The sequence below is a fragment of the Schistocerca gregaria genome, chromosome 2 (genome assembly GCF_023897955.1).
Source record: "Schistocerca gregaria isolate iqSchGreg1 chromosome 2, iqSchGreg1.2, whole genome shotgun sequence".
NCBI classification, from domain to species: domain Eukaryota; kingdom Metazoa; phylum Arthropoda; class Insecta; order Orthoptera; family Acrididae; genus Schistocerca; species Schistocerca gregaria.
The window spans coordinates 608,915,760-609,204,117 of NC_064921.1; the positions used below are offsets into that span (position 1 = coordinate 608,915,760).

The 288,358-nt window shown below is 40.1% G+C and overlaps 3 protein-coding genes across 6 annotated transcripts; 1 reads left to right on the plus strand and 2 right to left on the minus strand.

Annotated features, from left to right (window-relative positions):
* Positions 1-11,757: 11,757 nt before the first annotated feature.
* LOC126334572 (protein N-terminal asparagine amidohydrolase-like) lies at positions 11,758-144,978 on the minus strand. Of its 3 annotated transcripts, XR_007564757.1 has the most exons (9): positions 144,587-144,723; positions 106,598-106,865; positions 89,678-89,743; positions 89,315-89,497; positions 61,337-61,444; positions 41,907-42,007; positions 34,660-34,821; positions 33,679-33,785; positions 11,855-11,944 (listed from the first exon to the last, which is right to left on the minus strand). XR_007564757.1 is itself a non-coding variant. In XM_049996956.1 (8 exons), exons 2-8 carry the CDS (start codon positions 106,782-106,784, stop codon positions 11,819-11,821), a joined length of 933 nt encoding a protein of 310 aa, XP_049852913.1. In that variant the 5' UTR covers positions 106,785-106,865; positions 144,901-144,978; the 3' UTR covers positions 11,758-11,818. The 3 variants fall into 3 exon arrangements, 2 of the variants coding, with proteins under 2 accessions (XP_049852913.1, XP_049852912.1); XM_049996956.1 differs by lacking the exons at positions 33,679-33,785; positions 144,587-144,723 and adding an exon at positions 144,901-144,978 and having other exon boundaries at positions 11,758-11,944; XM_049996955.1 differs by lacking the exon at positions 33,679-33,785 and having other exon boundaries at positions 11,758-11,944.
* Positions 144,979-193,653: 48,675 nt separating this feature from the next.
* LOC126335895 (piggyBac transposable element-derived protein 3-like) lies at positions 193,654-194,862 on the plus strand. The gene has a single exon (XM_049999366.1). The coding sequence runs from the start codon at positions 193,654-193,656 to the stop codon at positions 194,860-194,862; it is 1,209 nt and encodes a 402-aa protein (XP_049855323.1).
* Positions 194,863-198,424: 3,562 nt separating this feature from the next.
* LOC126334573 (transcription termination factor 5, mitochondrial) lies at positions 198,425-251,521 on the minus strand. Of its 2 annotated transcripts, XM_049996958.1 has the most exons (8): positions 251,090-251,494; positions 239,267-239,364; positions 234,744-234,877; positions 230,454-230,787; positions 230,167-230,334; positions 216,485-216,735; positions 204,086-204,310; positions 198,426-199,356 (listed from the first exon to the last, which is right to left on the minus strand). In XM_049996958.1, exons 1-8 carry the CDS (start codon positions 251,235-251,237, stop codon positions 199,125-199,127), a joined length of 1,590 nt encoding a protein of 529 aa, XP_049852915.1. In that variant the 5' UTR covers positions 251,238-251,494; the 3' UTR covers positions 198,426-199,124. The 2 variants fall into 2 exon arrangements, with proteins under 2 accessions (XP_049852916.1, XP_049852915.1); XM_049996959.1 differs by lacking the exon at positions 230,167-230,334 and having other exon boundaries at positions 198,425-199,356; positions 251,090-251,521.
* Between the last annotated feature and the right edge of the window lie 36,837 nt (positions 251,522-288,358).

Below are 288,358 nucleotides of genomic sequence, written 5' to 3' on the forward strand. Positions count from 1 at the left end.
GTGAATGGTATTGTACAAACGTACTTTTCCACCAAGCAGAAAAACAGTAATGATTATTTAATTCTGTTACTTATCGATTTCAGGACATTGGATGACGTTTTATACAGCTTATACTAATCTTACCCTATCCTGTGTATTATATCAGCGAACAGTCTTTCAGTTTTCAACCTTACAACAAAATTATTAACTTTGAAACGGACAGTAGTACATCAGTAACGCGAGGAAATAATTACATTTCTGTACTTTCCATGCGGAGTAGAGCTGGCTGTTTGAGATCTGACCCATTGTTTGAAATAACGACATGTCTTCAAGGAATTAATGCATTTAACTTGAAACCAAGCATTAGTCTCCAGCTGATCTTGATAACGGCTGAAATTTATGCTGTAGTAAAATCGCTCCACCAAGTGCTAAATATCTAGCGTCAATGCCGTATCCTCAACGAATATGTTATTCGCCCGGAAACTCTCAAAGATGTTCTCTGTGTTCACGAATCAATTGTAATTTTAGACCACAGATAAGATAGACAGCGCATGGCTTCATTACGCTGAGACCTTGACCAGCTGACTGGTGGATCATCGAGCGAGGTGGCAGTGGTTAGCTACCGGACCCGCATTCGGAAGGACGACGGTTGAAACTCGCATCCTTAGGTTTCCCTTGATTTCCCTAAATCGCTTCAGGCAAATGCCGGTACGGTTCCTTTGAAAGACCACGGCAAGCAACCCACTGGTGGACACATGTTGCAGGTTGCTTACGGATAGAGGCAGGAAAATTTCGCGAAAACGGTAATGTGAAAAAAATCGAGAAATTGGCCATTTTAAGTGAAATAATACGAAATCGGAGATTTTTACGAAATATCGTGAAGTTTGTCATTTACCTACATAAAAGATATTGCAAATCTGAGGATGATGGTTACTGAATGTTGAAATTGCATTGTGCTTTCTTTTTTCCTCAAGACTGTGATTCGTGTATATCTTAAAATGACGTCGAAACAGCACCGAAACTGGCAAAGAAACCCACCAAAACTAGCAAAAAATGACATCGAATTTGGCGAAAAAATGCCGAATTTGGCAATACACAAAACGAAACTGCAAAAAAAGGTAAAAAAACACCTAAATTGGCAGATAAGTACCGAATTTGGCAAAATACTACAACAAATTTGTCAAAAGAAACATTGAATCTACCAAAAAATAATAGCGAATCTGGCAAAATGGTAACATCGAAACTGTAAAAAAGTAACACTGAATCTGGAAAAAAGTAACACAGAAACTGGATAAAAACATCAAAATTGAAAAAAGAATAATATGGAAAAGAAAAAAAGTAACACCGAAGTCGGCAATAAATAACAACGAAACTGGCAAATAATAACATCGAATTTAGCCATAAAATAAAACGATATTTTCCTGTCTCTACTTAAGGAGTAAACGCCCGTTTTTTTGCTGTTGTATTGTCAGTGCAAAACTTTCGTTTAAAATGATGAAGTCTTGTGCAGCTTTCGGTTGTACGAAAAAATATGAGAAAGGAAGTAATACGGGGTAAAATTGTTAAAAAAATGAAAAATAAATTATGCTGAAACACACCTTTTAGATAAGTACCATATCACAATCAATAGCTAAGGAGTAATATTACTACCGAGCAGATATGAATGGTCTTCTATTTACGAATATGTATTTGTGTATAAATGATCTGAATTTATTGATATAATATCGAACTCATTAATTACATCAGCTTTTTTGTCCGAGACACGAAATTCGTAACTTCTTTAGACAAAATCATCAAGACTGGTAAAAGATTTCCTACTGATGAGGTACGAAGAAATGTTTCGTTCTTTTCCTTTTCTCTGTTCGTTGTACGAGGAATTCACATTAAATACGAGATAAGAATGTGGTCAATGCTGCAGAGCACTTTCTGTAAAACACAATTACGATTACATCAGCACTTAGCCCTTTACTCGTTTGCAATTTGTTGAAGAAAAAAAAGGTAGCTTCTCAACACCGTGGATGCTTATTTTTATGTCATCAGTTTCGTCCCTTTGGAGTTCACACAAATTTGAACATTCATCGAAATATGTCATCCATTTTGAGAGTTTAGGCGTCGGGCGGACTGATTTGTCGACGTGTGACTGAATAGAATTTTCTAGGTTTCTCACAGAGATTTCTTGCCGACGTGGAAGGTGGAAGGTGTATGCGTCGCTCATAGCTCCCCTTGTAGGTGCATATATCTCAACTAAATTTTGCCCCTTGGCATTTCTGCGCCCTTTTCTGAATCACGTTTGCAACAATCGTAGTCCCTTTATCATTTTCCCATTGTTATTATCGAACCAGGGTTGGTTTTCCCGTATTTAATCAACTTACTCGTCGCATGCTTATCCACAGTGCGATGCACGAAAAATTTAAACTTAGCCCACGATTCTTCCACGTCAGTACCACTCGAGTTGAATGGCGTCCATAGTTTTTTTTTTTTTTTTTTAAGTAGGATGATTCTGACTGTTCATCCGCTCTCCCAAGCATAAAACCCTCCTAGCCTTCCTGTTGCGCTTGTCGACTCTATAAAGATGCTTTCGTGTTAGCTGTATGAGAGGTACTGAATGACTGATAAGGAGTAGGACAATCATCAGTTTGTGCAGCGATACAGTAAAGCTGTTTAAATCAGTTATAACTTTAACATCTGTGACGTGCAGACAATAAAGAAGCAGTAGTTGAGCACTGAATTACTTGGAGTTCCCTTTACGCTCGTCACAAATAAACGACAAGTGGATGACTGATTTCGTCTTTTACAGAAACAGATAAGCAACTTTTTTAGTGTTTAAGTTGTAAATATAATGGGAAAAATGGTCAACAATACACTTTAGTGGTAGGTATCTCCTTTACTGTGTGAAAATATCGAATAGCTGGCAGCATATACGAGGTCTGTTGAAAAAATTCCGCAATATTCACAATTTCGTGCCAATAGTGTGTTGGAGCGAAATGTGGTTAGCATCCCTGCACAAACTTGAGAGAACCTTTACAGAGATACACTGAACGGTGCAGGAAGCCTGCAGTGATGAGTGCTTAAGCCGTAGGGGCTAATCGTTGTTACGAATGGTTCACACGGTTTAAAAATGGCAGGACGGAAATTAAAGATGACTCTCGTTCAGGACGCCCTTAGACGTCTACCGATAACGCTCATGTCAGAAATGTCAACGAAATTGTGCGTGCCAGTCGAAGACTGACTGTTCGAGAGACTGCTCAAGAATGTGACATTTCAGTTGGAGTATGTCACGAAATCCTGTCACAGCATCTTGGAATGCACTATGTTGCCACCAAGTTTGTCCCAAAGCTCGTGAGTCAAGACCAGAAAAACCTTCGCCTCACAATCTGTGAAGACCTTTTGTACTGCGCAAATGAGAACGAGATGTTCCTTAAGAGAATCATGACTGGTGATGAGATGTGGGTCTACGGTATTGATGTTGAGACCAAGGATCAATTTTCACAATGGGTCAGGGAAGGTTCTCCAAGGCAGAAAAAAGCTCGTCAGGTCAGATCAAATGTCAAAGCCATACTGATAGTTTTCTTTGACTCTGAAGAATTGGTTCATCACGAATTCCTGGCACAGGGACAAACTGTTATTCGATTATGACATCGGGACGCGTTGCGACGCCTTCGAGAAAACGTGATAAGGAAACGAGACAATCCATAGCTCTTGCATCACGATAACACACCTGTCATTCATCCCTGTTGGTGCGTCACTAACTCAAAAAATGAAATCACTTTGTTGCCCCATTCTCCGTACTCTCCAGACCTGGCCCCTGCGTACTTTTTTCTTATTTACAACGTTGAAAATTCCGTTGAAAATACGAAGATTTGCAACGACGGACGAGATAAAAGAAAATTCACAGATGGCACTTCGCGTGGTCCAGCAAGAGGCTAATGAAAACTGCTTCCGGAAGTGGGAGTTGTGTATAAAATGTGGAGGACATTATTTCGTAGATGATGCACAACAAGTAAAAGGTGAACGTAGAAAAAATTTCTGGACAAAGCTCCAGAATTTTTTGAACAGACCTCGTGTTCCTCAAGAAAGCAAATGTATTCTTTTGAGTCATCCTGAATGTAACTTTAACCACTTCTCCCTCTCCAGCTGCAGTGCACCTCTCAAACCCCAAACATCCACGTTTATACTTCCATTTTGTGTTTCTGCTCTGTTATTTGGAGAGTGGTGAGAGGTTATCGAGTCTCACAATAAGATAGTCTTCGTCTGAACAACAACTTTTTCGTCGAACCATACCACCATGTCCCAAAGTCTGTTACTGAAATGAATGGACTCTCCACGCTCGCATCTAAAATAACTCGACATTGGTCCTTAGAAGTTCCTTTCGACTTTTCGGTTTGTTGTCGAGATCGAAGATGTTTGTCCACCTCTTGAGATCTACTTATTTGTATTTTCACGTTCCCTCTGAGACGCCAGTTGCTCCTCCAAAACGATCAATAAGGTGACCACATTCCCATATGCTGACAAAGCAAATCTTAATTACCTCAGATAACCCACAGTTCAACTACAATTCCTTGAAAAAGTGCAGGGTGGCAGTAGTGTGTAACTGTTCTTAGCCATACAGTTTAATAAAATAAATGTGGTTCAAAATGAGATATTAAAAAAAGAAAAACATATAGATGACACTATTAAAAGTGATTATCTAAACGTGGTGATTATTTTCTAGGCGAACTTAGTGGCTTGGACATAAGCTAAACGATGAAGATTATGATGATGTTTCTGTGTGTCAACGGGAAGATGTTGTATGGAGGATTGATGATCAGCTCTGGGTAGGCCTTTGAATGTACCAAAATTAGAGATACGGAAGTGATACACGAGTGAAGAGCTGATGAAGGAAAATGGAGAAGGGAATTTGTGAGGTTATATTCTGTGGTTGTAGGACGGGAACAGGATGGGATCTGGTTGTGCTTGTGATGGGAATTTAGTGTAGTAGGATTGGAAATGCTGCACATGATATGGTAGGGGTGGGGTCAGACATGGCTATTTAGGTAGGAGAGAGTGAAATGGGAGCATTTGGCAATATTTGGTGGTGACATGTACGTGAAATATGAAAAGGGCAGCCAGTATTATTTGATGAAAGATATAGGTTTGGTGGAGGAGACAGGTATCTTGGAGGGCAGTTGTAACAAAATAGATTATTATATATTTTTGGTGGGAGCAGAGGTAAGGAGTTGGGATGGAATCGTGTGCCTTATGAGTGGATGGGGAAAGAGATTTCAGGGTTTAGCCTTCCACTTGTATGGCTAGGTCAGACAGGTTAAGCTACAGGTTTTACATTAGGGTGGAGTTGCAAGTTATGGTGTGGGGAGACGGTTATGAATTTTGCAGTCTTGGGTTAGGTATTTTTAGTAAGGTAGCCGTGTGCTTGAGATCATGAATATTCTACATTATATCTATGATGATAAGTGAGAATCCTACCGATAATTAGATAGTGGTTAATGGGGATTCAGAAATTATAGGGAACACGAAGGCTGCACCAACATTATGATTGCATAGGACTCATTGAATTTGGAATTCTGGGTGGAATTTAAGATTCTGTTCAGCTTACTCAGATATAATTTCATGTTCTAAACTTTGATGCCAATAGTGAGTACTGATGGACAGTGTGGAGGTTCTGGTTGTACGAGAGATCAAGAGAAAGCAAGGATGCAGGCAGGAGACAAGTTAAGGAGGTAATTTTGAGTAGCTGGGTAGTGGAGAAGTTAAGAAATTGGACTTAATGATTATGCGATCTCTGCATGGAATAGGTTTGAGTGACAAGCTCTTGGGGGTTAAGAAATTTTGGGCAAGGTTGGGACAGGACAAGGAAATGGTATGAATTGGATTTTAGGGGAGTGATGGGACGAATTCCATTTGTTTAATGTTACTGAGTTCATGTATGGATTTTTTGGCTTTTGATATGAATAAGGTGACAGAACATATTTATGAGATTTTTTTTCTTGGTAAAGTTTTTTGAGGATGTTAGAGCTTGTGACAGCTGCCGTGAGCAGTTGTTGATGCCACTGGCAATGATGACGGTGACAAAAGTTCTTATTAAATGGAGGCATTGCTGGCATTGGTACATAGATGGTGATGGTACTGGTGTTGCACATGATAATCTAGTGTGTACGGTGATGCTGAGACATTTAATACGCTCTGACAGGTTGTTAAAGATATATTAATCATACATCTGACTCCTTTCTACACTGATGTTAAACTCTGTAAGTGTTGGTAATTTCACTGCAAGTATGGTAGAGATATTCTGTTTAACACAGCTGATGCGTTACTTGCAGTTTCAATTTGAAGAAACTAAAAGTAGAGCTATGATCACGGGTACGCCAGGGTTACAACAAAGTAAGAAACTTAAAAACAAAGATAATTTAGTTATTTTCAAGAGTTAGAACAATGGTTCCCAACCCATGGGCCACAGCCCACTTGTAGACTGTGTTAAGTGTTGCATTGGGCAGCAAACAACTGGCTGAGAGCTGAAGACACAATAAGAATTATTGGGAGCTTCAGGGGTTTCACCTGTGTCATCAAGGTTAGTTTGTATAGAATGAAACAAGAGTTGAAGTGCCCTGTTGTGATCCTACACCACTTACAAGTAATGTTAAGTTGGTGACTTTTTAGACAATTGTTTACAAGAATGACTCACTTCAATTTGCTCATTTAATATTCAGACACAATAAGGAATGATGTTCCATCCACAGCTAAGATTAGAGATGGAACTTTGTCTGGATTTTTTACCACTAAAGGGAGAAGAATTGGCCGTGGGCCTCTCAAGTAACCATTGTATGGAGAGGTCAGGGTGACTGCAGAAAACTGATATCTGGATGGTTGATCCAAAAAGTGAACCCAGGTCTCTCAAATGCGAGTTTATGACATTATCCTCTACACAACCTTGTTCAGTCCCCATGGAGATAATGAGTTAGTTTTCTTCATATTGGTCTACCAATAGAACTAGCATCTGAGCAGGTTTGTAGAACTGACATTGAGATGGTGGCAGTTTGGTATGTACCATAATTATTGTTGCAAAATAAAGACAGAGGGAGAGAGAAAAGAGAAAACTGTTCCTGAATATTGCCTGTATTTTTCACAGGTAAAATTTCAGAATATGGCAAAAAGTCAGTCTGTATATTACTTATGCACTGTTACAGCTGACACCCAGCAAGTCTGTGTATCACTCATTGTCTTCGACAGTTTTATACGACACTGCAACAGAGAAAGCATTTACACTGGCGTATTCTGTTGCATACACAGGTTTAATAAGATTTGGAAACTGCAAAGACATAATGGAAATACTATTTTCTCTATCAATTTCCTTAAAAGTGCCTAGCTGAAATGGATAAATCACTAACAATAGAAGCAGAAAACTATCTATCAATTTAGGCACACTTGCCGTACAATTAGAATTTAGTGCTATAGCTTCCCAATGTGTCAAAATGCACAGAGATTTTCTGATAATATATGGAAACTTGGTAAAGAAGGGATATGTTTTTATGAAGCCAAAGGGAATTAGTGACACACAGGTATGATAATGGCAAGAGTATGGTTCACACCACAATCACACTATGGGAGAGTGAGGAACATTGCATTTAAAAACCTACAATAATACTTCTAATGACATTGGTGGCATTAAGAAGCAGTCACGGCAGTGTTGTGTTATTTATGTGTGTAAACCCATCTTTAATCAGTGACTGTATGTTGTATTATAGGGTTGTGTCTGCTGCTGTTGTAGTTACTGCTACTTCATGTCAATATGGATGCTTGGTTTTGGATGAGGTCCCATGGTAAGAGGAAGAAGTCAAGTGTTGAAGCAACTTCCACACCAGATTCTGTAAGTCTCTAGTACGAGAAGTAGTAAAACAGCAAAGAGGAGGAAAACATAGTTTAATAATTCTGTTATAAAATACAACTTTTTAGAGATGAAACTGGTGAAATGTTGGAAAATGTCAAAGATGCTGTCATTACTGCTTTGAAACAAAACAAATATTTTTTGCTGCAGCTTGATGACCTGGCTTATTTTTCAGCTTTTGGTCATTCTGAATTGAATGGCAAATTAAAGAACACCTGGTTTTGTCTATATCTTCATTTATACTCTGCAAACTATCATGAGGTGCATGGCAGAGGATACATCCCATTGTACCAGTTATTAGGGTTTCTTCCTGTTCCATTCACAAATGGAGTGTGGGAAGAATCATTGTTTGGATGCCTCTGTGCATGCAGTAATTATTCTAATCTTATTCTCAGGATCCCTATGTGAGCGACACATAGGGGTTTGTAGTATATTCCTAGAGCAATCATTTAAAGCCGGTTCTTGAAACTTTGTTAATAGACTTTCTTGGGATAATTTACACCTGTCTTCAAGAGTTTTCCAGTCCAGTTCCTTCAGTATCTCTGTGACACTCCCTCAAAGATTAAACAAATCTGTGACCATTCGCACTGCCCTGCTCTGTATTCAGTAATCCCTGTTAGTCCTATCAGGCACGGTTCCCCACACACTTGAGCGATATTCTGGAACTGGTCACTTGAGTGATTTGTAAGTAGTCTCCTTTGTAGACGGATTCCATGAGTGATTTGTAAGCAAATTTCTTTGTAGACTGATTGTAGTTCCCCTGTATTCTACCCATAAACCAAAGTCTACCTACTGCTTTACCCTTGACTCAACCTACATGGTCATTCCATTTCATATCCCTATAAATTGTTTTTATGAGTTGGCTGATTCCAAAAATGACTCATTGATACTACAGTCATGCGATAATACATTTTTTCGTTTTGTGAACTTCAAAATTTTACATTTTCTCAACATTTAGAGCAAGTTGTTAATCTCTGCATCATGTTGAAATCTTATCAAGATCTGACTGAGTATCCATGCAGCTTCTTTTAGATAGTACTCCATTATAGATAACTGCATCACCTGCAAAAAGCCTGGCTTTACTATTAATATTTTCTGCATGGTCATTAATACACAACATAAACAGCAAGGGTCCAAACACACATCCCTAGGATACAGCCAAAGTTACTTCCACATCTGGCAATGACTGTCCATCCAAGATAACATGCTGTGTCTTCCCTACCAAAAAAGTCGTCTGTCCAGTCACAAATTTCACTTGATGTCCCATGTGATCGTACTTTTGACAATAATTGTAGGTAAGGTACTGAGTCAAATGCATTTTGGAACCAAGAAACACTGCATCTATTTGGTTGCCTTGATCCAAAGCTTTCAGTACATCATGTGAGGAAAGTGTGAGTTGGGTTTCACACCATCGATATTTTCAGAATCCATGCTGGTTGTCACTGAGAAGATCATTCTGTTCAAGATACCTCATTATGTTTGAGCTCAGAATATGTTCTAAGATTGTAAGAAAAATTGACATCAAGGATTTTGGATGGTAGTTTTGTGGATCATTTCTACTACCCTTCCCATAGACAGATGTTACCTCTGGCTTTTTCCACGAACTGGGCACAAATTTTTGTTCGTGGGTTCTAGAATAGATTGTGGTTGGAAGTGGGGCTAACTCAGCTGCAAATTCAGTTTAGAATCTGACAGGGATTCCATCGGGGCCAGGGGCTTTGTTCAGTTTTACTGGTTTCAGCTGTTTCTTAACATCACTGACACTAATACCTATTTCATTCGTGTTTTCAGAGGTACGAAGATTCAACTGGGGCAATTGTCCTGGGTTTTCCTTTTACAGGGATGTTTGAAAACAGAGTTAAGCATTTCACCTTTTGCTTTCTTACTCTCAATTTCAGTTCCTGGATACTAACTTAGGTGCCACTAACAGCCTTTACATATGACCAGAATTTCTTTAGATTCTGTAAAAGATCGCTCAACAATACTGTGCTACAATAGTCACTGAAGGCATCATGCATTGCTCTCTTGAGCGCCAAATGCATTTCATTCAGCGTCTCTCTATCTATAGTCCTACCTTTGTTTTACACCTGCTATGCAGTAACCTCTGTTTCTTTAGAAGTTTCTTTACAGTGAGTGTATACCATGGAGGTTCCCTCCCATTATGAACTGTTCTATTGGGTGTACAACTATCCAGTGCATGGTCAACTTTTGCCAGAATTACCCTACATGCTCCTGTACTGTGCTGAGAGTTTCAAGTTTCTCACTAAAATATGATGCTACAGATTTTTTATGTAGTTTACTGAACACTAGCCATGGTGCTATCTTTATCTTAGACTAGTGTAAATATCTCCTAGTAACTCCATTCAGAATTATAGAAAGTAGCTGGAAACTTAGCTAACCAGCCTTACACTTTGTGTATTACACTCAGAAATAGATGTAACAGCTTCTAAATGTGGCCCAAAAGTAGCTCGGATTGCGCTTTTAAAAATTGTTCCATTACAGATTCTAACCATATTATAGATATCAGAAAAATATGCTCCCTTTGTTTTTATTACAATTTATGTATTGCAAGTCATGTAGACCTATGTCATTAATGTTCTTCTAATAGACTGATCACTTGTTTTGATGTGGCTTCTGAATGTTGGCACACTAATGTCATTGGGCGTTTGGGCGTTGGTGAAGAGGTGAGACAAGTAAGGCTTCAAGTCACAATCACAGCTCAGTAACAGAATGAGACAGATATGTGATTGCGATATGTAAGTGCTCAACTTGCTGAACTCAGTAAAGTAGCTTGTGCAACAACAAACAAAAGTTTGTAATTCAAAAGTTACTAACAACAAAAAACTAAAAATTGAGAAAAAATTCTAATCAAGGAACATAATGAAAATTGCACCAGAAGCAACAGTATAAAATAAATAAACAAACCATCCTAAGATAACATATGTACGAGGGACGCCCCAAATTTTTTTCTCAGAATACATTTATTGTAAAGAGTCATAATTTGGTGAACATACACATCAACATGTCTTGTCCATGTCCTCAGATGAAATGGCCTTTCTTTGAATCTCATGGTTTGCTGTGTGCATTCATGGAACCCATTGTCGACACCTCTTTGAATATCCAAGAGTCTCGACCATTGCAGTCTGGAGCACTGGCTGTGAGAGGACATCCCGAGTGTGACTGATTATGGAGCTCTGTTTCTGCATTTCCTGAGACTGTAACTTTCTTTACCCATCACCCAACTGTACTTGTATCAAATGCAGCATCACCATACGTTACGCACAAACATTTATGGATGTTCAGCACAGTCTTGTTTTCAATGGGGCAAATTGGGTCCACATGAGAGTGATAAATTCCAGGTTCCAACTGGCAGATGTGTTATTATTGTATGTATTTAGTATGCTCATAAAATTTTCATATACCATGGGATGCCGGACAGGCCATTGCAAGTGACTCCAGTATCTCTGACTACAACTGACTGAAATAAAAGTTTATCTGCATTCTTGTAACTCAAGAATACTCTGTCTGAACAATTATGATTAGTGTTCCTTATATTGTTTTCGCATTCAAGATATATATGCACCCAATTTTTAAATAGATATGTATTAATCTTCTCACATTGTTATGCAGTAGTCAGAAGTCACTTGAAACTGAAATAAGCTAACTTTTGTAAGTTTTCATTCCATTATCTTGATAATGAATGTGTTCTAATTGATTAAACTTTCCTATGGTTTCAAATCACTATGTAGAGCTACAAGTTTCCAAACAGGAAAGTTTTTGTAGATGCTCTAATACTATCCACCCTCATCTCTGGGTTTTTTCCTTCTTTTCATTAGTGTCTGGAGGAAAATGTCTGTCGGTGAAGAAAAGAGACTCAAAATAATAAAGAAAACATGCAGTTCAATTAACAATATTTATTACAATAAAAACAAATATCATGAATAACAAAAATTATACACATTATTTTTTAACAAGTACCCATCCATTTTTGGTCTCATCTCGTACATAACACCGAGGTTTGTTGAATTTGAATATTGTGTTAATTGGAGAGGGGTGATCTAACATACATTTCAGTGCCTTCCGAATCTGTTGGTGAAAAAGAAAGAACATTAAATTAATGTTAATAATCAAAAACCTGTGTTTTCAAAAAGTCAATGAATGTCACATCCAGAGAGACACAGAAATAACTCTTAGAACAGATGCAGTATACGTTTTCCAAGATTTGTCTGTTCTCATGAAACAATCAGACAATAACTTAAACTATCAAAACAGTTTTCCAAGATTTGTCTGTTCTCATGAAACAATCAGACAATAACTTAAACTATCAAAACAGTTTTAAACTGTTCCACCCAATAACAACAAAAATGACACTAGATAATTAGTCACAATTCTTGCATACATTTAACGATAAAAAGTTTTACATTATAGCTACTCGTGTCTGCCACTGCAATGACTGGAGCAGTTTCACCCAAACTTAATACATATCTTACATAGAATCTGTGAACAAGTAGTGTTGGGATAGAAACTATGGAATGCCTGTAGCAATTTCTAACAAACTTGGCACACACATTGTTGATTGATTAGACAGACAGACAGAGACAGAGAGAGAGAGAGAGAGAGAGAGAGAGAGAGAGAGAGAGAGAGAGAGAGAGAGAGAGAGAGAGAGTACTGTGATGGTAAGACATCTCTAGTGTGTGGGAAAAAAGTTACACATAAAAAAATCAATAGTGTCATAGCAGTCTGAGTATTAACAATGCAGAATGGATCTAAGATATTCATAATCCTTCAAATGAGAACTTTATATTGAAGGTTGAAGGATGGATTCACCAAAGATTTATTTATTCTTAGTTCTGGAGGACTAACTAAAAATATTGCTTATAATCAAGTTCGGGAAGGTGGGCTTTCTTAGTTGAATTTCAGTGCTGAAATCTTCTTGTACTATCATCCAAGTGGCAGTCTTTTCTTATGAGTTCCCTGCTCTCATTCTTCAGATCAAAAGACGGCAAGCAACAAACCTTTGAAACACTCAAACTTCCTGGCAGATTAAAACTGTGTGCTGGACCGAGACTCGAACTCGGGGCCTTTGCCTTTCGCAAGCCATGTCTCTGCAATATCCTTTCTTTCACGAGTGCTAGTTCTGCATGGTTCCCAGGAGAGCTTCTGTTAAGTTTGGAAGGCAGGAGACAAGGTTCTGGCAGAAGTAAAGCTGTGAGGACGGGGTGTGAGTCGTGCTTGGGTAGCTCATTTGGTAGAGCACTTGCCTGCGAAAGGCAAAGGTCCCGAGTTTGAGTCTCGGTCCAGCACACAGTTTTAATCTGCCAGGTAGTTTCATATCAGCACAAACTCCGCTGCAGAGTGAAAATCTCATTCTTTGAAACACTGCTTCAAGATAATGATGCGTCTTGGCTGATATCCTGATAAAATTTCATCAATATAGTTAAATTATGTTAAGTTCATACTAAGAGTGAATTTTTAAAATATTTTGCATTATAATTCAATATAATTGGATGGATAAAAAATGTACTCACGAAGTGACAGCAAGAGAACACATATATAAAAAGTATTAAAGATTGCAAGCTTTTGGGACCAGTGACTCCTTCTTCTGGCTGAATAGTTGAAGGGGGAGGAAGAAGGGTGAAGGAAAAGGACTGGTGAGGTTTAGGAAAAGATCTGGTCAGTCTCCCCTGACACGGCGGACTTACCAAACAAGAAGAGAAAGAAAGACTAATTGTTGGGGGTTGCACCAGACAAGATTTGTAAACTGGATAGCTTAAAGGTGGAAGATAAAGCAATACACAAGACAGAGATTACTTCTAAAACATAAAGCACAACTTAATAAGAGCAGAAAGTTAAGTGCATTGAATGTGATCGAGATGGGAGGGGAGCAGTGAAAACTAGATGGCCAGAAAGTGATTGATGTAGAAAATAAAAAGGGAGTGAAGAAAGGAATTGTTACTTTAAGGAAATGCTGAGATGGAAGAAATTTATATAAATTAAGGCCAGGTGGGTGGTGAGAGCCAAGGACACATTGTAGTGCCAGTTTCCAACTGCATAGTTGGTACAAACTTGTGTCTGGGGAAAGGAACCAGATGGAACGTATGTGAAACAAGCATGGCTGTCATGTTGCAAAGCATTCTCTGCAACAGGATAGTATATGTTGCCAGAATACATGCCTATGACCATATATCTTAAGTGATAATTTGATTCTAGTCATGTCGATATAAAAGGTCGAACAGTGTTTACATAACAGTTGGTATACAACATTTGTCATTTGACATGTGGCTGTCCCTTTCAGAGTATACGATTTGCTGGTTACAGGGCTGGTGTAAATGGTGGCAGGAGCATTCTAGGGCAAGTCTTACAGCAGAGATAGTCACAGGTATAGGAACCATAGGATAGGGAGAGGTGTGCAGCAGGAGCATAAGATCTGACAAGGATACTGCACAGATTGGGAGGGCAACAAAAAGCTATTCTATGTGTGGTGGGTAAAGTGTGTGTGTGTTTGAGGTTTACGGGCGCTAAACAGCGTGGTCATCAGCGCCCAAACGCATAGAAACAGGAACACAAGCGGTGAAGGGACGAAGACGGACGCCGAACAAGGAGAACGGCTAAAAGACACAGGCCTGACGCAGTTCCAAATGCGCACATACAGAGGCAAAACAAGAGCATAAGAAACACACTAAAAAAGGAAAGGAAACACAAGGAAAAGAGAACAGATACCGAAGGGAAACAAGGAGGTAATCGTGACTGGCGGACCTCTTACCTAAAACCTGGGTGAGCCAGTCACCCAGCAGCACATTAAAACCTTCTCCCGAAAATCCGAGGCAACAGATTGGACAGGACACAAAACCGTAAAACCTTAACCACAGTCGCTGCGTCGTCTTGGAAAATAGAGGGCAAATCCGGTGGCAAGGAAACCACCGCCCTCTGGTCAGAGAATAAAAGGCAGTCAAGTAAAATGTGGCGGACAGTAATCTGGACGCTACAAGCACTGCAGATTGGGAGGTCCTCCCGCCGGAGTAAAAAACCATGCGTGAAGGGACTGTGTCCAATGCGGAGGCGAGTGAGGAGAACCTCATCCCGCCTGTATGACTGGTAGGACGTACGCCATGGTCGCGTAGTGGCCTTTACCAGACGCAGCTTATTGTCAGAAACTGCCAACCACTCCTCTTCCCATTGATGCATAACACGAAAACGCAAAAGGGAGGTTACAGCATGGAGGGGGACGGCACATTCAACAACGTGAGGGAGGGAACATGCATCTTTGGCAGCCACATCCGCCAGTTCGTTTCCCCTAATACCCACGTGCCCCGGCACCCAGCAGAAAGAAACCTCCTTCCCCTGCCGTTGCAGGTGGAGTAGGGCATCATGGATGTTCTGGACGACCGTATCCGCTGGGTACAAGTGTTGCATGGTCTGAAGGGCACTCAGGGAGTCAGAAAAAATGAGGAACTTAAGACTGGTAACACATCTCATCTGCTCCAATGCCCACAAGATTGCAAACAATTCGGCATCGAGGATGGTAAACGCCGCAGGAAGCCGTAACTTGACGACTCGATCAGGGAAAACAACAGCACAACCAACACAGTCCCCCTGTTTAGAGCCATCTGTGAATACAGGTACATGGTCCGGATGCTGGTTTAAAATATCATAAAATAAGGAGGTAAAAACAAACGCTGGAGTGCAGTTCCTCTGGTACTCCGACAAGTCTAGAAGGATGCTGGGCCTCTGGAGCAACCAGGGAGGCAGGCGAGTAAAACCTTGTCGTTGGGGGGCCACACGCTCCACACCAAGCGACTCAAGCAAATGCTTGGCACGAATCCCAAACGGTTTTGTTGCCCTGGGACGACTGGAAAAGAGATGTTCCATAGGCGGTCGGGCAATGGTAGGGTACGCAGGGGAGGTAGGACAGGCAAGGAAATGACACACCCGTCGCACCATGAGGAGTTTCTGCCAGATGGCGAGCGGCGGTTCCCCTGCCTCAGCACACAGGTTGGGATGGGACTGGTACGGAAGGCACCAGTGGCCAGCCTGATACCCTCATGGTGTACTGCGTCAAGGATCTTCAGATACGAAGGCCTTGCTGACCCATACACGGTGCAAGCATAGTCAAGACGTGATCGGACGAAAGCCCTATAAAACTGCAGCAGACATGCCCGATCTGCTCCCCAGGACCGATGGCTCAGACACTTCAAAATATTCAGTGCCTTCAGGGCCCGCACCTTGAGGTCTTTAAGGTGAGGCAACCACGATAACTTGGAATCAAAAGTGAGGCCCAGGAACCTCACAGTGTCTCTAAAAGGAAGAACGGTGTCCCTCAGACGCAATTCAGGGGAGGTAAAAAGATGCCGAGAAGGATTAAAATGAACACACACAGATTTGTCTGCAGAAAAGGTAAAACCCGTCTTTGCAGTCCATGCCTCTAAGCGCTTTATCGTAAGCTGTAACTGCCGACTAGCACTGACAAGACTGGAGGAAGAACAGAAAACAGCAAAATCGTCCACAAACAAGGAGCATTAGGCAGGACTCCGGATAGTGGACGTGATACTGTTAATAGCAACGGCAAAGAGGGTGACACTTAAAACGCTGCCCTGAGGAACACCATTCTCCTGCACGTACAAATCCGATAGCACATTTCCAACCCGATACCGAAAGAGGCGGTGAGAAAGAAAGGACCGAATGAAGATGGGGAGACGGCCACGAAAGCCCCACTCATGGAGTTGATTGAGGATAAGGCGGCGCCAAGTAGTGTCATACGCCTTATTAATGTCAAAGAAGACCCCTAGACAATGCTGGTTACATAGAAAGGCCTGCTGGATGGCAGCCTCAAGCAGGGTCAAGTTGTCTATAGTGGAACGACATCTCCTAAAGCCACACTGAGAGGGGCTAAGGAGCTGCCTGGTCTCGAGCAGCCAAACCAGGCGGCGGTTGACCATGCGTTCCAACGTCTTCCCAACACAGCTCGTCAAGGCAATACTCCGATAACTACTGGGATGCGTTCGGTCCTTCCCTGGTTTGAGGAGGGGAATCAAAATTGCCTCCCTCCACGAGTCAGGGTACGTGCCAGATAACCATATCATATTGAAACAGTTCAGGAGAACTTCCTTGGATGGCAGCAACAGGTGCCGCAGCATGCTGTACCGGATTTGATCATGACCAGGCGCAGTATCATGAGCCACAGACAGCGCAGAATCCAGTTCCCACATTGTGAAGGGGCAGTTATAGGGTTCAGAATTTAGAGACCGGAAGTCCAAGTGACCCCTTTCGATGGCAGTGCGGTAGCGGCAGAAATCTGGATCACAGTTAATAGTGGCGGTAGATTCCGCAAAATGCATGGCCAGTGTCTGGGCAATGTCTCTCGGCGCCGTGAGGAGACGTCCCTGATGCAGCAATGCCGTGACAGGTAGCTGGCTGAGTTTCCCGGAAATCCTCCTGATGGCTTCCCATACTTTCGTAGAACTAGTGGAGCGAGAGATGGAATTCAAGAACGATTGCCATGACCGTCGTTTGCTCTCTTTAATCACTCGCCGCGCTCTGGCCCTTGCCACCCGAAAGGCCGCAAGATTGTCAGCTGAGGGACGGCACTTGAAGTGGCGCAGTGCTGCACGGCGGGCGCGGATGGCTGAGTGGCACTCAGTGGTCCACCAAGGGACAGGACGACTCTTGGGATGACCGGATGACCGTGGGATTGACAATGTAGCAGCATGTGAGATCACGGCTGCAACATGGTCTACCCATTCGTGGATGCTGGCACGGTGTTCCAAAACAGCCAGTTGGCTGAAAAGTGTCCAGTCAGCTCTGCAAAGGTGCCACCGGGGCGGCACTGGTAATGCCACAGCCTCATCCAGGAAGCGAATCCAGAGGGGGAAATGGTCACTAGAATGGAGGTCAGCTGCAGCCTCCCACAGAGCAGAATCCGCGAGTGCTGGAGAGCAAAAGGAAAGGTCAATAGCCGATGATGATCCGGAAGCAGTACAGAAATGAGTGGGAGCACCAGAGTTGAGGAGGCACAGTTCTTCAGACATCATGACGCTTTCCAGAATGCGACCCCTGGGGCAAGTAGTCCGAGAGCCCCATAAGACATTATGAGCGTTGAAGTCCCCCAGAAGAAGAAATGGGCGGGGGAGTTGGCTAATGAGGTCCGTGAGAGCCTCAGAGTCTATCGCATCCGGAGGTGGTAAATAAACAGAACAGACTGTGAGCCTCCGACCCACAAGAATGTCAACTGCAACTGCTTGCAAGTCGGTGACGAGAGGGAGCTCAGATGATGGGTGCATGTCACGGACAAAAACCGCAACACCACCCTTTGCCCTTTGCCCCGTCAGATCATCTTTTCGATATACGGTATAGCCGCGTAAAGAAGGAGAATCAGTGGCCCGAAAATGTGTCTCTTGGAGACATAAGCACAAGGGGCACTCTCGTATAAGGAGTTGTAATTCGGCCACATGCGTCCTGAACCCATTCAGGTTCCACTGTAATATGGGAGGCAGTGATCAGGGTGGCTGAACTTTCACCCTGCCTCTGTGCTTTGGAGGAGAGACCGTACTGGCCGGAGATTTATTCCTGGGGCGAGAAGATCGCCCCCGGTCGACATCAATGTCCATAAGCTCCGATGACGACCCACGGGAGATGTCAGAAAGTACGATGGCCTCGTCATCGGACCGACGCTGACTAGTCTCCTCAGGTGGCAGAGCCTTCATCTTCTGAGGCTTTGTCTTGGGGGGCTTGGAATGCAGAGCCTTGTCAATAGTTGGAGGTTGACTCGCCTGGGCAGAAGGCGCCATATGGGGGGAGGCTGGAAGTACCTCAATGTCAGCAACCACGGCCTTGTCCGATGTAGCGGGGAGAGCCGCAGATTGCAAAACAACCGCAGCAGCACAAGTGCACTGGCAAGCACAGGTTTTAGTGCTAACACTAGCAACCTCTGTTTGTGTAGCAACAGTGGCCAGTTGTACCGGTTTTTTGAGAGCGGAAGCGAAAGATGTTGAAAACACAGGAGGTTGCATGGCCTTAAAGAGCTTCTTGGCCTCACCATAGGGGATGCGCTTAAATGTTTTAATCTCCTGTACCTTCCGTTCTTCGAGATAGATGGGGCAGATCCGGCTCCAGACAGGGTGACTCCCAGAGCAATTCACGCACTTCACAGGGATGAACAATCGGCTCCGTCATGGGCAGGCTGATCACATTTACCACAAGTGGCTATCCCATTGCACCCCAACGTAGTATGCCCAAAGCGCTGACATTTAAAACAGCGCATTGGGTTGGGGAAATATGGCCGTACGGGCAAACGTAAGAACCCCGCTTTAACATGCTCTGGGAGTCTCGGGCAACTGAATGTGAGAATAAACGAGTCAGATTTGACGAGGTCCCCATTGACTCGTTTCATAATGTGCTGCACGTCAACAATTCCTTCGTCAGCCCACTCAGATTTTAGCACGTCTATGGGGATATCCACCAAGTCCCTACACGTCACAACACCCTTACTATAATTCAAAGTGGAGTGGAGCTCGGTCTCAACAGCGTACTCTCCTAGACAATTTGCTTTCCAAAGGGCAGCGACTTGACGGGAACTAGAAGTTTCAACTAACAGAGTCCCATTGCGCAGTCGCTTTACAGATTTCAGTGTTCCTGCAATTCCCTCAAGACCCTTGTGGATGTAAAAGGGAGAAACCCTCTCAAAGCTAACCTCCTTCCTTTTAATAATCAAAAACACATTCTGATTATCAGCATGTGCTCCATTACTACATTCTGTTAAATCTCTAGCAACACCAGGCGCTGGAGGACTCGCAGCGCGTAGCCGCTTTTTCGATGGGGTGTGTTTTCCTACCAGCGGCCCACCCAAGCCACTGGTAGGGGGAAATGTAGAGGTCGAAGGGTCCATTGCGGTCCCACGAGCAGCTAGGGAACTAAAAGTCTGCTCAGACAGAGCCCCGCGTGCCTGAGTAAGCCTTATACAACTGGGGTGCGGCAGGTGCCCCAGAGGTTGCCCGCTTGCGACTGTTCCACCCCAACAGCCATGCATCTTCTAGGCGTGGAGCACACCGAAAGATTGAGGGGTTTTTATAGAGGTTGGCCTTCCTCGCAATCCAGGCGGTCAAGCCAAGGTTACCATTCCCCGCAGCACACAACATTTCACCGCCGCGCCGTACGGTGGTCGCTGAAGCATGTCCGGGGGTTACGGTGACAGGACACTGGCGGCGCAGACCAGTCCCCAGCTCAGGACCCCGGGGTCGCCAAGCCCGTACTCAGCAAGTGAATGCTGAGCCCCTGGGGGCTGGTGGGTAAAATATGAGCCAAAATGGATCTCTTTTCAGGGCACAATTTTAGGAAGTCATATCCTTGTCAAATTTCTGTTTAAAGGGAAGCAGTGGTTGGGAAAGGAGTGAGACAGGGTTGTAGCCTCAAATCTCTATTTTGAGCAATCAGTGAAGGAAACAAAAGAAAAATTTGGAGAAGAAGTAAAAACTTTGAGGTTCACCAATGACATTGTAATTCTGTCAGACACAGCAAAGGACTTGGAAGAGCAGTTGAACGGAATGGATAGTGTCTTGAAAGGAGGATATAAGATGAACATCAACAAAAGCAAAACAAGGATAATGGAATGTAGTAGAATTACGTCGGGTGATGCTGAGGGAATAAGATTAGGAAGTGAGACACTTAAAGTAGCAGAGGAGTTTTGCTATTTGGGGAGCAAAATAACTGATGATGGTCGAAGTAGAGAGGATATAAAATGTAGACTGGCAATGACAAGGAAAGCACTTCTGAAGAAGAGAAATTTGTTAACATCGAGTATATGTTTAAGTATAAGGAAGTCATTTCTGAAAGCATTTGTATGGAGTATAGCCATGTATGGAAGTGAAAGTCGGATGATAATTTTTTTGGACAAGAAGAGAATAGAAGCTTTCAAAATGTGGTGTTACAGAAGAATGCTGAAGATTAGATGGGTAGATCACATAACTAATGAGGAAGTATTGAATAGGATTGGGGAGAAGAGAAGTTTGTAGTGGCACAACTTGACTAGATGAAGGGATCGGTTGGTAGGACGTGTTCTGTTGCATCAAGAGATCACCAGTTTAGTATTGGAGGGCAGCGTGGAGGGTAAAAATCGTAGAGGAAGACCAAGAGATGAATACACTAAGCAGATTCAGAAGGATGTAGGTTGTAGTAGGTACTAGGAGATGAAGAAGCTTGCACAGGATAGAGTAGCATGGAGAGCTGCATCAAACCAGTCTCAGGACTGAAGACCACATCATCATCATCATCATCATCATCAATATTGAGTGATGAGTGGTGTACTCTTGAGTTGTTTTTCGAAGATATCAGCAGTACGAGGATGGGATGTGATAGCTCAGGAAAACTGCTTTTGAACTAGGCTGGTAGGCTAATTACATGCAATGAAGGCTGAAGTGAGGATGGTGGTGTATCACTGTAAAGAATCTGCATCTGAACATGTTTGCTGCAAATTCCAAAACAGTATTGGAGAGAATGTTCAACATGGAAAGGTTGCTAACTGTCAAAATGTAAATACTCTTGTTTGTTAGTAGGTCTAATGTGAACATAACTGTGTAGCTGACCTTTGCTGAGAATGAAATCAACATCAAGAAAAATGGAGTGGGATTCAGAATAGGATCATGTGAAATTTAATTGGGAGAATGCATTTAGAGATTTCAAGAATTTTAATAAGTCATCCTCAACATAAGCACAAATGGCAAAGAGGTTGAAACACCTCCGTTTAAATTCCTTTACTGGATTTTGTGTAATTTACTGAAGCCACCAAATAGTTAATTATTATGATTACATGACTGTGTGCTTAATGGATGAAAGGCTACCGGTTTTCTGCTGTGGCTTCTGGGGTATTTCAACCGAGCGCGGCTGTTCTGAGACTGAATAGTGGAATGATTGAAAGTTTGTCTATTATTAAGAACCATAAAGGTTGCAATGTACAAACTGATACATATTTCCTACTAACACACAAATTCTGAGGCAGTTGCTACCTTCGCCTTACACGTCTAATTACGGCTATATCTTTTTATTGATGGCTGATTTTCAGTGCTTCATCACACGCAATGCTGATAGTTAACATCCACAACAATCCTCACTGCAAACCATGGTTGTTGCTGGCCGATGCGGTTGACGCGAAACACGTAATTCGGCACTTGTCACTTTCTGTTTCATATCACTCGCGAATCGGTATTAGTGAGGGTCAACCCCACGACGATCAGGGGGACATGCTCACTCGTCATACTCCAGTGAATTTTACCGTTTACAACTCACTCCACCACCATTCTTGCCCATCTCTCCAACACCACCGCTCACTCCACACTCCCTAGTACAATTCCTCACTCGACACTCATCTCACTGCCTTCTGCAGCACTCGACAATCGACTCCTGTCAACTATCGACCCGGGCGTCGGATACTAGCATCTATGTTCGTGGGATCACAGATCCCTTACAAGGTCATCAATGTATCTAAACCAAACTAGATGCTGAAGGCTTATGGATCCTAGGAGAGTCCCGTCCAAGCAGCCCATGAAAAAGTTGGCACACGAAAGAGCCATATTGATTCCCAAAGCTGTGCCTCTGATTTGTTTGTATGTCTGCCCCTCAAAGATAAAATAGGTGCCTGTATGTATAAAGTTTATTAAGGTCAGCATGAAGGATTTCATAGGTTTAGAATCAGCTAGATGCTGACTGGGTAAATGTTCAGCAGCAGACCGACCATGTACTTGGGGGGATGTTGGTACGGAGGGAGGTGGTACCAATGGTGACAAGCAAGTGGAACAGGCACAGATTTCATAATGTCTATGAAATGGTTGGTGTCTTTAGCATAGGAAGTCTTTGTAATATGAGTTGCATGTGTAAATCAACTGAGGCAGATATCCAATTGGTAGGTGCTTTGAAGCGAGCAACTATAGGATGCCCAGGATGATTGAGTTTGTAGATCTGAGGATGCATGGTTTGGAATGAGTGTTAGTCCTTGTGAGGGGCTTGAGATTTTAGGGAGGGACTGCAGGTCACCACCATTCTCACCTCAGCCTTCACTGGACATAACGACCACAACAGCCTAGTTCAAAAGTGGGCCATCACATTCAATCCGGGTATTTCTGATCACTCTGAAATAACAACACAGGAGTACACCATTTGCCACTTAGTATTATGCTGGTTTTGAATGTATTAATCAGCTACTCTGACAAAGCTATGACTGCTTAAAATTGTTCCCGGAAAGGAGACCCATTCTGTCTGACATTCTGCCCACCAAGCCTAGAATAGCTATTCGTCACCCACCCAATCTCTGCAATATCCTTGTCAGACCCTATGCCCCTTCTCCACACATCTCCCTACACTATGGCTCCTACACTATGACTGTCTCCAGTATTATAAGATTTGCCCTAGCACACTCCTAACACCACCTATATCAGCCCTGCAACTGGTGAGAGCCACCTATGAAATGACACATCATATACCAGCGGTTATGTATGCCTTTCACAACGGCACGACCACCACTAAGATATGAGTTAGGATGAATAGGCATAGGCATAGGGTGTATATGGGCAACACACAATATCCTGTTGCAGGGCATGCTCTACAGCATGACAGTTGTGACATCAGTGCCTGTTTCCCCACAAGTGCCATCTGAATTCTTCGCTCAGACTCCAGTTTCCTAGAACTCTGCAGGTGGAAACTGGCACAACAGCACATTCCTGGTTCTTGCCAACTACCTGGCCTTAATTTATGTTAATTTCTTCTATCTCAGCATTTCCTCACAGTAACTACTCCTTTTTTCAATTACTTTTAGTTTTCTACATCATTCATTTTCTGAGCAGTCTTTTCTTGCTGTCGCCCTCCCATATCTAGAACAAACAATGTACTTAGCTTTCTGCTCTTATTGAGTTGTGCATGATGTTTTGGCAGTAATCTCTGTCTTGTGGATAACCCTATGTTCCATCTTTAAGCTCTCAAGTTCTCAAATGTCATCTGGTCCAGACCCTAAAAATCAGTCTTTCTTATCACCCGTCTGGTCAGTCTCCTCTCAGCTGGGGTTCTGAGCGACTTTTCCACACTCTGCTCCTTTTCCTAAACTTCAGTCCTTTTTCCTTCACTGTTCTTCCTACCCCTTCAAACCTTCTGCCTGAAGAATGGACAGTTGGCTACAAAAGCTTGCAAACTTTAATACCTTTTATACATGTGTCCTCCTTCCACTGCTTGGTGAGTAAATTTTTTTATCTATACAACAACATTATATTTTCAAAAATTGATTATTTTTGTTGTTACATTATAATTTGTGCACTACACTTATACTTCTAAAAACTTGAAAATAACATTACTTTGATTTCACACTGCACATGCATTGGATTTCTTTTCCTGCCTAACACAAGGCTGGAATCAAGAAGCAATCACAAAATGTTGCATATTCAGCTCATAATTAATAAAACGACACTAATTTCACAGAATGAGCAAATATAAGTGCTTCAAAGCTGAAAATAAATTATGATATTATGGGAATATTTAATGTTCATTATGAACTAAGGTGAAAAAGCTGTCAACAACTGTGTAAAACACAGGAGTTTAAAAAAGATCCATCTGTTTTCACAAGACTATATCCTCTACATGAATGAATATTGCTGTTTGGGGTAACTCTTATCTCATGCACCAAAAGTAAAAAATTTAACTTTGGGCCAGTCATAAGCTGCAAGCCCATATGGTTGCTGGTATGGTTTTCCCTTATGCAGCTATCTTGCTCACTTATTCAAGAGTATAGCACTGTACCTCCTACAGCAATGCACCAAGGTACTCCAAGGTTGTCTGATCTCAGTTAATGTGTGTGTGTTTGGGGGGGGGGGGGGGGGGGAGTTGTGAAAGATAGTCTATGTGCCTCCCCCTCTAACGACAATGGGTGCATAAACTCCAGACATGCTGATAAAATATGAGTCAAGTCTAATTATCATCCGGATGTTTGTTGTGCATCCAGTACAGTGCACGCCAAGCCTTTGTGAAAGCTTTAGGGAAACTTTGATCCTAAATGTAACTGTAAAATGTATCCCAAGGCCATATGTGCATGAATACAAAAGATATCTTATGCATCTAAAATGTAATGAGACTGATTGCATTCCTGGTGCATAAGCAATGTCAGCACAGTAACTGTGGTGGCAGGTTGAACTGACAACTGTAAATGACAAGACATCAGCAGGCAGTTGTGAGCAGACAGATTTGGACGTGTGGCCGTAAATCAAGTGTTCACGACATTCTACACAATGTTCTCAAGACGGGAAAAGTGTGTGCAAAGTTGGCCCACATATCTTGATGCCAGAACAAAAACAATGCCATGTGGACACATACCATGGCTTCATTGAAATTCAAAACGCAAATAGAGTTTTCTGGAAAGTATCATCAGAGCTGAGGAGACTTGGAGTTATCAATACAAATATACCACAAAATGACAAAGTACAGAAATTCACATGAAGGGTCAGCACTCTGAGGACATAATCAACATTTAAGCCAATGTGGGATGCAAGCTGAACACCTTAAAAATGGACTTTCCTGTCATTTTCACATGTTTGTAGGAATGTTCTATGGAAGAGACTATGAAGAAAACCCAAAACATTAAAACCGGTATCTTAACTTTTCTCTACAATTTATTAATCCAGTTTTGAAACTTTCTGGACTGACGGGGTATAACCCAGTAAAGTGAGATGGTTCTTTTGAAAAATAATAGCTTAGCAGTCCCATGTGTAAATTGAAATTTACCCAAAGTTTATATCTTCACTTAAGCATAAGATATAGTCTTGTGGAATCATATGAACCTTTTTGAAACATCCTACATTTTTAACTGCAGATGACCATTGTTATGATGAGAACAGTTACACAAAAAATCAATTTTCTGAATACAGTACCACATGATATTATTTTTTACAATGGTGTTCAGGTATAAGGACTTATTGTAAAGGTTTTACACACTGATATCACACTTTTGCCACAACAGAGTAACAAAGCACATAAAAAATGAAGCACCTTGGAGAGATCTTTAATGTGGTATATAACTGGAACTGCATATTTTCATAATAAGCAGGTATTAATACCCAGATGGAAATTGTCACTCTGCAGCAGAGTGTCCATTGATATAAAACTTCCTGGCAAATTCAAATTGTGCGCTGGACTAAGACTCGAACTCGAACCTTTGCTCTACCAACTGAGCTACCCAAGCATGACTCACAACCTTTCTGCACTGCTTTACTTTTGCCATGTCTCTGCAATATCGTTTCTTTCATGAGTGCTGCTCTTGCAAGTTTCGCAGAGGAGTTTCTGTGAAGTTTGGTAGGTAGAAATGAGGTACTGGTGAAAGTAGAGCGGTGAGAAAGGGTTGTGATTCATGCTTGGATAACTCAGTTGGTAGAGCACTTGCCTGTGAAAGTTGAAGTCTTGGTCTGCCACACAGTGTTAATCTGCCAGGAATTTTCAAGTATAAATATGGAAACCACTAAATACAACACGTTAGCTTTGAAAAAACTGAAATCAAGATTGTGTCTGCTCGATTTGCCTCTGTCAGCTAATAAGAGCACAGTACATGTGATCTTGTCAGCCAACAACAGTTCACAACATGTGACCTAGTCAGCCAATTGCTACATGACATTTCATTGCATGAACACACAGACACCTTGAATTTCATAAAAACTGTAGCACAAATAAAATAGGAATGATTAATGTTTCAGATTTATAGACCAACAGTACAGTTACAAACAAAGCTATGCCTTCCTGTATAATATTGTCTGTTTCTTCCTAAAAGTGTGCTTAGGCTAGGATCTAAGAGCACAGCTTAGATTGCTGAAAGTAAAGCAATGACATTTATATTCTTTGTTGTCACAAACATTTTGCTGTTTTTTCCAGATACATCACAATTCGACAATTCATGATTTCCAATGGTGTATTTAGACTGAAAGGTAATAGCACAGCTTACATTACTGAGTGAAGCAATGACATTTATATTCTTTGCTGTCACAGATATTTGGCTGTTCTTCCCAAATATGTCATGATCTACACGTCATAATTTTGAAAGGTGTTGTTAGACTGGGAGGTAACAGCACAACTTAAATTGTTGTGAGTGAAGTAATGACATTTATATTATTTGTTGTCACAAATACAGAGCTTTTTTTCTGCAAACATTACACAACATATGAGGATGTGGTTAGGGTGGGATCCAAGCACACAGCTTAAATTGGCACAGCTGAGTAATAGTTACAACCAAGATTATAAATTTTCTTGTTGCCCTTGTACACAGAAATGAAATTTATAATCTTGGCTGCCACAAATATTCAGCTGTTTTGTTTCTGAATAAGTTGGGATTTCTGAGGGTGTCGTTAGGTTGGGCCCAAAAGAGCCCAAGCTAAACTGCTGGGACTCAAATGACTTTGTATTAAATGAAATATATATTATTATATCACTGAAAATTATAAATATATTATGTTGTGAAACAGTGAAAGAAATAATTGTGCTACGACTGTACTGTTTACTATCCAAAATCGAATGCATTGCGGGCATGCTCGGATAGGTTGCATTATACTGAATGAATAAAGCAAATTTGTGATCTTGGATGTTGGACCATAATGTCTTCCTATGAAGCATAGACTGCCCAAAATGCCACACTCTGGTTACATTAATGCTGAATGAGGAAACACTTTGGGAGAACAGAAAATGTGGAAAAGAGTTGCACGGTCAATATGCAATGCACATTCAAGCAGACTGTATGGGACTGTACTTGGTTCAGTAATTCACAAATATCAGCAAAACCTCTGAGTTCTTTGCCATGTGGATCTACATGAATCATGGAAAGACAGAGAGAGAGACTTATCGAAAATTTTGGCTTCTCTAAGCGTACAGTGACTGACTGGTCTTTCTTCTAATATCAAATGCACACAGAGTGGGGGATTAACAATTTACACAAGGGCCAGGGATGAGATGCAATTTGAGAAAGGCAAACACAGCAAAGGATGTAAAATCATCAGACAGTAGGTGTTCAGTGGAGTTCAGTGAGGGTCCAAGAAAGCCTCCCTTGAGCCTGTGGAAGCATGAACTAAGGAGGGCTTGATAAGAATAACCAATCAAAAGATTCTTCCTGGGAAAATGATCATAAGTGACAGCTGGAAGTTACCTGACATTATAGGTCTGAAGCTTTTCAGTACATGGGAGGGAACTTTGTACGTCTGATAGATTGTTCCGTTCACCCACAGAGTGTGGAAAGAATGTGTTGAGACATCAGAGGTGTCATCCCATGATATAGTCAAAAGTCCAAACATTTTGTGGATTGTTTAGATGAGTACATGTTCTGCCAAGCATATCACATGAAAGAATTTATCCACAACGCAAAACTGTTATGCAATAGTTCCTTCAGAGAGTGCTGCAGGCATCACCAGTGACTACAATTCTGTGCCTTTCAGGGAAACCAACGCTTTCACTTTCTTCACCATTAAATGCATGTGAAGGCATGGCTTTGCTTGTTACTACATTGTTTGTACATTAATTTGAGACATTAACCATTCCTGTTAGATTTGTGCTGCTTGTTTAATTTTTTTGTGGCATTTGTATGTTTGAACAACTAATAAGTAATGTTGTAACCGACTGAAAAGATCAGGCGTCCTGTGCTGTAATTGGGTAATTGAAGCAAATCAAGCAGATGCCATCTTGATTTTAGTATTTCCAAATCTAACATATTATATTTAGTTGTTTTCATATTTATATTTGTGTATTATGAAAATTTGCAGTGACGGTGACATGCCGCATTAAAGATCTCTCCAAAATTGTTGTTTTTGTATGATTTGTTGTGCTGGAGTGGCAGGAAATACATCATCTGTCCAAGGTAACAGTACTGCACTTATTTATCAAAATAAAATAAGTAAGCTTAAATCATTTGCAGCACATGATCAGTGTGGCACAACGAGAGAAACTGTATGTTTACTGTCATGCACCGCACATGCGAATACTTGTTCAGAATGAAAGTAGGAGTAACTGGGGTTCAACATTTCAGCTTCATATGGCAAATGATCGAAAAGCACAAGTGATTCACAAAGAGTCTTTTGTACAATAAATATTGAGCTGCTCCGCTAATGACAACACCACAAGGACAAAGTATTGGCAAGGTTCACATTTTCTGGGGGGTAACCAAAAGTTAATACCTCTGGTCACTTCACTCTCCATACTCATCAGCCCCTGTTGAGCTCTGAAACTGTTTTCATAACTCTATAGTGCTGACAAGTGTGCAAAATTAGATGTGGGATCTTAGATAGAGTGGCTGTCCAACTCTATTACAAATGCCTGTAGCAGCGAGAATGGTACTACGGAGGATGATATTGAATTCTGTGATGTTACATGGGCTGGGGCACACCCTCACCCAGGAAAGTTCTGGATTTGACAAATAGAATGCAGCTCTGACAGCAATTCTTCAAACAGTATAATTATTCAATCAAAAGTCAAAACAGGTCCAAAATAAAGCATTGGGGGCAGATGTAAGGAACCTTTGTCATCATCCTGGCCAACACCATCATGGACACAGTTTGCCTCCCTTCCTCCAGCTGCTTATGAATTGTTAGCACCGCATCTGTGTTGTCTGGATGACTGTAGGAGAACCTGAACAGTGTTATGTGGCAATGGACAAAAGTAAGGGGGAAGGTACACACAGCATCACACCCTGAAGAGCACAACATTTCCCTTTATGACTTTCTCCACATTTGGAGCATGCTCTTAGCATGATATAAAGCTGATTAGTGGTCACAGAACGAATGAAACAGGTCACTTCATTCTGTAACCAGTGTGTATCATTAATGAATAACCACACTGCAGTATATTTGTTTATTAGTTGCTAGTAAATATGAATTACTCTGACAGGAAGGATAATCTACATCCAACACCAAGAAATAATATTTCCATTCATATGAAATGTACACATTGGTGACCCATAGCCCGATTAGAATTACTTGATAACTGACATCTATCACTTGGTGCTACAATGTTGCCACATCGGCTACCATTCAGTTAAAGGCGACACACAAGCATGATGGGTCACTTCACAAGTGCTGAAATGCTGTTCATGTAATGTGGAGCAATGTTGGAAGCTGCTGCCATAGGTACGGCGGGAATGCGAGATGTCCTGTCCAAAGTTGATTTCAGAGGACCAATGACTGCAGCAATGGGTTTTGTAGCCTTCAATTTACACTTGTCTCCTAACCTTACCACAACCTCTTGATGTGCAATGTGTATGAGAAAACGGCAAGCAGCAACCTGCAGCAGAATTATTAATCATGTTCACTTTGCTCATGGCAATTAAAGATGACCTGCACAAGCAAACTCAAGACAAAAAACTTCAATTTCAGCGATAAAAGCAAATTGCAACACCTCCCTTTTGCTAGGTGGCTGACATAATTCTGACCAATGAACAGTCCGGGTTGGAACTCATTTACAGATTATAGGCAACACAGGCAGATTCTCAATGAAAAAAGAATGATAGGAAGAAAAATAAGAGCAAATAAAAAGGCCAATACAATTATGAGAATAATGTGACAAAATATTTAAAAAATTACGCTGAAACCAATTAATTGAAAATAATAATAATCAGTCATTTTGATAAAGATTTAAAGATAAAATAATATTACTAGCTGACAATGAAATTCAAACCCATAACCTTTTCTATCACAGCCCACAACTTAAACATTGTGCCAAAGAAAACCTTTGAATGGTAACCTTATATTTATTGATCTATAAAACCAGTTACAATCATCTCTTCAGTCATTTAATATTCTGTTTCTTTCAAGTGTCATCAATTTCACCAGTATCTTGGCATGTTTAATTTATCACTCTCTCCAACACAAAATACTTTCCGAATGAAATTGTATATAGTTTTACGTATGCAGTCATTTTTTTTAAATCATAGATTTTTTGAAGAACCATCTTTATATGCTTCCATGATCTTATTTCTGTTCTCACCTTTCTCAGTCTGATTAGTAACGTCAAGCTTCTGTTGTATTGCAGCATGTTTATGTTTCACTTCCACTTTGTTTTGATAGATGCTTGTTTGAGAAAGCATCCCCAAAACAATACACAGCTTTACTGTCATTGTGATATGGATCAGCACTAATCATGACTACACATTAAAACACCACTTTTTAATTTCTGTAGACACCTGGTGCACAACATATGCTGTCTGACAGGTGATTGAAATAACTGTTGGCACCACACAACTTGAAATTGTTGGCCACTGCCGAATGTTACCAGATTCCACTGAGTGTGTCCAAAATATTCAATATGCATGAAGCAATGCCAGATTAATGAACGTGCTGGACTGTCAGGTGCAAGGTTAATGGCCCTTTACTGTTTCAGGGATGATAGAATAGGCCCAGTGTGTCACTTTGAGTCAGGAGTCTTGAAACAAGTAAGTTGAAAGTTACGACAGAAATTGAGAAAAATCCTTATTTATTGTTGGGCTTCTGATTAAGACATAAATCCAAATAGATATATTTGTACAGTAATTTTATTTATTTGTATAACTGTAGATGGTGGCACAAAAAACTTCACACCCATTTGAACAGGCCTGGCCTGGCCTTGTTCGACCACAACAAGAATTCTTGCCATGTCTCAACTGATGATGCATACACAAGACCCTTGATACGACCCCAGGAAATGAAATTAAGTGGAGCCACACCAGGCAATTGAACTGACCACAAAACATGACATCCTCTTTCCATCCATCTTTCAGAAAACATCGGATACTGATATTCACTAGCAGTACTGCAAAGTTAGTTGCAATATATGTGTGTATGAAAATGAAATGAGGTTATTCCTAACATTGTGGGAAGTACATATCTCATAAACAGAGTAGACATGAGTAAATAAAAGTCAGAAGTAAGTAAATATGGGCCTATTACCCAATCAATAACAATATCTTGCCAAAAGTTCACTGACAGTCTGTGTTGGTGACTTTTTACAACATGGGGATTTCTAAGACACACACATTTGTTGAAAAGTTTCTCTCTAGTGCAACACACTACAACCAAGGAAAGTACATACACAAGAAAGTGAGGACCAACAATACAATGCTGCAACATATATTGGCTCAAAGTGATATAAGGTCTGAAGTCAGCATAAATTAAAGCTTGTTCTCTATATGAATGGCAGGTGCTTGGCAGCTCTTCCCATACTAAATTTCTAACAGTACCATGTGTGACACCTATTTCATACATAATATAATATAAAAATATTGTCCGGTCTTAATAATTACAAGAACAGAGCACTGCACACACCCAAGTTCAGAAGTGTCAGTATCCACAAATCTAGCAGTCTATGGAGCTTTATGTTGGTGTTTACATCATCAAATAGAAGTAATATAACAGTTAGGATACAGTATATGTTGAGACTCATTGCAGTTTAACTCGTATTATTTCTTTTGAAGATCATTAGTCGAGCACATAGAAATGGTTGAAATACAAGAACTCCACGTCGGTGGAATTACTACAACTATGAGTGTTTCACATCTGTTTCTATGGATGAGTGGACAGGCTGATGGTTTATGAATGTTAAGGACGAGCGTTCAAATCTAATGGGAGTCGCCTGTGGAGGTAATATTTTAAACCTTAATTTGCTACAAATTGTGCACTTGTAGGCTTTTCTAGGTTTCAAATTCTTTCAAAAGATTCCATTTTATAATGGTCTAACCTTTAAACAAGTAGACAAATGGTAATAGTAAAAATATTAAAAATGGATGTATTTATTTGGAATTACTTCGACAGCCATCTGGTGTCTCTCTCTATAGTTGTTTTTGGTCCTTACATGATGTTTATACGAGTGAGTGGATGTGTCCTTCAATATCTGTTGTTTTTAATATTTGTTCTTTACCTATGGTAGGCATATTTGACCATTACACTAAAAGGAAGAGATCAGCACCTCCTTGGTAGTGTTTCAGCTTACTGTGCTGGTAACTGTAGTATACTTGAAAGTTTGTATCATCATCGTCATCACAGAAACATCCAGTAGCAACAAGTCCATTAAGATTTTATAATAAAATGTCATAACAGTCAATTTATCACTAGATAAGTCACTGAAGAGTGCTAGCAATGCAGTTATCACAAAAAATATATGAGTTCATTACATCATACCTCTGCCTAGAAACAGTGTCAATACTGAAATGCAAGCATATGCATTGGAAGTGCAGTTTGTTGTTGTTGTTGTTGTTGTTGATGTTCATGTTATTCTTACCAACCTGTGTTAATTCTTACAGACCTGTGTTGCTTGGCAGCACTGTTGTAGCGCACCGAAGTGAGATGGCTGTCATGGGAGGAACATAGGCACACATTCAGTGATTTTCAATTTGCATTTGAAAAGGAAAAAGAAAGCAGAAATTCATAACGAAACATCGATTTCACATGAAAATCACACACCAGCATGGGAGATTGTGAACAAGTGGAAAAGATTGTATCAGTGCAGTCATATAGATATGGAAGACATTTATCTTGAAGATGATCACCACTGACAGAGGAGCCAAGGATCACTACAAAGCTGAAAACTATCATGCTATCTGATAAGGGCATTATAATTCAAAAAACTATCAGATAGGTTGGTATTACTGTAGGTTTAGTGCACAAGATCATGCATGATTTCACTCAAAAAGAACAGAATATATCATCTATTGCAGAAATGTTGATAATGTGCAAGGACAAAGAAAACAAGTTTTTTCAGCCACACAGCGGAGGAATGCTAAGCTTGCCGATACAAAAATGAAAGACAGAAGCAAACAACTGTAATACAGCTAATTTCTCATCCACCAAAAAAAGGTAAGGACACACTTTGCTCCTGGAAAATGATGCTAGCTTTGGAGATTGTCCACGACTCTTCTTCACCAATTACACAGGGAGGGACACAACATCACTGAAACCTCCCGACCATCTGCAGCCTGAAATCAAACAGAATCACAAAAAAGTCTGCAACCTATGCATAACCATGTGTCCATGCACTCTGCTCAATTGTCTCACTTCGTTCATGCCTAACCTATAAAATCTTACTACATTCACCTCGGTCACAGAAACTAGAACTGCGCAATTTCTTTCCCTTTCAAAAAGGAACCATAGGCTAGAAACATTTTCTGAGCAGTGGCGAAGTTATCTCAGCAGTTGAAAATTTTTTTCAGACCCAAACTGAGACCTAAGGTCATGGTATATCACAGATTATACACTGCAGGGGGGAAAACGTGAACTTTCTGGATATTATGTGGAGAAGGACTAATAAATGTGAAAAAGTTGAGATACCTGTATTTTCTCCTACCCAGTGGTATGAAAGTTACAATGCCCCATGTAGAAATAGTATGTCAGACAAGAACAACACAAATAAACCAACAATAAGGCTTGTACTTTTGAAGTATAGCAGATCAAAAGAAGCATAGAGGAGGATGACATGTACTTGTAGAAGAGCCCCTGCTGACATGTTACACAATGTGAGGCAAACAATTTGAATGTCAAGAGAAAAGCTTATGTACTGGAGGAAAATAGTTTCCATCATTACAGTTTTATTTATACTACAGAGAGAAATGACTGTGTACAATAATGCTTCCAAGTAGAGTGTTTCCTGTAGCTTTCTTTAAGCTGAATACAAGAACAAAAACTCATTGTTTCAACTATGACATAATAAATGAGCTTTTTTTACAATTAAAGAACCATAAATATTTTAACCAATACTATCACAATATGGCAGGAAGTACTGAGACACCAGAATTCTTTTTAAAGTTACATATTAGAAGCAGTGAGAATAAAATGTTATTAAACAGTACAGACCTGTGACACAAAATGGGGTGGTTCAACTTCAGGGGATGTGCTCATGTAACGCAGAATAACTTCATCAGGTAGATTCAGCCACATCTCTGCGTCATCCAAAGGTGAATAATCAAATGGGCCTATCTTCAACATTCTTGTCTCATTATTGTATACTTCCATCATCTAGCAGAAATAAAGACAGAAAAAAATCATTCCACTTCTCTTGATAATCATAATTTAGATACAACAATAACAGTTTCTGATCACACTGAGTATAAAAAGAACTGATGCACACTAATGATCAATTGAATTAGATGCACCTCTTTAGAAATGTATATCATCACACTCCTCCTTTCAAAGTTGTGACTTGTGGTATGGACATCATAAGACACCAAATGTGTTGGGGAGGCATGGTGATCCATGACACTCAGAGGTTGCTGAAACTCATAAAGATTGGTCACAGAAGGTTTCTAATAAGCACACAACCCTTTTAATAATATCAAAATCATATGTATCTGGTTTGTGGTCAGATTAAATCAGACATCAACAAAGTTTCTTCACAGCCTTGGACTGTTTCATCAAATGGCTGACAATTCAGAGGTGAGGAGGTATTGCATCATCATGCTGAATGAATAGGTGCTTAACATGCTGCTGTAGGTGAACAAATGAGCAAGGTGATATATCAGGAAAATCCTGTGATACATGGTGACAAAATGTACCACTGGTTCCATTTTACTTCATGCAAACATGCTCCTCAACACTAGACTGATCTATTAAGAAAGAGATTCATTACTTCATGTAACATGTGCAAACTAACTTGTACAGTGATCCATCACGTAAGGTACCACTTTCCTATATTTTGACCAAATAACAACAGTTTCCTGTACCCACACTAATTTCAGCAGTTTTAATATGTTATGGAGGCTTCTGTATGTGATACCAGACAGTGGTTATGGATGCTGTGGCTCCTCCAAAGTTACAACTTTCAAGCACTGAAGTGGCAGGTAATCTGCTGCCCTACTGTCTGTCTACTACTACAAAATGAGCTGTTTAATCGAGTCTGACCTACTGATTACTCCATGTACTTCAAGTGCTGTTAAGTGTTTTGACATGTGAATACAGTTTCATGGGTTTTCCATTTATTATCCTTTACCTTTTCGGAAAGTTGTACAAGGTGCAAGTTGAAGTCTCAAACATAATCTCTTTTGCTGACAAAGAACTTTTACCATCTGTGCTATAGCCATTTTATATTCCCTAATGAAATTAGACAGCAATGGCCTTTGATTTAATTTATCGTAATTCTTCTCATAGTGCTGCATAACTATTAGATATTTTATTTGGTGGGCATTTATTCCATTATATTGCATGGTGTGCTTAAAAGTACTGTACTGGAGCTACATACTTGTATTTCACTGTGTCATTTGGATCTGCAACCCTGAGATATTAAGCATAATCATGGTTAATGGTATCAGTGAGAAAATTCAATTCAAAAAACTATTAAATTATAAGGAACTTGGTACTAGAAATGTACTTTCCCCCAGTGTGTTTTTCTAGGCAACTATGTGTGAGCAAAGTGTTTGCATTCAAATTATGATCATGCAATTAAATCACAAGGCCAGATTCTGTGTATGAAAACTGCAAAAATTTCTCTACACCAGTTGCATTTTTGCAATTGTACATTTCACTAAGGGTCATTTTTATTGCTGTTTGTCAGTGAGGAGCATTATTCTCAAACACAGTCTTTTTGGTCTTATGTTGTCAGTTTCATAATTTTACACATTTGCAGATCACTGGATGATCTGTCCAAATCAGGAACTGTGTATATTTTCCCATTTTGCAGCTAAATTATCATTTATAAGAGTCAGACTTGTTTAATTCCACTGTCCCTCCCAACCATTAATTTCCAACCTTCAGTTCTTCTACCAATACTTTACTCCTGGCTTTGACATCACCTATAGCTGTTCTTGGGTCTTTCATTAACTTTAACTTCACTTTCTCCATGAATCAGTAGCTTTCCTGTTAAGTGCTTCTTGTTCATTATCTTTCCCATATTTCTTGTTTGTTTAGATGAGGCTGTTCCTGCTTGTGTGTAAGAACAGCTGGGCAGGCAAGGGAACAAGTGGGTAGGGGAGGCCAAACAGTTGATGCACAAACAACCTTGATTCATCATCAACACTCCTTCTTTAACAGTTGAAAGTTGGTGACCCATCGCACAATCCTGTTAACAGTCTGTCTCCATTTTCCCCCTGTCTTCTGCAACTCAAAGCAGCTGGCCCCATGTTTGGTGTATTTCCTCCTTTATCTGATCTACCCATTGTTGCAGTGGTCTTACCTGCAAAGTTTCTTTGAATTGCCTTTGCTTTGCTTTGCTTTGCCTTGGATGATCATCTTTTCCACATTATCCTCCTACTATTGAATTACATGACCAAAGAACTGCAGGATTCACTGGAAAGAAATACTGAATGACCTCTTCCCCAACCTGAGTTCTTGAAAGATAGATTTGTTGATCTGTTTGGCCATCCACGATATTCTCAGCAGCCTCCTGTGAATCCACATCACAAAAACATAACTTCTTTTGTGGTCTCCTCCAGTTGTTGTTCATGTTTCAATGCCATAAAGAAAAAGAAGTGGTAGAGATTTCAGCACTTTCAGTTCAGCATGTCTGGTTAGGGCTCAGTCTTTCCAAATCACAGTCAACTTCAATGCAGATTCCCTACCCAGATCAATCCTGCGTTATATTTCCTGTGTGGGCAACCCTCTTTCTGAACCATGGAGCCCAGACAGACAAAGTGATCCACTTCTCCATATTCAGTTAGTACATCTGTGACTGGTAGTGACTCACCTCTATCAGTTATCGTGATATTGATTCTTTTTCTTATTAAATGACAATCCAAGTTCTTCCCTTTCTCTCTAAATGCTATCCAGTGGTTCCTTCATTTCCACTAGTGATTCTGTATACAGTGTGATTTCATCAGCGAATCTTACATTACTGGTTCTTCATCCTCCAATTTGGATCCCACCAGTCCTGCCCTGAAAACTTTTCCTCATAACTTATTCTCTATAAACATTAAATAGAACTGGTGACAGAATGCACCCCTGTGTAACTCCTTTATGTGGTTCAAAAGGGTATGAAATAGTTTTATCTAGTCTCATTATTACTTTACTATCAGAGTAGAGATTTTTGATAAGCATAATAAGATGATCAGGAATGCCTATTTCTGCTAGTACCCTCCACAGTTCTTTCCATCAAACACAGTGGAAAGCCTTGCTATAGGCCAAGAAACAAAGAACTAAAGGTATTATTGAATTCCTTACATTTTCAATTACCTGCCTGACACCGAGAATCTGCTATTGTATTTCTTTATTATGCACAAACCCAGCTTGCTCTGGTGGTATTTCTTTATTGAAGTAAGTTCTCATTTGTTCTTGGATGACATTCAGAAGAATGTTGCAAGCATGTGAAATTAATGAAATGGTTCTGTAGTTCTCACAACATTGTGCATTTACTTTCTTATGAAACAGAATCACTACCGGCGTGGTAAAGTTCTCTATTAGATTAGACATTAGATTAGTACTTGTTCCATAGATCACGGATATGACACTTCGTAATGATGTGGAACGTATCAGGTTAATAAAAGGTGTCTGTACAAGATATTACATTACACAAAATAGTACATGACATTCAAATTTTTAATTTTTTGTGAGGGTTGGGGAGATTACCCACTTATTATATCCAAAAATTCATCTAATGAGTAGAAGGAGTTGCCACTAAGAAATTCTGTAAATTTCCTTTTAAATGCTACATGGCTATCTGTCAGACTTTTGATGCTATTAGGTAAGTGACCAAAGACTTCCGTGGCAGCATAATTTACACCCTTCTGAGCCAAAGTTAGATTTAACCTTGATCTTGGATGAGCTCCAGCAATTATTCTGATTACATGCTTTTGTGCAATGAACACTCTTTTACTCAATGATGAGTTACCACAGAATATGATGCCATACGAAAGCAGAGTATGAAAATAGGCATGGTAAGCTAATTTATTCACATGTATATCACCAAAATTTGCAATGAACCTAATAGCATAAGTAGCTGAACTCAAATGTTTCAGCAGATCCTCAGTGTGTTTCTTCCAGATCAACCCCTCATCAATGCATACACCTAGAAATTTTGTATATTCTACCTTAGCTACCGATTTCTGATCGAAGTCTATATTTATTAATGGTGTCATTCCATTTACTGTGGAACTGTATATACTGTGTTTTGTCAAAGTTTAATCAGAGCCCATTTGCAGAGAACGACTTAATGATTTTCTGAAAAACATCGTTCACAATTTCACCAGTTAATTCTTGTATGTTGGGTGTGATAGCTATACTTGTATCATCGGCAAAAAGTACCAGCTTTGCATCTTCGTGAATATAGAATGGCAAGTCATTAATATATATTAAGAACAGCAGAGGACTCAAGACCAAACCTTGCGGCACCCCATTCTTGATTGTTCCCCAGCTTGAGAAATCACCAGTTTTTAGCATATTATGTGAACTGCTTATTTCAACTTTCTGCACTCTTCCAGTTAGGTATGATTTAAACCATTTGAGCACTGTCCCATTCATACCACAGTACTTGAGCTTATCTAGAAGTATTCCATGATTTACACAATCAAAAGCCTTTGACAGATCACCATAAATCCCAACAGGTGACTTCCGGTTACTCAGAGCAATTAATATTTCATTAGTGAAAGTATATATAGCATTTTCTGTTGAAAAACCCTTCTGGAAACCAAACTGTTTCATGTTCCATTATTCCATGTGCTGTTGCATATTTCATGCATGATTTTCAAACCAAAATCTTCACAGACTTTGATCATTTTAGCAGCAATGAGGCAAGGTCCAGGTACTTTATTATTTTTCAATTTATCTATAGCTTTTTGGACTTCTTATTTTTAAGATATTGCATTCCTTCTCTGCTGGAGACCAAGTTTTCCATTTTTATCCATGCACAACTTGTTGCAGTATGTTCTCCGCCAACCAGCAGCTAGTTCAATGTTGGTTATAGTTCTGCCATCTTCATCTTCTATAACCCATGTTCTTGGTTTGAAGAATCTCATTAGTTTCTTTATTTAATTGAACACACACCTGGTCTCATTCAAATCCCAGTGTTTCTCAATTCTCTCGTGTTTCACTGATGTAATTATTTTTGTCCCTCTAGCAGCTTCTCTGTATTAATGCCAATAACTTGTGGTACTGCTGAGTTCCATGTAATCCTCTCATATTCAGTACTTTTCTGTGCTCAATAATCTTTATGGTTCCACTTGTAAGTCAGTTATTTTTATTCTTCATCTTTTTCCTATCCTTGACTACTTCCTCAGCTGTTTTAATTAATGTCTCCTTTAACAATTTCCGTTTCTCTGCAGATCTCATATTACTTGACTGACTGGTCAAACATGTTTCTTAGACTCGATTTCTAAAAATTTCAATTTCAGTGTTTTGCTCAAGACTTTTTGCTTTTGAAGGCATCCCTTTACAATTCAACACTTCCATTCTCAGTTCAAGACATAGAAGCAGATGGAAAGGATCACAGTCGGCACCAGGAAGAGTCTTAATGTTTTTAACTGATGATCTCCATCTTAAGTCAATCAAAGAATAGTCTATCTGATTACAGCATGTTCCACCTGGTGAAGTCCAGGTGTAAAGTCCTCATGGATAGTGCTGGAAGCACATGTTGAGTGTAACAAACTTATTTTCCTGATAGAACTGAATCAGTTGATCTCCACAGTCATTTCCTTTGCCTAAATTATGACAGCCAAGTACTTCATTTGATGAATACCACTTCTCTACATTAGCATAAAAAATTTTCTTCCATATGGTAACTCCCTTCTTGGGTATTGACTCTAGACAGATGGAAAGTGACTCATCAAATTCTTCGAACTCTTCCACATCAGCAATGAAGTTGGTGCATATGCCCAAATTACATTTAGCTTGCAAGGTCTAGTGTTGAATTTCTCTAGTATTATTTGGTTACTGACAGGCTTGTACTCAATCACTGCACCATTCCATCCCTTCTGTACTAACAAGCAACACCATTGATGGAGTTATCTGATCTACCAGAAAAATACGCTGCATTATCATTAAATGTTTTGAAGCGCCTAGTGTCTTTCTAGTGAATCTCTGCTAATTCTAATACCCCCATTTTAGTTTGGTGGTGTTCCCTTCACAAAATCTGTATTTTTCCAGTCTGACATAATTCTTGAACATTCTATGTCGCAATCTTGTGTATATTCGTTTGGATGTTCATAGTTTTGCTTGTGGCTGCCCCTCCTTCCCCAGTCATGGAAATCTTCCCCGGTCCTGGAAATCTGACTGGGGGACTGTTTATATTTCCAGACTGCCTAATAGCAGGCAAATCCATGATGGGTTTTCTTGTGAACAAAACAATGGGTTGGTTTCCCATTGCCTTCCTCTGTCTGTTGAAAATCTAAAAGAAAATATACAGGACCAAGCAGTAGTAGTTATCGTGGATAAGGAGGTAGGACAAACCAAGAGATTGCACAGACAAGGTCACTAAATCCTTGAAATAGGACTACTCTCTAACATAATAAATACTTTATATCTAAAAACAAAGATGATGTAACTTACCAAATGAAATTGCTGGCATGTTGATAGACACACAAACAAACACAAACATACACACAAAATTCAACGGTTGGTTGCGAAAGCTTGAATTTTGTGTGTATGTTTGTGTGTGTTTGTGTGTCTATCAAAATGCCAGCGCTTTCGTTTGGTAAGTTACATCATCTTTGTTTTTAGATATATTTTTCCCACGTGGAATGTTTCCCTCTATTATATTAATAAATACTTTATTATGCACATCTTTACCCACAACCAGATGTCTTTCCATAGTCAGAATTATCCACACTGAAAGAAAGTTCTGTCTGTCCCCCATCATGAATTTGAGCTGTGAATGGACAATTAATCTAAATCTAATTGGAAAATTCCTAAAATCAGAACCCAGATAGACTGGTATTGTAGACCACTTATTACCGTGGAGCAAGTAGATTTTAATTCCAACCAGTTCATCTACCTCATCTGCCAACCAAAAGTTGCACACACCCACATTGTTTATACTCATAAATTACTGTAAAAAATAAAGAAAATAGGTGCATTTTATATCATTATGAATAACAAGTAGAGCTAAGAGTTTGTTGGAGGCTTTTCTGCTAGTAAAAGAATACAGGGAATAACTCAAGTATTAGTGACTACATTTTACTCACTCTTAGTTTACTACACAGCTGTCGTGCATGCCGTAGACCTTCATCTGGTCCTCTGTCTTTGTACACAGCAGGAAACAATTCACCAGTCTTGACATTAATTCCTAAAAAACATATTCTTGTAATATTACTACAACAATGCCTAGCCATATGAGTTAAAATTTGGATGAGAAAAATATACTGTATACACTGCCGTCAGAGGCATTAAAGCAATGTGAACATTGAAGAGAACACAATGAAAACTTTTGTTACACGTAGTGTACCATATTATTTTGTCAAAGAAAAAAATTAGGTATGATGGAATAGATATAAAGGCTCATGTCTAGAAGCAATGTATTTTACCTTATGATTATACACATCCAATTCAAAGGCATCATGATACTCACTTCTCATACTCACTTCTCATATACTTATAAATGTGAATTTTTGTTTTATGCATCTTTCTGTAAACAGAGAGAGATGCAATTTCTGTTCATTGTTGCTTTCATTTCAAGTGATTGTTCTTCACACCTAGAATGTTGTTGTACGACTTATTTAGTCAGAATCAAGAGCAGAAACTTCAGAGCAAGGGATATTGTCATCTGTTGCACAATGCATATAATCAAGTTTCTCACAACAGACAATGTACAACCATTCGAAATTTTGAAAAGACAGTTTGGGGACCAAATCTTGAGAAAGACTCAAGTTCATCCATGGCACAAACAGTATTTATGAGGATGAGAAACAGTTGAGAATGCAGCTGACCAACGTTGACTGAGGACCAACACAGGGTGGCTACTCAAACTTGGAAAAAGTTCCCTGGGAATTCCAGAAGTGAGGTGGAAGAGGTGTCAAAAAGCTCCTGAAAAATTATTAGTGAGTGGGGAGGGTGGGGTGGGGGGTTGGGGGTTCAGTAGGGCAGCATACCACAGTAAGACTTTTCTTTCCTTTTCTTTCTTTTCTTTCCTCTTGGCTGAACTATACACCAGCCATAAGCAGTAGCTTAACCACAGTTATTACACATCGATAATTTATATGGGCTAATATTGAGATAATTAATACACTTTGAAATGCACTGATGGAAAAAAATTCCCTAACAGAAAATTAATATAGAGTCATAAAATTTTGGGAATACGTTTGTCTAGGTAACATATTTAAGGGATTACCACTGCATGATCACAGGTTAATGTAAACGCAAGATAAGCCATTGCAAAAGTCAAGTTCAGTGTAACCACCAGAATGTTGAATACAAGCATGCAAATATACATACATTGTGCTGTACATATGCCAGATGTCAGTTTGTGGAATGGAGTTCCATGCCTTTTGCAGGTGGTCTGTGAATACAGGGATGGTTAATGCCTTTGTGGATGACACTGAAGTTGTCATGACTGGAGACACTGCTGATCGAGCAGCCCAAAGCAACATGTCAACACACTGTTGAGTAAGTTGGGTTATAACAGCAGTATGTGGGCAAGCATCAGCCAGTTGGAAAACACCCCTCTGAAATGCCACTCATGAATGCAAGCACAACAGATTGAATCACCAGACGGATGTACAAATTTGCAATCAGGTTGCTTGGGATAGCCAAGGGAGTGCTCACAGTCATACAAAATTGCACCCCAGTCCCTAACTCCAGATGCAGGTCCAATGTGTCCAGCACACAAACGGGTTGTTTGCAGGCTCTCGACTGGCCTTCTCCTATTCAACATGTGACCATCACTGACACCGAAAGAGACCCAGACTTCATCAGGAAACACAACAGCCTTCCATCTTGCCTTCCAATGAGCTCTCACACAACACCACTCAAGTCACAAACAGCAGTAGTTTGGGGTCAGTGGAATGCACGATACTGGGCGTAAGTTTCGAGCTGTCCTTGAAGTAACCAATCTGTAACAGTTCGTTGTGTCACTGTGGTGCCAACTGCTGCTCAAATTGCTGCAGTATGATGTGGCAGAGCCATATGCCAAACACAATAGTGTTCCTTCTCGGTAGTGCTATGTGGCCTTCTGAAGCCCAGTCTTCTTGTGACCGTACATTCTTGTGGCCACTGCTGACAGCAATCATGTACAGTGGCTATGTTCCTGCCAAGTACTTATGAAATATTGCAGAAGGAACATCCAACTTCTCATAGCCCTATTACATGACTTCTTTCAAACTCAGTGATGTATTGATAATGGCATCTATGATGCCTTAAAGGCATTCATGACTAACACCAACTCTCTATGTCCAATCTCAAAGAAAACCTGACTTCCATTCTCGCAATGGTGCAACTACCGCCGCTCTTATGTGACTAGCATGAAATTTGAACACACATTATCTTTCAGATGTAGAAACACACCTACCAGCTTTCATTTATGTCTTACAACTCCCTCTTGTTGCTGTGATTTTTTGTCAGTTGTTAAGTACTTTAAAATTTGTGATTTATAAAACTCAATAATTTTAAAATACTTAATAACTAAAGAAAAAATTTAAAATCTGTGATTTATAAAACTCAATTTGTGACTTATAAAATTCAATAAACTTGACAAACTGCCTATTGGCTTCTGTCTCGGGTTCTTCGGCCGACGTTCTTCTGATGATTTTACTGACGTTTTGCCAGCATGAGTGGCTGGCAAAACTTCAGTAAAATCATCAGATGAATGTCGGCCGAAGAACCCGAGACAGAAGCCAATAGGCAGTTTGTCAACAAGTGGCCACAAAAGCCTTAAAATTTTCAATAAACTTGACTATAAGAAGGTATTTGGTTGGTAGGACCTATTCTGAGGCATCAAGGTATCACCAATTTAGTATTGGAGGGCAGTGTGGAGGGTAAAAATCGTAGAGGGTGACCAAGAGATAAATACACTTAGCAGATTCAGAGGATGTAGGTTGCAGTAATTATTTGGAGATGAAGAAGCTTGCGCAGGATAGAGCAGCTTGGAGGGCTGCATCAAACCAGTCTCTGGACTGAAGACCACAACAACAAAAATCAATAAAATTCAATTTCAGTGCTAGGTTAAAAATGCAGGATTCCCAAAATTTCCTGAGAATTCCCTGTTTTTTCCTGAGAATTTCAAGTTTTGCAGGTTTTCCAGAAGAACTGCCAGCCTGCAGCATGACTGAGGAGAATATTCGAATTGTCAGCCAGCTTAATGAGGAAGAAGACCACCAAATAATAGTTGCTGAAATAGCTACTGAGGTTGGCTTAAGCTACAGCAGTTCTCACGTGATCGTTATTGACATACTTAGGTTTCAGAAAATGTCTGCAAGATGGGTGCTTCGTATTCTCACCACAGAGCACAAATTTCATCATCTCAATGTGTGCAAATGACTGAAACACTATCAAACTGAATGGGACACCTTTTGCACCAGATTGTGACCTGTAGTGAAACACGGGTGCACCATTACAGCAGGGAATCGAAGAAAAGCAGCATGGAGTGGCGCAAATAGAATGAATCTGCATCCATCAAAGCCAAATACTGTCACGCCACAGGATAGACTCTTACAATAGTCTTTTTTATTTTAAAGGTGTTCTTCTCATCAATTTTGTCCATGACTGCCATATTGTACATGCTGCATACTGCTGCCAACTTTTGGATCAAACTCAATGTGCATATCATTACAAAAGGTGCACATTTCCAATCTGGGGATCTGATTGTGCTTCATGACCATGCTTGACCCCACGCATCTGCCTGAACTCAACAAACAATTCAGGAATTTTCTGTAGACAGATTGAAGTGTCGAGTGAAAATTTGTAGAAAGGCTGGGAACCAAACCCAAGTCTCCTCCTTACTAGGCAAGTGTGTTAGCCACAAAGCAACCTTGGCACAGCGGTTCACACAACTGCACACATTACCCTGGCATGCCTCCCTCCTGAATCCAAATTCTCACTGCCATCCCCAGTCTACTTTAAATTCCCCCTTACACACAAACAGAATTGTCGATGTTCTCTCCGTTCTGGAATAGCACCTCAGCATTGAATGTACATGAGGGATCTAGCCTGGAACCCAAGTGCAGGTACTTATACATATGAAATAACACAATTTCAGATATGATTTTATGTATACAAACTTCAGTCTATATTTACTTTTATTCATTGCATTCAGTCTATACATAGTTTTGTTCATTGCAGATCCTTAAAGTACACAACAATGTTTACATAACATACATGTATTTTACATATTTTATTGCAGATGCTTAAAAGCAAAAGTGAATGCAGTACACAGGCTGTTTATGCTCCACTGGTTCGATCTACTGAAGTTTCTTGACCAGGCAACAGCGGCTGACGAGAGTATATCGAACAAGTCAGTGAATGTGGAACACCCACCTTCAAAGAAATTTTTTGAGGTAGGTGTATTTGTTTACATTTGGTTTTAGGAAATGTGATTATCTTGCCAAGGCACTTTCCCAACACCACAAGTGTTTTAAACTCTTCTCTAACCTCTCTCTCATGTACTGGACATCCCAAGACAGCTTGGCAAACTATAGGTTCCATTTGCTGTAGGTTCTCGACGGTTTGTGGCCAAAGTGCAGTTTCCTACTATTGTAGACACTGTTTCTTGCCAAGTGTACATGTGCTTTCTTCTCTCGGTTAACAAGTTATGGAGTGTACAAACAGCAAGTGTTATTACAATAACTGGGTGTAGATTAATTGTGGTAAGAAAAATCCTAACGTGACGAGCAAGAATGCCAAAGGTGCTTTCCACTAGTCTTCATTCTCGTAACAACCTATAATTTAAAAACTTTTCTTCCTTAGTGGTTCCCTTCAAGGAATACAGCTTGATAATGTAACTCAAAGGGAAAGATTCATCTGCCAACACAACCACTGCAGTTTCAATGTTGGTGTTCCCTAGCTTTCTGCCTTTAGAGATGTTCAGAGTAGATTCGTCCATAAGACACTACCATAGTTTTCTTTCTGAAAACACTCCAGCATCACCAACATGCTCATTAGTTCCTACACCAACATACAAGAATTTGTAGGTAGCATCTACCTTGGCAAATAAAATTATGTGTTAAAACATTTATAATTGAAAATGAGACAGTCACTAGCTTGTGGACATTTGATTTGAATATGTTTTTCATCCCTTGCCCCTGTATCATTACAATAGTTCCATATTTTCCTCAAAATCATTTGCAATTTGTTCCCATTCTTCTCTGCTTGCGGGTACCTGTAAATAAAATTAATGTATGTCTAAAACAGTATGTAATTAATGGTTTTAATTTGGCATGAAACAGAGGCTCAATATGCTTCCCAAGATGAGACTGAAGTTGCTTACAATGAGTCACAGCCCCAGCAACTTGAGCAGCCACCCAGAAAGAAAAGAAAAGTATCAACAGATTTTCTTCTAGAGGTCAACAGAATGTTGCAGGCAGTGGCTGATATGAGCAAGAACCTGTCCCAGCCTGACTGATAAGACAGGTACAGTGCCTTTGCCACCAACGTTGGGGCTGAGGTGTGGGAGATGGATAATGTGGGTTTCCACAAGGACCACTATGTATGCCACCAATCAGGTGTTGGAGGGCAAATGTGATATGCTGCAGGTGGCTTCAAACCCACCATCATAGGCAGAGCCTTCCACTTCTATCTCTACATCTGGATACATCCAGGCAGCTTTTCCACTAGCCAGAATAGAGGAGGAAGACACACTGTAATATAAATGATTTTTTTCTTAGCTCTCCATACTTTGTCTATTTTTGAGTTTCAGATGCTTCAAGCTAAAAAGTGTGTCATCTGTTTCATACATTTCCATTAATTTTGTAGGTTACTGGAACACTAATTGTATCATTTACATTGTTCAAAAATAAACATAGTTTCTTAAAGCCCATAAAGTTTACTAAACCTTTATTTATCTCCAGGTATTCCTCCAACATTGCTTCATAAATTGCTTCACGTGTTTCTGGAACTATTTTGGTTAATATGCACTGTGGTATTTGAGGGTTGTATTTTAAGCTGAAGTAGCTCTCTCCTGTAGCACAAAATCAGTGTTACTGTGAGCCTGCCTTCTGCAGATACAGCATTTCTCAAGAGAGTATTCTGCTTTGTAATATGATAAACCACTTCACTGAGCAAATACTGTATTCGCATCCATTTGCAACAAGTCATTTATATAAAACTTGACATCCTCTACTTGCAGCTCCCATAGCAAAGTTTTCTGAATGCTTTTATCATCTCAATGTTACACCTGCAGCTCCATCTAAGTATGTTTCCTTTTCTTCTGTTGCTTCTCTACCAAATGCACACACAGTGTCGTTGTGGTACAAGCAACTACAGCACATAATAACAAGTTGTTGTAATCTGCCATCTTGATCTTCGACGAAACATACAATGATCAGTCAGAACATTATGATCACCTACTTAATAGCCGGTATGCCTACCTATGGCATGGATAACAGCGACAACGTGTTGTGGCATGGAAGCAATCATGCCTTGGTAGGTCGCTGGAGGGAGCCAGCACCACATCCATACACACGAGTTACCTAATTCATCCCAGATGTGTTCGATTTGGTTCAACTTGGGGGGCCAGCACATCAATTGGAACTCACCACTGTGTTCCTCGAACCACTCCATCACACTCCTGGCCTTGTGAGATAATGCATTATCTTGCTGAAAAATGCCATTGTCATCGCGAAACATGATCGTCGTGAAGGGGTTTACAAGATCTACAACCAGTGTAAGATACTCCTTGATTGTGCTGGTGCCTTGCATGAGCTCCACTGGGCACATGGACGCCCACATGAATGTTCCCCAGAGCATAACGGAGCTACTTGCACGATGAAGAAGGTATTGGGCTTCATCAGAATACACAACACTTTGCCAATGTCCAGTGCCAATGGTCATGTTCTAATGGGTCATCCTCCTCTAACAGTACCTTTATGTAAACACACACACACACACACACACACACACACACACACACACACACACAAAAATAATGATACCATGTATACTATTGATTCTTATATAGGTGAACTTTCTTGGCTGTTTATCTGAATGAACTTCATATGATTTTGTATACAATGTGTCATGTTTTAGGCTACAATATGTAAAAAGAAATCAGTTTGTTAATACTCTGTACATGCAGTTAAAATTACTCTTCTTTTAAAAATATTGTAATTATGAAATTTCTGGTATACTTAAAATTCATATTAAATTTAATTCTGGACTCATTCATAAAATAATTATATAAATTAGTAAAGATTCTTTTTGTGCCAAAAAAGTTTGTAAACTCTTTGGAGCATTGTTAGTGCCGCAGAAAGTTAGGAGTGGTGGGCATGCCTCAGATGGAATTGGATGTGTTTTTGATTGTCCCACTAATTATGTAATTTGTGGTGTGGTAAAATATTCCGGAGGTAAAATAGTCCCCCATTCGGATCTCCGGGCGGGGACTACTCAAGAGGATGTCATTATCAGGAGAAAGAAAACTGGCCTTCTACAGATCGGAGCGTGGAATGTTATATCCCTTAATCAGGCAGATAGGTTAGAAAATTTAAAAAGGGAAATGGATAGTTTAAAGTTAGATATGGTGGGAATTAGTGAAGTTCGGTGGCAGGAGGAACAAGATTTCTGGTCAGGTGACTACAGGGTTATAAACACAAAATCAAATAGGGGTAACACAGGAGTAGGTTTAATAATGAATAGGAAAATAGGAATGCGGGTAAGCTACTACAAAAAGCATAGTGAATGCATTATTGTGGCCAAGATAGATACGAAGCCCACACCTACTACAGTAGTACAAGTTTATATGCCAACTAGCTCTGCAAATGACGAAGAAATTGAAGAAATGTATGATGAAATAAAAGAAATTATTCAGATAGTGAAGGGAGATGAAAATTTAATAGTCATGGGTGACTGGAATTCGAGTGTAGGAAAAGGGAGAGAAGGAAACGTAGTAGGTGGATATGGATTGGGGATAAGAAATGAAAGAGGAAGCCGCCTGGTAGAATTTTGCACAGAGCACAACTTAATCATAGCTAACACTTGGTTTAAGAATCATGAAAGAAGGCTGTATACATGGAAGAACCCAGGACATACTAAAAGGTATCAGATAGATTATATAATGGTAAGACAGAGATTTAGGAACCAGGTTTTAAATTGTAAGACATTTCCAGGGGCAGATGTGGACTCTGACCACAATCTATTGGTTATGACCTGTAGATTAAAACTGAAGAAACTGCAAAAAGGTGGGAATTTAAGGAGATGGGACCTGGATAAACTGAAAGAATTAGAGGTTGTACAGAGTTTCAGGGAGAGCATAAGGCAACAATTGACATGAATGGGGGGAAAGACAAACAGTAGAAGAAGAATGGGTAGCTTTGAGGGATGAAGTAGTGAAGGCAGCAGGGGATCAAGCAGGTAAAAAGACGAGGTCTAGTAGAAATCCTTGGGTAACAGAAGAAATATTGAATTTTATTGATGAAAGGAGAAAATATAAAAATGCAATAAATGAAACAGGCAAAAAGGAATACAAACGTCTCAAAAATGAGATCGACAGGAAGTGCGGCTAAGCAGGGATGGCTAGAGGACAAATGTAAGGATGTAGAGGCTTATCTCACTAGGGGAAAGATAGGTACTGCCTACAGGAAAATTAAAGAGACCTTTGGAGATAAGAGAACCACTTGTATGAACATCAAGAGCTCAGATGGAAACCCAGTTCTAAGCAAAGCAGGGAAAGCAGAAAGGTGGAAGGAGGATATAGAGGGTCTACAGAAGGGCGATATACTTGAGGACAATATTATGGAAATAGAAGAGAATGTAGGTGAAGATGAAATGGGAGATACGATACTGCCTGAAGAGTTTGACAGAGCACTGAAAGACCTCAGTCGAAACAAGGCCCCCGGAGTAGACAACATTCCATTGGAACTACTGACGGCCTTGGGAGAGCCAGTCCTGACAAAATTCTACCATCTGGTGAGTGAGATGTGTGAAACAAGCGAAATTCCCTAATACTTAGAGAAGAATATAATAATTCCAATCCCAAAGAAAGCAGGTGTTGACAGATGTGAAAATTACCGAACTATCAGTTTAATAAGCCACAGCTGCAAAATACTAACACAAATTCTTTACATACGAATGGAAAAACTAGTAGAAGCCGACCTCGGGGATGATCAGTTTGGATTCCGTAGAAATACTGTAACATGTGAGGCAATACTGACTTTATGACCTATCTTAGAAGAAAGATTAAGGAAAGGCAATCTACGTTTCTAGCATGTGTAGACTTAGAGAAAGCTTTTGACAATGTTGACTGGAATACTCTCTTTCAAATTCTAAGGGTGGCAGGGATAAAATACAGGGAGCGAAAGGCTATTTACAATTTGTACAGAGACCAGACGGCAGTTATAAGAGTCGAGGGACATGAAAGGTAAGCAGTGGTTCGGAAGGGAGTAAGACAGGGTTGTAGCCTGTCCCCGATGTTATTCAATCTGTATATTGAGCAAGCAGTAAAGGAAACAAAGGAAAAATTCGGAGTAGGTATTACAATTCATGGAGAAGAAATGAACACTTTGAGGTTTGCCGATGACATTGTAATTCTGTCAGAGACAGCAAAGCACTTGGAAGAGCAGTTGAATGGAATGGACAGTGTCTTGAGAGGAGTACATAAGATGAACATCAACAAAAGCAAAACGAGGGTAATGGAATGTAGTAGAATTCAGTCGTGTGATGCTGAGGGAATTAGATTAGGAAATGAGACCCTTAAAGTAGTAAAGGAATTTTGCTATTTGGGGAGCAAAATAACTGATGATGGTTGAAGTAGAGAGGATATAAAATGTAGACTGGCAATGGCAAGGAAAGCGTTTCTGAAGAAGAGAAATTTGTTAACGTCGAGTATAGATTTAAGTGTCAGGAAGTCTTTTCTGAAAGTATTTGTATGGAGTGTAGCCATGTATGGAAGTGAAACATGGACGATAAATAGTTTGGACAAGAAGAGAATAGAAGCTTTCGAAATGTGGTGCTACAGAAGAATGCTGAAGATTAGATGGGTAGATGACATAACTAATGAAGTATTGAATAGGATTGGGGAGAAGAGAAGTTTGTGGCACAACTTGACCAGAAGAAGGGATTGGTTGGTAGGACATGTTCTGAGGCATCAAGGGATCGCCAATTTAGTACTGGAGGGCAGCGTGGAGGGTAAAAATCGTAGAGGGAGACCAAGAGATGAATACACTAAGCAGATTCAGAAGGATGTAGGTTGCAGTAGGTACTGGGAGATGAAGAAGCTTGCACAGGATAGAGTAGCATAGAGAGCTGCATCAAACCAGTCTCAGGACTGAAGACCACCACAACAACAACAACAACAACAACAACAACAACGTGGTGTGGTAAAAATGGAGATTGTGAAGTCATTGGGGTATAGAAGAATGGGATAAAATAAAAAGATATTCATAGCAAGAGACAAGTCTTCATCATTTATTTCATCTTCAGGAACCTGTTAAATCATAATTACAGCCTCAAGAATGTACCCTAGACACAACAAGACTTGGAGCCAACAACAAGAAGATAATGAAGATAAGTAAAAAGTTTTTCTTTTGTATATCTTACGCCTCTTGAAGCTTTCAAAATTTGTGCAAAGACAGAGAATTTTAATAGTGATGTGTGGGAGGGTAAGATTACAATGTGCCCATTTCAGTTGTAGTTGCCATTGTCATGCTCTTAACATTGGCACAAGCTTGCATTGTCGGCTGTTAAGAGTGTTCAGTGCACTTTGTTTTCAGCCACACTTTGTACTTAGATTGTATGTCTCTACACATGGGCAGTAGGCTCACTGATACTACACGCACTGTGCGTGTGTCTGACTAACAGTCATTCCTCGCCAGGTGACGCTGCTATCACCTGGATGGGTTTATATCAACAGCAGGTCAATGGTCATAATGTTCTGATTGATCAGTGTCTGACGGCAGTGTAATACCACTTTTTAGCTCCATGTCAAAGATGTTTGTCCAAGAAATTTTGCGATATTTGATTATATTTCTTTGTCAAAGAAATATGGTAATGTAATAACAGCCTAAGAATTAAGTAATAAAAAGAAAGGAAGACTTGAATTTAATGTAACACCAATATGTACATCATTGCAGATAGATCAAAGCTCAGTTGGACAATGATGGTGGAAAGAAACCACTGGCACCATATTGAAGAAACCAGCCAAGCAGTCCCCTGTAGTAATTAATGGAAACCTATATTAGGATGGTCTGATTGTGGTATATTCCTGTTCTATCTCTACAATGTATAGCAGTGTGCAAATTAATTGGAACAAGATGATTAAACTTCAACTGTGCACATTTATTACTATATTTGTATAATATAGTTAGTTGTTTAATGAATATTAATAACTAATGTGCCCTCCTTTTACTTTAAAGAGCTTCTGAGTGCATTGTGGCAGATTAGAGCAAACGTTTTGTAGTTCACCATCATGAAACCATGCTTTTACCACATTTACTAATACGCATTCTTTTGTTTATCAGACCACTTTATTAAAACACATTTTCACAATATCCCACAAATTCTCAATGGGATTTAAGTCTGGTTAATAGTCAGGACACTCAAGTAAGCTAATGTCATTTTCTTCCATGAAAGGCTTGAGTGCTTTAGAAGTGTGACATGAGGCTAGATCATGGTGAAATGTTTCCCCACCATCTGCAACGGTCTGTAGCAATGGCACAATCCTGTTCATGAGGATTTCTATGTAATTGACTAAATTCATCATGCCATCAAGTGAAACTAGTGCCCCAGGGCCACTTGCCGTCAAGAAATCCCAATATATTTTTTGGGAGGGTGTTTTACAGCCTGTTCAAGGTGCTCAGCTGTCACTGTCTCACAGCTGCTTTGCTTGACAACTTTTGCTCTGCATCCTTGAACAACAAAATTGCATGTTTCCAGTCACTGGATGTCCAATATTTAGATATTTTGGCTCATGCCAACCGTTGTTTCTTCATGGCAGCTGTTAACAACTGCTTCTTTATTGGTTTTCAAATCTTCCGCTCACAATCAAAAAGACTATGTCATACCGTTCAAGAGCCAATTTCAACCCCAGTGGCCAATAAATCCCTCTGGAGGTCCTTACTTGTCATGGGAGAATGAATTCTACCATTTCTAAATAGAGTTTTGTCATTCCTAGAGGTAATTTTTCATTTTCATCCACATCTGCCACACCAGTAACAGAGGCAATGCCTCTTATAGTCTAGATATGTGTTCATGAAGAGCAACCATTTTTGCCCGTTTCTTCAGTAAAATGTCCATTTCAACACATTCCTTGTAAAATAAGAGCTTGTCACATTAAATTTGCACACTACTGTAAATAGAGTACCACTGCAGTGGCATGCAATTTTGTCATATGATGAATGGTTGGAGGCCGTGGCTGTTATTTGTAAATAAATGTTGATGGTGTTGGGACAGCAACCAGCCACAAATTTACTTTCACTTTCTTTATTCAAAGGGTACCATTACCGGTTTTGAATCATGATTCACCTTCAGACGGTTTACATGCTTTCCCTATAACATGTGGAGTGTTTTTTACAGATTAATTGTTATGAAATTTCAGTTTGGAGTGTTTGTTTTCACTGCAGTTGTATGTAACAGAGATAAAAAAAAAATACCACGAAAACGAAATATATCATAAAGACTTTAACCAAACCAAAAATAATAGTCTTAAATTAACAAAAAGGGGACTATCTACTTTGAACAAAAGGCAACAGGCAACTTACGAATTCGAGTAATTACTGACAATTTTCAAACTGTGCTTGAGAAATATATGCTACATTATGGACCTCACATTATGCATGAGTGTGGTTATAGTGAATGCCAGATAATCAATTCTGATTACAAGTATACACACATCTCACAGAACAGTACTATATAAGACAATGTTGTCCTAAAACGGTACACCAATTAGAAGAACTGCAAACTGCAGACTGAACTGCAAACTGCAGACAACCCAAACTTCTTTATAAATCATTTTTTTCAATAAGAACTTCACACTGGCAAGTTCCAACTTGTCTTTATAATAGCAAGACAGAGGTTTCAAAGCCACATTTTACATTGTAAGACATTTCCAGGCACAGGCGTGGCCTTTGGCCAAAATTTATTGGTTATGAACTGCAAATTAAAACTTGAGAAACTGCAAAAAGGAAGAAAATTATGGATATGAGACCTGGATAAATTAAAGAAATAAAATGTTGTTGAGAATTTCAGAGTATTAAGCAATGTTCACTGAAGCAGAGGAAAGAGTGCAATAGAAGACGGATATATTGAGAGGAATTAATAAGTAACGTAACACACCTTTTCTGAAAGTGGTTGGTTTTATTCAGGATTCCAATACACCATATTATTCCCCACTCTTTTGGCTACAAAACCTATTTCTCAACATAATCTCTGTTAAATGTGACAGCATTGCACCACCTTACAGGGAGGGTATGTATGTCTCCAAGGCATCACTCTACTGGCCAACGTCAGAGCCAACATCTTGCTGCATCAGTAACCTCCCCATCATCCACGTACTGCTGCCCACAGAGTGCAGCCTTCATCGAACCAAAAAGACAGAAGATAGAAGATGTAACTGGACTTTAGGTTGGATGAGGAAGAACAGTCCAATGAAGTTTGTAAGCTCCTCTCGGGTGTGCAGACTTGTGTGAGGCCTTGTATTGTTATGGAGAAGGAGAAGTTAATTTGCATTTTTGTGGCAACAAACACCCTGGAGTCATTTCTTAAATTTCCTAAGAGTAGTGCAATATACCATGTGGGACAGCATCAAATAGAATAACCCCTTCAGAGTCCCAGACAAATGTCATCATAACTTTACCAGCTGAGGATGTGGCTTTGAACTTTGGAGGAGATATGATGTGGTGCCACTCAATGAATTGCCATTTTATTTCTGGTTCAAAGTGATGAATCCAAATTTCATTTCCTTTGACAATGTTCATTGTCACAAACAGCCTCAAACATGCAAGAAATTCCACACAGATGGTCCTTTGTTGCTCTTTATGGTCTTCTGTTAGGCAGCGTGGAACCAAGTGGGCCCACACCTTTCTGTAGCCCAGTTGGTGGACGAGTGTGTCAGTGCTACCAATAGAGACATCCAGTTGAGCAGCAAGATATTTGTTTGTGATCCATTGAACACCTCTAACAAGAATGTCTGCACATTCCAACACTGCAAGTGTCACAGTTATGTGTGGCCAACCTGCACATGGGAGATTGGACAGGTTTGTGCACCCCTGTTGCGATGACGACAGACGTCTTGTCCAATGAATTGTGCTTTTGTTCATTGCAGAGTCTTCACAGACATTCTACAAGCGCCCATGAACACCTGTAATGCTCTGGTTTTCTGCTGAAAGAAGCTCAATGGTAGCTCTCTGCTTGGAATGCACCTCCGTTAAAAATGCCATTTTGAAGGCTACATATAATGCCACCATATATCAGAATGTCATAAAACTATAGGGGCTGAGGCGGAAATATTCCACAACAACAAATTTCACACTATTTCAACTAAAACTGCCGAGGAAAAAAATGTGTTGCATTAGTTATTGAATGACTCTCATAATTTTGTGAATTGAAATACAGAAGGCAGCAGAGGATCACATATGTAGAAAGACACTGCCTAGAAGAAATTCCTACATAACACACATGATACTGAATTTAACTGATGAAAAGAGAAAATATAAAAATGCAGCAAATTAGGCAGGTGAAAGGGAGTACAGATTTCTAAAATATGGGACTGGTGGAATATGCAAAATGGTTAAACAGTGATGGCTACAGAGCAAATAAAAGGCTGCAGAAACACGCATAACTAAGGGAAAGATAAATGCATCTTACAAGAAATTTAGAAAGTCTTTCAGAAAAAAAGAGAAATAGCTGTATGAATATTAAGGGTTCAGAGGGCAGGAAAGTACAAAGCAAAGAAGGGAAAGCTAAAAGGTTGAAGGAACTTACAGAGCATCTATATAAAGGAAACAAAATTGAGCTTGAGAACAATGTTTTATGAAGAGAAGAGGAATTATGAGAAGATGAGATGGCTGATGTGATACTGCAAGATGAATTTGATATAGTACTGAGAGATGTAAGTGGAAACAAAGCACTTGGAGCAGATGACAAGTTATTAAGATCCTTGGGAGAGCCGGCTATGGAAAAATTATTCCACTTGATGTGCAAGATGTATGAGACAGGTGAAATACCCTCAGATTTCATGAAGAAGATAGCAATGCAGAATCTAAAGAAGGCAGATGCTGGCAAGGGTAAACACAACCGAACCATCAGTTTAATAAGTCATGGTTGCACAGTACTGGTTCAGATTATTTATAGAAGAATGGAAAAACTGGCAGGAGTCAACCTCAGGGAAGATCAGTTTGGATTCCAGAGAATTGTAGTGACATGTTGGCAGTAATAATCAAATGGCTTGTCCTAGAAGACAGCTGAAAAAAGGCAAACCTATGTTGATAGCATTTGTAGATTTACAGAAAGCTTTTGTCAGTGTTGTCTGGATTACACACTTTGAATTTTTTACAGTAGCAACAGGTTACTTACAATTTGTACAGGAACCAGATTTCAGTTATATGAACCGAAAGCTCCAAGAGGGAAGTCATAGTTGAGAAAATAGTGAGACACGGTTGTAGATTACCCTGATGTTATTCAGTCTTTACACTGAGCAAGCTATGATGGAAACCAAGGAGAAATTTGGAAAAGGAATTAAAATTCAGTGAGAATAAATACAAACTTCGAGCTTTGCCAATGGCAGTGTAATTCAGTCAGAGACGGCAAAGGACTTCGAAGAACAGTTGAATGAAATTAATAGTGTCGTCAAAACAGATTATAAAAAGAACATTACAAAAGTAAAACCAGAAGAATGGAATGTAGTCAAATTGAATCAGGTAATGCAGATGAAATAACTCAGGAAATAAGACAGTAAATGTAGGAGATGTGTTTTACTATTTGGGAAACAAAATAACTGATGATGGCCACAGTAGAGGCAAGAAAAGCATTTCTGCAAAAAAGGAATTTGATGACATCAGATCTTAGGAGCTCTTTTCGGAACTTATCTGTGGTGCAGCTTTCTATGGAAGTGAAATGTGGATGATAAGCAATTCACGTAAGAAGAGAACAGAATATTTTGAAACACAGTGCTGTAAAAGAATGATTAAGAACATATCTGAAATGTTGTCTCAAACAACTATTTCAGTGCAAAACACTAAAATTGATGTGTTTCAAAGGTCAAGTTTTCATCTTCAGAAATGTTGTGCAAAAAAATCTAATACTAGTCAAGACAAAATAAATAAGAATAGTAAAATACTGAATTTGAGATGAATAGATTGAATAACAAATGAGGAGACACTGAAGTGAATTGGGAAAAAAAGAAATTTAAGGCACAATTTGAGTAAAATAAGGGAGCAATTAAAGGGACATGTCCTGAGTCATTAAAGAATAGTCAATTTGGTAATGGAAGGAAGTGGGGGAAGGGGGGTAAAAATTGTGGGAGTAGGCCAACACATGAATACAGTACAAAGGCTCAAAAGGATGTGGGTTCTGATAGTTATGCAAAGATGAAAAGGCTTGCACAGGATAGAGTAACATGGTGAGCTGCATCAAACCAATCTTCAGATTGAAGACCACAACAACAACAACAACGAGTCAGTCTATAGTTTTGTAGCCATGAATTTTAACACACATTTTTCATTTGTTGTTTGTAGTGCAACTAACAGGTTTCATTGGTGGTTTTAGGTTCATTCCTTCAATGCATAAGATTAAGACAGCCTCATACTTGCCAGATAGCAATAGACAGTTACTAAAAATGCTGGTTTTCATAATCACATAAACAAGATCTGTAGTAAAGGGATAATGACAAGACAGAAATGAGAGAGGAATCCAGTTAATTTCTGAATGGTTACATTTTCTCCCATTCCTTCTCATATTTCAAAAGTAAAGACAGTTGGATACTGAGAACTAGTATCTTTGTCATATTTTATTCATGTCCCTAGTGCACTGCGACCTTGTAGAAAGAATTTTTTCACCTTTTCCATTTGACTGCAGTTTCATTTCACAGACCTTTTACTCCAGGAGCATTCTTGTGACTTAGAACTTTCAGCACTCTTGTCAAATTCTTCTTGAAGTATCATATCTCCCACCTCATCTTCATCTACTTCATATTCCCTTTCCATAAAATGCCTTCAAGTTCATTTCCCATGTATATCCCCTCCATGTAATCCATCCATTTTTGAGCTTTCCCTTCTTTGCTTAGTACTGGTTTTCCATCTGAGTTCTTGACAGCCATACAGCTGCTTCTCTTTTCTCCATAGGCCTCTTTAATTTTTTCAGGCAGTATCTATCTTCCTGCTATTTATAAATGCTTCTACAGACTTTCTTTTGCCTCTAGCCATTCCACCTCAGCCATTTTGCATTTTCTGTCAATCTCATTTTCTAGACATCCGTATTCCCTTTCATATGCTTCATTTGCTGCATTTTTGCACATTCTCCTTTCATCAATTAAATTTAATGTCTACTGTGACAGCCAAGGGTTTCTGCTAGGGCTTTTATGATATCTGTTCATGTTCTGCCATATTCCTTTCCGTTTTTCAATCAAACATTGTCTAATTCTTCCTTTGAAATTCTCAACAACCTTTGGTTCTTACAACTTATTGTGGTCCCATCTCCTTAATTCCCTACTTATTTGAAATTTCTTCAGTTATAACCTGCAATCCATAACCAATAAATTAAGTCAGAGTCCACATCTGCCCCCAGAAACATCTTGTAGTTTAAAATATAGTTCTGAAACTTCTGTCTTACTATTATATAATCAAAACTAGGTCTCTTACCCATATCCAACCATTTTTCATGATCCTTAAATCAAGTTTCAGTGAATATTAAATTATGCTACGTACAAAAATCTACCATGCAGCTTCTTCTTTCATTCCTTTCCTCCAGCCCACATTCTCCCACTATTTTAACTTCTGTCTCTTTACCTACTACCAAATACTAGTTTCCACCACAATTTAATTTTCATCTCCCTTAACTAATCTCCCTTAACTTAATCTCATTATACATTGTTTCAATCTCTTCATAATCTGCAGAGGTAGTTGTCATATAAACTAATACTACTGTGGTGTTTGTTCGCTTCTTGTCTATCTTGACACAATAGTGTGTTCCCTATGCTGTTTAATAGCTTATCTGGTTTCCTGTTTTCTTATTCAGACCTCCTCCTGTATCATCCCTATTTGATTTTGTCTTTATAAGCCTGTTCTCATTCAACCAGGCGTCCTGTTAATCTTGCCACTGAACTTCACTAATTATAACTATATATATCTTCAACCCATCCATATCCCTTTTTAAATTTTCTAACCTACCTGCCCAATTAAGGGATCTAACATTCCATGCTAGAACCTGTAGAATGCCAGTTTTGTTTTTCTGGATGATGATATCCTTGTGAGGAGTCCACACCTGGAGATCCAAATGAAGGACTATTATATCTCTGGAATATTTTACCTAAGAATGTGTCATCATCGTTTAACCATACAGTAGAGCTGCATGCCCTCCGGAAAAATAATGGCTTTAGTTTCCTCTTGGTTTTCACTGTCTGCAGTACTGTCACAGCAAAGCCATGTTGGCTAATGTTGCAAGGTCAAATCAGTCAATCAGCAGCTACTGAAAATTCTGCAGCCTCTCTTCAGGAACCACATTTGTCTGGACTCCCCTCGGATACTCCCCTGTTATCACTGCACCTACAGGACACTACCTACATTGCTGAGGCATGCAAGCAACCCCATCTCAGCAATTTCCATGGTTAATTGAGGTGTATGGCAAGATACAGATCAAAAAATGTACTGTGTTTTAAAGAAGTAATTGCACAATATTCTGCAAAGACTATTACACACACTATTCTCCTTTTTGATGCTGCAATTCACATCCTAGTCCTCTGGTAACATAGAGAACTTACAAATGTGAAATAGAGGCTGCTGAGAAAACATAAACTTGAATTATATGCATGAATACAAAAAAAATGAAACCACACTCATTTATATCCAAAATACTGTCAATTATCTACTAGGAGCTACTGAAACTATTTACAGCAATGATTTTGCTTTCCACAGCCTGGACATTTAACCCACACACAATATCCAGTTGATGTCAGGTGAGATGGAGTTGCTGTTGAATTCCCAAGTTTCAACAGTAATAGTTTCCTATTAGGTAACTGCCATGGAACCAGATTAAGACCATTCTGTATAGTATGTGATGTATCTTGCACGACTATGAACAAGCAACTGAAATACTAGTGAAACACTGCTGATACTTCTGGAGCTCCAAGTCCAAGATACAGCTCAATATTTCAGATGAGACTTACAAAACAAAGCCCTTTGTCAACACTCACCATTTTGTAATTGGATGTGGTTATTTCACAATCTGCAATAAACTGATAATTCTACAATATTAATTAATAAAATTTTAGAATTTTAAATAGTATGTTAGTTTCTTACTGAGTTACAAAAAAGTTTCAGCAACTTACCTACTCCATACAATGATGGCCAGTGTTTGCCATCTTTAACAGTTGTGTTGATATCTCCAACACATGCAAGTGTGACATTAACCTTTTCAGGATGTTTATGGAAGGTTACTGCATAAATATAAAGAGAAAAAGGAATTACACATTAACGCTCTGAAAGGTCTTAAATGACTTTAGTATACTTTGTATGAATAATTATCCTCTCAACTCTAGTAATGGGAACATGACAATATTGTACATTTTAAATAGTATACCGCATAAGGCAAACAAATGGACAACTTTACATCAGCATTTTATCAATACCAGCAACACAGTCATTAAAAAACCAACATTTATATGATTACAGCTTCCCTTTTTTTAAACCACTCCATTTTCTCCAATCATGACACAGGAAATCGAAATTAGGCTCAAAAGTACCTACAACTTTCCTTTGTAAGCTCAGGTTGCCCTCCAATCAGTGCCTCTGGGTGCAGACATGGTGCGGTGGTGGCAGAAGCATGGTGTCAAGCATCCATCCAGGGCATGCACTAGTACCACAGCTGATGCTAGATGTGGCTCTCTGCTGGCGTGCCAAAAGGCTGGTCCCAGGCCTTGTTGAATTGAAACTTACTGTCCCTATTTATTAGTCCATCACGCAGTCAGGTCTCTACAGCTTCTTTGAGAATGCAATCCCAGGAAGTGTTGGATTGTTGCAACAACTTGATGCTGTCATAATTCATGGTATGTCTGTGGGAGATGCATTACTTTGCCACAGTGGACTTTCTCAACTGAACATTGTCTGTTTGGCATTTATGCTCAGTGGATCTCTCCTGTACTGTTCAGATAGTCTGGCCTACATACATTTTGCCACACTGGCAAGGGATGCGGTAGACTCCCAGTTTCTGAAATACTAGGTCATCTTTGACTAATCCTAATAAGGTTTTTATAATGGGAATGCATCAGTAAAAATTGGAAAAATATTCTGGGAATAAAATGTCATATGTGTGTTCTGCCCACAGGCCAAGATGGAAACCTTATTAAGATCAGTCGAGGATGACCTGGGACTCTGGAAACTGAAAGTCTACCACATCCCTTGCCAGTGTGGCAAAATGTAAGTAGGCCAGACTATACAGACAGTACAGGAGAGATGTACAGAGCACAAATGCCACACAGACACTGTTCAGCTGACTAAGTCTGCTGTGGCAGAACACTGCATCTCCCATGGACATACGATGAATTATGACAACACCAAATTGTTGCAATAATCCAACACCTTCTGAGATTGTATTCTCAAAGGAGCTGGAGAGATCATGATGGGCTAATAAATAAGAACAGCGGGTTTCAATTAAGCAAGACCTGGGTCCCAGCCTTGAGCATGTTGAGACCACAGCGACAGTCTATGTGGAGGTCTTCTGTCACTACAACAGAAGAGGGCTAAGAAGATTTGTCGCCACACCAGCAGAGAGCCATGTCCAGCACCAGCTGTGGTATGACTGAAGTCCCTGGACCAATGTCCAAAGTTGTGCTTCCCCCACCAGCACACCAGGTCCACTGGCTGGAGGGAGCAGAAGAGGGGATTGGGGGATTTTTTTGGGGGGGGGGGGGGGGGGGAGGATGTAAAGATGGTGCCCAGCAAACATAACGCAGTCATCAGAAATGTCTGAACATGGCAAGAAGTCAGCTTGCCGAAATATCATGCCATTTAGATGATGCCACGAGACTGAATACTTGAGAACTATTCACGGGTCAATGATGTCACATTGGCACCGAATTTCCCCAAAATTGTTTACAACACAATCATGGATGTGTCACACTTTGGGAGGTTGTCACAGCTCTCATTACATACTTCTCACACCTTTTCTTGATGGAAGTGTGACAAAGGTCAGAACATTTGATGCCCAGTCTTGCAATTTTCTAATGGTTGGCTGAGAAAAACATTTCAGAAACATCACTGTTCTGAATAAAAATGAAAAAGCCCCAGAAGGTGTCATAAAGGGCATGAATGAACCACTCCTTCCCTTGGAGTGTCCATTCTGACACATTTCACAGTACACAATGACAATTTTGCAGGTGATGTGCAACACAGCAATATTCTTGATAATCTTTAACACTGCTAACACCTCGCCCTCCCCTAAGGGCACCGAGGGGCTACAATCCCATTGAACATGATCACACACCTTAAGAATGTTAGGTTTCTGCTCTGGTATGCACAGTAATACCACTAGGGACAATTAAATACTATTCAACGAAATCTGAACACGAGTCCTCATTTTTCATGCCCTCATGCGGTGTGTACCCAGTGGAGTGCGACAGAGACATGCATGTGATTGAAATGGCAAAGGGTCCTCTAACACCTCCCCCCCCCCCCCCCCTCCCTCACACCAGTTCGTCAACACTTGCAGTGCCACCAACACACCTTTGTTGAGTGCTTTAAAAATGTCCCTGTGCAAATTCACCCATCCACCAGTTACTAGGTGCTGGCAGGACAGGAAAATCTTTTGACATCTCTCAGATTTTGCATGCAGCCGGCAAGCATTACTGCAGCAGTGTAGGACCACTCAGCTCTTTTGTGTTGGTGCACAAGCCTCTTTCTGCAGATAGCTCTTAAATGGTGAGCTGCATTTCTTTGTTATGTTGTCTCATTATTTTCAGTGTATGGTAAGGATTCTGTGAATAACAACATTTGTTGTAAGTTCTGCCTCATATCAGCACAGAGGAACTGGAATGTTTGTTTTGTTTTACAGAATAATGGTACCAAGACAGCCATCTTCTACTGGCATTAGCCCAGCTGTTGCTCTGTCTGCAGATGGCAGGTGACAGTGATGCATTGCAAACATGCTAGACGTGTCACAGAGTGCGGTAGTTAGGGTTTGTTGCAATGACATCAGAAGACAGATGCAACTACACTACGTCCAGGTCAGAGCCACCGCCATTGCACTATACCATGTGACGATCGCAGTATTGGGTGATAGGTAGCCTGGGACCGATTAGCGACAGCACACACTCTAGCCAATCATCATGCTGCTGCTATTGGTCAATTTGGTAATGGTTGTGGGAACTGTGCATTCATTTGTGCAAGTCAATGAAGGTGCCCACCTTGACACGTGTACATCATGTCACCAGGTTGCAGTTCACAAGACAGCATGTGCAATGGGGCATGGGGCATTGGATTCGGGTGCTCTTCAGAGATGAGTCACACTTTTCCATGGAGGGCCATGATGACAGGATCTGTGATTGGCATCACAGTGTTGAGGCAAGGAATCATCTAGATGTCATTTCCCCACAGAACGCATTCATGGGCAGATCTGTCATGATATGGGACACACCTAGCTAAATAGGAAAATGCCCTTTGTTGTCATGCCACCTTCAGCATTCAGCACTCAGTGCTACCAGGATGAGACACTGGAGCTGTATGTCATTCTGAAGGCTGCAGCATTAGGACCACACTTCACAATGATGCAGGACAATGCTTACCCTCACATCACCCAGGTTATCCAAGATTATGTCAAAATAGCAAGCCTCTTGGTGATGGAATGGCTGCCAACAGCCTCAACTTAACCCAACTGAACGTGTTTGGGTTTTCATGGACCAAAGACTAAGGCACATGTATCTCCAGCCTGGAACACATTAGAAATTGGCCTCTGTGTTAGAAACATTTGGAACAACAGTTGCCGAAACCAGGCTGTCATTAATACTAGAGGTGGTACTACGTGTTACTGAAAATTCATTTAGATCATTAAACAAAATCACTGAAATCAGAATGTGTATCCTTCTTTGTCCTAAAAATGGTGTGACCATGCATCAGAATAAAACAGTTCATTGATGCTATGCTGCTGCACTAGCACTTGCTGGCCTCATGTGAAATCTGAGGGGTGTCGAAAGAGTTGCCCACCAGCTGATGCCTACGACTTGGTGAATGGGTGTAATTGTACAGAGACTTTTTAAGGCACCCAATAATAGCACACAGGAGGTACCAAGTGTGTTGCCGAAATGGAGTGGTCTTGAGATATCCTTTGCTATTTTGCTGACAAGTGTGTCAATGTTGCACCCCACATATCACATGTGGGTGCAAAAAAAAAAAAAAGGAGGGTTGTAAATGCATAAAATACCACTTTCTGCTTTGGATCAAGTTAACACTTCATCAAATGAATCTGAATGGTCCCTAGTGGTTCCATCCTGTATACCACAGCAAAATTAGCAGTCATGCTATACTCCAAAAGAGGTGAAATGTTCAATAAGGTTGCAGCCCCATGTCATCACTGTCAAAGGTTATCAAAAACATCATCCACCTGCACGTCACACTGAAAATGTTCGTTTTTGACTGCAAAATGTGTGAAAATGAATGTCCCAAGGGAAGAGAGTGTTTCATTCATGCCCTTTATGATACCTCCTGAGGCATTCTAGTGTCGATTCTGAGCAGTGGTGTGTCTGAAATATATTCCTCCGCCATACTTGACAAAACTAGATGAGTACAACACTGAGCATTGGGGTTCTGAGCTCGGGCACAAAGGCACCAAGAGATGAGGTGAGACATGGGTAATGGGAGGGTTGACAACTTTGCCATGGTATGGTTCATCCACAGAAAAAATAGGCAGAATTGTGATGAGATGTGGTGCCAATGTGACCTCATTAATCCATCTCACACATGACATGAACTTCTGAGCTCTGGTCTTTTTTTTGCAGGTGTAACAACTTACTGTTTGAAGTAGTGCCAAGTTCAAGGGTGACATTGCTGGGCATCTAGTTTTGTGCAATAGCAGAGGAAGGTAGCAATCATCACAAAGGGAGAAAATGACATCACAAAGTGAGAAAATGACAGGGTCTACAAAAGAGAGAGATCCTATAATTTTGTTCGACAGTTTATTTTGTATTAAGTGGAAGGGGTAGAAGCAAGTACATGTACTACACTATTAAAAAGAGACAGGGGGCACTGTAAAAGCTAGTTCATTGTTGTTGCTGCAGTCTTCAGTCTGATGACTGGTTCAACGCAGTTCTCCATGCTACTCTATCCTGTGCAAGACTCTTCATCTCCAAGTAACTACTGCAACCTACACCCTTCTGCATCTGCTTACTGCATTCATCTGTTGGTCTTCCTATGTGATTTGTACCCCCCTACTTCCCTCTAGTACTAAATTAGTGTTCCCTTGATGCCTCAGAATATGTCCTACCAACCAATCCCTTCTTCTAGTTAGGTTGTGCCACAAATTTCTTTTCTCCCCAGTTCTATTTTGTTCCTCTTCATTAGTTATGTGTTCTGTGCATTTAATCATCAGTATTCTTCTGTAGCACAACATTTAAAAAGCTTTCATTCTCTTCTTGTCTAAACTGTTTATAATACACATTCACTTCCATACATGGCTATACTCCATACAAATACTTTCAGAAAAGACTTTCTGACAATTAAATCTATACTCAATGTTAGCAAATTTCTCTTCATAAGAAATACTTTTCTTGCCATTTTATATCCTCTCTACTTTGATCATCATCTATTATTTTGCTGCCCAAATAGCAAAACTCATGTAGTACTTTAAGTGTCTCGTTTCCTAATGTAATTCCCTCTGTCTTTCAAGACACTGCCATTTCCATTAAACAGCTCTTCCAGGTCCTTTGCTGTCACTGACAAAATTGCAATTTCATCAGAAAACTTCAATCTTCTTTTTTCTTCTTCTCCCTAGGCTATAACTTCTACTTCAGATATCTCTTTTGTTACCTTTGCTCCTTGGTCAATATACAGATCAAATAACATGAACTATAGTCTGCAACTCTGTCTTACTCCCTTCTCTTGCCTTTCAAGATCCACTCTAATAACTGCCATCTGTATTTTGTACAAACTGCAAATAGCCTTTTGCTCCCTATATTTTACCCATACCACCTTTAGAATTTGAAAGAGAGTATTCCAGTCAATACTGTAAAAGCTTTGCCTAAGTCTATAAATGCTATAAATGTAGGTTTGCCTTTCCTTAACTTATCTTCTATGAGACGTTGTAGGGTCAGTATTGCCTTGCATATTCCTACTTTTCTCCAGAATCCAAACTGATCTTCCCTGAGGTCAGCTTCAACCAGTTTTTCCATTCTTCTGCAAAGCGTTTGTGTTAGTATTTTGCAACTGTGACTTATTAAAGTTATCGTTTGGTAATTTTCACTGAAATTATTATATTACTTTTGAAGTGAGGGTATTTTGCCTGTTTCAAACATCTTGCTCAGCAGATGGAAGAATTCTGTTATGACTCGGTCTCCTGAGGCTATCAGTACTTCTAACGGAATGTTGTCTACTCTCGGGGCCTAGTTTCAACTTAGGTCTTTCAGGGCTCTGTCATTACCTCACATGGTATCGGATCTCCCATCTCATCTTTTATGTCCTCTTCCATTTCCATAATATTGTCCTCAAGTACATCACCCTTGTTTAGACCCTCTACATACTCCTTCCACCTTCCTACTTTCCCTTCTTTGCTTAGGACTGGTTTCCATCTGAGCACTTGATGTTCATACAGATGTTTCTCTTTTCTCCAAAGGCTTTCCTGTACCTGGCATCTATCTTTCCCCTAGTGATATATGCTTCTAAAACCTTACCTTTGTCCTCTGACCATTCTTGCTTGGCCAATTTACACTTCCTGTCACTCTCATTTTTTAGACATTTGTATTCCCTTTTGCTTGCTTCATTTAATACATTTTATATTTTCTCCTTTCATCAATTAAATTCAATAACTACTGTGTTACCCAAGGATTTCAACTAGCCCTCATCTTTTTACCTAATTGATCCTCTGCTGCCTTCACCATTTCATCTCTGAATGCTACACATTCTTCTTCTACTGCATTCCTTCCCCTTTTCTTGTCAATTGTTCCCTAATGCTCCTCTGAAACTCTCAACAAACTTTGCTTCTTTCAGTTTATCCAGCACCCATCTCTTTAAATTCCTACTTTTTTTGTAGTTTCTTGAGTTTTTATCTACAGTTTATAACCAATAAATTGTGGTCAGAGTCTACATCTGCCCTTGGAAATGCCTTACAATTTAAAATCCAGTTCCAAAATCTCTGTCTTGCCATTATATAATCAACTGGAGACCTTCTGGTGTCTCCACATCCCTCCCATGTATACAACCTTCTTTCATAATTCTGAAAGCAACTGTTAGCTATGATTAAATTATGCCCTGTGCAAAATTCTACCAGGCGGCTTCCTCTTTCATTCCTTTCCCCCAGACTATATTCACATACTATTTTTCCTTCTATCCCTTTTCCTACTGTTGAATTCCAGTCCCTCATGACTATTAAATTTTCATCTCCCTTAACTTTCTCAATAATTTCTTTTCTCTCATCACACATTCTTTCAATTTCTTCATCTGCGGGTTCACACATAAACTTGTACTACTGTGGTGGGTGTGGGCTACATGTTTATCTTGGCTGCATAATGTGTTCACTATGGTGTTGATAGTAGATTATCCATATCCCTATTTTTTGTTCATTATTAAACCTAATCCTGCATTATCCATGATTTTGCATTTATAGCCCTGTATTCACACAACTAGAAGTCCTGGCACCAAACTTCAGTAACTCCCATTATATCTATCTTTAACCTATCCATATCCTTTTTCAAATTTTGTAACCTACCTGCCCAAATAAGGGATCTGACATTCCGGAATCTCTGATCCATAGAACACCAGTTTTATTTCTTCTGACAAAGACGTCCTCTTGCGTAGTCCCCATCCAGAGATTCGAATGGGGGGGCCGTTTTATCACTGGAATATTTTACACAACAGGATGTGATCATCATTTAACAATATAGTAGAGCTGCATGCCTTCAGGAAAAATTATGACTGTAGTTTCCCCTTGCTCTCAGCTGTTCGCACTGCCAGCATGTCAAGGCTGTTTTGGTTGATGTTATATGATCAGATCAGTCAATCATCCAAACTGTTGCCCCTACACCCTCTGAAAAGGCTGCCACCCCTCGTCATGAAAGCTAGTTCATATGTCGCATATATTTTTAATAATTACTTTCTAAAAAGAGGTGAGAAAATTGCTGCAAATAGTTCAGAAGATCATCATGACTCTAATAAGTTAAAGTTCATATGAGGTGGATATATGTCCAATAGCACACTAAGAAGTTGTGGGCCTATAACATGTAAGGTATCATTAATTTAAGGTGTTCTCCCAGACAAATTGAAAAATGCCTTTGTTACGCCTATCAATATGAACGGTAACACCATAGACATGAATAACTAATGCCCACTGTCTCTTCTCACACCTTTTTCTCAAATTTTTGAGAGGGCAATGTACTACATGGTTGTTGCCCACTTTTTAATAATAGGATAGTAAACCAATCATAGTTGAGATTTCAAAAAGGGCCATTCTACAGTGTTAGCTATTTATAAATTTACTGAGAACATCAAAAAATGTTTCAATGATAAAGTATGATAAGCTAGGATCTCCTGTGAGTTATTGGAGGCATTTGATTTTGTCAGTCATAACATTTTATTTAGCAAAGTTAAGTTTTTATAGAACATAACAATATTATGAGAAGGATAGTTGCTATTCATCATATAGCGGAAACACTGAGTCGCAGTTGGGCACAACGACAAAAAAGCTTTCAGCCAACAAGGCCTTCTTCAGAGAGAGAGCACGCATGCGCGTGCGCGTGCACACACACACACACACACACACACACACACACACACACACACATGATGGCAGTCTCTGGGTGCTGACGCCACACTGCCTATCTGCGATTCAGCCTCTCCGCTATATATGGTGAGTAGCAAGTACGCTTTTCATAACACTGTTACATTCCTTCCTGAATTTTCCTTTGTTGTTTCTATGGACTGCATAGTTCAGCACATGCCTGGTTTAGTACTTATTTAAGAAACAGAAGTGCAGAAAGTTACTCTAAGTAGTTCAAGTAATATACTTCAGTTCTGCTACTTCTGCCACAAGAGTAACTGCCAATTTTGGGCATACAGAAAGTAAAAATTAACATACATTGCAGGTTCTCATTCACTGGTTTCCTATATGATGATACCCTGGGCTAACTCCTCACTTTACACAAAAGAAAGTAATTAGCATTAGGTGTGTGTGTGTGTGTGTGTGTGTGTGTGTGCACGTGTACATCTTGCAATAGGCATCTCTATAAACAGTTGGGAATATTAACCATAGCCTTATTCACTTATGAAATATGTTGTTAATAAACCATTTGAGTTTGAGAGTCACAAAGACATTCATAAGTAGAGCACTAGATGGAAAAATTATATGAAAGTTGGGTAACAAGTACACTGTTTTTGTTCTACTGATTCATTTATTTCAAACTAGTTTCCAGCTTATTAGGCACCTTCAGGAAAAAACCTGACTAGTGTCTGCAAGTGGCACTGATTCTTAGGTAACCAAACATTATAGGCACAAATACAATCACTTGCACAGAGAGTTGTGCATCAAACTTGTTGCTTAACACTTGTTTACACAATGGACAATGTTAAGCACAATAAATAGTTTAACTACACAGTATTACAGATTAAATACTTATAATGTCTTTTTTGTGAGGTTTTGATATTGGCTGAGAACCTGTTAAACTGAACACTCTTCATTTATGTTGTCCAGCATCAAACATGTTTTTCAACAATGTACATTAAACTTTAGGCAATGGACAGTATTCTACACAATAATTAAAATACATGATCTTACAGTATTACAGGTTATATGGTCATGATGCCATAGTGTGTGAGGTTATGACATTGGTTCAAAACTATCTAACTGAGCACTAGTAATTTATGTTGATCAATAAACATGTTTTACATTGTAAATAACATTTTTACACAGAGGGTAATGTTAAACACAGTACACGGTTAAAATATACATTATTAAGGTATTACAAGTTATATTGTTGGATTTCATGAGATAAGCAAGATAAGGAATAGGAAAAACTATGATGTTTTAATTTTCTCACAAACTGCCACAGTGACACATACTGCTACTGAAAATTAAAACATGATAGCATTTCCTATTCCTGACATTGCTTATCCAACAAATTTCAGCAATATAAATTGTAATACTGTAATGATATATATTTTAACTGTGTACTGTGCTTAACATAGCCCACTGTGTAAAAATGTTTTTTACACTGTAAAACATGTTTATTGCTCAACATAAATTACTTGTGCTCAGTTAGATAGTTTTGAACCAATACTGTCACATCGCGAACTATGTCATCATAACCATATAACCTGTAATACTGTAAGATCATGTATTTCAATTATTGTGTATAATACTGTCCATTGCTTACTATGTTAAAAATCAGGTTTGTTGCAAAAAATAAATGAAGAGTGTTCAGTTTAACAGTTTCTCAGCCAATGTCAAGACCTCACAAAGAAATAAAATAGCATTATAAGCTTTTAACCTGTAATAATGCGAAGTTAAATTATTTATTGTGCTAAACATTGTCCATTGTGTAAAGTGTAATTCAAAGTTCAGAAACAAATTTGATGCACAATACTATATGCAAGTGACTGTATCTTCACCTATAATGCTTGGTTACCTAAGAACCAGTGTCTTTTGCAGACACTAGTCAGTTGTTTGCTGAAAATGGCCTAATAAACCGAAAACTAGCTTGAAATAAACCAGAAGCTGTAGAACAAAAACAGTGTACTTGTTATTCAACTTTAAATATGGAACTGTTCTCTAAGATGTAACGGAAAAACCAATAAATAAAAAATGATATGAATTACTTTTTAATGAATGTAAGATTTGGCACCGTGAGGGGTGAAATAAACAGTTATAAAATTATTTTACAATGCACCCAAGGAAATAAATTGTCTGTCAGATTAAGCATAAGATTATTCAACTGTAGATCAAACCTTTTTCTTTTTAACAGCTTGATCTATAGCACAGATTAATTCCTGAATAGTCACTTTAATAGAAAAAGGCTTGTAAATGGACTGCATGTAGATATATACAATGTGTTTCACTATTCAGGTTACACACTTGTAGAGGTTGTAGAAGGGACATAGTAGATCAAGTTTCCCTGAGGAACACAGGAAATGTCATTGAACAACGCTACAGAGCATCAAAGTTATATGTGCTGGCACCTGTAACTGTACGTATATACAAGATGAGTCCTTGGTGGTGTTACTAACTTTCAGTGATGACGGAGAAGGATAAATGTATCAAATTGAGGTAATGGCCTCTGTACCGGAATTGAACAAGTTGAAAGTTATAAGCAAAAACTGTTTTGATACTTCCGAGAGTAGGACACACGAACATAGGGTAGGCAACTTTCAGAGGTGACAGTATGGACCAAAACAAGAAAAATTGTCTAGCTATGAGAATTTCTTTGATGAAGGTGTGGTGTCACCGCCAGACACCACACTTGCTAGGTGGTAGCCTTTAAATCTGCCGTGGTCCGGTAGTATACGTCGGACCCGCGTGTCGCCACTATCAGTGATTGCAGACCTAGTGCCGCCACACGGCAGGTCTAGAGAGACTTCCTAGCACTTGCCCAGTTGTATAGCCGACTTTGCTAGCAATGGTTCACTCACAAAATATGCTCTCATTTGCCGAGACGATAGTTAGCACAGCCTTCAGCTACATTATTTGCTACGACCTAGCAAGGCGCCATATTCAGTTACCATTAATATTGTGAATCATGTACTGTCACGAGCGACATTCATCTTTAATGAATTAAAGTTAAGTATTCAACCAGCTACGTCCGTTTTTCTCAATTCTAATTCCCTTGTCATGTTTCAGACCTCCCGCCAGCCTGCGTGAGCTAAAACGCGTGCATTTCGGCCTCCTTTAGTAGCACGGTGTTGGCTCTCCTGCCAACCACAACATTGGCAACAAGAGTAAAAGTATTCTTATCTAAATTGTCTTGATTTACTTGTGTAATGGCTTTGCCACAATCTCCAGATGTACTGCCCCAATTTTATCGCTTACAGAATCATCAGACGCAGGCATCACTGGATGCCCTTGGACAGCTTGTCCAGGATCAACGTGCGATGCAAAACGATGCGGCAGCAGCCGCTTCACCGCTAACGCAGCCACAACACGCTGTTGCACCAACTTTTCGACCTTTTGATGCTGGACTGGAAAGCTGGACGGAGTGGTCACGCCAATTTGGATTCCATCTCGCCGCCTACAGAATTTTCTCCTTTCCTCCGTCAGGGTACAAACGTACCGTGTGATAGTCAAATTATTTTCCCGCCACGACGTAGCAGCTCTGTCCTACGAAGAAATTTTGTCTGCATTAGATGCATATTTCAAAGAATCAGTCAACGTAGTTGCCAAACGGTATACCTTCTTTCGTACAAAACGTACGGCAGGTCAGACTAATCAGGAGTGGGTTGCAACCTTGCAAGGCCTTACTAGGGATTTTGCTTTTGAGTGTCAATGTGGACTCCCTTATTCAGATACTATGGTACGTGATGCAATTGCACAGAATCTTTCTGATGTTCATATAGGGGAACAGATTTAGAAACTTGTAAATCCCTCCCTTCAACAAGTGATGGACATATTGGATCGGCAGACACACTTGACTTTGCTCAGGAATCATTTGCAACTTCGCCAGCAGTGTGTCAGGTTAACCGGCCCGCCGGGCGAGCTGCACGGAGCAGTGAACAGCCCTCGCGCCCAGCCGCGCCGCTGCCGCCAGGCTCTCAGCCACGTGTGCCGCGCCGGCAAGCAAATGCAGAGATCAAATCATGCCCACGGTGTGCTACTAAACATTCACGTAAGCATTGCCCGTCACGCCAAGCTATTTGCTTTTATTGTAATAAGGATATGTTCAGAGTGTTTGCCAGAAAAAGCTCAGATCGGAAGCTCAAAACCGTTCCAGGCCCTTTGCTTCACACCGGAATCGGAATCGAACCAAGGATACTCAGGCTCGCGAACCTTCGCCCATGGAAATTCATGTAGTTCATTCCACTCCGCCCAGTGCCACGCTCTCTAACAGTGACTGTGTTCATCCCGCAACTAGTGTGCGTCGACATCACCAGAACTCCCGTCAAGTCGCAGGTGACTATGTACCAGTGTCAGTTCACGTTGCACGAGACAGTCGCTCTTGTCGTCAGCAGGACAATAAACTTTTTGTGGACTTGGACATTAACGGCAAAGTGATACCATTCCAGCTCGATACAGGAGCTGCAGTTTCCCTGATCAATCAAGACACTTACAAACTGCTGCGCTCACCTCCGTTGTGTGGCGCAAATGTTCGGTTCGCCACCTATTCAGGTCAAGAGATCCCTGTGTTAGGACAGTGCAGATTCACAGATTGAGAAAGAAGCATTAGCTCTCATATTTGGTGTTACAAAGTTTTATGATTTCTTGTATGGTCGTCACTTTACCATAATCACAGACCACAAACCTTTGACATCGCTTTTTCATCCGTCCAAGCCTGTACCTCCACATACAGCATAGAAATTCATTCGCTGGTCTATTTTCCTCTCGCAGTACCGCTACGATATATTGTATCGGTCCGCTGCTAAGCACGGAAGCACCGATGCGTTGTCCCGTTTGCCTGTTGCTGAGGATAGAGCATTCGATTTCTCCGAACTTGCTTGCATGTTCATTGATGCGGAAACCGATGACGTGGTCGAATCGTTTCCGATTGATTTTTGTTGTGTAGCTACAGCCACCGCTGCCGGCCCTGTCCTTGCTACCATTCTGCGTTTTTTTGCTATGCAATGGCCCTTGTCAAAGTCACGGATCAGGGACCCGTTGGTTCATCGATTTTTTTTTTCTCACAAGAAGAGACTTTTTGTTCGGCATGATGTTTTGCTGTTGCGTTCTGATAATGATCAGTGCAGGGTTGTGGTACCACATTCGTTACAGTCCTCTGTCTTACAGCTTCTCCACCAAGGGCATTGGGGTATAGTGAGAACGAAACAACTTGCTCGTCAGCACTGTACTTGGTTCGGAATCGATGCCGCGATTACGAATATGTGCTCTTCTTGCATGATGTGTGCCGAACAACAATCAGCACCACCGCAGAAATTCTTTGCATGGCCAAAAGCCACTTCCCCTAGGCAACGCTTACACATCGATTTTGCTGGTCCATTCTGGAATGCTCGATGGTTGGTTGTGGTAGATTCATTCAGTAATTTTCCTTTCGTTGTCCGGATGTCTTCCACGACGCCATCTGCCACCATCCAAGCGTTATCTGCTCTCTTTTGCATTGAAGGTCTTCCACAGACTATTGTTTCCAACAATGGTCCACAATTCATTTCCGCAGAATTTCAATCATTCTGCAAGGCCAATGGTATTCAACATCTGACGTCCACGCCGTTTTTGACACGGTCAAACGGTTCCGCTGAACGATTGGTCAGGACTTTCAAGTCACAGATGTTGAAGTTGAAAGCGTCGCATTCTCGGGAGGATGTGTTATTGCTCTTTTTGTCCTCGTATCGCTCTTAGCCCCGAGATGGTCGCTCGCTGGCTGAGTTGCTCCACGGTCGTCATCATCAAACCTTGATGTCTTAGCTACATCCGCCGCATCAGGTTCCTGTGCAGCGGCAGACACCTGCTTTTGCTCCAGGAGATGTTGTCTACTATCGCCACTATTGAGGTTCACGGCGTTGGCTCGAAGGGCACATTCTTCGCTGCCTCGGCTGCGCTATGTATCTGGTTTTGGGGGCCTCTGGTGAGGTGCATCGGCATCTCAATCAGCTGCACCTCTGTCATCGCACAGGATCTGCCACTTGCTGTCTGCTTTCAGTGACGGTGCCGTCCAGACAGCACTCCGGGGACCCATCTACTGGCTCGCCTCAGCCCCAGATGTTACCGACGCTGCCTTCCATTTTTCCCCATGGCGACGAGCCACCGCCACCGCCGCCGCCTGTTCTCCTGCCAGCGACGCCCGCAGTGGACGCGTCGCTGCAACTGCCGGACACCTCCCTGGGTCACGCGCCGCCGATTGCTTCCCGTGACCAGTTATCCTCCGACATGGAACTCTTGCCCGCTCCGGACCATATGTCGTCTTCGCCCGTCGGGTGCCTCGGCCCGATGGAGGTCGACCCTTCAGCCCCTCCTGTCTCCCTACGGGCGCATACACCGCATGTCGGCGTGCACCCTGGAGCAGGTTTTCAGGCGTTTCCTAGCTCCCCGCAGTCCGAATGGCAGGGTGCAGGTGGCACAGACTCACCTGTTGTTAGGCTCCCCACCTCATAGCATACGTCAACATGGGGTCTTCCCCATGGCGGGCGGAAGCCTTATGCGACAACCGTATGCCGATTTGCGGGGGAGGAATGTGGTGTCACCGCCAGACACCTCACTTGCTAGGTGGTAGCCTTTAAATTGGCCGCGGTTCGGTAGTATAAATGGACCCGCGTGTCGCCACTATCAGCGTTGGACCTGCTTGTCGTCACTATCAGTGATTGCAGACCGAGCGCCACCACACAGCAGGTCTAGAGAGTCTTCCTAGCACTCACCCAGTTGTACAGCCGATGGTTCACTGACAAAATACGCTCTCATTTGCCGAGACGATAGTTAGCACAGCCTTCAGCTACGTTATTTGCTATGACCTAGCAAGGTGCCATATTCGTTACCATTGACATTGTGAATCATGTACTGCCACAAGCGATATTCATCTTTAATGGATTAAAGTTAAGTATTCCACCAGCTACGTCCGTTTTTCTCAATTCTAATTCCCTTGTCATGTTTCAGACCTCACACCAGCCTGCGTGAGCTAAAACGCGTGCATTTCGGCCACCTTTAGTAGCACAGTGTTGGCTCTCCTGCCAATCACAACAGAAGGAGATGTGTTTCACACTAGCAGAGATGAACAAGTGCTCATAGCTCCTCAGGTATGCATTTTACAGCTCATGTTCATGAGGCAATTTTTCTTGTCTGAGTACATACTACAACCTCTGAAAGTTGTGTACCCTACATTCTTAGCAACAGCAGTACCAGTACATGTATTCCACTGTCACAAGTATCAGAATAATTTACGTTTATAGCTATCAACTTGTTCATTTCTGAACCAGGGACCCTTACCTGAAATTGACGCATTTACCCATCTCTATTAACCTTGAAAGCTTCTAACCTCATCATGGAATCACCCTGTATATAAACACTTACAGGCACCAGTGCCTTTAGCATCGATGCTCTGCAGCAGTGTTAGATGACATTTCCAGACATGGGTCCCTACGTAAAACCTGGTCTACTAAGTCCCTTCTACACCCTCTAGAAAAGTGTAACATGAACTGTGAAACACCCTGTATATACTTGTTCACTATTATTATTGTCGTCATGATTGTAGTTTGTGTGTGTGTGTGTGTGTGTGTGTGTGTGTGTGTGTGTGTGTGTGTGTGTGTGTGTGTGTTTGTCTATATATACACAGAGAAAAAGAAATATGTTAATATACCTTCCACAGATCTCAAGTGAAATGATCATCATGGATGTGTAGAATATGTAAAGAACTCCTAAACATATTTTCATTTAAAGGGTAAAAAATAACTTCTCACAAAACATGTAAATGTTCAGTACACACAGACGTGAATGATAATTCTTAGGATATTGCAGCCATGCACCATCAAAACAGAAAATTCATTTTACAACATGTATTCACAATATTTGATATTATTAGTAACATATACACATCAGTTGATTCTACTAAGAAATTCATCAATGGAGTACAACAGAGTAGAAGGAATTCACCACTAACAAGTCTTAGGCTCCTTTTCAACTGAACTTCATTAATAGTTAAATTTTCAGGGCTGCTAGCATCTTATTGAAAATATGTGTTCCTGAATAATGAACACCTTTTTGGACCAAAGTAAGTGACTTAAAATCTTCGTGAAGATTATTCTTATTTCTATTATTGATTCCTTGCGCTGAGCCACTGATGTGAAAAAGAGATACATTTTTAATGACAAAGTTAATTAAGGAATCCCTACTTCCCTATACAGGCCTTTGCAGGATGCTCTTGAGTTAAAACCACAAATAATTCTTATTACATGTTTTTGGACCCAGGAAACTTAAGCTTAGCTTGATGAGTTACCCCAAAAATATCCTATATGAAATTACTGAATGAAATTAAGCATACTATACCAGCATTTTTATATCACCTATGTCTGACAACATTCTCACTGCAAGTAGAGGTTTGTGTAGGCATTTCAGCAGTTCTGTGCTGTACTCCTCCCATATGAATTTTAGTATCAAGCAGTAATCCCAAGAATTTGACACTGTCAACTTCTATATGTTTCTTGTAATATTTTAGGTGTACACTGATGGGAAACCTCTTACAAGTTCTGAACTGCATGCAGTGTGTTTTTCAAAGTTTAGTGACAAAGAACTGGCTAGGAATTATTTATTATCGTTCTACGACTACACTTGATTTGCTGTTTATTGCAATGTTTGTATCATCTGCAAATAAAACAAACTTGGAATATATTAAAGTTAAAGCTGAAAAGTAATTAATTAACTCTTAAACAAAGACACAATAACTGCCTAACAAAATCTTATAAACAATTGAACATTGGAATCATTTCAGAACTTTGACATAGCCAAAATAATAAATAATATTTTGTAAAGACATTTCCTGTTTAAAGCTGAAGAGGCTTTACACATGTGTTCACAATGTGCACTATAGACTATATAACACAAGACTCAAAACAACACTTAAAATTAAATGAAAAGTGCTACTTTGTAAAATGGTTGGCAGAACCAAGTATAGTAAAAGAGAAATGAACAGTAAAAGCTATAATGGGATGCATGTTCTGGCCAACAGCTGCTATTTTTACATTTCAACCCAATTTATTTTATTTTCTTTGTCTTTCGCATTAGTTCCTGAATCTTCAGCAAAAACTTTACATTTACTGTTGTGACGTAAAATATGGATTGTTAGATGAAAAACTGTTGCTTATATTCCCATTCACAGACTCTGTGTGCTCATTTAAGGAGCTAGAAAGTGGATGTTATATGATCACAGTTACAGTCTGTTAAGAAAGAATAATGCTAATTTAGGAGTTGCTAATAGTGCTCTAATTTCATACTTCATTGTTGAGTTGAGAAGTGCATCTTCCTGGGATAGTCAGAGCTAGCAGATGTTAATAAACTTTTTAGATGCTCAAAGTATGTGTTGTGAATGTATCAGTTTGAATAATGAACACCAGACTGCACAACAGAAAGAATACATCCTATTCAGGTGACGAGTCGGGATGATCATAATTCTGTACTTGTATGTGTAGACAGGTATTCTGAGGTAATGTTACCTTAAATAAACATTAAATGTTGACTTTTCTTTTACCATTCAGTCTTTTTTTTAATTCCTGGTTCTCTAATTCTGTTCTAATTCTTAAACTTTACTTAATCATAAATCATTAACATTCTGAAATATAAAACTTATATTGCTTCCTACTATTTGAAATAAAACTTCATTGTCTTGAGATACATCCTGTCCTACATTTTAGCAGTGTATAGGTCAATAACTGTAGCTAGTTGCGTCTAATATATTACAAACAGAACAAAAAATTTAAAATATCAACTGAATCATTAAATGTCATAACTGTGGATTGTATGGCATTTTCACATTCATTTTATTCTCTCTCACAACATTAGCAAGGGACATTAATTTCTCAGTGAAGTTAAGAAGCCCAACATTTCTATTACTCACCCAGTTAGCCATTTTGGCCACTAATGTTTACCCGGAGATCCCATTTGGAACAATCTTTTACAAAATAAATTGGTCATCAGGCAGTAGGCACAGTCACAAAGACAAAAAGAGACACAGCTAATGTGACAATAAACTTGACCACCAACAAGATTTGGAAGTCCAGTAGTGTGCATAATTTGGCAACCTCCTCCTCCTCCTCCTTATAACTTCTATACCATATTCCGCCTACGCATAAAGTGTGTGATTAATGGGACCACAATAGTGTGTTGTTAACTATGGAACAATCACATTTTTCCTCCATTTCAGTCTAGGAGTAGTCATGTAGATGTTGACACACCAGTAAGAACTGACCAGTTCAAAAATATTGTCATGACAGAGCTGTTAACTGAATGTCTTCTTCTCAACACTTCATTCTGGAGATTTCACCCTCAGCCCAGAAGGCTGCACACCTCAGCTGTAGACAAGGTGGTTCCTTCATATCGCAGCAAGCACCTATGACCCACAATGCCTGCTGACCCCTTCATTTTGGCAAGTATAAAGTTATTTACTGCATTCTGCGAGTTTCCATAAAAACTGTATACAATAAACTAAGTGAATACCGTGCAGTGCACATTTTATGGAAATGCAAACAGGCTGTCCAATTCTGATTTCTATCAATGGAGTCCTGAATGAGATGCTGGTCAAAAGTGATGTAAAAGGCATTTAAGTAGATTTAATTCAGAACTGCCCACTTTTTGAAGCTGCTTAATACATTAAGTGGCTGCTCATGATGACATCACAAAATTTCAGGATCAAGACAGCAAAAGTAGCCACGTGACAATTACTTGTTCAGTATATGATGTGAGCAAGCCCAAGTATATACAGTAAATCACCTGAAACTTTCAACTGTTTTCTTTTGTGAACTGTTCAAAGAAATCAATTTGAGATTTTTGGCATGTGATAGTGTGCAGAGGGGCAATTAATTTGATTGTTCATTTAATATACCTAATTTGCATCAACCAAGATTCTGAAGCACTGTCGTTGTTTTTTAAATGGACCAATATGATTTTTTATGGCATTTGAAAGCTTCTGAAAAACTATTACAGTAATATAAGGTTTGTTAAAGATGGCATTGAAACTTTTCACAAACGTATCCAAGAACTGACCTAAAATTGACAGAATCAATTATTCCATTATGAACACTGCCAAGGAGGCAACTTACTTGTGAAAAAAAAGAATGAAATATGGAAAATGTTGGCTGATGCAATTTTGGATATTTTTCCTCTTCATTCTTACTGCAAAGAAACAATAATAATCTATGTGTTCATTTCTTCCGTAATGTTTTGCAACTGAATTGCATTCTAGTTTTTTGCTACTTCATTAAAGAAGTTAAAAAAACCTGTCAACATACACTGGTTCCTCTGCAATCTGAACTGACAACTGAAACAGCCTTTGCTTTAGAACACAACAGTAGTTATCTGTATCTACTGTACAATTCTGGAGCTCACCACCGAAATACTCAGCCATGCCTGTGGCATACATCCTCAATACGAGGGACTGTTTGTTCTATCAATACTTGCAAGGGAAAATCCCCATCATAACCCCCTCAGATTTAGTAGTAAGAGGACCCAGTGGACAGCTCATTAAAAACTGGACACAAATCAAGCATGAAAACAGTAAGAAGGTGTAATGAACTGTGAAAAAAAGCAGAATAGAAACATTGAATGATAAAAGAATAAGAAGTGCAATATAGAGCAGCATGAAAGAGCAACAGCAATGTGGTTTAGTGGTCACGGTACTGGACTGCAAGTGGGTGATCAGTGTTCAAACCTCCAATGCGCCAATTTTTCTTTTTCTTCCCCGCTATTCATTGTATTCAAATTTGTGTCTGTGTTGTAGTGTAATGTCTGTTTATGGTGTATGGAAGGGAGCTATAATGACAATTGGTTCTGCATAACTACTCTAGTAAGAGCCACTAATCTATTAGCAGCTGAAAGGAGGCAGCTTTTGAATGGGAACTGCAAACATTTGATGACAAGGAGACACGTCAACCAAATCCTCCACTGGAAAACAGGTATTGTGTGTCATACACAGCATTAGTGACAGTACAAGTGTCATATGAAAGGAATCTCTTATTGATGCACCTAATTTGTACGCCTGGCAAGTGAGTGAGATATGCCTCCTTGCTCGATTTATGTGCTTGTGTGAACATGAATGTGGTCACACCCAAGGAAATGATGAGAACATAATATTTTGTCACATACTCTGCAACACCCCCCCATGAACCATGGACCTAGCCGTTGGTGGGGAGGCTTGCGTGCCTCAGTGATACAGATAGCCGTACCGTAGGTACAACCACAACGGAGGGATATCTGTTGAGAGGCCAGACAAACACGTGGTTCCTGTAGAGGGGCAGCAGCCTTTTCAGTAGTTGCAAGGGCAACAGTCTGGATGATTGACTGATCTGGCCTTGTAACAATAACCAAAACGGCCTTGCTGTGCTGGCACTGCGAACGGCTGAAAGCAAGGGGAAACTACGGCCGTAATTTTTCCTGAGGGCATGCAGCTTTACTGTATGATTAAATGATGATGGCGTCCTCTTGGGTAAAATATTCCGGAGGTCAAATAGTCCCCCATTCGGATCTCCGGGCGGGGACTACTCAAGAGGATGTCATTATCAGGAGAAAGAAAACTGGCGTTCTACGGATCGGAGTGTGGAATGTCAGATCCCTTAATTGAGCAAGTAGGTTAGAAAATTTAAAAAGGGAAATGGATAGGTTAAAGTTAGACATAGTGGGAATAAGTGAAGTTCGGTGGCAGGAGGAACAAGACTTCTGGTCAGGGGACTACAGGGTTATAAACACAAAATCAAATAGGGGTAATGCAGGAGTAGGTTTAGTAATGAATAGGAAAATAGGAATGCGGGTAAGCTACTACAAACAGCATAGTGAACGCATTATTGTGGCCAAGATAGATATGAAGCCCACACCTACTACAGTAGTACAAGTTTATATGCCAACTAGCTTTGCAGATGACAAAGAAATTGAAGAAATGTATGATGAAATAAAAGAAATTATTCAGATAGTGAAGGGAGATGAAAATTTAATAGTCATGGGTGACTGGAATTCGAGTGTAGGAAAAGGGAAAGAAGGAAACGTAGTAGGTGGATATGGATTGGGGATAAGAAATCAAAGAGGAGGCCGCCTGGTACAATTTTGCACAGAGCACAACTTAATCATAGCTAACATTTGCTTCAAGAATCATGAAAGAAGATTGTATACATGGAAGAACCCAGGACATACTAAAAGGTATCAGATAGATTATATAATGGTAAGACAGAGATTTAGGAACCTGGTTTTAAATTGTAAGACATTTCCAGGGGCAGATGTGGATTCTGACCACAATCTATTGGTTATGATCTGTAGATTAAAACTGAAGAAACTGCAAAAAGGAGGGAATTTATGGAGATGGGACATGGATAAACTGAAAGAACCAGAGGTTGCACAGAGTTTCAGGGAGAGCATAAGGCAACAATTGACAGGAATGGGGAAAGAAATAGAGCAGAAGAAGAATGGGTAGCTTTGAGGGATGAAGTAGTGAAGGCAGCAGAGGATCAAGTAGGTAAAAAGACGAGGGCTAGTAGAAATCCTTGGGTAACAGAAGAAATATAGAATTTAATTGATGAAAGTAGAAAATATAAAAATGCAATAAATGAAGAAGGCAAAAAGGAATACAAACATCTCAAAAATGAGATCGACAGAAAGTGCAAAATGGCTAAGCAGAGATGGCTATAGGACAAATGTAAGGATGTAGAAGCTTATCTCACTAGGGGTAAGGTAGATACAGCCTACAGGAAAATTAAAGAGACCTTTGGAGATACGAGAACCACTGGTATGAACATCAAGACTTCAGATGGAAACCCCGTTCTAAGCAAAGAAGGGAAAGCAGAAAGGTGGAAGGAGTATATAGAGGATCTATACAAGGGTGAGGTACTTGAGGACAATATTATGGAAATGGAAGAGGATGTAGATGAAGATGAAATGGGAGATACGATACTCCGTGAAGAGTTTGACAGAGCACTGAAAGACCTCAGTCGAAACAAGGCCCCCGGAGTAGACAACAGTCCATTAGAACTACTGACTGCCTTGGGAGAGCCAGTCCTGACAAAACTGTCCCATCTGGTGAGCAAGATGTGTGAGACAGGCGAAACACCCTCAGACTTCAAGAAGAATATAATAATTCCAATCCCAAAGGAAGTAGTTGTTGACAGATGTGAAAATTACTGAACTATCAGTTTAATAAGCCACAGCTGCAAAATACTAACACGAATTCTTTACAGACGAATGGAAAAACTAGTAGAAGCCAACCTCGGGGATGATCAGTTTGGATTCCGTAGAAATGTTGGAACACGTGAGACAATACTGACCTTACGACTTATCTTAGAAGCTAGATTAAGGAAGGGCAAACCTACGTTTCTAGCATTTATAGACTTAGAGAAAACTTTTGACAATGTTGACTGGAATGCTCTCTTTCAAATTCTGAAGGTGGCAGGGGTAAAATACAGGGAGCGAAAAGATATTTACAATTTGTACACAAACCAGATGTCAGTTATAAGAGTCGAGGGACATGAAAGGTAAGCAGTCGCTGGGAAGGGAGTAAGACAGGGTTGTAGCCTCTCCCCGATGTTATTCAATCTGTATATTGAGCAAGCAGTAAAGGAAACAAAAGAAAAATTCGGAGAAGGTATTAAAATCCATGGAGAAGAAATAAAAACTTTGAGGTTGGCCGATGACATTGTAATTCTGTCAGAGACAGCAAAGGACTTGGAGGAGCAGTTGAATGGAATGGACAGCGTCTTGAAACGAGGATATAAGATGAACATCAACAAAAGCAAAACGAGGATAATGGAATGTAGTAGGATTAAGTCGGGTGATGCTGAGGGAATTTGATTAGGAAATGAGACACTTAAAGTAGCAAAGGAGTTTTGCTATTTGGGGGCAAAATAACTGATGATGGTCGAAGTAGAGAGAATATAAAATGTAGACTGGCAATGGCAAGGAAAGCACTTCTGAAGAAGAGAAATTTGTTAACATCGAGTATAGATTTAAGTGTCAGGAAGTCGTTTCTGAAAGTATTTGTATGGAGTGTAGCCATGTATGGAAGTGAAACATGGACGATAAATAGTTTGGGCAAGAAGAGAATAGAAACTTTCAAAATGTGGTGCTACAGAAGAATGCTGAAGATTAGATGGGTAGATCACATAACTAATGAGGAGGTATTGAATAGAATTGGGGAGAAGAGGAGTTTAAGGCACAACTTGACCAGAAGAAGGGATCGGTTGGTAGGACATGTTCTGAGGCATCAAGGGATCACCAATTTGGTACTGGAGGGCAGCATGGAGGGTAAAAATCGTAGAGGGAGACCAAGAGATGAATACACTAAGCAGATTCAGAAGGATGTAGGTTGCAGTAGGTACTGGGAGATGAAGAAGCTTGCACAGGATAGAGTAGCATGGAGAGCTGCATCATGCCAGTCTCAGGACTGAAGACCACAACAACAACAACAACAACAACAACAACAAGCATCACCCGACTTAATTCTACTACATTCCATTATCCTCGTTTTGCTTTTGTTGATGATCATCTTGTATCCTCCTTTCAAGACACTATCCATTCTGTTCAACTGCTCTTCCAAGTCCTTTGCTGTCTCTGACAGAAGTACGATGTCATCGGCGAACCTCAAAGTTTTTATTTCTTCTCCAAGGACTTTAATACCTATTCCGAATTTTTCTTTTGTTTCCTTCACTGCTTGCTCAATATACAGATTGAATTATATCGGGGAGAGACTAAAGCCCTGTCTCACTCCCTTCCCAACTACTGCTTCCCTTTCATGCCCCTTGATTCTTATAACTGCCATCTGCTTTCTGTACAAATTGTAAATAGCCTTTCGCTCCCTGTATTTTACCCCTGCCACCTTCAGAATTTGAAAGAGAGTATTCCAGTCAACATTTTCAAAAGCTTTCTCTAAGTCTACAAATGCTAGAAACATAGGTCTGCCCTTCCTTAATCTAGCTTCTAAGATAAGTTGTAGGGTCAGTATTGCCTCACGTGTTCCAACATTTCTACGGAATCCAAACTGATCTTCCCCGAGGTCGGCTTCTACTAGTTTTTCCATTTGTCTGTAAAGAATTCGCGTTAGTATTTTGCAGCTGTGACTTATTAAACTGATAGTTCAGTAATTTTCACATCTGTCAACACCTGCTTTCTTTGGGATTGGAATTATTATATTCTTCTTGAAGTCTGAGGGTATTTCGCCTGTCTCATACATCTTGCTCACCAGATGGTAGAGTTTTGTCAGGACTGGCTCTCCCAAGGCCATCAGTAGTTCCAATGGAATGTTGTCTACTCCGGGGGCCTTGTTTCGACTGAGGTCTTTCAGTGCTCTGTCAAACTCTTCACGGAGTATCGTATCTCCCATTTCATCTTCATCTACATCCTCTTCCATTTCCATAATATTTTCCTCAAGTACATCGCCCTTGTATAGACCCTCTATATTCTCCTTCCACCTTTCTGCTTTCCCTTCTTTATCTTCTGTATCTACCTTATCATTTATTAATTTCAATTATTTTCTTTATTCCTTTTTCATTTACACTACACTATCCATCCCCAAGTTCCTCTCACCATTTTCTTTCCCCTCATTTTTAATTTCACTATTCAGTTGACACTTCATTTCTCTTCCTATATCTAACAACATCCAAGCTCTGTGAACCACTGTGAAGTGCATGACAGAGGGTATGTCCCACTGTATCAGTTATTACTGTTTTCCCCATTTCATTCATGTATGGAATGTGGGAAAAATTATGGTTTACATGCTTCTGTGCCTGCTACAATTAATCCAATCTTATGCTCAAGATCCCTATGGAAGCAACAAGTAAGGGGTTGCAATATACTGCTAGTCATCATTTAAAGCTGCATCTTAAAACTGTGTCAGTAGAACTTCTCAAGATACTTTCTGTCATCTTCTAGTTCAGCTCTTTCAACATTCCACTGACACTCACTCACTATCTTTGACCATTTGTGCTGACCTTCTCATATACATTCAATACCTCCGGCTAGTCCTATCTGATACGGGTTCAATGCACTTGAGCAATAGTCTACGATAGGTCGCACAAGTGATTTGTGAGCAATTCCTTTGTAGAAGGACTGCATTTCTCTGCTATTCTACCAATAAATTTAAGTCTCTGACCTGTGTTACCCACAACTGAACCTATGTGATCGTTCAACATCATATCTCTACTAAGTGTTACTGCCAAGTATTTGTACGAGTTTACGGATTCTACCTGTGACTCATATGATACAATCAAACAATGGAAAATCCAGGATGGAATTTAACAACATTATGAAAAGGAAAGTTGCCACTCACCATACAGAGGAGATGCTGAGTCACAGATACAAAAAGACTGCCACAAATAAATAAAGCTTTCAGCCAGTAAGGCCTTCATCAAAAATGGGTGACACACACACACACACACACACACACACACACACACACACACACACACACACACGTATGACTGCAGTCTCAGGCAACTGAAACCATACTTGTGCCTGAGACTGCTGTCGTGTGTGTGTGTGTGTGTGTGTGTGTGTGTGTGTGTGTGTGTGTGTATTTTTGATGAAGGCCTTACTAGACAAAAGCATTATTTATTATGACAGTCATCACCTGCAAAAAAACTCTCAGGTTGCTATAATACTGTCTGCAAGATAATTAACATACAACATGAACAGCAAGAGACACAATACACTTCCCTGGGTACAACTGAAGTTACTTCTACATCTGTCAATGAGTCTTCATTCACAAGGCGATGCAGTGGGTAGCAGACTGGTCTCGGATTTGGGAGGACGACAGCTCAAACCCGCGTCCGGCCATCCTGATTTATGTTTCTCCAAGATATCCATAAATAACTTCAGTCAAATGCCAGGATGGTTTCTTTGAAAGGGTACAGCTGATTTCCTTCCCCAATCTTCCCTAATCTGATGGGACCAATGAACTCGCTGTTTGGTCCCTCCCCCCCCCCCCCCCCCCCGAATCAAACAACTCTTCATCCAAGATAACATACTGTTGTTTCTCTCTCTGCCATTGTTTCTACTCTGTCCTCACTCCATCTCTGGACTTATTGGCACAGTACTTTACAAATGTAATGTCTTTGACATTCTACTCTCTCTGACAGTTCCACACTTCACCTTTGTTTCCCCTCACCCTCACAACAGAAGGGTCCCTCTCATCCTGGGGGCTGTTCCTTCTAACCTTATCCAGTCTTTCCACCTTTTCTTCCTGAAGAGGAGCTAATACTTCTGAAAGTTAGGATTAGAGTTCTCACTTTTCATTGTGACTATAAGTAGTACTAGAATTTTGGCTCCTGAAGGATAGCCATTCTGTCTCTCTGTAATTTCATACTTTTCTCAAATGAATTTTCTTTTTGATCCTCAAATTGCAACCACTGTACTATGAGCTTCAGCATGGAAAGAACAAGTTGCAAAACTGAAAAATCTGCATAACTGCATGATAGTGGTAGCCTGTTGTCTCCAGGTTATTCTCAACCCAGTCTGCTTGCTTGAATCCATGAGAAACGTCCTTAGCGACAATATTTTGAAAAGGATAGTTTGCTACTCATGATAGAGTCACAGACAAGCAAAACAAAACGACTACACTAGACTTTACTATACTAGACTAGATGGTTGAAAGTTTAAATATATAGCAGTCTAGTCTTTCTTGTGCCTGTCTGCGACTCAGCATCTCCTCTGTATGTGAGTAGCAATGTACCCTTTTCATAATATAGTCTTGTTCCATCCTGTGTTTTCCATTTAGAAACTTCCCTAAGTTTGTCTTAGATTAGTCCACATTATATGCACTGGTCTGGATTGTATTCGATTATAAATGCTTGTCCTATTTGAGATTTGATGACAGGTTTTGGATTTGTACATTCTTTATGGACTGATTCAAAACTTTGAACTGATATCATATTACTTTCTTCCTACTCACGTTATCAACAACACAACATTTTTTATCTGCTAATGTGAGCATTACCTATATTAGAGTTCCCTGAGTAATCATTAAACCAATCTCATCATATTTTTATTCAATCATAAAATTGATTAACTATCAGGAAGACCTCATTTTCACTTTTTTCTCTTTGTAACCATTGGGAACTGTAGTTAAAAGTTCTCATTTACTTGAAAAAGCAAATACATTCAGTTAATGCGAATAACTAAAAATGGAAAGTATTCACAGTATATTAGCTTCAACAGATTTCTGTAACTGATTTTTTAATCAGCCCATGGTATGTTTCAGTAGATACCCAGGTTTTCAAATAGATTGGAAAACTATAATGTATTCCAATTTAGTGTAAAGTAAAGAGAAATGAAATCTACCACTTACCCATTACAGAAGCAAATACTGTCTCTGAAAAGTTCTGTGCATATCCAAAAGCTCCAAACACTTGTAATTCCATCTTTCCATCAGAGCTTCCACCAGCAATCTGCTTAACACTCTCAATCATTCTGGCCACACAGTCTGCAACTCCTCCACCGTCCATATGGGACAGAGCTACTGCCCCACAAACTGGGAACAAAACAAGTCACTCAATTTCTGAAGAGAAAATGATACTTTTAAATTACATATGAAGTGTTATTTTTACTCTGATTTGTGTTCATTTTCAGATATCTTAAATAAATGATTCATTCTGGAGTATAACTTCCCAAAATTTGGAAATTTTAGTAGTGACTTATATTGCAGACTTACCTGGATGTCTAAGTACAGCAATAATACATGTCGTTGCATCATCAGATCCTAAGACCTCTACATTTGCTGAAAAAAAAAGAAAAAAATACAAAAAGAAACTATACTTCCAGTAGCAATAATTTTTTCAACAATTCTTAAATAGCTTGACGTACATTGACCCACCATGGGGAAAAAATGCCAAAATTCCAAATGGTAAGGTCAGTTTCAACAAGGCTGCATTTGCTGCCTTATTACATGGATGATGTGAGGCAGAACCACTAAAGGGCGCGTCATTGTTAGAGTAATTCTGAATGTTGCCTGAAGATATTAAGAATTTTAAAGAAATGTAGTTTTGGAATAACATCTCAATATATATTCTATACCTGCATCATTGATCCAAACTGCAGTTTAATTCAAAATGCATGATCATGCAAATTTTTTTGGTATCAGCATTATATTATGATGATGTTGGTCCAAATCGCTATCTAATCACAGCTTTTAATCAAAATGACAAGTTCATTTCTCTTTGTTAGCCTACAGATTATTGCTGGAGGGGGAATATTTTCTCAGATTTCACATTGCCTGTAAAATTCCCATCAATCTGTTAAACAAATCACTGAACCAGATAATGGTCCAACTTTTCTTTTCACACCATACCTGCATAAAACCTAATGCTTTTGGTCATTACCTCCACCATCTTGCTAGGAGCAAGGAACCAATTACCAAAAATTGTTTGGGTTCTCATTTTATTCTGCATAGTATACCAGAATCATTTGCCCTACCCATTACATTCACAAAGGATATATCACCTAAGCCTAAATATCTCTAATTTTACTACCATAGTCATTAGGTGAGATGTGTGTTAGAAAAACAATAATTTTCTTGACTCATTTTAAAATTTTGGTTCATGGAGCGTTGTGAGTCAGGCATTCCACAATACACAATGCATTTCTTGTGTAGTTTTCCAAAATATTCTGTGAAACTCTCAGGGTGACTAACTAGTTCTTCCACTATCTGAGTCTTGGAACCTGCCTTTTCCTCAATCAGATTTTCATTGTTATGGCAGATTGAAGTAAATGATCTCTTTGTATCAAGAGCTTGTTTCCAGAGATAACTGAGTGTAAACCATTGCCTGTGGATGCATACACAGGGTGTCCCAGGACGAATTTTCAATATGCAGGGATATGATGCGAATGCTGATTTGTAGCAAAAAACCTCTATGAACATATACCCTATTCCAAACAGTTTCCGAGATAGAACAAGTTTAATGTACTTGTGAGGGAAAATCTCAACTGCACTTATTCTAATTGATGGGCTTGCTGTGGTAGTGCAATGAACTGGCTACCAAGATAGCCAGATCATACACCACCGGATTTTTGTTTATGAGGTTGGATGAAGTTTGAGATGTACAAACAAAAGTTCAATGTGTGAGATGAAGTGCTTTGTCACATAAGGGGCATTATTGCTCTCAGTAGGGAACATGCAGAAGCACTTAGACAAGCAACAAAACATGTTCTCGCAAGAGAGTGTAGTGCTACTAACTGGCTTTCATAGTCCCACCTAGGGAGCATAAACTCCAGTTCACCTAGAAGCTGAAAGCCTAAATGAATGTGGGATGGTATTTGCTCAAAAAGTACATGACACCACAATTTCAATTGCATTAACAAACACATTTATTCCTTCAAAAGTACAGTTGTTAATGACAATGACAAGATTATCTACTATGAAAAACTTTCAGCACATAGCACCAAATCAGCACCTACAGTTACCTACCAATAGTTCCGTGGAAAAGTTAGTTATTCTATTTTTGACACAAAACATAGTTCACATTTACATGAAAAAGTCACATTTCAAAATTAGCACTATCCTTTAGTAATTTATTAGAGAAAAATACATTGCAGTAGTTTAATTAAGTCAGTCCATGACAAGAATCACCATGTCCAACAATAGCTCACTCCAATGACAATGACATCACACATCTCCTTGTTAATTGCAACATTATTCAGTTAACATGTTCATTTATCTGCTACACAAAAACCACTCAAAAGTTATTAAACATTAATGAGACTGAGTTTTGTGGATGTCAGTTCACATACAGAATGCAGTAGTGGCATTAATCGAAACTGTGAGTGAACCCAACATAAGCCTCACTCATGAGCTTTCAAACCATTAACTGTCAATTTTGTGAGATGTCTCATTACTTGAAGACAAGCATATGAGTAAACTGTTGTTTCGTAAATTACATTATGCTTTGAAAGGGACCGAGGCTGAATTTTACTGTTTTGGATGTCTCACCAGAATTAATGTGATTTTGGCTTACAAAAATGTTACTAGTTAGGAATTTAGAAATATACACGGTCACTATTATTCTTGTGCAATATCAGGTTTACATGATTGTATGAGTGCAATATTGCAAATTAGGGTAAATTACATAAAATTTTTAATCAGTTAGTTAGGTAATCTATGCTCTATGTTATTTCTATACAGAAAAATTAAAGTATTAAAAGGATGTAGTCACAATTTGGAACAGTCCTGACAAAAGCTGTCATGGAAAACAGTAATATCCTGGAGCATTTTTATGTTAATTATTGCATATGTTAATTAATTTCAGATGATTCAGAGTACTTTTTAAGAAAATGGGACTGCCATACTTTGTTGGTGTGGGTCACCTTCCTCAAATATACTGATAAACTCATAGGGTTTTGCATGTTGCAAACTGTAGTACTAACATCAATCAAATGTGTTTTCTATTTCTGAACTCTGTAAAGAAAACTAATTACATTAATGTAAACACAACAATCAAAATGATAATCAGACCAATAAATTACAATGAAATGAAGTCTAAATAAGGTCTTGAGATTACCATGTAAGTGTACATGTTAATGGATAAAAATATTGAAAATAAGGTAAAAATTAGGAAAAATAATTGTTTATTTATGGGAGTAAAAAGACATAACAGATGGGAAGATTCCATTTTGCTATGTGACCAGTGCATCAATGCATTTAAGTTAACAAGGCATATTCAGACATTAATTGTTAACTGTACAACAGCTGTAAGTGACATGGACAATAACGCTTACAGTAAACGTGTTAAAAATATGTATTTTTCAATTCACACTTTATAAAATACATGTAGTAATGTGAATTAATTGTTGTACATGGGTAAACCTGACAAAGCATTGAATAATATAGAAAACAAATAACAAATTACAGTAAATGTGTTCTATCTTGGAAACCATTCAGACTAGGGCATACGCCTGTATGAGGTTTTTCGCTTTAAATGGTCATTCCTGTCATATCCCTGAATATTGATAATTCCTCCTGGGCCACCCTGCATAAATTTTGATTGCTTAATACCTGGGTCTCAATAGTTGGAAGTGTTGGCCATAATTTTCATTTGGTCGGATGTAATCTCATGCTTCCTTGTGAAGTTGAATTTAGGCACCACAGATTTCTCTTGCTCATGTAATTAAGAGTCAGCATTCTGAAACAGTATGAATACTGTCCTACATAATTATTGAAACACTAAAAACAAGCCTATAACTAACAACATGCTACATTTCTTTTATTTCAGTATGTGGTTGGAAACAAATCTAATATTCTATCTTACAGAATGGAGGAACACTATATGATGCTCAGTCTGTGTTTGCAAAATAAATTTGTACATAAATATTTTGTAGATCACTGATATTGTAGTCATATCTTCTCAAAAACCATCAAATGATTACTTTCATGGCTCTTGATTGTCATCGCCTCTGTGGTGTTTTGTTAGTGTGTTCTGTATCACTCTCTGTTGTGTAGGATGATTAAAAGAGTGGCCAGTGAAGTTCAGGTAATTATGTGCTGGTATTCAGTAGGAAGTTTGGCCACGTCAGTCATTAGACTGATATTCAATAAACACATCTAACAGAAATTTTTAATTAAACAGTGGAAACTCCAGGTAATAATATCAACAAGATAGGAAAAGACAGATTGTTACTTACTGCAAGCAAGACATGCTAAATCGCAGGCAGTTGACAGTCATGTGCGCGTGAGGTGTGCCTGCTTGTGTGCATGAATGGCATCTGTTTCTCTTTTGCTCATGAGGGCTGTGACCGAAAGCTTTATGTATGTGTCTTTTATTTGTGCCTATCTACAACTTAACATGTCTTCTTTATGGTAAGTAGCAACCTGTCTTCTCCTACAATGCAGAAATTTTCATTACTTCTTAAGCTTCATTTTAATTTCGATGTTAGGGTTTATACTGCTCATGTGATTGATAAATTTCTGATGAAGGCTATGGAAGTGACTGTCCTGTAACTAAAGTTTTACTAGAATCATATGGGCCAAGAAAACCACGAACATGTTATCAAAGACTGCCAAATCAATGATGCGTTAACGAAAAAACATGTAGGATTTTGTCATTAGATTGGAAAGTATTCGAGAAATGTTTTAAAATCAAATTACAAGGTCTGGTGTATCATCAAGCTTCAGTATTGTTTTGTACTATTTTTCTGTATCTGTTTATGTGATTGCTGCATTTATACCCATTTCCACAATAATTATTGTTTTTTCTGCTATGAAAAACATATTGAAACAAATGCATTTTTGACAAAGTTGGTATTCAGACAGTGTGACAGATCTTTTCATCCATTACAGTAAAGTAACATAAACAGAGAGTATAGGAATATTCTGTGTAGCACGGTATAAAGATTACATGTTTGGGGAAGGTAGCAAGGAAAGGGTGAAAAATTAATCTCAAGCAGAAGCTACACATACAAACGATTACAATCAGTTTTATTAATTTGTGTTTAATCAGCAGAATTATAGGAAGTGAACTTGGGTGGAAGAATAAAAATCATAAAACAAAAAGTATAGGTAAATCATGATGTATGAGGGCATGTTGAAAAGTAATGCCTCCAAATGTTTTATATGGAAACGCTTATATCTTTTTAAATAAAATGAACTTTATTAATATTCTACATTTCTGTTCTTCATACCTAGATATCTATTTCTCAATGTAGTCACCCTGGTGACAAACACATTTCTCACAGTGAGAGACCAGTTTGTTGGTCACTGTAGAATTTTTGACTTAGTTGACAAAGTTACAACCTCACCCCTATTTGCACCACTTCATGTTCCACTATCAAAGTGAAGTCTCAAAGGTGGTCTTCAAGTTTAAAAGACAGATGACAACAGACTGTCTCAACTTGGGACTGTCTGGAGAATAATTGATGACAGTGAACCCAATGTGTCAGACTGCTGTGGGTATCACAGCAACTTTCCTGGGGTCTAGCATTGTCAAGCTGAAGGAGAGGGTGCTCCAGGTGTGGATGAACTCTTTGAATTCATGCTTTAAGAAACTCAATTACAGCACGCTGTTTTCCATGCACTGACATAGTTAGATTACACACCACTATGTTACATACTGCAATTCAGAGCCCTCTAGTGGCGGAGGGTTATAGCTTGTGTCAGTATAGCGGGAAAGCCAACCAGGCAATTTGCATGGCATGTAATATCTCAACCTATATTGACAGCACAATAAAAAATTTGGAAGCATTACTTTTCAGCTTACCCTCTTAGTTAATGAACTCTTTAAAGTAACTTCCACATCAAACTCAATAACAGTAATCTGTTATTTGAGACAGAAACAATAACAGAATGGTACAGTAGAAGCAAGGATATCTCCCTGAACACTCACTAACAAGAAAATGGGTACAGCTCATACAAACAACACAAAATGTATTTCAGTCGCATTCCCATTATTTGAGAACAATCGTAACCAGTCTTCTTTTATCTTCTTGTGACAATAATCACAAAAACACCTAAAAGTGCAGTTATTTGTTTTGACCACCCAATGATCATTATCTGTTTGTCAGAATGCATATGCTTTAATTGTTGACATTTTATTATTATTTCAGTTGACTCTTAAAAGAGATTGTGAAACCACTAGTTATTCTTAATTTTCTTGTTCTTGCTATCATCTCAAAACTTCTTCATCCTGTTACTATAGATCTGTCATTGTTCTAGTGTCCATACACTTTTGATTTTCAAAATCCATTATGTTAGTTGTTTGGAAGTGAACTTATGAGAGCTGATTTTCTATCCATATCACAGTTGTGTAGTTGCCAGTGGGTCAACAGTGATCCTTGAGATGTTTTTGGGTGTTGGCCGGCCACTGTACATTGGTGATATTGGTGGTGGTGGTGGTGGTGGTGGTGGTGGTGGTGGTGGTGGTGGCGGCGGCGATGAAGGTAGATTACTGCAATGAAATTTTCATTCTGCAGTGCAGTGTGTGCTGATATGAAACTTCTTGGCAGATTAAACCTTTGTGCTGGACCGAGACTAACTCAAGACTTTCGCCAGTCAGTTAGTTTAAACTTCAGATAAACAAAAAATATACTACAAATTTAAAAATACATGAAAGGGCAATGGAAAAAAGTAGTTGGGGGCCACTCTGAATACGTGACACATCGAGAGGTCTTTGCTCCACATCCACCTATGACACCGAACACTGCGGTGCATTAAATTTTGTTACAAAATCCATTTTCCCTTAAGAAATGATGACTCTGTTAACTGCTATCCCATTCTCTGTGAGTATCTGGAGTAGGGTGGTAGACAGGTTGGCGTCTCACCCCAGATCAGCCAGAAAGATAGATACTGTGAGAATACAGGCGATTGTGAGATGACTACCAGAGCTGCATTGGGTGGAGTCCTCTTGATGTAAAAGGAACTCATGGGTAGGTCTTGCGTGGCCAATAAGTAGTTTGTACAGTATGATGGCATCTTTCAGAGAGGCTTGGAGTGAAGTACGCCATACTCTGGTTCTCCCTTTTATTGCTCTTTAAGTTTGTCTTCTGTGGTTGCTACTTTAGCTAATTTGTCAGTGAGTTCATTTCCTGGAATACTTATGTACCTTTGTGTCTGAATTAATATTACAGTCAACTTGTGGTCTTGAATCTTAGTGGCCAAAACATTTCTAAGGTAGCACTAAGATATGGCTCGTAAGCTCATGGAATAACCAAAAAGAAGAAAGTCTTTTGTGGAGAGAGTTTTAAGGTATTGCAGAGCACATGACATGGCAACCAATTATGCAGTGCATACACTGCATGCTCTCAGCAAGTATACTTCTCATGCTCACTTGAAGGTGCAAAAGCATAACTAATGCTGCCATTGACTATCAATCCATCTATGCAGCTGCATGTTGAATTTGGGTGGTTGTGGAGAATCGAACGGAATAAGTGTCTGAGAATGGTGGGAGGTGTGTATCATACCATTGGTGGAGGGGGGAGGGGGGGCAAGAGTGAGCTATATGTACAGGTCCTTGCAATGCTAACAGGTCTGCCCATTTTTGTGTAATTTGTAAACAGTCTGAACTGCCAGTTGTGAAAGAAAGTAACAAAAATGGGTAGGCATGTAGTAGATTGTAACCACATCATTCGCCAAGAGTTGCTAACATCTGACCCTCAGTGGTGAGACACCAGTTTCCACCAGGACGCTGTCTGCAGGGCACGTACAGAAAGTTGTAGTTGCCAACCATATGTCCAACTGAGGTGGACTGGGTCTAACAAGCTCAGTACTGACAGTGCTGCCAGCCCATATGCAACATGTCCATAGTCCACTTGGCATAAAACCAAAACTTTGTAAAACACAGAAAAACTGTGCAATCTGCAGTCTAGGAGGTGGTGCTGGGAAATCTGAGGCTATTAAGCTTCCTCATGCTATTTGCCTTGAGCTGGTGCACACATGGCATCCATGTTACTTAACTGTTGGATACAAGGTGTAAAAATTTGAGCGTTTCAACAACTTCAAATCACTGGTTAATGAGGTAAAGTTCTAAGCACAATGCATATGCCTGAGTCAACAAAAGTCATTCAGTGCCCAATTATGTGCTTTCTGTGCCCCTGAAGCTGGTGCTCTGCGTTGTACAAAAGGACAGCAAGGTCATCCATATACACTGGCCATTGATTGTGAAGAAAGAGTGTTATGATCACAACTAACCCCTGAGACACATCAGTTCCTGTAGATATTGGTGGCTGAGGTTCAAACATTTCTGGACCTAGGACAGTCAGAGGGATATGATATTCTGGATAAAAAAAAAAGGGGTAAACATCCCCAGAAGCCCCACTCATGCAGTGCAGAGTGAATGTAATGGTGCCAGGTGATATTTTACAACTTCTGCAGGTCAAAGATCACCGTGATCAGGTTTCGGCTTTGTGCGAAAGCATTGCGCACTGCAGGTTTCAGACGAATCAGATGGTCTGTTCCAGATTGGTATACTCAAAAGGCACTTTGAAACTGTAATAAAGTCCTCTGGCTTTCATGCACTGACACAGTTGTTGGTTGACCATTCTTCTGAATATTTATACAGCTTGTTCATGAGAGAGATTGGTTAATAATTAGTCAAAATTTAAGGGTCTTTTCCTGGCTTCAGTATAAGAATAATACTACCAACCCACCATCAGCAGGAAAACTTTCTTTCCTGACAAAAACAATTTAAAAACCTGAGGATGCACTTTATGCTGTCACTGTTCAGGTGTTCAAGCACTGGATAGTGAATTTCATTGGTTTCTAGGTCTTTTTCTCGACACTCTGCTAAGACACTGTGGAACTCTCATTCACTACATGAAACACTGTATGATTCAACTGTATGATTCAAAGCTTTGTGCCTAGAAGAATAAGGAGTTTTACTTCATCAAACATTTCCGGGTCAGGCAAGTAGGGTGGTGGAGAGAGTCATAGGAAAGTGGGTGCTGTGGCATAGATCACACCGACAGACCACTGGATTAAGAGTGATATGTTCAGGTTGCAGAGTGATATGTTCAGGTTGCAGAAAGTAAAATCTTTGGCTGAGTGTGTTCCATGGGCCATACTGAAACGTGTTGCAACTTCAGTATTAAGTAGGTAGATTTTCTGTTAGGAAATTAATTGCTCTATTACTTGGCCCCTTCTAGTTGTGGTTTAGCCATCCTACAGAGGAGTTTGGGCACTGATGTCTCCCAGTAGGAGGAAGAATGAAGGCAGTTGGTCCACTAGCTCCATCAGCTGGTGTACTAGCTCCATACGATATTACATACTGTTATCCTAACTGACAGACAGAAATGAACAGTACAGCTTCTAATGCATCACTAAAAGCATCAGATCAAATGAGCTTGCAGACTCCTACAGATGCCCTCCCTGAGTAAACGTGATTTGTACAGTAGTATTAGTAATTTTGAATGGCAGCAATTTGAGTTTCTGAGAAGCGCATCACCTGAAGTGCAAAGCCATCTGTAGAGTAAATAGCCATTAAATGACAGAGTTCAACCTGATGGCAATAGTAACCACATCAGAATGTGATCTGAGAAAACAGCAAAGGTGTAACAGAAGTACAAATCACTTTGCTGATGAGTCACACTCCACCTGAATGGTGGTTCTTCTTTGGTATTCACAGGCTCACTCTCAAAGGGACTGGGGGCCAGATTAACCGGAGCAACAGAATTCAGTTTAACTTTCAATTTATCCTTCTTGTCCTTGTGATGTTTCAGTTTCTGTGAGGATTTTCCTGAACTGCAGCCTATGGCTCTGCTAGCCACTGGTTGGTGATTAATAGCTGGTCTGTTTCGTCTTGGGAGGGGGGGGGGGGGGGGGGGAAACCTTTGCAGGTGTCCTCTTCCCTGATGTTGCTGGAGATGGATAAGACATCTCCAGCTGTACCGATGAGGTGGTTACCACCAGTGTTGTGGATGTGTAGGTCAATGAAGCTCATGTCCCCCTGCCCAACTGAAAAACAGGCATTCACGTGTGGCTAGGGCTAGTATTTGCCATCTGATACTAGGTGGGAATTTTGACACAATGTTTGTTATGTCTGACATCATATTGATTGAATGAGTTGTTCAAATTTTTTCTTAGTGTCTTGATAAGACAAGCAATCAATCTTTTATATTCTTTGTGCTTTGGTTTCTCAGATCCTGTTTATGATGTGGAAGTTTTCTTGGTTAACCCTCAAGCCAACATGTCTATGTATTAAGTGTACCATCCATAAATAATATTGGCTTATACCATTCCATTGTTTTACAATTGCAAGCTCATATCTATTTCTTCATTATTACTTCAGCTAACACAGTGCTAAGCTGTGATGTCATGCTTCCATGTGAACAGCAGTAATATACAATAAATATCAAGATAGGCAAGAAAAAATTTGAGATCTGAGCACGAAAATGACCCAGATTTCGAGCTAGTGGCCCAATCCCACAGTAAGGCTCTTGTCTATGAGATCACAGTAATCAAATAAGCAATTGGTTGGGATCTGATGTAATGACACTGTTTAATGCTTTCAGTGTTTCATTACTGTGGGAGAACTCTTGTACACAGCAAAAGAATGATGTAATGAAAGTTTATTTTACTATTGTTTAGTCAAACAGTGATTTACTGCACATAATATAAGTTTATTTTATCAATATTTAATCAAACTAAGATCAAATTGTTATTTTGCTCAGATGTGTTTACCTAAGTGACATAAAGACAGCTATTCTTCATGTGTGTACAAAGTATGCTGCATCCCTGCTCTTGTTATAAAAAGCAGTGCATCCACTCGAGGGTTAATCATGAACCATCAATATCATTTCGGAGATCTTTTCCATGCAAAGAAACTAATCATTCTGTTACACAATACAATTCTTCTGCACATCCAGATACAGTCTTGGATCTTGGGGTTGAATGTTTCACACAGTAAAAGTCGATCTGTTTTCTCAATAATATAGACATTCATTGTTAATGAAGATTTGGCAGCTGCATAGAGTGCTTCTGGGAGAATAATTGCTTGTTAGTGGCATAGTTTGGCTTAGGTAAAAAAGAATTTCATGTTACAAACATTCGAGTTGATTTTGTAGACTTTACACAATTTTTCTGAATGACATAATGTGAAGGACAATCAAACAATTTAAAACCAGAGGTGTAAAATAGTCTATATTAAACTGAGTGACAGTACAAATCTGCATTAGCTGCTTTATTGTGTTTCCACTTCCTGAATGAGTTTTATTGCTCACTCTGTCATTGCCAGAGTTCCTGATAATTCACCTAAAGATTTGAAGTGCTTAACCTTAGTGATGGTACCCTACCCCCTACTTTAGGGCATGTATTGTTTCAGTGGTAGTCTTGTTAATTATTGCTGGATCATCAGCAATTTCAAGATATTTGATAATGGCTATTTTACTTTTTGTTCCCATATTTATTCCAGGTGTATCTTTGTGCCATATTTTGATGATCTTATTTATATCTGATTGAAAAGGAATGGAGATATCCCATCATCTCCTGTTATGTCTGCTTTTATTTCAGATTCAGAGATTTCACCCATAAATTTTGCTTTAGGCATTGTTCACTGTTGGATTAAATTACTTATTTTATTATCCATACCATACTTATGTAGTATATTAAAAAGTCAGGCCATACACTTTTTTTTTTAATTTTTAAATCAAACATGGCCACATGTACTGCTTTAGTATTATCTTGAGGATCCAGACCCATCCTGCTCATGATCAGTTTTGTTAAAAATTAAAAAAATACTGTTACTCATTCATCTTCCATTCCACCTGCTGCTTCTAAGATAATACTTTGTAGGCAACTGATAGAAGAGAAATGCCTCAATAATTGCTCAGGTACATCTTATCATCTTTTTGTGTAGAGACTGAATCACAGTAGTATTCTAATCTGTTGGTATAATTTTGCTTTCCCACACAAGGTGTGATAAAAAAAGTAATGGAAATTTATGTTTTCCTTAAAGAATTTTCAACAACATCAACTTGTCCCCTTCAAAGTAATCTCCCTCAAACATAATACACTCATGCCAGCACTTTTTCCAGTCTTGGAAGCTCTTCTGGGACTCACTTCCCATTAAAGTGTTCAGTTGCTTCAGCAATTTTGTTTTCAACTTATCAATAGTGGCAAAACAATGTCCTTTCATGGTTCTCTTCAGCCTCAGGAACAGAAAGAAATTTCTGGGGTCATGGCCAGAGAGTACTATGGCTGAGGCAACACAATTACAAGCAAGCATTGAAGTATGAGTGGGAGCATTATCATGATGCAGTTTCCATGAATGGTTTTGCCACAATTCTCATTGTGGTCTTTGGACTGCTTCATGCATATGATGTGTAACTTCCAGGTAGTAGTCCTTACAGACCATCTGCTCATAAGGCAGGAACTCATGATGCACTATCCCATTTTAATCAAGGACAACACTAAGAAGAACCTTCACAAGTGATAAACTTGTCAAATTTTTTTGTCTTGGCTCTTCAGACAGTTTCCATAGAGATGATTGGGCCTTGGTTTTGAGGTCATATCCATAAATCCATGTTTCATCACCTTTTATAATGTTCTTTAGAAGTTCTGCATTGTTATCAATTTCATTCAGCAATTTCTGAGCAATGTTTATTCAGTGTCATTTTAGGTTGACATTCGACAATTTCAGAACAAACTATGCTGCTACACGTCTCATGCCCAAAACATACGAGAAAACTGCTCAGCATGAGCCAATTGATATGCTGATATCATCAGCAACCTCTCTGATGGTGATATGGCAATTTTCCAGAACCATTTCTTTTTTACTTCTTCCACATTGTCATGTGCTAGGGCATTCAAGACCATCGTCACCTTTACCATCTTCTCGGCCCTCTTTGAAATGTTTATACCACTCATAAACTCTTGTCTTACTCATAGCAGATTCACTAAAAGCCACAGTCAACATTTAGAGTGTGGTGCTGCATTTTATTCAATTTTTCAAGCAAAATTTAATGCAATTTCTTTGATCCACCTTTTTCAAATGTAAAAATTCACCAAGCACTTGAAAACATGTATAATCTTTAAGACCTTCAACAATAAACTAAACATTAAAACCAGTTGAAAATGCAGACATACATCAGGAACATGTGTACCACAGTAAAAAAATAAAAATTGAAAATCTGTTGAACAAAGCTCACAAAATTAATAAATTCTTGTTACCTTTTGATCACATCTCGTATATTAAAAATAATGGTCTGTCAGTCACGAGTCTGCCTCCAATCATGAGCATCTCAGTAATTGAACAATCTCTTCCACCCCACGTGCTTTGCTGTTTTTGAAGTGGCACAGCGGGTCGGCAAAAATGTGGAAATGCCAAAAACACAACACTTTACCATGCCTAATATGGTGCCGGAAAACACTGGCATTCAAAACAGGTTCCAGCTGTTATAATTCTGAAGCACTTCCCGTCATCTAGGCAGAAGAAATATAGGTCCTCTGTGGTTTTCAAGTGAATCTTATACTACTCTTCCTACAAAATAGTAGCATACTCAAGTAAGGAGCAATCATGCACTATTCTCTCCCAAGTAGACTGCAAAGACTCAACAACATGGAGATCTAGTGACTCCAGTGGCCAAGAGATATGCGATAACTCATCTTTGTGCTTACAAAACCAGTCCTGAACAATGTAAGCTGTGTAAACTGGGGCCAAGACATCTTAGAACCCAGCATTACCACTGGGGAAAAACATTGTACCATGTGATGGACCTGAACAACCAAAACAGCCACATAACTGTTGGCAGTAATGCTACCTTGCGAAGTGCCCTTGGGGCCCATGGAATACCATGTTATGGCTGCCTGAATCATCTCTGAATCCCTGACATGTTTCACTCTTGGGATGTAACTTAGCCACAAGTTAAACACAGTGTGCAACCAGACTCATCCAACCAAATGACTCTCGTCCACTGGTCCGCAGTCTAGATTTTATGGCTTTGGCACCACATTTTCCTGTTATGGGCATGTGCATCACTGATGTATGGTTTTGGAATTCCATCTCACCCAGCAGTTAGCAGCTTATGGAGCTCCCCTTGTGTTGTTTTGGTGCTGACAGGGTTCATGATTGCGATGTTCAGTTCTACAGTGACTTCTACAGCTGTTGTCTTCTTATTTTTTGTCACAGTTATTTTCAATGACTGTCTGTCACAACCATCCAACACACACTTTCATCCGAATTGTGAATTAGCAGATGATGCTTTTTTCCGGTTTCCCTGTATGAGGTATAAATCTGCGATATAGTGCCTTGTGAAATCCCAAACACTTCAGCTACCTTGATTACAGAAGCACCCATCACACAAGTTCCAACAATCTGTCCACATTCAAAATCACTTAACTTTGACATAACGCACTCACAACTACACAGAACATTGTTCTTAGCACGACTGACGCTTTGTAATGTATTGAGGGCACTGCACAGGTGCCATCTGCAGTCAAAAACAGCAGCACAACCTGCAGGCTTAGCTAGCATCTGGATTTAGTTCAAGCATGCATTTCTTGTGGCGTTTCTACCTTTTCGGCCAACCCCTGAATATGATAACATTTGCATTTAGCTTCAAGCATGCATTTTTCACAGTGTTTCCATATTTTCGTCCAACCCCTGCATATGATATTATGTATCTCATCACATGTCGGTGGAATCGAGACTTGGTTCAGGATAGATCCATAAAATTACAAATTTTCTATTGGAGTTTCACAGTTGTGTAGTTTTCCAAAGTAATGCTACCAAATGTCGCAATCAGCCTTTGTGTTTGTATTGAATGTTCTGTCTGAGCAAGAGAAATACACACTTTGTGGTTTGCGGTTCGCTAATTCCCCCCTAAAAGTCATGTTGAAATTTTGTGTGTATTTCTTTCTTAAATCATTGTCAACTTTCTCCAATCTATTGAAGTGCCATGTGCACTTACACAGTCTGTTTTAGATTTTTCCTCCATATTTCTAAGAAGTCTTGCCACTTCTCTGCACTTGGGTGACTATTAAGCCTTGGCACTTGACTGCACTTGGGGTTCCAATTTTTCCATATGTCCAGGGTCATTCACATTCTGGGTGGTCCACTAGCTATGTTTACGCTTTTGTGAAAGTGTTCTGAATTTGCTTGTTGGTTCTTGAATGGTCCCAAGAAGTGCATTCCATGACAGTATCATTGTTTGCAGTAATTGTATAAATTCCTGTCACGTTCTTTTAAATACTCTGAATCAATGTAGTTCTGATATTTTTCTCCAGCCAGGTGTGAAGCAGGTTTTGATTTGTGAGAGATGGTGGTTGGATTCTGTATAACCCTTACAGATTTGTATATTCATAATTCACAGGGAAAATTTTCTAGCGATTGTAGCAATTGCTACAGGGTCAATCTGGTATTCATCTCCACAGTTCATTGGTGGTTTTCAGGTGAATATTTTCTGTGGGGAGGCTTCTTACAGTGTGTGGCTGCTAGTTCAAGGCTGGCCATTCTACATGTATTTATTAGGTACTGTACATTGGAATCTGGCTTCTGCTGTGTTGAGAAAAGCCCGATGACATGCCTGTAATCCTGTTCTCTTTTGATTTATGCAATGAAATTAGGATCTTATCATGGGGCTGAGGGTTCTCTGAGAGTGTATGTATGTCCAAGTTGTGAACATAACTTTTCAACTTTTTTGGCCAGGTTGATTGTGTTGTGTTGGTAGAATAGCCAACACCGTGTTACTAGTGGAGGCCGAAATGCACGAATTTTAGCTCACACAGGCTGGCATGAGGAGGGAAGGACTATACTGACGTGATGTCTGGGACATGACAAGGAATTAGAATTCAAAAAGCGGACCTAATTAGTTTGATACTTAACTTTAATCCATTAATCATGAACATCGCTCATGATAGTACATGATTCACAATATTGTCTGTTCAGAATTCATTCTAATTACTGAATATGGCACCTTGCTAGGTCATAGCAAATGACGTATCTGAAGGCTATGCTAAACTATCGTCTCTGCAAATGAGAGGGTATGTAGACAGTGAACCATCGCTAGCAAAGTCAGCTGTACAACTGGGGTGAGTGCTAGGGAGTCTCTCTAGACTAGACCTGCCATGTGGCAGCGCTCGGTCTGCAATCACTGATAGTGGCGACACGCGGGTCTGACGTATACTAATGGACTGCGGCCAATTTAAAGGCTACCACCTAGCAAGTGTGGTGTCTGGCGGTGACACCACAGATTGTTCACCGGAGCATGTGCATTCACTAGTGCATAGGTTTCACTGATACGTTTAATTATGGGAAGAAAGGCATATTCTGAAGACAATGTGAAATCTATCACTGAGCAATGAATCCTATTACACACCATGAATGCAACAGTACACTTAGTTAAATGACTATTATTGTGTCTAATTACAGGTTTCCCTTTGCATATGTGAATTGCCCTGAATTAAGGAATTTATAATCATGAAAACATATTTCTTGTGCTGCAAGGAATAACTGTTGTTATTAATATTACTGTTTACATCGAAGCAAGTAGCTGAAACAAGGAATGCCGTGGGTTCAGTTTTTTCATCTTACTTAAAACAATGCTAAGGAATTAAGGGTCCACCTTAAAATATATACATCTATTCACAGTCTTTGCTGTTTTATTTTTTAGATAACTTCGATATTTTTATTAAAAAACTGTTATTGCAAGTGTTAGCCAAAACCTGCACGTATCTCATTGCGTGCTCTGTATACTTGCTTCCACGACAGGAAGGTAACCAAATACTGAACAGTCTTACATGCCAGAGAAATACATAACATAATCTCATACAAGTGACAGCCTCAGTTTGGGTTGTATGAGGTATTTCACACCTACTTACAAACATGATGGATTGGTTCCATATTTATCTTGAAAATACAAAAAGCAACAGATTAAAATAATAAAACTAAGGAACATAATTTGCATGTTTCACAAATAGATATAATGCATACTCGTTTCCTCCATGTAAGTGCTATGGTGAGATTGTGGGGTTCTTCCAACAGAAATCATTGCTACAGTCTGTAATATGTAAAGACATTAGTATTTCAAGTCAATACAAACAGAGCAAGAGCATTAGTTACCTGATATCAAACAACAGTTTCACAACTCATTTAACCTAGTTATTTGTAAAGGAAGCTGCTCATATGAGTACAGTAAAATTGCAAAAAATTGGACTTACAGTCATTAGGCTCAGTGACAGCAAGCTCTCCTTGGTGAACATAGAGTAGTCCATGTGGTCCTACAGTTTTTGTTGGAATCTCTAAAAATTTCTCTGACTGTTCTCTTATCTCAGGATTATTCTGTAGAAATGCGTGTAAGTTAGGCGGAGGTGCATTTTGTACAACTCCATTGAACACAAGTACCATATTTGCATTAAGTAATGAATAACAAAAAGGAGAAGTTTTTCCAGGTTAAAAATCTGTAATTGCACTGAATCACTGCAGCATCTGTAAAAGAAATATAATACAAATATTAGCTTCATCAATAAATAAGAAGCTGGAGTAAACACGACAAATCACATAATCACCTACTGAAAGGCAGAAGTAAATGAACAATGAATTTAGTGCCAGTATCATAATCTGTCTGCAAAACACACACACACACACACACACACACACACACACACACACACAAGCCCTTTACAAAAGTCACTATAGTTACCAAATAATTGTTTGTTTACACAAGTATCTGTGTAGCTCAGAGGGTAAGACACAGGCTACAAATCAAAATATGTGGGGTTTGATCCCCTGACAGTCCAAGGATTTTTTCTAACACTTGTCACTTTCTTCAGCTCTGGCAATGATTTGTTAATGTGACAAGTGACACACTGCAACATGATTGAGAATCACTAGAATAATGCCTTGTGCAGTACATTAGCATCCGGACCAACTTTTATGTTATGTAAATCTTTACTTACTAACCTGCCTTGAATTGCACAAAACTTGGTGTAGCTATTTACAACCAAGCATTAAAGGTGATGGTAGGGAGAGGGGGGTTACACTGCTTAGGAGGGAATATCAGTAGCCCTCAGTCTGTTCACAAATGGGGCTATCAGATAAACAGAACTATTCAATCAAATGGGTGCACAAATGTAATTCCTCTTGCAGTTCTGACTAACAAATGTCGCTATCAGGGCTCTGATTTTCTTAAATGTACTGTATAATGAGATTTATCTTATAATGCTTTCATCGTTATTTTTAGTCAGCCATTTAGTTCCAAGAAAAGCACTAAGACCCCTTGTGACACCCTTAATGTGTTTTCCTGCCATGTGGCTATAAAACCTTATAACCTAGTATGAATAAAGAGAGATGGAGGATTAATATTCTGTAATAGGTAACTTTCAATAAAGGATACTGCAGCAGAGGGAAAATTTATTTACTATAACTTCAGAGTTTTCTACACAGGCTTTGTATAAACAGAGTGAACACTCCCAGAAGTAAAAATGAAACAAAAATTAATGCTTTACAGTTTATCATTGGTACTCTAACCTCTTTACATCAGATGATGAAATTCCAAAAGTTGTTCTTCATTCGCCGGCCGCGTTGGCCGTGCGGTTCTAGGCGCTCCAGTCCGGAGCCGGGCTGCTGCTATGGTCGCATGTTCGAATCCTGCCTCGGGCATGGATGTGTGTGATGTCCTTAGGTTAGTTAGGTTTAATTAGTTCTAAGTTCTAGGGGACTGATGACCACAGCAGTTGAGTCCCATAGTGCTCAGAGCCATTTGAACCCCCCCCCCTTTTTTTTTTTTTCACAAGTCAGAAAATGAGGTGACTTTAAGTACACTTAATTAAAATACTTATATTTTACTGATAAAAAATTACACTAGTCACTGATGAAATACAGTAATGTTAATTTATAAAATAACTGACACACAGGTAACTGATGATAAATGGTGTTGTCTACATGGCTCAAGAGGTATGCAACAATACCGTGAGAGGCTGCCACCACACCCCAGGTGCCTTCTCTGTTTAGAGCAACCATCTCTAGATGGTGCTTGCCAACAGGGACTATCTTTCTGGTTCCACTTCACATCCCTCGGCATGTCATATTCATCCACCAATAGTGTTGCCTATCACCAGAGACAGCACTGTCAACAATGGACTGCTTTGCTTCTGCCTAGTACTGGCATGCATGGAGATCCTTTCACCAACAGGCACAAAAGTCAACACACCGCGAATACCCTCTCAGCTCTGCGTACCAGCCATTCCAACAATAGCAGGATTTCCTGCAACTGCTGAAATGGCTCAGAGCATTATGGGACTTAACATCTGAGGCCATCAGTCCCCTAGAACTTAGAACTACTTAAACCTAACTAACCTAAGGACATCACACACATCCATGCCCAAGGCAGGATTCAAACCTGTGACCGTAGTGGTCGCGCGGTTCCAGACTGAAGCGCCTAGAATGGTTCGGCCACAATGGCTGGCCCTACAACTGCTCTACTGAGCACAGTTCCATGAGTTCCTTTCAGAAGACTACAGTTCCAATTTAGCACTTGTTATTTACAGAGTAAGACAAGTGTCTGCATAAGTGCTTTCTGTCATAGTGCCTAAATCAAAGACTTTCAAGACACTGCAAAGTTAACTACATCTCACTGTATTGCGTATACAATGTCAAGTGCCACACATCAAAATAATACCAAAGTTGAATAAAATTTTGTATCATAACTATTAATAAATGTTATTGGCTAACACAACAACAACAAAAAATCAATTATTGATAATATAATGAAAATGGATAGATAAAAAAATCTACTCAGTAAGCGGTGGCAGGGGGACACACACACAAAAGGATTTATCTTTTACAAGCTTTCGGAGTCAGTGGCTCCTACTTCTGGCAGAAGAGTTGAAGGGGAAGGAAGAGCGGTGATGGAAATGACAGGGGAGGTTAAGGGAAAAATCACACTACACACGACTGAGAAACTCTCTGAATTCTAGAGTCTGTACCAAGTGACTGATGATAATTCATTTTAATATTCTCCTACACACTGGCAGCTATTACACAGTTGTAATAATTTGGGTTGACGCAATCCTCCTCTAGTTTCAGAAGAGCTGCCATGCCTGCTTCCCTCCTTGACTCAGAGTAATGACTGGCAGACCATCTTCCATGGAAAATCATGACAATGTAGTCCATACATGCAGGATTTGAGTGCCTAACATCTCCTAGCGAACCTTATCTGGCCCTGGTACTGTCCTGTGAGCTACAGGTAAGGCAATCTTTAACTCCCTTGTACACAAGAGTGAGAGTTGACCTATTCAGTTGTTAGTGGCATTAATGGCCAGCAGTTACTTACCTGTTAATCCACATTTGTGTTTTGTTTTGGGACCAGACTGCCACTCCGTGTTATTTGATTGCAATATTTACTTATTATTTAATCTACAGTTTATGTGGTTCACATAGGTCCACTGTCTTATGTGCCTATTTCAGTGCATGTTTTAACTTTACTATTAATCCTCTCCACAGACTCTTTGTTGATGATTTGAAATGGTTAACAGATTGTAAGAATTCCTGGCATAACTGCTTTCTCCTTTCTCTGATCATGTGTCTAGTGTTTGCTCAGACATTTTGAAACTTGCAAGATTGCCAGAAGATTGTACACAATGGAATTATCACAGAGCTGTCTGCCTGCCACTGGTGGCTGACTAGCACTTTTTACTTCACCATGGGATAAGGTGTCTACCAGGTTTAACAAGCAACTTCGAAATGGGCACATTGGCAGCTCTGTGGACAACATTGGTGGCAAGTACTACCATGTCTTTGTTATTCATTTGGAATTCAAATAAAGCAATTTTGCAGTAAAGTATATGTTAAGGAAGCTTGGTGGTTGGTGTTGATGTGTCTGGAAGATGGATCCAAATGGGAAAATGATCCTTAAAGTGCAAATTCTTTATAATGTCTCAAAGAACAGTATTAGCTAGCACAGGTAAGCAAAATGAGAGGACAATGGGTGAAGATGATCCAGTTGCAACACTGAAGCGTATCACATTTGCTGCATTAAGGAGGGAGATAATGTTCGATGAGACAAATATCTACCTGGCTTCTGGCACATATGTTCATAAAGATGCACTGCATGTGAAGTGCGATGAATCTACACAGGGGGAGAAGGGGTAGGGGAGTTCATGGGTGAGGTTCTTGAGGATGTTATATCAACAGGATAATGAAGTGGAGAATACAGGGAACAAGCAGTTAATTTCAGTGGTGCAAATACTTGAAAAGTAGACGAGTGGTTAGGGTAACAGGTACAGAATGGTATGTGTCCTTACAGACAGGTTTGCCAACAACATACGAAATATGAATAAAATTAAAGAAACGGTTGTCAGATGGTTTAAAATGAGTGTCTTGTTTAAGCAGACACAGAAGCCTAACTTATGCCAGAAGCTCTAGTTAACCCATACGTGTTCTTAGACAATTCAAACCTCATTCCAGTATAGGCAGCATTTGTTTCAACTAATTTTCTTTCCTTTATCTTTCTTCTTTGATATTAATTATGAAATAACATTTGAAATGTAGGAGGTGTTTCCAAGTCATAAGTATATTTCTATTTGCATGGCTGATTCAGCATCATAATGTATACTTGCACTCTCCTATCTTGTAGTTTCAAGGGCACTTTTTTATTTTTTTATTTGTCAGGTTGTTTGTTTCGGTTATTGGGTTTGCTTGAGAGAATTGTATCACACTGTGCATCTGGCCCTGCATTGGATGTCTGATTCTGTAGCTTGTTGGTGACTTCTATTGATATTGGTTTGGAGGTAGCTGCAGACTTTTAACTATCAGCACTGTTGAATACACACTAACCCATTATGACCTGAATTTATTTTTACTTGATTTTTTATTTATTTATTTATTCATTACTGTCTCTATAGGGCATAAGTTACACAACATACTTGTTTTTACAAAAGTCATTACCACTTTTAGCGAGATATTAGATGTTACCATATGGCAATGGTAGCTGCTTTTACTACCTAAATTTATATGAATTACAGCTTCAACACTGAAAGTTCTTATTACACATACAACTTCTGGGTAAATTTATTATAAGCTTTTGATCATACAATTGATATTTTATAACACAATACAAATCATAATAATACACAGCTAAAAGAATCAGATACTTCAACCTAGCATTACTGTACACGAAACAGAATAAGACAATCTATACACATTACACTTGGAACACATTATTCCACAATGCATTTACAGTCCTTGTGAGCACACTTCTTCTTCTTTCCTTTTCTCTGTTGCACGAGATGCTCGGTTCTAACAAATCTAATTGAAACTGATATGCGACTATCAGATAATGCCCTTGATGCAGATCTTCCAACTGCTTTAGGTAAAGCTTGGCATTTCTGCAAGTACTCTGCTGCTACATCGCCCTTAAAATTCCAGCTGAGAAATACTTTGGTTTCTTCCTTTATTACACAAAATTCAACTCTTCTGTATGGTGACAGCAAACATCCATGTAAAGATAGACCAGTACCATTTCTTGTTTCTCATTCCAATAAGGTTGCACACAAGATCCTTATCCATCGAAACAGCACCTCCCATGCATGTATTATATATGGCTGCCAATTTTGGTCTGGGAATCATTATATTTCACTTTTTTGGTTGCAAAAATCTCCTAACTTAGTCAACCTCTTGAGCATCACATGAAGATGAGATCATTGTGACAACTGCATTGTCCAGCCACTGCACATACAATAACCTTGCATTCTTCTCTATTGCTGTATCAAAATGTCAGCGATCTTTCTTGGAAAATGATTTTTTGTTTTCCAGTGGACATTCTTTCGGAAGTCTGTTTTCTGTGATTGTACCGATGGCAGAGTATCCACAGTACTTGAGAAATGAGAACAGAGATGCAACAGAAAATGGATTGTCCATGTAGAAGATGTAGCAAAGTTTTCTGGAATTTCATTTAATAAAAAAAGTAAGGAACCTGTTGACTTGGCAAAAAACTGAACAAAGACTGCATTTCCTTTAGGACCTTTTCGCTGATACAGTCAATAATTTACCGATATCCATCTTTGGTGTTGAGGCTCCAAATCTTATAGCCATATCTAATGGGCTTACCATGGATGAATTGTTTGCATATGTGGCAGCCGAAGTACTTCACCACAAATTCATCATTTACTATTTATGACAGGTGTTCCTCGGGTATGAAATCCTCAATACAGTGCTCCTTCAACATCCCCATAACTAGATGGATTTTCCGTGCCTTGTCATTTTCATCCATCTTACTGTTACCTGCACAGTGCAGGCATCTACATATTTGTAGAAATCTCTCTCTTCTCACAGACTGAGACACATCCAAGCTTTTCATGTCATCTTCTGAATCCCATTAGATCCTTTTAGAAGGTAACTGTTGTTGTTGTGGTCTTTGGTCCAGAGACTAGTTCGTCTAGTCAAGTTGTGCCACAAATTTCTCTTCTTCCCTACTCTATTCAATACCTCCTCATTAGTTTGTGGTCTACCCATCTAATCTTCAGCATTCTTCTGTAGCACCACATTTCGAAAGCTTCTATTCTCTTCATGTCCAAACTATTTATCATCCACATTTTACTTCCATACATGGCTACATTCCACACAAATACTTTCAGAAATGATTTCCTGACACTTAAATCTATACTCGATGTTAACAAATTTCTCTTCTTCAGAAATGCTTTCCTTGCCATTGGCAGTCTACATTTAATATCCTGTCTACTTTGACCATCATCAGTGATTTTGCTCCCCAAATAGCAAAATTCCTTTACTACTTTAAGCGTCTCATTTCCTAATCTAATACCCTCAACATCACCCGACTTAATTCGACTACATTCCATTATCCTCATTTTGCTTTTGTTGATGTTCATCTTATATCCTCCTTTCAAGACACTGTATTTGTAACAGCTCAAAGTGTTGTGTGCATAGGTACATAAAATAGCAATGAAATTACCAAATAATTCTCACTCTAACAAGGTCAGAAAAGGACAAGTTAACCAAAATTTAAAATAAAGGTGGCAGTCTTCCACTGCACACTGTTCACTCTCTTCATCACTTTTATTTCAACTTCCACATGCCATTACACCCCCCCCCCCCCCCTCCAGATTTTCCATGTTTCAGCTAAAATAAGCTGATCTTGGTCTCACCACATTCTTCTCAGCCTATCCACACATTTTCTCCTCAAGGTTATGTGTTCACATATTGTTGGTTTTCTAATTCGGATCCCAAAGGAACATTGTCAAGTCACCAGATCTTATTAAGCATTTAGGTAGGCACTAAACAGCAAATGAGAGATAGCACACCTCTGCCTAACTATGTGGTTTATGTCTATCTCTGATGAAAACTACTTCCAGTGTCTCTGTTGACTCTGTTATAATTATTAAGGTGGTAATCCATTTGGTAATCATTTGGATCAAGTATCTTTAATAGCTTCTTTTCTATATTATCTCCCACAACTTCATACAACCAACATGTTCAACTGCTTTTCCCACATCCAAGAAAGACTTCCTGTCTATTTTTGAGTCACCTTTTTCATTGGAAAAACAGTGTCACTACAGGGATGGGCTTTACACATCCCTATTTGTTCCTTAATCAAAATAGCTTCCATAATATTTTTTGGTGTTCAATTTATTATTTTTCATATACTTTGTAAGATAAATTTAAAATATTGATAATCATGTAACCCCAGTCATCAGATAATTCATACTTTCTGTATGATCAAAAAAATATATATACATTTTAAGAAATACTGTGCCATTCTTTTTTTCTTTTTTTGGCTTTGCCAATTTCTGTTGAATTTTTGTGGTGCCACTCTCTTTCTTTCTCTTTTTAGTAGGTATCGTCTAGCATTATCCAAATTTAAAGATATGCCATTCCCTACTGTTCAGAATTTCCATATGATTATTCAGTGACAATGTAGATAGCAGTACTGTCAGCAGTCTGATACTTCTGCTGACTATCTGATAAATCATTTAAATGTGGACATGGAAATCATTGGTGGAATATAAATGTCAGAGGGACTAAAGGTAATAATTCACCATACAGCTGAGGCACTGACAGGAAAATAAACAACACAGAGGATATTGCTAGATATTGTGTAGCACATCAAATGGTTTCTACCATGGAGCTTTAAATATGTTGCCTCTTTTCTTGTCTATCATTGGATACCTAAAACTATCTTTCCATAGACTATGCAAAACAGATGCATTGCATGAAAATCTTCCTAATTATCAGTGACCCTGTTCCAGATTTAACAGTTGTCTGTAGCATACAGTATGTCAGAGAAGTAAATTGCATAGTTTGATTTCCTATAGAAACCATTGTGATATTACGATCACCTTATGGTGAATATTTTGTATAGCACAGTGTTGGGTTGAAATGAATGTAACTGTCTGTTCTTTTGAAAGACAGCGTGAGCAATTGTCCATGTGGCATGAAGTAAATCATGGGACATTGGTATTACATCGTACACCTAAACTGTTTTCATTCTGTGAAAGAGAGGCGTTCGCTTACATTTGTATGGGATTTCATAAGTAGGTTGTCAATGCCCGATATGAGATAACTCTCAACACCACTCCCTTCTGGTATGCCTGAAGTTACTTTTACATCTGAAGATTTATCTCCACTGAGAATGTTGTGCTGTGTTCTGTTTGCTAAAAACTCTTCAGTCCAATGACAGAGCTGGTCTAATGTTCCATACACCAAATTTTTTTTCATTAGTTGGAAGGGGGGAACAGTATCGGATGTCTTCCAGAAGTCAGTGCTAGTATCCACTGCTTTCTGGGTCTTTTGGATGAACAGAGTGAGCTGGTTTCCATACAGTCAGAAATCTTATAACATGTGAGCATAAAACATGTTCCAAAATTCTAAAGCAGGCAGACACCTGAGATAAAGGCCTATAGATATGTGACTCTTCTTGAAAACTGAAATGTGTATTACCTCTTTCCAGGTATTGGAGTGCTTCGCTTCCCCAGCGACCTACAGAATACTGCTATTAGAAGAGGTCCAAGTTCTTTTGCATACTCTATCTAAATCATAATGGCATTCCATAAGGTCCAGCAAATTTTTCGCTGTTGAGTGCTTTCAGTTGTTTTTTATCCCATAATGAGCAGGGTGGCACAGAGGTTAGCACACTGGGCTTACATTAGGGAGGAGAGCACTTTGAATACCCATCCAGCTACACAGATTTAGATTATTCATGATTTCCTTGTAAAATCAGTATCCCAGCTGATGGCCCCAGTTAAAATATGCTCACTATTTTTATTTACTTAAATTTGGCATATTTCGTGACAGTATCTTTACCGTAAAATGTTTACAAGGCAATATTTGTCTTGGCTTCAGTTGTCTAGTGGAAGTATGATTCCACTATGCAGTTTCGTTGGCTGCAGAAATGACCTGGTTCAATGTGTTTGCCTCATTTTGGTGCTTCAAATACCATTTCTTCAAATGTGGTTTCTTCTTAAAGTTTATATTAAAAAAAATAGTAACATAATTCATTTTTTCCTGTTCACTAGCAAATTATTCTGACGGCGACCTGTACATTGTTCTACTGTCAACACACACCACGAGTTCACTGCCGACTGACTACAGTCAAAGACAACTCCAGCGTCAAAGACATTTTACACAACACACAAGCTTCCACTTGTAATCAGTCTCTTTGATATTCTTCGTCACATCTACTAATAGTAATCAATATGCTGTCACTCTCAAAAATATAAGTAAATTAGCATATAATTAGGCAAATTACAATAAAAAATTCTGACAAAAATATAAGAAAACGTTTACAATTTGGTAGCGACAAATCCAATAGAAAATAACACATCTCCCAGATCCATTACACTTGTATCATTTCAGGCAAATACCAGGATGGTTCCTTTGAAAATGGCACAACCAATTTGCTTCACAAACTTCTCATGATCCCAGCTTGTGCCCTATCTCTAATAACCATGCTACCACTCAAATCTTCCTTCTTTCTATCCCACACTCACTTAGTTGATATCTATCATTTTGATGATCATGTGAAGATTTAAGGGAGGAATTAAAGTGCAACCGTCCTCACTAAAACAATTTTAGAAAATGATGTCTATTATTTTTGCTTTCTTTATCATGCTCTGTTTCAATGTCATTACCACAGCAGGTCTTTCCTGACCCTCTCAACTTTGCTTGGCACATACCTGTCTCAAGAGTATTGTACTTGAACTTTGCTAACTCATGCTCAACACCGTCCGTGCTGGAAGCGAACTTCTCATTTCGACCACTCAGGTAATCTGAAATCTGTTTCTCGACCTTCTTGTTAAGGAAGAATATCTTTCTACCTTTCTCATATTCCCATTTACAGTGATATTCAATGATGTTGTAATGGCCTTATGACCACTGATTCACTGTTCTATATAAACTGAGTCAAAAAGTTCATGCCTGTTGGTTAGTAGAAGATCTGATTAGCTGCTCAAGGTAATTGTTGGATAAGGCATTTGGAAAAAATTCATGATTCCCAGGCCCTACCATCCACACTAACCAAAACGGCCTTGCTGTTGTGGTACTGCGAACGGCTGAAAGCAAGGGGAAACTATAGCCGTAATTTTTCCCGAGGGCATGCAGCTTTACTGTATGGTTAACTGATGATGGTGTCCTCTTGGGTAAAATATTCCGGAGGTAAAATAGTACCCCATTCGGATCTCCAGGTGGGGACTACTCAAGAGAATGTCGTTATCGGGAGAAAGAAAACTGGCATTCTACGGGTCGGAGCTTGGAATGTCAGATCCCTTAATCAGGCAGGTATGTAGGAAAACTTAAAAAGGGAAATGGATAGGTTAAAGTTAGATATAGTGGGAATTAGTGAAGTTCAGAGGAACAAGACTTTTGATGAGGTGAATACAGGGTTATAAATACGAAATCAAACAGGGGTAATGCAGGAGTAGGTTTAATAATGAATAAAAAAATAGGAGTGCGGGTAAGCTACTACAAACATCATAGTGAATGCATTATTGTGGCCAAGATAGACACGAAGCCCAAACCTACTACAGTAGTACAAGTTTATATGCCAACTATCTCTGTAGATGATGAAGAAATTGATGAAATGTATGATGAGATAAAAGAAATTATTCAGGTAGAGAAGGGAGACGAAAATTTAATAGTCATGGGTGACTGGAACTCGAGAGTAGGAAAAGGAAGAGGAGGAAACATAGTAGGTGAATATGGATTGGGACTAAGAAATGAAAGAGGAAGCCGCCTGGTAGAATTTTGCACAGAGCACAACTTAACCATAGCTAACACTTGGTTCAAGAATCATGAAAGAAGGTTGTATACATGGAAGAACCCTGGAGATACTAAAAGGTATCAGATAGATTATATAATGGTAAGACAGAGATTTAGGAACCAGGTTTTAAATTTTAAGACATTTCCAGGGGCAGATGTGGACTCTGACCACAACCTATCTGTTATGAACTGTAGATTAAAACTGAAGAAACTGCAAAAAGGTGGGAATTTAAGGAGATGGGACCTGGATAAACTGAAAGAACCAGAGGTTGTACAGAGTTTCAGAGAGAGAATAAGGGAACAATTGTCAGGAATGGGGGAAAGAAATAGAGTAGAAGAAGAATAGGTAGCTTTGAGGGATGAAGTAGTGAAAGCAGCAGAGGATCAAGTAGGTAAAAAGATGAGGGCTAGTAGAAATCCTTGGGTAACAGAAGATATACTGAATTTAACTGATGAAAGGAGAAAATACAAAAATGCAGTAAGTGAAGCAGGCAAAAAGGAATACAAACGTCTCAAAAATGAGATCGCCAGGAAGTGCAAAATGGCTAAGCAGGGATGGCTAGAGGACAAATGTAAGGATGTAGAGGCTTACCTCATGAGGGGTAAGATAGGTACTGCCTACAGGAAAATTAAAGAGAACTTTGGAGAAAAGAGTACCACTTGCATGAATATCAAGAGCTCAGATGAAAACCCAGTTCTAAGCAAAGAAGGGAAAGCAGAAAGGTGGAAGGAGTATATAGAGGGTCTATACAGGGGTGATGTTCTTGAGGACAATATTATGGAAATGGAAGAGGAGGTAAATGAAGATGAAATGGGTGCTGTCCGTGGCTGACACTGCCACTGAGCCAGATGCTGTCGCCTGTCCTGTATCAGAGGAAACTACTCAGCCTGCAAGATCCAGGCAATTGAAAAAGATTGCTGTATGGCGTGGCAGGTGGCAGTTGACGCTAAATAACGAAAAGTGTGAGGTGATCCACATGAGTTCCAAAAGAAATTGGTTGGAATTGGATTACTCGATAAATAGTACAATTCTCAAGGCTGTCAATTCAACTAAGTACCTGGGTGTAAAAATTACGAACAACTTCAGTTGGAAAGACCACATAGATAATACTGTGGGGAAGGCGAGCCATAGGTTGCGTTTCATTGGCAGGACACTTAGAAGATGCAACAAGTCAACTAAAGAGACAGCTTACACTATGGTCGTTCGCCCTCTGTTAGAATATTGCTGCACGGTGTGGGATCCTTACCAGGTGGGATTGACGGGGGACATCGAAAGGGTGCAAAAAAGAGCAGCTCGTTTTGTATTATCACGTAATAAGGGAGAGAGAGTGTCAGATATGATACGCGAGTTGGGATGGAAGTCATCAAAGCAAAGACATTTTTCATCGCAGCGAGATCTATTTACGAAATTTCCTTCACAAACTTTCTCTTCCGAATGCGAAAATATTTAGTTGAGCCCAACCTACATAGGTAGGAATGATCATCAAAATAAAATAAGAGAAATCAGAGCTCGAACAGAAAGGCTTAGGTGTTCATTTTTCCCGCATGCTCTTCGAGAGTGGAATAGTGGGGAGATAGTATGATTGTAGTTTGATGAACCCTCTGCCATGCACTTAAATGTGAGTTGCAGAGTAATCATGTAGATGTAGATGTAGAGGGTAGGAGTTCCAACGTTAGGTGCATTACGGGGCCCCTTAGGGACTTGGCTGACAAGAATGTGCACTCCATGTGCATACCGGGTGGAGTCATTCCAAATGTGGAAAGGGTCCTCCCGGATACCATGAAGAGCACAGGGTGCAGCCAACTGCAGGTGGTTGTTCACATCGATACCAATGATGTGTGTCACTTTGGATCAGAAGAGATTCTCTCTGGTTTCGAGCAGCTAACAGAAGTGCTAAAGGCTGCCAGTCTTCCTTGCAAGATGAAAGCAGAGCTGACCATTTGCAGTTTAGTCGACAGGACCAATTGTGGACCTCTTGTACAGAGCCGAGTGGGGGGCCTGAATCAGAGGCTCAGATGGTTCTGCGACCGTGTAGGCTGCAGATTCCTCGACTTGTGAAAAAGGGTGGTTGAGTTTCGGGTTCCGATGTATAGATCAGGTGTCCACTTTACACACAAGGTGGCTACACGGGTAGGAGGGGCTGTGTGGCATGGACAGGGAAGTTTTTTAAGTTACAGGGTCTCGGGAAAATGCAAGAAGGGCTTCAGTCACAAAGGGTGCGGGCTGAACACAGGAAGAACGTAGATACAGGAACCATTGGTATAACAGTTGTAAATTATCGTAGCTGTGATGGTAAAGAACCAGAGCTCCAAGCACTAATAGAAAGCACTGACACTCAAATCATTATAGGCACTGAAAGCTGGCGAAAGCCAGATATAAGCACAGCTAAAATGTTTGCGAAGAACCTAACAAAGTACCAAAAGGATAGGCTAAACATGGTTGGCGGTGGCGTGTTTGTTGCTGTCAGGAGTAGTTAAATTGAAGTGAAGTGAATCATTTTACCAACCTCCCAGTTCAGATGATACAGTTGCTGAAAAGTTCAATGAAAACTTGAGTTTGATTTCAAGCACGTACCTGACTTGTATGATAATAGCTGGCGGTGACTTTAATTTACCCTTGATATGTTGGCGAAAATACCTGTTTAATTACAGAGGTATGCATAAAATATCATCCGAAACTATGCTAAATGCATTCGCTGAAAATTATTTTGAGCAGTTACTTCATGAGCCCACACGGTTGTGAAAAAACACTTGACCTCTCAACTACAAATAATCCTGAGTTAATAATGAGCATCAAAGCTGATTCAGGGATTAGCGAACACAGGGTTGTCGTAGCAAGACTGAATATTGTAATCCTCAAATGCTCGAAAAAATAAGTGAAAAATATACCTATTGAAAAATGCAGATAAAAAATCACTTCACAACTTCCTGAGAGACAATCCCCACTCATTCCAAATTAATAATATAACTGTAGACCAGATGTGGCTTAAATTCAAAGAAATAGTTGTTGTTGTTTTTGTTGTTGTGGTCTTCAGTCCTGAGTCTGGTTTGATGCAGCTCTCTATGATACTCTATCCTGTGCAAACTTCTTCATCTCCCAGTACCCACTGCAACCTACATCCTTCTGAATCTGCTCTCTTGGTCTCCCTCTATGATTTTGACCCTCCACGTAGCCCTTCAATACTAAATTGGTGATCCCTTGATGCCTCAACACATGTCCTACCAACCAATCCCCTCTTCTAGTCAAGTTGTGCCACGAACTCCTCTTCTCCTTAATGCTATTCAATACCTCATCATTAGTTATGTGATCTACCCATCTAATCTTCAGCATTCTTCTGTAGCACCACATTTCAAAAGCTTGTATTCTCTTCTTGTCCAATCTATTTATCATCCATGTTTCACTTCCATATGTGGCTACGCTTCATACTAATACTTTCAGAAACGACTTTCTGACACTTAAATCAATACTCAATGTTAACAAATTTCTGTTCTTCAGAAATGCTTTCCTCGCCATTGCCAGTCTACATTTTATATCCTCTCTACTTCGACCATCATCTGTTATTTTGCTCCCCAAATAGCAAAACTCCTTTACTACTTTAAGTGTCTCATTTCCTAATCTAATTCCCTCAGCATCACCCGACTTAATTCGATTACATTCCATTATCCTCGTTTTGCTTTTGTTGATGTTCATCTTATACCCTCCTTTCGAGACTCTATCCGTTACATTCAACTGATCTTCCAAGTCTTTTGCTGTCTGTGACAGGAATTCCAATGTCATCGGTGAACCTTAAAGTTTTAATTTCTTCTCCATGGATTTTAATACCTACTCCGAATTTTTCTTTTATTTCCTTCACTGCTTGCTCAATATACAGATTGAATAACATCAGGAAGAGATTACAACCCTGTCTCACTCCCTTCCCAACCACTGCTTCCCTTTCAGGTCCCTCGACTCTTACAACTGCCATCTGGTTTCTGTACAAATTGTAAATAGCTTTTCGCTCCCTGTATTTTACCCCTGCCACCTTCAGAATTTGAAAGACAGTATTCCAGTCAACAATGTCAAAAGTTTTCTCTAAGTCTACAAATGCTAGAAACGTAGGTTTGCCTTTCATTAATCTAGCTTCTAAGATAAGTCGTAAGGGCAGTATTGCCTCACGTATTCCAACATTTCTACAGAATCCAAACTGATCTTCCCCGAGGTCAACTTCTACTAGTTTTTCCATTTTTCTGTGAAGAATGTTAGTATTTTGCAGCCGTGACTTATTAAACTGATAGTTCGGTAATTTTCACATTTGTCAACACCTGCTTTCTTTGGGACTGGAATTATTATATTCTTCTTGAAGTCTGAGGGTATTTCACCTGTTTCATACATCTTAATCACCAGATAGTAGAGTTTCATCAGGACTGGCTCCCCCAAGGCAGTCAGTAATTTTCATGGAATGTTGTCGACTCCCAGGGCCTTCTTTCGACTCAGGTCTTTCAGTGCTCTGTCAAACTCTTCACGCAGTATCATATCTCCCATTTCATCTGCATCTACATCCTCTTCCATTTCCACAATATTGTACTCAAGTACATCGCACTTGTATAGACCCTCTATATACTCCTTCCACCTTTTTGCTTTCCCTTCTTTGCTTAGAACTGGGTTTCCATCTGAGCTCTTGATATTCATACAAGTGGTTCTCTTTTCTCTGAAGGTCTCTTTAATTTTCCTGTAGGCTCTATCTATCTTACCCCTAGTGAGATAAGCCTCTACATCCTTACATTTGTCCTCTAGCCATCCCTGCTTAGCCATTTTGCACTTCCTGGCGATCTCATTTTTGAGATGTTTGTATTCCTTTTTGCCTGCTTCACTTACTGCATTTTTATAATTTCTCCTTTTATCAATTAAATTCAATATTTCTTCTGTTACCCAAGGATTTCTACTAGCCCTCGTCGTTTTACCTACTTGATCCTCTGCTGCCTTCACTACTTCATCCCTGAAAGCTACCCATTCTTCTTCTACTGTATTTCTGTCCCCCATTCCTGTTAATTGTTCCCTTATGCTCTCCCTGAAACTCTATACAACCTCTGGTTCTTTCAGTTTATCCAGGTCCCATCTCCTTAAATTCCCACCTTTTTGCAGTTTCTTCAGTTTTAATCTACAGATCATAATCAATAGATTGTGGTCAGAATCCACATCTGCCCCTGGAAATGTCTTACAATTTAAAACCTGGTTCCTAAATCTCTGTCTTACCATTATATAATCTATCTGATACCTTTTACTATCTCCAGGCTTCTTCCGTGTATACAGCCTTCTTTCATGACTCTTGAACCAAGTGTTAGCTATGATTACGTTGTGCTCTGTGCAAAATTCTACCAGGCGGCTTCCTCTTTCATTTCTTACCCACAATCCATATTCATCTACTATGTTTCCTTCTCTCCCTTTTCCTACTGCCGAATTCCAGTCACCCATGACTATTAAATTTTTGTCTCCCTTCACTATCTGAATAATTTTGGCTAGTGTTACAAGGCCAGATCAGTCAATCATCCAGAGTGTTGCCCTTGCAACTACTGAAAAGGCTGCTGCCCCTCTTCAGGAACCACACGTTTGTCTGGCCTCTCAACAGATACTCCTCGTTGTGGTTGCACCTACAGTACGGCTATCTGTATTGCTGAGGCACGCAAGCCTCCCCACCAATGGCAAGGTCCATGGTTCATGAGGGGGGGGGGAAGTATTAGTGTCAGCAGCAATTGAGAGATTTATACCAAATAAACTAACGAACGACGGAGCTGATCCTCCTTGGTACATAAAATGGTTTGAACACTGTTGCAGATACAATAAAACAATCATGCCAAATTTAAACAGATGCAAAATTCCCAAGATTGGTGATCTTTTACAGAAGGTCAAAATTTAGCGCGGACTTCAATGTGAGATGCTTATAACAGTTTCCACAACAAAACTGATTCTGATCATATGTGAAGTATGTTAGCGGTAAGAAACAATCAATGCCTTCTCTGCGCAATAGCAATGGAGATACTATTGAAGACAGTGTTGCCAAAGCAGAGTTACTAAATACAGCCTTCCGAAATGCCTTCACAAAAGAAGACTAAGTAAATATTCAAGAATTCGAATCGAGAACAGCTGCCAAAATGAGAAACATAGAAGTAAATATCCTCAGAGTAGTGAAGCAACTTAAATCACTTAATAAAGGCAAGTCTTCTGTTCCAGACTGTATACCAATCAGGTTCCTTCCGGAGTATGCTGATGCATTAGCTCCATACTTAACAATTACATACAACTCGGCGAAAGATCCATACCCAAAGACTGGAAAGTTGCACAGGTCACACGATTCAAGAAAGGTTGTGGGAGTAATCGATGAAATTACAGGCTCATATTGTTAATGTCAAAATGGAGCAGGATTTTGGAACACATGTTGTGTTCGAACATTATGAATTACCTCGAAGAAAATGGTCTATTGACACGCAGTCAACATGAGTTAGAAAACAGCATTTCTGTAAAACACAACTAGCTCTTTATTCACATGAAGTGTTGAGTGCTATTGACAAGGGATTTCAGATTGAGTCAATATTTCTGGATTTCCGGAAGGCTTTTGATACTGTACCACACAAGTGGCTCATAGTGAAACTGCGTACTTATGGAATATCGTCTCAGTTGTGTGATTGGATTTATGATTTCCTGTCAGTGAGGACACAGTTCATAGTAATTGATAGAAAGTCATTTCTGGCATTCCCCAAGGGGTGTTATAGGCCCTTTGCTGTTCCTTATCTATATAAATGATTTGGCGACAATCTGACCAGCCGTCTTCGGTTGTTTGCAGATGACACTGTCATTTATTGACTAATAAAGTCATCAGAAGACCAAAACAAACTGCAAAACGAATTACAAACGATAAATGAATGGTGCGAAGAGTGGCAGTTGACCCTAAATAACAAAACGTGTGAGGTCATCCACAGAGTGCTAAAAGGAACTCATTAAACTTCAGTTACACAATACATCTACATCTACATCTACATCCATACTCCGCAAGCCACCTGACGGTGTGTGGCAGAGGGCACCCTGAGTACCTCTATCGGTTCTCCCTTCTATTCCAGTCTCGTATTGTACGTGGAAAGAAGGATTGTCGGTATGCTTCTGTGTGGGCTCTAATCTCTCTGATTTTATCCTCATGGTCTCTTCATGAGATATACGTAGAAGGGAGCAATATACTGCTTGACTCTTCGGTGAAGGTATGTTCTCGAAACTTTAACAAAAGCCCATACCGAGCTACTGAGCGTCTCTACTGCAGAGTCTTCCACTGGAGTTTATCTATCATCTCCGTAGCGCTTTCGCGATTACTAAATGATCCTGTAACGAAGTGCGCTGCTCTCCGTTGGATCTTCTCTATCTCTTCTATCAATCCTATCTGGTACGGATCCCACACTGCTGAGCAGTATTCAAGCAGTGGGCGAAGAAGCGTACTGTAAACTACTTCCTTTGCTGTCGGATTGCATTTCCTTAGGATTCTTCCAATGAATCTCAGTCTGGCATCTGCTTTACCGACGATCAACTTTATATGATCATTCCATTTTAAATCACTCCTAATGCGTACTCCCAGATAATTTATGGAATTAACTGCTTCCAGTTGCTGACCTGTTATTTTGTAGCTAAATGATAAGGGACCTATCTTTCTATGTATTCGCATCACATTACACTTGTCTACATAGAGATTCAATTGCTATTCCGTGCACCATGCGTCAATTCGCTGCAGATCCTCCTGCATTTCAGTACAATTTTCCATTGTTGCAACCTCTCGATACACCACAGCATCATCTGCAAAAAGCCTCAGTGAACCTCCGATGTCATCCACCAGGTCATTTATGTATATTGTGAATAGCAACGGTCCTATGACACTCCCCTGCGGCACACCTGAAATCACTCTTACTTCGGAAGACTTCTCTCCATTGAGAATGACATGCTGCATTCTGTTATCTAGGAACTCCTCAATCCAATCACACAATTGATCTCATAGTCCGTATGCTCTTACTTTGTTCATTAAATGACTGTGGGGAACTGTGTCAAACGCCTTGCGGAAGTCAAGAAACACGGCATCTACCTGTGAACCCGTGTCTAAAGCCCTCTGAGTCTCGTGGACGAATAACGCGAGCTGGGTTTCACACGACCGCCTTTTTCGAAACCCATGCTGATTCCTACAGAGTAGATTTCTAGTCTCCAGAAAAGACATTATACTCGAACATAATACGTGTTCCAAAATTCTACAACTGATCGACGTTAGAGATATAGGTCTATAGTTCTGCACATCTGTTCGACGTCCCTTCTTGAAAACAGGGATGACCTGTGCCCTTTTCCAATCCTTTGGAACGCTTCGCTCTTCTAGAGACCTACGGCACACCGCTGCAAGAAGGGGGGCAAGTTCCTTCGCGTACTCTGTGTAAAATCGAGCTGGTATCCCATCAGGACCAGCAGCCTTTCCTCTATTGAGCGATTTTAATTGTTTCTCTGTCCTTCTGTCGTCTATTTCGATATCTACCATTTTGTCAACTGTGCGACAATCTAGAGAAGGAAGCACAGTGCAGTCTTCCTCTGTGAAACAGCTTTGGAAGAAGACATTTAGTATTTCGGCCTTTAGTCTGTCATCCTCTGTTTCAGTACCATTTTGGTCACAGAGTGTCTGGACATTTTGTTTTGATCCACCTACCACTTTGACATAGGACCAAAATTTCTTAGGATTTTCTGCCAAGTCAGTACATAGAACTTTACTTTCGAATTCATTGAAAGCCTCTCGCATAGCCCTCCTCACACTACATTTCGCTTCGCGTAATTTTTGTTTGTCTGCAAGGCTTTGGCTATGTTTATGTTTGCTGTGAAGTTCCCTTTGCTTCCGCAGCAGTTTTCTAACTCGGTTGTTGTACCACGGTGGCTCTTTCCCATCTCTTACGATCTTGCTAGGCATGTACTCATCTAACGCATATTGTACGATGGTTTTGAACTTTGTCCACTGATCCTCAACACTATCTGTACTTGAGACAAAACTTTTGTGTTGAGCTGTCAGGTACTCTGTAATCTGCTTTTTGTCACTTTTGCTAAACAGAAAAATCTTCCTACCTTTTTTAATATTTATATTTACGGCTGAAATCATCGATGCAGTAACCGCTTTATGATTGCGGATTCCCTGTTCTGCATTAACTGATTCAAATAGTTTGGGTCTGTTTGTCACCAGAAGGTCTAATATGTTATCGCCACGAGTCGGTTCTCTGTTTAACTGCTCAAGGTAGTTTTCAGATAAAGCACTTAAAAATATTTCACTGGATTCTTTGCCCCTGCCACCCGTTATGAACGTTTGAGTCTCCCAGTCTATATCCGGCAAATTAAAATCTCCACCCAGAACTATAACATGGTGGGGAAATCTACTCGAAATATTTTCCAAATTATTCTTCAGGTGCTGAGCCACAACAGCTGCTGAGCCCGGGGGCCTATAGAGACATCCAATTACCATGTCTGAGCCTGCTTTAACCGTGACCTTCACCCAAATCATTTCACAATTCGAACCTCCGTCAATTTCCTTCAATACTATTGCACTTCTTATCGCTATAGACACGCCTCCCCCTTCACTGTCCAGCCTGTCTCTGCGGTATACATTCCAATCTGAGTTTAGGATTTCATTACTGTTTACATGTGGTTTCAGCCAACTTTCTGTCCCTAGTACTATATGGGCGTTGTGACCGTTTATTAATGAGAGCAGTTCTGGGACCTTTCTATAGACGCTCCTGCAGTTTACTATTAGCACATTAATATTGTTATTCCCTGTTGCATTTTGCCTACTCCTGCCTTGCCGCGTCTCAGGAGGCGTCTTGTCGGGCCTAGGGAGGGAATTCTCTAACCTAAAAAAAACCCATGTGCACTCCACACGTACTCCGATAACCTCGTAGCCGCTTCCGGCATGTAGTGCATGCCTGACCTATTCAGGGGGACCCTACATTTCTCCACCCGATAGCGGAGGTTGAGAAATTTGCACCCCAGCTCTCCGCAGAATCGTCTGAGCCTCTGGTTTAAGCCTTCCACTCGGCTCCAAACCAGAGGACCGCGATCGGTTCTGGGAATGATACTACAAATAGTTAGCTCTGATTCCACCCCACGAGCGAGGCTTTCCGCCTTCACCAACTCCGCCAACCGCATGTACGAACTGAGGATGACCTCTGAACCCAGACGGCAGGAGTCATTGGTGCCGACATGAGCAACAATTTGCAGTCAGGTGCACCCAGTGCCTATCACCGCCGGCAGGGCCTCCTCCACATCTCGGATGAGACCCACTGGCAAGTAGACAGAGTGAACACTGGCTTTCTTCCCCAACCTTTCCGCTATTTCCCTAAGGGGCTCCATCACCTGCCTAACGTTGGAGCTCCCAATCACTAATAAACCCCTCCCCCCGTGTGCCTGCTCGGACCTTGCTGAAGAAGCGGCCACATGTCCACTCACAGGCAGAGCGGGCGATGCCACACGGCCAGCCTCCGCATTGACCCTCTGCCTCGTGCACTGCGAACGTCGCTGAACCCACCACTCCCCTTGGGGAGAGGGTGGCCCAACTGCGCCCGGTACCCCCGAAGATGTGTCGACAGCAGGGACAGTGAGTGAAGCATGTAACACCTGGGATGTACCTTGCGACGCACCAGACTCCCCACTGCCGCTACACTCCGAGACAGCAGCCTGAAGACGGCTGACCACGGCCATCAACACGCTCAGCTGTTCGCGAAGAGTGGCCAGCTCCTCCTGCATCCGTACACAGCAGTCACACATCCTGTCCATCCTAAGGAATCAATTTACTGAAGAGACTTAATCAACTTTTAACTAGACAGCTAATTCACTAAAGGCGGCTGATTATTGACTAAACTGTGATTGCTAACCACTTCTTGTAGAAAACAATGAAAATAGCACTACCTGTCTCTGGACTGTATTCAAAACAAACACTAGCACTATGACTGACTAAAGGGACACACTCTGACTGTATTCAAAACAACACAAAATCTATGGAACACTATTACTAGCACTCGACAATTAATGCTTCCTAAAAGCAAAAACACACCGAAGAAGAAGTGACAAGTAAGAAAAATACAGTTAATACTTAAATTAAGGTAGCTCACTGCACAGCAGACGTGAAGCAGTCTAATCTAAAAGCCGTAAATTCAACTAAATACCTAGGTATTACAATTACGAACAACTTAAATTGAAAAGAACACACAGAAAAAGTTGTGGGGAAGGCTAATGAAAGACTGTGTTTTATTGGTAGGACACTTAGAAAATGTAGCAGACCTACTAAGGAGACTGCCTACACTACGCTTGTCCGTCCTCTTTTAGAATACTGCTGCGCGGTGTGGTATCCTTAGTAGATAGGACTGAAGGAGTACATCAAAAAAGTTCAAAGAAAGGCAGCATGTTTTGCATTATCACGAAATATGGGAGAGAATGTCACAGAAACAGTACTGGATTTGGGCTGAACATCATTAAAAGAAAGGCGGGTTTCGCTGCGACAGAATCTTCTCACAAAATTCCAATCACCAACTTTCTCCTCCGAATATGAAAATATTTTGTTGACATTGACCTACATATGGAGGAATGATCACCACTATAAAATAAGTGGAATCAGAGCTCACACAGAAAGATATAGGTGTTCATTCTTACCGCATGCTATACGAAATAGGAATAACAAAGAATTGTGAAGGTGGTTTGATGAACCCTCTGCGAGGCATGTAAATGTGATTTGCAGAGTATCCATGTAGATGTAGATGAATAAACCCACTCTGATATGGAGTGGAGGGAAAATTATTTTTTTCTCAAATGACAATATGATCACTGAACACATTTGACAACCGGGCTCGTAGTGTCTTACGTGTAGGCCACTCCTTCTGGTTACAGTGCCTATCTCATACTTGGTTGTCCCACATGAAAAGAAAGCAGGATACTTTGCCCAGCAGCAAATTAACTATTATGAGGTCCATGCATATTATCCAGTTGTGCCCCTAGTATTAGGTGTTTTGTGTATTATGAATGTATTAAAAGTGCATAACTATGTTTCATTTTAATAATATATTAATTCTGTAAATAATAGCAGTTCCAGTTTACTGTAATGTATTCGCATATCTTGACAGTCTCCTGATCAATGATCAGAGAAGTAAGTATTACATTCAAATGCTCTAGATTTATTATATTATACTTTCTGACATGTTCCACTTCCATGAGTATCTTCTCATTTTTGGGTCTATGGAATGAAAACTGAATCTAATCTAAATCTCCGACAGTATTCACATGTAATTGGCAAACCTCAAAAGTCTTTATTTTTATCTCCCTAAACTTTAATTGCACTTCCAAGTTTCTCCTTGGTTTCTTTTACTGCTTGCTCATGGTACATACTGAATAACATTAGGGACTGCCTACAGCCCCATCCCATTTGTTTCTCCGCCACTGTAGTCCTTCCACATCCTTCAACTCCTATAACTTCAGACGGTTTTCTGTACAAGTTCTAAATGACATTTCACCCTCTACATTTTATCCTCACTGTCTTCAATATTCTGAAGAATGTAATCCAGTCAACATTGTCAAATCTTTCCCTAAAATATAAAAATGTTGTAAATGTAGATCTGCCTTTCTTCAACTTACCTTCCAGGTCAAGTCGTAGGTCTGGCACTGCCTCAGAGATTTGTACATTTCTCTGCAACTCAATCTGATATTCCCTAAGGTTGGCTTCTATCATTCTATCAATTTCCCTATTCATCTCTCAAAGCTATCCATTTGTCTTCTGTTGTATTCCTTTCCCCTGTTTCAGTCCAACACTGCCTGATGATCACTTTGAAATTCTCAAGAACCACTGGTTCCTTCAATTTATTCAGGACCAATCTCAGTTCCATTGATTTTGTACATTTCTGCAATTTCTCCAATTTTAAAACTAAAAATTATGGTCAAAATCCATATCCGTACCTGGAAATGTCTTATAGTTTAAAATCTGGTTTCAAAATCTGTCTCAACTTTATATTATCAAGCTGAAACTTTCCAGTGTCCTCAGGTCTCTTCCCTACACACATTATTCTTTCATGATTCTTAAAACATGTAGTAGTAATGATTAAATTATCCTGTGTGCAAATTTTATCTGACAGCTATCTCTTTCATTTCTTTCCTCCATTACATGCCTCCTACTATTTATCCTCCTCCTTCTCTGATCACCACATTTCTACCACCCATCATGATTAATTTTTTCCCCTCCATTGGCAGCATAATTTCCTTTACTTCATCACACATACTTTCAACATCATCTTCAGCTGTGGAGCTAGTTGACACATATACTTGTATTAATGTGGCAGGTGTTGGCTTTATGTCTATCTTAGATACTACAAGGCATTCAGTATGCTGTTCACAGTAGCTTGGTGGGGAGGCTCGCGTGCCTCAGCGATACAGATAGCCGTACCGTAGCTGCTACCACAACGGAGGGGTATCTGTTGAGAGGCCAGACAAACACGTAGTTCCTGAAGAGGGGCAGCAGCCTTTTCAGTAGTTACAGGGGCAACAGTCTGGATGATTGACTGATCTGGCCTTGTAACACTAACCAAAACGGCCTTGCTGTGCTGGTACTGCGAACGGTTGAAAGCAAGGGGAAACTACAGCCATAATTTTTCCCGAGGGCATGCAGCTTTACTGTATGGTTAATGATGATGGCGTCCTCTTGTGTAAAATATTCCGGAGGTAAAATAGACCCCCATTCGGGTCTCCGGGCGGGGACTACTCAGAGGACGTCATTATCAGGAGAAAGAAAACTAGCGTTCTACGGATCGAAGCGTTGAATGTCAGATACCTTAATCGGGCAGGTAGGTTAGAAAATTTAAAAAGGGAAATGGATAGGTTAAAGTTAGATATAGTGGGAATTAGTGAAGTTCGGTGGCAGGAGGAACAAGACTTCTGGTCAGGCGAATACAGGGTTATAAATACAAAGTCAAAGAGGGGTAATGCAGGAGTAGTTTTAATTATGAATAAAAAAAAATAGGAATGCAGGTAAGCTACTACAAACAGCATAGTGAACATATTATTGTGGCCAAGATAGCCCATGATTACTACAGTAGTACAAGTTTATATGCCAACTAGCTCTGCAGATGATGATGAAATTGAAGAAATGTATGATGAAATAAAAGAAATTATTCAGATAGTGAAGGGAGATGAAAATTTAATAGTCATGGGTGACTGGAATTCGGCAGTAGGAAAAGGGAGAGAAGGAAACGTAGTAGGTGGATATGGATTGGGGATAAGAAATGAAAGAGGAGGCCGCCTGGTAAAATTTTGCACAGAGCACAACGTAATCATAACTAACACTTGGTTCAAGAATCATGAAAGAAGGTTGTATACATGGAAGAACCCTGGAGATACTAAAAGGTATCAGATAGATTATATAATGGTAAGACAGAGATTTAGGAATCAGGTTTTAAATTGTAAGACATTTCCAGGGACAGATGTGGACTCTGACCACAATCTATTGGTTATGATCTGTAGATTAAAACTGAAGAAACTGCAAAAAGATGGGAAATTAAGGAGATGGGACCTGGATAAACTGAAAGAACCAGAGGTTGTACAGAGTTTCAAGGAGAGCATAAGGGAACAATTGACAGGAATGGGGGAAAGAAATACAGTAGAAGAAGAATAGGTAGCTTTGAGGGATGAAGTAGTGAAGGCAGCAGAGGAACAACTAGGTAAAAAGACGAGGGCTAGTAGAAATCCTTGGGTAACAGAAGAAATATTGAATTTAATTGACGAAAGGAGAAAATATAAATATGCAGTAAATGAAGCAGGCAAAAAGGAATACAAACGTCTCAAAAATGAGATCAACAGGAAGTGCAAAATGGCTAAGCAGGGATGGCTAGAGGACAAATGTAAGGATGTACTGGCTTATCTCATGAGGGGTTAGTTAGATACTGCCTACAGGAATATTAAAGAGACCTTTGGACAAAAGAGAACCACTTGCATGAATATCAAGAGCTCAGATGGAAACCCAGTTCTAAGCAAAGAAGAGAAAGCAGAAAGGTGGAAGGAGTATATAGAGGGTCTATACAAGGGCGATGTAATTGAGGACAATATTATGGAAATGGAAAAGGATGTAGATGCAGATGAAATGGGAGATATGATACTGCGTGAAGAGTTTGACAGAGCACTGAAAGACCTGAGTCGGAAGAAGGCCCCGGGAGTCGACAACATTCCATTAAAACTACTGACAGCCTTGGGAGAGCCAGTCCTGACAAAACTCTACCATCTGGTGAGCAAGATGTATGAAACAGGCGAAATACACTCAGACGTCAAAAACAATATTCTAATCCCAATCCCAAAGAAAGCAGATGTTGACAGATGTGAAAATTACTGAACTATCAGTTTAATAAGTCACGGTTGCACAATACTAACGCGAATTCTTTACAGACGAATGGAAAAACTAGTAGATGCCGACCTTGTGCAAGATCAGTTTGGATTCCGTAGAAATGTTGGAACACGTGAGGCAATACTGACCCTACGACTTATCTTAGAAGTTAGATTAAGGACAGGTAAACCTACATTTCTAGCATTTGTAGACTTAGAGAAAGCTTTTGACAATGTTGATTGAAACACTGTCTTTCAAATTCTGAAGGTGGCAGGGGTAAAATATAGGGAGCGAAAGGCTATTCACAATTTGTATAGAAACCAAATGGCAGTTATAAGAGTCAAGGGACATGAAAGGAAAGCAGTGGTTGGGAAGGGAGTGAGACAGGGTTGTAGCCTCTCCCCGATGTTATTCAATCTGTAGTGTTTTGTGTAAAGTAATATATCAGTATATGTATAAATATTAGGTAAAACAGCAGCTTTCCCAAAATAGTTGCTTTCCTGATAGAAATACAGCAATATAGTTAAGTTAATTTATAACCATCATCATCAATAGGAGTGGATTAACACTAGTTGTAACTGGTTGTTAATGCACATCTCAGAAACACAACTGATGCTTCTGTCCGTCATTGTACGCTATGAATTGCTTGTTTCCACAATTCCGAATGCTATCCTTCCTGATGAGATTTATAGAACACAATGTGTGAATTAATGCACTGACAACTTTTAATGGTGGCTTTATATTATTATTTATTATCATTGGGTTAGTATTTAATTTTATATAATTTTGTCTTTTAAAATGCTTGAACTCAAATGCAAGGCTGTATCAAATTAAGATTCTCTTTGGCTAAATGAGTCGTCAATTAAAGTAAGAAAATTAAGTACTTGAAAAATTACGTAAAACTATTTTTAAATATTGAAATTTCAATGCACTTTGCCAGATATCAATGACTGATATTTTTCTTAGCTAGACTCCTCTACCGGGATTGTCTGTTGGCAAGTATAATTTTGGGACGTGATTTATGACTAAATGTTATCGGACTTTCTTTCGTGAAAAGTGGATGTTTAGATGCAGGTTCTATTCTGACAGCAAACCAAATGTACTACACTGATTGGTGCCATTAATACGTGATCATTCACTTACAGACATCCCCACACAAAGTAAGCAACATTTAATCATCAAATTCATGAAAAGAAAAAAGTTGAGGAAAAAAGGTATGATTAGTCGTAATAACAAACACAGCGAAAATAAATAGTTATTATTATGTAAAATGAGCACAAATAACAAAATCTCTGCATAACATAGACCAAGCAATATATTTTATAACCATACCAGACAATGGCTGAAAAGGAAGAGAGAGAGAGAACAAAAAAGTTGTGAGTCCTTGTTCGTTTAAATTACATAGATAATCCAATTACAGAGATATTAACTTCATTGTAATCACAGTGTCTACTGCCAGTGATAAAATCATCACTGAGCTACTGCGGGAAAACATGCCATGAAATCTATTAACACTTGGGGAAACATTACAAACTGTCTTCCCAGTTCACTTAATTTTATGAAATGCTGTTATATACGCTACCGATATCATTTTGTGTCCTAATCCAAAAAGTAAATAATCCCTCCTATGAGGCTCTGAGATTGCACAGGTTGTTATCAACACCATCAAACATACTTCACAACTTAGTTGATGTGTTTTAAATTTAGTATATCTGACATCCATAGCATTAACCTCTGTCTGTGTCATTAATTATCTTAGTCCTCCATCTATAAGTAGTTTTAACTGTAAAGGTATTTTTGGTTTATGTACTTATAATGTTTGTCAATACAAAAGAATAGAAGACAGGGAGAAATAAGAAAAAACTTTACTAACTGTCTTTGACCCTTGAAAAGAGATCAAAGATCATTACAGAATGCCATGAAGACCTTGTGTGACTTAGGATAAGTAACAGAGAAAACATGCTGTCAGACCCTGACCACTTGGCAGTTAGTTGCAATGAACAAGCTGATACACTGGCAAGGACAGGAGTGGTGACTCCAATCCTGTCTTAACCATCACTATGGCAGTACAGTAAAATCAAAAGTGAGTGGACAGATCAGGAGGCAGCACGCAGAATATTGGACTAAGAAGTTCTGCAATCATGACCATGGTGAATAGGATTAATGACTGACCAAGGGAACTTCAGGAAACATCTGCACACAGTGGGTATAGAGAAGGTTGTCCCCAAGAGTAGACTATGTAGCAAAGGCGATGAAACTGGATCACATTTAGTGTTTCAATTTGAAGCACAGGAGGCCAAAAGATAGAAAATATTCGAGTCATCAGTACGCAAAGAAACTGTGTTGTCTCATAACAACTAGTAAAGGGCATCCTACAACTTTTTAAGGGTCCTGGCGGCATAGTCTATCAATTCAGGCAGGCTAAGAAAAAATATTACCTTCATAGTCTTGGATGTTATTGAACATAGCATATGTTAAAATGAAGGACTAAGTAAGGAACACTTATTTTTTTGTTTTCTCCAAAAAAGTTCTTTTACTATAGCATTCTGAAGTTTTCTTATAATTTATGGGAATTTTTTATTTTTTTAAAAAAAATACCAATCCATAAAATTTTGATTTTGTTTGTTTGTTTGTTAGTACCATATAGTTCTTACATTCCCAAAAAGGATAGCTTCCACTTTTAGGTTGAACAGGTTTTGTAAACAATTGGAACTGTTGTCGTACATAAAACCTGTTTAATTACCACATTATCACACAACAGGCTCATAAAAGTCAAAACCTAGCCTTATTTAACATAATTTTAGTTTTAAAAGATGAGTAAGAGACTCATTTTTCAAACATTTTAAATGGTTCCAAAATGTATGTGAAAGATCCAAAGAAGGTTTTAGTTTATGCAACGTCTGTGCACACTGTTTAGTACTGAAATTAGCCAGTCAATGAACTAAAAATGTGTCCCACTGCTTCAGTATCTTCCTTTGATGTAGAGTAATGCCTCCCTGTTGAACCAATAGGAATGGTAGCACTTACAGTCTTCAAAACACAGTGAGCAGTGATGGCTGGAAACCTATACCAGCAGCTGGTCCATTTGGTAGCATAAAGTTCACTACAATTTTGTTTAACTCATAGCTACTGTCTATAATCTCTTCAATCCACCAGTCATGGTCATACACCAACGCCACCTAGAAACAAAGCCTACACACACAATTCTGTGGGAGCTGTGACATCAGTGTTCTGCGGCTGAGCAGTGCTATCTGTGGTTGAAGCGGTGTTTGGAAGCGTGCTCACGGCATGGTTTGTTTTTGTAGCAGGGTTTGAAAGTATGGCTTTGTTTTCGTAACATTTGTGGTGGAAATCTTGTTCTCACTGTTATATACGATTCGGAGTGTTATTGAGCAGCTGCACAAAATGCCACGCAAGTGCTGTATTCCCTATTGTAGGGGAAACTACGACAACGGTCCAAAAGTTAGCGTCTTTTCATTTCCGTCTGACGAAGCCTTAAGATTGAAATGGATCGCTGCAGTTCATAGGAAAGACTGGGAACCCAATAAACAGTCCATTGTAAGTATCTGTAATTTAACTTTATTTCTATATGGTTACTCTTTTTAATACTGTAATATTACAGAACTGAAAACTCAAATCAATAGCCTGACTATAATGAAGTATAATACTTTTAAGCTCACTTTATGCAGTCCTCAGTTAGATTTCATTTGTCAGTTTACATTCTGCCTTTACGTTAACAGTAAAATATATGCTTCTTTTCAGATGTGTGAACTGCATTTCAATGAAGAAGACATTGAGAAAATTACCAATGCTTACGACCCAAAAACTGGCAAACTCCTTACAGCACGTTTAAAGAAAGGTTTGTGAAAATTTATTGTAAAGAATACTTGCAATCAGTTTACAGATTAATGTACAGGTTCTTTAATTTTCTTATGATATTGTTAGATATGTAACACAGACAAGTACACCATGAAAAATTGCTATACAAATCTCATGTTTTTATCTCTCTCTATTTGCAGATACTGTACCATCAAAGTTGCCAGGATGCCCTACGTATTTATCTTCAAAACAAGCACCAGCTCGAGAAGATCCAGAGAGTCGTCGTGAATGTTTGGAGAACCAAGCACTTGAGAAAGTCATTGAGCAGAGTGTGGACTCACACACAAAAATGGTGGAGAAGATTTTATTTGCTAGGTTAGAAGAGTTTAAATCAAAATTATCTGATTGTGAAAAGCACAGTGACTGGGTCACAGTAACCAAATCAAACAATTTGTGTCTTGTGTTCTTAAAGGGTGTTCCTTATCTTTTTTTAAGTGTTGTGTGTCATGTCGTTATAAATAGTGATTTAGTGTTAAGTGCATTTGTGAAGGAAGCTGAGCTAAAGTGTGTTGGTAAGATTAAATTACCAAAGCAAGTAAGTGATACTGACAGAGTTAGTAATATTTTGAAAGAGTTGTATGTGATGTTTTATATAAATGAGGCTCCAGTTGAGGCAAGTTTGTCTTGCATTGAAGACATTTTGGACAAACTGTTAGAAAAATTACCAGAAAGTGAGCATTAAATTAAATTTTTGAAGGAAGAAGTTTCATTTCTAAGATTTAAAAGTCCAACACAGATTAGGTATGGGAGTGATTCAATGATTTTATGGTCATTAGTTTATTCTATCAGTCCACATGCATATAGATTTTTGAGAAGTGCTAGTAATTTTTCCATTCCAAGTCCCAGTACTTTGTCAAAACTTTGCAGTAAACTTCCAACTAACCCAATCATTGAGCAGCAGAGTGAGCAGTTTCTCAATTACATATCACAAAAAGTTGGTGCTTTATCTGTGAATGACAAAACTATCCTCCTGTTGTTGGATGAGATTCATTTAAAGTCACAACTTGACTATAACGGTGGCAATGTTGTAGGTGGTGCTTTTAACTCAGATGTGTTTTTGTGTGCAACTAGTGCTTATGTTTTTATGATCCAAAGTATGGATTCAGCGTACAAAGATGTGGTGCATATTCTCCCAGTTCTCACAATTCAAGGTGATGTTCTGTTCTCAGTTATTAAACATTTAATTATTAAACTAGAAACAGTGGGATTTCAGGTAGTGGGAGTAGTTGCCGACAATAATGCTATTAATAAGAAAGCTATTTCACACTTTTCTCCCCCCCCCCCCTCCCCCCAAGTGTACAGAGAAAATATGTTCATCCTGCGCAGACTTCTGCAGATCGCTCAGTTTACTATTTCGTGGATACTGTACATATTTTAAAATGTATACGGAACAACTGGTTTAATGAAAAGGACCAAATTATGTGCTTTCCTTTTTTTAGTGACAGCTTGAAGGGAGGTCTAGCTTCTGTTACAGCACTGAAGGAACTACATTTACTAGAAAAAGGTGAACTGTTGAAGTATGGCAGAACTTTAACACTTTAAGTCATTATATGCAAATTCTTTTGAATGGCAAAATGTGAAATTAGCACAGTGTATTTTTAATAACATGACAGTTGTCGCAATGCAACAACTAGGTGCAAGAAAAGAAACTGACAACTGGGAGGGTACTGCCACATTTGTAAAATAATAAGTCAGTGGTTTGATGTTGTTAATGTTAAAATGTGGCTTAAGGGTAAAAGACTAGGAATGTTTAACATTAACCGATTACTCTAAATTCAAAACATACTCATGACTTTTTGAGAAACTTTCTCTTGTGGTTGTGTTCATGGGAAGACTGCAATGGAGGAAGGAAACTGACAGAGAAACACACTTTGCTCTCAAACATACTACTGCAGCCTGGATTGATTTTAGTGAATACTGGCTGTGTGAGAAAAAGAGAACATATTTGCTCCTTGGGAAAATACAGACAGTTTGGAGGACAGGTCTGGGAAATACCGCCAACTTAATAATGGAAATTACCATGTATTACTAAGGCAGGTATTTGAAACAGGAGGAAAATTAAGGGCCCAGAGTATGTTTTCTCTTGTATTAAAGTCCAAAGTGTTTAGTAATATTGGTGTAAGGCCTATTGATGTTGATGCTGCTCATTGTAGAATCCCAGACTTTCAAGATATCGATAACCCAGAGTTATTAAATGTAGTACTTGATGATAATGATGCTGCTGAAATAGAGGAAAACACTTGGCCATTGCTCCATTATATATCAGATTATTGCTCACACCAAGTGCTTCAAAAAATAAATTGTCCATATTGTAAAGAGTTTGTAACATCCGAAGAAACAAGACAAGCAGATGATTTGATAGTGGCAAATGATAGGGGAGGTTTAACACACCCAAGCACTGATGTGGTCACATGAGTTTCCTATGCATACTTAACACTACAAAAAAATTCTTAAAGAAAAGGAAAGTTTCTTCCTGCAACAAGTAAATCAAAGAAATGTGCTTGTGAAAAAAGCCGCCATTAATGTGCCAAAATACTTATTTCTTGGTTTCCATTGTTTAAAAGGTCACACTCTTGTATCAATCATAAATTGTATATTGACTTGCAGTGCAAATATTTTATTAAACAACTTTGTAAAACGAATAAATGATGTGAGTGTGACAAAAAATGTAAGTGTTTGTAAAAGAATGAAAAAGTCTTGACATCTGACTCCTTGTCACAACAAATTGGGAAATAAATCTTTTCTGGAAATTTGTTGTTTCTCTCAGTACTTGTCAAAAAATTTGTGGATCTCCCCCTGTGTGTGTGTGTGTGTGTGTGTGTGTGTGTGTGTGTAGTTACAGTTTTTACAATCAAAATTTTCTTATTAAAGTGAATCTTGTTAAGTATCATATGCCCCATTTTCATAAGTTATTAAATGAAAAAAATTCAATAAATGGTTTACATTATTTGTGGTGAATTTTGAAGGTCCTAGTGCAATTTTATTCATAGTCAAGGAAAATCATTATTACTTATGTACTCTAAACTATCATGTGGAAGGTTACCTAATTATAAAATCGAATATGCAGCAAGGCAATGCTGTAAGTGCTTAAAATTTTACATCGCCTAAAAAGTAGGTAGTGGTGACTGAAAAAATAGGATAAATGGTTTATAATATTTGTAGACAAATTTTGAAGGTCCTAGTATATTTTTTTCGTATTCAAGGAAAATCATCATTCCTTAGGTAGTCAAAATATTGTGTTGGTTACCTAATTGTAAGATCTAATCAGCAGCAAGGTGATGCTATAAGTGCTTAAAATTCTAAAAAGGAGGTAGTGGTGACTACATAAACTGCCTTTGAAGACACAGTATCCAACATTTACACAAATCTTTTTCACTCGATCGTGTTAAGCCACAATTTATCATTTACGAATTAGCCGATACAGTATGCAGTACTGCCTTAATTGTAGGTTTCATTGTCTTCATTACTTCTATCGTTAGTTAAATAGCAAATGTGCATTCCCTTGCGCTAGTGCTAGTTTCTGAACTCAGCCGAGGAGCCATGACGTCACAGCAGGCGTTGTGAGGGCTTGTTTCTAGGTGGTGTTGCATACACACACACACCACAAACAATCCCTTCTCAAGTTGTGAATCTGAATATTATCCTCCTGTTTCTGAAGTGTTGGCCGAACGAACAAAATTTCTTCTTTCTTGCTCTTTAAAGTGTGTGCAATATGAATTCAACCACCACCTTGAGTCCAAAAATGTGTCTTCCGAATTCCTTTCACAGGAGTAGTTTGTTTGGACCATTCTTCTTTTCTCTGCTCATGGAATTCTTTGATTTCTTCTTTGGACAAAAGAATGAAGGCTGTGGATGTGTAATATTTTACGACTCTTATCAAAATCTCAGTATTCTGAATCACAGCTGTGTTTGGTCAGGAAAGATTATGTTTTATAGCACTGTGCTGCAACAGGCCTCCCACACCATCACAAGGCACCTTCCTGTGACCAGTAGCACTGTTTACCCAGTCAGTTGGCACAAGCGACTTACTCAAACCAAACAGCTGGTAATGTTTTTAAAATGAGTAGGAGCACCGTCAGAAATAATGATGATCTTCTCTGCCCCTGTTTGCAGTTGAAGAATTTTGCACATTGCTAGTAAAGCATGAGCTGAATCATCACTTATAACTGCATAACTTGTGGTCTTGTTTTGAAAATATGTCATTCCTGTAAAAATAAAAACCTAGTCATTACTCCAATGATACGTTTGTACTTCTTGTCGGAGAGTTACAGACCAGTTCTCAGCAAAATCACAGTGAAGCACTTTACATAGTTCTTCAGCCTGTACATACGCTTTCACTTCTGCAATGGGTTCTTCTTGTAATTTCTTCCGATGTTGGTGTGTTACTGCTTCCACTGACCATTTACCAAGTTCATCAATGAAACTGTCAAAGGCAAAAGTTTTCTTAATTAGTTTATTTTCCTCGAATGTCGCATTCATGTAATTTCTGCAGAGTTATCTGGTACGTCTTCCAGGCCTAGTGTCTGTACAGACAGTCCTCCCTTTCCAGAGCAGTCACCACAGTCTTCAAACAAACAAGTCTCTTGCTTTACATCACAGACTACCAATGACTTCACACGCCCAATCAAGGCATCATATGTCATGTGCTCCAGTAAGTTCTTCAAAGTTACCACACCAACTTCAAACTTCGTGCAGCACACACATAAACAGGCATCTCTAGGTGGGTGTGGAACAACCCACTTAGTTGTAGTGCATAATATTTCGATCTTCCAATATGTGAAGTTGTATAATTGCTTTTATAAATTGCAAAAGTTCCTCTAATACTGCGAGTTATCTCTTCACTTTCACAACTTTTTGACCTTCAACTATTAAAGTTATAGTGTCTTTTTTGTTGGTGCTATGGCAAGAACAGTCCCATTTACCTTCCAGATTAAATGACTGCACTATTTGAATTTGAACTGCTTCTATAGTATGACCATAATAGGGATCTGGTCTTCCAAAGACCTCACATTTCTTGATTTGTCTACCATGTACTTTGATATTGATGGAACGTGGTTCAAAACTGTTTTCTTCGAAAGGATGCACAATATTCAACAGCTGAATTGATATTTGTGAAAAATCCCTGGCAAGAGGTGCAAGAGCGCTCAGGTTCAATTTCTTCTGAAGACAGAATTTCTGCTTTGAAAGGTGTTTGCTGTATTGCATCCATCCATAGCTTTAGTAATTTCTATGTGCTTTCTTGATGCATAGAGCTTATGAGTTAACTTCACTGACCACGGTATCTAAACAAGAATAACACCTACCTCTGTAGGTGACTGGTTCATGGTATTTAATTCTTCCTCTATTGATGCAAAATCTTCACCATCTGCACCATGGGAGGCTTCACCTTATTCAGATACTATCATTGTTGTTATTATGTCAAAACAATTAGAACACAAACAGTCATCACTGGAAACATCTTCACTTTGAAACAGTCTTCAAATGAGAACACTTCTTCCCAAACTGAAAAAAGACTTTTATTTCTTTTGTCTTATATATCACTCTTTTATGGATATGCAAATAGTAAGCACATTTCACTCTCCTGTGGCCCAAGTCAGAAGATATTTCAAACAGTTATTTTCACAAAACACACTGCAACTGTGTCAACTGGCAAATTCGTCACGAAAACACAGAACTCATTGGATAGTCTCAGATTTCTTTGACACCTCTTCAGTAAACAAATTAGTACTGAACACCTACAATACAGAAACATACAATGAAACCATGACAAAGAAACTAACAAGAAACAACAAAAAAGTGTAAGAAATGTCTGCAAAATGAAAGTGAAAAGAAATAACTGCAACAAAGACAATAGAAATAAACATTGCAACAAAGAAATTAGTAAGAATCAACTTCAGTCAAGACAAACATTATCCTTGAAAGTTAAACATATTATCTAAATTATAAAAAAGAATTCAAATGGCAACAGTAGAAGAACTTTGACAGATATGCCAAAATGGAGGATAACATTGTAATCATAAAGCAATTATGTTTCAAATAATAAAAAAAAACTCTAACAAATCATCTAGAACTGTTACAGAGATACAGCATTTAAAAAAAATTTTCCGAAATTAACATCTTCAAAATGGTGTTCACAGTGTCATCTTTGGAGGCCTGTATCTCAGGGCAGGAATTTTTTTGAGGGGGAAAAAAAATGTTTCTTACTTACTCCTGAATTTTAACATACGCTATATTCAATAACATCTGAGACTATGAAGGTAACTCCCTAGTCTGAAGTGATACCATTTATGCCTGGGTGACTTTACTGGCAGGGAGAGAATTGGAACAATAAACTTAGTTTCAGTGTAGGCAATGACCACTGGTGCTTTATCCACCGGTGTAAATCAAATCAAATACAAACATTCTTTGAAATTTTCAAAGTAGGGGGGATAAAATACAGGGACAGACAGGTTATTTCCAACTTGTATGGAAACCATAAGTCGAAAGCCATCAAAGAAAAGTCATAACAGAGAAGGGCATGAGACAGGGTTGTACCCTATCACCATTGTTATTCAATTTGTATATTTTGCAAGCTGCAAAGGAAATAAAAGGAAAATATGGAGTACGAATTAGAGTCCAGGAGGAAGAAATAAAAACTTTGAGGTTTGCCAGTGACACTGTAATTTTGTCAGATATGACTAAGGACTGGAACAGCAGCTGGACAGAACTGGTAGTGCCTCGAAAAGTGTTATAAGATGAACATCAAGAACAGTAAATCAAGGATAATAGCACATATGTGAATTAAATCAGGTATACTGAGGGAATTATATTACGAAATAAGACTAACAGTGGTAGACGAGTTCTGATATTTGGGCAGCAAAATAAATTATGATGGCCAAAATAGCAGGGATGCAAAATGCAGACTGGCTATAGCAATAAGTGCATTCTCAAAAATGAGGAATTTGTTAATATGTATTACAAATTTAAGTGTTATAAAGTATTTTCTGAAGGTACTAGTCTGGAGTGTAGCCTTGTACAGAACTGAAATGTGGACAATGGGTAACTCAGACAAGGAAGGAATAGAAGATTCTGTAATTTGGTGCTTCAGAAGAATGCTGGATGGTGGTGGTGGTTAGTGTTTTAACATCTCGTCGACAACGAGGTCATTAGAGACGGAGCGCAAGCTCGGGTTAGGGAAGAATTGGAAAGGAAATCGGCCGTGCCCTTTCAAAGGAACCATCCCGGCATTTGCCTGAAACGATTTCGGGAAATCACGGAAAACCTAAATCAGGATGGCCGGAGACGGGATTGAACCGTCGTCCTCCCGAATGCGAGTCCAGTGTGCTAACCACAAGAATGCTGGAGAGTTGATATGAAGGGAATAGAAGCTTTTGAAATGTGGTGCTTCAGAAAAATACTATGGAGATACTGAATCAAATTACTGTTATTGGAAAGAAGTGGGGGGGGGGGGGGGGGGAGGAGCGGGGGTTGGATGTATAACTTTTCGATGACGACCAATGGATGAATAGAGTAAGCAGGTTCAGATGGATGCAGGTTGCAGTAGTTATGTAGAAATGATGAGACTTGGACAGTATAAACCAGTACCGAGAGGTGCCTCAAGCCGTCCTTCGAACTTAAGAGAACATCTATAGTACAAATTGTACATCACAACCCCAAAACAGTGCTTAATATCAAATGCAATACCTTTATTCGCGAACAATAGTTATAGGTTTTTCACCAGCACGGCAAACGACTGAAATATGTACACTTTCAACAAAACATTCACTCTTATGTTCCACCTTTCACAACGCGACACAAGTTTGTTTATACACAAGCGTACATGTGCGTCAATTATCGATCTATCGATCTGTCGATCTTACGTTATCGACACTCATACTGGTATGGTATTATAAAATCGCAGTTGACAATTCTCCGCCGGGGAGGCGGTGAAAAGGCAATACAATGTTATGCAGTTAACCATTCTAAAGCTTTACATTATCTACTGAAACGTGTATTACCATTACGAATCCACATTGTTTCATCACTTGTGTCTCGACTACATTTTCAGTTTTCAACGTTATCTGGTCTCTCACGAGAAGAGCCGAAGTCTTACGAACGAGCTGACAACCACGCTTTGTTCTTTGGTTGATGTCTGATGTTCAGGAACAGAGTGAGTGAGGCAAAAGCTCTGGTTATAGTAAGAATGTAAGAAACGTGATTTGTCGATCGCGTCAAAAGAGACCAAATTTGATTTTTTTCTAGAAGTTCAGTCATTGGAGGAAACAGACCGGAAGAAACGTTTTGTCCTTTAATGTGCGTCGTATTATACTTCACACATATTACGAGACATTTTTTTGCAATCAAGCAGAACATTATGTATTTGCAAGTAACACCACAGTCTAAAACCTTACAACACATGAAAAGGCAAGGGAGTAACAAGATACAAGATGTCAGCACTTAAGTAAACTTGACTTCAGATGGGAGCTGCAAAGTCAAATATTTGACTAATCATGCGGGTCATCTGAATGTTATAAGTCATCAAGACGATGATATCAGTGTATATATTCAATTTCATGCATCAACTTATACTGATAGTCAAAATATATTAAAGGTGTGACACCTCTGAGTTTCTGGGCATTATAATTGATCACAAGGTAAACTGGTGTGTGCATATTCTAGATCACAAAAGATTAAGTGTAGCAACTTATGCCCTGCATGTAATTACCCCTGTTGGTGATATGAATGCTATCAAAGAAGCTTACTTTGGCTATTTCACTCCATCATGTCATAGGGTATAATTTTTTGGGATGATTAGTCTTTAGCCAAAATGACCTTTACAGCACAAAAGAGAGCAATTAGAGTCATGAGTGGTATTCGACCAAGATATCGCTGCAGAACCCTGTTCCATCAGCTCCAAATATTAACCACAACATGTCAGTACTTATTTTCTTCGATGATTTTTTTTTCTTGAAAAACTGTTCTCTTTTTACATCCAAAAATGCATACTATGATCACAATAAAAGATCTAAAAATGATTTGCATGGATATCCAAGTGTCGTACAGGTAGGGGTTCATTATTCTGCCACAAAATCCTTCAATTATCTTCCACCTGATATCAAAGCCCACATTAATTCCCCACCTACATTCAAATTAAGAAAATACCTTATGGATAAGTCCTTCTACTCTCTGGGTGAATACCTGCAGAGTAGGCCTAATCAGTAACTGTACTTGTAATTTTTTATTGTATTTCCTATTTATATTGTAGTCTCCGTTTATATTATGTTAGCTGTAATTCGTTTTTACTGCCTAAGATGATCAGTGTATGAATTTTATTTTTTGTGTGCCAAAAGTTATTTTCAGTAGTTCACGTCATGTTTATTTGAACTGTATCTATTTAATTTTAGTTAACCCTTTAAGCTTATATCACCATATTGCTACTTTCTTGTCATTGTACTAATGTTGATTGTCTATCTATAAAGATGTAAACCTGACTCGTTCCACATCCTTATGATTCGTCACTATATGGACCCATGTAATTTGAAATAAATAAAAAAAAAGATGCCATCTTTGGTTTATGAATAAGGATTGAAGTAGGTAAAGTATGTGAAACCAATTTTGTATTGCACTATATTGTCTATGTGATGCAACCATCAAGGGCAGGAATATTTCAAAGAGTTGTGTATTGAGTGCACCAAAGATTGGCGGTCTGTTTATAGGATGAAAGATCTGCCCTCCGCATCATCTTTAAACTGGCAGACTGCCTCATAGTTCAACATCATAGGCAGAGCACTTGTGCAGAGAATCCGTCAGGTTACGAGAGAAGAAGAAAAAAAAGAGTTGCTGTTTTATGTCTGATACTTCTTGCTGCAGAACTGTGCCGGAGTTATAGACACAATTGACATAATTGTCAATTAGGTAGTGGATTAGTCATTAGTAGGTAATAGGTATGCAAAAGTCGTGGCAATTTCAGTCTTTAATTTCATCAAAGGCATGTTGCATACATGGTGTCCACTCGACCTTATGCTTATTGGTCATGTTATTGCAGCTAAAACTTCTGTGAGTGATGCCTATATGGTGGCGACATTAGAGAGACGTCGATGATAGTATGGGAACAGGATCGGTAATAGGGATGCAGAAAACTTAATTCCCATATATGTCGTAGCTCGTATATATTTACACTTGACACTGCATCCATACAGAATGAAGTATAACAAACAACTGACCAAAGTACAGTTAAGATGGAGGCTTGACAGAGTACTTAGAGTTCACAGATATTAAGCTTCGTGGTCAATACAAACTATCGACGCCACACAGCCCCCTCCCCTCCCTCCCTCGCAGTACGGAGTACTGCAGTACTACAGATGTGCAAGGGTGAAGGCGTGCAATCATTGATGTCGGTGGAAATCCTGTGCATAGGCAGGCGCACCAAAGGTACTTCCATCTCGAACGAGGTGGGTTGTGCAAGCGGAGCGGCAAGAGGCAGGTCTACTTCATAGTCAGTCGGTCACCATGGCCAGATGAGATGGCGGCCAGCCCGGGTGTAAGCAGACGGGGAGGCATGTGTGGCCCTTAAGTGTATCGAGCTGTCCATAGAAATGAACGAACATAGAGATGCTCAGTCACACTCATGCGGGAACGTGAGGTTGTGTGCAATGCTGACATGTAAGGGGCTGTCTGGTGGTGGGACCTTGGTATCTGTCAAAAGAATGAGCACTCGGTCGTCAGATGTCACTATCGATGCGTCGTTCACTCGGTGCAGTGGCTCGCTGCAGGACAAACTGATAGTAGGTGTGTGTGTCTCCAACATTGGAGGTGAGAGCATGAAACCTGAGTAGGGTGAAACAGGGAGTGAGGTCGGGAAACCAGCGAACGGTGGCGAACAGTCTTTGGTGGAAGAGGTGTGCGGTGAGGTTGATGGGAGCATGTCTTCATTCTCGATCAAGAATGGCTTGTCTGCAGAGTCTGACTGGCGGTGTGAGACCATCAGGGTCGATGAAAGCTGGTATCAGGTGATGCAGAAAAACTGTCTGTGTGCGGTCTTTTATCATGATATCAAATGTTGTGTCCTCCCACAGCAGAACCTTGTAGGATCCAAGATAAGGAGGTTGAAGGACATCATCATCACACAGCAGGACGTGGGAGCAGTTGGAGAGTGCAATGGGAACATAAGTCTCAAGCGGTGAGTGACTGATGGGCGGGTGCAAACACATTTGTTGAAAATGCATGCGCATCTGGCTAATGAAATCTGGCAATGGGGGAAGATCCTCGCTAACCTGGGGAAGATTAAGTTCCTCCGGTAGGACTGGATTCTGGCCGAAAACAAATTCGGATACAGTCCCCTGTAGGTCAGGTTTATAGGCCGAGCATAGACCAAGTAGCACCCAAGGGAGAGCTTCTGAACAGAGACAATCATGGCATCAAAGGGCTGTCCAATCATGGCATCAAAGGGCCGTCTTGACGGTGTGGTGCCATCTCTCCACCAACCCATTGCTTTGTGGGTGGTAGTTGGTAGTGTGTATTTTTTTAATATTGCAGAGGATGGTGAAATGGGAGGATTCAAACTGTCGACCCTGATCAGTGGTGATAGTGGTCGTACACCTGAAACGAGAGATCCACGAGCCAATGAAAGCCTTCGCTACCGCCTCGACAATAATGTTAGGTAGATGAACAGCCTCGAGCCATCGAGGCAAACGGTCAGTAGTTGATAAGATATATCTATGGCCCTCCAAAGAAGGAAGAGACCCGGTCAGATCAAATGTGACGGAATCATCCTGTGGGAATGTCGAACTTGCCCAGAGGCGGGGAGGTGTGGCGGCTGATCTTGTTGCTCTGGCAAATGATGCAGCTGCGTGCTCAGGTTTGACAGTCCTGTTTGATATTCTTCCAAACAAAAAATTCTGACCCGAGATGTGTGGTGGCCGAACACCCAGGTGGGCTAGGTTATGCAGGGCATCGAAAACCTGTCAGCGCAGCCCGGGCGGGAGGAAAGGGCATAGGGTGCTGGTCGAAGAATCATACCACACCTCATCGGAAACGCCAGGAAATTTAGCCTTTGTGAAAACAAGTGATGTTTGTGGGTCTCATAGGAGAGCCTGAGAATCTTTGTCAGAAGCTTGGAGGGAGGCCAGATTGGAAAGATCAACAATGTGGGAAACTGTACTAATTCATGAGAAAAAATCTGCAGTGATGTTGTCTGCACCCTTGATGTAATGGACGTCCATTGTGAATTGAGAAACCAGGTCAAAGTGGCGGTAATGTTGAGGGGGTGGGTCCTTTGTTGGGCTGCAGAATGCTTCTGCCAGTGGTTTTTGATTGGTGAGGACGAAAAACGAATGTCCCTCGACATCGGGGTGGAAATGTTTGATTGCCTCGTAAGCAGCAAGGAGCTCTCTATCGAATGCAGAATATTTTCTATGAGCCATAGATAGTTTCTTGGAGAAGAAATGAAGGGGAGAAACCGTGTCGCCCTTGCGCTGTAGCAACACTGCCCCCCACCGCGATGTTGCTGGCGTCCGTAGTGATGAATAACTCGGCCAAGGGGTCAGGGTGGGCGAGTGTCACAGCGTGAACTAAAGAAGTCTTCATAGCCTTGAAGGCTTCTAGCATTGGAGCAGTCCAAGAGACAGGTTTGATATCAGAAGTTTGTTTGCATGATAGCGTGTCTGTCAGGGGTGCGTCAACAGTGGCGGCAGATGGCGATGTTTGAAATTTATGGTGCTGAGGAAACGGCGTAGCACTTTGTAAGTAGCCGGGGGTGGCAGAGATTTGATAGCCTCCACACGAGATTTGGGAGGCTGTATTCTGTCAACAGAGACAGTGTAACCTAGGAAGGAGACTGACATCTAGCGCAACTGAAACTTGCCTTTGTTGACCTCGACACCATTGGAGTTCAAGGTCTGGAGGACCATAGACAGATGTTCATGTTCCTCCACTGAGCTGCTGAAAACGAGAATGTCGTCCAGATAAGCAAAGCAAAACTCGAAGTGTCGCAAGGTAGTCAATGAAACGTTGCCACGTTATTTAGGCCGAACTGCATGAAGTGGTATTGGAATAAACCGAGCAGTATGATAATAGCCATCTTAGGAATGTATTCCAGCACCACGGGAATCTGGTGGTAGTCGCATTTACAATCAACAACACTGAAAATTGTGGCGCCCGATAACATAGTCATTGATGTTAATTGTCCATGACAGTACGAGCGTTTAAGCATCTGTAATCGCCACACATTTGAAAAGATCTATTGTGTTTGGGGACAAGGTGGACTGGTGAAGACCAGTTGCTGTCTGAACGTTGCAGAACACCTGCCGCCAAAAATTCACTAATCTACTACCGGGCTGTGCGCAACTTGATGGGGTTGAGGCGTCAGACCTTGGTTCTAATAGGAGTGCCGCCAGTGGTAACTATCTTGTGTGTCATTTCATTACTGGCGGAAGAAACTGAGAGGTGCACATGAGATTGGTTAACATCCTGGCACCTAGTCTTTGGACGAGTAGGGCGCGATGAGGCGTAGCCATTGGTACGAATGTGAAAAGGTAGCATGAAAGTCACATGTCTCTTATGGGAGCATGGCGTGCGCTTGTGTGGAGGGGATGGGTGCACACGAGCACCAAGCGCAGGGGGACAGGCGGCGACTGTCTGCTGTTAACCTTGCACTGGACAACCGGCACGGGCGAGGGCAGTGCTGGTCTCACATGTGGCGCCACAATGGCCACTGGGTCATGTGGCCAGTGAGTGAGACAGGGGGAATGCTTATCAACACGTGCTGTAACTGTCCAAGAGGTGGGCGTGCGCACAATTGTCATTAGCAGCACTGTTTGAAACACACGGCACTGGATGAGGCGAGCGACTGGAATGTCGCACGCAAGTAAAGTTTGTGGACTACCCTGGTGAGAGTTTGAGCTAGGCTCAGCTGAACAATCTTGTTTAGGTGACAGTGCCGCAGACTGCAGTTGCAGAAGTGAGGTAAGTGCCGTGACAAGCTCGCTGTAAGTGAATGTGTTGTGTTGTTTCAGTTTCTCGTTGTCCTGGTGGAGTTGCGTCGCCGAGTTGTATTCTGACAGTAGGTCGGTAACACAGGTTACAATGTTTCCCACTAGGACGGAGCACTCATGTATGATATCGTATGTTGCAGTGGAACAGAGCATTGGACATAGGTGCGGGTGCACAGTATGTGACTGTTCATAGGATGGTGGAGCACTGAACCCAGTATGACTTTCGGAGATAGTTCATAATGAGACAAAAATCCATACCGAGGTTCTGTTTATCAATGTCGGCAATGTAGAACGTCCACAGAAAACGTAGAAATGGAGGTGGGGTCACTGTAACCTTTACTGAGTCTGAGGTAGCCAACATCGATGCGTTATCAGCTCGTAGAAGTGACTTCGCCTGTGAAGAAGTGGGTGGAGACATTGAAGTAGGTATGATTGACACGTGTTGACCAGAGAAGCTAGACCTGAAACAATGTCAGTCACATAGAGACGACCACTCAGCCAGGCTGACAAGTGAACAGAGTGTAATGTAAGAGGATGCCTGTTAAGTTGCCCGCAAGACTTGGCATTTCTTAGATGCTGTGGTCAGCGTTTGGGTGTTGGCATGGCAACCTGCACTTCTTGGCATTGTCGCCGAACACTTTGTGGTACCAGCTGAAAGAGTGAGGAGGAGGTGGAGACTGCGACAGCGGGGGCAGCTTGTCCTTGTTGATTTGTTCCGGTAAATAGACCAGAACGTAAGGTGCATGGACGATCCTGTGGTGCTCGGACAGTGGAGAGAGTGAGCCGTCGCTGCCAGGAGAAGTAGATGAGGTGACAGCGGAGCGAGCCCTGCCTCTGACGGCCAAAGGTTGGTATGCGGAGGCGGCTGTGCCGACGAACGGTGTGGAATGAACCGGCTGATGTTAATGCAGCAGCAAATACAACTGGTCAGCGATGCATAGGTGGGAGCTGATGGACTCGAACGAGTGTGGTAACAGATGGATCTGTAGATCGATAAGAGACGCGAAACACGAACGAACTGCGGGGTCACCACTATGGGAACGGGATCGGTAATCAGAATATAGAAAACTTAATTCCCATATATGTGTAGCTCGTATATATTTACACTTGCCACTGTGTCCATACAGAATGAAGTATAACAAAGAACTGACTAAACTAATGTTAAGACCGAGGCTCGACAGAGCACTTAGAGTTCACAGATATTGAGTTTCGTGCTCGATATGAACTGTTGATGCCACAATAGAAGTTTATCATGCTGAGTAAACAGTGTAGTTTGTGGAAACCTTGAGATTGAGGTAATTACTTAAAGGTCAGGTGGACAAAGAAGACTACTTTGGTCTAACAAAACTGACAACTGTCATCGTTAACAACAATGCCATTGTCAGCAAGCCTATTGAAGGCTTTTTTGAGATGAAGATTGTGTTTTTCCCACAAAGGTGAGAAAATTAGAATGCTGTCAAAATAAGCATAGCAAAAGGAAGCTTAAATAGTATACTAACAATAAATCATCACTGTATCTGGGCCACATTTTTGAGGCTGTAAGGCATGCACGTAAATTCTTATAAACCGAAGGAAATGATGATGGCTACCTTTTGGTTGTCTTCCTCACTCATTGGTATCTGCAGGTATGCCTTTTTGCAATATAAGAGGCCGAAAACTGCAGTTCTGACAAAGTAATAGGTGAAGTCTTGAATGTTGGGGACTGGGTAGCTATCAGTGATTGTGCAGGCATTTGAGGCTCTGTAGTCATCACATATCCTAATTGTACTATATTTCTTTGGCACCAATTTGATGGGGAAAGTTGATGAACTATCAGAAGGTTGCACAATTATTGCCTGTAGTAGTTTGTCAGTGGCCAAATGTCGCCATGTGGAGCTTGTCTGGTGGTAACTGGCATGGTTTGTGATGGGTGAGAGGGGCCAAGGTGGTGGTAATCCTATGGACCATCCCATTGCATGTAGCACTTTGTGTAAATTGTGCTTGGGGCTGCATGATGGATGTGGTAACACAATGGGTCAAAGTGGGAGAAGCATGAAGAGGATGCACATTTATATGAAGGCAATGATATGTGTGCTGCAGTGATGTGTGCTGTTGTACAACATCCTGGCTGAGATGCTGCATTGGCATCAGTGCTCGTCAAAGGCATTGTAGTAGGGCAGACTTTACAACATTGTATTTATCGCTGTCCAGGAGAGACAGAATAATATCACTGATTATGTCAGTGTGGTCACTGAGATGGCTGAGCAAATCAAGGAATTTTGCACTGTCATCTCAGAGACCATCGTTGGCCAGAGAGCACGCAGTGATCACGAACCACATTGCAGGTCGACCTGGGCAGAATGGAGGCAGCTTAAGTTGTGAACCAAAAAGGCAGTGGAGTGATTGGTGCATGGTTGTGTGGATGACTAGGACAACAGGCATGACAGACAAGTTCACAGTATCTGTGCACGGCCTGGTTGTAAGTTCAGTATCAATATCTGGAAACAGTCCAACCAGTTGGACCACGTGATGTTGCATGAATGGGTTGATCGAAGTTGGAGGTGGCACAGTGGGCACATCAACATTGGTGAACATTTGAGAATTTTGATGTCTAAGGAGCCAGTGCCACTACTGGAATGATATGCATGTTAAGTAAAGTCTGGAATGAAATCACCCAACAATTTGTCTGTAGGAACACACTTTGGTACTGTGGTTAGCATTGTGAGCATTGGTGGCACTGAACTGAGAGTGATCATGTTCCTGCCTGAACAGCGTTGGTTGCTGAGCATTTCTCTGCAAAGTCACTGTCTTGTCATAGGAAATTTGATACTTGACAGTTGCAAGATGGCTGCAGTGTCAATGCACAGTATCTGAACTGGGAACATAGAAGCATTCTCATGAGCCATAAGCGGGCATTTTGGGTCATCAATGTAGACCTTACCACAGAATGTGATAATGGTAACACATAGTAATAATACAGTTAATATAACATGCACTTTATTTTGTATCTGGCACAGGACAAATACACATCTAAGTTCACAGCCTGTATAAAACACACTGAATCATAGTTCCAGGAATATTTTATACCATAATTGGATATTTTCCTCTCTGAATCAGCCATTGTCACTGAAGGAGTCCCCACAAGCTCCTGTGACTGACAGGAAACGATTATGAAATATAATATGTACAGTAGGTGACCTTTTTTTTTTGTAAATGCATATAATTTCAGTGTGTTCAGATGTTCTGGCAATGACAATATAGTACAGAATTGTACTTATCAGCTAGCGTTTTAAGCTGACTTCTTGTTGTGCTCCAAGAAATTCCTATTTCTCACCTATGTGCAGCTCACTTTTTATGTATCACAGACTAGACAAATGAGACTATAAAAATGTTTTATACATCTATGTCCATAATCTGTGGAAATCTGGAAGTAAATTTTTATTGTACTATGCCATTAACGCACAATTCCTTTTGTGGACAGAGCATCAGAAGTGTAGCACAGGTACGTTATTGTCTACATTTTTGCAGAGTCTGCCCTGAAAGCTGGTTCTTGTAACTTTTTTTTTCTTTATTGATCATTTCATTTGTTGGGCATAGAGGGGAGCAGCAGGACTCCCCTGACACATTGCTGCTCTTCAACGAAATGATGTTCAAATATATAGAAATAGTGTTTTTTACATTTAAAAGATTAGTGAAATAGATTTAAAATACAATGAAAATAATTCATTTTGACAATTTAATATAAAAAAGGATGGCAATGTTTTGGCTGATGGTAGTAACAATTATGGTGTCAATCACAGCTACAATAACACATAATGCAAATGCCTCAAGGATTGCTTCCAGGACTTGGAGGTGTTGTGTGGATAGGGAGGATGGAGAGATGAGTGGCAATACATATAAATGTAACAATGAAATCAATCCATTTTTGACAAGCTAATATAATTAGATAGATAAAAAATTTACTCACCAAGCAGCAGCAGCACACACACATAAAAGAAAGTTAAAATTAAGAAAGCTTTTGGAGCTAGTGACTTCTTTGGGTGGAAGGGGAAGGAATACGGACAAAGGAAAAGGACTGGACAGATCTAGGAAAAGGGTTTTGGGAAAGTCACGCAGAACCATGGGTCAAGAATGTGGTTCTGGGTGACTTTCCCAAAATCTACCCCTTTTCCTAGACCTCTCCAGTCGTATTCCTCCACCCCTCTTACTTCCCCTTCTGCCTGTAGAAGGAGCCACTGGCTCTGAAAGAGTGCCTAATTATAACCTTCTTTCATGTATGTGTTCTGCTGCTGCTTGGTGAGTAGATTTTTTATCTATCCAATTATATTAATACATATAAATGGGTCTTTGTGTGTGTGATTCAGAGAGACACATTAGTCTGAGAAGTGGCACATATAAATGCAAACGAGAGCAGGAAGGAGTGAAGGTGAGTCATGAGGCTGAGAGAAGTGTTGGAGCACTGATCTTAGGAAGGACGTGGAGCTAAGACTATAGCTTGTGCATTGGGCAGATGTCAGGATAGATTTTGAGGTCAGGAAGGAGTCTGTTGAAGTTCCTTTGGGATAGTATGTGGAGGGTGTGGGAGTGGAGGGAGGGTATAGATGCAGCAGCACTGTTTGGAGGGAACTGCGTAGACTCTTAGGTTACGATTGTCAGTTTTATGGGATGTATTGATAATTATAAGATATGGGAAGATGTTTATGGAATTTGAGGAGAGAATAATTTTTTCATTTGGTAGAGGACGTGTCTGGGAGTGGGAATTTGAATAAATTAAGGTAAGGACTTTTAAGGAGTTATAAAAATTTGGGGATGCCGAGATCCAGGTGACATCGGAAAAAGGGAGTAGCAGAAGTATAAAGCTTTAACAGGTGTAGAGGATTGAGGTGAATGTTATTCCTGCATACAGCCTGTTAATAGTTTTAGTAATGTTAGAGTTAGGTATATCCTATGATTATTGCCTGAGTTTTGGCAGGATTGGCTTTGAAGAACAAAAGTTTACACGAGGAGGTAAAGTTACTGTTGAGAAGCTTGGAGGGTGAGATGGAGGACATGGAAGGCAATGTCACTGACACACGGAAGATGATTGACAGGGATGGGTGGCTGGGGCATGTCAGCTGTATAGAATGATAGGACTGATTCTTGGGGCAAATTTGCAGATGGCTAGTGGATGCCAGACTGGGTCTGTTTGATGGTACAAAAGATATGTGATGTGTAGAAAAGAAGCTACATAGTCCATTATGTGACCACAACATATGTTCATTGTCAATGTGCAATAATCACTCACAGACACTAGGTGGCAGTACTACTTGTTGAGGTCATATAAAGCATATTAGGGTGCCACAGAAGACGGTGCAGTCATTGTTGTAATGTGGAAACAGAATGAGTTATCTGTTGTCCAAATGGGCTTCATCATTACCTTTCAGACCAAGGATGGGAGCATTCCCAAAGTGGCAAGTTTGTAAACAATTTACATGCAGCTATGGCTAAAATATACTGTGCATGGCAAAACCAGTGCCGAGGCAGCTGTGGTGCATCATGGACCTCAGGTGATGGGATTAAATGTCAGTTGCGAAGATGTTTACTGGTGACTAGATGTGCAGCTGTTGAGCAAACTGACTGCCTTTATGAACCAAGAGGCTACCAACAGTGTCTCCTCAACTACCATTCAGTGAACTTTGCATGTACGGGCCTCCACTGCAGGTGCACGGTTCATGCATCTATGCTGATTGCTGTTCATCAGCGACAGAGGCTGGGATTTGCCCATCAGTACTGCATCTGGATATCCACTGAGTGCCAACAGGGGGCGTTATCAGATTACAGATGCCCACTGGCATAGATAGAATAAAATAACTGAAAGCAGTCACCCTGCAACAATTTTTGGAAGAGTCCAGGCCAGAGGAGGGAGTGTTGCGGACTGCGGAATGTTTTTATGGCATTCCTTTAGTGATCTAGTCATTCTGAAGGCACAATGGATCAACACAAGATGCATACCATGTCCACCTCTACATGCAGTTTGTTTTTCCTCGGCACGATGACGTCTATCAGCAGGACAATGCGACATGCCTCACAGTTTATGTGCACGGTTCGAAGAGGATGTTATCTGTACTCCCCTGGCCACCAAACTCCCCAGATACAAATACAATTGATTGGGCTGTTCGTACCACATATCCTCAGCCAAGAAACCTATCACAGCTGGCCACAGCACTGGAGTCGACATGGCTCCACGTCCCTGTCGGAACTGTTCAGAAACTGATTGACTCTCTTCCTGCACATCTTGCAGCAGCCTTTGCTGCAAAATGTGGCTATTCAGACTTCTCGCAAGTGGTCACATTAACGTGACTGGACAGTGTATATGGCAAATGTAAGTGAGTGGAAGTGCATATGTTTGTAGTTTGAAAAGGAGAGTGGAATGCCACACTTGATCAAAGACTTCTTCAAAATCACGGGAGACAAAAATGGCTGAATGACATTTATTCAGTTGTATGGAAAGGAGATCAATGAGGTTGAGGGGTTGATCATCCGTGAAGTATTTTAGATGGAGGGCACACTGGATGTTAGGGAAGGTAGGAACATTTCTAAGTGTTTATGAATACATTGAGTTAGGATGGGTTCAAGTTCCTTACTAAAGACAGAAGTAAGGCTGAGATAAGATGAGGTTTTTGCTAGGGGATAAAATATTTTCAATACTTTCTTTAGTTTATGGGTAGTATGGTATTGATTTTTGTATATATTTGTCATGAACCCCATCTGAAGGAAGTCAGTGAAGAGGTTGTATATGAGGTTTTTGAACAGGAGATGATAATCTAGTAATCGTGCGGGATTGGAACACAATAGCAGGGGAAGAAAAAGGAGACACAGTGATGGGAGAATATGGATTTGGTAGTAGGAATGGGAAATGAAAAAGATTAATTGAGTTCTGCAATAAATTTTAGCTAATAATATAGAATAAACTGTTCTAAAATCACAGGAGGAGATGGTATACTTTGAAGAGGCCTGAAGATACTGTAAAATGGGAAGATTCCACCTGTATTACATCAGGGCTATGAAAAGATCCTGAAATCAAATATTGGAGTGTAAGGCATACCCAGGAAAATATAGTCTCATCAAACCATAAATTAGTAAAGATGAAGGGTAGTCTGAAATTTAAGAAAATCATCCGGAAGAATCACTGTGCAAAGAAGTTGGATTCTAAAGTACTTGGTGATGAGAAGCATTTGAAGTTCTCCAAGACAGTATACACTGCAATAATGAATAGCACAGTAGGCAATTCAGTCGAACAGGAATGGCTTTCTCTAAAAAGGTCAATCAGGTAAGTTGAACAGACAAATATAGATACAAGGAAGGTAACTGCAAGGAAATCATGAGTAAGAAAATAAATGTTTCAATTGATCAGTGAAAGAAGGAAGTAAGAAAAGGGAAATAGAGAACTATAAGTCATTTAGGAACAAAATAAATAGTAAATGCAGGGACCGTGAGTGAAATGGCTACAGGAAAAATGTGAAGAAATCGAAAAAGAAATGGTACATGGAAGGACTGATTCAGCGTACAGAAAATACTAAACAACATTCATTGAAATTCAAAGTGAGAGTGTCACCATTAAGAGTACAATAAGTACTCAACTGAAAAATGCAGGGGGGAGAGCTGATAAGTGGAAAGAGAACACCGAAGGCTTCTATGAGGGGGAGGACTTGTCTGATGACATGATTGAGGAAAAAATTGAACTCAGTGTGGAAGACATAGGGAATCCAGATTCAAAGTTCAGCAGAGCTGTGGAGGACTTAGAATCAAATAAGACAGAAGGGATGGATCACATTCAAGTTTGTGTGTAGAATCTATGAGTTGACAGACACACCATCAGACTTTTGAGAAAATATCATGCACAAAATCCTGAAGATAGCAAGGATATATAAGTCCGAAAACTATCATATTATCTGCTTAATGGTTCAAGCATCTAAGATGCTGACAAAAATAATGTACAGAAGAATGAAGGAAAAAAACTGAGAACCTGGTGGATGAAGATCAGTTTGGCTTTTGGAAAGATGGAGGCATCAGAGAGACAGTTTTAAGGTTGTGACTGATAATGGAAGCACAAGTTAAGAAAAATCAAGACACATTCATAGGATCTGTTGACCTGAAAATGGTATAAGATGTTCAAAATTCTGAGAAGAACAAGAGTAATGAATAAAGAAAGATTGGTAATATACAATATGTACAAGAACCACAAGGGAACAATAAGAATGGAAAACCAAGAACGAAGTGCTCGAATGAACAAGGGTGTAAATCGTAGATATAATCTTTCAATTGAAGAAGCAAGGATAGTAATAACAAAAGGGGGATTAAAGTTCAGAATAAAAGGATATCAGTTATAAGATTTGGTGATGAAATTTCTATCCTCAGTTAAAGAGAAGAACAATTACAGGACCCTTTGAATGAAATGAGCAGTCTAATGCTGGCCTTGGCAAGCACTGCTCCATGAGCACAAGTGTTCTGGCTGCGCTCCTGCCTAGCACTGTGATTGGAGCAACAAGTGAGGTTCAGAGTGACAACGAACAGGAAAAGGCTTCAGCTGGATGCCAAGTGAGGTTCAGAGTGACAACGAACAGGAAAAGGCTTCAGCTGGATGCCACAACAGGGAAACAGTCAGTTTCTCACAGTTTGCTAATGATACCAATTGTGTTAAATTAGATTTATGTTCTGCAGTAGAAATACCAAGGCATCCATTCCCTTGTCAAAGAAGTGGAGAAGCCACATCATTCAGTGCTGAATGGGAAATGCCTTACGTTTCATATAGTTTGAAGAGCATGCAATGTGCTTAATATGCCATTGCACTACTATGAGGTAGAAAAACATTCACTGGAATATCATTACAACACCAGCCACAAAGTACTTGTCTTCTGAGGAATGAGAGTGAATGCTGGCTGAACTTAAGGTGACCATTAGGGAAAAAAACTGAGTTAAAGTTAAACACAACAGTGTCAAAATCTTTTATGTTTGACATCACCAATTATTTGATTTCATTACGTCTTTTAATACTGGGAGAGAATCATTTGGTAACTCATATGATGGATAACAAACAAAAATTAATCCTATGGAAAAATCAGCTTCAAGTTCATGATATGGAACATTTTCTGGAACTCGAGGCAGTTGTTTGTAGATCAGACATGACAGACTATGTTTCAGTACTTGAAACTTTTCATCATGAGTTGTCAAACAGATTCCAAGACTTTGCATGTTGATAACTGATTTTGATTTCTTTGTCAGGCTGTTCTCACTTCTGACTGCTGATGCACTTCCTCATTACCTAAAACTTGAGCTGACAGATGTACAATGTAGCAGTTGGCTCAATGACCTGTTTGCTCAAAACCAGGAATTTACGATACTCATAAAATTTTACCCCAGAGGCAGTATCCTCAACTGCACAGACAAGTTAGTAAAGTTATTTCAACATTTGGTTCAACATATCTGTGCAAACTTCTTTTTTGTTATGAAACAGAGAAAGTTCTGTCAACATTCAGGTTTAATGGACTAAATCTGCATAACATATGTTTTTCATGAGCCATAGTTCCAGATATGTTACATAGTCTAAGATAGAAATATATATAAATTTATAAACATCACACTTATGTTAAATGCATGTGTGTAAAGCTTTTTGTAGTTCTGCTCACTGTATTATCACAGTATAATGTACTTACTGAATTAGGTAGTGAAGTTATTGCTTTGGCAGAAAAATAAACAGTTGAAAAGAAACACTAGTGACAAAATACTCATTATGCAAGTATGCAGCAATATTCACATCTTAGAAGTAGTTGCATTGTACTGTAAACACACCTTCCTAAGTTTCCTGCATGTGTGCTGCACACTGATGAGATGCATGGCTGTCGAGGTGGAGCAGTCATTAGTTGGCAACGTCTGGGGAATCTGCCACACCTCTGTTGTATAAGGCTTACTCAGGCATGTGGGGCTCTGTTTAAGTGGACCCTCATTTCCCTGGCTGCTCATGAGACTGAGATTACTCAGGCAAGTGGGGCTCTGTCTAAGTGGACCCTCATTTCCCTGGCTGCTCATGAGATTGAGATGGAACCCTTGAAATCATCATCTTCTCCTCCCAGTGGGAAGGGTGTACTGCCTGGGAGTACTCACACATATTCATAAAAAATAATGAGTGAGACTAGCCCTGATAATCAACTACTTGTTAGTAACAGGCTCAAGGAATCATAAATCAGAATGTCTTTGCAGTGATCAAGAGGAAGGAGGGAATGTTTAAAAAGTGTCCCCTTCTATACACATAAAGACTTAGAAGAGCTTGCTGGTACCCTAGTCTATTAAGTGGTTGCAAAATGGTTCCTTGCTGGTCGAGACTAATCAGCAAAGCAGGTGGAACTACTTAGGAAGTCACAAAAAATGGGTGAGTATGACATCATTGTTGAGTTGCATAACTTCCTTAACTCCAGAAAAGGTGTGGTTGCCTGCCATGATACTATGGACATCAACATTGCTGAACTCAAACAAGAATGGGCATCACAGGGGATCGTAGATGTGGAACAGAACACGTAAAAATAATGGAGAAATTGAACTTAAGTTCTCTGACACTACCTGAATACATCATGGCAGGTTTCCTCCACCTTAAAGTTAGGCCCTATGTACCTAATTATATGAGTTGGTTCAAATGCCAGTGTTTTGGCCATACAACACTGAGTTGCAGGGATGAAGTGACCTGTGGGAAATGTGGAAAGGCAGCCTTTGATGCTGGGACTGACTGTCCATCTCCAGCAGTCCACACTATCTTCTCTCGGAGCCACCCAGTCTGGAGCTGAGACTGCCCTGTTCTTGCAGAGGAATGCAAAATTCAGGAAATAAAAGTGACCAAGCGCATCCTCTACACAGAAACCAAAAAGATACATAAGGTGATGAATCCCCTGTCTTTGCCACTCCTTATGTTTCATTGATGGAGAAACCTGTTCCTAAGGTCGACACTTTGGTGCAGATGACATCCAGCATACCATTATCTGCCACCAGCACCTTTACTTGCACTTCCATGTGCCAAAGCAAAGTTAAAGACATAGCAATCCAGGAAGCTACAATGGAAGAGACAAGTAATGCTTTCACAGTGATCTTCTGAAAGGTACCACAAAAACAGAGTGCCTCTCAATGCCCACTTTCTTCACAGAAAAGTGGTTCTCACCGACTCTTATCCCCTTCATCCTTGCTGGGAAAGAGAACAGGCAAAGGATCTCAGCATTCAGGTCATCATGATGATTAGGGCATCATGGTTTTTGATACATCATCACCAGACCCAGGCAGCCCCTCCACTCCACTTTACAAGCATCTCACCACCCCTGTGCAAGAACACTGGTAAATCAAGACTTTGCTGGTGAAATGGCTCTCAAACTCCAATGGAATATAAATGGATACAGGACTCATCTGAAGTAATTGAGACTCCTTGTACAGGACACACCCTTTTGCCTCTGTCTTCAAGAGACATATTTTAAGGAAACTGGCACATCTGTACATGGAGCCTATCACCTTTAGAGGAAAGATGACTTTAATGGCGCCCAGGTGAAAGGTGGTGTTTCAGTGTTCATCAAGGACACTTTTCACTCCTCACCTGTTCCCTTAACCACAAAACTACCAGTGGTTGCTGTTCAGATAATGGCCCATTTTGCCATTGCGGTGTGCTCTATGTACCTAGCACCCCACGACAAACTACCACATCCCTTTCTCTTTTTAGGGGACTTAAGTGCACTTGCCCCATGAGTCAGGTACTTGAGGATCTGATACACACAACAGATGTCATACTGATGAACATGGGACAAACTACACATTTTAGCACTGCTACAGGTTCATTTACAGCCATAGACCTCTCCTTCTGCTCACATGCCTTTGCAGACACTGCTGAGTTGGCAGTGGTCTCCATAGTAGTGACCACTATCCTATCTGGATCCATCTGCCTGATGGAGCAAATCTTGAAAGGAAGCTACCACAGAGACAGTTGTTACAGGCAGTTAGCAGTTTTTGAGAAGTGTGGCAGTGTCCAGAACTGAGTGGATCACATTACAGCTGTGATTCACTGCGCCACTGATGCATCCATACAAAAGTCAATAGAAATTCCTAGGAGGGGACCTATCCATTGGTGGAATGATGAGTGTTGTTCTGCAATGGGGCACAGGAGGATGGCTATGCGCAGATTCAACCAATGCCCTAAAGATGAGAATCCTGTGTTTGCAGAGGCAAGGTGAATAATTTGGGAGAGTAAGCAGAGGTCTTGGAAAGAGTTCCTGAACCCCATCAACAGGTCCACATCTGCAAGTAAAGTATGGGAAGCCACCATAGATTAGATTAGATTACATTAATACTAGTTCTGTGGATCATGAATACGATATTTCATAATGATGTGGAACGAGTCAAATTTTCCAATACATGACATAATTAAGTTAATGTAACAACATAATTATATTAAAAACAAAGATTCCAAGACTTACCAAGCGGGAAAGCGCCGGTAGACAGGCACAATAAAATAACACACACACAAAATTTCTAGCTTTCACAACCAACAGTTGCTTCTTCAGGAGAGAGGCAAGGAGAGGGAAAGACGAAAGGATACACACACACACATATATCCATCCATACATATACAGACACAAGCACACATATTTAAAGACAAAGAGTGCCCGCTTGGTAAGTCTTGGAATCATTGTTTTTAATATATTTTTCCCATGTGGAAGTTTCTTTCTATTTTATTAACAACATAATTAAGTTAATATAACAACTTTTTTGTTTTTTAATTTTTTTTAATAATTTTTTTGTTTATTTTTCTTAATTTATGTCTAAAATTTTCTCTGTGGAGTAGAAGGAGTTCTTTTAATTTCTTCTTAATACTTGTTGGTTATCTGTCAGACTTTTGATACTATTTGGTAAGTGACCAAAGACTTTAGTGGCAGTATAATTCACCCCTTTCTGTGCCAAAGTTAGATTTAATCTTGAATAGTGAAGATCATCCTTTTTCCTAGTATTGTAGTTATGCACACTGCTATTACTTTTGAATTGGGTTTGGTTGTTAATAACAAATTTCATAAGAGATTATATACAGGGTGAGTCACCTAACATTACTGTTGGATATATTTCATAAACCACATCAGATACTGACGAATCGATTGCACAGACTAAACGTGAGGAGAGGAGCTAGTGTAACTGGTTAATACAAACCATAAAAAAATGCACGGAAGTATGTTTTTTAACACAAACCTACAGTTTTAAAAATGAAACCCCGTTAGTTTTGTTAGCACATCTGAACATATAAACAAATACGTAATCAGTGCCATTTGTTGCATTGTAAAATGTTAATTACATCCGGAGATATTGTAACCTAAAGTTGACGCTTGAGTACCACTCCTCCGCTGTTCGATCGTGTGTATAGGAGAGCACCGAATTATGTAGGGATCCAAAGGGAACGATGATGGACCTTAGGTACAGAAGAGACTGGAACAGCACATTAGGTCCACATGCTAACACCTTTTTATTGGTCTTTTTCACTGACGCACATGTACATTACCATGAGGGGTGAGGTACACATACACACGTGGTTTCCATGTTCAATTACGGAGTGGAATAGAGTGTGTCCCGACATGTCAGGCCAATAGATGTTCAATGTGGTGGCCGTCATTTGCTGCAGACAATTGCAATCTCTGGCGTAATGAATGTCGTACACGCCGCAGTACATCTGGTGTGATGTCGCCGCAGGCTGCCACAATTCGTTGTTTCATATCCTCTGGGGTTGTAGGCACATCACGGAACACATTCTCCTTTAACGTACCCCACAGAAAGAAGTCCAGAGGTGTAAGATCAGGAGAACAGGCTGGCCAATTTATGCGTCCTCCATATCCTATGAAATGCCCGTCAAAGATCCTGTCAAGGGTCAGCCTAGTGTTAATTGCAGAATGTGCAGGTGCACCATCATGCTGATACCACATACGTCGACGCGTTTCCAGTGGGACATTCTCGAGCAATATTGGCAGATCATTCTGTAGAAACGCGATGTATGTTGCAGCTGTTTGGGCCCCTGCAATGAAGTGAGGACCAATGAGGTGGTCGCCAATGATTCCGCACCATACATTTACAGTCCATGGTCGCTGCGCTCTACCTGTCTGAGCCAGCGAGGATTGTCCACAGACCGGTAATGCATGTTCCGTAGATTCACTGCCCCGTGGTTTGTGAAACCTGCTTCATCGGTAAACAGGTAAAACTGCAACGCATTCTCTGTTAATGCCCATTGACAGAATTGCACTCGATGATTAAAGTCATCACCATGTAATTGCTGATGTAGTAACACATGGAACGGGTGAAAGCGGTGACGATGCAGTATGCGCATGATGCTACTTTGACTGGGTCCACCGGCTCTTGCAATGTCCCGTGTACTCATGTGTGGGCTCATGGCAACAGCAACTAACACACCAACTGCACCCGCTTCTCCTGTGACGGGCCTGTTATGGACCCGTTTGCATGCTACGACCATATCTGTTGCATACAGCTGGCGATAGATGTTTTGCAATGTGTGGCACGTTGGATGCTCTCTGTCCGGGTACCGTTCTGTATACACACTGCAGGCTTCAGCTGCATTTCATCGACACTCACCATAGATGAGTATCATCTCCGCCTTTTCAGAGTTCGAATACACCAAGGTCACAGTTCCTACAACACTACACTATCACAGACGTCTGGTAACACAGTGTACTACAGTTGGTCTGCATGTGGAGACGAATGCAGAATAACAATAGCAGCAAGCACTACAAGCGGACACTGTGACAGCTAGACCAAACCACAACAGTGCACTACATCCACACTCGTAAACACGGTCGTCATCGTAAACATGTCCCTGCAGATGCTGCTCGCCGACCGTGGCCCGTGTTTGTTACAACACGCAACTGAACGTCAGAGGTTTCAAGAGTCAACTTTAGGTTACAATATCTCCAGATGTAATTAACATTTTACAATGCAACAAATGGCACTGATTACGTATTTGTTTATATGTTCAGATGTGCTAACAAAACTAACGTGGTTCCAATTAAAAAAACGTAGGTTTGTGTTAAAAAAACATACTTCCGTGCATTTTTGTATGGTTTGTACTAAACAATTACACTAGCCCCTCTCCTTACATTCGGTCTGTGGAGTCAGTTCGTCAGTATTTGATGTGGTTTATGAAATATATCCAGCGGTAACTTTAGGTGACTCACCCTGTATACTGAAAAGCTACTGTGAATATACCTAGATCCTTAAATAAATGTCTGCAGGATGATCTTGGATGGACTCCAGCTATTATTCTGATTATACACATTTTTGCAATAAATACGTTATTCCTCAGTGATGAATTACCCCAAAATATGATGCCATATGCAAGCAATGAGTGAAAATAGGCGTAGTAAGCTAATTTACTAATATGTTTATCACCAAAATTTGCAATGACCCTTACTGCATAAGTAGCTGAACTCAAATGTTTCAGCAGATCATGAATGTGTTTCTTCCAATTTAATCTCTCATCAATGGGCACACCTAAAAATTTTGAATATTCTACCTTAGCTATATGCTTCTGATTAAGGTCTTAAGACACAACTCCAACCGCCAATATCAGCTGTACGAATATGGGGGTCATTTGTAACACCGCTGAGAGACATGCTCATAAGATAGCTGGATCAATAAGTCCCTTATAGCCAATTCTAGAGCCAGAATCCTAATTTATTTGATATCAGGAGATCCAGGAGAAGGCTGATTTTGATTTCCATTCCACCAACATGGAAGAATACAATCAGCCTTTCTCCCTGTGGGGGCTGGATTCTGCATTGTCAGTAGCTTGTGGTATGTCCCTTGGAGACAACCTTATAACCTGCAGCACGTTGAAACAGTTTAACTGATGGTTGAAAATCTTCCTTCAGGTTTATAATATAATTTGGACAATGGGCGACTTTCCCAGCAAATCAAAAGAATCTGTTTTAATGCCAATTTTAAAACCAGGGAAGGATCGACAGATCCCAGTAGTTATCATAGTATTAGTCCAAGAAGCTGCGTGGGAAAGACATTGGAGTGTATGATCAATTGGGGTCTAGTGTGGGTTCTCGAAACCATGCCCCTACTCAGTCGCTCCCAATGTGGATTCATGAAGTATCGCTCCACAATCGATAACCTGACCCCACTCGAAGCAGCAATTCAACAAGCCTTCCTTCATAAGCAACACCTTATCAGAGTTTTCTTCGATTTGAGAAAGGCCTACAACTCTACCTGGAGGCATAATATTTTGTAACAGCTCTATTAACAGGGATTCCATGGATGTCTACCCACCTTCACACGGCCCTTTCTCTTGGACAGATAATTTAGATGGAAGGATGGGAATGTCCTGTCTGACCATTTTAAGCAGGATAATGGTGTCCTTCAAGTGAATGTTTTAAGTGCCATAGCACTGGCCATTGCAATAAACGCTATTACATCCAGAGGGCAACATCTTGTATTATGTTCCTATGGACAACTTCTCCATCTTCTGTGCATCCTCCAGCCTCACAACAGTTACTTGGCAATTGCAACTGACAATCAGGAAGTAGGAGGAATGGTCTTAAACCACAGGTTTCAAATTCTCTTTGGAGAAAACAGTTGATTTTAATCAATCCCACTGTCTGTTTAATTTACCCGTTTTTAAACTGTGGCACATAATTCCTACTTTTAAGGAAAATGTGAAGTATTTGGGCCTTACTTTTGATGAGAAGGTAACATGGCTGCCACAGCTTAAAGAACTGACACTGAGATGTCTCAAGGCCTTAAATATCCTTAAATGTGTCAGTCATAGGTCTTGGGGAACCAACAGGGCGCATATGTTCCTATTTTGTAAGACCTTTATGTGACCCCGGCTTGAATACGGATGCCAGATTTATGGGCCAGCAGGGCCTTTGTACCTCAAAATGCTCAATGCAGTTCACCACAGGGGTGTTAGGCTGTCAACAGGGGCCTGTCACGTGAGTCCTGTTGGTAGCATGTGTGAGGAGAATGGTGAGCCTCCACTGTCTATTTGACATCTTCTTTCATGGTACATCTAGCATATAGGGCATTGTCTGCTCCTACATCACCAGCATCAAGCTACATTGTACAGCCACCACTGGAATGGCTGCTCAATCATTGGCCACAAGCAACAAGGCCATTTGGGACCCATGCAAGGGAGAGCCTTGAGTTATTACAGATGGGGGCATCAAGGTCCAAAACAGGCATGGCGTAGGGCATTCCCTTGGCTACTATCAAGGCCCAGATTGCTTTTAGAACTGACTGTTTACAGGAATCATTGTACCCCAGATTAAATCTTTAAAATTAAATTTGATGAAATTTTATGTAATAACCCAGATTTTATTACACTGAATTGTTTCTATCCTGAAGGCACTGGAGCAGATGAGATGGGGTCATGACAAGAAATCCCTCATCTGCTCAGATTCTCAAAGTGCCCTTCTCACTACTGGGTAGATGTATGTACCCAGCAGATTGAATAGTGCAACAAGTGCAGGATACTCTCCTCCTCTTGCAAAGGCAAGACAAGGAAATCATTTTCTGCTCAGTTCCAGAGCACATAGGGATTCAGGGAAATGAACTCACTGAAGTGGCTGCCAAGGAGGTTTGCTCCCTTGCTCCCCCTGCTCACTGTTCAGTCCCCCTCCAGGCTGTCACTTCATTTGTGAACAGGAAGGCCACATGTTGGTGGGAGGCTCAGTGGCTGGGAGTGAGGAATAATAAGCTAGGTTCCAACAAACTTAAATGTGACTGTGGTACCTCCTTCTGCTCCGACAGTCTGAAGAAGTAGCTCTTACACAGCTTAGAATGAGATAAACCCCATTGACACATGGCTTCCTCCTATGTTGGGAGAAGACCCCAGTGTGTCACAGATGTGGGACACAGCTTTCAACAAGACAGTGTGTTTTATTTGGTGACCTGAGGGTTGAACTAGGTCTCCTACAGGATGTTCCCTCTATTTTAACTGATAGGGAAGCAAGTGTTGTTTGCGTTTTTAGGATTTTGTGTGATGTCCATAATTCTTCTGGAAATATTGGGTGTGAGATCTTATTGTATCACAGGGTGGCTGTGTCACTTCTTATCTGTAAGCAGTCATCCAACCGCAGTTATCTGTTCCTTTTTTTAAACATGTCTCTACAGGTATTTTATCCATGGTTCTATGTACGAGGGTCGGTCAAAAAGTAATGCCTCCCATTTTTTTTCTACTTAAAAAAATTAAGTTAAGTGAAAAATTTGAATTTGGCGCCATTCCTCAAACCTTCTTCTGCAATCCACTGCAGTAGTAACTTTCTGTGTCAACAGGTGGCAACACAGCAGAAGTTTGTAAGACGGCCGACATCGATGTTCGTTTGAGACAGCGTTGTGTGATTGAATTCTTGAATGCAGAAGGTGAAACGCCCATACGCATTCATGAAAGACTAAGAAGGTGTATGGTGTTGTGACAGTGGATGTCAGCACTGTTAGACGATGGGTTCGTCGTTGTAAGGAAGCTGAAGGGCAAACACCGTTGACTGACGAAAAGCGGAGCGGCAGGCCGGTGAGTGCAGTGACTCCACACAACATTCAGCAAGTTGATGACATCATTTGTGGTGACCGTCGGGTGACTGCAGATGAAGTGTGTCGCATTATTTCTCTTAGTAAAGGCAGTGTGATCCCGATTATTAAACAATTGGGGTACTCAAAAGTTTGTGCACGGTGGGTTCCAAGAATGTTAACCGATCAGAATAAAGAGGCAAGGAAAACAATAGCCTCCCAACACTTGCAGCGCTTCCGTTTGGAGGGAGATGAGTTTCTGAAAAAAATTGTGACCGGGGACGAAACATGGGTGCATTTTTTTGAACCCGAATCAAAGAGGCAGTCAATGGAGTGGCGTCACACAAGCTCGCCGAGGAAGAAAAAATTCAAAACTGTGCGATCGGCAGGGAAAGTTATGGCAACAGTTTTCTGGGATACAGAGGGTGTGATTCTGGTTGATTTTTTGGAGCAGGGATGCACAATAAATTCTGTTCAATACGTCACAACCCTCAAAAAACTTAAAGCACGTCTTCAGCGAGTTCGCCCAACAAAATCAATGGCAGATGTTCTTCTTTTGCATGACAATGCAAGACCACACACCAGTCGTCACACCTCTGACGAGATTGTCAAAATTGGATGGGAAGTTTTGCCTCATCCCCCATACAGCCCTGACCTGGCACCACAGACTTCCATCTGTTCGGGCCACTAAAAGAAGCTCATCGTGGGATTCATTTTGAAGATGAGGAGGCCGTCAAAACATCCGTCCGTCAATGGCTTAGGAAGCTGAGCTGTGATTTTTACCGTGCTGGGATACATGCCCTTGTTCAAAGATGGACCAAAACTGTAGAGATGGGCGGAGATTACATTGAAAAATGACAAAATGATCCTCAATGTTGTGGTTTTCAACCTATGTAATTGCATTTAAATTTCCTGACAATTAAACGTAGAAAAAAAATAGGAGGCATTACTTTTTGACTGACCCTCGTAGTTATTCTGCTGTGTCTTGTTTGAATTTTATTACAAGCTTTTCTGAAGCTCACATTGTTGGAGTTACCTTACAATTCTTGTGAGGAGATGAAACTTGTTTTTTCCTTTTTAGTGACCTTTTTCCATATATTTCCACAACATTTTTCAGTGTATCACTAATGCAAGGGCTCTAATGACCTTGGTGTTTAACACCCCATGCCACAAATCATCATCATCATCGTCTTCAATATGATACTTCCAAAAAGTCCTCCGTCCATCCTCAGTGCTAAGAATTTAAAAACACCAACATCACTGACTTTTTGACCAGCTTGGGGCGATAAAGTTCCACTTTTACAAGAGTTCCATGCCAGAAACTACAAGCATTGCCTTTGTCACAGTTAAGCATTAAACTGTTCTCTGAGAATCATGTGCTGTTTCTCACTACCCTGTCAGGTACTTCATTTATATTACATTCCACGTCTCCCAAAATAACATTTGTTTCTACTGAAAATACAAAAAAAGTCCCGTTTAGTGGCAGATCATTGATAAATATCAAGAAAAGCAATGGGCCCAATAACACAACTCTTTGGCACCCACACTTCAAATAACACCAATCAGATTAAAATGTTTTTCCTGTGTGTTGACACTGGAGGACAATCTTCAGCTTCTTACATTCCAGGTGTAAAGTACACTACTCTTGAACTTTTTCTCTAATCCTGTATCATTCCAACTTATGCAAAAGTCTGTGCGGTCTATGCAGTCCAATGTTTTTATTAGACTGAAGAAAATAGCTACTGTCCTCATTCCATTGTTCAGCACTGATATTGCCTCACACAAAAAAGAATAAATTGCATTTTCTGTGGGTACACTTTCCCTCAAACCAAGCTGTGTGCCGACAGCAAACTGTGCACACTGAAGTTGCCACTGCTTTCCTATACATTGCTTTCTCAAAAACTTTTGAAACCACTGGTAGCATAGAAACGGGCCAGTAATTGTCTACATTATGTGTTTCATCATTTTTGTAAAGTGGTTTAAGTAACACATAGTTCAGTCTGTCAGGAATTGACCACACATTAAAGACACATCAAATGGGTTATTCAGTACAGATGCAATGTGTGGCGCATTGGTTTTCATGATCCTACTTGAAAATTCATCATACCCATGAGAGTTTCTACTCTTTAGTTTTTTAATAATTGATTCAGTTTCACATTTGCTTGTTTCCTGTAGCTACACAGAATGTAGTCATCTCAGAGCTCTGGCTTTCAATAGTTCTTATGTGCCCGCAGCAATAAAATTTTGATTCAAGTTGCTGACTGCTGACAAGAAGTGATTAGTTAGTGTTTTGCACAATACTCATGGATCACTAACAATTTAATTCTCATGTAATACTGGTTTAATAAGTTGAGCACCACGTTCTGTCCTGATACCTCTGTCATAATTTAGCATATAGTTTTCATTTTGTTCTAAGATATTTCTATTCTCATGGTGCAATGCACTGTTTTAACCTGAAGGCATAAATTTCTCAATACTTTACAGCATTGTCCATTGTAAAATTCTATTACTTAGCTATGGCTGCTCTTAATATCATGATAAAGCTACAATTTGCTACTATCTGCTGTTCTAAGGCCATTAGTTGTCAAAATAATGTATTAGTACAATATGTCAGCCTGCAATTATTTAATGAGAAAAAGCTATGATAAAGCTTTCAGGTCAAGTTATTGGGGTTAGGAAATCTGCTAACCTTAAAGAGTGGTAGTACATTGACACCATCACACAAGTTCAGCATGGAAGCAGTTAGAGACATTCCAATCCGCAGTAATTAACATATACAAAGAAGGTCTGATCATTGAGGTTGAGGAAATCATAGTGTATATTATGGGTGGGACAGATGTAGATGGTGACACAGGTGACTGTTTGATTTTTCATGTAAGTGGTAAGGATGAGACACTACATAAGGTTAACTGGTCTTCACGGTGACTATAGGAGCAATACATAGGGACTGGAGTATGCAGCTAAATTCCTCACTTAACATTTGTTCAAATGGCTCTGAGCACTATGGGACTTAACTGCTGTGGTCATCAGTCCCCTAGAACTACTTAAACCTAACTAACCTAAGGACATCACACACATCCATGCCCAAAGCAGGATTCGAACCTGCGACCATAGCGGTCACGCAGTCCCAGACTGTAGCGCCTAGAACTGCACGGCCACTCCGGCTGGCTAACATTTGTTTTTGATACTCTGTAAGCAGGCTTTTGCAGCTTATGGACGTCTCCACCGACTCTCTAATTAGTTTACTGAACATGTAAATCTTTCTAATTTGCTTAATTTAGCTTTGGTAATGATTGTTGCTGCATGGTCTTTGATATCAGTTTCAAAGGAGATATCCTCAAAGGGGGTTAGGTCTACAAACTGTCATTAAGTCTTTTGAATCATATGTTCTAAGTAGTTTTCGGCAAAGGCATTCTATATCCATGTTTACATCTAAAGATATACGTACCAAGCCACTGAACACTATATGGTGGAGGTTACATCATGCTAATATAAAGGATTTTCTTTCCTATTCCTTTCAAGTACTGTGCAAGGGAAAAATCACTATATGCATATTGTGATGTAACCAAATAAAACACTTTATACTGCACATACTTACCATTACCACTGGGTATTGACAACTACAGTAAAAATAAATACAAATCTACATTTATTAAAATAAAAATGTACATAAATTAACTTTCAGGTATGGGCAATGTAAATTTAGGCTTTTTCATTCATTTATTATGGATTTAATAATTCTGATAATTAGTAATTTGAAAACGGAGCCATATAACATTTACACTACAACATGTAATTATATTTTCTGTAACTCCTATGTATAAAGTTTATAGCAAGTAAACAAAGTAATTTGTGTGCTAATAATAGTAGTGTTATTACTCTATATTTTTCTCATAATGATTAATTGTCAATAAATTGTAATGTAATAAGTATTATGAAAGAAAACATTATTTGGATAATAATTACGTTCATGCCATATAAGGGCAGGTTGAGTTGCAGCTGGTTATACGCAGTTGGGTGTTGATTTTTCTTTAAAGATGTAACTGTAGTGAAGATGAAATGTGTTGTTTAGAATATTACTTTTAAAGTGAAAGCATGTGAATTCAGCACTTCTTTTTGCATAAACTGTTCTAATGAAACACATTTAACAAGCGAGATGCATATCTGTATTTTGTATAGTAGTTTTCCAATTGATACACTGTTTTAGGTGATACTTCTTTAGTCAGACTTTTCTTGATTTTTTTGTGTTGAGCTGTTATCACTCATTCTTACTATTTTGGCTCTCTTGGGAAGTCATCATATGGTGAATTCATACCCCTCTGTATTTTCATATGAATGTTCGATGTTGAGCCTAAACTATTAGGCATGGTCTGAATATGGCTCACTGGAGAAACTTGATTTAGTTTGCGAGCTACTAGATAGTCTATTGCTTCTTGTGCTGTCATATTATCCAAATAGTCTCTTACTTAGAAATATTTGTTTTGTATTGTGAAAGTTGATGGTAATTTGGATTGGTTATCTTTCCCTGTTTGTTTTATATTGCAAAGTGCATTTGTTGATGCCATGCCATCACTACACGCCATCCTCAGCCTTGATTGATGAGGCATTTTTTTTTTTTTTTTTTTTTTTTTTTGTGGAATCCTGGTTAGTGGCACTTCCGTTGTGACATATCTGATTGTTTTGCTCTCATTTCTTTTGACTAATTCAACATTGCACCATTTTACCAACAGTTATCCATGCTGAAGTCTGTTCTGTGTACTTGGCACTCATTTGACTGTTTGTAAGTCAGAGAATCAGGGCCATCTCCTTTGTTTCAAACACGCCTGCACAGTTTGCAGAGGATGCAGCCTACTTCACTCTCTTTTGGTTTGCACTCTGTTCTTTTTCCCCACAATTGTTACACAATGGGTGTGTTTTCTGACAATATGTGGTTTGATGTCCCAGATCATAGTAGTTGTGCAGCACATTGGCAAATTCACAAAGTTTTCAACTCATAGTGTGTGGAAGCTTATGTATACTCTGTCTTATGTTATTAGACTGGTATGCCCTCTGAGCTGCTTTCAATGATAAAGCAGCCATTGTGCTTTCTTTTTCAGCCTGTTTTGTAGCAATCCTTGACGTTGTTTAGGAACCTTTGTTCCATCAGTATTTCAATTTGGCTGAAGTTATACAGGTCATATAGAAAGTCTCATCTAGAAAGTCAGCACCACGTCTATTGTCTAAAGTGGCCTCCTATTCTTGGGTACTTTGCACCTAAAGTTTGGTAATTGGCTGCTTTTTGTGCCCCCACCCCCCTTTTTTTTCAGCCTGTGTTTCTTCTTCAGCTACAACCATCCAAACGATTTAGTTTTTACTTTTTCCTGTACTCAGTTTATGTCTTTTATGACTGTTTCTCTCACTTCTTTGGCTGGCTGGCTGTTAGCTAGATGAACAAAGGGGGGGCCTGTTTTGCCTTAACTTGTACATTAGCCTACAAGCTCGTTTATGTATTCCTTTACACACTGACCACACCCACTAAGGTTGGCAGAGCTGGTCTATTTTCACTGTTGCGCAGAGTAGTGTTTTTGTCTTTCAAGTCTTTTATTTCATTCTTTAGAGCCTAATTTTTCTGTTTTGTACCATGGTCTTTTGCAGTTGTGAGTTCTTGCCTTAGACACACATTTTCCTCCTTTAGTATGCCTATCTGGTCATCTAAGCAGGATTGTCTGGGTGCTTTGACTCTAGTGGAGGATACATATGTGGGGCACTCCCCCTTCCCCTCTCCCAACCCACCTCGCGGGCTGCCTGCATCGCCACCCGCAGTGCCCCTCCTGCCAGTCTGCCTGCACACTATTCGTTCATTTCTTTCATCAGTCGACTAGACTGAATCATGTTATCGAGTAGTTGTTCTTTCCTATGTAGCAAACACGTCCATATCATCATATTTTATACATTTCTTTCTGCAAATAGATAGCTAACACATACCTATGAGAAAAGTCACAACCATTCTAGTGATCTCAATCTGTTATTCTGTCTAGCATTTGTTCAAGAAAAGTCTCAAGTGTTCTACTGTTTTCTTGTACAAAGAATGTTTGATCCATAGTGTTATAAATATGGACTATTCACCGAATAGGGAGCTAGTTTACATTCAGAAGCAGAAATATTAAGACTGAAGAATGAATAAGTAAAAAGTCTTAGTTGTAGCACGTGCAAGTGTGAAGATTAGTCGAGTGAGAGTGATCAGTTGATTGCGAAGTATTAATAATAGTAATTCAAAGTAATTTATCATTAAAACTATTATTATGAGACTCATAACAATATTTTTATTAAAAATGTAACAATAGTTTCCCATACCTAACTTATATTACGAGTTAGGTATGGGAAACTATTGATGTGTATATCTCCAGTAATAGTGACTTTCGAGAAGATTCCTAAAATGCATTGTTACTATATAGGCCCTCTATCAAATACACTGGAAAGGAACAGAATCGACAATAAAAGTTTAATACATATAAATTGCTGGATGATGTCATCATTAGAAACTCTCCCTTATATCATATGTCGTAAGGTACATATTGGTATGTCGCTTTCACTGTAGGTATTTGTTCACACTCCATAAAAGTCTGGAAGTGCACATACTGGCAGTGAATGTTTTCGAAACAATGTAAGGGAAGCAGAGTCGCTGCCAGGTAGTCAGCTTGAATGCTACAATCGTCACAATAACTTGGAAGTGATAAAAAGTCAACAACTGCGATTATTGGCTGCGATTATTGGCTGACTTCAGTCAATGTTGTGCTTAGTGATATTAGAATTACACGCGGAGTGACCATGTGTGTTTTAGTGCTAAATGTACGAGTGTTGCATTGTTCAGTGAGTATAAAGTGTTTATTTGAGAATAATTAGCATCTAATTTACCTATGTCATAACAATACAATATAATGGATTGTTATGTAATAAGACAAAGAAAAGTAGAAACATCTGAAGATTCCGGTCACCATTCAGCCACAAAAACACCACCAGGTGTACTGGCAGAGCCCATCACTTCGTTGAAACTTCCACAACAAAGTTCATCGACCGATTCCTTTAATATTGGCAATTATTTGGATATACTAGCCTCAGGAAATATTAGTGATAATATAAAACACAAGCTTCTCACAGCTCCAAGCAAACCTTACAAAGGTTATATCTTACCTGCTTTCGAGCGCAACAAGAAGGGATGGGTCGAACACAGACAAGTGCGCACGATAATCACTTTGAACAGTAACCATGGCTGGTGTTCTCATAAATTAAAAAAAAGGACTTCTTTGCATTAACTGTTCAATTTTTGTGAATAATAAAATGGTTGAAGGAAAGAAATCCATTATCGCCAAGAAACTTGTAACTGAGCCACTAACAAAGTTTGCCAAACTTACTGGTAAAGATGGTGACCTTGACACCCACTCTCAGCTCAAGTACCATGTTGAAACGTCAACAAATGCAAAATTATTTTTGGCAACACGAGACAATCACAAACTTGAGGTAATAAATCAGTTGTCAAGACAGAGAGTGGAAAGCATTATGGAAAACAGAGACCTACAATAAAATAAAACAATCATATTTTATGGAAAGCAAAATATTCCTCTGGGGGGAGGGGGGGGGGGCATATAGATATAGATGATGGGTGTCTATTAGAAAATGAAAATGACTGTGAAAGTATAGTGAGTAATGAGAGAAACTTTAAAGCTCTTCTAAGATTTAGAATTGACACTTGAGAATTGCAACTAAAATATCATCTAGAGACCACTAAAGTGAATGCCACTTACTTTAGCAAAACAACATGCAACGAACTTATTTCATGCTCTGAAACAGTGATGTTATCAAGATTGCTGGAGGAAATCAAAGATTCTCATTATTGCAGCATAGTCTTCGATGAGACTACAGCACACATCACCCAACTGAGTTTAGCTGCAAGATATATTGACGGTGACAGTAAATTACACGAAATATTTTTGGGTTTTGTTGGTATCCATAAAGATAATGACTAGTCGAAACATTGACAATGAACCCCAAGAGAGTCAAGATGAAGAGCGTAGCATTACTGGTGGAGTATTAGGTACTACAATTCTAAGGAGACTGGAAAGCCTTTCTCTGTCACTGGAGAACTGTGTGGGTATATGCTGTGATGGTTGCTCAGTTAATATGTCTGAATAGAAAGGAGCTGTGGCTACAATTAAAAAAAAAGAAAAGAAAAAAAAAGCTATCAACGCGCAAGTAGCACCAAATCAAAGCCATCACCTCAATCTCGCTGTCTCTTGCAGCTGCAAAGTTACAAGTGTGAGAAACTCACTTCACACTGTTGAAGAAGTAGTATTGTTCTTTACAGTGCTTAGTAAGTGGTTTGCAACATTGAAGAGTCACCTAAAACACTTGCTGCAGTCACATTGTCAGAAGAGATGGACTGAGTGATATGATGCTGTTATTGAATTTGCAGCTAATCTCGGAACAGTTTGCAAAGTTCTTAAAGAAGTACAGTGTTGGAGGGATAGAACAACAGCTGCCAAAGTCAATATTCTCCTTCAAGGTCTGTCTAATTTTGAGTTTATCATCACTCTGTTTACACTGATTGGCATTATGAGCATAACATATTCAGTCAGGAAAATCTTACAAGACCCTAGCTTGGATGTCACAATGGCAAAGGCAAAATTAGATTTCACACTCAAAGGTGTATGATGGCATGAAAGCTAATGCCGATAGCCACGTTGCTCATATTGTTGAAGAACTAAAGACAGTTATGGAAGAGTTAGACGTGGAGATAAGTGTTCCTCGTCTTACAGGCAGACAAATACACAGGGAAAACTGCAACCATAATGATGATGCTATGACATATTGGAAAAGAACTGTTTTTATTCCAACACTGGACCATGTTACGACTGACATGAAATAACATTTTGCTGAAATAAATATTTATCATTTAAAACTCAATGTACTTTTGCACACACAGCTACTGAAACATGACGGTAATGATCTGGCGCATAAATTGAATCAGTGCTTAACTGAACTACCACTCTTTGAAGAAGAATCACTCTTTATGATTAAAAAGAGACTAACAGGAGAATTTCTTCAATACAAGCAAACAAGTATAAATGCTCTTAATGATCGTGATTCTGTTATGTGAATGCTGTCTGTTTGTCCGAGATCTGACTATCCTACTTGGCACATGCTATACAAAACATTTGCTTGTCTACTTGCATCTATTGCTACAGTAGAAAGAAGTTATTCAACATTGTGGCATACAAAGACGTGACTGAGGTCAACAATGGAGGAGGATTGACTAAATGGCTTAGCTCTGTTGAACACTCACCCTGACATTGATTCTCCTATTGATGATGTAATTACCCATTTTTTGCCAGGAAGAATAGGTGCACTGAATTCCTCATGTAAGGAAAAGAACCACAGTTGTAACTTTTTTATATTATAGGATGGCATTGTCTTGTATATGTGTATAATTGGTTTAAACAAAACTTTCTTAATCTTTGAATGTGACTTGATTATTTTTGACTACAGTAAAAGTAAAGGTAGCTCAAGATACCTTTAGCACTCCCTCCTTGAGGTTTTTCTGTATCTGCCACTGTTTGACTCACTATGTCATTGTGGATGTTCTTGCTTTAGTCTGGTATTGTTTCACTTACACACCTGTATTTGTTCCCTACATTCGCCTAGTGATACGCATATGGGAAGTTCATTTTTGATCACATTTAGTACCTCTTACTCGACTCACCTAGGTTGCAGCTCACTAAAAATTACAGAAATTATACTGTCTGCAAGTGCCATCTTTTCAGTGACCAACATGCAATACTCATCTTCCATGTCTAATAGTAAAGCTGAGAATTTTTTCTGACCAGTGGATTTCACTGGGACATTTATTTGTATTAGTGGTGAATCTTTTTCACTACTGTGTCTCACTCTTCATGCTTCTGTTGTGTATTACCACAAAAAATGGTTTTGTCGACTCAGCCACTCACAAGATTACTAGTCAGCATTTGCCGCCAGCAATGCCCATGGATTGTTATCTTTGCTGATAAGTGGCCAGCAGGGAAAACAGCTGGTGGCTCCTAAAAGCTTCTTGTTGCCTGCTGCTGTTGCTGAAATTGCGATTAAGACAGATGGCAGCTTCACCTGGTGCAACTCTGGCACCCTGACACTGCTGATGAAACAAGATGCAGCTGACCCAATGTGGCTGCTGACGTGATTGGCAGAAGAGTGGCCACTTCTACATATGTGCAACAAATGAATGTACTTTGAAACTTTAATGATATTGTGTATATAGTTTACAAAATCTACAGATTTAACTAGAAACATATCACACTACTGAATGCTTTCAGTGCATATGAGTCTGATCACTGTCTATCAGTTACAAGCTATTCCCCAAGAAAACGACACATAAACCACAAGCCCTTCCATTTGGTGACCATTGAGGTGGTGATCTTGTTGGGATGATGTATGAAATGCTCCTGGCTCAAGCAAGCTGTGTGAGAATTTCCTACTCCCACTACAGAAAGAGTTGTAATCCTTTTTAGGTTTGACTAATTATTACAGGTGCAGCAGTTTGCAGAAGTAAGAATACTCCTTACATATCTGTTAAAGATGATAAAGTTTCAATGGATTCCAGGCCGCAAAGAAGCCTTTGTGAGATTAAGGGAATTATTGACCTCTGGTCCCACCCTCTCTACCCCTGTCTATCATAAACAACTGATTTTACCTTGTGATGCCAGCAACCATGCTGTAGGGCACTTGTTAAGCCAGAAAATGGGTAGCCTATGCTTCTGTGCAATTGAATAAGGCAGGAAAGAGTCAAACAACCACAGAGAAACAGATGCTCAGTATGATTTTGTGATGTTCATCTGCTTTATTTCTTCGTTGGTAGCCCTCGGTTCGACATACTGCGTTGTTATACTGGCTGAAAAATGAGGGGGGGGGGGGGGGGGGGGGTTGTTCAACACTGACTACTGTAAATGATGAAGCCAACAGCTGCACAATTGTGTTTCATAGTTCTTTACTTTCACTGTTCACCCTCCTCCCCCCCCCCCCCCCCCCCCCCCGCCCCCTCCCCCTGTCCCACAATATTTCACAATTATATGCCCAGTTCACTATTGGTAAATGTTGATAAGCTTCATTAATAGGTTGCAGGCAACATCAGCATTCTGCTACAATAGTTTGCTGTTGAACATCTATGAGCAGTACAAATGTAATCACACATTTCATAGTTCTTGCAGAATAATATGTTACATGTGACACTATTTTTCAAATAAATTAAACAGACATTGCCATAAATTGTTCTAAAACACAGCCTATTTATATTAAACTTATTCCACTGTTAAGTTGATGCATTGTTGTTAATTTAACCAATACATATTTCCCATCTGAAAATCAGCCATGGACTGACTGTCTCAGGACCAAAAATCGGGCCTTTATGTATCCTCACAATAATAGGCACTGAAACTATACAATAACTCATTCCATTAACTGAATACATTGAAAAATTTCTCCTTTTTAAAAGTTCCCTCTTCCACAAAGAATAGGTCAAATTATTTGTTTAAATAATGAAATTACCAGATATAGTTATACATCAATAGTTTTGACAAACCTGGTAATTATTTTAGCATTAATTAAGAGCTGGCTTTGCTAATATGTTTTTGAGTAGGACCCAATAAATACTTTTAAGAATACTAGTAGTTCTTCTTCTAAATGGTTATAATTAGCACAGATTTTATATTTGTTTATAAGTCAACAACAGAATCTAAGTCACAAAACAATTACTGATTTCACACTGTAGCAAAAGATATTAACTAGGAATGGTCAAAATAAATTAGGAACTTAATTACATACGCAAAACTGAGCACAAAATTAGACCTAGTGCTATATTCCTCAAGACTGAGGGCCAACCTTTCTCTTTTATGGAAATGCAGATTATACTCATCCATGTTAATGGTAATTAGGCAAAAATGAAAATAAAATGAATTTAATGAGGCAGATGGGAAAACAAGAGAGGAAGTAATGAGATCCCAGCTTGCTTCACCACAATTTATGGTAACATGTACATGGTAGGTGGACCAAACAACAAGAAAATGATTGATGGTCCATAGAGATCTACCTGGCCACTGATATGATGGCCTTTACTTAGTGAATCTGAATTACAATGGTGTGCAGAACTTAAGAAGAAAAGTGCAAGTCCCTTGATGTGTCACTGCCAAGTAACATAGCTTGATGAAACTTGGACCATACATGGAGAGAACTATACACTGTAACATGTCTACATGCACTAGTGACCATCTAGTTGTTGTCAAGCACACTGGTGGAGAAATGGAATGCCCTACTACAATAACTCCTTACTAACCTTGTGGCCAGCATGGAACCATGTTGCAGAGCAGGTACTGCTGTCTGAGAGGATCACACAGTGTATTAAGAACCACATCCCACATTTTGTAGTGTCCAGATGGCCATTATGAATTGCGGTGACTTCAGTGCAAGTGTTGTCTTTGAATAAAAGCATCATTTCTGTTTTCTCATGATGTGTGTCTTCCAGTTACCTGCTGTAGCAATTCTTTCTATGTGTGGTCCAAGTTTCATTGAGCTATGTTGTAAGTGAGAAATTAAATGAAAATTACTGTCATCCTTAAGTTTTGCATAGCAGTATAATATGCCACCCCAGGAAATGACATGGTAAGCCAACAGACTAAGTCGTAGCACAGACAGGCACAATGAAATGACTGCTTCACAATTGACATTTTGGTCAAAAGGCCTCTAAAGTAGAAACAGCACATTCATGCAAGCGCAACCCACATACACATAACTACTATCTCTGGCTACTGAGGCCTGACTGCGAGTTCAGCCTCAGTGGCCAGAGACAGCATTCGTGTGAGTGAGTTGAGCTTGGTGTGTGTTTTCTACTTTAGAAGAATACCTTTTGGCAGAAAGATCAAATTTATAGCAGTCTTTTTGTTGTTCCCATCTATGACTCAACATCTCTACATGGTGAGTAGCAATATATCCTTTTCATAATATTGTCATTATTTCACCCTGGATTTTCTCCACTGTCGAATTAAGTCGCAAGGCACATGTGGTGAAACATATTGGGATTTCTGCACAAGTGAGGAAAGCCTGAAACCGCTGATTGAGACTGTCAGCAGTTTGTGATTCAGGATCAGTTCTGTGCTGATGATCGTGTATTGTACAAACAAAATGCAGATGTATAGTTGTCATGCTGGCAAGTTTTTACATGACAAATTGTTGAGGCAAGCCCACAACTAAACCTTATGGAATTCTTTGAACTACTGAACAACAAATTGAGGAGAATTAGTGAAAACATGAAAGCAGGACATGGACCTATATGTGACAAACTGTGTTCCAAATTATTTGTATGAATATTCTTGGCCCCTTTGCACAGAAACCGGTGGGCAACATTATATGTTTTGACTACAATTATCGCTTTTCATGTTATTTATATATAACTGCTGTGCCAAATCAGCAGGCGGAGATGGTAGCTCAGGCAATGGTTAACCACTGGATTTTAAAGTTTGGCACACTGTAGACCATGATAACTGATATCAGCATACCTATTTCAAGTCTGAGGTAATAGAATGGCTGACTCAACTTTTACAGACTCAGAAGTTGCAGACAAGTGCACTACATTTATGAGAAAGGGAGGACAGAGTGAGTGTACGGAACTACAGGGAAAATGTTAAGTTATTATGTGAATACTCACCTCAGCGACTCAGACATCCAACTACCCTATGTGGTAGAAAAGGGGCATCAAAGTATGGGATTGTCATCTTATGGTGCTGTTTATGGGCAAAATATGCCTTCACCTTTTGTAGTGTATAAATCAACCAATGGAGAGGACATGTCAGTTGCACGTAGTTTTGCTAAGAGAATAGGGGCATATGGCACCAAATTAAAAAAGCAAATACAAAAGTTCTTCAATGGCAAGAAGGTGCTGAAAAAGATAAGGCGAAGTTGCCCAAGTACCATGCTGGGCAATGAGTAATGTTGACTAACCCCTATGTTCCTTAAAAAAATCTCTACATTCAGTATAAAGTTATAGCTCCTGAGACATGTACCACTGTGGTGCACGACAGAAGAGTCCACCTGTTTAATGATGCCCCAGAAGCCCTGATTTGATTGTTGGTGGTTTCCTTGAAAGAAGAGAGGGAAGTCATAGAGAGGAACGGTAAAACCCAAAAAATGAACAAATTACACCCTAGTTACTCTAACTTTACAGTTACTCCAGCTTATCCATATGCCCTAGCATCACGGGGAAGTCTAATGAGCTAAATGAGGATTTCCTCTTTCTCTGTGGCATGGGCCGTACCTGATCCAGGGCCAGTTCTCGGTGGACAGAAATTGTAGCACCACTTTGGATCACCAAGTACCAGGCATGGGAAATTGGAAGAGGCATTGTCACAGTAATGATCTTGGGCCTGTTGGGCAGCTATGGGATGGCAGGGGACTGTAAGGTACATCCTTGAGATAGCAGCATAATGTCCACAGCAACTGGGCATGTTATAGTGTGATCATCACTGGATCTTAAGGATAAACTTCAATGTCTGTGCAGTAAAAAATAAAACGTGATAATCGGATGACACTTTTGAAAAGTCGCAACTTATGATCTGGGAGAAATTGGTGCTAAACAACACATTTGGGTACCTCTGGACGCGACTCCGCAAGACTGCAGGACTCATATCATGGGTCAGGATAGGGGTGGATAGTCACAGAGAGGCAGATTTTGGAGAGTCTTTGGTATCACTGATACAGAAGGCCCAGAAAAGGTAAACGCTATTTTGCACTAGCTACAGACTGACATACGAGATGGCCAACTGACCATCAAACTCCATACCACACAGTTAGAGAGCATTGAGGGAGATGCAATAAACAATACACAGCTCCTTCATACTCTGGCCACACTATTAATGTCTCACATATAGAAGATACTGTTGACACCCAGCTGCCATAGCAAGGCTTCTTTGAAATCTTGCATTAATGCACACATTGAGGCTCCTGAACTGCAGGAAGCACTCATCACGACCAGCTGTGGAATCTGACCCGAGCACTCTTACCCCTGGGACATTTACTTGAAGGATTACAGAAGGTATAGAGAAAGTTACTGCCACCCCTGAAATTGCTAGCTACAAAAGAGGTTGCATCCTTACCCCAGCTGATATTGACATCACCCCTATCTGACACGCAGGTAATGTTGTCCAGTAGGAGAGAACTTTGTGCCATTGAAGGTGCTGAACATACTACTAGTTGCACCCAACAGGAAATCCTATGCATTACTTCTCAGCTTGAAGTTGCTACAGTGTGGGTCACAGTACACAGTGCAGTACACCAGTCCTAACATCATGCAAGGTCAACCTGTTATGTGAGAAGAAACCCGCTTGTGTGTGTCCTCAGGAAAGAATGCAGGTGAACATGAAGGAAAGGCTCATATTGGCTCTTCCTGGTGGCAGACGTGGTACCTGTCATCTGCACATACTATGGCCAGGTACAGTTAACTAATATGCAACAGGTAGAGCTACAAAGACTAGGTCTAATAATGAATGGCACTTGTTGGGACCTCTTTACAGCTGTCTGCCCGTTGCATAAATATCATGTATTGACTACTCTACCTGACCTTCACTTCAAAATCGTTCCTAGAGAAAACCTGACCTGATTTGACTTCTACATTGGACTCGGCACTTTTTGCCTCCTTGGCCTATATGCTAGTCACTCAGAGTGGTCAGATTTCAATACAGCAACCATTTGGGCATAAAAGGCACAGATACATAATGCGGAGAACCCTCACATCAGTCATACTTGTAACTTTGCTAATAATAGGCGCTGTCTATTGCTGGGACCAGCCAGCCTCACTTATGGCCAAGATTGGCTGAGGAGCCTCACCTGCAGGTGAGCCAGCAGTGCCAGTTGCCAGGGAATGAACACATGTACGATTGTTTCACCACCGCGTTGAGCCAAACATAGCAACTGCCTGGTGTGTCTCCCCTACACATCATGCACCGTGGCCTGTGGGTTTGACACTCACCACCCAGCACCCTCCTCATGTGGCCATATAAACTCCTAGGAAGTAAAGAAAAGTTTTTAGTGTCATCAGACTATTTGGGACTCCTCCTGCCTCATTAACTTCCACCAGTGTGTGCCCACACCCTCAACACATAAATACATATTGTTCCTGCTTGGACTGTGAAGATAAGCTTAGACTAATTACATAGTCATTTATGCAGTCTTCCCTCCCACACTCCACATGTAAATGGAATGGAAATAAACCCTAATTATGGCACTACGAGAATTACTCCGCCCTGCACTTCACAGTGATTTTTAGCATATGGATATAGATACAGAAAATGTGCAACAATAATATGAGTGAAATACTCTAAGAGGCTTTCCATCTTATTCTACACAACTACTGTGATAGTATTTAAAAACTGGCAACTGTAGAGAAAAGCACTCAAAACTGTGCTTCAAAACTGTGTAATGAGATTACTACAAACTGTTGGTCAGTTTTTTGGTGTGGCCGTCTGATCAGTTTACTGTGTATGTTGCAATCTGGCCAGCTGGCATATGAAATGTGACCATACCATACAAGAACAATTCATAATACTTTTTTCAACCAAGTACAGGAAGGAAAAATTTCTCAACAGAGAATAAAAGTTTGAGAAATTTTACTTTACAATAGAATTATCCCTAAAAAGAACTGAGGAGACAATTAGTCTGTTAATAGGCACTATTTATTATCAAGAAAGGTAAAAGGTTCAGTCTAAGAATAAACGCAATGTCATTGCGGAACACAGTATCTGTGGCAGCTGGCACAATGTAAGCAAGTACTTGCAGCACAACACAACACTGAGGAGCAGTGATTTTGGTCACTACATAAGCCCCCTTAGGGGAAGTGGAGCATCATTTAAGAAGTGTGCTCGAAAGTAGAGATGCCAACCTAATCTTGTATGTCCCAGAAGGTGTTGGTGAACCGGTTTTGATGCTGGTGCTGCAACAGGTCGGTGTCATGGTGAAGCAGTAGATAGCTCTTCTTGAAAAACATATGCAAGTGTCACCTGGTCAAGAGAGATGGTAGAGAGCTACTTGTTAACAACTATGTCGTTAGTGCACACTCCACATCATATGACTTTGTGTGGGCCCATGTATGGTGCTGGTAGTATAGGCCTTAACACCACTGTACAAAGTATGATGTGCTTGCCTTTGTTTAGGTCTTGATGCACATAGCTGGAAACCATCTTGATGCTTGTTGGGGACAAATGTGAGAAACATTTTCCCCAAATTGATTAATAAAGTCACAATTGTTATGGTCGGGCAGTTGCAGGGAATGTGCATCCACAATCTCTCCTGCTAAATGTAATGCTTCATCATATACTAATTCCACTGCTGAAGATTCTAAATATAATTTGTAGGTATTCCTCTGGCCAAGTAAAATCATTTGCAGAAAGATGGCCGATTCCGTATCGTGGCACATGAGAGATAACTTCAGAGAACAATGCCAGCATTCTATTATCCTGTTACTGGCTGGGTGGTAGCTTGTGTCTTATGGTGCACGAACAGATCAGATGCAAACTGGCATCCACATTCATCGGGATGTGAGAGGGCAGCTGAAATGCGATATCCAGCTGGAAACAAAGGTGGAAGCTAAAGTCTCTGCTGAAATGTCATCTACTGGAACTGCTTCCAGCCAGTGAGTGAAGCGGTCGGTCATTGTCAATAGGTAACACTGGTCATTGGATGGAGGTAAAAGGCCCAGTTAGCCTTGCTGCATTGACATTTGATGCACGTTCATTTCAATTCTTTGTGGTCTTTTAGGATGCCTGGCCGCATAAATCATATGAGACTAGACGAGTTGCCAGTCAAACTCCAATGTGACACAAAAAATGTAGGCTGTCAAATGCGCACCTTCCGAATGCAGAAGACAGAAAAGGATGATGTCTGCTGTTTGACATGTCGCAATATAACTTGACGTCAGCCCCAGGGACATTGAGAAATTGGAGGTCCTAAGCTGATGATGTATCTTCAAGTAGATTATGTAGCTCCTGGTCAGCCTGATGTGCTTCACCAAGTTGAGTAAACTCAATCGAACATGAGATGCTGCTGGCATGCGAAAGGCAGTCAGCTACTATGTTCTCAATCCCAGAAATGTGTCTAACATCTGTGCTGAACTGGGCTATGTATAGAAGTGGATTGTGTTGATGAGGTGAACAACTGATATTGTACTGGCAAAAAGCCTACGCAAGTTGCTTATTGTTGGTGTAAATGGTAAACTCCCTGACTTCCAGCTATGGTTCAAAGTATTTAAAAGCCTCATAGATAGCAAGAAGCTCTTGTCATAAGCATTCCATTTCCATTGCGACTGTGACAGACACTTTGTAGGAGAAGAAAGCTAGCAGGTGCCCCATGCCATCGTGCAGTAGATGTAACACCACACCAATCACTGTCTGACTCGCATTGACCACTAAAGTCAAGGGTGCATTCAGTTCGGGGTGAGGAAGTAGTGCAGAATCCACTACGCTCTCCTTGGCTGCCTTGGAATTGGAGATCATGTTTTCCAAACGTGGATATCACTTTATTCATCCACAAAATTAGTCATTTACCTTTGCTCTTTGGGCCAGTGAATGCTGCAATTAACAGTTCTTGCAACTCAGCCACATGTGGCAGGAGTCACCAAGAGTAATTAAGCATGCCAAGGAAAGATGCCATTCTTTAAGGGTTCTTGGTCATGCAATCTGCGAGATCACTTCCGCTTTCTCATGTACAGGTGATGAAACTGACGATGAGATCTTATGAGCCAGGAAGTTAATCTGTGTCTGACCAAAAATGCATTCTGCAGGTTTCAAAATTATGCTTTACTGTTGTAACTGTTCAAATAGCTTAGTTAGATGCTGTTGTTGTCGTTCGGGTGAGGCTAGGAAAACAGAATATCTTCACGATAAGTCAATGAATTTCGAGTCAGTAAACCTCTGTCAAGTTTGTGTCACATGTTGGAGGCTGGACATCATGAAACAACTCTTGAACAGACCAAACAGGATGATTCTGGCTGCCTTCAGTATGTCTGGAATCTGAGTGTACTCCTTGCCACAGTCTACGAATAAGGTCATACCACTTTGCGCATAGTTATAGTCTCATTGCAACAGTAAGGGTCATCAGTCTGGTGTACTTCTGGCACTAAGGGCTTAATGTCCCTGACTGGACACCATGCACCATACCTCCTAGGCACTACGAGAAGTGGGGATGACCAAGAACTACTTGACAGATGCATTAACACCTTACTGAAGCATACTGCCAAATTCTGCTTTTGCTAAGCTTTCTGGGGCCAAACATCAAGGTCTACAGGATACCAGTGGGCCGTTGGTGGTTTTAATGTAATACACTGTGTTGTGAAGTACCTTTTTTGGCACTCCAGGTCGCGTCAGAGCTGGGAATTTCTGCAACAAGTCCGCATACTCATTGCTTATGACTAGAATGAGCTTGACCATGTGCATTGTTGTTCCTGAAGTTGTTAAGCTGGAGGTGCTGTCAGCAAGCTGCACATTTGCCATGCCTGGCAAACAGCTGGTAATATGCTAGAAAATGCACCCCTATTATGGGTTCTGACATATCTTCAATTGTAAAGTCCCACATTAGGTCACGCCGCAGCCCAAGATTCTGCTTGATCAGCAGTGTACCACTGTGTCGGTATGATGGGATTATTAAGTGTGTTCAGGCAGAAAGCGGTTGGTGGTCACTTGCTGGGTAACTATGTGTACAGAAATACACACAGGCCAGACCAGTGTCCAATAGATATTTCTGTCCTGACTTGTAGTCACTTATGAACACATGTTGTGACACAGTCCAGGAATTGGTTGATATGCCTACGTCTCATTGCCGCTCGCATTTGGGTGGGTGCCAGGCATTGTAACTTTACGCACCTGGTCTTGATATATTCTGTGGCATCAACAGACCAAATGTTGGCCTGTCCCAGATGTCAAGGAGCTCGCTGATAAGCAGCTACTCAATCTCTTGCAGTAACAATCTCTGCCTCAGTTGCAATCCCAATGAGTCAACAATTCAGCAAACATGTCAGCGCACACTCCGCTGCAGAGTGAAAATCTCATTCTGGAAACATCCCCCAGGCTGTGGCTAAGCCATGTCTCCGCAGTATCCTTTCTTTCAGGAGTGCTAGTTCTGCAAGGTTCGCAGAAGAGCTTCTGTAAAGTTTGGAAGGTAGGAGACGGATACTGGCAGAAGTAAAGCTGTGAGTACCGGGCGTGAGTCGTGCTTCGGTAGCTCAGTTGGTAGAGCACTTGCCCGCGAAAGGCAAAGGTCCCGAGTTCGAGTCTCGGTCGGGCACACAGTTTTAATCTGCCAGGAAGTTTCATATCAGCGCACACTCCGCTGCAGAGTGAAAATCTCATTCTGGAAACATCCCCCAGGCTGTGGCTAAGCCATGTCTCCACAGTATCCTTTCTTTCAGGAGTGCTAGTTCTGCAAGGTTCGCAGAAGAGCTTCTGTAAAGTTTGGAAGGTAGGAGACGGATACTGGCAGAAGTAAAGCTGTGAGTACCGGGCGTGAGTCGTGCTTCGGTAGCTCAGTTAGTAGAGCACTTGCCCGCGAAAGGCAAAGGTCCCGAGTTCGAGTCTCGGTCGGGCACACAGTTTTAATCTGCCAGGAAGTTTCATATCAGCGCACACTCCGCTGCAGAGTGAAAATCTCATTCTGGAAACATCCCCCAGGCTGTGGCTAAGCCATGTCTCCGCAGTATCCTTTCTTTTAGGAGTGCTAGTTCTGCAAGGTTCGCAGAAGAGCTTCTGTAAAGTTTGGAAGGTAGGAGACGGATACTGGCAGAAGTAAAGCTGTGAGTACCGGGCGTGAGTCGTGCTTCGGTAGCTCAGTTGGTAGAGCACTTGCCCGCGAAAGGCAAAGGTCCCGAGTTCGAGTCTCGGTCGGGCACACAGTTTTAATCTGCCAGGAAGTTTCATATCAGCGCACACTCCGCTGCAGAGTGAAAATCTCATTCTGGAAACATCCCCCAGGCTGTGGCTAAGCCATGTCTCCGCAGTATCCTTTCTTTCAGGAGTGCTAGTTCTGCAAGGTTCGCAGAAGAGCTTCTGTAAAGTTTGGAAGGTAGGAGACGGATACTGGCAGAAGTAAAGCTGTGAGTACCGGGCGTGAGTCGTGCTTCGGTAGCTCAGTTGGTAGAGCACTTGCCCGCGAAAGGCAAAGGTCCCGAGTTCGAGTCTCGGTCGGGCACATAGTTTTAATCTGCCAGGAAGTTTCATATCAGCGCACACTCCGCTGCAGAGTGAAAATCTCATTCTGGAAACATCCCCCAGGCTGTGGCTAAGCCATGTCTCCGCAGTATCCTTTCTTTCAGGAGTGCTAGTTCTGCAAGGTTCGCAGAAGAGCTTCTGTAAAGTTTGGAAGGTAGGAGACGGATACTGGCAGAAGTAAAGCTGTGAGTACCGGGCGTGAGTCGTGCTTCGGTAGCTCAGTTGGTAGAGCACTTGCCCGCGAAAGGCAAAGGTCCCGAGTTCGAGTCTCGGTCGGGCACACAGTTTTAATCTGCCAGGAAGTTTCATATCAGCGCACACTCCGCTGCAGAGTGAAAATCTCATTCTGGAAACATCCCCCAGGCTGTGGCTAAGCCATGTCTCCACAGTATCCTTTCTTTCAGGAGTGCTAGTTCTGCAAGGTTTGCAGAAGAGCTTCTGTAAAGTTTGGAAGGTAGGAGACGGATACTGGCAGAAGTAAAGCTGTGAGTACCGGGCGTGAGTCGTGCTTCGGTAGCTCAGTTGGTAGAGCACTTGCCCGCGAAAGGCAAAGGTCCCGAGTTCGAGTCTCGGTCGGGCACACAGTTTTAATCTGCCAGGAAGTTTCATATCAGCGCACACTCTGCTGCAGAGTGAAAATCTCATTCTGGAAACATCCCCCAGGCTGTGGCTAAGCCATGTCTCCGCAGTATCCTTTCTTTCAGGAGTGCTAGTTCTGCAAGGTTCGCAGAAGAGCTTCTGTAAAGTTTGGAAGGTAGGAGACGGATACTGGCAGAAGTAAAGCTGTGAGTACCGGGCGTGAGTCGTGCTTCGGTAGCTCAGTTGGTAGAGCACTTGCCCGCGAAAGGCAAAGGTCCCGAGTTCGAGTCTCGGTCGGGCACACAGTTTTAATCTGCCAGGAAGTTTCATATCAGCGCACACTCCGCTGCAGAGTGAAAATCTCATTCTGGAAACATCCCCCAGGCTGTGGCTAAGCCATGTCTCCGCAGTATCCTTTCTTTCAGGAGTGCTAGTTCTGCAAGGTTCGCAGAAGAGCTTCTGTAAAGTTTGGAAGGTAGGAGACAGATACTGGCAGAAGTCAAGCTGTGAGTACCGGGCGTGAGTCGTGCTTCGGTAGCTCAGTTGGTAGAGCACTTGCCCGCGAAAGGCAAAGGTCCCGAGTTCGAGTCTCGGTCGGGCACACAGTTTTAATCTGCCAGGAAGTTTCATATCAGCGCACACTCCGCTGCAGAGTGAAAATCTCATTCTGGAATTCAGCAAACAGTTTACCCAACAAATCAACCTTGGCAGCCAGAACATCATAATCAGCGCATGTAACCATGGGTATCAAAAAGCTTTGCATAATGCTATCACTGCATTTACCTGAGAGGGCAAATATCTTACTGGGCAATTCAGCCACTGCATCCAAGGCCATGTCAGTCTGAGACATTATAATAGCCTTAACCTGAGGCAGCTGGAAGCTACTCCACAATGTATGCAGAAGACTACCAGACATGGTACCAATGTCAACCTAGAAGTGTCTCCAGTACTGTTATGGTCCCCTGTGACCAATGCCTTCTCACGTCAAAACTTGCCTGATGTGTTACTATTGCAACATCAGTTCCATCTTCAATTTCTCATAAACTTCTATGGTAGACGGAGCAGTGATCACATCTCCGTTACATATTTATGGTACAGCTGTCTTACCACAATCGCAAATTTGTGGAAGTTAGTTAGGTACTTATGTGTTCCACTGATCAATCTCACGGTAACGGTTATGTTGTAGAATGTGTAAAGCGCATAAGAATTGCACACATGAATCAAGATTTTTTTTTTAAGCTTAAAATTTTTATTACTTAGCCTATTCCCTTAAACAGCACAAAATGCATATATTATATCTATAACTGTTTCCACCCAAAACCACACGATTGTGCAGGTTCAGTTTTTATTTTTTTACGACAAACTGAATCTCTTGCCTTGCTTCCAACTGACCTGCAACGATCGTGCAGGTTGTGTGCTACGCATTTCTCATGTTTATGTTGCCATTCGGCACCAACAGATTGCAGCACATGTTGTTTAAGTTGATAGAGAAGTGAGCATTATGCCGGCGCCTGGTTAGTAGCTCATAATTAAGTTAAATTGAATTGTTTCGGCGATTTGCTGGATCTGGTTATTTGTAATAGTGTGTACAACATTGTGATATTTATAATTATTAGTAACTTCATATCTTAGCACAGTAATTGTGCGTTAAATTTGTAATAGCATGATTGTGTGGGTTAGGTGTTGACTGTGTAACTTCATCCTCGAGTGGGTGTTGTTGATAGTGTCATTGGCCTCCCTATATTACTGCTTTTCATACAGTTTTGAATGGGAAAGTTTTTATGCACATTCCCGTTATTGTATGCAGGTTTATCAGACAATCAAATCCGTTCTCTATTAGAGGATTCAGATTTAGGTGGCATTTCGTCAGATGAAGACGACGAGTTTGTTCCTTCTCCTTCAAGTATACAGCAAGCAGACGACTCGTCTGATGATGATTTGAGTGCCGAAGAAGTTCCTGAAGAGCGCAGGAGTTCACACAGTGTCACAGAAGGTGTCAGACCACTGCTTTTTCGGAGATCAAATTTTGGTCAGAAGTTTCATCCGCCAAAAATTAATTACAGTGCTGTTGAGGCCAGTGGCAAAGAGGTGCGATCTGAGTTACCTATTTCGTGTATCATTCCCATTTTCTTACTAAAATATCTTCTTTTTATTCTAGAGTCCTTCACCAATTGGAACTCCTGCTGAATATTTCTGTGAATATTTCAGTGAAACATTTTTTGAAGAGGCAGCGAAATATACAAATATGTATAGTGTTCCAAAGACAGGGAAATCCCTGGGGACTACAGCTCATGAACTGGTGTGTTTTGGGATAAATTTAATGATAGGGTGAATAATGTATCCCAGGCTACCCATGTACTCGAAGAAATCTATTTCTTTATCAGCTATTAGTGACACTATGTCTAGAGAACAGTTCTTTGCACTCAGGAATAATGTGCACTTTGTTGATACTATAAAACCTCCTGAAGAGGCTAAAACTAATAGACTGTGGAAAGTTCAGCCAGTGATCGACACAGTAAGAAGATGTCACAGTTTGCCACGTAGCTTTAACTACTACAGTATTGATGAGCAAATGATCCATTTTACTGGGTGTTGCAAACTGAAGCAATATATTAAAGGAAAACCAAGGCCTGTAGGTCTTAAACACTTTATCATGACCTCAGCATCAGGTATAGTGTTGGATCTTGAAATTTATGAGGGGGCTACTACACTTCTGGGTGATAAGTCATTAGGATTAGGCCCTTCTTTTATTTTACGACTAACACAGACTCTCCCACAAGGAAATTTTGTTTATTTTAATAGGTACTTTACCACAATTCCTCTCTTAGTAAAGCTTAAGGAGAAGGAAATTGAGGCTACTGGCACAATAATGGTAAACAGAATCAAGAATGTTAATTTGAAAGAGGGAAGAATGAAAAGAGGAGAGTGCCATTCATATGTTAGAGCAGATGAAGCTGTAGTAATTACTGAGTGGCAGGACAGTCAGAGGGTCGTGATAGCATCCACTTGTGCTGGCATTGAGCCAAAATGTAAAGTTCAAAGGTGGTGTAAGCAGAAGGGTCACTATCTTGATGTAGATTGCCCTTTTGTAATTGAGCAGTACAATGCCAAAATGGGTGGCGTGGACATTCATGACCAGCAGGTTGAGTGTTACCGAATGTGGTTCAGAACCAGAAAATGGACATTCAAGTGTTTGCTGCATTTCATAGACCTTTTAGTGGTCAACTGCCGGTTTCTCTACAGAGAGCACTGTAGTGAAAACCAAACTGCCAAAAAGAACATTATCGATCTGTTGAAATTTAGAATGTCCCTAGCTGAGGCTCTTTTGTCATGTCAAGACAGAAAGAGGAGAGCTGAAGAGTTAGATGATACATTAAGTACCTCCACAAAGGCAAAAGTTTACAAACTCCACCCGAAACCGGGTTTGGACAAGCGATACGATGGGTATGATCACTGGCCGACAGTGTATGATATTTTGTCACCACGAACATATCAGTATGAGCGCTGCAATTGCAAAGTGCATAAAATGCAATCAGTACTTATGTCTTGCAAAAGGAAAGGACTGTTTCAAATTATTTCACAAAATGTGAAGCAGCCTGAGCCATGAATTTGTGTTACAAAATAAATAGAAAAGATTTTATTATTATTTTTTTTTTTTTTGCCACAGACTATGATTTGCAATCTATGTAACATTTTTATAATAACTAATAAATAAAAGTAATGAAAGAATAATTTTTTTATTTATAACTGTTCCTCATGTAACTTATAATATCAGACAAATAGCAGGAAGTCAGAGAATAATTTTGGTGAAATAAAACCTGACCCTCACGATTGTGCTAGTTGTTTTCCTGCTACATTTTTTATGGAAGAATTTTTTTATTATTTTTCCCAGTGTCTACTATGCCCAAATATACAGAGAATTCAACTTTATTCACCATTTTCAAAAAGAAAGGTGTTCAGGGTGGAAAGGGATAATGGAAAATCCAGGAGGGAATGTAACAATATTGTGAAAAGGAAAGTTGCTACTCACCATATAGCAAAGATACTGAGTCGCAGATATGCACAAAAAATAAGGACTGTCACAAATAAAGTTTTCAAAACATAATTCCTTCTTCAAAAATAGTGTGTGTGTGTGTGTGTGTGTGTGTGTGTGTGTGTGTGTGTGTGTCGAAGGCCTTATAGGCCGTTATTTGTGACAGTCTTTTTATTGTGTCTATCTGCAACTCAGCACCTCTGCTATAAGCTGAGAGGTAACTTTCCTTTACATAATATTGTTACATATTATACCTATTGATTTATTTATCCCTGTTCAAGAATTCATCTATGGTATAGAAAGAGTTGATTTGAAACTATTACTGCTGTCTGTCAGACATTTTATTTCATCTGGTAATTTATTGAAAAGTTTTACAGCAACATAATTCACCCCTTTCTGTGTCAAAGATGGTATTATAGTCATGAATGTCACTGTTGTTTTTAAACTGGTCCATGTTGTTGAGAGCAAATTTCATTACTGAGTAAATGTACTGTGAGGCTGTTGTAAGAATTCCTGAGTCTTTAAACAGATGCCTACAAGATGTGTGACTATGAGTCCCATACATTATTCTAACAACATTCTTTTGAGCAGTGAATACTTTTTGCCTTGTTGTATTACCCCAAAATATTATTCCGTTTGACATCAGTGAGTGAACTTATGCAAAGTATGTTAGCTTACTAACTTCTATTTTCTCAAAATTGGCAATTATTTTGGTTTCAAAAGTTGCTGAACCTCTCTGCTTTAGAAAACCCAAAATATGAATTTTCCAATTAAGATTCTCATCTTAGTATGCTCTACCCTGGCTACTGCCTTCTGTTGATGCATTATATTTAGTGAAGGAACTGTGCTCCTTGCAGCAGAAAATGAGATCAAATGTGTTTTTACAAAGTTCAGAGCAAGCCCATTCGCAGAACACCAATTAATAACTTTTCCAAAGACATTATTTGTATCATTTTTATCGGAGTTTCTTTTACTGGATTAATAATGATGCTTGTATCATCAGTAAACAGTGTCAGTTTACCTTCTTGTTTCAGATAAGAAGGGAGGTCATTCATCTACATCAATAACAGAAGGGAACCAATGATCGAACTCTGTGGAACATGTAATGTAATTTTATCCCAGTTAGATGAAATGCCAAACTTCCTAAATCACTTAAACTATATAAAGAAACTTTTTGCCTCCTGTCCTTCAGATATGACTTAAACCACTCATATGCTGTTCCATTTTTGCCATAGAATTGTAATTTCTGTAACGTAATCTCATGATTCACACAATCAAATGCTTTGGATAAGTCAAAGAAAATTCCTATTCTCATATTTTACTATTTAAGTCTCTATTACGTGGGCAGTGAAAGTCTATTGTAATGTCCACTTAGAAAAAAACTGGCTTCCACTTGTGCAAACCACAATTATGGATTACGTGTCCAGAAGGGTTGTAACCACACAGTGAGCCGAAAGACAGAAGGTACAAGTCCAGTCCATTATGTTATAAACATGTCCTTCCAATGCTATTATGCGTGTTCAAATAATGTCGGAGTCCTCAGTTTCGGAACGACCACGAATGTAAGTCCATCCAACCAATTTAATCATGGGAGTTGCAATCTAGCAAGCGGGTGTACAAAATGTGACATGCTCATACATGAACAATTCTTAATACTTTATTCGCTCATGTACAGGATGGTAAATCTTGTCGACAGGGAATACAGCTTTGAGAAGTTTTACTTTATGAAAGAACTGTCCCTAAAAAGAACTGAAAAGCCAATTGGTCTGGCACTATGTGCTATTTATTACCATGGAATGTAAAACGTTCAGTCTACGAGTAACAGTGATGTTGCAGAATGCAACACCTCTGGTGGCTGGCATGAACATATTTTGACAGCCCACTGTAAATAAATGCTAGTGGCACCACACAACAATGCACTACACTGAGGGGCAGTGGTCTAGGTCACTACAAGTTCATAAGTAAAGCTGATCCCACAATAGGAATTACTAAAGTGATGTACGAGGTTTGTCCGGAAAATACATATAAAAGTTGAATAATGTCTTTATGTTACAGGGTGCAGTCACCAACATGTGGGACTACTGCTGTAATCAATCCCATCAACGCTCAGTTCGAGTCAGAGCACTCTGCGTGAAGGTGGGAGTGCGCGGCAGCTTGTTGACAGTTACCCTTTTTCACCTGCCATCGGCATGGAGCTCTCTCTGATTGAGGAACAGCGCGTCAACATCAAGTTTCTTGCAAAGCTAGGCAAGAATGGCCGTGAGATTTTTGAGTGTTTGAAACAGGTTTATGGAGACAATTCTCTGAAGGAACCAACCGTGAACAAGTGGTTAAAAAGGTTCCGGGATGGCCAAGAAGAAGTGAACAATGACCCTCGCCCAGGACGCCCATCGACATCGAGTTCTGAGGTAAATGTTGAACGAATTCGGGCTTGCGTTCTTAAAGATCGTAGATTGACAGTCAGAATGATTGCTGACGAGCTGTCAATCCCCAAAACAATTGTTCACGAAATCCTGACACAAAAACTTGAAATGAAGAAATTGTGTGCGAAAATCGTACCGAAGCTCTTGATGCCAGAACAGAAAGCAAAGAAGATTGAGTGCTGTGAGGATTGGTTGGAAACAAAGGAACGGGGGGACTTTCTCAACCGAATCATCACTGGAGACGAGTCCTGGTTTTACGAATTCGATGTGGAGCTCAAATCTCAAAGCAAGGAATGGAAACTAGCAGGAGAACCGAGAACAAAAAAGTAGCGAAAATCAAGGTCCAATGTGAAGACAATGTTGATTGTTTTCTTTGATTCTAGGAGCAGTGTTTACAAGGAATTTGTCTCTCCCAGCCAGAGTGTGAACTGAAATTTTTAAGTTGAAGTTCTGACACGTCTCAGAGCTCTTGTGGCCTGAGTTCGAATGGAGTTGGCAAAAGGGGGCAGGTGGATCCTTCATCACAACAATGTCCCCGCTCACACGTTGCTTGTTGTGCGCGAGTTTTTGGCCTGAAGCTCAATCACCGTGACAGACTACCCACCTTACTCACCCGATTTAGCCTCGTGTGACTTCTTCATGTTCCCGAAATGCAAAATGGTGTTGGGGGGCGGTACTCGGGAGATGTGGAGGCCATCAAGGCAGAAACGACACAGCAACTGAACAACATAACAACTGAAGACTTTCAGCAATGTTATCAACAGTGGAAACGGCGTTGGCAGAAGTGTATCGCGCCTCAAGGCGAATACTTTGAAGGAGACCATATTGTAATACCTGAATAATTGTAAACTAAAGTTATTATTCAACTTTTATACGTATTTTCTGGACAAACCTCGTATGAATTAATTTATGTTGGTACTGGTACAATCCTGGAATAAAGAAGTATTTTATTTATATAAAACTTCATTTTTATTTGTCATATTTTTATTAACTAACTGTAGAAGACAACAATATGTAATATCTTAGAGCAATTATTGCTCTGTTTCTCAAGGAATAACATTCTTTAAGCAAAATTAAAATCATCTTTGGCGTTAAACACACTGAAAGCAGTTATAATAACTATCATTTACAAGAATGTATTTTAAATAGTATTATACATGTGAGGATGGTAGAATGATGATTTGCTTTTACCAAAATATTTTCCAAACTATTACCAAAATTTCGGTGATTTTTTATGGGCTGTTTTGCAATTGCTCTCATGTTTATGGAAGGAACTGAGAGATATACTGATGGTATATTCTTTCATCAGTGTTATGAAGAGCTCCTGTGAATTTATATCAACGTACGCCAACATTAGTAGGACAGTATGAACCACCGAAACTGCAAATGGGAAGAATAGTTAGTGGTAAATATTTAAGCTAAGTCAGTCTCTTCAACTGAACCAGCAGAAAGAGCTTTATGCTTATGGGCATTTGTTGGCCACACTCCGTTTCCTGTGAAGTGATGCCTCCTTTCTAGGAAGTACAAACACAGTCCAAGGTGGTGGTCCTTCAAAATACAAAAATCTTCTGAGTCCACACACAAATGTTCAGGTAACAGCTCCTCTCGACATGGCAATCTATTCAGTTCATCTTCCACATCAGATCTGTAAAAAAAAAATATAATTTATGCAGAAAGAATGAGAGACTAACTTTGTTGTATATAGGTGACATGTTTTATGAACAGCTTTACAGATTCATCTGCAAATACATTTACAAATGTAATGCAGTTTTAATCCTATTTTGTGTCCTTTGAATTTGGAATAATTGCCACCAGCTAGAAGCAATGGAGGGTGAATCTTTGATAATCCTAGCCCCTTTTGATAGCAAAACATCATAAAGTAGTGTATGACAACTGGCTGAATATCCTGATGTGAGCCCCAAAGATAGCAAGTCAGAAAGTGGTTGCCTTGACAATTCATAAAAAATTCAACTTTTACATTTTTCTTATACTTTTTTTGGCAGTCTTCTGTAATTTGTAACTTCCTGCATGAATCATGTCTTCTCTTACTTTGTTATTTACAGAGAAGAAAACCTTAGTTTTGAAACTTTAAGTCTATGACATCTACATGTTATTACTCTCATTTTTGTTATTAGTACTAAAAGAAAAGGATAATTCTTAAAATTCTTCCAAGTAATAAAACAGCAGAAAAATAACAGAGAGCAACAGTGACACCTGAAATTTAATGTGATATCATAATATTAGTTTTCTGTAAAACATTATGCACTTCTCTCTTCACACAGTGTCCCACAACACTAATCCAACATTTCTTAGTTGTTGTGAATGGAGATTCCATGTCATACAAAAAAGGAATATTAGGATTTACTATCAGGTTGGCATGGTCATTAGAGACTGCGCATATGATCAGAATGGACTAGAATGACTAGAATGAGGAAGGAAATCAGCTGTGGCTTTTTTGAAGGAGCCATTCTGGGAGTCAATCATAAGTAAAACCACATTATTATTATGAGCAACATACGGGTCACGCTTGCATCATGGGAAGTGCAACAGTGGCGTGTTTCGTTCATTTAATGTGACAACTTCGTAATCCAATTTCTTGTGATGTAATTGGCACATTTCGATGCAACCAAAGCCATTATTATTGTGATCTCTCATGTTATTGATTGCATAAGGAACAATATGGGGTATTTGTGTTGAAACCAATATTTGCGCATGCGTTAGAATGTCTCACATTATTTACTTTCGTGAGCCCCTGCCGTACATTCATACACGTGAAAGCTGTTTGTCAATATCTATTGTGGTTCCAGAGATATTGGTACTGAAAAGTCTAGGTAAGTGTGCCAAGGTGTGGTGCCACGCCTCTTCACACAACACTCTTCTATCGCATGTCACTGTATTTTGCTCTATGGAATTCAAACGTGTAATATTTTGTAATGGATGCCATGAAACTACATTCAGGACAATGGGAATTAAAATGACCTGTGGTGCATCTCCTGCTCCCAGTCAGCCACTGTGACATCCAGCCCCCCCCCTTTTTTTATATAAAAACTCCAAATTAATATTGGATGGTATTATTTGTAACCAGGAGAACAAGAACTCTTCTCGAAATTTGCACTCTGTATTACCTATTAGCTAATAACTTGCTTTTTTTGTGTGACATAAAATTAAATATAGGAACATAAAAACAGTATAGACAAGAGACAAGGAAGACGGTACACATTTCTTCAATACTTAAGTACTAGCACTTTTTCCTCTTTAATCTTGTTACAGCTTTAGATGCCCTGCTTTACTTTCTGGGAAAGAATCTATTACCTCATCAAAGTTCGTCAAACATTTTGCTACATAAAAAATTGAAATGTCATTGTCTAATACTGAAAAATCTGTTAATACAAATAGTATCCAAGACTGGTGTGGTATCTCAATCTGATTATGTGTAGATAAAATGAAATAGGCCTGAATGAGATTTTCACTCTGCAGTGGAGTGTGTGCTGATATGAAACTTCCTGGCAGATTAAAACTGTGTGCCCGACCGAGACTCGAAATCGGGACCTTTGCCTTTCGCGGGCAAGTATTTCGCAGGAGAGCTTCTGTAAAGTTTGGAAGGTAGGAGACGAGGTACTGGCAGAAGTAAAGCTGTGAGTACCGGGCGTGAGTTGTGCTTCGGTAGCTCAGATGGTAGAGCACTTGCCCGCGAAAGGCAAAGGTCCCGAGTTCGAGTCTCGGTCGGGCACACAGTTTTAATCTGCAAGGAAGTTTCATGAAATAGGCCTGTCTAAAATTGTAGCAATTCTAACACGTGCCAAATAAATGAGACTATTTTGGCACAAATCGTTATTTTTATAACACAACAGAGTATAACTCACGAAGTACCAATATCAAATGCCTATCACAAGCAAAAAGCTTTATGTTAGGAAATAGTTTCACATTTCATTCATACGCTTCAGCTCTTCAAGTATGTGATCGAATAGTAGTAGTAAGAAATATTTATATAAATTTGGAATCGTCATACTCTTCCATAATTTGTATGATGTACCCATTTCTTCTCCTTCCTCATTCTAACAAACTATCTTGTCATAACTAATTCTGTAATTTTCCACACTGCTCCTAGGATAGAACTTAGGCGGCTGCTACCGAGGACCGTACAACTGGCCCTTACTATTGTAGCTGTCTGGCCAAAAATTTCGTTTTCTTGGATACACCGAGAAGATAATACGTAATCTTTCTTACCTGTTAGTAGTTTATTTCCACTCTGGTAGCCTGAATCTATGGATTTGGTTAGTAATTATACAGCAACATGGATCATTTGCAAATCCAGTCAACCACAAAAACAAACAGCAATTGGCATTCACCTGTTCGGCTTTATTACGCTCAGCTCATAAAGCCCTGTCTCCTTCTGTCTGTAGGAAAGTTTATTTCTAGATGCAACTGGGATTCCCCTGGCAGAGACATGATGTACACTACGCACACATTCAAAAATCAACTTATGATTCATTCAGAAATAAACTTAGAATGTGTTTCAAAATTATATGAATAATTTAAAAACAAAGATTCCAAGACTTACCAAGCGGGAGAGCACCGGTAGATAGGCACAATAAATAAAACACACACACAGAATTTCTAGCTTTCGCAACCGACGGTTGCTTCTTCAGGAAAGATGGAAGGAGAGGGAAAGATGAAAGGATGTGGGTTTTAAGGGAGAGGGTAAGGAGACATTCCAATCCCGGGAGCGGAAAGACTTCCCTTAGGGGGAAAAAAGGACAGGTGTACACTCGCACACACACACATATCCATCCGCACATACACAGTTTGACAATGGCCATTTTTGCAGACAGATTTGGTCTGTGTATGTGCGGATGGATATGTGTGTGTGTGCGAGTGTACACCTGTCCTTTTTTCCCCCTAAGGGAAGTCTTTCCGCTCCCGGGATTGGAATGACTCTTTACCCTCTCGCTTAAAACCCACATCCTTTCGTCTTTCCCTCTCCTTCCCTCTTTCCTGAAGAAGCAACCGTCGGTTGCGAAAGCTAGAAATTCTGTGTGTGTGTTTGTGTGTTTTATTTATTGTGCCTATCTACCGGCGCTTTCCCGCTTGGTAAGTCTTGGAATCTTTGTTTTTAATATATTTTTCCCATGTGGAAGTTTCTTTCTATTTTATTTATATGAATAATTGATAGACTAATGTGCACTGGATACTAGGCTCTTTGCGAAACAAGGTTTCTTTCCCCTCAAGGATATGAATTTGGCACTGTATGGCAGTCTGTAGGCATGACCTCTAATAAGCTATCTGTCTGCAAAAATGGCCATTGTCAAACTGTGTCCAAAAGACAGATGGACCACCCAGTTGCCAAGCACACCACCCAACACAATGTGTCCAACTTCAAAGACTGTCAGCCTGCACCACCTGTGTTCTACATAGCAACAACAGCTTTCCAGGATTGTGCTGGTGGGAACTTTCCCTATAACATGTACTTCATTGCTCTAACAATCTAGCCACAACCTTTGCTAGTCGCTGTCTCCATTTACCTCTATCCCTTTCCCTGGTCCCTCTCCAGTCTCGCACACAATTGCTACCCCAGCGCAGTGTCCCAATGTTGCACCTAACAACCCACTATCCTGTCCTCGCTTCATCACTGCACACTCCCAACAGCAGCTTCAAAGCATCTCCCTTCACCTCTATCCTGTTCCTCCATGGCCCCTTGTCTCACATGTTCTGTACCTTCACTACCCATTACAATTGAGATCAATTACTGTGGCTGTTTGTGCATGTGCTTCTACATCTGAAGGACTTCATCTGATAGCTTAGTCTACTTTTAAAATGAAGTTCAAACATGCCTGCCTGCTGCTCAATGCCTCTTTTATGTGGTGAGTAGATTCCCATCCTATTACTTTTTTGTTCCACCTTGGATTTTCCATTACCTGTTTTATTCATCTTTTTGCTCTATCCTCAAAGTGCTACAGACCCTTCAGGGATTTGGTGACCTTGATTTCTAACATCTCCTTTTGCTATCATTTTAAGTAGCATTAAGACTTCAACTGTAGGATAAATTTCTTTCATCATTTGGTTATCAATAAACACAATTCACTAAATAATAATACACTTCCTATAGCACAGATTTCAATAAACGGTAATGTACACCACAGAAATGACACCGAAAGCTTCTTCAGGTCAAGATTTTGAGACAACATATCTATGCTGTTAGATGTTATACACTGTCCCATCAATCACATTTAATGAAAAAATATACTTATGGTGCATTTAAAACAGAAAAAAGTACCTTACCTCCAAAAGTCACAAATGCTTATTAGTTTGATCAATATAATTTTATTTCTTCACAGTGATATCCTAAAATTAATAAAATACCCATTAAGACTCACCTTGGATAGAGAAGAAGCTGCACATTCTCTAAAATCTGTTGCTCGGTATAGCCCCGTTCCAAAAGAAGATCTAATGTGCTCTTTATGCTCACAAGTGGCACATGACAATAAAAAGGATGCAGCTGCATGGAATGGCGAATGATTGTTTCATCTATTTTCAGTACCGAGGACAGATAATACATTATATCCATTCCTTTTGTCCTGTCTGATCCCTCGGTCACGTACCTGAGATAACAACGGTTTTGTGTAATAACTACATACTGATACTACTTTCTACTAGCACTACAAGAACAAATATGATTGGAATAAGTATTATTAGTTTGTTTATAAGACCTGCACATCAAAAACTAAACATGAAGGTACAACCTTCAGCACTAGAGAAGTAAATGAAGAATGAATAAGAAAAGAAGTAAATGATGAATGAATCTCAATATCTTAACACAAATAAAAAATGTTGTCAGTGCTGACTGATATAAGTACAATGTTAAGAATGTTTATACACTGACATATGCTGTTTGCTTAGAATGCAATTGAGGCTTGCTGAATCATTTCTGTACACTCCCCAAAAATAATAGGACTTATTGCAGGAGATACTACACCATCACAAGGCAGAAACTTAGATTACTGCTTTGTCTGATATGAAGTCCTTAATTTACAAACCTATATAGGTCATATGTGTGAACAAAATAAAAAGTAGTCATATTGCAGAGAAACATCCATGTAGATGGGCTCAATGCCATATAACAAATCACTTGCATTCACTGGCCATCATTGTCCACCTGCCGAGACAATTATCGAAATCAGGTGGCACTTCGACATGTAGAGTGTGTGACTTCAGCAGCCTAACAGTGCTTTGCTACCACTGACCACACCACAACAGACCTGCTCTGGCATGTATAAATAGCGGCTGTCTGACCAGGACAGTCATACAGTCATCAATCGATCGAACAGGTGAGTCATCAAATCGTCATGCTGGCCTCCATTGTGGTGTCACCCCCATTCTACCATCATCCTGACAGCTGTCAAAGAGGTCCAGCCAACACCTGATGGACTGACGGTCGAACAGAGCCTCCCCTAGCCACCGGGAACCCACCAATGCCAGCCAACCTTTGTTCTGGCATTTGCTCCCCGGATGCCTGCACCTGTCACCTACTGCGGTCGGGTGAGACTTCACATCCCATACTCAGCAGTGACAGCTGTCACATGAGCACCCGACTTATCTTGACCACAGCGAGGGCCACTGACTATGCCAAGTTGCAACGTGCCTGGGCCCCACTGAGCCTAACAGGAACAGGCATCTTATGACAATGTTTTGCTGCTGTAAAATCTTGGCTTGAGGTCCACCTTCCAGCCACAGTCAGATGAGGGCTTGAGCTTATAACAAATTAGTAATGGGATTTTTCTACCTATTGGCAGTTTCTGACTCACCCCCAACTCTCAATCCTCCACCAGAGCACAACCACATCCTCTATAATACTTTGTAATAAAGGATTTGCATTTAACAACTGATAAAAATCTGAAAAATGAGTTATTTTTAAATGGAAAGATAGAAGACAGTAGTTAAAACACACATGTCTGGGGCATGAACACAGTATTCAGGTTCCAATCCATGACCTATAAATTCATGTTGAAGTAATGTTTGCTTAGGTTCCCCTTAGGGGCATAACCAAGTGTTAGTTACTATGAAAGGTCCATGCTGTTAGCCAGTTAACCTTTACTGAGACAATTTCCCGCAAGTCAGGACCACCATATTGCCTTAAACAGCAATACACTTTACACTGGAAAACCACTTTTGAATGATAGGCTGACTGGACTTGCTTATAGTGGTTACAGCAACAGATGTGCACATCATAAATATTTAAAAACAAGATCATTTTTATGCAACACCAAGAGCTGCTAATAAATCAGAGGTGTGCTACTGCTTTGATTGAACTCATCATCATCATCATCATCATCATCATCATCATCATCATCAACTATAAAATCATTATAACAGCCAATGTAGCATCACTCCTTCTAAGGTGTTAATAATAAAAATACAAGAAAAACAGAGTTTATAAAACTGAGCAACCTTAGCACGCAGTCAATTTCTGTGTTCACTCCTGTCATGTGAGTACATTCATATACTGACAAAGTGGACAGCTGATTTCTGTCAATGCAAAAATGATACAGTATTGTATGCTGAGGACTTGTAGCTATCAATACAATTTTGATGACGCAGACCAGCTGATACCACTGATAGCTACCATTCTCTCCACACTTTCGAACTGAAGAAGGCCTAGTTTTGTCAAAGCTGATCACTACATTAAAAACTTTTATGCATCCCTATATTTGAAAAATGTAATTACAATACTTTGTTCTGCCTCACACACATTTTAACAAATTTGAAGTCTCAGTTTTGTGTCCAGTGCAAGAAAACTTTTTAACAGGCAAAACAAGCCAAAATTGCTTTGATTTTTTCATTGCAATCAAATACAGACTATTTCAATTTGGCTCCTCATAATAATGGGAAATCACCTTGTTTCATCTTATGGCCACGGTGGCCATTTTATTAGGGCAATCTCACTAACGTTTACTCCTCCACACTCACTAGCTAGTCATGCAGTCACTACAATGAGTTAACTAATGGCAGCAGAAACTTGACAACTCCACTTCTCAGGTTGCCTGTGACCAGGGTTTTCATCCAGAACGTGCTTCACAGACTGCATGAAAGATAAGCCTTGGTAATGTGTGATCACCAGATGCAGGTCCCTTGGGTGCAGCTAAAGAGGTCATAGCCAGAAGGTAAGGACAGAAACTGATATCTGCTTTACTTGGGACCACAGACTTCAAGTTTTCAGCTGGCATTACAACAGACGTACAGTGCTGCTTAATGCAATTTTGTTCACTAAAGTTCGCCTTACATAGGAAGGCAGTCCGATATTCAGCTGTTCTGCACATCCCCCTCCATTAACCACTGGCAGCCAGTAAGATTAATTCTCTTTCTGCATAGCTAGGCACAAGTTACATGGCAGTAAAAAGTATTGTAATTACCTTTTTCAAATATAGGGACACACAAAAGTTTCTTCAAGACCCGCTCCCCCAAATTTGAAGGTAGCTGTGACAAAAACAACCATCAATCTTGTGAACAAGAAATTGCTTGTGGAAATGTATTTCTCGAGACAGCGCAGTTCCTTATTGATGTGGGGGCAGTGAGTGCCAGGCAATTACTATCTCATCCAACTCCACTGTTGCCATACTTCATAACAATGCAGTTTCATTCACAGAGCAAGCAAATTATGCATTCAACTGTCGATGTTATTTTCTTACAGTTGTATAGCTGTGAATGTGCATGTTTAAACGTGTTAGTACGATTTCCAAATAAATATGTCAGGCGTAGGGAATATTTAGCGCGTTTACAACATTGAATCTGAAAGTGGGGCCCCAATTGTTGACACTTTAAGGACACAAGAATGGAATGCAAAGGCATGTGGTGTAGGCAAGAGAACTGCACAGCAAATTATAAATGAAGTGTCAGAGCTGTAGAGACACCATGAGAAGTTGGTTTCATGTCACCCGGAAATCATTGACATCTCAAGGAACCTGTAAGACAAATGGATGACTTTGACAAGAATGTTTTAAGGGGCTCCGTCTTAGAAAATTATATGAATGGTTAATATCTGACTGAGAAAATTGGCTTCAAAGGAAGCGCTTCATCAGTGCAAAAAAAATTTCAAAGACATTGATTTCAAACATTCTGAAAGTAATGACGGGAGAAAGTTTCTAATGGAACGAAGTGACATAGCTGCAGCATGTGTCACATTCATGAGAAAGATGCACGAAATAAGAGAAGGTAATTCAACAGTGTATTACCAAGATGAAACATGGGTGAATCAAAATCATTCCAGGAAAAGCTGCTGGAATATGAGTGATAGTACTGGCAGTCATACGAACTTGACTTACTTGCACCTGAGTGTAGCCATGCAGTTTTGTGCTTACCAACATACTACTGCCAGTGGAACGTGATCGAATTAATTTGGGCACAGGTTAAAGACCACGTGGCAGGAAGAAACAAAACATTCAAGGTAGTAGACACTGAATTGCTTCTGCATGAAGCAATAGACAACATATACCCTTCGGGGTGGCCAGATTGTGTGTGGCACACCAGAAAACTTCAGGAAGAGGACTTTAAAAGGGAGATGAAGATGGGTGGATGCTTTGATCCATCACTGTATATTTACAGTCAGATGGTTCGGACACAGATTCAGATAGCAATGACAATGGTATTATGACGTAGATTCTGGAACAAACGCAATAATAATTCTTATTTTTAAAGACGCATGATTTGAAAAGAAACCATGTGTTTTTTGTGTCAAAATATCAGTTGTGTACATAGTATATGAAAATGTCCTGACCTTTATTGGCTAGGAATTTGTATCCTAAGGAGTATGCAGATGTTGACCTTTCATGAGTGACATCACTACAATTTTTGATACATTTCCCAAAGCATATCAGTTGGTTTGTTAGTTGTGAACTTTAAGATTTTCCCAGCATTTACTGTGCATTTGCGAGAAAGCGGCAGGATAAATTTCTCGAAAACTCCATTTTTTGACAAGTAACAACATCAATTTCAAGGTACAAATTGGAAAATGTCTTAAAATAGCAGGCAGGATTACCTGTCGAGATATCGGTCATTTTCGATGTACTTATCAGGCAGCATTAACTCTAGTTATTTGAAGAAGATATAGGTTATTTGCTTGTTCTGTGGACAATAAATGTGGTGCCTAAATGCACTGTGAAATGTGTTAAGTTTGCACTCATAATGATTTTTGTCAGTAAGAATATGACAACATGTTGACAATTTACACTTTAATCTTTTTCATTAATCTTTGCTACCAGTAATCCTTTACTTGTACACATTTAAGTACATTAAGACACAAACACATTATAAAGTTACCCATTTTCAAAAAATTCTATGTATGAGAAGAACACACGTATAATGGTTTCAATTTGTGTTTGAAGTTAATTTTGTTACCCATTACATTCTTCACCTGAATGATTACATTGTCAAAGATTTTTGTAGCTAAGTACCTCACTCATTTCTGTGCCCGATAGAATGGATCATTGATTAGTGTAAAGAATTTCTCTTCCTCTTATTTTAATGATGAATGATACAGTTGTTTCTTAAATGCAGTTGATCATTGAAAACAACTGTTTAATGAATTGTCTCCAAGAAGTTCTACCCTTATTACAAGTTTCTGTGTGAAAAACACTTTCTTCCTTTGGGAAAAGTCATCAAAGGCTTTAATGCCACTGCAAATTAGTGAATGAAGTAAGTCAACTTTTTGAAATTTGCATCTACAAAATCTACTGCTATCCACAATGAAAAAGTTGCAAAGCTTGGATGTTTAAAATCTGTAACATGTAAATCCCATTTTCAGTTCTCCATATTACAGTTTTACTTATAATCACACAAAAATAACAAATATTGTAACCAGTTCTGTTAGCTTTGTCATTAGACAATCACATTCTTGAGAAAAACTGTACTTTACACCTTCAAAAAGCTGCGTCAATTGTTCTTGCCTTCCAACATTATGCAAAGTAAAGCTGTGGAGTACTGGATGCAGCATTTTCATCATTTGAATTAAAATTTCTCTCATAAAGATGACTGATCAAAATCAGTTATAACATTTACTATTCTCCTCATGGATCCAAATACGTAATATAATGTATGGCATGTAGATGAATCTGATTGTTGTCTACACCAGCAAGGTTTGGCAATGTGGACTTTGTTTGCCCGCCCTCTGCTGCTACGGCTTACGAGAATCTTATCCCTTCCACACTTCCCTATCGCTCCACCTCTATGTGTGGAAATGTCGTCCTACATGATGCCTCCTATAACTGTAAGTAACAGAATTGGATAAGAAGTGTATTGTAAGAAACAAAGCAATTATTACTGCGGATATGAGCAGGTAACCTGCAGATATCTGCAACAGCACACGGTTTTATCTGCAAGATAACAATTACTCCAGATCTCTGCATCTGTGAGGATCTCTATGGTACTGAAAATAAGCATATATAATTGCAGACATTGTTCACTATTTATAAAACTATACGATTCAAGCCAAAATATTCCAATACATATACAAGTGTTCCTGACTAAATAATAAGTAAAGTTGCTGATGGCAACAATGTCCAAATATGAGTTAACCATGAACATTTTTTTAAAACTGTAACGTAAAGTGTACTTAAAAAAATTGTTGAATGCTGATATGTGAAACAAACAATAAAATGAAACAACTTGCAACATGGTCACAGTAAGATATTCCAGTGATCCAGGAAATATTTATATTATTATAAATCCAATCTCTGTCCACAAAAAATAATCAATAAAGTTATTAATTTTACTCATAGATGACCGACCATCTTCAGACCTGGAAACAAAGATATGGAGGTAGCTTGATACACAAATATTTCCAAATTTCCCAAATAACAGCATCAGAAATCAATTGAAACAAAAATAACATTTCCGTACCTGAGTGGATGCAGTGTACTAAATATATTGAGTCATTACGTATACAGATGGTACAGTTACAATAAACAGCTACACAAGCTTCGTCATCAATTACAAACTTTGAGTACTGTGAGCACCACTGTGAGATATATCTTAACATTTCCTTGTTAAATCTGTTTCATCTGTAGCTCATATGAGTAGATGGTATGTGTGATTATAGTGCTGATTATATCCAATAAACCATTTTTTCTCTATTTCATGGTGAGTAATTGTGGATCCACCTGTGTGCACTCGTTTGCCAGGTGGATGGTGTAGGAAGAGTATATGCATCGAGAAAGGTAAAAAAATTGTTCAGTTTTATTTGTGAGCTGCAGACTTTTTCATTTAATGACTGCTTGTACTATACAATGGTACTGCGTACCTTTTGGTTACATAGACAGAATTATATTTTAATAATGTGTCCTTCATAACTACATTTTACTGCTTTTACTGTAGCCCATGCATAAATGATGTGTGACAATAGCACCATGAACCATGGACCTTGCCGTTGGTGGGGAGGCTTGCGTGCCTCAGCGATACAGATAGCCGTACCGTAGGTACAACCACAACGGAGGGGTATCTGTTGAGAGGCCAAACAAACGTGTGGTTCCTGAAGAGGGGCAGCAGCCTTTTCAGTAGTTGCAAGTGCAACAGTCTGGACGATTGACTAATCTGGCCTTGTAACAATAACCAAAACGGCCTTGCTGTGCTGGTACTGTGAACGGCTGAAAGCAAGGGGAAACTACGGCCGTAATTTTTCCCCAGGGCATGCAGCTTTACTGTATGATTAAATGATGAAGGCGTCCTCTTGGGTAAAATATTCCAGGGGTAAAATAATACCCTATTTGGATCTCCGGGCGGGGACTACTCAAGAGGATGCCGTTATTAGGAGAAAGAAAACTGGCATTCTACGGATCAGAGCGTAAAATGTCAGATCCCTTAATCGGACAGGTAGGTTAGAAAATTTAAAAAGGGAAATGGATAGGTTAAAATTAGATATAGTGGGAATTAGTGAAGTTCGGTGGAAGGAGGAACAAGACTTCTGGTCAGGTGACTACAGGGTTATAAACACAAAATCAAATAGGGGTTATGCAGGAGTAGGTTTAATAATGAATAGGAAAATAGGAATGCAGGTAAGCTACTACAAACAGCATAGTGAACGCATTATTGTGGCCAAGATAGATACGAAGCCCACGCCTACTACAGTAGTACAAGTTTATATGCCAACTAGCTCTGCAGATGACGAAGAAATTGAAGAAATGTATGATCAAATAAAAGAAATTATTCAGATAGTGAAGGGAGACGAAAATTTAATAGTCATGGGTGACTGGAATTCGGCAGTAGGAAAAGGGAGAGAAGGAAACGTAGTAGGTGAATATGGATTGGGGCTAAGAAACGAAAGAGGAAGCCACCTGGTAGAATTTTGCACAGAGCACAACTTAATCATAGCTAACACTTGGTTTAAGAATCATGAAAGAAGGTTGTATACATGGAAGAACCCTGTAGATACTGACAGATTTCAGACAGATTATATAATGGTAAGACAGAGATTTAGGAACCAGGTTTTAAATTGTAAGACATTTCCAGGGGCAGATGTGGACTCTGACCACAATCTATTGGTTATGACCTGTAGATTAAAACTGAAGAAACTGCAAAAAGGTGGGAATTTAAGGAGATGGGACTTGGATAAACTGAAAGAACCAGAGGTTCTACAGAGTTTCAGGGAGAGCATAAGGGAACAATTGACAAGAATGGGGGAAAGAAATTCAGTAGAAGAAGAATGGGTAGCTTTGAGGGATGAAGTAGTGAAGGCAGCAGAAGATCAAGTAGGTAAAAAGACGAGGGCTAGTAGAAATCCTTGGGTAACAGAACAAATATTGAATTTAATTGATGAAAGGAGAAAATATAAAAATGCAGTAAATGAAGCAGGCAAAAAGGAATACAAACGTCTCAAAAATGAGATCGACAGGAAGTGCAAAATGGCTAAGCAGGGATGGCTAGAGGACAAATGTAAGGATGTAGAGGCTTATCTCACTAGGGGTAAGATAGATACTGCCTGCAGGAAAATTAAAGAGACCTTTGGAGTACAGAGAACCACTTGTATGAATATCAAGAGCTCAGATGGAGACCCAGTTCTAAGAAAAGAAGGGAAAGCAGAAAGGTGGAAGGAGTATGTAGAGGGTCGAAACAAGGGCGATGTACTTGAGGACAATCTTAAGGAAATGGAAGAGAATGTAGATGAAGATGAAATGGGAGATACGATACTGCGTGAAGAGTTTGACAGAGCACTGAAAGACCTGAGTTGAAACAAGGCCCCCGGAGTAGACAACATTCCATTGGAACTACTGACGGCCTTGGGATACCCAGACCTGACAAAACTCTACCATCTGGTGAGCAAGATGTATGAAACAGGCGAAATACCCTCAGACTTCAAGAAGAATATAATAATTCCAATCCCAAAGAAAGCAGGTGTTGACAGATGTGAAAATTACCGAACAATCAGTTTAATAAGTCACAGCTGCAAAATACTAACACAAATTCTTTACGGACGAATGGAAAAACTAGTAAAAGCCGACCTCAGGGAAGATCAGTTTGGATTCCATAGAAATACTGGAACATGAGAGGCAATACTGACCTTCCGACTTATCTTAGAAGAAAGATTAAGGAAAGGCAAACCTATGTTTCTAGCATTTGTAGACTTAGAGAAAGCTTTTGACAATGTTGACTGGAATACTCTCTTTCAAATTCTAAAGGTGGCAGGGGTAAAATACAGGGAGCGTAACAATATTTACAATTTGTACAGAAACCAGATGGCAGTTATAAGAGTCGATGGACATGATAGGGAAGCAGTGGTTGGGAAGGGATTAAGACAGGGTTGTAGCCACTCCCCGATGTTATTCAATCTGTATATTGAGCAAACAGTTAAGGAAACAAAAGAAAAGTCCCGAGTAGGTATTAAAAACTATGGAGAAGAAATAAAAACTTTGAGGTTCGCCGATGACATTGTAATTCTGTCAGACACAGCAAAGGACTTGGAAGAGCAGTTGAATGGAATTGACAGTGTCTTGAAAAGAGGATATAAGATGAACATCAACAAAAGCAAAACGAGGATAATGGAATGTAGTCGAATTAAGTCGGGTGATGTTGAGGGTATTAGATTAGAAAATGACACACTTAAAGTAGTAAAGGAGTTTTGCTATTTGGGGAACAAAATAACTGATGATGGTCGAAGTAGAGAGGATATAAAATGTAGACTGGCAACGGCAAGGAAAGCGTTTCTGAAGAAGAGAAATTTGTTAACATCGAGTATAGATTTAAGGGTCAGGAAGCCATTTCTGAAAGTATTTGTAAGGGCTGTAGCCATGTATGGAAGTGAAACATGGACGATAAATAGTTTGGACAAGAAGAGTATAGAAGCTTTCGAAATGTGATGCTACAGAAGAATGCTGAAGATTAGATGGATAGATCACATAACTAATGAGGAAGTATTGAATAGGATTGGGGAGAAGAGAAGTTTGTGGCACAACTTGACCAGAAGAAGGGATCGGTTGGTAGGACATGTTCGGAGACATCAAGGGATCAGCAATTTAGTATTGGAGGGCAGTGTGGAGGGTAAAAATCATAGAGATAGACCAAGAGATGAATACACTTAGCAGATTCAGAAGGATGTAGGCTACAGTAGGTTCTGGGAGATGAAGAAGCTTGCACAGGATAGAGTAGCATGGAGAGCTCCATCAAACCAGCATCAGGACTGAAGACAACAACAACAACAACAACAACAACAACAACAACAACAACATGTTGGATAACATTTGCTCATTTCGTTACATGTAATTGTGAGCAGGCCATTGACTCCTGTTTAATAGATGGATTGCATGGGCACAGTACAAGTTTTTTGTTCTGCTTTATTAGCGAGCTGCAGATATTCTTGTTTTAATGACTGACTGCGTTGTACAATTATACGGTGTAATTTCAGTAACACAGTTTTATTTTTAATAAAGCCTACCTTGCTACATTTTATTGTACAACATGTATGCATTATCATCTGTACTCTGATTATTTGCACTAAATTCTGCAGGAAAGATTTTGTACACTTAATCAGAAAGAGTATTTCCATTGAAGTTAAGTGAAGTTATGTGCAGCAGTGACATTTAGCATGCGACAATGCAGACATGTTGCTCATTCCAGCCCAGCTGTATAACTTGTTTTCTCAAAGTGTCAACACATTAGGTCGCAATGGTAGTCACAGTACTTGAAATTTGTACTTTGGTGATGAAGCTTGTATGGCTAATTATTGTGGCTGTACCATTTGTACGTGTAATGACAAGATGTTGTTGTTGTGGTCTTCAGTCCTGAGAGTGGTTTGATGCAGCGCTCCATGCTACTCTATCCTGTGCAAGCCTCTTCATCTCCCAGTACCCACTGCAACCTACATCCTTCTGAATCTGCGTAGTGTAGTCATCTCTTGGTCTCCCTCTACGATTTTTACCCTCCACGCTGCCCTCCAATACTAAATTGGTGATCCCTTCATGCCTCAGAACATGTCCTACCAACCGATCCCTTCTTCTGGTCAAGTTGTGCCACAAACTTCTCTTCTCCCCAATCCTATTCAATACTTCTGCATTAGTTATGTCATCTGCCCATCTAATCTTCAGCATTCTTCTGTAGCACCACATTTCGAAAGCTTCTATTCTATTCTTGTCCAAACTATTTATCGTCCATGTTTCACTTCTATACATGGCTACACTCCATACAAATACTTTCAGAAATGTCTTCCTGACCCTTAAATCTATACTCGATGTTAACAAATTTCTCTTCTTCAAAACCGCTTTCCTTGCCATTGCCAGTCTACATTTTATATCCTCTCTACTTCGACCATCATCAGTTATTTTGCTCCCCAAATAGCAAAACTCCTTTACTACTTTAAGTGTGTCATTTTCTAATCTAATACCCTCAACATCACCCGACTTAATTCGACTACATTCCATTATCCTCGTTTTGCTTTTGTTGATGTTCACCTTATATCCTCCTTTCAAGACACTATCCATTCCGTTCAACTGCTCTTCCAAGTCCTTTGCTGTCTCTGACAGAATTACAATGTCATCGGCGAACCTCAAAGCTTTTATTTCTTCTCCATGGATTTTAATACCTACTCCGGACTTTTCTTTTGTTTCCTTAACTGCTTGCTCAATATACAGATTGAATAACATCGGGGAGAGACTAGAGCCCTGTCTCACTCCCTTCCCAACCACTGCTTCCCTTTCAGGTCCCTCGACTCTTATAACTGCCATCTGGTTTCTGTACAAATTGTAAATAGCCTTTCGCTCCTTGTATTTTACCCCTGCCACCTTTAGAATTTGAAAGAGAGTATTCCAGTCAACATTGTCAAAAGCTTTCTCTAAGTCGACAAATGCTAGAAACATAGGTTTGCCCTTCCTTAATCTAGCATCTAAGATAAGTCATAGGGTCAGTATTGCCTCTCATGTTCCAACATTTCTACGGAATCCAAACTGATCTTCCCCGAGGTCGGATTCTACTAGTTTTTCCATTCGTCTGTTCAAAATACTAACACGAATTGTTTACAGACGAATGGAAAAACAGATGAATGACAAGATATGTGTAGTATAATGCATCTACTCACACATCAAAGTTTCATTTTTGTTTAAAATGATTTCTGGTTTTGTATTTGTGTAATATGGAAGTATCTGTTCTTTGAGCTACCTTTTATGCTTATTTTTAGGTCTGCAAATGTTCATCACTGACTGAAATTAATACCTTGATTCATAAACATGACTGGACTTACAGCAACATAAATAAAATGAAAATTATTATAGATTAAAGTTTACACTAAATCTGATACTACATACTTCTGAAAGTGCTTTCGTGATGTGCAGAGAACATGTAGACTAGCACAACGCACTTGAGCTTCATGGAGGTGGTCTAAGCGACTCTGAGCTTTGTTTTGATAATGAACCAGACGTAACACTCGAGGATGTTTCACCAGTGCTTGAAATTCAGGTACCTCCTGTAACTGCTCTAAACGCCACCGAACTGTCTCACTGCTGAGTGTAAATACATGTGGGCAGCGTTGGATTGCCACATCTGAGATTCCGTGCTCCTGAAACAAAAATTATTACAGTAATAGAATTTGCAGGCAAGGTATTAAATTTGTTAGTTTATACACATATTGAAGACACAGAAACAATCATTCTTAGACATTCTGCATATTACATTACTGGCTGTCATGTGAAATAAAAGAGCAACTGCACGTTACATTGTCATGGAACCTTCCATTAAAGCTTCTTCATTTCCATAAATCAGAGAAGATAATGGACATGTTTTTCACACAAGTGGCATGCAGAATTAAAGTGAGAGGAGTGTCATTTAAATTCTAATGTGCACATCCTGAAAAATCTGCTTCAAAATCAGGAGCCAAACATAGGTAATTATCGTATGCGTCTGAAACTATTATAATGGCAACTAAAGTAAATTAAGTTTTTCAGAAAATACCTATGATAAACATATGGGCATAGTCACTAATCCTTCTCTCTGATTTTCATTTACACACACACACACACACACACACACACACACACACACAAACAAACAGCAGTTGGTCCCTGTTCCTCATCTAAGGCCTTCACTGCAGAGCCATCCATGTAATTGTATGGTACACTAGCACTTAAAATAGTTCTTCATCCAGCAGAAGGACACATGTCCTTTCACTTTCAATTACACTTGGTATCATCTAGTGCTGTAGGAAATACAAGTTTTCAACTTATGCTGCCCACAGTTTTGACAAATCGTCATGCAATGACCTATTTCACCACTCCAACTTTAAATACTGCAAACAATTATAATTCTCATATAGCTTTTTCTTAAATTTCTCTTGCTATTCTTTCTGTCCATATTCAAGGAGTTTATACTCAGCCCAACAACATGTTTTAAATTGTTGCCTGCTCCAAAAACTAAGGTTAATAGCCTCATTCAATCGCAAACTTCGCAAGTCACTAACAGTTTGCAAAGTGGCTCAAGTGCACAAGGTCATGATGAACAGCTTGAAAGCATTTGATATCCTTGAACAGAGGAAGCCTTTTCTGCCTCTTTTGTAGTTTACCCACATGTAGTACCAGTTGAGAAAGCCGAACTTCTTTTAATGTTATTTTTGATTCCACCATTTTAAAGTGTTACTCATGATTCAAGTGGTTCAAATGGCTCTGAGCACTATGGAGCTTAACATCTGAGGTCATCTGTCCCCTAGACTTAGAACTACTTAAACCTAACTAACCTAAGGACATCACTCACATCCTTGCCCGAGGCAGGATTTGAACCTGCCACCCTAGCAACAGTGCAGTTCCGGATTGAAGCGCCTAGAACCACTCAGCCACAGCAGCCAGCTCATTACTCATGAATTTTGTATTACAATTTGTATACTTAGAAAATTTTATGCACATAGACACTGAAAAGCCAAAAAGACTATAAAAAACTACATAATTTTTTGTTACAACTTGTACAAAATTTCAGCAAATATGATCTGACTGTGTAAATGTTTTACTTTCAATCTCTCTTTACATATTAAAGAATGAGAAGAAATCCTTTCAGAGGATCTAGACATGATAAACGATATAACGAACAGTGGAAGCCCTGTCCCATCTGTGGTAAGGTGTGCATATTCCAAACAAGGTAACAAATTTCCTAGCATGAACTTAATACAGACTTCGCAGAATACAGCTGAACCACAATGTGTAAACAGTTTCCTGTCAGCATCTAATTGTCTGAGTTTGGGAAAATCATTGTTCAAATGTCACATTCACTTGGTTGGAAGCTGATCTCAAACAAAGCTAGTATCAGCAGTGTCTGCCAGCTCAACATCATATCATATATTCTATTGATGAAAAAGCTTTCTGAGTATTGTAACATTTGGCCATGGTTGTAGTTGCATTCTTCTGGGTCTCCTGATATGCTTTATCTGTGAGGATCACTTATATTTTGGATACACGTGTCATGGCAGCTGCAGTGTAACATGTGTTAAGTTCGGCTCGCGAAATTTAGTTGAATTCGAAGGTGTTCTCGCAGGTGGTGTTGTCTAGTACAAGTGTAAATCGTGTAAACAACAGTGTTCTGTGCACTAGTGATATTTTTTTTTTTCTGTGCTCTGCCAATATCTCCGAGAAAATGGTAAACAGAAGAGTCAACAGCAGCGCGTCCAGCAGCGGGGAAGCAGCAGGTGCGGCGGGCCTGCTTTTGGCGGAAGGTGTGGCCGCAGCTCCCGGTATAACGGAGCTGGTCTGCTCTGAGGTAAACACTGCACTTCGTGATAAAAACAGTCTCGATCTGATAGCAGGCACTATATCAGATATTGTAACGGCAGCAGTATTGGCCAAAATGCGTGAAACTGTTAAGGTCAATACTGCCGAAATTACAGCACTAAAAAAGTCTGTGTCTGAATACGAGAAAAAGGCACGAGAGTTGGAAGTGAAACTATCTGTCGCAACAGACGAGCTAGAACAGTACCAACTGCGAAATAGTCTACGACTGTTTGGAGTAGGAGAAAATAGGGAAGAAGACACGGACAACCTGCTTATACAGGTTGCGCGTGACAAACTAGGCGTTGAAGTGACCAAGGCAGACATTGACAGGAGCCATCGGGTGGGACGAAAACTACCAGGTGCTACCAAACCTCGTCCAATAATAATTAAATTTGTCTCGTACCAAAAAAGGGCTGAGATCTTTACCCAGAAGAAGAAGTTAGCAAGGACAGGGCTTACAATAAGGGAAGATCTGACACATGAACAGCTAAAGATTGTAAACAGTGCCATATCCCATTTCGGTCTTCAGAATGTGTGGACTCAGGATGGCAGAGTAATCATTAAGACAGCAGCTGGAAAGAAGACAGTCACAAACATGACAGAAATGAATAGTATTAAGTGAAGCTACTCGAGCCAAAAGTGAAAACTTAACACCATTTGCAAATTGTAACAGCCCTATACTCAGATATAGTCTTGTAATTGTATTAACTTTTTAATTATACTCATATTTGTACCTTCAACTAATTGGTTTTGTAACTGTATTAACTTTTTACTATTTTTTTTGTGTCTGTAGCTCTAACCATTGCTTAATTTTAGTTACTGCTAATACTTTTTTCATTTTCTCAGTTTATTCTCTTCCATTCTGTAATAGTTCTATCGCAATTATTAGTCTCTCCTTTAGTTCATTAATCACCCATCTCTTCGGTTAAAATTGTTCATAACAAAAATCACTACCAGTATCACTTTAGTAAATTTCAATTTAATTCTAGCTTCCTACGATAATCTATTAAAGATTAAGCTTACTTCTCTCTGCTGGCAGCATCGGCCTCTTAAATCACTCCCCTTTCCCTTATTTCCACCCTAAGCTGTTTCAAATATGCTAATTACATTTCTCCTATTACGACATAGGATACACGGTGACACACAGCCATCACTATTTCGGTCATATTCTCCTTGCACCGAATACCACTAATCCATTTTCTATACTCCCACAACCTCAGGAAATCTCTTGCAGTCGCCTTTCTTTCGGCACTCGAGGAGTCAAAAACAGGGCGCACAAAATCTCGGACACACTTGTGTTATATCACTTGGCGGAAACAGAAGCCAGTGCCCTTCGTGGCAGGTAGTGCCTAACAAAGGGACAAACCAGTCTGCCACCCTACTCCAGGCTGCTCAGCGGAACGCATTAGAGCTTTTAGCAGCTCACTGCAACATCCAGTCTTTAACTGCACATTACGAAGAACTTAGCCTCCTCTTCAACCATCTAAACTACCACGTAATCCTCCTATCCGAAACGTGGTTGAAACCACACATATCCTCTGCATCTATTCATCTCCCAGGGTACACATTTCTTAGGGCAGACAGATCAAAAAAGCGAGGTGGCGGGGTCGGCGCGTATATACGAACAGATCTCAAAGCAAAAGTCTTATGTACATCAAATTATGCTGAAGAAAAAGAGGCTGAATTCATGTTCATTGAAATAAATATACAAAGTCGGAAATTCTTGACTGGTGTCGTGTACAAGCCGCCAAAAATAAGCTCAATGAGTTCCTTCCAGTCGAAATTACATTCACTTCAGTGTCAATACGAACATGTCATCGTAATCGGCGACTTGAACATAGACCTGCTAAGAGACACTCCCTCCACAATAAACTAAGAAGATTGTTTAGTTGCAATAGCATGAACATTCTTCTATTACAACCTACACACCATACGGCGCACAGTCATACTCTTATAGATGTAATCGCAACGAAACAGACTGACAAAGTAAGAGATATTGGTCAAACATCGGCCCCTGGCCTCTCAGCACATGATGTAATATTCCTGGCCTACTCTGTGCAGCCCCCAAGGATCACATCATATTACATAACTTGTGGGAACATGAAACGTATTGACCTTGACGCTCTAACAGCCGATTGCTCAGAAATCTCATGGCATCAAATAATCAGACAACCTACAATCGACGGCAAAATTAATGAACTTGGTGATAAACTCACTGCCCTATACAACAAACATGCACCTGTGCGCACAATCCGTGTAAGAAAATCTCCTGCTCCATGGCTGACAGCTGAATTACGTCAAATGATGACTAATAGGGATGCTGCCCACAGGCATTTCAAGGCAGATCCGAAACCCGAGTGTTTCGAAGAATATAGAAAGCTATGGAACAGAGTAAAACAATACATTCGCAATGCTAAAATCAGGCACGCTCGTTCCCTTGTATGCAGCGATCTGACACCTACGACTCTATGGAAGAATCTACTTAGCTTGGGGGTCGGAAAGGCAAAATCGGAAACTACTTTTCATGTGCCAGCTAACGAATTAAATAAATTCTTCTCTGCACCTCTGAATACCAGCACGGCTGATAATTACCGTCCACAAGAACCCCAAACAGGGTAACTAGCAACAATACCTTCCATCTAAAACATGTAACAACAAATACGGCAAGAAAAGCAATAATGAGACTCTCTTCTGATGCAATAGGCAACGACAGTATCGGTATAACCATGATTAAGAATGTTGCCGATATCTTAGTACCTGTCTTAACTGACATATTTAATTTTTCCCTCGTGAACGGAATATACCCCACTGCATGGAAAAGAAGCATAATTCGACCCATCCCTAAGATCGAAAACTCGCAACTGCCTAGTGATTACCGACCAATTAGCATACTGCCTGCTGTTTCCAAAGCACTTGAATATATTGTTCATGACCAAATCATTGAACACTTGCATGAATTCAGCCTATAAGACAAATTTCAATCCAGTTTCCGTAAACATCACAGCACAAACACTGCTCTAATTAAAGTTACTGATGACCTGAAATATGCCATCGACAATTGAAAGGCAACAATATTGACGGTACTGGACTTCAGCAAATCTTTTGATACTGTTAACTTTGACATATTGCTCATAAAAATGCAACAGCTTAATTTCTCTGATAGTGCAATGAGATGGTTTGAAAGCTACTTAAAAGACAGACAGCAATGTGTTGTCTGCGTAAATGAAAAATCTTCCTAGAAACATGTTTCTTCAGGAGTGCCACAAGGATCAGACTTGAGGACAACTTTTGTTTTCTTTATGTGTCAACAATATTTCGTCGGTTCTGTCCTCCTGTAAATATCATTTCTATGCCAATGACCACCAGCTCTACCTAAGTGTCAGACCTGAAGATGTAAACACTGCAATCGCTCAGATGAATGATGATCTGTCTTCAGTAGTGACATGGGCGAAAAACCTGGGGCTTAAACTAAATGCAAAAAAGATGCAAGTAATCTTAATAGCCCATCAGAAATTAATAAATTCAGACTTCCATGAACAGCTACCTCCTATTCTGCTCGATGGTACTCCAATACCATATCAGAAAACAGTGAAGAACTTGGGTGTAACTTTGGATGAGCATCTCAACTGGGCGGAGAATACAGTCGCAGTGTGCCGAAAGACGTCTGCTTGTCTCTATGCTCTCAAAAAGTTTCAGAACATATTTCCACAGGGCTTGAAACGCCAGCTCGTGCAAGCACTCGTTCTACCCAACCTCCACTATTGTGATGTGATTCAACAAGGCATGAGTAGTGAAAACAAAAGACGGCTAAAGCTAACCATGAATGCCTGTGTGCGTTACACCTGCAACATTCGCCGATATGATCATGTTAGTGCTTCATACTCCGAGCTAGGGTGGCTGCGGCCAGACAAATTGCGTGACTACCACACTCTATGTCTACTTCGATGACTCCTCGTTGCACAAGCACCCCAGTACCTTGCTTCAGAGATTAAAAACCTGTCATGCCGTCATAACTGAAACACGAGGTCACTCTTATTTGGTATCCTAACTGTGCCCACTGACAAAACAAAAACTTTTGCAAACTCCTTCTCAGTTGCTGCTGTCCACCTTCTGGAACAAACTGCCCCTTACCTTGCGGAAAATTCAATCTCCTGCTGCTTTTGAGAAGTAGTTGAAGCATTTCCTACTATCATCCTCATAAAGTTCTCCAAAAAATTAATGTACAAGGCCAATCCTCTCATCTGTCAAATAGCAAAGCTGGTGTCTCCTATCTTGCTTCTGAGATGCCTTCCTCTTCATCTATCTCTATTAGCCACACAATCTTCTTTTCCTTTATATTTTCTTAATTATGTTTCATCATGTCTCTCTATTCTTCTCCTCCCTTCACCGTGAGTCTCCCTCATACTCCCTGCTGCCAGCACTCCTATCTAAAATCTTTCTCTTCAATAATGTCTTAAGTATAACAGTACTTATGATCTACGAATATAAACTCTATATGTATTTATTTTTCCAGGTGTATCTTTGTAACTGTTTATTTCACTTTTTGTACTAGATGTAGTTTAACATGCCTACTAAAACATATGAATGTAAAATAAGTAGAATGCTGGGTCAGATGTAAGAGGTGGCCTGATGGCCCTAATCTTGCCAGGTTAAATAAATAAATATTTTGTCACTGTTGATCACTGAGTATGACAGATTCTCAATATGGGGATCATTAACAACCAGATATGTGATAGGACGGACTAAAGGTTTGTACCCGTGGCAGCAGTAAACTGACCAATAACTGCTTACCAGACAACATGTGATGGGAGCAAACCATGGGAAGCACAGCCATGCACACATTCGAGAGTTAAAGGGAGACACAGCTGCTCCAGTATCCACTTGCAGCGACAATCATTTGTTCAGTATAGACACTTTAATAAAGGTCCACCCCCATGAACCATGGACCTTGACGCTGGCGGAGAGGCTTGTGTGCCTCAGCGATACAGATAGCCGTACCATAGGTGCAACCACAACGGAGGGGTATCTGTTGAGAGGCCAGACAAACGTGTGGTTCCTGAAGAGGGGCAGCAGCCTTTTCAGTAGTTGCAGGGGCACCAGTCTGGATGATTGACTGATCTGGCCTTGTAACAATAACCAAAACGGGCTTGCTGTGCTGGTACTGTGAATGGCTCAAAGAAAGGGGAAACTACGGCCGTATTTTTTCCCCAGGGCATGCAGCTTTACTGTATGATTAAATGATGATGGCGTCCTCTTGGGTAAAATCTTCTGGAGGTAAAATAGTCCCCCATTCAGATCTCCGGGCGGGGACTGCTCAAGAGGATGTCGTTATCAGGAGAAAGAAAACTGGCGTTCTACAGATCGGAACGTCGAATGTCAGATCCCTTAATCGGACAGGTAGGTTAGAAAATTTAAAAAGGGAAATGGATAGGTTAAAATTAGATATAGTGGGAATTAGTGAAGTTCGGTGGCAGGAGGAACAAGACTTCTGGTCAGGTGACTACAGGGTTATAAACACAAAATCAAATAGGGGTTATGCAGGAGTAGGTTTAATAATGAATAGGAAAATAGGAATGCGGGTAAGCTACTACAAACAGCATAGTGAACGCATTATTGTGGCCAAGATAGATACGAAGCCCACACCTACTACAGTAGTACAAGTTTATATGCCAACTAGCTCTGCAGATGACAAAGAAATTGAAGAAATGTATGATCAAATAAAAGAAATTATTCAGATAGTGAAGGGAGACGAAAATTTAATAGTCATGGGTGACTGGAATTCGGTAGTAGGAAAAGGGAGAGAAGGAAACGTAGTAGGTGAATATGGACTGGGGCAAAGAAATGAAAGAGGAAGCCGCCTGGTAGAATTTTGGACAGAGCACAACTTAATCATAGGTAATACTTGGTTCAAGAATCATGAAAGAAGGCTGTATACATGGAAGAAGCCTGGAGATACTGACAGGTTTCAGATACATTATACACTCCTGGAAATTGAAATAAGAACACCGTGAATTCATTGTCCCAGGAAGGGGAAACTTTATTGACACATTCCTGGGGTCAGATACATCACATGATCACACTGACAGAACCACAGGCACATAGACACAGGCAACAGAGCATGCACAATGTCGGCACTAGTACAGTGTATATCCACCTTTCGCAGCAATGCAGGCTGCTATTCTCCCATGGAGACGATCGGAGAGATGCTGGATGTAGTCCTGTGGAACGGCTTGCCATGCCATTTTCACCTGGCGCCTCAGTTGGACCAGCGTTCGTACTGGATGTGCAGACTGCGTGAGACGACACTTCATCCAGTCCCAAACATGCTCAATGGGGGACAGATCCGGAGATCTTGGTGGCCAGGGTAGTTGCCTTACACCTTCTAGACCATGTTGGGTGGCACGGGATACATGCGGACGTGCATTGTCCTGTTGGAACAGCAAGTTCCCTTGCCGGTCTAGGAATGGTAGAACGATGGGTTTGATGACGGTTTGGATGTACCGTGCACTATTCAGTGTCCCCTCGACGATCACCAGAGGTGTACGGCCAGTGTAGGAGATCGCTCCCCACACCATGAAGCCGGGTGTAGGCCCTGTGTGCCTCGGTCGTATGCAGTCCTGATTGTGGCGCTCACCTGCACGGCACCAAACACGCATACGACCATCATTGGCACCAAGGCAGAAGCGACTCTCATCGCTGAAGACGACACGTCTCCATTCGTCCCTCCATTCACGCCTCTCGCGACACCACTGGAGGCGGGCTGCACGATGTTGGGGCGTGAGCGGAAGACGGCCTAACGGTGTGCGGGACCGTAGCCCGGCTTCATGGAGACGGTTGCGAATGGTCCTCGCCGATACCCCAGGAGCAACAGTGTCCATAATTTTCTGGGAAGTGGCGGTGCGGTCCCCTATGGCACTGCGTAGGATCCTACGGTCTTGGCGTGCATCCGTGCGTCGCTGCGGTCCGGTCCCAGGTCGACGGGCACGTGCACCTTCTGCCGACCACTGGCGACAACATCGATGTACTGTGGAGACCTCACGCCCCACGTGTTGAGCAATTCGGCGGTACATCCACCCGGCCTCCCGCATGCCCACTATACGCCCTCGCTCAAAGTCTGTCAACTGCACATACAGTTCACGTCCACGCTGTCGCGGCATGCTACCAGTGTTAAAGACTGCGATGGAGCTCCGTATGCCACGGCAAACTGGCTGACACTGACGGCGGCAGTGCACAAATGCTGCACAGCTAGCGCCATTCGACGGCCAACACCGCGGTTCTTGGTGTGTCCGCTGTGCCGTGCGTGTGATCATTGCTTGTACAGCCCTCTCGCAGTGTCCGGAGCAAGTATGGTGGGTCCGACACACCGGTGTCAATGTGTTCTTTTTTCCATTTCCAGGAGTGTATAATGGTAAGACAGAGATTTAGGAACCAGGTTTTAAGTTGTAAGACATTTCCAGGGGCAGATGTGGACTCTGACCACAATTTATTGGTTATGACCTGTAGATTAAAACTAAAGAAACTGCAAAAAGGTGGGAATTTAAGGAGATGGTACCTGGATAAACTAAAAGAACCAGAGGTTGTACAGAGTTACAGGGAGAGCATAAGGGAGCAATTGACAGGAATGAGGGAAAGAAATGGAGTAGAAGAAGAATGGGCAGCTTTGAGGGATGAAGTAGTGAAGGCAGCAGAGGATCAAGTGGGTATAAAGACGAGGGCTAGTAGAAATCCTTGGATAACAGAACAAATATTGAATTTAATTGATGGAAGGAGAAAATATAAAAATGCAGTACATGAAGCAGGCAAAAAGGAATACAGACGTCTCAAAAATGAGATCGACAGGAAGTGCAAAATGGCTAAGCAGGGATGGCTAGAGGACAAATGTAAGGATCTAGAGGCTTATCTCACTAGGGGAAAGATAGGTACTGCCTGCAGGAAAATTAAAGAGACCTTTGGAGATAAGAGAACCACTTGTATGAACATGAAGAGCTCAGATGGAAACCCAGTTCTATGCAAAGCAGGGAAAGCAGAAAGGTGGAAGGAGTATATAGAGGGTCTATAGAAGGGCGATGTACTTGAGGACAATATTATGGAAATGGAAGAGGATGTAGATGAAGATGAAATGGGAGATACGATACTGCCTGAAGAGTTTGACAGAGCACTGAAAGACCTGAGTCGAAACAAGGCCCCCGGAGTAGACAACATTCCATTGGAACTACTGACGGCCTTGGGAGAGGCAGTCCTGACAAAACTGTACCATCTGGTGAGAGAGATGTGTGAAACAAGCGAAATACCCTAATACTTCAAGAAGAATATAATAATTCCAATCCCAAAGAAAGCAGGTGTTGACAGATGTGAAAATTACCGAACTATCAGTTTAATAAGCCACAGCTGCAAAATACTAACACGAATTCTTTACAGACGAATGGAAAAACTAGTAGAAGCCGAAGCCGACCTCGGGGATGATCAGTTTGGATTCCGTAGAAATACTGGAACATGTGAGGCAATACTGACTTTACGACCTATCTTAGAAGAAAGATTAAGAAAAGGCAATCTATGTTTCTAGCATGGGTAGACTTAGAGAAAGCTTTTGACAATGTTGACTGGAATATTCTCTTTCAAATTCTAAGGGTGGCAGGGGTAAAATACAGGGAGTGAAAGGCTATTTACAATTTGTACAGAAACCAGATAGCAGTCATAAGAGTCGACGGACATGAAAGGGAAGCAGTGGCTGGGAAGGGAGTGAGACAGGGCTCTAGTCTCTCCCCGATGTTATTCAATCTGTATATTGAGCAAGCAGTTAAGGAAACAAAAGAAAAGTCCGGAGTAGGTATTAAAATCCATGGAGAAGAAATAAAAGCTTTGAGGTTCGCCGATGACATTGTAATTCTGTCAGAGACAGCAAAAGACTTGGAAGAGCAGTTGAACGGAATGGACAGTGTCTTGAAAGGAGTATATAAGATGAACATCAACAAAAGCAAAACGAGGATAATGGAATGTAGTCGAATTAAGTTGGGTGATGCTGAGGGAATTAGATTAGGAAATGAGACACATAAAGTAATAATGGAGTTCTGCTATTTGGGGAGCAAAATAACTGATGATGGTCGAAGTAGAGAGGATATAAAATGTGGACTGGCAATGGCAAGGAAAGCATTTCGGAAGAAGAGAAATTTGCTACCATCGAGTATAGATTTAAGTGTCAGGAAGTCATTTCTGAAAGTATTTGTATGGAGTGTAGCCATGTATGGAAGTGAAACATGGACGATAAATAGTTTGGACAAGAAGAGAATAGAAGCTTTCGAAATGTGGTGCTACAGAAGAATGCTGAAGATTAGATGGGTAGATGACATAACTAATGAGGAAGTATTGAACAGGATTGGGGAGAAGAGAAGTTTGTGGCACATCTTGACTAGAAGAAGGGATCGGTTGGTAGGACATGTTCTGAGGCATCAAGGGACCACCAATTTAGTATTGGAGGGCAGCGTGGAGGGTAGAAATCGTAGAGGGAGACCAAGAGATGACTACACTAAGCAGATTCAGAAGGATGTATGTTGCAGTAGGTGCTGGGAGATGAAGAAGCTTGCACAAGATAGAGTAGCATGGAGAGCTGCATCAAAACAGTCTCAGGACTGAAGACCACAACAACATTGTGATGCGGAGACAATGGAGAAGTAGAATCAATGTCAACGTTCACTAATTCGGAGAAAGTCTGAGAATGACAAACCAACACAATGGGGCCTTTCCAGCGACACCTGTGACACATTGCCCATAGACAGGGACATGCAGCCCTCTAATATTGCACAAAGCAAGAGGGGCATGACAGAAGTGCTGTGCATTTTCAGTGCTGTGGCTGCCAAGCGGATTGTCCGTTCCATCACGGTTTCCTAGTTTTCACAGTGTTGACTTCCTATCTGCTAAGTGAGCCTGCTGCTATATGCCATAGTGGTTCACTATTAAAAATGGCAACATCCCACCACACTTCGATTTGGTATCCCACTGCGTGGAAGACCTCAAAAGATTGAGCAATGTCCAACACTTCTTCCAAGGACAGATCTTCACACTGAAGGGCCCTCTGAAGAACTTACTTGTCATGTGCGAGGTATGTGATTGTGCCACAAACCACGGAGTGGACATAGAATTCTTTGGAGCAATAAAGCAACATTTATGGCTCAGACTCTGTAGCTCCACCACCTAAGGCTGGTAAGACTGACGTGGCTACTTGTGGTGCTGGTAAAACTCTATGCAAATGACAATCACATGAGTGCTCTTGCAATGATAAGAAGATAAGCTACACATTTCATCAAAGGAAAGTGAGGTCGGTTCTCGCAAGCAGGACAATTTATACAACAACTATACATGCAAGGATGAATCAACAACAAAGGCAAAGCCTTACAAATGTTACAATTTGTCATCCTACAGGCAACAAAGTGCTCAAGGAGCCATTTTTCATAAGCTTCCCTGTCTTCAGGAGAGTCGTCATATGGTGGAAATGGCAATGGATGCATCTTAGACAGCAGCGCCTGAACAGGCAACATAGTCGTAAGTTTTTCCAAAGCTACCATAGCAAGCTGCTGCTGGTGGAGAAATAATTGAAGTACTGCCTCCATGGAGAGAAGAGAGGCCATGCAGAGCCACTGCAAGACAATACAAAATATATTCGCCCGTCATGGGTCTCTGGCTTCCTTTTGTAGGTGACTGAGGTGCAGCCCACAGTCAGCAACTTCAGGTGGAAGTGCCTGGAGCTGCACAACTCCATTGTGTTGTGTGCCACATCTGTAGTAACATTTGGGTTATTACACCAATAACAGTATTTTTATTTTTAAAACAATAGTTTGTAACTGCTTGTTGGTCTTGTGAAATTATTGACTAATGAGTGCCAACAATGTCCCCACTGTGTGAATCATGCACAGTTTTGTAACCAAAGATGGCACAGTCACTACATAATTCCTCAGTCCCCCCATGGTCAAATAGCATCAAATGAAAATGTGGCAAGCATTTAGCACAGCACTTATTCTATGAGCTTTCTGGGGTTATAAAATAAAAGTGGTGATTGTAGGAACAACTGAACACAACAAAACTGAATTTTCTCAACAGCCATACTACACACTGTCACCACTGTTTACAAATAAAGCACCATCAGGAAAAAAACTCAGAACCAATATAGCAATGTACTGAACAGCAGCAACAAAAAATGAAACAATGATTTCCAGGAATAAAGTAATATCAGTGTCATCTATACTTACTTTCAAATATCCCAATATTTTCTCTATTGTCTCTGTGTTTGTCATGATAATCTTTGGAAAATTATTCAGCATAATCCTTGTATCAATACCACCAATTGTTGGTATTGATCTCAATGTGTTCAGTGTGTTGTCAGGATGACTGTGAATTAAGTAGGCATTACTGAGAATCTGAAATATCCATGTTTTATAATTCACCACAGAATACCACCTCCTAGCAATTAGAAACAAAATAAGTATAAAATATGACACACCATACACAAACTACATGAATACAGAAGAGGCAATACCTTTTCACGAGAAAACCCAAGGTCATCTTCAAGTATTTTCAATGTGCGTACCATCAACCGCAGACTTTTGTACTTGAAGCGTTTATATGTGTTCATCATTTTGGTTATCCTGTCCTGATCAATTTGAAGGCGCCATGAGAGGTAATACCGTAATACAGAATTATGAAGATCAGCAAAAGTTGCTTTCTCCATAGGTGCTGTGCACACAAATGGTTCTATGTCTGGTGGTGGAGATTCAGTATGTGACAAAAATGACTGAGCTATATCAGTCTCATATGGTATATAACCATATGCTTTGAAGAGCGCTGCTCGTTTCCGAACCAGAGGTATGAAGCTGGAAATGAAACTCATATGAATACCATGTATTAACTTTCACATCAAAATGCAACACTAAACAAACTTTCAGTCGCAGTATTAAAGCTGTAAGTTCAATTTTTTATGGTATACTTGAAACTTTTCAATTGTTGACAGGTTTTAAATTTTTTAGCTACACAATTTCCATAAATATTTATATTTCTGAAACCCAGCAAATCTCAAAAGAAGACCAATTTCTTCCTTTTCTTTTAACTGTGTTTTACAATGCAGTAATTATAGTTTTATATGAATTTTTATCTCTACTTCCTATGCCTCACAATATTTCACTGCTTACAGCACAGGACTTAATAACAAGGGAAACAAGAATGTCTATGGGCTTTCGCTCCTCTGCTATTACATTTTACAATTTAACATTCTTCCAATGCTTTAATTATTTTAATAATATCTGCAAGTATGCACAGAAATGGCCCCTTAGATTATACAGACAGGCAGATTACAGCAACTGTAAAGAATACAATGAAACTACTGCCAAGCCACATTCCCATCACTAATAAACTCTCATAGCTTAAATCATGGCATAAATAGATTTGATAAAACAGACGAATGTATCTTCTTTTTTCAGTACACACTTGGTTTTTAAATTTTCCTTGTTTTGCTCTGAAAACCCCTTTGAATGTTGTTTTACCTTATAGCACTTGGAAAAAAACACAAAGCAGTAGTTTCACAGCGTAAAAGTTCCCTAGTGAAAACTATTTTAAGCTTTATCAATAAGGGTGCAAAAGCATTAATGAAATTTTGTAAAATTAAATAAAAATTCATTGCATACCACCTGGAATTTGAGGTTATTTTTACATCACGTAGTACTGACTTTGGGCATCTACTGTTTATCTTTGACTTATAACCTACAATAGCTTTCACAAGCAGAATAAAAGAACATGACATAACACCCAGTGACACCCTGTTTTTAAGTCGATCTATCTAAGGTAGTTTTAATACAAAACTGATTATAAGTGAGACTCAGTTCTGTTACTGTAACTGGAATCTAAGATGCAGAGATAGTATATGACAAGTTAGAAGTGTGTCACAAGCTACGATTTTCACATGGATACTTGTCATTCATGGTGAGTATGGTATTGACTCCATCTCTGTCTTCAGACAGTGAAATCAATGGCCTGAGATCATCACAACCACATAGTTCAATGACAGCTGTGAGAAGGAGTTGGCCTATCAGAAGGCTGGAGCCTGCTATCCTCATTTCATTATACATACCTCTGAAAGTGTTTATGAAATAACAGCAAATATTTCAACAATAAAAATTGTTTTCTAGAATGAAAGTGGTGTTGGCTACTGCTTATGAAATTCTGGGAGCCTTATTTCATCTGAAGGGTAAATACATGAAACAGCACCTCATTACATTTTTTTGTGTTATCTGAACTCCTTGAGTTTAAAGTTATGCATCACAGTTACTGTGTTCTTATTGGAATGTACATAGAAGAATAAAAACCCATACTTGCACACATAAACATGTCATTCCCTTATACTTCTCTAGCAAGTGTACATTACCATATTTCAAAAATAAACACATTCCACCCACTCACTAGTTTCTGTGTTTTTGGTGTTTTATCATTTCCCTAAATTAACTCAGGCAACTGAAGGATGGTTCCTACTACAAAGCCAGGGCCAACAACCTGTCCCATCTTTGCCAGACTAGACATGAAAGTATTTAAGCGATTGTACATGCAAATTTTGTTGTTTGTTCTTAAACTGCAACACTGCAACATGTCCAACACCCTTGTAAAAGTGATTAGTGGATGAATAATTTTATTAATAATCTTTCTCATTCTATTTTATACACTGTATTTCTGCCCTACAACAAATTATCAGATGATTTTACATTCTCCTGCACAACATACAATACTTAGTGGAGATTTAAGCATTCTCAGGAATAAATTAAGGAAACATGTCAGAGTACACACTTTGAGAACATGCAGTGTTTTCTAATAAATACATCATCAGTAAAAGATTTAAGCATTCTCAGGAATAAATTAATGAAACATGTCAGAGTACACACTTTGAGAATATGCAGTGTTTTCTAATAAATACGTCATCAGTAAAAGAACCATATTCACCCATGGAACTGCGATGTTAGCTGCTGTTTCATTTTTTACGGTCCTGAACAATAAGACCTTATAATTAACTAAATTAGAGTGAGAGAAGAGTGTACAGTGATATATATATAACAGAAAGAAACTTCCACATGGGAAAAATATATTAAAAACAAAGATTCCAAGACTTACCAAGCGGGAAAGCGCCGGCAGACAGGCACATGAACAAAACACACAAACATACACACAGAATTACGAGCTTTCGCAACTGGCAGTTGCTTCGTCAGGAAGGAAGGAAGGAGAGGGAAAAATGAAAGGATGTGGGTTTTAAGGGAGAGGGTAAGGAGTCATTCCAATCCCGGGAGCGGAAAGACTTCCCTTAGGGGAAAAAAAGGACAGGTGTACACTCGCACACACACACATATCCATCCGCACATACACAGTTTGACAATGGCCATTTTTGCAGACAGATTTGGTCTGTGTATGTGCGGATGGATATGTGTGTGTGTGCGAGTGTACACCTGTCCTTTTTTTCCCCTAAGGGAAGTCTTTCCGCTCCCGGGATTGGAATGACTCCTTACCCTCTCCCTTAAAACCCACATCCTTTCATTTTTCCCTCTCCTTCCTTCCTTCCTGACGAAGCAACTGCCAGTTGCGAAAGCTCGTAATTCTGTGTGTATGTTTGTGTGTTTTGTTCATGTGCCTGTCTGCCGGCGCTTTCCCGCTTGGTAAGTATATATATAGAAAGAAACTTCCACATGGGAAAAATATATTAAAAACAAAGATTCCAAGACTTACCAAGCGGGAAAGCGCCGGCAGACAGGCACATGAACAAAACACACAAACACACACACAGAATTACGAGCTTTCGCAACTGGCAGTTGCTTCTTCCCTCTCCTTCCCTCTTTCCTGACGAAGCAACTGCCAGTTGCGAAAGCTCGTAATTCTGTGTGTGTGTTTTGTTCATGTGCCTGTCTGCCGGCGCTTTCCCGCTTGGTAAGTCTTGGAATCTTTGTTTTAAAACAAAGATTCCAAGACTTACCAAGCGGGAAAACACCGGCAGACAGGCACAAGAACAAAACACACAAACACACACACAGAATTACTAGCTTTTGCAACCGATGGTTGCTTCTTCAGGAAGGAGAGGGAAAGACGAAAGGATGTGGGTTTTAAGGGAGAGGGTAAGGAGTCATTCCAATCCCGGGAGCGGAAAGACTTCCCTTAGGGGGAAAAAAAGGACAGGTGTACACTCGCGCACACACACACACACGCACACATATCCATCTGCACATACACAGCGCGTGTGTGTGTGCGCGAGTGTACACCTGTCCTTTTTTTCCCCCTAAGGGAAGTCTTTCCGCTCCTGGGATTGGAATGACTCCTTACCCTCTCCCTTAAAACCCACATCCTTTCGTCTTTCCCTCTCCTTCCTGAAGAAGCAACCATCGGTTGCGAAAGCTAGTAATTCTGAGTGTGTGTTTGTGTGTTTTGTTCTTGTGCCTGTCTGCCGGCGTTTTCCCGCTTGGTAAGTCTTGGAATCTTTGTTTTTAATATATTTTTCCCATGTGGAAGTTTCTTTCTATTTTATTTACATCATATATATATATATATATATATATATATATATATATATATATATATATATATATATATATATACCTCTTTTTTGTTTTTTATTATTTTTGGATCCCATTCATAACACAATGTGTTAAAAAAATTACATATCATATAACCAAACCGATTTTGTAACTTGTGGAATTCTAATGCCTCTTTACTGTAACACGCAAAAAGGGCTAATTGAAGTATATCAGACTGTAAGATACAAAATGTTTGAGAGAATTTACTTGTGCTTTACACAACAAATACTTACTTTAGTAAAATATGTGCTTCAATCTTTTGAAATCCACCTTCCTGAAGAAGCATAGCACGGTTCTCAACTGTTACAGGAGGCACTGTTAGTAGCTCTGGATAATTATAAATTTCAGCTTTATCAACCCCTAACTTCTGCAAATAATTTAACCCAAAACATATTAGAAATAATGTATCTATCCTGCTAATTATTTAACATTAACTCTATTATAGCGGTCTTCACACCAAGTGTTAATACAAAACATAGCTATATTTCTCACATAAAAATTACATATATTAGCTGGGTTATCATTAATTCGTATCTCATTCATGAACATGCAATACAGTTTTGCACAGTTAAACAATTATACTAATTATGAATGCATTTGAATGAGATATACATTCTTCATGCTCAACATAAGGACACATTAAACATACACAAGAAAACCGGCACAATTTAATTTCTAGTATTACAGTTCTGGAAAAGGTAATTACTACGATAAAATGAAGGAAATAAGAACTCCCTCTACATGGTGTGGCAAATGTAATTTATAAGTAGCTCCGAGAGTTTTTCCAAATGCTGAAACACAGTTATTTGTTGCTATGAGTGGTTCTGAATTAACACTGAGTGAAATTTTTTGCTTGCTGTTGTAATATGTTGCATCTGCACAAAATGTGACATTAACAGAGCACAGAAATTACAGTTCTCATTAAAAAAAACTGCATCCTGAAAAGGGCTGTGTATATGGTTACTTCACCACTTAATATCCTTTCTGGTGATCATGTGTGTTCTACAATGTTAGGATAGGGGTCAGATTCAAAACAGACTGCATTCACTTACAAGGCTCTCATAGAAAATGCAGATACGAGCAAATTTGCAACTGTGAACGTTCTATCCCTATGCTTGACCTACCATTGAGAAATGATTTCAATAAGCTCCCATAATCCATTTTGCTTCTGCCAGTATAGTTTTGGGGGGGGGGGGGGGGTTGAGGTGTGGCGCAGAAAGAGGTCAACTGAGATGGGTAATCTTGTTCTTTAGGGAAATTAGCACTGCTCCAACAATGAAGTATGTACTGTAATAAATGCATTACTCTTTTTTGTTATGACTGATATGGTGATAGGATCATGATGTTGCTCACATAGTATGAGTATACTGGACAGCTCCTAGCAGGCCACAGATTCTAAAAGAGTTCCACAACGAATGATCCAGGCCCACATTGCTGCAGACACACAGCCAGTGCAAGATGTCTTGGGGTTTAAACAGACACAATGTCCTAGACACCTATATTGAACTATTGTGTGCTGACAAAACTAATAATTCATCAGAAAATAAAGTGTTTTGCCAATTAAAATTAAGTGTTTTCGGAAGCACTGCCCAGCACAGTAAACATTCGTTATGAAGCCTCTCCTTGATAGCTGCATGGTTGCTTTGTGGATCAACCTCCCAAAATCAGCACACAGTCACATCCACTGACCAGGGAAAAGCAGTCATACATTTCAACCGCATCACAAAAATGAGAAACATTGTTAAGTGATGTTCACCATTTCATTAGCCTGGGCCAATGCTGAAACATGTAAAACTCAAGTTCCACACTGACTTCCAGGTTCCAATTTCCTCATACTGTTGTATCCATTGTCACTGAGTGCACAGAACACCATACTGTGCCCTGCCCCCTCTGGTGTCTGATACCAAAACATTTTAACCCTCACACCCACAGACATGGGGATTGGAAAATCCTTTTGACATTGAGATATGGGTCATGCACACAGTAACTACAATCATCTTTAGATGAAATGGTTCAGATGTGTGATCTTGAATCCTGTAGTGTCACTGGCCATCACAGAACAAATGATACTTTCAGAGACATACATAATACACTGAATTTGACAGTCAAAATATGCCCACACATGTGGGGCAAACTGAGAAGAATAATCTTGTTCCATTTTGCAAATCAGAACTGCCCTATCAGTGATATACTCACTGCAGTCCTGCTGGTAATAGATTACTCCTTCATAATATGACTGTTACACTTACGGCAACATGGTGTTGCTTCTCCTTCAGAATATGACTGTTACACTTATGGCAACATGGTGTTGCTCCTCCTTCAGAATATGACTGTTACACTTATGGCAACATGGTGTTGCTCCTAGTACAACGGATAAATTAGCAGACCACCTACCCTGAAAGTGGTCCACAGAGACAGATTCAGCTCCATATTGCAACAGAAAAAAAGCTCCTGTGAGACTGGCTTGATAAATGGACATCATCTGTCCTAAGTATCTGTATCAGACGAAGTTGCTCAACAAGAAAGCCACTTCACAATAAAATTTCTGTTTGGATGAAATGGCCATAAAATGAAGTTCAACACTTTCAAGTCCCCATATTTATTCTTATCGATTTCCTTTGATAGAACAATATTATAGAAATAGTGCAGTAATCAGATGTCTCGATTAGAAAATTATCTGAAAATTCTAGTGAGTTATATATCTACAATGATCCGCTTACAGGCAAAGTAACTGTGAAATGATCTTACCCATAATGTCGTAAAGCAATATGATATTGCACACTTCAGACCTCAGAACAGACTGCAGGTCTCTGTTGTATAAAATGCAAATACAAGTATGAGCAAATTTATAATCATGAGCTTTCGGCACCTATTGACAGTTGAATCTACAACTGAAAACTGATACCAATACATATGTTCACTGGTTCTGTAATTTTAACTTGTTTGGTTCGTAACTGATGAACAGAGGCAAAATTGCATTAAAATCTTTTCACAGACTTATTCCAGTGAAATAGCTTGGTATTCCCAATAGAAACACATTTGAGGTTATCAGAAGACTTATGAATCATGCTGGAGCCCATTTTCACAACAAGGCATTACTTGGGATAGCTTATTTTGCAAACTACTGTGATGAGTATCACACAGAAAAGAATAGTTAATTTTCCAATTTATAACAGTTAAGAATTTTTTGTTTGTCAGCATTTCATTTCCCGCAGTTAGCTGACACAACACTTAACAAACTCTGTGCGGCAGTCAGCATTCGTGTTAGTTACTAATACAGTCACTTCAGATTGGAAGATTTATTCTGGAAACAATAGTTCCTGTATTACAAAAGCATAATGGATAGTGTGGTGCTTATTCACAACCTGTTTGAGGACATTTCTTTAAAAAGTTACACATTTCAATACCATTTCTGAATAAATATTTTTAGTCTAATCAAGTTTGCTGTCAATAATACACTGTAGATTACAGGTAACCAGTTCACCAGAAGTACTATATTAGATGAAAAACAGGCCTAGTTTACATATAATTGGAACGGAATTTGTTTCGAAAAGGAGAACACCAGGTTGCAACAAAAAATGTCCGTCACTTGTCCAATAATTTAAAATTAACGTCAAACAGCCTAATGTGAGTATTCCACTTATCTGCATGATTCTGCTGGAAATCACACTTGACTGCCTAGCAGAGGGGCCTTTGAACTACCTTCGGACTATTTCTCTACAGTTCCTCTCTCCAACAGCACGGGGGAAAATGAACATTTAAATCACTCAATACGAGCTCTGATTTATCTTTTTTTATTATTGATAATTTCTCCCTTTGTAGGTTGGTGACAATAAAATATTTTCACATTCATAGGAGAAAGCTGGTGAGTAATAGGAATAGTTACGCCCAGGAAAATCCACAACATTAAAAATAACTAACATTACATTACGTGCCTTCATGTAACTAACTAACTAACTGTATACCAATCTTGTCTGTTTATAGGAAAAAATGTTCCAGACATGACATCAGATACAAAGTGAAGTGCTCTGGTCTTTAATTTTGTCTTATCACAGTGTTAATTACATTTGCTTCACTCACAATCTCTAAAAAGGCAACAATTCCATTCTAAAGTCAAAAGCATATACTGGTCTGCATAAATTTACAACAGTGGTACTAATCTAACAAGTGTTGACAATTCACCCTTTCTTTAAATTTTTTTCAACACTCTCTTAAAAAGACATTCAGAATGTCTTTCTCGTACAACCTCTTGTAAATGTCCTAAACTGTGATATTAGACAGTAATGTTCACTGACATGTGGGGGGGGGGGGGGGGGGAGGGGGTAAATTTAATGAACATTTTGCAGTCATTTAACTTCTTATATGATCATCACAAATGAATAGGGAAAAAAAAAGAAAATTACGAAGTATTACTACTAGCAGTTCTAGAACAGTGTTGAGTTACTTTCAAGTACAAGGATAACCAGAATTAAAAATGAAGGAAGCATAACTACACTTAAAGTTAGTACCCATGAAGAACGCACTATCCCATGTCTCGCATTACAATACAAAGTCTCAAAATAAATAACATGTCTCTTAACAGCTAATTAATTAAAACTAACACTAAAAAAGCTAATTAATTAAAACTAGGCATACACATAAATAGCTTTTATAAAACACTTGACAATGGTGATTGATACTATCTTTGGCATAATATGAAATTTTGGAAAAAAATATAATTCACTTATACATAATAGGAGCATGTTCATTTACTTACATCCAATAATGCACCAGTTTTCACCATATTCTCAACACTAGCATTACTTAGCTGTCTGTATTTTTTGAACACAGTGTAAGCTTGACTATAATTGCAATCTGTAAAATAAAAAAATGATCATAGTAAGAACAAACTCTGCAACCCTTGAAACTATGTTATATTCTTCTTCTTCTTCTTTTCCTTCTTGTGTGCTGAAGTTTTAAAATTTTATTCAATGAAAGCATTAGTATGGCACAAAAATGAAAGAGGTATTCAGCTACAAAAGTCTTTGCTGGCCCTACACTGTAATTAAATAATTTAACAGAAAACAAAAGTAAATAAATGTGTAATAGCCAGGTGTGCATGAGTGACACACACACACACACTCACACACACACACTTCACATCATAGCACAAAATCACCATTATGATTCATGGAACAAGCCTGGATCCCTAACACGGAACATTGCCTTTCGCAGATAATGCTCTTACCGATTAAACTATCCAGACACTTTCACAGCTTTCTTCCAGAATAGCTCGTCCTGTAATTTATGAGGTGAGTTCAAAAAATTCCAGAACTCTGATCACAACTTTTGTCTATGCTTACCTTTTACTTATTGAGCATGGTCTCCTTCGAAATATTCTCCTCCACAGTTGATAAACTGCTCCAAATGTTGTTTCCACTTCCAGAAGCAGTCTTGGTAAGCTTCTTGCTGGATTGTGTGAAGCTCTGTCAGCAAATTTTCTTTTATCTTGTCTATCGTTCCAAACCTTCATCCTTTCAACGGGTTTTCAAGTTTGGAAATAAAATTAAATAATTACATAGAGTCTGCAGGGGCCAGGTCTGGATAGTACGGAGGATGAGGCAGCACTGTGATTTTGTTTATTGTGCAACAGTCCTGCGCCAACAGGGATGAATGAGCAGGTGCTGTGAATCGTCTCACCACATTTCAGGGCGCTCTCACATTTTCTTCCAGGCATCGCAACATGTCCCAATAGTACCATTGATTAACAGTTTGTCCCTGTGGCATAAATTCATAATGAACTAATCGTTCAAAGTCAAATTAAAACTATCGGCATGGCTCTGACATTTCATCTGACCTGAAAAGCTCTTTTTTTTTTTTGGTCTTGGAGAACCTACTGTGAAGATTGAACCTTGGTCTCAACACCATAACCGTAAACTCATGTCTCTCATCACCAGTTATGATTTTCTTAAGAAACACCTTGTTACCATATGCATGACCCAAAAGCCCTTCACAGATTGTGATGTGAAGGTCTGTCTGGTCTTGACTCATGAGCCGTGGTATTAACTTGGCGGAAAAACAATGCATTCCAAGATGCCGTGTCACGATGTCATGACATGATTCTACTGAAATGTTATGTTCTTTTGCAATCTTTCGGATAGTCAGTCTTTGATCGGCACACACAATGCTGTTGAAGTTCCTGACATGAGTGTCTTTGGTAGACGTCAAAGGGTACCCTGAACAAGGGTCATCTTTAACGTATGTCTGGCCATTTTTAAGCTGCGTGAACTATTCATAACGCTGGGTACAGCTTAAGCACTAATCACTGTAGGCTTCCTGCATTCTGTTTCTGCAAACGTTTTCTTGAGTTTCTCACGCAAAAGTTAATGCAGATGTGTTGCTCCTCCAACTCTGCTATCTTGAAATTGGCAATACTCAATACATCACTGAAGAATAATTAATTGACAGCAACAACTAAACGTCCAGCAGTTAAACATGAAACAAAGAAGTGTGCAGGCATGCAACAGCATTTCATTCCAACACATCATTGGTACGAAATTACGAATGTTCAGGAAGTTTTTGAGCAGACATTGTATGCTTTTGCAAAGTTTGGAAGGTAGGGTAGAGATCTACTCTGTAAACCAAACACTATTTCCTGAATTAAATTTCCAAATGATACTCACCCTATCTAAAAAAACAATCGAAAAATTTAAATACACTGCAATGATAAATCTTTGTGAATACTTCAAAAACACCAATCATGGCAGATAACTTCCCTTACTAGGCACAAATCATCGAGAAAGGTACTGTATTTCTGAAATATTGGATGGGATGAGACTCAATTGGTCATCCCTCTGCTGTCCAGCAAATAAGGTGACAGGCTCAAAGAGTGGACACAAATTGAGAAGTGCATTCATGGTCGGGAACAACAAGATAATTGTGGACGACTTTACATAAAAGACATTTCGTTGGGATACCTTTTCCTAGTGGACACAGGTGCCGATGTTTCACTGCTGTCCACATCCTTAGGGTTGTCGAACATCTGCCCTCATCATACTTCACTGCAAGCCGTGAATTCCACTAAACTACAATGCTCGGGTTCAACCTCACACGTCGTCTCACTCTCCATAAACTCGGGTGGACATTTTTAGTGTGCGAAATTGACAAATCTATACTAGGCATTGACTGCTTGTGACACCATAAACTTTCACCGGACCTAGTGCGAAACATTGTATTTCACCATCCGTCCAAGACTCACTTCCCCTGTGCTCCATCGAACAACCCACCACATGAGAATCGGTCTGGGCTCATCTCATTCGTACATGCTTGTCTCTGTCGACTACATTACAAGAAACCATGCATAAGTGCTTTGTCGAGCTCGAACACGTCGCTCACCTATGCAAGGAAAACTTTCGAGCTCTCCCTCCGGCTTCACGAAACACAGCTCTGGCTCTCCGATGCAGCAAAGGAATTACTGACACAACAGCAAGGACAAAGCAAGGTCAATAAGTGCGCCGAATCTGCTTGCAATCCCAGCAATCGAGCTTCCGTGTGTTTACCTCCCGCTACCCCTCGCAACTGTGCTATCAAGACTGACATAACGTGTACTGACAGTTACGCAGGGCCACACCCTCCTAACACGGCAGCGTTTGACACTCGGCCAGACACAAGTGATGCTGTAGTCTATGGTGCGTTTCGAAGTTGAGTGACTGTAGGAGGATACAAGATGACTTAGACAAAATTTCTAGTTGGTGCGATGAATGGTGGCTAGCTCTAAATGTGGAAAAATGCAAGTTAATGTGGGTGATTAGGAAAAACAAACCTGTAATTTTTTGGATACAGGATTATTACTGTCCTGCTTGACACTGTCATGTTGTTTAAATAGCTGGGCATAACACTGTAAAGCAATATGAGAATGTGAGAATTGTGGCTGGGAAGGCAAACGGTTAATTTCAGTTTATTGGGAGAATTTTAGGAAAGTATGCCTTGAAAGAGTTGTGTTGCCTACACTATTTTGTAATCACTCTTTAATGCTATATCTGCTTGAAGTAACCGGCTCCATAACCCAAAATACAAAAGATATGAAGTAACAAGAGATTTTGTATTACGTTTTCCTATATTCTCATGTCTTCATGTTTCAATGTACGCCTATAGCTCAGTGCCAATGACTACTTCAGGATTCTAATAGGCCTAATATTTAGCAACTGTATTCGATTTACAGTATTTTGAATTTCAATGGACTTCAGTGTGCCAGGCAATGGGCAGTCATATTCAATGTGTTTTGAATTTGAATAGTAGCATATGTACTAGATGGATAGTTGGAGAAGACGACCTATTTGATAAGCTTTGAAGAACATATAATTATTTTGTCCAAAATGTCATCACATGGTGTCTTGAAAATCAATAGTTCCACAAATTATGAAATAAATCATAAAAACAGATACAGCCGGAGAAAACACTAAGCAATTCGCACAAAAGATAGGTATGTTTCTACAAGAGTGGTCATGCACAGAACTATAATATGTAAACCAGTAATGCTGCAAACTGTTTGCAACACTTGAACATAGATGATAATGATACTTTTTGAGAGCAGGATGGGAATTTGTGATGTTGGAATGGGTGAAGACAGCTAAGATGGATGATTTGAATGAAGAGTGTGGAGGCATAATTTGCCCGAAGGATGAGCTTTGAAAGATTATAGGATGTCAAATACAGAGATGTGATCATTTTGTTAAGTGCATGTTCATCTACATCCATATTCTGCAAAAAACTGTAGAGCGCACAGCAGATGATACTTCCCATTGTACCACATTTTAGGGTTTCTCCTTACTCCTGTTGTGTCCAGAGTTCAAACACAATGCCTGCTTCAGTGCCTCTGTACATGTTACAGTTAATCTAATCTTGTCTTCACAATCTTTAGAGGAACAATGGACTGCAGTACATTCCACTTTCTTTACTTAACACTGCCTCTAGAAACTTTGTATGTCAGCTTTTACAGGATAGCTGATGTCCATCTACAAGTACCACCGATATACATTTTCCAGTATTTCTGTACACTCTCACATGTGTCAAACATTGTGGTGATTCGTATGCACCTATGAGTTGACTGATTTAATCTGCGACTTGTTGATACTGTGGTCAAAGGACATTATCCAGAGGATGTGGCAATAATTTCTAACAACAAATCTGTCATCCAGAAGACAAGCCAATGATGACTGTGACACTGACACGCTGTGCTAAATATCGATATTTGCTGTCATTCTCTTTCACAAGAAAGCGACCACTACAGAACATCAGCCCCTAATTAAGTCCTGATTCCATATAAGAGAAAACAATGTTTTGCTTTGTGGCGCCGATGAGGTCAACACTAGAATCAATCTGAAACATTACCTTTGTGCAGTGCCGCCATGTTAGTGCTGTGTAAGCCTTGCTTGTGTAAAGAGATGAATAAATGAACTACTGTAAAATGGGAGTGTTGTTTGGTGAAACCGACCCGGACTTCCTCCTCACTGGTGACCCCGAGTTATCACATGTTCCGTTTTCGCCGTTTCACTGTGTCACTGTGTCTGTGGCCTCCATGTTCGATTAGTTTCGCGTGTATTACATCCACACAACATTCGAACAATGACTTTGGCCTAACGCCGGATTTTGTGATCGACATGCATCGTGTTGCGGGCAATGTACACCCACCAGGACTGCAACACGATGCCTCTCACTCGACAATTTCGCCGGACGTTTTCGAGCTTGCAACAATAAGTGAGGTTAGGAGTGTGCATGACTCCAGCTATCAAATGCCTTTGTTCCCTCCACATGTGCCCTCCCTCATCAACTGTGCAATTACCTCTTACGGATCTCCGTGCAGTGCAGGACCAATGCCGATTTCTGCAAATGCTTCGTTGGACAACCCACCACCGCCATGACAACGATTTGCTACACCGCAATCTGTGCCGTATGATGCGGACACCTGCCACGTGGCCAGAACTGCTTCGTTCACAGGTCAACCTCCTCAGCATTCGACCACACCCACGCCCCCCCTCGGTTCAGCATCGGCACATGCCTTCCTACTTCGACACCTCGGACTGCTACACGAACAATAAATTTTTATCTGTGTCCGACCTCCACCTCCGTCCCACTGCTACGCCTCAGTGTTTTGTGCCACGACATTCACCATATCCGCACACTGTTTTGAGTGGAGTGACTATGAACAGTGAACATTCGTACATTCCGTCCTACGTTTGACATCATTTCCCACACAGTGCTTCTGGATAGCCTGCACCTCCGCAGCCTCCCTGCAACACAGGTGGCCCTGGCTCTGATCAAACGTTGAGCTTTCCGCAGACTAAAACATTGAACTTTTTCTCACCTGTCGCTCACGCGCTGGCTCCAGTCGAACTTATGCTACCGTTCTCGGCACCTCATCAGTGTCGGTCTTCCGCATCGCATCAATTCGAGCACACCCACAACGTGTTGAGCTTCCGAAATCGCAATCGACACATTACAGTGTCTCATCCGCGTCGGCCTTCCGCGTTGCTACGGATCGCACACAACCACAACATGTCACCTTCATGCTGCCACCCAAACAGCCGTCATTGCCACATCCCCTGGAGGCACACTCTCCTGGAATACTACAGCAACAACAGCTCGATTCAGGCAGTGCCCAGACAAACTCAACTCAACCTGTTCTTCCGAACATTCTACAACGTTTACTGACGCTTCCACCGTTTAATCCCGACAGAGCAACAACTTGGTTCAAAATTGTGGACGAAGTGTTCGACCATTACAAACTCGACGAGTCAACCAGGTTTCTGTGCCTCATCACCCACCTGCACGACCAGGAGGACTTGATTGCTGACCTGGTCGACGTCCGGGACTCATCTACCCGGTACACTCTAGCCAAAGAGACAGTTCGTCGGCTTGCACGCTCAACTGAGGCAGCAATATGGCAAGTGCTCCACGTCGAGCAACTAGGCAACAACAAACCTTCCCAGCTCTGGAGAAGGTTACATGCCCTGGTCAGTGCCGATCTCTTCTCTGAGAGAGCTCTCCTCGCCATCTGGTCAGATAAACTATCTCCTCACATGCTTTGCTCTGGCTCAGAGGTCTCCTGAACCTGTCGAGCAAGGAATGACAATAGCTGACAAGCTACACAACGCATCACTGCTCCATTTTGCCAGCCACTGCCTACTTGACAAGTCTCAGGTTCAGGCTCATCGCCTTGCGGCCGGACGCGGCCGGGGCCGTACTGTGCTGCTCACCCTGGGAAGCAGTGAACAAGCAACTGGAACGTTACCGGCTCTTCCCATGGTCACGCCCCCTGCTGCAACCGAACCTGCTGCGGCCACCGAACCTCGGCCACCGCCACTGGCAACGAACTTTCCACAGGAAATGCAACTGCACTACCCGTACTGTTCCTTCCACACACGGTTTGGTTAGGCGGCACAAAACTGCAGACCACCCTGCTACTTCCCAAATGCCAATCGCAGGTAGGTTCGGGTGCCGCCTCCTGCGCACAACATGACAGGCACCCCCCCCCCTCCCCCAGTGCTCCTTTCTGTCCGGGAATGACCAGATAATTGTGGACGACTTTACATAAAAGACATTTCGTCGGGATACCTTTTCCTAGTGGACACAGGTGCCGATGTTTCACTGCTGCCCACATCCTTAGCGTTGTCAAACATCTGCCCTCATCATACTTCACTGCAAGCCGTGAATTCCACTAAACTACAATGCTCGGGTTCAACCTCACACGTCGTCTCACTCTCCATAAACTCGGGTGGACATTTTTAGTGTGCGAAATTGACAAATCTATACTAGGCATTGACTGCTTGTGACACCATAAACTTTCACCGGACCTAGTGCGAAACACTGTATTTCACCATCCGTCCAAGACTCACTTCCCCTGTGCTCCATCGTACAACCCACCACATGAGAATCGGTCTGGGCTCATCTCATTCGTACATGCTTGTCTCTGTCGATTACATTACAAGAAACCATGCATAAGTGCCTTGTCGAGCTCGAACACGTCGCTCACCTATGCAAGGAAAACTTTGAGCTCTCCCTCCGGCTTCACGAAACACAGCTCTGGCTCTCCGATGCAGCAAAGGAATTACAGACACAACAGCAAGGACAAAGCAAGGTCAATAAGTGCGCCAAATCTGCTTGCAATCCCAGCAATTGAGCTTCCGTGTGTTTACCTCCCGCTACCCCTCGCAACTGTGCTATCAAGACTGACATAACGTGTACTGACAGTTACGCAGGGCCACACCCTCCTAACACGGCAGCGTTTGACACTCGGCCAGACACAAGTGATGCTGTAGTCTATGGTGCGTGTCGAAGTTGAGTGACTGTAGGAGGATACAAGATGACTTAGACAAAATTTCTAGTTGGTGCGATGAATGGTGGCTAGCTCTAAATGTGGAAAAATGCAAGTTAATGTGGGTGATTAGGAAAAACAAACCTGTAATTTTTTGGATACAGGATTATTACTGTCCTGCTTGACACTGTCATGTTGTTTAAATAGCTGGGCATAACACTGTAAAGCAATATGAGAATGTGAGAATTGTGGCTGGGAAGACAAACGGTTAATTTCAGTTTATTGGGTGAATTTTAGGAAAGTGTGGTTCCTCTATTAAGGGGACTGCAAATGGGACACTGGTGTGACCTATTTTTGAGTACGTCTCAAATGTTTGGGATCCGTATCAGATTTGATTAAAGGATGACATCAAAGCAATTCAGTGGACTGCTAGATTTGTAACTGGTTAGGTTCGAACAACATGTACGTGATACAGAGATGCTTCGTGAATGCAACTAGGAATCCCTGGAGGGAAGGCAACATTCTTTTTGAGGAAGACTATGGAGAATGTTTAGAGAACTGGGATTTGAAGCTGACTCCTAAACGATTCTACTGCTGCCAACACACATTGTGCAGACCACGAAGATAAGATACAAGAAATTAGGACTCATCTGGAGGCATATAGACAGTCGATTTTCCTCGTTTTATTCATGAGTGGAACTGGAAAGGAAATGGTTAGTAATGGTACAGCGTATCCTCCGCCACGTACCATAAGATGGCTTGCAGAGTATGAATGTAAATATAAGTGTAGAAACATAGACGGCTATCAGCTCTAAAACAGAAAATGGAGTTTCATTCCAGGAGCTTAAGACACGAGGGACAACCCTTAGCAATTTTACGATAGCTGTAAATGAAATGTTCCATTTGTTTAGACTAACGGAATTGTATAATCTGTAATGTAGCACTGAGACCTCTAGTGTATGTGTGGGAAATCCCAAAATGAGATTTAATTTTTTCCCAATTCCAAAATTAGTATGTGGAATTCAGTTGAAAGCAATGTATCAATCAACTGGCCTAGTGAAACATAATGAAGTAATTAGTTAAATGTGCAAAATAAGAGAGGAAGATTTGATTTGGGACTAGTTTACGCTCAGTTTGTGGCTTTTGACAATAACAATTTCTTTTCATACCCATCACTAATCATACAGCCATGAACTGCACAGCTGTATGTAACCCACAGTGCTGCAGAAGATGCAAAAGCGAAAACACAATGTGATCTGTCTGCAGGAGCCATATTCAGCGCAAGGATGAACCCTTTACACAACTGTAACATGTCAAATGATAACAGGAAGTAGAAGTACAGTGGGGTCACTAATAATTCCCAACAGGAGGTTAAAGATCACAAAAATCACTCAGATGTGTGATTAACATACCAGTGTTTCAGAAATTATGACTGTGAATACACACTGATTTCTTGTTAGACTGTACTAACATTATAATGAGATAACATCAACAAATTACTAAAAATTAAATCATATAAGTCAAGTGTTCTATGCTGAGCCTACTGTAATCAGCACACACACCAGTAGTAATTCTGTGTTGTAACAGTGGAACACCAGAGGAATGATCAGGGAAGGAAATATACATTATATGCAATTAATGAGATGAAAAATGAGCATATACTGAGAGATGTGAAAGATATAATGAGCATTTGGTAACTTATGGTGCTCCTCATTCTTTAGAAGAATGTGGGATCTGGGCTGCCCAATAATGTTGTACTACTGCTTATTGGGTTATTCTAAAGACTGGGAGAAGATGCTACCAAAGATAAGGCAGAGGGGTGTCTCAAGGATTGTGAACGTGGTTCTGAATCTAGGATGCTAACTTAGAACCACTGCTGAAAGGTTACAAAATAAGTAAGAACTGACAAGAGCTATAACACACTCACCATATTTCTTGTTACTTTTAGTGCATGCTAGCAGTTAAGATTCAATAGAAAATAATTGTGATAAATGCCCTGAAATGTGTGATTCCTGGTAGCAAAACAAAATCAAAGTATATGGAGCTTAAAGGAAGACCGATGTCCATAAATCAGACACTATTTAAGTGGGCACCTGAATGAACGGACATTCTAAGTCCATATAAAATGTGAAACAAGATGAAGCTATTGTATCATGGATAAATTTATTCATGTGGGACAAAAGAAGTCTTGTATGCCTCTCAACTTAAATCGCATTCAGTGCACTTCACCTAAGCCCTTTGGAATTATTCCTAAAAGAGTTGTCATATACTGACTCCAGAAAACAGTGCAGAAAGGTACAATAAATTCTCAGGGAACTATGAATGAATTCAACAGAAATAAAGAAATTAATATTTGCAGGATGGTAGCAATGGTCTAATTCCAAGAGTAAAGTATAGGCCTAGGTTTGTTTCTCATGTAGCAAGAACTTTTAATCAACATGCTTCATGCCAAATAGGGGTCTGACCCAAAACCTCACTGTATATAATAACAAGCTGTCACTATACTAAAATGGGCACACCACATTATATTCTATGGAAATTAACACAATCATAGCAGCAGGTTTTCAGATGCAACAACACTAAGACATAATAATGGTAGAAGAAGACTTTGGAACTCTTAAATTTTCTAGCCAATGCAGTATTAGAAAAAAATGAGGTATAACTGTAGTTGACAGTTAGCACAGCAAGGATGAGGAAGGCCAACAGTCAAGCCCAAGAAATGAGAAAGAAGCTCAACAACTCTATGGTCACCTGTTCACAGCATAAGGGTTATGTTGTCCAATTTGAGAAACAATACTGTCACCTAGGCCCAATTATATATTTGAGGTAAGAGTAGGTCATACATTAAATGAACTCTATAGTTGGGTGGAGGGAGGGGAAGACTGAACTTGATGTTTAGTATAATTCAACACAGCAACAAATCAATTAGACAACAATACTTCAAACAAACAGAGAACAAAAATTGCATTGGACACTAAATTAACACATAATATTTAAAAGTATTGATAGAAACTCCATACTTATGAATGCAGACTAGGCATCGCATTCTATATGTCAGGCTCACATCATTGAAATGCTGTCATTACTGGTCTCAACTGATTACCAAGGCGTATGATATTTTAAAAAAGAAAGAAAAAGGTTGGGACCGTCAAATACCAGAAAAATAAATATTACACATCAAACTAACTATGGGAGGTAATACGTTATATTGTCCACATAAAATAACTGCTCAGCTAATCAGAACACAAGCCAACAATGAGATGAAACACCTGTAAACACGCTAATTGCAGCAAAGATACTTTTGTGTAATCACTGATGCATTTGCTCATCCACTGTGGTTAAGTGGATTACTGCTGTCGCCACATAACTTTGACACATTACTATTGTACCTATATAAATTACATATAGTAACACGTCAACATTACCAGCCCAGGAACTTGCTGTCTGCTTCATAAGTCTCTTCCCATTCGCTACTCACTGATAAAGTCACTGTTTCTAATTCTTTGACACAATAATTTTTGTTCCATTACCTGACTCGCTGAAGTTACATAATACGCAGATCAACATAACTCTGTCTTCAATCAGTACTATATGACAGAAAACAGTAGTCAATATTCCTAGCCTGCATAACCTTAGACTCCAGATATTTTCTGGAGATTAAGATGTCTGCTGCTGGTGGTCTATAAACTGTCAATACTACTAGTTTGTGTGTTTCCATATGCACTACTACGTCACAGTAGACTTGTTTAACGCAAATATATATCAAGACCTATTTCTTTGATGTCGGGGACCTTATTGTGTCATAGTACAACACATCCGATGCACATATAGGAATCTGAAACACGAAATCTGTTACCTCTTACATAGGAAACTGTTTTCATTAAAAAATAAAGGCCAAAAAGAAACCTAAGTAATAAAATGGTAACATTTACAACGAACTTAAAAACAGGCATATGGGTACTATGTGTGACAAACTGTAGATGAATTTTAGTTTCATATTAAGTATCTACTGAACAAGTTATGCCACACAGAAGAAGGCCAACAGACTCACAGCAAATAAGTTCAAATAAGCTAGGCAACCTACGTATATAAATGCGAGTGACTAGTTGATATTCAAATTGATACATCACAACACACATGAAACTGCTCCATTGCTCAAGATTCCTTTTAAAAAATTCTACAAATATTGTAGGTAGAGCTGGGGCATAGTAATGAAGCTGAACTCACTTCTTTAAATGTTACTATTCACTGTTACTGACATTACATACAAAAAGTATTTATACATACCCAAAATATTTTTAAGAGCGTTGATTCTCCCTTCGACTCTGTAATATCTTGAGTGAAATATATTGAGTTTAGACCTTCCTTTGCCATGTAAAGATAAAACAAACAATGCGGCGTTCATTGGCACAGGATTGCGGTTTAATGCCATCATTTTTTTAATGCCTCAGAAATTATTACGAATTTCTGTAAAGATAGTAACTATACACCTTTCACATAACGAAATTCGCATGCACTGAACACGGTTCCCTAAAATCTTGGAATGAGTCCCTGCGTTGTCTCTTAACTGTCATAACAACAACCTGAGACCAAAACAGAAACACTGCTTCGCATTTCCGCGATTGTTTACTGTTTACGATTCTACAAGGTGAGAGCAAACAAACTTCCTTGGGGAGAATAAAACTCAAAGATACTCTAGGAAACATCCAGAACATTGTTGCGAACGGTTAAACACATCGTTGCTGTCATGCGAAATTGTAGATTTTTACTCAAAATTATTGTAGAACATATGCAAAATGTTAAATAAAATGCAAAAATTATTGACTAGTAGTATTAGTAACAATAATAGGAAATCTTATACTTTAGAACGTTAATAATTGCGGTGTAGAGTTGTGGTAATAGTCGTAGTAGTAGCTCAGTTTAACATTAGCATCACACTGTAGTAGTAATCTTTTTGGCAATAATATATAACGCTCAGGACATTGAAAAGTGACACGCTGACCCGAAAAAATGAGCTCATTTATAGTATATAATGGCAGCCTATTTCTAATCTTGGTTTTTATTAATCCTCCTTTAGAAGCAACTCTTTTACCAGAAGAGTTGGTGTAGGGAAAAGAAATCACTGACAGTTCAAATTTCGCTAGTTCTTCGAATAGTTATTTCCTTCAATATCGCATGTATCTATAACATCGTAACAGCATTCCAGAAGATTTTAGGTTCAGGTATATCCTTTTTTACACAGAGAATGTTACTTTTTGCGAATTTTCTCCATTGATCATCTATTTTTGGACATTAGTATGTTCATTGTATAGCGTCCCCAGTGCTATATTACGAAAAGGCTTAAAAAACAGTATTTATAAAGAAGAGACAATTAAAAATTGAATAATATAGTTTTATCATGTAACCGTAAAATAATAATTTCTCTGTTTGAGTTTTGAGTGCAAAGAAATATAACAAAATGATCTAAAGAGGTGAAAAGATACGCTCTTTTGTTAATTTTTTAGTCGTCTTCACTTCTTCTCTTGTCTTGGTTGTGTGTAGACGGACATCTTGCGAGCGCTGGCAAATGTAAGCATATTTGTATAAGTTAGGCAGATAATATATTCATTTAATATTATTGTGCACTTTTAATTTGTAAGAGGTGATCCCGATTTCATGTCCGCCTTCCTTGAATTAACCAGCATTCAACTAATTTACAGTTCAACAATCGCAGCGGCCGATGCAGCCAACGACGCAATTACGTGGCGATATTAACTTACGAAAAATTAGCGGAAACGAAAAACTCGCCCGCTATTAACATAATATTAATTTTTCTCCTCAGCCGCCCGACGTTGCAGGAAATGCGTAGCTTTAAGATTCTTATTTTCAGTACCATAGCCGAGAGCCAGAGCCAGGACTCCGACTACAATACAATGGTTAACGGAGGTAAGAAAAAATACTCTCGCATGTGTGTGGACCGCAATTGTAATTAATAACTAAAGATTTTTTTCTTTAAAGTTAACTGACTAGCTGAGGAAATTAATATGAAAAGTTAATTCCAGTGTTCAACTTGTATGATCATCTTTTTTAAGATTCAGCGAGTCCAACATTCATTAACGTAACAAATAATTTAAGATTAATATTGTTAAAAAGGAGAACTTCACAAAAGCATTTAATGGTAAATCAAAATTGAATGAAATATAATTTTTATTAAGGCCCACCACGTAAGTCGGCAACAATCAAAATAATAATAATAATAATATATTAAATTACGACGGCCGACGGACGCGAAACTGGCATTTAACAGCCCTCCTTACACTGGCAATGAGATGATAAAGGGAAGGTGGTTGAAAGATGCTCTCTGGTTGCTTTAACGGGATGGAGACAGACGATAAGTAGAGTCGTCACTAAAATCGAACCTTTCCTTTAACTAAAAACATATCATAACAACAAAATCACGACGCGAGTGCGCACATCTTTTGCTGAACTTTATTTTGACGATCTAGCCTATTAAACTCGCTCACCACTTTCACACCCAGGTTTACTTATTCCAGTGGTGTGCAGTTATTTGGTCTGACGTTTGTTTGTCTCACATGCTGCTCATCCATGCATTTGTTCAAACAACTTTAGTAGGTCGAGTACATTTTGTCCTGCAGCACAGTAATAAGTGTTTGTTTGCTTTGAAAACGTTCATTCGACCCGAAGAATCTTGGTAGAAACCACTGAAGAACACAGAAGTAACCTTTCGTCTGTGGTTCAGTCACTGCTGTTAGGATAGCTTCTACAGACATCAGACGTTCTTCCTGTGAAGCACAGTTTTAGGGGTTCACATCATTCTGTAATCCGATCACCCAATTGTGACAAAGATAACCATCTAGTTTGAGAATTGTATGAGTGCCTATACTACAAAACTCCTGAAATTGATCTGTGCTTGCCATTTTGCCCTATTCTTGAACAACTGTGTATGTTCATATACAAATCCTCGAGCATTGTAGCTAGAACATTACATTCTTTGCTTGCAGGGAATGGCAAATGTACTGTACCTAAGTGATACCTGGAAGTTCATTCTGCGTGATCTTGAGTTCACTGGAAACTCTGTTGAACTTAGTGCTGCAGCCATCATTTGCAAAACTTATTACAGTCTTAATATTGATGATAGCACGTTTTAACACAGAAATGACTCTGTTGTACGGATGTTCTGCAGTAGTACCTACGTGAGAGTCTTCAATGTAATCATGGGGGTATGCCTATGGTTGGTTGGTTGGTTGATCTGGGGTGGGGGACGAAACAGTGACAGCATCAGTCCCATCGAATTAGCGAAGGATGCGGAAGGAAATCAGCCGTGCCCTTTCAAAGGAACTATCCTGGCATTTGCCTTAAGCAATTTAGGGAATTCAAAGAAAACTTAAATAAAGATGGCCTGACACAGGCTTGAACTGTCATCCTCCCAAACACGAGTCCAGTGTGCTCACCACTGCGCCACCTCGCTTGCCGGTACACCAAAAACTTAGTCTCCACTGTTCTTATTTTTGTCACTGTAATGGCTCACATATATGTACAAGCCCTTCACGCTGCTGATATCAGTGGATTTGTCAGTTAGGACGCTAAACTTTACTTTGTTCAAAATGTCTGTTAATTCTTCACTGACGCAGTTACAAGTCACATTTTTGACAGTATTTCTGACTTTAATGCTAACTAATTTAACTGACCTAGCGATTTCAGTGTCACTACACTGATCAGCCTGAACATTATGATCGCCGACCTGCTATCGATATAAACACGTCCAGGCGATAGTACGATAGTAGCGTCACCTGGCGAGGGATGACAGCTAGTTAGACACACAAACAGTGCATACACTATCAGTGAGAGTGCTGACTGTGTGTAGAATGGAGAAGACGCATGATCTATCTGACTTCGATCAAGGGCACATAGTGCACCAACCACTCCTAATGAAGGGCCTCGACACCCGACAACCCACACAAGTGCCAATGTTAACACCATGACATTGGCAACCATGACTGAAATGGGCATGTGTGACTATTGGCACTAGTCGTTGGGGCAGTGGTAAAACTTAGCATGGTCTGATGAATCCCAATACTTTCTTCATCATGCGAGGGCGCGAATCGATCGTCTTCAAGGGGAACAGCTCCTTGACACCTGTACTGTGGAATGGCTCTAGGGAGCATTCACGTGAGCATCCATGGAGCCAGTGGATCTCTTGTCACTGAGTTTGGCTTGGTCGACCATAACTGCACTGCATCACACTCATTATCTACCTCACAGACTCAAAACACAACCTGAACTGTTTCTGTTGATACCCGAACTACCCATTTTAAGGTTCACCAATGCAGAATGTGTATTTTTTTCATTAAGCTTTCACGACAACAATGCCCAATTCTTCACCCTTATTTGTCATCTGTCAGAACATGCAGACCTAATTAGCAATGTCATCTTCACATCATCTTTCCACAACACATAGGACGAAAACAAATCAGTATTGCTACAACGACCTTCACAGAAACTGGTGCAACATTTAAGAAAGGCTACCTCTGATAAACAATTGGATGATAAAATACGGCCCCAGCTTTGGCGAGAACTCCTTTGTACACTGAACAATAACTTCATGCCACATGCTGCCCTTTAAATACTCTGGATTGTTAAATTGGCAATTACATCTCATGAAGCTGAACCCCTGAAAAGATGGTTAGCTCTTGATGACAGAATGTTAACGGTACTATGATGTAGACACCATAAAAATTACGGAAGTACAGTACCATTCCAGCATGTTACAATCAGACAGCCCAAGAAAGGCTGAGGATGGCAGATAGTGATGTCACCTTCTCAGATCCAACATCTGACCAGCAGGCTCCACACAGCATGATTTCCACTGTGGGCAAAACTACACCAACAGCTGCCATTGGCTCAAGGTGAAAAACCTGCTTGTACTACATCCAGTTTTGCAATAACACATGCATCTGAGTTTCCAGACTTCAAACACAGTCTGCCACAGGAGTATCAGACCTTGCAGAGACGCCAAGATACTGACAACCCCTATGGCTCAAGCACACACTCCATCGACCGCACACCTAGGGGGCTGACTGTATACCTTCGACCTCACTTCAAGAAAATACTTTTAGGCAGACACTGGATCTGACATTAGCTCAAAACTGCTAGAATCATACTAACATTCAAGAAAACATCAGTACTGCAACTTCACGTGGTTAATAATCCAAGATCTGCGTAGATGCACGACATCCATCTTGTAACTATTGCCTCAGCATCAACTCACATGGATCTTGTCATGTTACTGATAACAAGAAACTGGTAGTGGGAATCGACTTTCTCCATGATTTCGACATTTCACAGGACATTCACCAAGCTTTGCTTCTGCACCACGATACGGGACTACACATCACAGGGCTGTTCGTCCTGACAACCCCATCCCTCCTTGATACAACACACTGCCCACCTGGACAGCAAGATGATAATTTCACATAAGGGTGACAGAGTAAAAGAGTTTGTTACAATGGCAGAAGAACTGCTACAACGACTGGAGTGCAGCGTGTGATGCCCTTGATGCAGAGAATGCATCTCTTCTCCAACGCATCACGGACACATCAGCTGTACTCGCACTAGCATGCGACAACCTCAAGGCATCTCGTGCACCTACAACTCTGACGAACGTGAGGAAGTGCATGCGATCCCATCTTTGCTGATTGACAATGCCCCTTCACTCATAATTCCAGCTGCATTGTGGCCAAAGACACTGAGCCCATACAGCAACATTACGTTTAGTACTGTTCACTCCACCTCAATTCGCTATGTGTTGGGTATAGACCTCACCAACACCACAAAAGCGCAAGTGTGTGCGATGTGTAACAGCTTGATGAATCATATCCTGACTACTACCAAGATACTTGTATGTCACAAAGCACACTGCCTGGGCCCAACTAATTTATACACTGCTAAGGCTACAGCTGACAACATTTTACATGTGGACATTGTTCGCCCATCAGATGGCCTGTGGGTGTCACCAATCAAATTAGTAGTGAAAAAAGATGGAACTTCGAGATTGTGACTATTTCAGTGTCCTTAACACTCGTACATCGAATGGCACTTAGCGAGTACCCAATATACAAGGATTCATACATTAGCTAGCAGGTGTTCTCAGTGGAATTTGCTGTAAAAAAGCTTACCCACAAATTTCAGTGCACAAATTCAATATCACAAAACTGTGATTAACACACCGTTTGATCTCTTTGAATATCTTTTCATTTTACTTGGTTAAATAATGCCGCTCAGACAAGGTAGTGTTCCATTGATAGGATTCTTTTTCGTTTTGAATTACTCCTATGCCTATTTAGACGACAGCCTCATTTTTTGGCTATGTTTGAAGGACATGAGCGACACCTTAGACAAATCCTCCCTGTTCTAAGAGGCAGTAGTGTTGTGATCAATGAGGACAAATCTCAGTTACAGAAACCGGAATTTACTTTCCTTGAACACCTAGTTAGCACTATAGGAATCAGGCCGTCCCTATACTAGGCTGACACCATAAGACAACTCCCACTCCCCCAGAATTATCACAAACTCCGTCATTTCTTAGGAATTTTAGCTTTTACCGGCTTACCCACCAGAAGCTCCATCTTTACAAGTATCTCTCACCAACACGCTGGCACGATCTAAAAAGCAGAGAAGAAGCAAGATCAAATGGATTACAAAGGTGAAATATGCATTCAAACTCGCCAAAGACAACTTTGCACGCACAGTCATCGTCATCACAGATTCAACCAACACTACCTCTGGCGCCATACTGCAACAACTAATGGCCAAAGAGGCATACATCTCCCATTCTTCCCACAAAAATATCTCCTCCCAATTCAAATGGTTGGTATTGGACCGACAACTTTTTGTTGTTAACACCACTATGAGATACTTCCGAGAAGATATCAATTGCTGTCATATTGTAGTATTTACAGACCATACATCAGATTCTGATGCCATAAGGCACCTGTCAAAGGATATCAACTCTCGACACAGCGATGCCTGCGCCTTACCACCCAATGCAAAATGGATATGTCACCCTCACAGAGCAGAAAATCTCATGATGGAATACTTATGACGAGTCTATAGGATCTCCCTCCATTTTGACTGCGAGAGGCTAGTCATGAAGATGTGAGCGTAGCAAAACTGATGTCAAATGATATTACAGGCCTACAAATCCAACTGTTACGGGAACTGATACTCTGATACCCTGTGATGTCTCTCTCAATAGGACTTGGCCGTTGATGCCGTAGCAATGCAACAAGAAATATTCAACCAACTACTTGGTATCTGTCACCAATGGATCAGGCCCACAGTCTTCCTCCTAATGGAATGCTTCGTGCAGTTCAGCGTCAAGGGGAACTGCCGCACCTCGACACAGGCAGGTGTACCATGGCAATGAAGTAAAGTCAGAAGATACATGCAGTCACAGTTCAGTTGGTTTCAGATTCACAAGACCTGCTTCCACCACATACACATCGACTTTGTCAGCGGCCTTTCAGAGTTAGACGGATTCAATTGCAGGTTCCATCAAAAAGAATCATCCGAATTTTAAAAAATCATAACTATTATGTTATTTGAGATATGTACATGGACAACTTACTGTTGGAAAGAGCAAACTCTCGAGTTTCACATAGTTTCTGCTAGATAGCACCAGTGTGCTCTCAATTCAGTTCTAGTAATAATGGTGTTGGGACAACAGAAAGAATTTTGTGTTCGCACATTGCAGGTCAATAATAACTGTTCAGTGAGACTTTTGCGCTAGGTGTGGCGTGGATCCTCATACAGCACAGAGTATTGGATGATGGAATAAACAGTTCCGAGAAACATGTTGTCTGTTTAAAGGCAAATTGCTGGGCTGTCCCTGAGTATATTACACAGATGTCGAACTCATCTGCCATAGTTTAACAAGGAGTCTGGAGAAATCCGTTCGCTGTGCAGCTCGACAGCTCAACATGCCCCAAAGATCATCTGGTGTGTGTTGCATCGACGTTTAAGCATGAAACTATACAAAATTCAGCTACTGCAAGCTCTCATGAAGATGACTAACAACAACATGTGGAGCTCAGCATACCAGATACAATTAATACAGACCAAGGCCGCCAGGTTTAATCGGCACTCTTCACCACACTGTGTAACCCTTGTGGAATTAAATGTAACTGCACTACAGTTTATCACGCCCAGAGCGGAAGGTTAGTCGAGTGGTGGCATTCGTCTCCCAAATTAGCCCTTATGTATCATGACCTATTTTGGACTGAAACACATACCTTGCGCTCCACTTGGCATCTGAACAGCCTTCAGTGAAAACTTATAATCATCCCTCGCTGAGATGCTATATGGCAAATCACTAGCTGTCCCCTTTGATTTCGTCCCAGTCACATGAGTCCAAGAGCAGGTGGATTTACCTGCTCTACTTCAATAAGTGAAGGATGACATTAGATATATCCATGTGACATTTCCCACTCCCCACTCGGAGGCCAAAGTCCCTGTACGTAAAGTGCTTTCAACAGTGTACATTTCATGCTATGAAAGGACACAGTCCAGCCAGATCTACAGCCCCTGAACAAAGAGCCCTTGAAACCCCTGAGAAGAAACACACATAGGTTTGACATTATGATTAATGACAACTGTTTCGATCTACATCTACATCTTCTTGGTTAATCTGCAATTCACACTTAAGTGCCTGGCAGAGGGTTCGTCGAACCATTTTCATACTACTTCTCTACCATTACATTCTCGAATGGTGCATGGGAAAAAGGAACACCTAAATGTTTCTGTTCAAGTTCTGATTTCTCTTATTTTATTATGATGATCATTTCTCCCTACGTAGGTGGAAGTCAACAAGATATTTTCGCATTCGGAAGAAAAAGTTGATGATTGAAATTTCGTAAATAGATCTCGCCACAAAGAAAACCGCCTTTGTTTCAGTGACTGCCACCCAAACTCGTGTATCATTTCAGTGACACTCTCACCCCTATTACGCAATAACACGAAACGGGCTGCCATTCTTTGCAATTTTTCGATGTCCCCCATCAACCCTACCTGATAAGGATCCCACACCGAGCAGCAATATTCCAGCAGAGGACGGACAAGAGTAATGTAGGCTGTCTCTTTAGTGGGTTTGTCGCATCTTCTAAGTGTTCTGACAACAAAGCACAGTCTTTGTTTCGCCTTCCCCACAATATTATCTATGTGGTCTTTCCAATTTAAGTTGCTAGTAATTGTAATTCCTAGGTATTTACTCGAATTGACAGCCCTTAGATTTGTGCGATTTATTGTATATCCAAAATTTATTTTAGTACCTATGTGGATGACCTCGCACTTTTCTTTGTTTAGTGCCAAATGCCATTTTTCGCACCATACAGAAATTCTCTCTAGATCGTTTTGTAATTGTAACTGATCTTCTGATGATTTTACTAGACGGTAAGTTACAGCATTATGTGCAAACAATATGCTCAGATTGTCACCTAGATCATTTTTGTAAATCGGGAACAACAGAGAGCCTATGACATTACCTTGCGGAATGCCAGATATCACTTCTGTTCTACTCGATGATTTACCGACCGACTGTCACTACGAACTGTGACCGCTCTGAGAGGAAATCACGAATCCAGTCACACAACTGAGAGGATACTCCATAAGCCCGCAATTTTATTAATAGTCGCTTGTGAGAAACGGTATCAAAAGCCTTTTGAAAATCTAGGAATATGGAATCGATCTGAGATCCCTTGTCGACAGCACTTATTACTTCATGGGAATAAGGAGCTAGCTGTGTTGCACAATAGCGATATTTTCTGAATCCGTGTTGGTTATGTATCAATACGTCATTTTCTTCGAAGTGATTCATAATGTTCGAGTACGGTATATGCTCCAAAATCCTACTGCAAATTGAAGTCAGTGATATGGGTCTGTAATTCAATGAGTGACTCCTATTTCCTTTCTTGAATATTGGTGTGACCTGTTCTACTTTCCAGTCTTTAGAAACAGACCTTCCGTCAAGTGAGCAGTTGTATATTTTTGATAATAAAGGCACTATTGTGCCTGCATACTCTGGAAGGAACCTGGCTGGTATACCATCTGGACCAGAAGACTTGTCTTTCTTAAGTGATTTGAGTTGTTTCACAAAACCTAAGGTATCTACTTTTATGTCACTCATGGTAACAGCTGTTCTGGTTTCGAATTCTGGAATATTTAGTTCATCTTCTTTCTTGAAGGAATTACTGAAAACTGTAGTTAGTAACTCCGCTTTAGTGGTACCATCATCAGTAACATTTCCATCGCTATCGCGCAGTGATGGTATTGACGGTTTTTTGCCGCTGGTGTACTTTACATATGACCAGAATCTCTTTGGGTTTTCTACCATATTTTGAGACAATGTTTGATTGTGGAAACTATTAAAAGCATCTCTCATTCACGTCCGCACTAAATTTCGTGCTTCTGTCAAAAACTTAGCCGGTCTTGAGGATTTAGCATTCTTCTGAATTTGGCATGCTTGAAACCAGTTAGGGTTCTTCAAGAAAACATGAAGCCAAACCCCATGAACAACGATGACAACTATCTACAACTACCAGTATGTATATGGCTAACCCCGACACACCAGCGCCTTTCATCATTTGACTCGATGTCAGCGACTTCAAACCAGAGAGCTTGACCATCAAACTTGTCGATAACGATCTCTTCCTCACTGCTCACAATGAAGACATGCTGACAAGCAACACCCACTTGTCTGACGCTTGCATAACACTGGCACCTTCCCCAGTGACAGAAACTGTGCTTTCACATTATCCTGCCCTTCATCAGATGGTTTCCTCACCTTCGCGTGCCTGAGGATTCCCTCACAATCGTCGCTTTCACTCTCATCTCAAGACGAAGGGGACCCCACGACAGAGATGCACTGCTCCCACCACCTCCAGACGAGCCACCAATATCCAGATATGGGCGCACCAGGTACCTTCCACACCACCCACTCCCCTGTCAGCTCTACACCAACAGTACTGTATGTCACACCTCAAAAAAATGGTCCAGCTGTGCCCTGCAATATAGCCAGCCACGACACAAATGGTCACGCACTCATGTGCATACCAGACCAACTAAACGATGCATTTCACATCTTCCCTTTAGTGCTTTGCACTATAGTGGCGGGCTGGGGCGGGAGGGGATCTCCGTGGGGCTCTGTGCCGATATCGATAGTGATACGCATTACTGGCGATTGAAGAGAGGTATATATGTGGACTGAGCAATGACTTCAGTGCATTTGGTGCGATGATCGAATGTGGGTGTGTCAATGAATCATGTTTTGTAAATATATCATTTGTATGATCAACCCTTCCAACTCCATTGTTGGGACATTCCCTGTCATCTGATAGGGAATCCTTCCACAAAGTTTTTGGTGCTTCATACCTTTTGCATAGCTTTTGATCGCCGACAGTTTTGCTGTAAAAACAGATTTGGACAACACACACTGTGCACGAAAGTCATCGTCTTTAATGGGTCTAATCCACCCATGGAATTTTGGATTCTTTTTCCATTCTTTTCGGTACTTATGTCTTCTGCACAACGGTTATGTTCAGTTTTTGCCACTCATTAATTTCTTTTTTTTATAGATCAGATTAGATTAATACTAGTTCCATGAATCATGAAAACGATATTTCGTAATGATGTGGAACGAGTCAAATTTTACAATACATTACATAATTAAGTTAATTTAACAACATAATTAAGTTAATATAGCAACTTTTTTATTTTTTAAATTTTTAAAATTTTTTTGTTTTTCTCCTTTTGTTCTTAATTTATATCTAAAAATTCCTCTATGGAGTAGAAGGAGTAGTAATTCAGAAATTCTTTTAATTTCTTCTTAAATACTTGTTGGTTATCTGTCAGACTTTTGATACTATTTGGTAAGTGACCAAAGACTTAAGTGGCAGTATAATTCACCCCTTTCTGTGTCAAAGTTAGATTTAATCTTGAATAGTGAAAATCATCCTTTCTCCTAGTATTGTAGTTATGCACACTGCTTTTACTTTTGAATTGGGTTTGGTTGTTAATAACAAATTTCATAAGAGAGTATATATACTGAGAAGCTACTGTGAATATCCCTAGATCCTTAAATAAATGTCTGCAGGATGATCTTAGGTGGACCCCAGCTATTATTCTGATTACACGCTTTTGTGCAATAAATACTTTATTCCTCAGTGATGAATTACCCCAAAATATGATGCCATATACAAGCAATGAGTGAAAACAGTCGTAGTAAGCTAATTTACTAAGATGTTTATCACCAAAATTTGCAATGGCCCTTACTGCATAAGAAGCTGAACTCATGCGTTTCAGCAGATCATCAATGTGTTTCTTCCAATTTAATCTCTCATCAATGGACACGCCTAAAAATTTTGAATATTCTACCTTAGCTATATGCTTCTGATTAAGGACTATATTCATTAATGGCGTCATACCGTTTACTGTATGGAACTGTATGTACTGTGTTTTATCAAAATTCAGTGAGAGTCAGTTTGCAACGAACCACTTAGTAATTTTCTGAAAGATATTATTGACAATTTCATCAGTTAATTCTTGTTTGTCAGGTGTGATTACTATACTTGTATCATCAGCAAAGAGAACTAACTTTGCCTCTTCATGAATATAGAATGGCAAGTCATAAATATATATTAAGAACGACAAAGGACCCAAGACCTGGACGAGCGGTTCTAGGCGCTTCAGTCTAGAACTGTGTGATGGCTACGGTCGCAGGTTCGAATCCTGCCTGGGGCATGGATATGTGTGATGTCCTTAGGTTAGTTAGGTTTAAGTAGTTCTAAGTTCTAGGGGACTGATGACCTCAGATGTTAAGTCCCATAGTGCTCAGAGCCAATGAACCATTTTTTGACCGACCCTTGTGGAACCCTATTCTTGATAGTTCCCCAGTTTGAGGAATGTGCTGATCTTTGCATATTATGAGAACTGCTTATTTCAACTTTCTGCACTCTTCTAGTTAGGTACGAATTAAACCATTTGTGCATTGTCCCACTCATGCCACAATACTTGAGCTTGTCTAGCAGAATTTCATGATTTACACAGTCAAAAGCCTTTGAGAGATCACAAAAAAATCCCAATGGGTGGTGTTCTGTTATTCAGATCATTCAAAATTTGATTGGTGAAAGCATATATGGCATTTTCTGTTGAAAAACGTTTCTGGAAACCAAACTGACATTTTGTTAGTACTTCATTTTTACAGATATGTGAAGCTACTCTTGAATACATTACTTTCTCAAAAATTTTGGATAAAGCTGTTAGAAGGGAGATTGGACGATAATTTTTGACATCAGATCTATCCCCTTTTGTATGCAAAGGTATAACAATAGCACATTTCAGTCTATCAGGGAAAATGCCCTGTTCCAGAGAGCTATTACACAGGTGGCTGAGAATCTTACTTATCTGTTGAGAACAAGCTTTTAGTATTTTGCTGGAAATGCTATCAATTCCATGTGAGTTTTTGCTTTTAAGCAAATTTATAATTTTCCTAATTTCGAAGGGAGAAGTGGGTGAGATTTCAATTGCGGGAAACGCTACGCCGTGCTCGGTCAGCGACTGCGATGATGGTAGGAGGTGAGCAGCATGAGGCCCATCCTAGCTCGCCTCCTGCAGACGCTGCGGCTCGTGACGACGCCGGGAATCGCCAGTGCAGGTGGAGGCGATGCCCTCCACCAGCCGGTCCTCGGGGACAGTGGTACTGATGACGACGATGTAACAGCAACTGAACATCCAATCCGTCGAACCGATGCCACGTACATCTCTGATGCCCTTAAATAGTACAGACCGCTGCTGAATCCGCCAGTTACGCGGCGCCGGGTTTATTAGAATGTTCTCGATGAGTTGGCTAATGCAACCGCGCCACATACGGCCCGCGCCTGCGTTGTTTTGCTAATGCTGCGTTCTGGCTGTTGATGGCTGCCGAGCACATACACACATACCGACGCTCGTTTGCAAAACTGTGTCCTCAGCATAACGCGCCGGCCAGCCTACGTCGGCCGTCTGCCGTGAGGCTGGCGCATCGCGCACTGAAACACACTAAATCACAATTTCGCACTATATTTCCTAAGAATAACCCCTTATCCTCTACAGCTGAAACAATAACACATGTATTCAATACGAAATTCTCAGTGAAAAAAAAGTTACCGTTATCGATTTTGATCTCTCTCGAAATCATCTACAGACTATCTGGTCTCACCAGTAATACAAAAATGGAATATATACTTACACAGCTGCCGATGCTGCTGCTGTTGTCACTGCTGATGCAGCAGCTGCTGCCACTGTGTCTGCTGTTGCACAACAGGATTCGTTTCATCCACGCTTTGTTGTTGGTGGATATGCGGTTGAACAATAAGAAGAAGATATATATTCAATACTACGAAATTCTTAGTGGAAGAGAAAAGTTACAGTTACCAATTTGAATCTATACTTACCAGGTAATTCCCTAACGTGCTCTAACGACCTCTGCCGTTTACCGCAGCTGGCACTACCGATGGTGTTTGATTTGAACTGCTAAAACGCATGCCAGAAAGGAGCAGACTGATGCCCACGAGGGAGAGCAAGACGATCGACCTCACACTACGCTGGTTGACGGACAGAATGAGGGCGACTGGGGGTGGAGTGGCCCTTCTATACACTCTGCTCCTCCTCCACTCAACACTTCACTCATGGAGCCAATAGGGACTCAGAATTCTACCCCACCAGCAGCTGAATGTTGGTCTGAGCGTGCTGTACAGGTCGGTGTAAGTCTGACCACGCTGGACAAGTCTGTGCCGGTCTGCGACCACTGCCTGTGTCCAGCTGGTTGTGGCATTTTTTGCTATTCGACAAAACCGAACGTAAGACTAAATGCTAGTAATTTTTGCCCCTATTTCGCTATAACTCTGCTTTCAGCTTTCTATGTACCTAGAGTTGCTACGATTTCTGTCTGACAAACTGGAACATTTGAGATTATAAACCGAGACAAAGCGGGCTGTTTTTCTTAAGATTAAAAAAGTGAAATATTGGAGGAAATGCTGCTTTTAGTTGGGAACAGCTGCCGCTATACCAAAAAAGAATGAAACTTTGAAACATCACTGTGTATTTGACAAGCGATAAGAATTATTTCACAATTGCTATCCTTTTGGTCATGTCCAACGTACTCTCTTTTGCGTCTTCGGAAACATTAAACAGTTTGACACTTAGAGTAAAAGTGTAGTTTACTGATTTCAAGAACATGATGATGTCTAACGGTGTGGTAGCACAATGCTAATTTCGTTGTTGTTACTACTTGCCCCTGCTGGAACGAATTCGAAGCAAAATAACTCTCCAATTCCTTAAGTGCTTTCAGAGTGAATGGTTGATTTGTGCTTTACATCAGCTAAATGACCCTTAATATCTGCTCTTCCCCCATCCACAACATAATATCATAACACTTACAAATCAGACATCCTGCTTCATAGTCGCCCTTCCCTCGTTTTATGAAAAACCATTCTTCGAAGTATTTTTCTTGGAATGAACACTTCGTCTTCGGCACCTTGAGCTCACTGAGAGCAATAAAACACCTTATTGACAAATTAATCTGGGCACGACTCAGATAAACAGAGAATCACGTTGCTGTAAAGCTTAAACTAGAGCGACGTAAGGGACACTGATGGTGGTCCATCAGTGTGACATCACGCATTCGAGTCATAGTGCTCAAAGCGGGATTCATGCATTGAAATAGATCGGGTGGCAAATAAAATAGATGTCACATAGTAATGGTACACGTTGTGTAGGGAACATGTAGTACTCAGTTTGTCATAAATATCCGAGAGCACATTACACACATTTCTTGATTTCACCCACGCAAACACGCTGTAAGCAGTAACATTCTCTTTTCCCTGCGGATCCATAGTCCTCAAGGCGAACTGTCGTAAGGCCGGCCGGAAGGCCGTGCGGTTTTAGGCGCTACAGTCCGGAACCGAGCGAGAGCTACGGTTGCAGGTTCGAATCCTGCCTTGGGCATGGATGTGTGTGATGTCCTTAGGTTAGTTAGGTTTAATTAATTTTAAGTTCTAGGAGACTGATAACCTCAGAAGTTAAGTCGCATAGTGCTCAGAGCCATTTGAACTGTCATAACATATTGAGGAAGTAAGAGCTCTAGACTATTTTTTCGAATGTGTGGCTACAGCTCTGTTCTTGAACAAGCAGAGCTGCACAGTCGCCATCCCCCTTTAATAGTAATAACTAAAGAATAACCATACTTTGCACAACACACTCACTACCACTTCCCAGATTCACTATTAGAACTACGACAAATACCTTATAATCAGACATTCTGCACACACTTGAAGTTGAATAGTGATTATTCAGTTTCATAAAGCCAGTGCACTGAAAGAGACAAACTGAAGTCTATTGCATGCTTGCAATAAAGCATTCTTTGCATTGAGGCGTGTGGGAGGTTTATACATAACACGATATTCCTTTTGAAAATTCTGGTTCCACACAGACATGTTACAGGATCTAAACAGGTCTGTATCAATAAGTAACCGTTTCACGCACATGTAACAAATAAAATCTTTGCATGACACTCTAACAGGCTCTTTTGTTTTTTTTCATGTCAAACTCAGTTTTGCCAGCTGAAACAACAGATTCGTCTTGCAGTGATCCTCCTCCTGCTCCAAAATGTTAGACAGGTATGGTGCTTAGCAACAGGAACTTCAAAATGTGCTCTGACTACTACAGTTTTGCGGTTTTTCCACCCATCTGCTCGGATCTGAGTGGTAGTCGCTATGCGTGGAACGCACTGACACAAACCCCTACTTGGCGATTTGTATGTATAAAAGTCACCACTGTGTGTTGGCTTGATTTATAAGTATCGAAAACACAACAAGATTTCATGTCTTTTTTTTTCATTGTGAGAACGACACCCAGCTGGTGCGAGTGCGGACGTATCGTAACTTTTTTTATATACCTATAATTGATAGTCAAAAGTGTTATGTTGCTGCTTGAACGTAAAGGTACCGTAGCTTATGTTCCGACATTTCACCAGACGTTTGTGGGAAGGTTTCAAACTACAGGGTGTCCCAAAAAGAACGAACCGATTTTAAATAGATTTATTTATTAGGGAGAAAGGCTTAACACTAACAAATTGCATAATAAATTACTCAAAAAAGACAGACATTTATAAAAATCCATCATAAATGTTCAATATGTCCTCCATTGCTGCACGGACGACATCTAGCTGATTTCCGAATTCATCCTAAACTGAATGTAAGGTGTCTTCTATCACTGAAGCTACAGCAGCTGATATTCTGATTTTTAGTTAATCAATGTCACAAGGTAAGGGAGGAACGTAAACGCATTGTTTAGCGTATCCCTACAGGAAGAAATCACATGGTGTTAAGTCAGGAGGCCTAGGAGGTCTCGCATTCCTGTATGCCCTGTCCATCGTTGAGGCACATTGGCATTGAGGAAACTGCGCACGTTGTTGCGCCAGTGCGGAGGTGCTCCATCTTGTTGATAGATGAAATTGTCAGAATCAAGTTGTGGGAATAACCAGTTCCATAGCATTGCAAGATATGAGTCTCCTGTTACAGTTTCTTCCTCAAAAAAGTAGGGTCCATAAACCTTGCTTTGTGAAACAACACAAAAACATTCACTTTTGGTGAATCACGTTCGTGTTCAATTGTTTCATGAAGATTTTCGAGCCCCCATATACACACATTATGACGGGTAACCTTACCACTAATATGGAAAGTTGCCTCATCGCTGAATATCAACTGTGATATAAAAGTGTCATCTTCCATGTCCTCTAGATAGCATTGCTGAAGTCCAGTCTCTTCACTTTGTCAGTATCTTGAAGAGCTTGTACCAGTTGTAATCGGTGTGGTTTGAGGGATAAACGACGCCATAACACACGCCACACTGTCATGTGTGGTAACACAAATCCTCCGCTAGCACGACACACAGACTTGTGGGGGTCCTCCGCTCAAATGCTTGTCGGATTTATTACGCTGTTAGTTTAGGAACGCATGGCCAGCCAGATCTTTTGCCTTTACAGAGGCACCCTGTTTCTTCAAACTGTTTATATCACAATCGAATGTTATTTGCGGATGGTTGTTTAGCACGAAATCGAATATGAAACGTCTGCTGAACTGCATCCACTGATTGAGTATGACTAAATTCAACAACACAATACGCCTTCTGTTGTGCAGACGCCATATTGCGCGAGACTGGCAGGTCCACGCTCGTAGCGATACCTAATGGATTTTTTCTGAAATTCTAGACTACGCCGATTACATCTAGCGCTGTTGCAGTTACCTAGTGACATTTATCGCAATATTATTATAAGTTAAAATCGGGTCATTCTTTTTGGGACACCCTCTACTATTCACGTAAAAACAAAAACAAAACAAAAACAAAAAAAAACGTATGTCTAGTTGTAAGGGAAGGATAGAATTGACATGGTGGATTACAATTTCAACGCCTTGAGGAATATATCGAAACTTAATGGGTGACAGATTCATTTCGTATAGAGATGCACAATATAGCAGTGCAAGGGCTCAACTGGACCTGCTAATGTGTACAAACAGGACGGGTAGTAAGGCTGTAAAAAAACGTCCTCTCATCGGCGCCCCTAAGCGTATCCTAGTGTTTTCCTTATTGCACTATAGACAATGCCATTGATTACAGTACACCAACCCGTATCGGTCATGTCTTTCCAACCCTGTCGTCAACAGGGGCGTTGTTGGTTATCACGTATTGCTGGACGCCTGTGCTTTGTTACACTTGTATGAAAGACTCTTGGCAGGCTGCAGCACCTTCCAGACGTGCTGACTGGAAAACGTAAACGTCAGATACTTTCCTAGGACTGAAGAGAATCAGACACGTAGCTGGTGTGAGTGTGGGCATACCATAACTTTTTCGGACACTGTACTCATATAAACGATAACTGCACTGTTAGACCAAAATGCTTATATGTCGCAGTGTATAGTTACTGTGCCTTATGTTCTGGCATGTCCAGAGAAAATGATTGTGTGTCCTATCATGTGGGAGGTGTAGATTCAGCACACGGATAGCTGTAAGGGGAATGAAATATGTTTTTTATGCAGAAAATTATGTGCACTATAGACACAGAGATTCGTTCCACAACCATGGCTGTCAAGACGAGACATTTCTTGCACATCACTTGGTGTCAGATTGCAGCAGCAATCCTGTTTAATTGTAGTTACATTGATAAATATGTTCCTGGTTCCTAATATTCTTGTGAGTCCGGAGATGGCTGCAGAAAGTGTAACAGGTTGGGGCCAGAAACAACATCTCAGCAGACGCCTTTGTTCTGGAAGGGGGCTTGCCCATCCTTTGTACACCAGTTTAGAGAGTCCGAGGAAGCTTCTGGCTTATGAAGATTTGGGTTGGAGCTCCCCCAGATGGGAGAATACTGAACTAGTATCTGGTTTGTGTATACTCTGTGGAAATTTGTGAAGATTCAATATGACGAGTGTTTGCATATTGACAGTGTTCTTACTCGTACCACTTAGGTCCTCCTGGGGTGGGGAGTCGTCCACGGCCAGCTGGCCTCTCTCTGGCTGAAACAATGCGACTGCAGTCATGGGCCACATTTACGACGGAAATATCCTCTGTCGCCACTGCACTGCAGCATGGTGAGAATGTAGGATGTTCAAATGGCTCTGAGCACTATGGGACTTAACATCTATGGTCATCAGTCCCCTAGAACTTAGAACGACTTAAACCTAACTAACCTAAGGACACCACACAACGCCGAGTCATCACGAGGCAGGGAAAATATCTGACCCCGCCGGGAATCGAACCCAGGCGCGGGAAGCGAGAATGCTACCGCACGACCATGAGTTGCGGACTGTAGGATGTATTTGACGTTCTGTAGACCACTTTTGCGGGATTTAACTGACAGTGCAATATGGCCTTCTGTACAAAATAATTTTGCCATTGAAAGTCTCATCTGCAAAAACAATGGGGGACAGTGCTCCCACACTGGCAGCAGCAACAGTTTTACGGGCATGGGCAGTCAATCGCGAAGCATTCACAGCCTGCTGTGGCCACCACAAAGTTACAAAGTGGCCACCAGCTTCTGAACCACGTGCAGCCCCGGACTGGTTGTCCCGTGACGATCATCAGAAAGAGTGCATTGGGTGTTATTCGAGGACATTTTCGTAAAAAGGTATTTTGATCACAAAGCATGCACAGCCTGCCATTCCAGTCGTATTGCACCGGCAGCCCCCACAAAGTGACAATCAGCCATCAGATGCAGAACCACATGCAGGTGTCGTTCGGGATCTGCAAGGATAAGGTGGCGGCATCTCTTTCATACATGACACCTGAGAAATACCTGTCGAAACATATGTTCACCTAGGCACCATTGCTGATTTGATGAGGCATAGCTGCAGGCCCCTCACTGAGAAAGATGTTTGCATAGCAGCTCGCACTCACAGATGGAGCTAAAAGGTTCTCAATGTTATACCTATCACATGTATATGTAAATAACGGCTCAGTGCGCCTCTGCTGCACTATAGAAATCTGTTGCAATGCTTCACAGAATAATACAGGGTGCATTCTCCCTAGTGATGCTAAGGGGACAGCCCATCCATCACTTATCAGTCCCATCTCGGAATTCGTAAAAAGTCCCAGAAATAGTTAATGGTCTCTTTTGTTGTTGTTGTAGGAGCTTTCGTGATGTCTCAGCTTGTATGCATAGAAATTCTTGTCCATTTTAGTTGCATCTGAGAGAGTGAGCTGCTATGCAAACATCTCTCTTGGTGCAGGGCCCGCAGCTATGCATCATCATGCCAGAAACGGTGCCTCGGTGAACATGTGTTTTGACAGGTATTTCTCAGGTGTCATGTACGAAAGAGATGCCGCCGCCGTCTCATCCTTGCGGGATCCAAACTGACACGAGCGCGGGTGCATGATTCGCGATTGAAAGATTACTTGTGATGTGTGCTTCATGACAGTATTCCTAACATGATTGGAATAAAATGAAGGGAAATCGATTTAATAACTTCTTACAATACCTGCATCTTTCCAAACAATGGAGAATGATGAGCAAGAGAAATACAATTCCCACAAACGGAATCTTTTTCAAATAAATAATATACCCTCGAATTTCCCTTCATGAGACCCTTCCTCTTCACTGTAGAGCCACTAGTTTCCAGGTAGAGGAGGGGGGAGAGGGGTGGGTGTGGTGGTGGTGGGGGGGTCGATTTCCTGAAAAATTCTTTAAATATATAAATTAACTATGTTCCATACATTTCTTAACTAAATAATTAAACTATATTCCATACAGTGCCACAAATAATTAAACAATATTTCGTACATTTTGTAAATTATTTAAACAGTATTCCATACACTGCAATAAAATTCCCTCCAAATGACCGATCACCTAAGTCTTGTTCCTGCCAATTTCCGGGAGAGTGTGTGTTTACCAGAGTGGGAGGGGTTAATTAATTGATCAATTTAACTGAGTAGTTACTGAAATTGATAAACTTGAGAGGGGCTATTCCAATAACTCAGATATGAAAGTGTACTTGTAGCAGCGAAGGGTTAAGTACCTGTCAATCAAAGGAGAACAACAGATTTGTCTCTGAGTGCATACCTGCCCCTGATGCAGGCAACCCACACTAACAAACTGCACCAGAACATAGCTTGCCCCCTACTGATGGCTCGACTACTGATCCTGGAGGGTATACACTCCTCCATGATCGAGCACACAGTACAGACTTGAGGCCACAGAAGACAAAGGACATGTGTCCAGTTAAGTGTGCAAATGTTCACTTGTGCCATGGATGCTGTTTAACTCATGGATGCGAGAAACATAGTGAACAGGTGGCGGCTGTTCGATTTGTGTACGCGACAGTGGGGATTGCGCGTTGCGCTCGACCAACATGGACTGTGGCTATTGAGATCGCAGAACGATGCAGACGTCTGTTGAGTAACAGTGGCTAGCTCGCACTGGACATGTGTGAAGTAGCATGTCATATCAGTGAAAGCACCGATGGGCGTGTGGGTGTGTCTCCAGGCTTTGATGTGCTGACATGCAGTGTAGGCGCATGTCCACAAATGACAGTCCTTCTGGAGTGTGGACCAGACGAAACTTGCATGAGTGACACCGTGGCATTTGCATTGGGACTTGATAACCCATAGACAGAGTCGAAAGAGTTGCACTGGAATTTTTTCGGGAGAAATGGTCGATGTATGCCCCTCATGAAATAGCACCAAATCTTCCAGGAGGGGCCATGGATGGGCACCAGTTCTAGATGTAAGCCAGTGGAGGAATTGTGCCAGAAGTTGTCCAGTTCTCCATCGCCCTCCTGTTCATGTGCAACGTCTTTGAAATTCAACAGGGATAAGATAACTGCACAATCGTGGGACATGCAGTCGGCGAAGACGTTGTCCATCCTGAAATGTGTCGGATGTCTGTTGTGACCTGGGACACATATTCCAACTGCCTTAGCTGGTGCAGTGAACAGTCAGTATTGTTGATCCAGAAGGTATGTGTTATAGGTTTATTGCTAGCGAAGATAATGAATAGGCGGGCTCCTACCTACAAACAGAAGTGTTGCACTAGCTGATACAGGACGAGCAGTTCACTGTCGTATACACTGCAAGAGCGCTGCGCTGCTGTGGCACACAGATGGGCGAGTTAGCTCCAGAAATTTGTGTGGGACATCTGTGAACAGTCTGGAGAATGCCACAGGTTTAACAATGAAGAAGCCTGCATACTGTTGTTGTTCTGCTATCTTCAGACTTGTCATAGTGTAGATCACCTGGGCATCTACGATATCCGCAAGCAACTGGTAGTGTCCGAGAAAATCTGCAGGCAGTATTGGCTCGGTGACGTCAGCCATGGTGAACCTCCACATGAATGTGTGGCACAGTCCAAGATCCACATTCCAATGATGGGTGCCATATGTTTTTATGGCGGATCTGTTTGCTGACCCAGTGTCTACCAGGTACCTCACGCCCTCACTCTGATCTACCACAAACAGATGCTTCAATATAACACTGCAGCTGGATACATCTAGATCTGGTCAAAGCTGGCATTTGTGTGTGAGCAAGTGGTGTTGCACTTGGTCACTTTCCTGCCAAAATGCACATGGTACCAGCAGATGCTGCTTGGAGTCTGCTATGACATCAGTGGGATACTGCTAGAGTGGCTGTTGTTGTGGTTCTGGTCGCACGAGCTGCACTGCCCATAGTCTGGGCTTCTGCTGCTGCGATGCCTGCTGCCCTCTTCCCATGAGCACATCAACCAGTCGACGTGTGTGCTGAGTGCTGCCAATCGTGCATCCTGTCTGCCAGGTTTGCTATGGCATCTATCTGCATGTCAGTCTGTGCAGCTATCACAGTTTGCATCTCGACAGGGAGACTGTGCACCCGGATAGCGTACAACAGCGAATCCAGAACCATGTCAGACTGTGATAGGCTCCGTAGATGGGACAGGAACTGCGAAGGCCTCTGGTCGCCACGTTGTTGTTGGTGCAGCAGCTGCTGTACTCGTTGCTCGTCGAACAACAAAATCCAGATTATCAACTCATCCTTAAGTCGCTTGTTGGAGGACTGCTGGGCAGGGTGGTTATTGCATCCCATGCTTCAGCTGTGTAATTATGGTCCAGCTGACTCACAACATATCCTTCATCTGGCTAAACCACACGAATGGATTGTGGGGCCAAAAGGATGGCGGCCTAACCACTACACATCTGACGCTGGTCACCGGTCCAGTGATGACAGAGGGCAGCGGTGTGGTGCTGTGTTCACGAGCGAATTTTCATGGGCTGGCATCAGGTTTCTGCACATGGGCTGTGCCTGCAGCTTGGTTTCCAGCAACAGATCACGTGCCAACAGTCTTTCTAGTTGCCTTTAGAGATCCTCAATAGTCACCATTGTTCTATTTTACTAAGTTCTCAGGGAAAATGGACGTACTAAAAGTACTGAGATACACGCAAAGAAATAGCACACAAAAAGAATAAACGTTCAGGGTCCAATTGTTGTCTGTGTGCGAATAAAGACGAGCATACAAGCATTCGACAGTGAGTCCGCTGACAATTTCTCGTCACTCCAGCCGATCGAGTCTGTCACCACGTGTTTTTACCTGTAAATGATCAAGTCTGGCTCAGAACTGACGCGAGCAGCCCATAGTTCTTTGCAACTTTCAAACATATCGTACTTTGGGCCAGCTTACTGCAGTGACCACACATAAGTCCAAGCTGTAGGCACGGGCGATAGGAATTAAGTAAATGTGGCTATGCACAACACATTTATTCACAGCAACATGCATACATTGAAAAGTTCTAATAATTACACTGGAAATGTCTGCGTGGGCGATCGCATGACCTCGGTGAACAGCTCGAACACTGATCCTGGAGGGTATACACTCCCCAGAGATCGAGCACGCAGTATGGACTCGTGGCCGCAGAAGACAATGGACGTGTGTCCTCCTCAGCATGCGAATTTTCTATCGTCTCGCGGATGGCGTTTAATTTGCGCGCACGAGAAATGTAGTGAACGAGCGGCGACTGTCAGGTTGCCGTATGCAACAATGGGGAGAGCGTGTTGTGCTCAACCCACGTTGACCATGGCTGGCGAGGCCGTGGAGGCTGCGCTCCCGTCGCCGCCGCATCGCTCCCGTGCTTTGGAAGAGTTGAAGCAGGGTTCAGCAGCTACATTAGGGAGTACAAATTTTACAGTTGTCGCTTTTTTTCGTCTTAGCTAGCGCTAGTATTACCACGATATTTTTCAATCGATACTAGTACTATCGAAGGCGAAAACACCGACATACGAAAAATTTGTATCCCATACTTTAATTGATCTATATAGGTCAACTGAAGAATAGGGTACTAGTGCTAGAAAAGACCAAAAAAGCAAAGTACGTAACATTGGCATCCTGTACCTCACTTGAACTACGAAGTTAGTATCATGTTCTTCAGTTGACCCACATAGGATACTAATGCTAGCGAAGGTGAAAAGGCCATTAACGAGAAATTTGTATCCCATACTACAGTTAGCCTATGCAGATCAACTGAAGTTCGAGATACTACTCATATATGCTAGCTGAGGTATTCCATGCTAATGCTACTTCTGTTCCTTTTTTTTCTTTATTTTTTGCACTATTATCCCATTCTTCAGTTTAGTTATATAGGTCAACTCAAGCATAGGATACTAGGACTCAAAGAAGCAATATACCTGATATTATCTTCGAAATATCTATGTACGTGATATTTCTCTGCAATCTGTTTTCTCTATCCTGCATTCCTTTGTTTCTCAACATTCGTCTTTGCTGTTAAATCTGTGCAATATATCATCTCTGGTAACTTATGACGTCATTGGTCAAAGCCAGCGGGTTGTATCCCATAACGACCTAGTTTATATACCTCCTTGGTATCCCATTGCCTTCCTCACGAAAGACGCAAGCGCGGCCTGAGCCCTGGGTTTACTTTGGCCAGTGGATATGTGTGAAGGGTTCCTATACCACACTTAATAGCATGGTAAACCTAAACTTATGGGTCAAAACAAACAGTTTCATGAGTGCTTTCAATTAATCGGGTGTATTTGAATGGCAAAATGTGATACCAATTTGTTGTAGTATCCACATCTATATTTCATCCAAAATAATATTCACAACAGCATTGTATGTGGAATGGGACTGAACTTTGGTAGAGCACTTCATCGTTAATAAAATAATAAATAATTATTGTCAATGACATAATTTAATATTTTGTAAAAAATTATACCTCAGACAATACCCATGTAAATAATAAAAATCTCAATCTCTTTTTATCTATGTTTTTGTAGAAAAATCCTTCTTCTTGGTTGAACTGTTGCACTCATAGGTTGTGATTGATATCTCGTAACATGGGGGTTTGTAGAAAACTGGACTATGTTGCTGACTGATACTTGAAAATAAAGTTATGTGTTATTGAAGTGAATCTAATTTGTTTGGAGTTTTATTTTATTGTAAGTCTCGTCCTATGTGAATGTTTAGTTTTCTGCTCAGCTACTGAAGAGCGCAGCCTTTAGTGCTATTGATCTTCAGTGTAATTTATTGATAAATGGTGAATATTAGCATGTCTTGCAACATTGAGAAATATTTGCAAATGTCATTGCATATAGTGAAGGTGAGAAAAGATTTAATATATATTATTATTATTAGCAAAAAACAGCCTGAAGCAGGATCGATAAGTGATTGTCTTATGTTACCCGCCATCTTAGTGATATATTGAAGCGGCAGTTATAAATTGATTTTCCATACAGACTTGTATGTTGTTGGTAGTAGCTGCAATAATAATTGTGTATTTGTGGCGAAGGACCAACTGTGAGGTAATATATTGAACTTCTGTGAAAACAAACAGCCTCTTCCGTATAAATTCTCAACTGCTAATGTATGAAGTCTGGTAATTTCGTAACAACTTTTATGAAATATTTTGACAGGAAAATACATTAGTGTTGTGTAAGTGTGCTATTGTGCGACAAAACTGTTCATTTTGCTTAAAGAAAAGTGTTGCCACCTCGAATAACAGTCGCGTTAATTCTGATAAATGATCTGCTACTAGCTTAAAGTCTTTTAAATAACAGCACTGAAATGACTGAGAATCATTAATATCGTTTAGTTCCGATTATTTATCATACATTTAGCTTGTTACTTTTGTAAATGAACTAGATGACATTTACACTGCTTGACAGACAACATTGCTACACGTTCACAGTTGGAAATAATGTTCATTAGCCAGGAAAAGCAGTGATTAAATAAAACCTCATGGCACATTAACAATCTTATTGTAATCTTGCTGAACTTGTAAAACACAACACATGCACAATTACACCACACGTCACATTATTGAGGCAGGAAAACTGTCCAATACGCCACTAATCATTTGACTCTGAAGCGGCGCACGCAGTATGAGCGATCGGCAACAACCAAGAGGCAAGAAGAATATAGTTGGTTCGCATGACGCGAGACTGCGCCCCTAGCAGATGAAACTGGGAACCATGACATAAAAATTTTTGTTTGGTGGGAGGCCATAAATTTCATTGTATTCATTTATGGACAGTATAGATGAAGTCTAACTTATTAATTCAGCAGTACTGTAAAGAGGACATTGTAATAATTGCACTATATTCATGTGGGCTTGAGCCCTGATTTGAGAAGTTGTACCTGTAATTAAGAAATTAGAATGATCGGATTTCAGAAAGGACCTTTATGGTAAATATGTACCCAACTTGGACTTTCCTTTCATGAAATTGCATATACATACGGTAGCTAACGAAAATTACATCTTTATTTTCTTTTTTAAGTGAGAGTCATATGATGTTAATGATTGGCAAAGAAACAGCTGCTGTGAACTTAAAATCATTTTTAACAAAAAAAGAACTAACTAAAACACCCGATACCGTAGTTTACAAACAAAAAGAGAAAAATTCTAATGAAGCAGTAGAACAAGTGGCACCTCTATAAGAAGGCATTTTTAAGAATTCAGTGTTGGATGTCGAGAATATGGGCAATAAAATGTGTGACTAATAATATTTCTTACAAGTTTTTTAAGCATATCAGTAACGTTTTTCATCAAACATTTCCAGACAGCGACACTGCAAAACAGTTTTCATGTGGACCAACTAAGTGTGCATATTTGGTAAGCTTTGGGGTAGCACCCAATATTTCAAGAATATACTGCATGATTAAATTAATACTGTGGATAGTTTTTCACTATGCTTCGATGAAGCATTAAATAAATTTTTATAGACAAAACAAATGGATGTACCCACTGTTACTGGGGTGATGTAAACAATATAGTAGAAACACAGTATCTATTTTCTGCTTTCCTAGGTCACAGTACTGTTGAGGATACTGTATGGCGTTTTATGTTCTAACAAATAAGCTGGACTTACGAAAGTTAATTCAGATTTCAATGGATGGCCCAGTTGTTAAGTGGAAACTATTCAGAATGATTCAAGGAAATTTAAATTAAGAGCTCAATAAACAGGTGTTTAATTTTTGCAGCTGTGGTCTGCATAAGATGAATAACGCTTTTAAGAAACGAAACAGAGTGGCAAAGTCTAGATGCTTTGTTTACAGTAATTTACTGGCTGTTCATGGATTCTCCCTCATGTAGGGATGATATCTTAAGTCTTCAACCAGTAATGCCACACAAATTTTGTAGCCATAAGTGTCCTGAAAATATTCCGGCAGCGAGAGGACGTTAGAGATATGGCAGGATATGGAAAATCTTTCTTGTGTGGAAAAAAAGCATTTTAACAAAACCACATTCAAAATATTATGAGACAGTGCAAAAAGCTACCAAAGATAATTTGATAACTGTCAAACTTAATTTTTTCCTATCTGTTACCAGACGCCCCTCCCCCCCCCCCCCCCCCCCCCTCCAATGAACCACGGACCCTTGCCGTTGGTGGGGAGGCTTGCGTGCCTCAACGATACAGATAGCCATACTGTAGGTGCAACCACAACGGAGGGGTATCTGTTGAGAGGCCAAACAAACGTGTGGTTCCTGAAGAGGGGCAGCAGCCTTTTCAGTAGTTGCAGGGGCACCACTCTGGATGATTGACTGATCTGGCCTTGTAACAATAACCAAAACGGCCTTGCTGTTTTGGTACTGCGAACGGCTGAAAGCAAGGGGAAACTACAGCCGTAATTTTTCCCGAGGGCATGCAGCTTTACTGTATGATTAAATGATAATGGCATCCTCTTGGGTGAAATATTCCAGAGGTAAAATAGCCCTCCATTCGTATCTCCGGGCGGGACTACTCAAGAGGGCGTCGTTATCAGGAGAAAGAAAACTGGTGTTCTTCGGATCGGAGCGTGGAATGTCAGATCCCTTAATCGGGCAGGTAAGTTAGAAAATTTAAAAAGGGAAATGGATAGGTTAAAGTTAGATATAGTGGGAATTAGTGAAGTTCGGTGGCAGGAGGAACAAGACTTTTGGTCAGGTGAATACAGGATTATAAATACAAAATCAAATAGGAGTAATGCAGGAGTAGGTTTAATAATGAATAAAAAAAATTGGAGTGCGGGTAAGCTACTACAAACGGCATAGTGAACAAATTATTGTGGCCTAGATTGACACGAAGCCCACACCTACTACACTAGTACAGGTTTATATGCCAACTTGCTCTGCTGATGATGAAGAATTTGATGAAATGTATGATGAGATAAAAGAAATTATTCAGGTAGTGAAGGGAGACAAAAATTTAATAGTCATGGGTGACAGGAATTCGACAGTAGGAAAAGTAAGAGAAGGAAATATAGTAGGTGAATATGGATTGGGGCCAAAAAATGAAAGAGGAAGCCGCCTGGTAGAAGTTTGCACAGAGCATAACTTAATCATAGCTAACACTTCAAGAATCATGAAAGAAGGTTGTATACATGGAAGAACAATGGAGATACTAGAAGGTTTCAGATAGATTATATAATGGTAAGACATAGATTTAGGAACCAGATTTTAAATTGTAAGACATTTCCAGGGGCAGATGTGGACTCTGACCACAATCTATTGGTTATGAATTGTAGATTAAAACTGAAGAAACTGCAAAATGGTGGGAATTTAAGGAGATGGGACCTGGATAAACTGAAAGAACCAGAGGTTGTACAGAGTTTCAGGGAGAGCATAAGGGAACAATTGATAGGAATGGGGGAAAGAAATATAGTAGAAGAAGAATGGGCAGCTTTGAGGGATGAAATAGTGAAGGCAGCAGAGGATCAAGTAGGTAAAAAGACAAGGGCTAGTAGAAATCCCTGGGTAACAGAAGAGATACTGAATTTAATTGATGAAAGGAGAAAATACAAAAATGCAGTAAGTGAAGCAGGCAAAAAGGAATACAAATGTCTCAAAAATGAGATCGACAAGAAGTGCAAAATGGCTAAGCAGGGATGGCTAGAGGACAAATGTAAGGATGTAGAGGCTTATCTCACTAGGGGTAAGATAGATACTGCTTACAGGAAAATTAAAGAGACCTTTGGAAAAAAAGAGAACCACTTACATGAATATCAAGGGCTCAGATGGAAACCTAGTTCTAAGCAAAGAAGGGAAAGCAGAAAGGTGGAAGGAGTATATAGAGGGTCTATACAGGGGCGATGTTCTTGAGTAGAATATTGTAGAAATGGAAGAGGAGGTAGATGAAGATGAAATGGGAGATATGATACTAAGTGAGGAGCATTGAAAGACCTAAGTCGAAACTAGGCCCAGGGAGTAGACAACATTCCATTAGAACTACCGACAGCCTTGGGAGAGCCAGTCCTGACAAAATTCTACCATCTGGTGAGTGATATGTGTGAAACAAGCGAAATACCCTAATACTTCAAGAAGAATATAATAATTCCAATCCCAAAGAAAGCAGGTGTTGACAGATGTGAAAATTACCAAACTATCAGTTTAATAAGTGACAGCAGTAAAATACTAACGCGAATTCTTTATAGACAAATCGAAAAACTGGTAGAAGCCGACCTCAGGGAAGATCAGTTTGGATTCTGTAGAAATGTTGGAAAAAGTGACTCATCACTGACCCTACAACTTATCTTAGAAGAAAGATTAATGAAAGGCAAACTTACGTTTCTAGCATTTGTAGACTTAAAGAAAGACTTTGACAATGTTGACTGGAATACTCTCTTTCAAATTCTTAAAGAGGCAGGGGCAAAATGCAGGGAGCGAAGGCTATTTACAATTTGTACAGAAAGCAGATGGCAGTTATAAGAGTTGAGGGACATGAAAGGGAAGCAGTGGTTGGGAAGAGAGTGAGACAGGGTTGTAGCCTCTCCCCGATGCTATTCAATCTGTATATTGAGCAAGGAGTAAAGGAAACAAAAGAAAAGTTTGGAGTAGGTATTAAAATCCATGGAGAAGAAATAAAAACTTTGAGGTTCGCCGATGACATTGTAATTCTGTCAGAGACAGCAAAGGACTTGGAAGAGCAGTTGAACGGAATGGACAGTGTCTTGAAAGGAGGATATAAGATGAACATCAACAGAAGCAAAATGAGGATAGTGGAATGTAGTCTAATTAAGTCAGGTGATGCGGAGGGAATTAGATTAGGTAATGAGACCCTTGAAGTAGTAAAGGAGTTTTGCTATTTGGGGAGCAAAATAACTGATGATGGTCAAAGTAGAGAGGATATAAAATGTAGACTGGCAATGGCAAGGAAAGCGTTTCTGAAGAAGAGAAATTTGTTAACATCGAGTATAGATTTAAGTGTCAGGAAGTCATTTCTGAAATTATTTGTAAGGGGTGTAGCCATGTATGGAAGTGAAACATGGACAATAAATAGTTTGGACAGGAGGAGAAAAGAAGCTTTCGAAATGTGGTGCTACAGAAGAATGCTGAAGATTAGATGGGTAGATCACATAACTAATGAGGAGGTACTGAATATAATTGGGGAAAAGAGGAGTTTGTGGCACAACTTGACTAGAAGAAGGGATCGGTTGGTCGGACATGTTCTGAGGCATCAAGGGATCACCAATTTAGTACTGGAGGGCAGTGTGGAGGGTAAAAATCGTAGAGGGAGACCAAGAGATGAATACACTAAGCGGATTCAGATGGATGTAGGCTGCAGTAGGTACTGGGAGATGAAGAAGCTTGCAAAGGATAGAGTAGCATGGAGAGCTGCATCAAACCAGTCTCAGGGCTGAACACCACAACAACAACAAACAACCACGTTCTTAGAAAAGTACCAAATCAGTTATCCAAAGTTACCTTTTTTGCTGAGGATCTAAGAAGGTTTGTTCTTAATCTGCTTAGAAGTTGCGATGTGGTAATAAAAGAAAGCACAGATAAACTGACCTCTGCTAACAAACTAATAAAATTGGATGTGGAAGATAAATCAATGCATACAGAAGTTCATAAAATTTGTTTAGGCTTTCTACGAAACCTAATAACTTCTTGAGAGAAAATTCTTGGAGAAAGATATCTTTAATTTAAAATCTGATGCTCATAACGTTTTGATTTCAGTATTTAAAAACTTGCTAGAAAAATCTCCAGTCAACTCAATGGTCCAAAGCTTATCTTCTTTAGAGCCAAGGCAGATGGCATTAAATTGCTTTCATTGTGATGCTCAAAAGAAATTGGTATTAAGAAATCTTATGAAGGTGGAAGTTATTAGAGAAGATGAGTGTAAAGTGTTGCTGATAGATTATAATAAATTTCTAAGTGGGCAAGTATCATGTATCTATGGTCTCTTATAAAGTTTTCAATCCTTCAGAGGAAAGACTTGATTTTCTTTAAATAAGTTCTTGACTCTAAATTTTTCAAAGCTTTACAGTGTCATCAAGAAGTTATTGATTTTATTTCAAGAGCATGCAGATGTAGAAAGATGTTTCTCATCAAACAAATTGATAGTTAAGTGAAACATTTTTTGCCTAAAGAATAATATCAATCACCTAAATTTTACTGGGGTATTAGTTAATTTTGAAGTGGGCAAGGAACTTCATTTACCTGCTGTTAATTCCAGGCAAAAATACACAATGTATCTTGAAGAACAGTAAAAACTTAGACAAACTGAAATCCAAAGTTCTAAAAGAAAAGCATTGGTAGATGAAATAAGTCGATTGAAAACGAAAAAGAGGTGATTAGAAGATGCTGTAAGTGAAGTAGAGAAATATGCTGATGATTTGGCAGAAAAAAGCTGAAAATATGGGAGATACGAGATATATTTTCCAATAAAAAGTTTAAGAAGATCATCCAAGAACAAAAAAGAACTAACAGGAGTAATCACTAAAATTGAATCCATGCTGAAAGATATGGAAGTAAATTAGAATATGTAATTATAATTAATGCGTATATAGATGGTGGTATAGAGTGTATATAAAATTAAATGTACATATAAAATACATATTTTAAAGTGACTCATAATGCCTTTTCAATTATGTGGAACTAGTGAATATTTTATCTTAAGTTTGCAGCTTCTTTTTTTAAGTTTTATCTTCAGAATGCATGTGTTCACAGGCCTCAACAAGGTCCTTATTTTCAGATTAGAAAAAGAATGGGAACCAGCTTGCATGACTATGAACAGTTTTTTAAACATTTGACATAATAGATCATTGACGTTAAAGTTGGTGCTTTCATAGATTAAAGAGCACATTCATTGTAATCTATTTCGTTACAGCACATAGTGATTGCATAAATTAGTCCAAAAGTTTTATTAACAAGTTGTTTGCTTTATAGTCCTAACCAGTCTCACCAAAAAATGGGTTTGTATACTCTTGTATCAAACAACGTCGACTGCAAAGCAAAACACCAGACAGTCTTAATATTCCCATAATAGCTACATACATGGGTTAAGGTTAGTGATAATCTGACACAAATAGAATTATTCTTACAATTTTGGTCAGATATTCCTGTCAGTAATTTTAAGTGCTGCCAAAATGTGCTTTTACAGTATGGTTTGTTTACTATGTTTCAAATCATTTATGTAATCTTCTAATGCATCAGTTAATGCTTAACCCACTCAGATATGCCAGTGTGTTCATTCTTTCACACAGTGCTGTTTCCAGCTTCCACCGCTAAGCACAACGCATGATGCGGACCAGGCTTTTCCAATCACTATGTTCTTTTTCCCCCAGGGCTCTAAACTTTAAAATATGACAATTGTTTTAAGATGACACGTAATATTTTATAAACATTTTCCATACCGTTTGTGAGGTGGAAGGTTTGGTATTTGATAATACAGGCTGCCCATAAACTAAGTATCCATTTTGTGGAAAAAGTATATGTGAATTATACAGGAACTGTGAAGAGACATCACAATGTTAACAATTGCCAAAAAAAAATCACAATTATGGAGCATTGTTTACGTGGTGAAACCTATGCTGAGGTCCAGAGACTGTTTGAGAGACAGTATTTGAAGGATGCCCCTACACGACTTGCCAACAAATTCCAGCGTGCAGGATCTGTAGCTGATGAGAGATGCACTGGGCGACCACCAGACAGCCCACAAACTGCACAGCATGTGAGGGAAGTGTCTGAAAGAATTCCAATGGCATCTACCTGCTGGATGAGTCGTGAACTATTTAAGTCAAAATCCACAGTGTGGAAAGTGCTTCATTACACCCTTAAAAAGAAGGTATATCATATCCAGGTGTTTAACCAGTTGGAGGATGAAGACTATGCAGCATGAGCAGCCATGTGTAATGATCTGTTGGTGGCTGTAGCCGAGGAGGACCTGATGAATCATGTTATGTTCAGTGATGAGGTGACATTTCATGTCTGCAATGTCATCAACAAACAAAATTGCCAGATCTGGGCAGAGGAGCAACCCCATGAATGCACTGAGTGGCAAAGGGACTCTCCCGAAGTCAATGTGTGGTTTGGTCTTATGAAAGATAAGATCTATGGTCCATTTATATTTGCTGAAAAGACAATTACCAGAGCAATCTACCTGGACATGCTGCAGTTGTTCTTGGAGCCACAGTTGCAACAGGATGGTATCCTTGCCTCTGTCTTGTATTAACAAGATGGGGCACACCCCACTATGCAAACATTTCCTAACAGGTCGCATGTGGGCTGCTTGCTCCCCCGATCTCACTCCCCTGGACTTTTTTGCATGCGTTTTTATCAAGAGCCTAGTTTATGCTACGAGAGTGGCACATTTAAATACTGAAATGGTGAATTTGAGAGGCATGCTTTCTAATAACTGCCCAAATGTTACAGCGTGTGTTCCACGCAACCACAAGGCGGTAGGAACAGGGTCTTGCCAATAAAGGTGGATATGTTGAGCAGTATTAGCTACTCTCTCTAAATATAATGTTTATTTTGTTGTAGCACATCTGGAAAATGAAAATGGATACATACTTTATGGGCACCATGTACTCTAGTCACAGGTATCTGCAAGAAGATGGGGAGAGGCAGTGAATTTATTTTATATGTGAGAGGAATTGTAATAAATCCTGAAAAAAAAAATAGGCCATGGTATGCTATATGCCTGCTTATTTATGATTTATGTGTGGATTCAAGAGCAACAGTGCAAAAGAGAAAGTTCCATTCTCTGAATTAGAAAAGAGAAAAAAAAGCTTGGAATTTTTTAAAGTCAAAGTATGTCCTTTTTTAATCCTCTGGACCTCTTCTGGGTGCAAAACAGCACAACATACAGCTGCAGAGTTATAGATTTGGCAGTCCAGTGAGCGCTGCTGCATAGTATGGTGTTTAGCTAGGGAGGTGAAGATACTCATGGTTCAGTCTTAAGATGTTAATAGTCAGTTATTTAGGCCAATATTAAGGTAATTTTGGGAGGTTTTGTCACATTCATGTAGTTGAATGCTGGGTATGGGGTGTGGTTACACAAAAAACGAAGAAAAAATGTAGCTTGCAAAACAATTTGCTTGAGCTTTACTTATCTCAACATTAATAAATAGAAATCATGAAGATAATGTAAGAAATTCATTTAAAGGATCATATGTGAAGCTTTTTATGCAAAGTGTTACCAATTGCATCAAAGTTAAATGCTGATAGTTTTAAAGTTTATGTCCTGCATTCCACTTTGAGGAGCATTGCTCAAGGATATCTTTGGTTAGTTATATTTGTTGATTTCCCATATGAATTTCTCAGTTCTGTTCTTTTTTCTCCTACCATTATTTCAGATTTTTTATTTTTGCTGTCAGCCTAATAGTATTGGCTTATAAATATAATATGTTTTGTGTGTATGTAGCTTTATATCCTAACTCATTAGATACTCAGATAAAAATTAGGATCATTATTTAAAAATTGAGCTGCATCCATAATTTAATAATATAAATATAAAATTACATACTTTGTGTACCCCAATGAAATATACTAAATTGCCAGTTATCAAGGAAGTCTGCCTGTCACTCCTTCGAGTTACTATGTGTTTTGCATTTTCTTCTTGGAGCACAACACTCACTGAATCAGCTATACCATTAATAGCAGTTTTAGAATTGCACACCCTGTAAGGTAAATTCCCACAGACACCCAAGGTTCCAGTCTCTGATGTTTATGTCAGCTTTGTTAATTAATGAAGAAAGAAATTGGTACATGTATAGCAAATTTTGTGTCTTACTATACAGCAACATTGTAGGTTAGCAGAATCTGAACACTCAGCTGTTTTGGGGGAATTCTGAATCATGAAGCTGATGTTTTGAAAGCATTTTTCACTGTGTTCATAAAGACAAATGTTACGAGAAGGCTCTTCTTTAATGTGTGATGAACAATATTTAGAAGTTACATTTAACAATAGTATTATATTGAATTGATCAATGATACTATAAAAAGTAAATCAGTTCCTTAAAAATGAAATCGGTCACAGATGTTAATTTTTAGGAGGGTTACATCATTTTCTGTGAGGTTCCAGTACTAGATACTTTCTGTCAATGACTGGAACCATGATGTTATTTTTACATTGAATTAAAAACATATCAGTTACCAAAATTAATTACATTACACCCCATGGAATTTTATTTATATGCACATTTGTTCCAGTATTTGACTTGTGTTGATCACTGCCACAAATAAGTGGAGCATCTTGTTCCAGGTATAGGGCCAAAAGAAATGATAGAAGCTATCCAGGCAGGCACACAAATGCTTACTGCAGCCGAAGAGTTTGGTGTGCCAAGAGTGGCACTGTATTAGAAACTAAATGGCAAAAGTCCTGAACTGTGTAACTTTGGACCCTCTGTTATATTGACTGAGGATGAAGGAAATATTCTAGTCTAGTGGCTTTTGCCAACTTAAAAAGTACACTATCCAGTCCTGGTAACAAAAGAAATATTTCTGGGCAGTGTACAGTGGAAAATAATTAAACACAATAAATAAAGACAAAATCCATTTAGTAATGGAAGAGCATCCAGGATATGAAAAAAACATCCAGTTCTAGCTGAAAAAAAAAACATCACACACTATTTGACAACTTACCATGAAAATGTCACTGAGCAACAAATTCATAACTAGTTTTTGGGAATGGAACAGCATTTGAAACAATACAAAACAAAACAATAGTTGAACAAGAAACCCAATTGCATATCATTTTTCATTGCTGGACCTGTATCTCACATGACTTTTGTCTGAGATCTGTTTGGGGAATGGGATAGTGCTTATTGCATTGTTCCGCAACTCAAATATTTTCATGTTATAATTACCATAGAATTATTTAGAACCCTTTAAGTCTGTGTTCAGCTGTCAGTGACTGGTAGGCATACATGATTGTCCAGTGACTGTTACACATGAAAATCTTGCTTGTTGAAAACTGATTCTACAGCCTTGGCTTACAGAACATTTTTGAAAAGTATTACAAACAATTTTATCACAAAAAAAAATTAATCACGGTATTCAGTAAATCCCCAAGGGAGCGCTAAATTATAAATCAACATGTTTTTAAGTAATATGTTGAGAACTGTGTATGAAATATATGTAATACTATACTGTAAAAGTCTGGTGCGCCTATCTTACAACTCCGCACCTGCAATGGTGGGAAATTGCCAGTTCTACTTGGTAATAAAACATAGGACAGTGGTTACCTTATTCTTCCCAATGTATACAAACAAGAGTAACAACACCCTGGACA

Bases quoted from the DNA above. Each gene is read 5' to 3' on its own strand.
- LOC126334573 (XM_049996958.1), bottom strand. From the start codon at position 251,237: ATGATGGCATTAAACCGCAATCCTGTGCCAATGAACGCCGCATTGTTT. The intron at 234,878-239,266 runs GTAAGTAAATGA...AATTATTTGCAG, and splicing joins AAACTGGTGCATTATTGGAT to AAGTTAGGGGTTGATAAAGC. The intron at 230,788-234,743 runs GTAAGTATTTGT...TTTCATTTCCAG, and splicing joins GAAGCACATATTTTACTAAA to CTTCATACCTCTGGTTCGGA.
- LOC126334572 (XM_049996956.1), bottom strand. From the start codon at position 106,784: ATGGTACTTGTGTTCAATGGAGTTGTACAAAATGCACCTCCGCCTAAC. The intron at 42,008-61,336 runs GTAAGTTGCTGA...TATGTTTTTTAG, and splicing joins GCCATCATTGTATGGAGTAG to GAATTAATGTCAAGACTGGT. The intron at 11,945-34,659 runs GTCTGTACTGTT...TTTCACCAACAG, and splicing joins CACCCCATTTTGTGTCACAG to ATTCGGAAGGCACTGAAATG.
- LOC126335895 (XM_049999366.1), top strand. From the start codon at position 193,654: ATGTCTAGAGAACAGTTCTTTGCACTCAGGAATAATGTGCACTTTGTT.